Here is a 287,253-nt window from a genome sequence, read left to right on the forward strand (position 1 = left end):
TAAAACTTCAGGTTATATTGTTGTGGATGGATGGATGGATGGATGGATGGATGGATGGATGGAAAAGAGGGAGGGTGGAAGAGAGAGAGAAAAGAAAGTAAGACAAGAACACATATTGTTCCATTTCTGTTTAACTTACACAGCAAATGTATCATAAGCATAGTGTGGGGATGAGATGGTAGCTGGAATAAAAGTTGAAAAGTTTCAAAACAATAACAGTTTGTGGTACATAGATGATGCCATTTGGTACAAAGGACTTGGAAGAGCTTATTACAGAACAGAACGTACTGGAGTTTTCTTTTGTTGAGTTCAAGATAGATATGGTTCTGGTGCAGCTGAACACATGGAGTGGAGAGTGAGTGTTATTTATACTCTCTCTTGGGCCTTGCCCTAGAACTTCCTGTTCCTGTGCAAGAAATGTATCCTATTGGTTGCTGTAGGGGTTATGTGCAAATCCTAGGAGTTTTTCTGAGGTAAGCCTGACTGAACTGTGCTGCATGATGTAATATCCCCAGGTGCCATGTGGTGAGTTCTGCTGCTACATGGGTAAAGGACTAATCCTATTATGTCTTAGAGAGTCATATCATAATCCCATCACTCTGGAGTGGAAGGCATTTTGTTTTGTAGATAGGATAGCTCAGTCTTTCTGGGGCTATTAACAAAGGTGGGGGCTGCTTTCCAAGAGCTTGTTTCTCCTTTTCTCATCCAGGGAAGTATAATAGTCTGCCTTTTTAAATATTTCCTAGAATATTTCATTCTTCTAGGAGAGGGGTGGTTGCTAACTTTCTACAGCATCAGATAGTGAAGTTGGACCCACCGAAAGTAAGCAAACATCTTAAAAGTTATAATTGGCACAATTTTGCTTGAAATGAGGCAATAGTTCCATTTGCAATTTCATGTTTATATATTACAGGTAGCAGCACAGTTTCTTCCTCCACTAGGCTGGTTTCTAGTATCTGGGTAAAATATTTATTGCAGATAATGCTGTTTATCTTATCACAATGCTGTAGAAATGATAAAAAATGAGCATAGTACATTTGCAAACTTGCTACTTTCAGGGAACCTTTTTTTCTCAAAACAGTTCCAATTATTTATTTAAATATTTATATCCTGCCTCCCCTCCACAGATTAATGTGCAAAAAATATAATCCAGATCTAGAAGTATACCTGCTCTGTTTCAACTGGAAGGAAGATGTAGGAATGGTGCAGCCTTTGCTGAGCTTCATCTCACAGCATTTCTTCCAGGGGTGGATTCCGGATTCCATTCCAACGCCCCAGCATCACCCACATGGATGCGCGCATGTGTAGTACTTGCCTGTGACACTTCCGCAAGCCTCTGCAATGCTCCAGCTGCTCAGCGGAGTGTCGCACAGGCGCCCTACGCACCATGCACGTGCGCAGAAGTGCCAAAAGCTTAAAGGACAGGTAAGGAGTTTGGGCAGGAAGGTGGGCCCTCCGGAGCACCATACCAAAACGATACCCAGTGCTCCAGGCAGACTCCGATACGCCTGTACCGGGGCGTACCACCTGCAACCCACCACCGATTTCTTGACAGTGGGCTTACTAGTTGAAACAGCTGCAAGCTGTGTTTTAAGAGTCCCATAAAGTCTCCACTGTTGACACAGAGAACAATGCAATAAATCAGAAGATGGCAAGAAGATGCTCGCCTCCCACGGAGGACTTAAAGGAAGTAATCTGATGCTGGAGGTCATGTCCTAATGCTACAGTACCCTCTGGTTTGATTTGAAAATATATGCAGTACAGATTTTTTTTAACACAAAATCTTTAAATGAAGCTCAGATCCCAGTGACTTCACAGACATGTCCTTAAAGGGATTTTGCAAATTGTACTAAAACACTTGTTGGAAGAAATATCCATTTGATGATTTCCAAGTGGGGAGAAAGACAATGGAAACATGGAGGCTGATTGGAAAGATGGTTTATTGGTGAACAGAAGCACAGGGGGGTTGAGGTCCTGGGCAGCCGACCACATGGAGTGCAGAATGAGAGGTATTTATACCCTCTCTTGGGCTTTGAACTTGAGCTTCCTGTTCCTGTGACAAGGGCATGTACTCTATTGGTTGCTGTCAGACTCCCATGGGGCTGATGAAAGAAATGTCCTTCTGGGTTCAGCTCCAAGTGGGGAAAAAGACACTGGAGACATGGAAGCTACTTGGAAAGATGGTTTATTGTTGAACAGGGCCACATGGCTTGAGCCCTGAACAGAAAAGGTGATCACATGCTTCAATGTTGGTGGAGAAGAAGAAAAGGGCTGAGGGAGGGGCTTGCTAGGCTTTTTATAACCTGTTCAGTTTCACCTCTCTGTTTCCTGTTCCTGTGTAAGAAATGCATTCTGATTGGTTGTCAGACTCCCATGGGGCCATGCAGGGGCAACTCTCTGGGCTGTGTTTTGAATCCAGGTTTGGTTGAGTTCTCAGATGCCATGTGGTCAGTTGAGGCCAATTTTATCATGCTTTTACTCCCATCCCCCTGAAGCTGCAGTGGAGAAGTCTTTATTATGTAAAGTGGACTAGCTTGGCCTTCTTAATGGCCCATTAACAAGGTGAGGATGGGCAGGAAGCTACAGGAAGCTATTCTGTCTTTTAAAATATGTTTCTTTCTTTTCACATCCAGAGAAATATTCTGCCTTTTCAATATTTCCTAGGATATTTCATTTTTCTGGGAGAGGGCTGGGTGACAACTTCCTACAGGGCTGTGCAAGGGTCATAAATTGTTTGAGCGCTTAGGTTTGATTGAAACTTGGAGGGTGATGTAATGTTCCAGGTGTTTGTGCCATGTGGTGAATTCTGCTGATATATAATCCTATTATGTCCTGGGGGGTTGGGGTCATGTCTGAATCCCATTACCCTGGAGTTGAAGGTCTCATTGTCTTATAGATAGGCTGGCCCAGTCATGCTCAATGGGCACCAAATATCTGCTGGGGACAGGGAGCTGCTTTGTCTTTAAAAACAGGTTCCCCCTTTTCTCATCCAAGCAAATATAATATTCTGCCTTTTTAGTATTTCCTAGAATATTTCATTCTTCTAGAGAGAGGTGGGTGCTAGCTTTCTGCACACTTTACTAGATGTTTCAGTACAACTAGACTACAGTCCTGGGATTTTCTGGAGGTCTTCTATCCTAATGCTCTCAAGATCAGTTGTCAGTTATTTGCTACTATAAAGCTGAGCAATGTAGGCATATCTATACAATACACAATATCGACTGCAAATTATGGGTTTAGTATATATATCCTTTTAAATATGTAGCCTTAGCAGCTAAAAATGTATCAACATATTTTTACAGTGACTGTGCTGGCACATTTACTTCTCAACTCTTCACAGTTTTATTTTTTATTTGATGTTTCTTGGATATAGTTTTTTGGGAAACAGCCTTGAAGTGGAAATATATACATGTAGCTGAGATAATAAAGGCAAAGGGAATGAGGGTGTTCACCGCGCTCCTCTTTATTAATTCTACCAGCCCCATTTCCCTTTTCAAATTCCAATTAAAGTCTTGCAATCCCTTGGCCGTCTCGGCTAAATAATGAATTGCCACAATTTGCTACTGATTAATTGCTAGCAATTAACTGTACAGCGCTGTCTCTATTCTTCAACTCCAACCCTTTTCTAAGAGTTGCTGCGCAACCCGAACAAGTACAAAACCATTCGGCTTTCCACTACTGAAAGAGGCTGTACGCTTTGCTGACCCATCGGTCAACATGTTACATCTCTTCTCCTTATCACCCCTCCCAGGGTTAGAGAATGGTACGGCCCAAAGCCCGCTTGGCGCTCTAGAACGTCACAGTTGACAACCAGCATAGCAACCGAAGCTTTTGAGGCGGGCGGGCGCGAAGTGGTTTTTGAGCTACAGATCGCACCTTCGCTGCTGGTAGGTTCGCCGGTCCCTCCAAGCGAAAGACAAAATAAAACTGGGAAGGGCCGTGGTTGGGGGGCGGTAATTGGGAGTTTCTGAGATCCGTTGCAAATTCAAACTCCTCTCCTTCGGAGCAGTGCCTTCCCCCTTTGATCTAGTAGTGGCTTCTTTCTGTTTCGCCTTAAGACTAAAAGTTACCACTTACACATTTTACTACTGGTTCTTTGTCCACCTCACCAGAACTCTCTGCTTTAACTAGTCCCCAGGTCGAAAAAAATCATAGCATTAGAAGGGACCTAGTCCAACCTCTGCCCCCTTATCTCCCTTAAGGGTGTGTGTGCAAATGTATGTATGTATGTATGTATGTATGTATGTACGCACACGCACACGCACACGCACGCACATATATAGCAGCGAGTTTCAATTGGAAGTGCTAGGCATTGCACTGAAGATTTCTTTTTTTTAGCAAGCATTCTGCTTGCTGCTAAATTATCAGCACTCCACTCAGCTGAATCTATGTATAAGCATGTGAAGAAGCTAGCTTGCTTTTTTTCGAGGTACCAAGATCGTTACTTACAGTACATATTTTATATTATTTATACAATTACAAATTTTAAAGAAAGGTATATAATATATTTTTATATTATTTGTGAAATTATATATTTTTAAGAAAGGTACACAGGTAGTCCTCGACTTACAACCATTCATTTGGTGACCATTTCAAGTTGCAATGGCACTGAAAAAAGTGACTTATGACTATTTTTCACACTTACAACCACTGCAGGATCTCCATGGTCATATGATCAAAATTGAGGCGCTTGGCAACAGGCTCATTTATGATGGTTGCAGTGACCCTGGGTATACAACCAATTTCGTTGTATACATGATGTATAATGACAATAAAGGCTATGGGTCATGAGATCACCTTTGTTAGTTTCTGATAAGCAAAGTCAATGCAAAAACCAGTTACTAATCGTAAGTAACTTAACAAATGTAGTGATTCATTTTACAACTGGGGCAAGAAAGTCATAAAATGGGGCTAAACTCACTTAACTGTCTTGCGTAATAACACAAATTTTGGACTCGGGGTCGTAATTCGAGGACTACCTATATGCAGTTTGGCCATCTCAGCTGTGCCATAATAGAAAAAGAAAGCTCCAGAAACTAACTGCCACATGTCCAACTCTCTCCATTTCTTGGCCAAGGGAGCCAGTGTCGTCTGAAGAAATTTTCCATGATTATGTGGCTAACATGAATATATGCCAAAGACGTATAGAACACTGTTACCTTCCCACCAAAGTGGTACCTATTAATCTACCCACATTTGCATGCTTTCAAACTACTAGATGGGCAGGAGCTGGGGCAAGTAACGGGCTCACTCCGTTGCGTGGCGTTCAGCTCTCAAACCCGGACTGTTAGCTCTCCAGCTGACAAGCTCAGCATCTTTAACTGCTGAGCCATTTATGCCCCATCGCATTCACGTACTACTCACTATATCTAATGAAGAGAACCACTAGATGGAAAGAAGGAGTGTCTTTTTAATGTCATTTTGCTGCCCATTCTTGTTGAGCTTTTAAACCCTTCAGCTAGGTGATGCTACCTGCTGAGGTAAGTCAGTATTATATTTTCTTGGAAGAGAGATATAGAAGCTACAGCACAGCAATGAACTAAAAACTGCATCCTCACTTTTTTTCTTCTCAATACAGGATCTCTTGCTTATGCCTTTTAGGTACCTAACTCAGCTACCTAAAGCCATAATAGAACAAGACTAGAGAAATTGATTCACACCTCATGTTAACCATACTCTAATGTAATTTGTTTGAAGTATGAATGTGTGTTTTCAGCCATTGTCACTTGCAAATTGGGTTTTATGATTTGGTATGATGCATAAGCTCAGGCAATTACAATTTACTAGTAAAGCATTGTTAACCAAATTCTGAGTTGGTAAAGTGTATGGACCTAGCGGTTGGTGAGGGATGACATAGGAACATAGAAAACTGACAGCAGAAAAAGACCCAGTGATCCATCAAGTGTGCCTTTTCAGTGTTTTATTTCTTTTTGTTTTCTTTTTTTCTTTTTCTTTTATTTTTTCTTATTGTGATTCGGCGCACAGTAAACCAGATGTTCAGTGCTTTGGCATTTTGTCTACCTCTCAAGTTCTTTCTAAGAACCTGGAATAGGCAGATGTGGGTGTTTAATGGCATTACAGACATTGTCACAGGATGTAAGCTGTTCTGAGTAAAGCTGCCTTTTGCAATTGACTGATAGAGAATTTATCAGTGGTGCTCAAGTGGTGCTCCATTTGTTTTGGGATTTCACTCAAAGCTCCTATTTACCGTTGCTTTCTTTTCCACAGTCATTGTATTTCTATTTGCAGGTCTTTATATTTCTATTCTGCTTTCTCCAGGTACTGCCACATCCATTATGTAGACTTTATTGTCTTTTTTAATTGAAATTTGTTAAGTCTAGGGTGTTATATGGCAGGTGCTTTTCTGATTATTTTATTTATTTGTTTTTGTCGGATGATGGGTTTATCCGAAGCAGGTTTAAACTTTGTTACAGATGACTGACCCACTACCTCTGATGGAAGTTGATTCCAAACTTCTACTACTCCTTCTTTGAAGTAATACTTTGCAACAGTACTTTTGAACTTTCTCTACTGTCAGTTTGAGGTTATGTCCCTGTGTTCTTGATTTTTGCTTAATAGTGAAAATACTGCCTTCTAGAACCTTTTTCTCACCCTTAATATATTTAAGGGTTTCAGTCATGTCCCCTGCTGTCCGTCCTATCCTCCAGGCTGTACATATTCAGTTCCTCCAATCTCATCCTCTTTGGTTAGATGTAAGAAGATTTGGCATTGGGATGCTGTTTAATGGTCAGCTTCACATTATAATATATTGTATCTTTCTGAAAAGTATTTGTTTCCCTTTGACATTGTGAGGGAATTGCCAGTGACAGCTGTCAAAAAGTCATATTTTGGGAACTGGCATTTTATAGTTTAATTTTCTGTGCTTGGCCTCAAGCTAGATTTACATTTAAATAATTCATCTTATTCCAATTGGACATATAATTTATTCTAGGCGGTACTGTGTTGTATATTTATCTTCATTTTGTAAACAGTCATTCTAAAGTTATTTTAAACTTTAAATGCTACTATTATGCCAAATATTAAGCGAATGAAAAAAAAAACTGGAAAAGTTAAGATACTTCTAAATATTGTCTGAGGAGAATAATTATCAAATAGATAAATCCAGGGGGTTGGGGTGGGGATTGAATCATTTCAAGCTGTGGGCCACAATCATTTGTTTAATTTCATTGGAAAATCTTACTAATTTGTATACCAAATAGCAGTTGAAATAAATGTATTGGTGTATGTAGAATTTCTATATGTAGTGGCGAAGTGGCCTAGTTGTGAGGATGCTCACCTCCCACTCGGAAGGTTCAGAGTTCAATCCCAGGTAGCAGCAGATGTTTCTCTCCTAGGCATAAAGAGAAAAATATCTGCTGCAAACTCCACATGGTGTCAGGAAGGGCATCTGCCAGTAAACGTTCAGTTCCGTCCAGTTGCCCTGATTATACCCTGAATTAAGGGATTACAGCAAGCCTGTCAAACTGGCAGCCTGCGGGCCGGATATGCTCCTTGCAGGCCACACCCACCCTGGCTCCGCAAAGGCAAAAAACATCCCAATATGTCACAATATGGTTCGCAATGTGATCGGGTTGACACCCCTGGATTCCAGGGAGGTTTTTTTTTATGTTACTTGTTTTGTATCAGGTAACAGGAATGATCTTTTTGCTATTCTAGAAACTGTAAATTCCAACAAGAGGATGGAAGTTGTGAGTAATATTCAGAGTGACTTCCACAGCACCAAAGAGTCTTTCATAAGCCCTCCATCCCTTCGTCTGGACAGTTTTGTGGAGGAGGCCCAGCAAAAAACTGATGTTCCCAATCACCTCCTGGAATCAAGTGAGTGATTAATTGACTATTCTCAGGCAGAAAAGAATTGTTGGTTATCTTAATAATCTTGACGAACATGATTGTTTATCACCTCGGCTTATAGGCAGAGTTTTGTTGCACCTAAATTCATTTCGAAATATAATCAGTTCTGTCTCTGTTAATATAATAATAATAATAATAATAATAATAATAATAATAATAATAGCATGCACTCCAGTGGTGAAATTCATTTTTTTTACTACTGGTTCTGTGGGAGTGGTTTGGTGGGAGTGATGTGGTTTGGTGGTCATGGCTTGGTAGGAGTGGCAGGAGAAGGATACTGCAAAATCTTCATTCCCACCCCACTCCAGGGGAAGGATACCATAAAATTTCCATTCCCACCCCACTCCAGGGGAAGGATACTGCAAAATCTCCATTCCCACTCTGCTCTGGGGCCAGCCAAAGATGGCATTTGCCGGTTCTCTAATCTACTCAAAATTTCCGCTACCGGTTCTCCAGAACCTGTCAGAACCTGATGGATTTTACCCCTGATGCACTCCCCTTTCCTCCTCCCTTGCAACCCACTCCTGAGGTTGGAAGATCCTTTTCCAGTGGTCAAGGAAGGGGGAAACATAGGGCATTGCCAGTGGGGAACCTAGAATTTCACTGAACCAACATCCCCTTTTATATTCTTTCAAGACATGTATCATCCTGTAAGATAATCTGAATTTAAATACTTTATTTAGCCAAGTATGAATAGACACACAAGGAATATTTCTCCAGTTCAGAAACTCTCAGAGTACACACAAAGCAACAGAATAATAATCATAATCACAATACCAATAAGAGGAGGTAGTAAAGAAGATAATAACACTACATGGGTAAATATACATAGTCATAGACAGCACTGACAGAAACAGCATTGTTTCTGACATTCTAGACATTCCTTCCAGCTCTATTCTGAACAGAGAATATTCCTTATTTGTTAAATTTATTGGTAGCCTATCTCACTGTGGGGCTATGCTAACAATAATAAGAAAATGAAAGGAGCATAAACAGTAAAGAAATAAAATAATGGAACAATAAAACAAACAATGAAAAAGCAACATAACAAGAGTACAACAATATGCTAACCAAAAAGATGCCCGGGGGGGGGGGCAACATAAAGCCGGGGGAGGGACTCTGCCATCAGTCCAGCAGCCACCTCCAGTTTGGAACTCCCCCATTTGATCCCCAGGTTCTTGCAGAAGGATAAGAGGGTGGAAGCAGATCTTAGATCTTAAGATATTCCAAAGCACAAGCACTGCAGCAGAGAAGGCTCCTGGATCCCAATAGTTGGGAGTGGGTTCTGAAATAGGCACTCTCTGCCTATATGACATAATTAAATAATACAGCATCATTGATCTGCAGTTGAATTCCATACATAATGCTACCTTAGGATGAAGCCTAATATCGGCCAGGGGGAAAAAAGGACTGTCAGATTGAGGAATGGGATAGTTTGTGGTTTGGTAGGCTAAATGGATTGTTTTCGTGCACGGAAGATCTTGAGCTAATTATATCAGTCCATGAGCCAAGGTGGCGCAGTGGTTAAATGCAGCACTGCAGGCTACTGCTAGATCAGCAGTTCAGCGGTTCAAATCCCACCGGCTCAGGGTTGACTCAGCCTTCCATCCTTCCGAGGTGGGTAAAATGAGGACCCGGATTGTTGGGGGCAATATGCTGACTCACTGTAAACCACTTAGAGAGGGCTGAAAGCCCTATGAAGCGGTATATAAGTCTACTGCTATTGCTATCTAATATTAGAAAAAAAGCAAAATTAGTCATAGGGAACTCCTGGAGCTATTGTCTGGCTGCACCAATTATTATTATTTTTGAAATATATTTTTATTATTTTTACATTTAAAACAATGCAGTACTGCAGAGTTGAAGTGATCATACATTCACATTATACACAATTAGTCTCAACCATTAACTATTAGCCTACTTAGTGCATTATCTATCCTTCTGTCCAATCACAATATATACAGTTTGTTCCAGTCTTGTCACTTGTCTTATACCAGTCATAAAATCTGTTCCAGACTTCAAACTATTCTGATTCCCCTTTATTTTTAAGTTCAAGAGTGAGCCTATCTGCTTCCGCACAGGCCAACACTTTTCTGATTATATCTAGCTCTGATGGTGTATTTCTTTTTTCCAAAGTTATGCGCCCCACAGTTAATACATGTATAATTAGATAGAGTACATTTTTCTTAAAGCCTTCTGGTATTATGCTTAGGAGAAAAATTTCTGGTTTAAACAAAATTTGGTCTCCCACCATTTGTTCCAACCATCTTTATACCCTGTAGGCAATGTTAGTTTCTGATTAAGTATCCAAAGTTTTCCCACTTAGCCAATTCCACATTATAACCAAACTTTTTCGCCCAGGCGACCATAGTATCTTTGACAAGTTCTTCCTCGAGTTTATATTCCAATAAAATCTATACAGCACTTTGATCACTTGTTTTCTGTCTCTATCAAAAGGTTTATCTAACACTGTGTAATCTTTAGCAATACCTTCCTTCTCCTGTCCTGTGAAAACCTTGATTGTATCTGTAAATAAGACCACCATTCTACTTGTACCCCTTGTGATGCCAATTCTAATCTAGTTTTATCTCCCCCTGTCCTGTTCAATAACTCTTTATATGTAACAATATTTCCATATTAATTAAATTTGGGTGTATATATGCTTCCATCGTAGATAGCCAAATGGGTGTTCAGTAAGTGGTCGTGTTTAATTTTGTTCCATATTAATAACAGGGACTGTCTGATATAGTGTCTAATAAAATATTTATGTGCAGATTCTTTTTCTTACCACAGGAAGGCATGCCATCCTGCTTGGAGGTCATGACCTTCCAATTTGAGTAATCTTTTATTTCTCAACATTATCCATTCTTTTAACCATGTTAGGGTGGCCGCAATATAATAAAGTTCCCAATCTGGTACGCAAAATCCTCCTAGTATCTAGCATGGCTTTGAGTTTTATTCTTGGTTTTCTTCCCTGCCAAATAAAATTTGAAACCAATTGATTGAAATCCTTAAAAAAAACCTTTTTCTAATTTAATTGGAATATTCTTAAATAGGAAAAGAAATTTTGGTGGTACATTCATTTTTATGACTGCGAGCCTACCCATCAGGAACAATTGTAGGTTTTTCCACATTTCTAGGTCTTTCTTAGTTTTATTGATCAGATTAGTATAGTTGTCTTCTTTGATGGACGCACACCTCGCAAATACCGTATATACTCGAGTATAAGCCGAGTTTTTCAGCCCACTTTTTGGGCTGAAAAAAGCCGCCTCGGCTTATACTCGAGTCTACAACTGGATCCGGCAGTGCTGTTGCCTGTTGGAGGGAGGAGGCGAACCAGCCTGCCATCGCCAGCCACCGCTAGCCCTGCTGCTCTTCCCACCCCCTTCCAAGCCCCACAGTCCAGCGGATGGAGCAGCGAAGCCCGGGGCTTCGCTACTGCTCCCGCATTTTCTGCACGGGGATCCCTTGGAGAGGGGATTCCAGCCTGCCATCGCCAGCCACCGCTAGCCCTGCCGCTCTTCCCACCCCCTTCCAAGCCCCACAGTCCAGCGGATGGAGCAGCGAAGCACCGGGGCTTCGCTACTGCTCCCCGCATTTTCTGCATGGGATCCCTTGGAGAGGGGATTCCAGCCTGCCATCGCCAGCCACCGCTAGCCCTGCCGCTCTTCCCACCCCCTTCCAAGCCCCACAGTCCAGCGGACGGAGCAGAAGCAGCTCCGGGGCTTCGCTGCTCCATCCGCTGGACTGTGGGGCTTGGAAGGGGGTGGGAAGAGCGGCGGGGCTAGCGGTGGCTGGCGATGGCAGGCTGGATCCCCTCTCCAAGGGATCCCCGTGCAGCAATGCGGGAGCAGCAGCGAAGCCCCGAGCTGCTTCTGCTCCATCGCTGGACTGTGGGGCTTGGAAGGGGGTGGGAAGAGCGCGGGCTAGCGGTGGCCGGCGATGGCAGGCTGGTACGCCTCCTCCTCCTCCAACAGCACTGCCGATATCCGCCCAACGCTGCGGGGGCGCCAGCGGGAGCTTGGCGGCTTCACCTCAGCCGCAGCGCTGGCAGCAAATGTTCTGGTGCTGTTGGAGGAGGAGGAGGCGGCGGCAGCAATAGCACCTGAGGACAGGACAAGAAGCAATGGAAACTTGTCAGAAGGAGACTCAAGCTGGAATACGAGAAATCTGACAGTAAGACAATTAAAATCCTAGGAAATGTCCTTTCATGAAAAAATTACTTTTTCAGTTAACTCTGCCTGACATTAGTTGGGTGAACAGAAATATTAGTTGGCCAATTCTAAAAGGGAGCACCAGAAAGAAACTTAAAATATTTTTTAAGAGAGCTGGGTTTTTCATTTATATTATATGTATGAACAGAATTAACACAAATTGCAGATACCAATCAAACATAAAGAAAAAAAGGATGAAATAATGCTCATTTTAAAAAAACTCAGTGAAAATAAAACAATATACCAAGAAGGTGGCATACTGGTTGTGATTTGATCTCTTCGGGGGATCCCGGGGATCCCCTATACAAGTATTTTAATATTGCAGACTTGCAGTATATAAGTCATACTGATATTATAGAACACTTTAATTAAGCGGGTCCCCTTGAATAACATAACTTTGAGTTTCAAATAACACTGATTTTTTATTTTTGAAATTACCGTAGCTGCTGCATTTCCCACCCTAGGCTTATACTCGAGTCAATAACTTTTCCAGCTTTTTGGGGTAAAATTAGGTGCCTCGGCTATATTCGGTCGGCTTATACTCGAGTATATACGGTAAGTGTATACCTAGATATTTCACTTTTTAACAATTTGGATACCCAATTTCTTCATTAACTCTTCTTTCAATTTGGATGTCATATTTTTAGTCTTTGTCATATTATCTTTAAACCTGCTACTTTCCCATATTCTGTCAATTTCTCGATAAGTTCATACTAGACTTTATAGGATCGTCTAACACAACACTAGATCGTCTGCAAAAGCCTGTAACTTGAATTGTTCCTTTTTAATTTCTAGTCCCTTTATCTGTTCCTCTTTACATACATTCCTGGCTAAAGCTTCTAAGGTTAATATAAACAGCAGCCGGGATAGGGGACAACCTGTCTTGTACCTTTCTGGATTGCTATACTTTGTGTTAATTCACCATTAATTATTACTTTGGCTTTTTGATTTGTATATATGCTCTAATTGTGTTTATAAATTTATCCCCAAATTCCATGTGTTCCAATTGTTGATGCAAGAATTCCCAGTTCACATTGTCGAATGCCTTTTGGCATCGAGAAAAAATAGTGCAACCTGTTTTTCATTATGTACTTCATAATATTCGAGAATGTCCAGCATAATTCTCCTATTGTTTTTAATTTGTCTGCTGGGGAGGAATCCATTTTGATCTGTGTGGATAATGATGTGAGGAATTTTTTCAACTGTTCTGCTATTATCAGAGCAAAAATCTTGTAATCTGCATTTAGCAGTGAGATTGGTCTGTAATTTGTATGAACATCTGATCTGAGTCCCCCTTAGGTATTAATACAATGTTAGCCTCCGTTCATGATAGCGGTATCTTCACCTCTTTCAACACGGCATTATAAACTTCCAACAGCGTTGGAACAAACATATCCTGAAATTCTTTATATATTTCCGCTGGCAGTCCATCCAGCCCTGCAGCTTTATTAGTCTTTTGTTTTTGTATGGCCTCATTATCTCTGATGTTTTAATTTCTTCATTGAGCATATCTTTTATTTCGTCTGGAATCTTTGGCAGATCTGACTTTTCAAGATATTGTGGTATTCCTTCCTTTGTATAGTCTCGGTTTTCTCTATATAATTGTTCATAAACTCTTGGGTAATCCTTTTTTTTCCCTCTAGTTGATAGCAGATCTCGCCTTTTTCATCTTGTAGTTTATTGATCCAGTTCTCTTGCTTCTGCTTCCTCAGCCTATAGGATAGCTATACCGCCCGGTAGCTATCCTATAGGCTTCTCAAAGAAATTTTGTCTTGCTTTTTTTATAGACTCTGCCAATTTTGCCTTTTCAAATATAGCCAATTCATGTTTAATCAGTTCCATACTTCCTTTTATACTTCTATTTTGTGGTTTCTTTTGAAGTTCACTCTCTAAGTTTCTATATCTTTCTTTCAACTCTCTTATTTTTTGGTTCTCCATTTTTTTCTTTCTAGCTGTAGCCGATATCGTGACCCCTCTTATTGGCTGCACCAATATTGTTTTGTTTCTTTTTTTTAATTTCAGAGATTTATACAAAGCTAGTAAGAAATAATGCTATACAGGCTAAACCTGCCATCATGCATTATGGAGGATTTGAGTTAGAAAAACATCATCAGCAGTGCTGGTAAGTAACAAAAGAGTTGAGAGCTGATACCCGTTAATGAGTTCATGCATTTATTAATGTATTTATTATTACCCACATACATATTTGGGGTGAGTGGGCTAGAGGTTTAATGTCATGATTTTTAATGTTGTAATCCATCCTTGGTCTCGTATGTGTGAGTTGGGTGCCATATAAATTTGCTTAATTTTATAAATAAGTATAGTCCTTATGACTCAAAGCCGCGTACAATGTATAAAGATAATGACATATATAAAATGTAATTTTAAAAGCAATAATTGAATTACTGTTCATAAAAGCTATTGTTGTCCTTGGGGCATGTGATTTTACAGGGAGGAAAGTCCCAAAGATAATGAGGTCCAAAGCTGTATAAGGTGCTATACTCAGGACTTGAATTGGCTTCCGAAGCCATAGTCAACCAATGAAGCTCCTACAGAAGGGGCATTACCCAGCTGAATTGACTAGTGCCAATTAACAACTGTATTCTGTTCCATTCATGTCCTCCGGCATTAGCTTATATGTTAACCATTTTATCTACATCACTTTCTGTCTGTAATTGTGCCAAAATACTGACAGGAACATCTTTTTTTTCTTTCTTTGAATTATTGCTTTATCCTATAGAAAACTGATAAATATTTCCGGAGAGTTATAAACATTCATATTATTCCGCCGGAGACAAGACTATTTCCAGATCAAATATACAAAATTGTAAGTGTCGGTTCAGTACCTTGAGAGTGTCCACATTTATTCATCTCTTCCTTTTGAACTTCACCAAAATTGTAAAACAAATAGTTTGAAGCCTTTCATAGGAAATTGTTCTGCTCTGTTTTTATAGCAGCGGCTTGTCCCTGGCTTGTCCTTTACAGTAATGGTTGATTTTTGCCCCTGATGAATGGCGATACTATCACGACTGCATCCGAATCCATTCTCAGGTAAGAAAAAACAATAGATCTAGGTAGGAACTCCCCTTTCCCTCTAAATGTCAATCAATATATTGCTGACTGTGTCATGATATCAGCACATACAATGAATATTTTTACTATGCTTAGATTGAAGATTCTTTAGACTCTTTAATGATCATCTTCTTTACTAGCTTCTTTGGCTCATTCTTTTTCTTCAAGCTATTTTGTTCCAAGGCCCATAAAAAAAAATGCCCCAGTTTTTTTTTGGGGGGGGAAATAAGACGCTCAAAAAGAATATATACTTTAGTTTAAAATAAAGTAGGTGACAGGTTCCAGCATTTCTATTGTTTTCCTAAGAACTGGGATGCTTATTTTAAAACATTCATGAACATTTTGTAAGATGTAACTACATTATCAGCTTTAATTCTAGTTGTGGCTACATTCAGCTTTCATACTAATTGTGATGAATGTTAGCTAAATTGGCCAAAATGTGCCAAATGTGATCGGTAATTATATTGACAGCATTGATCAGTTGGCACATTTGGCCAATTTATCACATTCAACCAAAGCTCAAATTTCTTTTACTGTAAGTTAGGATTTCTGATTTAGAGATTGTCTTGCAAACCAAGATATTGGTTGCATCCCACCAATTATGCAATATATTGATGCATAGCGAATTGTAACTAGGTTTTACTTGGTTTCTTTTTTCTGTTTAGACACACACAGATAGACAGACAGACAGACAGACAGACAGACAAACTGATTAGAGATAGATATAGCCTCCCTACTTGAATACGGATAAATGTGTTGCAGCAATAATAGTTTCTACCCCTTGCAAAGCAAGCTTACAATTTATAAATTTCTGCATATCTATTTACTTCTAATTTAGCCTGTCATCTATCTACTACCATATATCTAAGAAAAGGTAGTTAACACCTAAACCAACAACAAAATTAAGCATCAAAGCCCTCTGTTAACAATCTAATATTGTATTCAACTCATAGAAAGTCTACAATGTTTCTCATCCTATAAGAAATAACATGGTGTACATGCATGTGTGCCATGCACGCAAGTGGAAAAATTCAGATCATCTTTATTTTGGGTGTCAAAACTTCAGAACAGGAATGGTAATAGCTTTAGTCCTCTCAGGTCTTAAAATTAGGCTTTCATATACTACATGTTTTATATTGGCTGGGAATTAAAATATCCCCATAATTATTTAAGTCATATGAGAAGTGTAGCCTTAACTGTGTAAGAGAGCGGAACTAGTTTCCCCTAGATCACAATTCTCCTGAGACTGTCTGTATCCTTCTCTTTTCTTCTCAGGGAGATGAAACTTTGCTGATCCCTCTCCATGCCTATCCTGTGATGAATAATGTAGACTTTCCATCCTACATTAATTTGTCGGATGTTCCTTTGGGACAATGGCAAGTGGCTATTAAAGCAATAACTTTTCTTTCATCTCTTCTTCATGCATGATAAAAAGAATGAGCATAATTAGACTTTGGCCGGTCGGCAGTGAAAGAACAGAATGCCTCATCTACAGCATTAATTCAATCGGGAAATGCAATTGAAGTTTTTTATTGTAACCATATTTATATATTTTTCATTTGGTGACGAGGCACTGTGAAATGTAATTCTGGAATTACTTTGTAAAACTATTGATAGCTATTACACCCTGGTTGTGTTCACTGATGACTCTGAGAACATTTGTAAAGAGAGAAAAAAAGTGGGAGACTAAATATCTAGATCATACTTTTGTTTTCTGGAGCCTTAAATCTGTTAAAATGTGATTGGTGGGGAGGTATTTCTCTGTTTTTAATTTTCCCCTGATCTTACTGTTTTGAAAAAAAACAACAGGATTTGTTTCATCTTTTTCTCTGGGTAAAGCATTCCCATATAAACACCTTTATATTGGTGGGGATAAATGATTATATACAGAGGAAGAATATGCCTATGGATAACTGCTATGAAATAATAGTGTGTTCATAGTATACACTGAGTAGAATTACTGCTCTCTGAGTTTAGTTGCTTTCTTGCAGATGTTTCAGTACCCAAACTAGGTAACATCATAATGATGATTTTACCTAGTTTGGGTAATGAAACATTTGCAAGAAAACAACCAAGCTCAGAGAACACCAATGACCCCTCATTTCAGTTCTGAACTACAAATGTTCTCCTTTATGAGTAGTATAACTTGGTAGTAGTAAGTTTTATACTCAAATATACCATCCCTGCCTGTTGAAGTTTACCTGCAGCTTATGATGCCAACTTCAATTGTATATTCAAGCATTGAACTTCTTTTCTGTTTGTAGAAGCAGATCTATATGTAATTGGAAAAAGTTATATAAAGAGGTTTGTGTGTTCTCTCTGCTGTAAATTTCACATATCTCTTGTTGGTGCAAGGTCTGAAATTTATGGCAGCCCTGCCTATCTCTAGCTTTCAGGATACTCTTGCATTATTTCTCAAGAATGTTCAAATTCTCCATCTAATATGCTTGTTAAATAAACAGAGAATTATTTCTGAGTGCATCTGAGTAGGATTAGGGGATTATTCTTTCTTGGCTTATTTTTTTTTTGTTTTCTACTTTTAAATCTTACATTTTATTTTATTTTTTTCATTACAAATGCTGCCTTTTTCCCCTTTTCTTTCCTCCTGCTTTGATCCTTGCCACATTCTTTCTATACATCCATGGCCTCCTTTATTTGCAAAGGATAGAAATGCTTTCCAGGTTGAACTTCTTAAACACCCATCAAAGAAATATACTCTTGTTACTAGTCACACAAACAAGAAAGACAGAAAGAATTGCTTTTAGGAAGTACTGTATGCAAACTATATTCCATTGTAATTGGCTAGACAGGATTCAACTGAGACAGTTTATTTATATTGGAGTTCATGGAATGAAATATATTTAAATTGAGAATATTCAGAGTTTTTCTTCTGAATAATAGCTGGAATTGCAGTCTGCACAGAAAAGTTTAACTTGGGGGGGAAATTACTAGATACTCAAAAAGATACAAATTGAAGTTACAAATTGAAGCTACATGTTAGTTATAATAGCATTGGATTTTATGGAGGAAGTCCATTCCCTGAATCTCCATTGCCTGATGCCCGCCTAGAGGGTCATGGCAGAATTGCATTCATTACTTCACCCTTGTATTCCATACTGAGGTTTGGAGTAAAGCTTCTTTATTGATTTAAGCTTCTGTCCTAAACAAGAGATGAACTCATGCACATAATCATATCAATTATTAAACAAAGCTTTATAAATATGGTACAGTACGTATGAAGTATATATTACAAGTAAGAGTCAAGTTATAGATTTAGTCTTCCTCTATTCTATCCTTTTTGGTAAATCTAGTTTCGAAATGTCCCTTGCTATAGAAAAAAACTTTCCAGCAAGTTATTTCTGTGACTGGGGTTCATTTTTATTATTCATGTCATTCCACTTGAAGAACCCCATTAATGGAAGTGAAAAATTGTAGTTTTCCAGCTGCAGCCATTAGTGATTTTTTCAGAGTACTTTACAGAATTAAATTTACTGAATTTAAAATGTGCAGTTTCATAGACTTTGCTGTATTTTAAAAACAGAACAAAGTCTGTGAGATTGCATGTTTTTTAAATCATAACAAGTAGTGCAATATTGCAGACCTATTTAAGAAGTAAGCCTCACTGAATTCAACAGGGTTTCAGGGGAATGGATGGAATAGAAATATGAAATATAAATAAATAAATTACAGCAGTGAAACTTTAATTGTTAATTTTTAAAAAGGAAGAATATTTAAATTAAAATCAAGTGAAGTCTACTAAGGAAGCTGCTTTTTCTTTTATATGAATTCATAATGCAAAAGCTCAAATCATTAAAATAAATTACATACATACAGAGGTAAATGCATATGTGTTTTCAATTATTAATACAAACTGCCAACTTTCATGAAATATGAAATCATAACTTATCTAATATAGTTGCTTGATTAGGGCTGCATATTCATGTAGCATATTCTCCAATATCTATATGAAATAATTTTAAAAAAATTTGGGTGCTTATCATTTAAATTGGAACAAGCTTTAATTTAACATGTGGTAGGCATTATTTTAATAATTGCTTTCCTGTTTACAAGTTCTGGATTTTATGCCATCATATCCACACCATTTTTGTCATGCTGCTGCTAGAATGGTAATATTACAAATTTGAATATAATTATTTGCTATTTGGTCCTGTTTTCCTTTTCAGTAAGCCCTATGTGATCCCACTGCAGTGTAGCTGCCCCATAGATTTTGAGTTTCAGATTGAGTATCTTCAATCCCACAAAGCATTTACAGTACAACCCATGTCAGGTAAGTTCTGAAAGGGAAGCCGTGTTTCATGAATGTTTGGAATTTTACATAGTAATATGAATGAATGAATGAATGAATGAATGAATGAACCTTAGGTGTATATTTCTCAGGATGATTTCATGTGTCACCTTAAGTCCTTCCAAATTCTGTTTGATTTTCACTGAGCATGTTATGTGAACCTATCCATAGGTTCTAATTTATACACCCAAAGCAAATCAACTTACCATGTATATACTTCCTTCCTATTCTGCCTTGATAATGGGGACATTTGCTCAAGCATAGGCCTTCGAAATATAGACAGTCTTCCCAAAACTTAGGCTGCCTTGGATGCTATTCTCAGTAGAATAGGAGTGTTTCATAGAGCCTCTTTTTGTAAAGCTAACCAAAATTGACCTTTCGTAATCAAAACACTGTATGTTGATTTTAAATCCTCTGCATCATTGTGTCCAGACATTGGAATGAACAATAAGAAAAATCATGGGAAGGATTTGGAAAAGGATGAATTAGGAAAATTAGGTCATGAACCTCTTAGAAAGCCTAACTGAAATTCAAGGGGAAGCAATGTACTCAAAATTTTCAAAACCCACCAACTCACACAGGCAGGAGCTTTTATTGTGCTTTTCAGGCCAGTGCATCTAATTGATCCTGCCCACTAATTCAAAATAGCAGAATGATCTGAAGGAGACGGGCAGTTCAGAAATGCAAAACTAACTAATTAAATTAAATGTATTATACTAGCTATAAATTGATTATTTAGGAAACTTGATCCAATTTTTTCCAGGGAAACAAGAGGCTTTTGAATTCAAAAATAATTTAGTTCCAAGCTACTTTTATTCCAGAATCATCTTTTGGTACATTGGGCCACAAAGACAGTCAATGTATGATATGTACAAAGGTTCAGAGAGGAGACATGCTAGTTCTTTAGAAAGCAATCCAAGTAGTTGAAGGTTGCTTTGCCTAGCAGTATTTCGTTTTCCAATCAGCTGATCAAAACTTTTTCTCTCTTGCAGCATTTGGAACAACATGTGCACAACATGTGCATAGAATATATGTATTTAGACAGAAAAAGAACAGCAGATTTTTAGAATAAGTACATTAACTCCAACATAACATTTTCTTTGTTCATTACAGGAATAATTCCATCCAGTGGGAAAGCAGAAGTGATGGTTACATTTGCACCTTTTGAATATGGGACAGCCCAAATAAAAATCCAATTGTGGATTTCGCAGTTTGACTCAAAACCTTACAGTTGTACATTCACGGGAACATCTATCCCGCACCTAAACGTAATGTATGTGAAGCTCATAATGTTTTGAATATTGGCTAACAGAGATGTTTATTAGATAATATTTGCAGCTGAGGGTTACCTAGTCAAAAACTATATCAATTAAGTAGGTCAAATGTTCCCCAAAACATACCATGTTGAAAATGTTATTTACATATCTCCCATTATATGTACCCATTTTATATGTACTATAAAATATCAGTCCTGGTTAAACTCTTTTTTGCACTGCAATCTGTAGGTGCTTGCCTCAGTGATAGTTTGACTACTAGAGTCATGTTTACCAAGACTCCTAGTTAATGGATTCTGGACCAGTGAAAAGATAACATTGTTCAACTATGTTTCCTATCACTTAGTAGAGGAAAGTAGCAAAACTGTGAATCATTTCACAAAACAATTGTCCATGGAGAACAATGGCTGGAAGGGAAATTTAGATGAAAAGATTTCATTTGAGTTATAAGGTGCGGGGACAGTATGTCAGCAACAGAATCACTTAATATATAGGTAGTTCTCCACTTACAACAGTTCATTTAGTGACCAGTTCGTTTAGAGCACTGAAAAAAATTACTTAGGACAATATTTCACACTTATGACCATTGTATCCAATGGTCACATGATTTACATTCAGATCCTTGACACCTGTTCCATATTTTTGAGGATTGCAGTGTCCCTGGATCATATGACTTTTTGTGTCCTTCTGACAAGCAAAGTTAATGGGGAAGCCAGATTCACTTAACAACCATGTTACTTACTTAACAATCATATTGACTCACTTAAGAAATGTGGCGAGAAAAATCATAAAATGAGACAGAACTCACTTAATAAATTTCTTACTTAGCAACATAAATTCTGGCCTCAATTGTGATCCTAAGTTGAGGACTACCTGTAAAAAGAAACAAATGGAACTAGGTCATTATAAATGGTTCACTAGTTATAGGCCCCTTCCACCCACAAGGGACTCACTGAAGTTGGCATTTCATGGCCCTGCTGTGCTATGGATTCCAGTTGTCTTCAGAAACTAAACTGATTAACTGAAAATGATTAATACAAGTTAATCAACTAGGCTCCAACACCAGAGGAAATACTGTGATGATATTATCTTCTCTAAACATGTGAAATAGCTTTCACATTGTTGAGAACGCTAGCCTCATCTGTCTTCTGGATTCCTTTCCTCCTCTTCCTCCAAGAAGCCATGGAGCTATGACTTCTCCTCAATTCCAGCTGCACAGAGAAATAGCTTTTTCTGTTCCCTAAAGAGATGTCAGCTTCCTTTTCTTCTCCCTTCCCTTGTTGTTTAACTAATGCAGCATGACATGTGATGGAGACAAGGAGTAGGAAACCAGCTGTCTCCTCTTTTTGATACTCGGTTTATAAACTGGCTACAGGAAGCATTGATAAGTGCCAAGAGGATACAGTTGATCATTAGATTGATGAGGGCAAAGATGATGCCTGTGAGGAAAGAAGTCATCCTATTTCAGTCAGGAGAACATAGTTAACACCAGAAACATTCAGTCATATCTAAGCCTTCAGGGCTCCAGGGAGCAAGCTACCCTTGAAGACATTTAAAGAATGGACTGTTTTGGAGTAATAAACAAGCCAGTTTAACATAAATAATATGCAAAGATTTTAATTACAATTGAGTCTGGAGAAGTGACATTGCATCCCATGCCATTGAAGCAATTTGCCAATTTTGGCCTCAGATTTCAAGAATCCCCAAAATGTGGCCCCTTTATGACTTGTGAACTTCAGTTCTCAGAATTCTTGAACCAACCATGCTGGTTTAGGAATTCTGGGAGTTGAAGTTCATAAAAGGGCCGTAGTTCCACCTCTGCTCTAGTACATCCCTTTCTTCTTCCTCAAAAATAGCAGGAACCGATTTAATGTATATGGTGAAAGGGGAAATGTCTCTGTTTGTGCTGCATACTGAGTTTCATGTGTGCTATGAATACATGTATGTAATTTTCTCTTTACTAGAGCTTTTCAGAGCAATATTTCATTACCCAGATAATGTGGCTTATGTGTTCCCACCCCTCTAAAATTTCTGTACTTTTCTCCCCCAATTCCAGAAGAGGAGATTTGGAGAACCAAGAGTCAGTTTTGAAAAGAATACCAAAGTCTGCTGAAAAAGCAGTGTTGTGGCTTCCACAGAAAACACTATCACCGGAAGACAAAAAGCCCAAACCACTACAAAAAGGACAGGTACAGAATGGACAAAAATAAATTGTTGCTATAAAGGAAGGAAATAACATTCTCAACAGTCATTTTGACATAATCTATTTATTTTGTAGACTATTGAATATAAAAACTTGAGATTCCCTGTTGATTTGTCAAATCCTTACGCTGTGGGAACAGTTTTGATTCAGGAACCAGGCAAATTGAAGATTAAACAGTTAAGGGAAGGTAATAACTTTTATTATTATTGTTTGGTCGCATAATCAGCCAAATATTTAGACTCAATTTGGCATTTTTATTCACCAATCAAATCCTTCTCAAAGATAGTTAGACAGATGTTGTTTGATGGTGTTAAAGGTCTCAGCACAGGATGGAAGCTGTTCCAGTTAAGCTGCCTTTTGCAATTAACTGACAATGATTTTTGTCAATCCCAATGTGTTCTTCTTATACTTAATATTAAATTTTATCTTGCCCTGTTATATACAGTTTAAATTTATTTTACCAAGAACTCCACAAATTTATCATATATATAATACATGGCATTTATTGTGTGTGTATGTGCGTGTGTATCACGTATAATGATAATAATTTAATAATAATTAAATTAATTATCTTAGGATGCTCCTGATATCAGTGTTTTGAAATCTTGCAATTTCTCAATAATTCTGCTTCTGTCAGATACTTAATATCTGGGATATTAGTATGGGAAATATGCTTAATGTTACCCTGCAACAAGTAATTCATTGCCCTTTTTATTAACAGTTTTTTATTTTTGTGTTATGCAGTCCTAGGAGGACAAGGTGATGGAGGAACTAAAACACGACAGATAAAAGAAGCCGTTTTTCAACTAAAAGTCAAACAGGATATACAAGAAGAGGAAATTAATCAACTTAAGTGGTGAGTGATGGCACACTTTATACCAACAGGAAGTTAAAATAACTCTTCCAATCAAATCATTCTGCCACTTAGCATATTAGTAAAAGCGGTTTTACAATAAAAGTTACATAATTATCATTTCTCAGTTTGTATCTGATTACAGTTGTTACATGTACTAAAATTGTGGTTAGTTGTTTCACTGTGGGTAAGCAGCAGATACCAACAAAAGTGGGAAGAAACATTTTTAAATCTGTTGATGGCCTTTTAATAACTCTAGGTGTAATAACACATACAACCAAGGATAATAAAGAGGCTTGACAGAGGTTTTAGAATAATGTGAAAAAGCAAAAGTAATAAGAGGAAATAATAAATAAGTCTATTGCTTGATCGATTGATTGCCTTAACATGAACAGGAGCATTGTTGCAAAGCCACCAATGGGTACAATCCATTGACTAGATTAACATAATGCTCTAAGACATTTAAAAATGTAAAAACAAATCCAGGCAAAGTATAGAATGCTAACCTAATTTATTACTTTGAAACCATGATTTGTGGTTTACTGCGCTCTGTGAATCCAGCCATTATGATATGTTTAACAACCAGAGTTGAAACAAGCCATGATTTTTCATATGAATGAATTAGCCATTATGATCTTTGACCTAACAAGTCCCCAGATCTAAATTTGTGAAAACCCTATGAAGCATAAGTCAGCCAAGCATTTTAAAATTGTGTGACTTCAGGAGCACAAACTTAAGTTCATTTTTTGACTAAAATAAATTTTTAAAATGTTCAAGTCTATAATATTGTTACCCATCCTGTTGCCTCACTGCCAGTCATGTGCATCACCATGATTGATTAATTTGATGTGTGTAGTGAAGTGACAGTAGATCAGTGAACAGGTAATCTACAAAAGTCATTTTTATATTAGGATTTATTTTCTTCAGATGGACCAATTGTTGGTCAAGAGGACTTTTGTCTGAATTGATTTTTTTTTTACTAAAACTCATTTTCTTTTGAATTTCAAACATAGGCAAGTTCATTTAGGTAAAGATCCAATATGTCCAACTCTTCAAAAGCAAATCCATGAAGATCGACTGAAAGAAGAAGAACTTTACAAGGTGAGTAGAATTATAGAGTATAAAAATAATCCCTGACTTTTTATATATCTATGGAGATTCTCAATAATCCAGGTCATGGTTGTCCCAAAGATGTTTTCCCCCCAAAAAAGGCAACTGGAATTTCTTGGTGTTTGCTTTGAAAACCTTTTGCTTCTTGAATAAGAAGCAAAACATTTTCCAAGAAAATGCTAACAAAGTCCAGTTCCCTTCAGAAAAGAAACAGTTTTGGGACTCTGGCTTCATATATTCTGGGAGATATCAGGAGGGTAGAATAATTTTTGAGACCAAAGAAGATGGGATCTTATCTTGAAACACAGCAGACAACATCACTGTTGTCATCTTTTGTATATCTTACTCTTATTTTAAAAAATGGTTTACTTTCCTAACTCCAGAGTTCACATGAAATGTCAAAAGAACAGGAGCAGCAGAAGAGAAACAGGGATAGTCTGGTGGGCAATCCCTTTGGGAACATCTAGCCATAGTCTCTTGTGGTATGGATCCAAATATAGCACTACTGCTTTATTCTTTTGGAGTCCTTCATTTTATATACAGGTCATATTGCACTTGGATGATGTCCTGTCCCATAGGAGAACATGAGCTCTTCTGTGAAACCAGAGATCTGTCACTTTCCAATCCTGTTTTGTATTTCTATTCTCTATTCTGTGAGTCCCATCTTCTCTCAATTTATTCTTTCCGAAAGATAGCTCTCTACTCCAAGCCAGTTTTCCTTGGAAAATATGTATTTTTAATGAACAGCAGGGATGTGGAACTGGATACATGATGTTATAATTACAATCCCTTCCCAAGCACTTTGAAATGATTATTAGGGCTGTGCAGCAATCCAGACTGAAAGTGAAAAATTGCTTGGCTTTGTTGGATTACGATGGCATTAAGACCAGGAAAAGATGCTGCTTTACTAAGAGCCAACACCAACTTGATGGCACATGATCAGCCTTTAAGAAAGCATCAACGGACCTTATTTGAGCTTCCATGCAGATTCCAAATTACCTTTTCATCTTCAAGTGTAGCTTGCTGCAGTGCTTTGATTATTATCCCTGCAGGCATGATCTTATGGTTCTGAAAGGAATCCCATTGAACATAGCTGGATTTCATTCTGAACTGATTGAAGATCTCTGACTTAAGATTGCTTTCAGCTGTATAAAATGATCTAAGGAGTCCATGTATCATCTGCAATCATTTTTTTCTTTTAATTGTTCTAATTAAAATCCCTCATTTGTCAATATCTATCTCTGTTAGATACAGGTAGTCCACAATTGGGACGTGAATTTCCATCATACATTGGTGCAGTTGTAAAGCAAGTCACCCATAACCAGAGTCAATGTTAGTACTGTTTTTTACCATGGTTGTTAAGTGAATCTCGTGTTTGATAAGTAAATCAGACTTCCCCAATTGATTTTGCTTGTTGGAAGCTGTCTGGGAAGATACAGACCATGATCATGTGGCCACAAGACATTACAACCATTGTATAGGCAAACTAGTTACCAACTGCCTGAATTATGATCACAGGACCAGGCGGGTGGTGATGTAACAGGTCAAAAGTGACTTTTTCAAATAGTTCTGAGAAGAAACATTTTGAGATTGCTTAAAGAGAAAAAGAGTCATATATAAATGTCTGTGGACAATTCTCCGTCATCCAGGTTTTTCAAAAAGCAACTGAATATTGTTTTTTCCTTGAAGATGTTTCGTTTCTCATCCAAAAAGCTGCTTCAGTTCTTCAAGGTCTTTGCCTTCAAGGAAAAACAAAGTCCAGTTGCCTTTTGAAAAAGCACCTTTGGGTCATATATAGATCTCATTAGAATCCTGGGAACTATAATGTTACAATTAAATTTTCACTTTTGGAGGAAAGCAATGATGCTACAATATATGGAGCTTTGTGTCTGAAAACAGCCCTATTCTGTTATGGGAATTAAGATACTTGAACTGTCCAGATGTTTTAGATGTCAGTATCTTCTAGCTCCAACCAATATGATAACTGTTGGAACTGTAGTCTAAAATCTGGCAGGTTGTATGTCTATTCCTCCTCTACATTCACAGTGGTTTGTGTGTGGATGGTAATAAACCATGTGGATAAGATACATATATTTGGCATGCAACATTTTGCTAATCAGCTCTGCTCATATTACTAAACACAAAGCTTTTGATTGATGTGTTTTATTCATTCATTCCTTTTTGCTCCAAACTAGATTAAAAGAAGAGACCCCATTCTGGAGAAGGAGTTTGAAGAAAGCATATCGAAATCTCTCTGAAACGTATCGTCCGACACGTTAATGAGGTATGGCTTTGTTAAAAAGTGTTAAAAGTGGATGGAATTATAATTTAAAATTAAAATATACAGTAAATGTTTATTTCCATTGTCAGGCCCTCTTGTCAAAATATTAACAGATGGAGAGGTCTAGATATTTGGAGTTGCACAGGTGAGAATTAGATTAGTATTGCACAGGGATCAGGTGGAAGATAGGTTTAACAGGATTTTCCTAGATTTAATTCATGTGAAGTTGGTAAAAAATAATAATATTGTCATCATAAATCTTTGATTATGATTTAGTTTAGATTTTTTTTTTTTTAATTCTTTAATTTTACTTTTAATGAACTTCCCTAGCCACCTACCTCCAGATACGCTGGATTTTTAATTCCCCATAATCCCAACCTAACCTGGCCAAATTTAGGGGAGTTGAAGCTTAAAACATCTAGAGGAAGCAGGTTGAAGAACGCAGGGTTTAGAAGATAAACCCATTTACAAGTACTCCTTGACTTATGACCACGATTGAGCCCCAAATTTCCATTGCTAAGCAAGACATTTAAGTTTTGCCCCATTTTATGACCTTTATTGCTATGATTGTTAAATAAATCACTGCTGTTTTTAACTTTGTAGCAATGCTAAGCTTCCCCATTGACTTTCCCTGTTGCAAAAGGGGATCACCTGACCTTTGGACACTGCAACTGTCAAAATATATGCTAGTTGCCAAGCATTTTGATCATGTGACCATGGGGATGCTACCAATAGTCGTAAACGTGAAAAACGGCCATAAGTCACTTTTTTCAGTGCTATTGTAACTTCAAACAGCCACTAAATGAATGGTTATTAGATTAGAACTACCTGTAGTTATCAATAGGTACTGCTTAAGGAACTGGTTCAAGTTTCAGGGCTCTCCCCTTCTTTTGTACATTTACTGCTTACCACTTTGGATGTCAAAGCAGATACAAAGTTCAGGATTGCTGAGATGTAATCTTTCAGTGTTAAATTAAATGTAGTACATTAATTTGGTGGTATCGTTGCTTAAAACTCCAAATTCTGAACATTTACTGCTGCAACTTTCTTTTCTTGTCTGCCAAAGCGTCCCCGGTTTCAGCCTACTTTCGACCTTCTGCTTAATAATCCTTGGTATCACAAGCACAGAATTCAGCAGCGATTCCAACAAGCTGCACGAAAGGTACTTAAACAAAATGGCTGCAGGTAAATACACCCGTGCAGATACCAGCTGCAGATATACTTATTCGTTTTTGCACAGCCTTTTTCTGATCCTATAGATAGATGGTACCCAATTAATTTGCCTAAGCAAGAGATGAGCGCTTTTTAAAATTGTACTTTTTGCAGTTATTGTAGATTCACAGTGTTTACGTGCATGCATAGAGTTGTCGTATTTTCAGCCCAGAAAAACTTTCCATTTAGTGGAAGTAGAGAGGGTGGATCTATATTTGTTATTTCTGTTGCCCCCCCCCTTTTTAGTACATATAATAGGATCGTATAAATATTCTCCCTTTATTTTTTCATAAAATAGAAATGTCATACTTTGTATTTTGCTTCAGTATGAAAAGTTCTAAGATCTGATTAAAATCAAAAAGTCTGAGCATTAAAATGAAGGAATTCCAATATATATATAAAGCTATTATAACCTTTAACATTCGCAACACTTGGCTCTCAATTTTTAAGATATCTGTTGACTGATAAATCTTCCAAGTTTAGAAAAAATGTGTCTCAATTTTCAATAAGCAAATGCTCTGCTAAATTAAAATAATTTGAAAATATAATCTCAGTTTAGTCAGTATTAATACTGTTTTGTGCACTCCACGTACTCTGTAGGCAATTATAATAACGTTCATATCAAAGAATAATATTCTATTATCAAAAAACTAAAAAATTATCGTAATTCAATTCTTGATTTTAGTGAGACATATATTTATTTTCCCCATACTGGTCATACTTTCTGCTGATCAAATTGTATTTCAATAAATTCATGCTATTAACTAGTTTTAATCTGCTATTGCAATATAACAAATACTTTTCAATATAGTGCTACCTTTGAGGTAACTATTTAGCTAAATTAACAAGAGATAGTTGATTTCCCCAAATAAATAAATAAGTGACGATAAAAACTTCCCCCTGTACTTTTTAATTGGCTCAATCTCGATATCATAGTTATGAAGCTTAACTGAGTGTGTACCATGTTTAACTTGACAAATTATGACTAATTGTCTAGTAACCAGTATCAGAATATTTACCATGGAAAGTTTTGTGCTGAATCTTTTTTTCCCCTATAATTTTGGAAGTTTCTTTTTAGAAATGTGAGTGTTCAGTTACAGTTAGGATTAGCCTAGGTATGCAGTCTATTTACTCCCAATGGGTTTAGTCTATTATTCCCCATTATACGGTACTTTCCAGATATTTTAGACCTGCAGCTTGCACAGTCATAGTCTACATAGCAAAATACCAGGGTTACTGGGGATTCTGGGTATTGTAGTAACCAAATTCTAAGCAATTACATAATGCATTGGTGATCAGCTTTCAGTTATTTTACATCATTTCAGGAACATTTTGAAGTTTTTGACTTGTTTACAAAAAGTTAAAAACAATGTTTTGGCATGTTGTCTCAAATACATATCATTATAATATCTCAGTGTTTATTTATTGTGCCTTAGTTGTTGTTTTTTAAATGACAACGGATTATTTGTTCATCTGTTTTCAAGATTGTTCTATAAACATTATGTTGTATAAACATTTATATTTTTAATAGAAAAAAACTGAGCCTGTCACATTTTATGTACTTTTTATATACTTGTGTCACTTTTTTATTGTACTAACTGATGGCACCTAGCTGAACATATCTCAAAGATAGACACCACTTTACAGAATTACTGAAAAACCACTGAATGGGTCTTAATCATTGTTATAGGTCCTGATTCAGATTCGGCTAGATAAAGTGATAAATTTGCTTCATAACGTATTTAAGCGGTACAAAGAACAAGAAGAGGAAGAGAAGAGATTGATATCAGGTAAACCCTCAGAATCACACAGCCATTGCCAGTTTTTGCTTCCTTTACAAGTACAGGTCATTTCATACGTGGCAATGAAAATATGTGCTGCCACATATGTAAAATGTGTGATGAAAACATGGAGTTTACTAGATGTAAATAATTAGAAAAACATTTCCATGAAAGTGGCTTCCATTGCCAAGTGGGCCATGGATTTTCATTGCAGTGCATTCCCCGCTTCTTTGTTGCCAGACCATAACTCACAATTATTGAAGCCATAGAGGATGGGTAAATAGGTTGTCCTATTTGACTCATAAAAATCAAGCGATAGAGCACAAGGTAAAGATGAAAAGATAGTTTGTCCTCTTCTTCCTCATCCTTGGAGTCATGAGGTAAATGAGTAGATGAAGCACCAGAATGCTTCTCTGTCACCTATCCAATGTTCTTATACTTCAGATCTTAGCATTTGTCCATGTCTATCTCCATGTGGCAGAATGCAGCAGTTTTAAAACATCCAGCACCGCTGCTATAAACGAAGAGGAGAAGAGAATGCCTTTTGCCTTGATTGCAGCTCGAATACAGCCATTTGAATTCCCTACTTACAATCCACCACAATGGGCTGATGAACTGGTAAGTACCACCAGGAAGATACAACAATGCAATCCCTCTTTCAACACTATTTTTTCTGAAGCCACCAATTAACCAGCATCAATGAAGCTGTCAAAACGAGCTTATGAACATTATGAGCACTAAACCTCAGTTCTCTTAATTTTTCACAATTGCCCTTTTAGATAATCCTGTTAAAGGTATTATCCTAAAACAGATGTTGGATTTTCCCCCCTTACATGAGCCAATGTGGCCATTGTCATTGTTCAAGTTAAACCTGATTCACCAAATGTGCACATAAATTTATTTATTTAGAAAATTTATATGGCCATCCATATTAAATACATACTCTGGGTGGCTAACAAGCAAATAATCAAAAATATTTTAAAAACCCTAGGATCCCTATAACCAAGCAAACTATACATAGAATAAAAAGAAAGGTTGGGGTATATTGAAACAGAGTTAAAGGAATGGCGGTGAAAAAATAGACATTTTTATCATGCAAGAAGAAAAAGAGAACAGGAAGTGAGGAAGGAAAAATGAATCTCTGACACTTGCTCCCCTCAATAGCTTACTTTTCAAAAGGTTTTTCTCTCTGTGTCAGGTTGGAAGAATTTTTTTAAAAATGAAAATCAAGATTCTGCTGATACTAACTTTTAAAGGGGTTTCGGATTGGTTTGGTTTTGATTTGTTTTTGTTTAGGTGGCTAGTGGGCTGACATCTTTTTGCAGTGATTTGGAACAAAAGAAGCTGCTGGTTTAGTTCATGTAATATTCCATGGCAAAATCTACTGGTTTTTTTGCTACTGTTTGTTTGTTTGCTGTGAACCAGCTATTGTAGTTTACAAACCATAGTTTATGCACAGTGCATTTTGTGAAGGTAGCCATTTATAGTTATTGAATAACTATATACGAACATAGCAATAGTTTAACATGTGCAACTCATCCAGTCTCATAAACCATTTATGGGATAGGATAAGGTGGAAAAAGATATAAAGGGCTGAACAATTTCCCTCTTGGACCTTAAAAAAGATTTGCAGCCTTGCAGTAGTAGCATTGTCTGGATAGTTCTGCCTAGCCAGGATTACTCTCAATGGAGGCGGTATACCATCTGTTACTGTATTACCTGGACTCTTATTCTGGGTAGAGAATGGTAGAAATGTCTCTGTGTAGATTCTAAATCATCCAGGTCATGGTTGCCCCAAAGGTGCTTTTCGAAAGACAACTTGACTTTCTTGTTTGTTTTTTCCTGAAGTTTCTGTCAGAACTGAAGAAGCTTATTGCAGGGGTCCCAAACCCTGGGCTACGGGCCACTACCAGGCCTTCAGCCCTTCAGAACCAGGCCACAGAAGTGGCAGGCAAATGTGCATGTGGACCCCCATCTCACAAGCAGCAGGTGAGCACTTGCACAAATAGCTGCACATTACCCCACCCACGATAGACCATCCTAACCCCCAACCCACCCCCCCGTCCGCAAGCCAGAAAGTTGTGGCTCTGGCTTATTATGAGAAGCTAAAGTTTTCAAGGAAAAAATCAAGGAATCCATTGCCTTTTGAAAAGCACCTTTGGGGCAGAAATGTCCGTGTCCTTGTTTTGGCTCTCTTTGCTGGCTCTGCCATGATGTGATCACATTTCTTCCTTTTGATCCTCCTGCAAAATCTTGGCTGCATTTATACACATCTAGAGTCAAGATTCTTTTCAATATTTTTTGTTCAACAAACCATTGGTTTGGACATAATGCTAAACTATGTAGGTGGATTTTCTCATCACAGTAAGCAACAGAAGTAATCATACATTAGCCTAGTATTATATTGACCAAAAAATGTTGTGTCAGAATTTATTTTTACAAATCATGACTAACAATATGATATGTAAGCTACATTATGAACAAAATACATTCCAATCTGATGATTTTTTAAAAAATGAGCAGAACACATATCCACATAACTTGGTTTGTTTATTTTTTTTTTCTCCCTCCAGGCACCCGAAGTTTGGGCATAGTTCCTCTTAAGCAACTTCAGTGAAAATAAAACAGCTCCACCATTTTATGATCTAAAGGTTAGCTGCAATTGATCAAGTCATGTTCTGTGGTCAATTAAAGTATTGTATACAAGCAGTAGTTAATGATAATTTAGTGGCTGTACCCAGTTCGGCATCTCCAAGTATGTAGGATTTTCAATTACTGCACACCCGAGATGACAGTAAGTTCATATTTAATTGGTGGAACTTAGAGGAGCAGAAGGTTCTGAATATAGGTCTGAACATCCCTTGTTGGCCTCCTTAAAGAAACTGCCCCTCCTGGCTCCCACAGTAATCATGCCACCTATAAGTAAGGAGGCCCCAAGAGTGCTTTCGTACCCATCCAAAGGTGGCTCTCTCACCCTATCGTACCCCTTAGTTCCAAATGCACACAGGCAGTCTTCAATGTACGGCCACAATTCAAGCCCAACATTTCTTCTTAAGTGAGACATTTTGTAAGTGAGTTTTCCCCCATTTTACAAACTTTCTTGCCACCTGTTGGTTAAGGACCACTGGTTGCAGTTGGTTGTTTAGTGAATAGTTTCTTTGATTATGATGCCGAATCTAAATACAGGCCAGCTGCTAAGAGTCTTGAGTTTTGATTACATGACCATGGGGATGCGTGGGGTCGCAAGTGTGAAAAACAGTCCCAAGTCACTTTTTTTTCAGTGCCATTATAATTTGGAATGGTTACCAAATGTACTGTTGTAAGTTGAGGACTGCCTGAATATTCTTGGGACTGTACAGCTACTGTGAGTCCAGGAAAAGATGCAACCTCTTGAAGGAGCCCAACAAGAGAGGCATCTATGCCCACATGTGCCTATGAAGGAACTTTGCTGCTTCAAATTCAAAGCACTGGGCATCCATGGCACAACACTTTTCCTGTACCAAGAGATATTTTGTAGCAAGTTATATGCTGGTGGTGCGAATCATGAACAGTAGGGTACTTTTTAAATTCCATTTGGTTCATATCATTTGATTGTCAAGGTATCTGGTTTTTGTTTTGTTTTGTTTTACCTCAAGGTACCCCAGCATTTCAGTAGCATGGCATATCAACCATTCTGTGTACATCAAGCAGCCACTAGTTACAAGGTTCCAAAATATTCTCAAACTCTGAAGTCAGGTGCAGAGGTAATTAGTCTGTTCTGTGTTTTACTTTTCTTTTTCGGATCTGTTGTTTTGGTCATGCTATGTTCATGCAATAATTTTCTGCTGTTTTTCAGGAAGAGCTGATTCCACTAATACCTGCCTCTGAAGAAGAATCCTCAGCTGCACAGGCTGCAGAATGGGACACTTCCCTCTTAAACCTGAAAGCCCCAGAAGCTTTGCTTCATCCTCCAAACCATCATCCACTTCAAATTTTTGTGAGTAAAACAGACAGAGTAAGGAACCTGGGACAGTTTGTCCCACCAATAAAGGATGAGGAATACACACAGATAAGATTGTTGCTGTATAATGTTAGAATAGTTGCATTTGATCTTGATCATATGCATCAGTGGTGGTTTCAAAAAATTTTGGAACCTCTTCTGTAGGTGTGGCCTGCTTTCCGGGTTCACTGGTGGAACCTCTTCTAACCGGTTCGGTAGATTTGACGAAAACTGCTAGGAACCCACCTCTGATATGTATGCGCGCGCGCGTGCACACACACACACACACACACACACACACACACACACACAAATTTAATATTTGGACAATATCTATCCAATTTAGGATTAATTAACAACTTTTTGCCAAGATCTTGGATTTTATTCCCGTTCCTGAATGTTTACCATTCCATTGAAGTGTGTTGATTGGATTTGCACATTGTCCTGAAGCATGGTTGTTTGGTTCTGGCTTAGTATTTTGAGCATATTTCACACTTCTTATTAGTGGATCCTATCTTATGAGTTAGCATGTTGTGAGAATGCAACCATGGATTAAATAAACCTTAAAAGAGTGTTCCCTAAACAAACCATTCCTCCCAGGCAAAATATATAGCCCTTTTCTCTCCAAGGATGTCTCTCCATAAGCAGCCAAGTATCATTTGGCCCTTGGATGGAAGCCTTTTTAAAAATGCAACCTCCAACTATAAAATAGTTTTCTAGCATGATTTATTTGAACCCTGTTGGTGAGGTTTGCATAGTCCACTAAGATACAACCCAAAGAGGCTACTTTCCCACAGTAGAAAAGGAGCTATATTTTACCATGGTAAATGAACCCAGTCAAAAATATCAGGATCGCTAATCAGAGCTTTCAGAATTGCAGGCTAATCGTCTTTCTGTCAGACTCAGCATGTCATCCTGTTTGTTTTGATTTTATATGCTGATGTGCTTTTTGATGTAAAAACTATGGAAGATAACTGTAACCTTTTGTTTGTTTTTGTTCCACAATTACTTGTCACGTTCCCCCCCCCCCCAGTTGGCCCAAAGGTGTTCTTGCTTCAATATTTCTCTTCTTTGCTTTTCAGAATCCTTGTCCAGGACTGTTTGATCTCAAGCTACCCCTGCCCTATACAGAAACCAACATGGAATATCACATTTGCCCTCTTCCAAAATTTCCAAATTGCAATAAATACCCAAACGGCACTACACTTACACAAAAGACGTTTCTTCTCACAGGGTAAAATTTGTCACTGGAGCTTTTAACAGCTGATGGGGATGATGGATAGCTTTTCCTAATATGTTTATGATCATTTCAGGAAGTGATTCGTGGTGTGACTAACTGGAGAAAATCCCATCAGTTACCAATTCAACCTTATCGGCCATACCACCTCTGAATAGCTTGGTAATGCCATTTTGGTAAGAATAATTATCATTTTTATTAAAAGCATCTTCACTCTCTAGGCCAAAGTGGCCCTTTTTCACTTGGAATATTGCTAAAAATGGTAAGAGAGTTTCAGCAAAGTAATAGAAAAAGGTTGGAAGTGTTTGACTTTGTAAGAAGCAACAGAAAGTCCTTCCCCAAAATTTCTGGATGCTTACAGGCTGCTTTTCTTGAAGAAAATGCCCTCTGGGTGTTTTAGATCCTCTATATTCCCAAGTAAAATATTGTCATATTTTATAGGTTTGGTTAAAGTCAAAAATATCGAGAGAGGATTAATCTGATGCCTCTGCTGTAAAGTAATACTGCTTCTAGAGACAGTGTGTCAGTTGATTATATGGAATATTTTTAGTATCCTACTATTCAGCTGTTTAGTTCTTAAATTTGTTAGCTAAAGTCAGTTGCAAACAATGTACTGTTCTTCATTTAGTACCTGGATCAGATTTAGCTATAGCTACAAATTCTGGAGCTTACTTAGTTTGCTTACACTAGGCATATTTAATAGAAAATGAAACATAGTTAAAATGTAAGGCATTAGGAATAGTTTTCAGAGACCAGAAAATTTAGACTGCTTCTCAGGAAAATGGGAAAATGGTTGAACACTTAACACAGTGAGTGAACCAGCCAGTGCGGCTTATTCCACAGACCATAATTAAAACAACCCTGAGCTTAGCAGTATGTGCTATCAGACACCATGTATTCTAAATCATGAAGAGGAAAAAGAGATAAAGTATGGAAGACTAGGGGTATATAGGTAGCCCTTGATTTAACAACCATTCACAGTTACAATGGCACTGAAAAAAGTGACTTATGGCCAGTGTTCACACTTACGACCTTTGTAGCATGATCATGTTGATCGCATGATAGTGCAATCAAAATTCAGATGCTTGGCAACTGGTTCATACTTACATGACCATTGCTGTGTCCCAAGGTCACGTGATCAAGCCAAGGTCACATGATCAAGTCCCAAGGTCACGTGATCAAGCCTTTGGTAACCTTTGATCAGCAAAATCAATGGTGAAAGTCAGTTTCACTTAATAAGCATGTTACTAACATCAATTGCAATGATTCCCTTAACAACTGTGGCAAGAAAGGTCATAAAATGGGACAAAACTCACAACAAATATCTCAGCAACAGAATTTTGGGTTCAGTTGTGATCAATAAGTCAAGGACTACCTGTAATAGAGAAATCCTGTAATGAATGTGACTCTTGTTTGTTGTAATATATTTTTTACTTTTTAACTGCTTGGTATTGTATTAGAATATGATGACATGCTTCATTTATTTTTCATTTGAAAAAAAGGATGTAGGTATCAAAGCCAGGAAAATTACATCAGTGCTGTAGTTCATCCATATTCAACTTGAAACCATCCACTTGTGTTAGAGTACAATACTTCTATGGATTAGGAGACGTGTAGCCCCAGTACAAGTGGAAGAGCCAGTCGTAAGGTTAATTTCAATTGTCCTTATCACATGCTTCTGTTAACATCTCAATATGATTCCACTTTCTACAGCACTGATCCTTATAACCCCGACGTACTTCCAGATGTTGCTCCTCCAATTCTGCATGAGTTACCACAACAAGACAAGGAAAATGTGGTGGACGAGTAAGTTTTCTCTCCACTATTCATTTGGAATAATTCTATTGCGCACCAAACACTGGGATTTAATATAAACAGGTGCTTATGTGTGGGCACATAATGAAAAGCTCACAAGATTGCCGTCATTTACTTGAAAAGTAAAATAATTGGCAACTTAAATTTTAGAGCAATTGAAGGAGAGGCTGCCGTCTTTCTTACACCACAGATGATGAAAGCTGAATTTCCACAGATTGACGTCTTAGCAGAAGACAATAAATCAAAAGAGGAAAGGTATGTCTGTTTCCACTAAAATCTCATGCAAAGCCTATGCTGTGGTCCTTAAAATGTGGGCTGCAGGCAACATGCAGTTGTTCTGAACAGAAAATGCAGGGATGGAATATTCTGAATTGATAGCTTTTGTATGAGAGAGAAAGAGGTTTAAATGCTTCATGAACCTTAGGAATAGTCCATAAATATTTATGGATGGTTTTGCCCTTAAGCACAAAAATCAGATAGTGTTAGGAACAGAACAGGTTCAAACTCAGAAGTGTGGTTTTTGTAGCACTGATTAATAGCAAGGAAATAAAATATTTAACCAACCTTTCCTTGAGTTACAATCTGGAGTTGGGGAAAGGGATTTTTTGTTCCTAAATAATAGTTCTTTGAACAAAAAATGTCACTTTCCCTGTGTTCAACACAAACCTGCTTGAATTTTTGCGGCAAAGCAATATGCTTTATAATGCTGACTGCCAAAATTTATCTTCTAGGCTTGATTAAGTTTTTCTGTTCTTAAGTCTAGAGTCTCAAAGCAACTAAGACAATGATTAGAATTGTCCCTGTGGTGCCCAAACTGCTACAGTGTGTCACCATAAGTTGCCACTGCTTTAGTTCTGGTGAGCTTTCTGTCACATATATAATTTAAATGGCATTCGGCTCCATTTAAATCACCTTCACACTAATAAAATGTATTGGCAACAAGCTTATTTATGCAGGGATGTTCTCCACAGGCAGCATTGAGAAAGACAACTGGTCCATCACTCTTTGCCCCATCCCTGCACTTATTAGCTATATTAATTTATTTCTGAACACCAGGCCTTCTAAGACATTCCAGAAAAGTCAACTGTTCGAATATTCCTTTATGTCGTTCTATTGCTCATAATAAAATTATTACCCAATAATGGAGGGTTGTTTTTTAACCATTATTTCTTTTTTATTTCTTTTTTTAGTGAAGGAAATGCAGAAGTGAAAGTTGGTTCTTTTACATCTCTATATAAATCTGTGCCTGTTTCCAGGTAATGGGATTATTTGAATTGTAAATGCCAATGGATTGCTTTGTATTAGCGCTAATAGAATCATACTGAAGTATATTGTTAGATGTGCAAAGGTTACTTATGGCCATATGCAGTGGATTCAAAAGAGCGAAAGGATGGACGCCCTCAAAAAACTTAGTAAAAATAAAGTAAGAAAGGCTGGATTTTAGTAAAATTCAGCAAAGAATTGCAAATATTGACAAAGCAATGGGGCTTACTTCTGAAAAGGCCTAATAATGTTTGGTAATTTCTCATACTTTACAGGTTTATTCAGGTTTGGGCTTCCTTAACTGGTTGTATTGAGATTGGCAGGGTTCTCATTTTATTAGGCTTTATAAAAACTCAATAATGACGCTGGTGGGAAAAAAGAAACTAGAGTATATTTTAAAGAAATTGGTTTATTTTTAGCATGTTACAATCTTACATTTTCTTAAAAAATGCCATCATAGAATACTTTTGTTCCTTCCCTCATTTCCATAACACTTAGACCAAGGGCATCAAGCTCACAGCCCGTGGGCCAATTGCGTCGTGCTGGCCATGCCCACCCCCAGTTTAGTGAAGGGGGGGAAGTCACATGACACCACAAGTTTGACACCTCCTGACTTAAAACACATGGAAACCACTTAATTGATTCTGCTCCCTGAGGCAGAAAGAGAAAACTGGTTTAGCCTTCTGATAAAATGTGCTCCTTAAGGAGTAGTTAATTTGGTCAAGATGCTAAACTCATGATAAAGCACACCAGGGAAGCTGCTAATGAGAACTCACTCCATCTTTTCCTGTAATGAGGAAACGAATTGTACCAAATAAGTAACCATCCTTCTCCTTGAAAGTCTGTAGAACCATTTTTTACAGGACTGTTTTTTTATCTATATATTTATAAGTTGGTCACGCTATCCAGCTTGGAGGGTAAAACTAGGACAACCTAATCAACACAGAATCTATAGTAAAATAGAATATGTTTTGTTAGTCTAACTCTATTTGAATTTGAAGAACAGTTTTAAACAAGAGCAGACTATGGATGATAATGTAAGATTATATTTTGAGACTTCAAGGTATAATCCAAATATAACTTTGACAGCAAAACTTTTATTTTCCAAATCATCATTTGCTTAGCCTTGTTTATTTAAAACAGTATTTCCTTTGCTGGTCTGAAAACAACCTAATCCACATGTTCAGACTTTTTCTGTATTCTTATTTCTAGTGATGTGAGGGACATTGTGGATTCATATATTGTGAGTCAGAAAAATATATATGGCCGAAAGATTTCAGAAACTACGGAGAAACTGAAAGAGAAGACAATTGACAAGACTATGATCCTAAAGTAGATTGTCTCCTTGGGACAGGCTTGAATGTTTTAAGTGTCGTTCATATTTTTATGCTTCTTATAATATGAGTCACCCAGTAGGGACACCCAACATTCTAGTGATTCAGGAACAAAACATTCCAGAGAGCTCCACAACATTCTGTTTCCCCTCTAGATTATGTCAAACCCAGGAGAAATGGAACATTCTAGTGTTTTTCCTACTTCTAAAATGTCATATTTTGCTGATCCTTAGTGCCCTACTGTTATACTTCCATGCAATATACTATAACTTTGCAAATTAAATTGTATTTGTGCAGGAGCTTCTGCTACACAAAATGAAGCATATATTTCCTAGCTACTGAGATCAACTTTGTATGTTAGCACAGGAATGAGTGTCAAATAAGTTGTTACGTGTTTGATAATCCTCCTTGGATAATTGCCAATTTGATCCTCTGTGTTCCTTTTTTCTTACTCTCATTTCCTATGTGGCCTCTTTAATTATTGCTGTTAATATGTATATTTATCCATTCCGTTAATATTCCTAGACTGGCCAGTGTATACATAAACCCACCTAAACTATTTTTATATCTGTGCACATATAGTGTTGTCAGTCTCCTATGAATGAACATTTACTGCTTTTCAATAAAATGTAGAGAAAGTACTACATTCTATATTTATGCTGAGTGGCTGTAATATGAAGATATTATAAGCTGGACCACACTGAGTATTTGCTTCTCTGGCATTCCTGAGTCTAACACAATGATCTTTAGACTACAAGTCAAATAGATAAGGTCAGATGGTTTGAACTTCAGTTCTTGTTAGCTGGATCCAGCGCAGTAATGGGCAAGGGACCAGGGGCAGGGTGTTAAAAGAGCTGCACTAATTTGCTAACCCTTGGAAAAAGCACATTAAGTAGAAAAAGTGATCAGGAATAAGCAAACACATGGCACTGCTCACATCATGAATCCATTCAGAACCAGTTTCAAATGATACATAAACGTTGTCTTAGCAGCAATCAAAACAGAGAGGAAGTCTTATTTGTTTTTCCAGCAAAGCCAAGAAAAATATCATGCAAACAAAATGTGAGCAAATAAACTTGTTCCTGTTAATTTACAATAAAGAAATTGCTTCATTTTCTCCTTTTTTTTGAATTGGGATTTATTTGTTAGGCAGGTTTTCTTACCTTGTTGCCTGGCAAATCTTCATGTATTTATTAACATTCATATTAATATATTGATTCATGGCTTTCATTCATGTGAAATTTTGTTACAGAGGATGGATTTATGGTGTTTATTAATGTCTTAAAAATTGGAAAATGCTGATGAGTTTGATGCTTGAGGTTCATAGAAAAGCACTGTATTTTCTAATGTTAGAATTACATCATAATTAGGGGGAATTGTATGGCTAACTACAGTTAGCAGATGTAGTAGTATGTTGTTTATCTTAAACTGCAGGATTATAGGGAGAGGAGAAAAATAAACTGACCTGACTAACAAATAGATTTAAACCTTTTTAAATTCTAATGAATAAAAGTATTCTTCTAAATCTGCTGGTGGTACTATATTTGCAGTTTTCTATTGACAGGTGTTAGCTATGTTCTGAAGTTGTCATCTTCTAATGGATATCGTGGACTTTCTCTTAGGGACATTGAAGATTGCATTTAAGACTTTTTTCAGTAACGTAATTTTGAATGGTTCCTGTTCTGACCCCCAACTTGTCCGTTCAGAAACGAAAGCCAAACAGAACGTTCAAAGGAATGTCTTTTTATCAGTCCCGGCTCTTGCTGGCTGCGAGCCCAAAATAAACACAGATAAATGCTCTGGCAAAAGTCCTATACCTCATAAACTACTGCAAAACAGGATTATATAAATCAAGTCACTTATCCAAGTGGACTTTTCTCGATGTTTGCACGCGAACGGGGAACGCGAACAAGAACCAACACTAGAACAGGAACGGAACATTGACTTCTGCAACCAGGGCATGGCACCAGCAGTCTCTTTATACTCAGGCGAGGATCCCAATGAGCAACAGCTGCTCGCAATCATCTCCTGTAGTTACTCCTTTGTCCTTTACGCTGAGTAGACCTAAACCTGCATGCATCCTGATACAACTCCCAGATGCTTTCAGGAACATTCCCTTTGATCCAATGCTCTGCTGCCACCTGGTGGCCAACCAGTCTCTCCTTGCCCTGCTCGGAGTCGACACCCTGTCCAGGGTCCTTCACCTCTTCCAAGGCCAACTCATAAGACCCCCTCACTGTCAGAGTCTGGTGGCAGCTCTAACGGCTCCTGCCGGGCCACAACACTATCCCCTACCGCAGGTCCCTTCCCCCAGGTCCGACCCTTGGGATGCAGCCAGGAAGCGTTGATGACAGCCTCCACGGGACACAGTCCAAGACACTGGTGGCCTGCCGGGATCCCAGAAATGAAGTCCTGTGTTGCAAGGATCCGGGTCGGCAAGGGCTGTAATCTTGGAGAAGCCCTCTTCACAGACCTGGCCCTTTGACACTGGACACACGACACTATGCACTTCCACACGTTGTTTCGTAACCAGGGCCACCAAAACGTACGGGAGACCAGGCTCAATGTCCGAAAAAACCCACAATGTCTCGCTGCGGGAGGGTCATGAAACTGAGAAAACACCATCTATGGATGGGCTCTGCAGGAACATAGAGCCGGTCCCGATACTTCAAAAGATCCCCCTCCAAAGTCCACGGGGAAGCCGGCCCTACTTCCGCCTTTCGTTGCTCCACCCATTTGTCACCCCGCTGCGCATCCTGTATCAGAGACCGTATGCGGGATGATGACTGCAGCGTAGGATGCGATGGGTAGAACAGTCTGAGGTGGAAGCGAGTCTGCAGGGTCAGAGTTCTCCAATTTCCTAGACAGGGCATCCGCCCTTTGATTCCACACACCATGGAGGCACGTAACCTTGTGCGAGCGGGGTACCAGAGCCGCACAAATGTGCCAGTTTCCCGACACCATAGTTCATTGGTGAGGGAAGGCTGCAGGCTGCACAACCCTCCTATAGCAGTAGACTTATATACCGCTTCATAGGCCTTTCAGGCCTCTCTAAGCGGTTTACAGAGAGTCAGCATATTGCCCCCAACAATCTGGGTCCTCATTTTACCCACCTCGGAAGGATGGAAGGCTGAGTCAACCCTGAGCCGGTGAGATTTGAACCGCTGAACTGCTGATCTAGCAGTAGCCTGCAGTGCTGCATTTAACCACTGCGCCACCTTGGCTCTTACTCTCCTACTCTTCTTGGGACAACTCCCAGACAGGTGTCCAGGATCCCCACAGTAAAAACACAACCCCTCAGCACGTTGTCTGTCCATCTCCGTGCATGACACTCGGGGTCTGATAGCACCCAACTCCATGGGCTCCTCCCATTCAACTGCAGTCTCTTGATGAACCAGCATGCTAGTGGTTTCCTGGAATGCATGGTGAGGCCTCTGCCTCTGCAGCCGGGCGTCTATCCGGAGGCACAAGTGGACCAACGCGTCAAACGTCGGTGACCTGTCCAGCCTCGCCAGTTCATCCTGTAAGGCATCGGACAGCCCGTCTTGAAAAGTGTCCATAAGTGCTGGTTCATTCCACACTGAATCCTGGCTACGCAGCCAGAATTCACTCACATAATCTTGTAATGAACCACTTCCCTGCTGCAGTGACTTAAGATGTCTGGTTGCTGTTTCCCCCTTAATGGGATCTTCAAACATCAGCCTAAAATACTGACAAAAACCCTGAAGTCGTCCAACAAAGGGCTAGGCTGAGTTAACAAGGGTGTAGCCCAACGGGCAGCTGTGCCTGAGAGCAAACTAATAATAAATCCCACCTTCATCCGGTCAGTGGGAAAGTCCTCTGCTCTCAAACTCAGGAACAGCTGGCATTGTCCCAGAAACGCTGCAAACATGGCTTGATTTCCATCAAACCTATCCGACATAGCCACTGGGCACTTCCTCCTTGGCTGAGGGGCGGGGGGCTTTGCAGATCTCTGCAGCTGAGAAATTTGATCAGCCAATACTGCAATCTGCTGAGCCAGCTGGACATTCTCAGCACGAAGCTGCTCCATAATTATATGAATGGAGGTTTGTCTGGGCAGAAGTCAATCTGTTCTGACCCCCACCTTGTCCGTTCAGAAACGAAAGGCAAACAGAACGTTCAAAGGAATGTCTTTTTATCAATCCCGGCTCTTGCTGGCTGCGAGCCCAAAATAAATAGAGATAATTGCTCTGACAAAAGTCCTATACCATAAACTACTACAAAACAGGATTATATAAATCAAGTCACTTATCCAAGTGGACTTTTCTCGTTTGCACGCAAACGGGGAACGCGAACAAGAACCAACACTAGAACAGGAACGGAATGGAACGTTGACTTCTGCAACCAGGGCATGGCACCAGCAGTCTCTTTTTACTCAGGCGAGTATCCCAATGAGCAACAGCTGCTCGCAATCATCTCTTGTAGTTACTCCTTTGTCTTTTACGCTGAGTAGACCTAAGCCTGCATGCATCCTGATACAACTCCCAGATGCTTTCAGGAACATTCCCTTTGATCCAATGCTCTGCCGCCACCTGGTGGCCAACCAGTTTCTCCTCGCCTTGCTCGGAGTCGACACCCTGTCCAGGGTCCTCCACCTCCTCCAAGGCCAACTCATAAGACCTCTCACTGTCGGAGTCTGGTGGCAGCTCTAACGGCTCCTGCCGGGTCATAACAGGTTCCTAAGTGGTGTAAGTCATGGGGGGATTTTTTTTTCTAGCAGTTGAATCTAGCACATAAAAATAGCCTTGTTGGATGAGGCCAAGGTGCATCTTGGCCAGGTTTTTGTTTTGTTTTGTTTTGTTTGTTTTCACAGTGACCATGGTCATGCTTTGGGTTGCTTTGGAAGACATGGTATCTTCAGGAGAGGAAGAATCCTGTCCTCTGGATGTACAGATGGCATTGTCTAGAGAGCAGCCCATCCCAATAGTGGCAAACATACTATGGCTTGTTCCCCCAACCAGAAATACAAATGCACCTTTCTTTTCACTATGTTGTAAAGACCTCCCTATTCTAGAATCAGATAGCAAGTAGTGTCATGATGCAGTTCTAGAAAGAGTCAAGAAAACAAATTAAGAGCTCTCTATTTATCCAAGTAGACTTCAGTTTGAAAATGCCTTTATAAGAGTCCATCTAAAGTAACCAAAGCCATTCCATTTTCAGGGACATTCTTGTTGCCATTCTCCCCCCGCCCCCCCTTCCCCTCCATTACTCCTTTCTAGGGTGCCTCCTGTTAGTGATCTGTAAGCTAGCAGGCCCGGAGTCTTTTATTGTGAAGTGGGAGTAGAAATGATTTAAATGTTAACTGACAAATAATCCAATTAATAACCAAAGCTTGGCTGGTGGACTTAAGGTCAAAACTTTTCAGGCAACTTGTGATTTATAACTGAGTATGACTGTAATGTGGCCACTTTGAAAAACATTACAGATCTTCAACTGATGCACAAAAGGCAAATAAAGGACTGTGAAAATGAAGGACTGTGCTGCCATTTTTAAGACACCAGCCTTAACTATTAAAGTTGGTAGTTCTCTTCAAATCACAATTCAGGGTATTTGTACCTTTGACTTCCTGTATGGCTGAGGATCAATATGTAATCTAGAACAATTGCACTTGCGCAAATCTGCTGGATATTAAGATCTTTTAAGAAATAAAAAGAATAGTAACCATAAATTGAGATTTTTTTTCCCCAGTGGAGGGGGATATCTCATTTTTAAAATCCCTTCTGTCAAGGATGCTTACTGAGCAATAATTTTACTATTTTTATACCTCATTTATCAATGTTTTTAAAATGTTGTCTAAGTTGGATTGCAGACTTCATTTAAGCAAATATTTGAAATCTGCTTTGGTTGAGTTTCTCATACCACCATCTTTTATTGTTCTAAGCAGTTGTTAAAAAATAAAGGACTCTTCGTTTTTTTAACCAGACCTGTTGAACCATCCAAGCATTATTTGTTCCTACACCATTCTTCAGAAATTAAGAGTGTTGATTTCTTCAAGTTGATTCATATTAAAATATGAATATGGCACATCCTATTTGTACACCTATTTTTTTTTTCTAAAAAGAGATATTAAAAACTGAATTAAATGTGAATAAGGTTAAGAAATCTTAACTTGTATAAATAATAGTTGATGCAATCATAATTCTAACAGTAAACTCTTATGTAAACCAATAAACTAGTAACTAAATTGGCAATAAATCAGGAACAGGCAGAAAGAAATATTTGTTCACAATTGGATAATTACATTATGGAATTCACTGTTACCAAAGCCAGCAATGTATGGTGATTTAAAACATAATCACTCCCATTTATTTTTTATAAAGTGTTTATAATCTGCAAGGATTCCTGCTGGTTAACAATAACAGATGGTATGCCTAAAAAATTAAAATGTTCACAACAAAATGTATTTAATTGAAAAACATTAAAATAAAAAATGTAGCAACAGTAACATACTAACAGCACGGACAGCATTGTGTTACTTTCCAAATACTCTCCAGAAAAGCTCTGTTATCAACAGTTTGCAGTGGGCAAAGATGGGCTAATCTGATTTTAACAGGCAGCCTTTCCAATTCAGGTGCTACTATAACAAAAATTAGCTTCTCTGAAGCCCGTCGTCCTTCACCGTATAAAAGTGAGGAATGTCTTATGCTTTCCATTGGAATCACAAATCAGACCAGTTGATTCCAGCTGAAATCTTCCTTGTATCAGACTTCACTTGTCCATCAGCAGTATAATTTAGTCTAGAACCGTGCCCAAATCCTAGACTTGATTCTTCTGGTCTTATGCCTTTCCTCCCAGAACCACACTGGGGCTAATGCAGAATCTCAGTGAACAACAACACTATTCCCCTTCTCTTAAGTTCAGCTTTAGTCTGTTTCATCCCCCTAAATCCCAACAGCCTTCGAGGATGGGTAAAAGATTATGACAGTATCTTCAATTTCATCTAAATGGCAGTGCCCATATGGAAAACATAACTGGATGCACTAAGAATTGGCTGGCTGATTAAGAAGTATGTGGGCTAAAACCAGAAGAGATGGAATTCAGAAATGAACCAATAATGAACAAATGTGGATTGAATACCAATGGTGACCAATGCAAGACATTAAGGTGGTTTGGTCATATAGAGAGAATTGTACTGCAAAACAAAGTTGTGAAGATTGAAAGAGTTGAAAGGAACAGTGCATCTTGGAGAGAGGGATGCAGAAAGGGTAGGCAAGATGGAGGGTACATATTGCACTAACATCTTATTCCTTTGCATATGCACCATCTTGCACACATATACAAAAGAGGTGATCTTTGATTAAATGTATGACTGGCACCTTGCTTAATTTGACTCCGTCTGCAGATGTTGTGGTGGTGTGAAAGGGAAAGACTTGGAAAGTCAAGGGTGGATGGAGTTGATGTAATGTAAAGCAAGAGGGTTAAAGAGCAAAAGACAATATATGGAGAGGTATAAGAATTAGTCTTTCCTATTTCTTCTTTTTTTCCTGCATTCTGAATTATAGCAATAGCAGTTAGACTTATATACCGCTTCATAGGGCTTTCAGCCCTCTCTAAGCAGTTTACAGAGTCAGCATATTGCCCCCAACAACAATCCAGGCCCTCATTTTACCCACCTCGGAAGGATGGAAGGCTGAGTCAACCCTGAGCCGGTGAGATTTGAACAGCCGAACTGCAGAACTGCAGTTAGCTGAAGTAGCCTGCAGTGCTGCATTTAACCACTGCGCCACCTCGGCTCTTTCTTATCTACCACAAAAGGGGAAAGCATGATAGGTAAGGTATATACTGTATGTATGCTAGCTCTTTTTAGAAAAGTATAAACACAAGTTAATCCAAATTGCCATTTACCCTACAGTATTATTAAAATATGGAAACATTCTTGGTTATTGTATGCGTGGAGCAAACTACCATAATAAAATGCAGGTATTCCAGTTTGCCAGTTTGCTGAACTGGTTGAGTAAATAATTCAAGTGTACCTTTTCTTTTATTGTAACTAGCACACATTTATTGCTGCAAAAATAGTAAATAAGAAGTAGTACCCACCATTGAATTTCTAATATTTGAAATATATTTAACAATTAGGTTAATGTACCCTACCTTATAGTCTATGAGCTGATTACATAAAATAGTGACTGTTAATCTATCTTTCCTTGCATTTCTTCACCTAAGCACCAGATGGCAGTAGGAGCAAAGTAATAAAATACACAAGATTTTTTTTTTTAACCCAGCGTATTATTTCAAAGAAAGTTCTCCAATCCTTCCCTGCATAAGAGAGCCAATAGCCATATTACTGTCAAATCCTATAGAATAACATGGAAGTCTATGAAAACTAGTTCTCTTGCAATGTAGTTATGGTCTGTCCTCTGTAGAGTTCAATCTGCAGTTGTATGTCAAAGCAAAAAAGAAATTGATTCTCTAAATCCATATCTTCCCAACTTTAAGACTGAGTTTTTCAACAAAAATATTTATCACGACTCCACTTACCTTGGCTCTTCTACAAAAAAGTAAAGAAAATTAAATCTAGTTCATTCTTGAACACTTTCAAAAATTCTGGGCAGAACCTTAGACTCGAAACCCAAAGAATTTTTTTTTTTTAATAATAACTCCAGAACAACATTATGACAAACCACATTCATACTTTGGCCAAAAAAATTGCAAACATGTGTCCATGTGGACACAAAGTTGAACTTTATGTTAAGGGCATCTTTCTTTACCTGATCATCAAACGTTTAAGAACATTGAAGAATATAATCCTCTTTGCACTTTTCCACTCCATGATTCATAATATTACAGCTGCATTTGTATGATACACTTAACAACAACCAGCCACTCACATTAGCCAAGTAAATTATACAAGCCTAACTTGTATGATTATAATATGATTCAGTGTATCATACAAATCAAGAAAATTAGGATGAATAAATTTAAGTTAAATTAATATTTGTTAAGATTATAATCAAGAAACATGAGATTCTTCCTGGAAAGTAATGGGGTTGTACCCCATTAGTACTTGGAATAGGAGACTTATCAAAAAGTTCCCAGGGTTGGATAGATTGAGGGCCCTAAAACATTCCAGAAGATGGGACTGGCCTGTCACTACTACAATCCTGCCAATTCCATAGACAGGTTCATAAAATCAACAAGAATTAAATTCAGCTTGAAGGAGATTTTACCTTTGTTGTATTTAACTAATAACTACGGTACCTTTATTTTAACTGTGTCAAGGTTTTGCTGCACAAAAAAGGAATAGTGACCCAAGGTCATTAAAAGAGTTTCATCACATATTTAAATGTTGTACCTGACTTTCAGACAGCATACTAAGCTACAACCAATTGCATTTTGACTTAGTGTTTTGTGTAAATATGTTACATGTACCATTGCAGGAATTTATAATGCATGCATATAGTCAATAATAAAAGGATCTTAGAATGTTGTGGCTGCAGGTTTGGGACTGACCCAGGAAGAGGCGAACCTACCCAGAAAGATCCGGAAGGCTTAAAAGCTCAATAGTAGGGAAAGGCCCTTTGGAATAACTACAGGCAGATGCTATGCCATCAAAACAAGGGATCCTTGTTCCTGTGGGAGGAGCCTGTCGCCGAAGGAGCTCAACGGAGCCCCTCTCAGAGTTCTGGTCTGTATACCTAATTAAGATCAATAGATATCACCCCTTTCTGGCAGAAAGGGGCAGGCAGAAGCTCAGGTGCTAGGATTTATTCGTAGTTCACAGCCCCCTTTCTTTTTTGGGGGGCTGCGAACGGAGAAGAGATCCAGCGTAACTGAGCTCTTATCTCCAGCCAGTTCCTCGCAGCTGCCTTTTTGCAGCCCTAGACAGGCGACCCCCCCACTCAGGACAATGATAAATTGTTTAAAGCAACTTAAGCTAACACGAGCGGTCTCACTCCTGTGATGTTTTTTTTTTATAACTATCTAAACACCAGCCTTGTTTTTCCTTTGAAACTTCTCTGTGCAATTGGGATACAAAATGGCGTTTTTACTGTGTTGGTGATTGATGACGTAATTAACCGGCTTTATCTCCCCGGAGACTGCTACTCATTAACAAGCAAAATCTACAAATAATTTATTGAGAACTGACCAGCTGAAGACACTGTTTATCTGTTTATTCTCAGCTTTTATCTATAATGCCTCCCAGGTCTAAGCAGGCAAAAAAATCCCCCCCGCATGTGCTTAAAGAACTTGTTAGTAAATCGCTGCCTTTGTCTCCTACACCACCTACTGGAGATTCCTTGACACAGGAGCTTTTCTTTCAAATAATTAATGACTTTAAACAAGAAATTAAAGAATTTGTGCTGGATTTATGCGATAAAATACAGACTAAAATTGCCCAAATAAAGGCGGATATGTTTGAAGTTACGTCTACTTTGACAGATTATATCGAAGAAATGGAGACTAAACTGGAAACTTTGGAGGGGGCTAATTTTAATTTGACTTCTAATATCCAAGCATTACAACAAGAGATTAGAAATACTCAAACACAACTTACAATGATAAATTATAACAGAAAGGCGTCTGCAATAAGAGTCAGAGGACTGCCCGAAAAGAAAGGAGAGAACTTGAAACAGACGTTTGTAGAAGCTTTCAGCCAAGCGGTGGGAGGTCCGGGACTCAATTTTGATTGGAATATTCGAAAAATCTATCGCCAGAATTCGCGTGTAGCAGAGCAACGACAGCTTCCAAGAGACATAATTATATACTTTTTCACAAGAGAATCCAGAAATGCGATCACTCAAAGTTTTACAATAACAGGCTCCGAATCGATGGCCATGATTTGTTTGTCTTTAAAGAAATCCCGCTCCAGATGCTGCAAGCAAGGAGAGGCTATACTTTTTTAACCCAAGAACTTAGAAATCGTCAAATACAGTATAAATGGGAAGCTCCAGTTGGAATCACAGTTACATTTGAAAATCAAAGATTTCGTATTAATTCTGTCTCGGAAGCTCGGGACTTTTATTATAAAACTCTGAAGGCGGGGCTTCTTGACTCACTCGGAAACGCGGAAGGACAAGGTGAAGGAAAGACAAGCAGCAAGTCACTTGGTTACAAGAAGGAGGGAGTTGTTCTCCCCCTACTGGAGAGGCAGAAGAGCGGAAACTGAGGATTCAGTCATATTTTCAAAGCAGCGGGACACGTGGTTATAAGGGAGAGGGTAGCCTGCTCTTTCCGAAAGGGCAGAAGAGTAAAGAATATAGATCCAGCGATGTCTTTAAAATACTTCTAAGCTTTTGGACTGATTAAAACTTTAGGATTTCTGTTTGGTATGAAATGGTAAAGCTGTGTACTGATGAGGAATGGAAAGAAGCATTGCTTATTCTAGCCAGATATTATACGGGACTTTTACAAGACTTATTTGAATCTCAATCCAAACTGCGCATGAAGTGTTTTCTGTGAGGAAAGCGGGGACTAAGATTTATTTGAATTGCGGTTGGGATGAATGGAGTTGGGAGGAGTGGGGCAGAAAGGAAGGTGGAGTGGGATATTGATGAAGGGATCTTGGGATTGAATGAACTGGTATGGATTTGGGCACACATTTTACGGATTTACATGCTTGAAGTATAACATAAAAAGCTCAGGATTTTAAAGTGAAGAGCGAGATCCTAATCTTATGCAATTTGGGCTTGGGAGGAATGGAGACGTGAAACGAAGGGTAGGAAGATGAGTAGCGAAAGTATGATTAGACTGCTCTGTATTTGAAGATAAATTGATTTTTGTATAAACTAATATTTGAATATAAGGTTAAGAAAGGCTATCTGGAGAGTCTACAGGAAGATGGGGGTAAATATCAAAGAAGTAAGGGACGAGGACAAAATATAAATGGAATGATTCACACTGTTTAAATTTTAAGAATGATGGGAGGCTGAGCATAATGCAAAAGATTTTGTAATTTTTTTTTTATTTACTTTTTCGTTTGTTTTTTCTTTTTCGGAGTGGTTCTTTTTATTTTATTTTCATTATTATTGTTAATAAGATATTTGAAGGTGAATGGTACTGAACGGTGCCGGGTGTGGGACCTGGAAGTCGGAGGGGGTTAGGGAGGGGGGTTCATTGGGGTGGGTGGGCGGTTGGAGACATAGTTTCATATATAGAATAGAAGAATACACTTGTATACTGTTGATCCTTATATTTTCTTTTTATTTTCTCTTTTTTTTTTTCTTTTTTTTTTTTTTTTTTTTTTTTCCTTTCTTTTTTCTTTTTAAGCGTAACTGAATAGATTAGGAATAGAGAAATGCACCATAGTGAGAAGTAGAGGAAAGGAAGAGGGAGAAGTAAGGAGGGAGGAAGAGGGAAATGTAAGGAGGATGAGAGGGGAAGGAGGGTGAGGAAGGCGAGAAAGGAAGATAGGAGGGGAAAGGGAAGTAGGAGGGGTGATCGTTGGAGGGAGAAAGGAAAGTTGGAGGGGGAGAAGAAGGGGTGTATGAAAGCGATAGGTTGGGTTTATGAGTTGTGTTTAGGTTGGGGTTTTTCTTTTCTTACTATTATATTATTATTATTGCAAATATACAGTATATAAGTGAATGTACAAAATTGAAAATGAAAATGAATAAAACATTTAATTAAAAAAAAACAAAAAAAAACCAAGGGATCCTTTTCTCCAGAAAATGTGGCTTGGGGTGATTTTGTGTCCCACATAAAATGTTTCACATATTTGCTGGTCCATGACAAGACTTGGTGGAAAGGCAGCTTGGAGGTTCATGGATATATTCAAGTGCGATAAACTACTGTTCCAATATAAAAGAATATTTGCATCTCAGGATTGAACTGTGGAGTCCTTAGTACCCTCTGAATTTGGCTGCTTTCTTGCAATGTTTTATTACCCAGCTATGTAAAATCTTCAGTGCGCTGATAATATGGAGTAGCCCCATGCGAGATAGGCAGCATATAATTTAACAAACAAATAAATATCTGGTTGGGTAAGAAATTCTCCTAAGCAAACAACCAACCTCAGAGAACACCAAGGACTCCACTAAACTGCTATAAGCTCCAGGTTATCAAAGACAGGCTTCATAGCACCATCAGGAAGCACAATGAAGTTGTGAAAACAGCCTGGTCTGCCCTTGCAAACTTAGCGAGTTCTCAAAGGTGCTTTTTCAAGAGGCAACTGGACTTTCTTAGTTTTTTTTGAAGATGTTTTGCTTCTCATCCAAGAAGCTTCTTCAGCTCTGAAATAAAAACAGTAACTGTGAGAGGGACCTTGGAGTCCTAGTGTGTGGTCACTTAAACATAAGTCAGCAGTGTGCCAGCAGCAGCCAAAAAAGCTAATATAATCCTTGGTTGTATAAACAGAAGCATAGGATCAAAACGATGTGAAGCATTAGTACTGCTTTATCAAGCCTTAGTAAGGCCACACTTGGCTGCATCCAGTTTTGGTCACATTACAAAAAAGATATTGAGAATTTCGAAAAATGCAAAGAGCAACTAAGACGATAAAGGCTGGAGACCAAAACATGAAGAATGGTTGCAGGATTTGGGTTTGGCTAGTCTAGCGAAAAGAAGGACTGCGGGTGAGGGGTGGGGAACATAATAACAGTATTCCAATATTTGAGAGGTTGCCACAAAGAGGAGGGGTCAACTTATTTTTCAAAGCATCAGAGGGCAGGACGAGAAACAATGGATAGAAATTAATCAACCAAGAGAAGCAACCTGAAATTAAAGTGAAAATTCCAAACAGTGAGAATAAAGTAACCAGTAGAATAGCTTGCCCTCAGAAGTTGTGGTTGCTCTATCGCTGAAGGTTTTAAAGAAGAGACTGGACAGTTCACTGGTCTGAAATGGTATAGGCCAGGGTTTCCTACTTGAGCAGGGGCTTGGACTAGAAGACCTCCAAGGTCCCTTCCAAGTCTATTCTGATTGATTGATTAAACCAGTGATGGCGAACCTATGACACGCGTGTCAGTGCTGACACGCGTAGCCATTTGGGGTGACACGCACAGGATTTCATGCGACCGCCGAGGATGAAAGAATCTGTGCTGGAGGAACGGGGGGGGGCGGGATGTGTGATCTCCCCCGCCCACACTCACTTACTGTATCGCCGCCGCCCCTTTCTGAGCGCAGGGGCTGCTGGTAAGGCATGCGTGCCGTGCGCACACATGTCATCAGCGCGGCGAGGGAGGACCCGCAGGAGAGGAGCGCGGGAACAGTGCGCGCCTCTCTCCAGTCAGGCCGGCACAGAGAGTCTACTCCTGGGACTGTCGGTTACGACCGCACCATAGCAGGGAACAGTGGAGTGCCAACGGGAACTGTGAGCGCCATTAGCAGCAACTATTGGGGTGCCATGGACTTGTAATTGCCCACAATAACTGAGATAAGTGAGGGGGAGGTTGTGTTAGCTTGTTAGGCTAGTTAACCCCTAATTGGCTATCTATAATTCTATCTGCTGTCACTGGCCCACTGATGGAGCACCCAAAAAATAAAAAACAAAGGTTAAGTAAAGGGAGTGGTAGTGGCAGTGGCCGACCCTTTCAAGAGACATGGAGCGAGATGTATGGCATTATAGAAAAAAATGGCAGATCATTTTGCGTTCTATGTACTGAAACGGTAGTAAGCAGAACGTGGAATATAAATAGACATTTTGAAACTAATCATTCCCAGCTCTTGGAAAAAAGTGAGGATGAAAGAAGTTACTAAGCAGGTATGTTAAATAATTTGTTTTTGGTTTATTAAATACAATTATATATTGCAATTATACATTTTTGTAGTTTAAACTATAAATTGCGCAAAATTATGTTTTTGTCGAAGTGACACACAACGCGAGTTATGCTCGATTTTTTGCCGATTTTTGACACACCACGCCAAAAAGGTTGCCCATCACTGGATTAAACCATAACCTGGATGACTGAGAATCTCCATAGACAAACTTATCGCGGCTTTTCCTTTCCGTGAGGCCCTATAGGAGGCAGCAAAGAGCAGCGACCCGACATCTCCCACCTGCCTGGACCGGCCGCTGGGGAAAGGAGGAGGCGGGGCTGAAAATCAGCGGCACACCTGAGCGAGACTTGGCTTTGCTTTGCTTTGCTGGGGCGGCGCTGAGGGAGGAGAAAGAGGAGGAGGAGGAGGAGAGTCAATGGACGGTGGCAGCCGCAGCAACAGTAGCAACACCGCGGATGCTCTTCGACGAGCGCTTGGAGCGCCCCGGGCTTCCTGAGGGAGCTGCGTTGAGGTGCTGAGCACCTGCCCGCTGACCCGCCCGCCCGTCCGCCCTCTGGCCCGGGATCAGCGGCGTCGTTCTTCGTGGTTTCTTGCTCGGGCTCCACTGCCATGCAGCCGGCGGCTGCTGCTGCGGCTCCGGAGCAGCCAGACTCTGCTGCCTCGAGCGCCGAGCCGAGCGAAGAAGGACTTTCGTGGTGGGAAGCGAAGCCGCTGCCCCCGATGCTCCGTGAGCTGAGTTCCTTCGCCGGCCGGGCGGTGCTGTGCCTCGCGCCGGTCTACCTGGCCGGCTACCTGGAGCTCAGCACGATCTGGGTGCTGATCGGCTTGTTTTTCTGGATGTGGTGGAGAAGGAATCGGCGAGAGAAGCAATCCCGGCTCTTGGCAGCCTTCGGGCTGGTTGAGGATGAAAAGCAAGCCATCAGCCAAGGAATCGCCCTCCAGCAGCTCCCGGCCTGGGTGAGTAGCGAAGAACAGACTTTGCTCTCTCTTGCTGGCCAGAGGAACAACTTGGGAAGGGAGGGGCTTGCTCTTCTGGAGCCAAGTTCTGCAAATGAGCCCCTGGACCTGGTATCTTCAGAGGCTTTAGTTGGATCCCTCTCTGTTCCTTAGTACCTGGTATTAAATAGTACAAGTAGAGAAAAGTACCTCTTCCCACCAAGTAGCCTATATGCCACCTCAGGGGGGAGCCTGGCAGTGCAATGGTGCTTGTCCATCATTGTTCTTTTCGGTGGGGGGGGGGGAGAACCTGCCATTCTCCACTGCTGGTTTGGAATTCAGGGGGACACCTAACAAATTAACATCAATCAAAACTGTGGTTTTAACTATGCTACTTGCTTACTGATCTTACTCATCAGAAATTAACGGAAGGGACCTTGGAGGTCTTCTAACCCAAGCTCCTGCTTAAGCAGGAGACCCTAATACCATTTCACACAAAGGGCTGTGGAATCTCTTCTTTGAAAACTCCAATGTTGGAGCACCCACAACTTCTGAAGGCAGGTTGTTCCACTGGTTAATTGTTCTAACTGTTAGGAAGTTTCTCCTTAGTTCTAAGCCTTTTGATTAGTTTCCATCTATTACTTCTCATCCTCCCTCAGGTGCTTTGGAGAATAGGTTAACTCACTCTTCTCTGTGATAAATTGCCTACTTTTAATAGGATTGAGAGTAAAACTTGGGCAGTGTGTTCCAGGACATTTATTGTAACCCAATGTAGACCCATCAAAGGCTGTCTCCTAGGGAGTAGCTCTGTGAGAATTAGTTTGGGCAAAAGATCTGATGTTGTAATGACACAGTTTTGCAAATCTTTCCCCTATAAAACCAAACGGATGCTCAGCATTCAGCACTTATTGTTGCAAGCCTTTAAGCTGTGATTTATGACTTTTAAACTTCTGTTCATTATGTTTTGTAGTTAAAATTGGTGCAAGTTTTAAAGTCCATTTCTGATTTTTTTAAAGAACTTGTTTTCAAAATGTTTTTATATTCTTTTTCCAAGCACAAAGTCATTGGCTGACAAAAACAACAACATCTTCCCCCGAGTGAGACAGAACACCTTTCACTTTGCTGCCAGGAGCAAATCTGGGGAGCTTTTTCTGGTCTTGGAGTTGCACTGCTTTCAAGGATTTCTTCCAATTCTATTGAAACTCAACCCCACCCTAAAATCTGGGCTGTGACCAAATGTTGTTGTTCATTGGGAAAGACAAGAACCTGCAGTGGCATTGCTAGGATTATGGGGTAATTGGGCAGAAAGTCCTCTGAGGTCCATGCACATACTCATGGGTGCTTTTTCTTTCTATGTCCCATCTCCAATAAATATTGGCATCTCTGTCTCTTTCCTTTGTATTTACAAGTGTTGGGCTGTGCTGCAGATGAGTTCTCATTAAGGTGTGGATGAATAAGAGAATAGAATATGTGATGTTGAATAACTTTGGCTATTTTCTGGCTAGAAAAAAAGCAATGAAGTTGTTGTTAGTTGCAAAGTCATGTCGACCCATCCTGACCCCATGGACAACGTTCTTCCAGGCTTTCCTATCCTCTACCATCCCCAAGAGTTCATTTAAACTCACACCTACTGCTTTGGTGACTCCATCCAGCCACCTCATTCTCTGTTGTTCCATTCTTCTTTTGCCCTCAATCTTTCCTGGCATTAGGCTCTTCTCCAGTGAGTCCTTCCTTCTCATTAGGTGGCTAAAGTATTTGAGTTTCATCTTCTGAATCCAAACTCCTGGTGATTTCTTGGAAGCATCCATATAGTTCAGTTAACAATAGTATAGAAGTGGCTTGCCATTGCTTTCTTCAGTATGCTTTTCTATTTCCCAGTCTAGTTTACAACTCAACTTTTGCTGGAGGTCTCTTATCCAAGTATAAAGCAGGCTCACCCTATTTAATTTCCAGACGTAGACAAAGCCAGTCAGATGTTGCCACCTGATAAAACCAGAATATAATCAATAAAAAACTTAGGCTTTCTAAACTGCTTCCAATGATCCAATTGTAATGGCCTCCTTGGAGAGGCATGACTCTTAAATTCTTGGCCTTTTGGCTAAGATCAAGAGTAGCATCTTAATTTCTAGGACATTCCCAGAAGGTCGTCTCATCAGCCTACAGTGAACTCATCCCCTTTGTGCTTCAATGAGAAGACCTCAGGGAGTGCTACCATCTGGTGAGATAGAAATATGAGATGGAGACTTCCAGAAGGTATCCCACAGGGTCTTCGTTTGCCAGACAAAGAAATTTGATGGGCTGACGTTTCCCCATAGTTGGTTGCAATTAAGTAAAAAAAAGCCTGTATAAAGTAAATTAGTGGAACAGAAAATCTGTTGATACATACGTTTTGAGGAAATGGGAGTGGTGATATACAGATGCAAAATTAGTTGATGTGCAATGCATTCCAAATGGTTAAAGGACTATCATATGTAAGAAACTCAACCAAATGATTATTTTTAACTTTGAACTTTACTAGATGCATATTTAATGTTTTTTAAAACAAATTAAGGTAACTGGTTGATTACTTGTATAGCCACTCTCTGCCAGTAGTTTCTGTTTCACATAGCTTTAACAAGGACCACAAATCCAGAATACCCACCAGAACTATATGTTGTAGTTGTTAAGATCAGTGGTGGGTTGCTAATTTTTTTACTACCAGTTCGGGCGTGCGCACAATGCTTTTGAGCCTGCAGAAGCATCCGGGCAGGTGGACGGAGCCTCCCACCATCACTACTACCAATTCACCTGATCCAGGCCAAACTGGGAGCAACCCACCTCTGGTTCAGATCCTATACTAAGACTGGAGGAGTGAAAGTTCATGTCCACTTTCAGCTGAGAAAACTCATTGAGCAACTTTGGACTAATCCTTATCCCCAGTCTAGTTCACAAAGTTCTAATGAGGTTAAGAGGATGAGGCTGACATGAGGATAAGAGAGGGTTGTGCAATGGACGTCGCTTTGAGCCTGCAGTAGAAAGGCATTATATACAGGTAGTCCTTGATTTACAACAGTTTGCTTAGTGACTGTTCAGAATTACAATGGTACTGAAAAAGTGACTTATTACCATTTTTCATACTTACGATCATTACAGCATTCTCATGGTCACATGTTCAAAATTCAGACTTTTGACAATTGACTCATGTTTATGGTGGTTGCATGTGGTCATGTGATCCTCTTTTGCATCCTTCTGATAAGCAAAGTCAATGGGGGAGCCAGGTTTGCTTAACAACTGTGTTACTAACTTAACAAATGCAGTGATTCACTTTAACAACTAGGACAAGAAAGCTTGTAAAGTGAGGCAAAATTCACCCATCTGTCTCACTTACCACCAGAAAATTTGTGGTCATAAGTCTAGGACTTTCTGTGTATCAAAGAAATAAATAGATTCCAGAAGACACCTCGTGAAAGGGTCTGTAAAAAAATATTTCGTACTCCTTAATGTCAACAGAAATGTTACAGATTTCTGGAAAAATTCTGCTCTGCTTCGTAATAAAGGGATGGATGTAGAAATAAGAACATAGAAATTTGTCTCTAGTTTGTTCAGTCATGGATTATTGAGTAAACCAAGTTTGATTTTGTGGTTGATGTTAGCTGCAAAGTCATGTCTGACCCGTCACGACCCCATGGACAATGTTCCTCCAGACCTTCCTGTCCTCTACCATCCTCTGGAGTCCATTTAAGCTCATGCCTACTGCTTTGGTGACTCCATCCAGTCACCTCATTCTCTGTCGTCCCTTTCTTCTTTTGCCCTCAATTTTTCCCAGCATTGAGCTTTTCTCATTTTCATTAGGTGGCCAAAGTATTTGCGTTTCATCTACAGGATCTGCCCTTCTAAAGAACAGTCAGGGTTGATCTCCTCTAGGGCTGACTGGTTTGATCACCTTGCATTCCAAGGCCAAAGAAATAATATTATAGCTTAATGCAGTGTATAAACCCTGACTGCCTTAACTTTTGACTGCCTGCTTAACTAAATTTAGAGTGCAGTGAAACAGCTGCATAATGATCTCTATTGGGTTAACGTCTTATTTACAAATATCATATTATTGCAGTACAGGATTTGCTAAAGAAGTTAGCTTGGATGGGAAAGTTGAATGAGTTTTGTAAATACCTCCTGAGACCTATCAGGTCTTATGGCTTTGAAAAGTTTTGAGTGTCAGATTTAATTCATATGGGCCTTATGCAAAGAACATTCCTTTATCGCTTTGAACCCGGAGCTGTTTCATGAAGGAATAAAGCTTCTAAAGGAATTCTTTCTAGAGGTATTCCAGAGCAGATTAAGAAGGAATCTGATGTTAAAAATCCGACAAACCTGTTAAATGGTTATGGGTTTGATTATGTTTTTTGGGTGGCAGGCTGATTGGGAATCTTTTTCTACAAAGCAGTCTTAATTTCTTTCAAAAACAGAAACAGGATAAGAGTAATAATAAGCAAACACTAGTTGGATCCCAGGTTTACCTAAATCTGAAGCACTGGGCTCATGGTAAATTTGGCACTTAAGACTTTGTAAATCCTAACTGATCCAAATACTTCACATCTTAGAAAACAGCCTATCGAATTACTAATGTATTTCATCTGTCTCTTTTTCCTGCCAACTTTATGTGAAAGGTTAAGTACAGCTTTCCTTCTCCTTCTGTATAAAAGCTATGTAGTGAAGAGGAAAATATGGCCAATTATGAACTATTGAATTTGTTATCATGAGAATGTAATACTTTCAGAACAGAATGCCTCAGTCTGACCTCTCTCAATTACACAGAAACAATACAGTAGCTGTTGCACCATTAGTGTGAATGTTAGTGTAGAGTAAATAAAGAACAATTGTTTCAGTGAGAACTGTTTAGAGCTGGACTTGCCAACAATGAATGAACTTTGCACCTCACATTTTAAAAGATGTTGATGCTTATCTACAATAGGGGGACCCTCTTCCTTGAAATAAAAAGCAACAAAATTTGACAAGCCACATTGGTTCACTGGAATAATCACAAAACACCTGGTTTTTTATGCATGTTATTTGTTTATACTATACCAGCAGCATTTCCTTATGTTATGAACTAACTAAGATCACGAGTGGTATAGTCCAATTCTGCCTGGGTGGGCTTCATCCTGCTAGTCAATCTGAAGAGAGATACAAAGTTATGTGTGAGATCAAGAACAAAATGAAGCTTGCACTCTGGGTGACTGTACTGTCCAGATCAAGCCTACATTTGAATTGACTCATATGAGGTATTCTAACAAACACTCTTTAAAACTGCCTTAAGGCTCAATTTTTCTGTTCCTCTGCTCGTCTGTTACATGTGAGGAACACTGAGGCTGAGTAAGAAATACCTGGAGTACTGTAAATCAGACATGGCTCGTCATTTTGTTTACTTTGCATTTTTGTTTTGCTTTACAAAGCAATCTTGTGTGAATCACTTTACCATTAGGGACTGGTTTGTTTCCTACTTGCTTAATCTAGTTTACCTGATGAGATGGAAGTATACTTAATAGTAAGAGAGTGCACGTGTTTATTCATAAGTGTCTTTTGCTTGGTTGAGTATATCTTCTCCTATGCAAGGAGACTACAGCTTGTCTCTCCCTCCAAAGTTATTGTTGAGAGTGGGACTCTGGTCTTGATCAGTAGCATTTGATAGCTTCTTGCAATGGTTCCACTGTAATACCCACATCACATCTAACATCAGCTTTCACTCAAATTGAGATTTCCTGCCCTCTTGTCTGAATTGTATTGTGTACCATGTTAATATATTTATATGGAGCCAAGCTTATAAATGTTGTAAGCCCATGATGGTGAAAGTATGGCACACGTGCCCGAAATGGCATATGGAACCATGTGGCATGGCACGCGAGGTGTCGTCCATTCCTCTTCCAGGTTACTGGCGTGCATGCACATGCAAAGATCAGCTGGCAATGTGTGCAGCAGTGCCGGAAACTAGACGAGCTGGTCTTCCATTTTCTGGTGTGAGCATGCGCCAGCTGATTGTTGTCCGTGCATGGTCGCCAGAAACTGGAAGACTAGCTGACCAGCATGCCAGAAACCAGAAGTTGTGCCGGAAACCGGAAGTTCATTTTCTGGCGTGTATATGCCCCTTGGGCAGCTCCTCTTCCAGGTTGTGGTCCTGACAAGTGTGCACATACGCTCCCTCCCTCCCTCCCTCCCTCCACAAATCTTGTGCAATTCATGTTGCAGGATTTGCTAATACATGATTATCATTTTAATTGAACTATGCTGAGAACTGATTTCGACCTGCCATTTATTTTATTTTTCTCCCAAAGCTGCTACCCATGTAGGCATAAATTCGTTGGTTTTATGCAGTCATGTGGCCATGGGAGATGGACATTGCGACTTCGAAACTCGATTGTAAATCCAGTTCTTAGTATTCTATGTTAACTAGGATCTCTCATTTAGAGTGCTTGTAAGCCAGCATACTACTTGTATTACCATCATTTCCTCTACTAAAAATTATATGCAGTTTAGGAAGGATACATAATATTATGTTTTATAATAATACTTTTATTTATGAATTAAATTTGTACTTTCATCATATTTTAATTTTATTTATTTATTATGTATCAAATTTTAAAGCCATCCATCTCTTTCACAGAGGGAGCCTTTCTTTTTCTATAATGCGGGACTTAGTGTGACATTTTACTTATGAAGTGAATGGAAACTTAGAGGCACCTGGCCTTTTCATTTATAGCACAGGGGTTAATAACATTGATTGTGAAGCACCTCTAACACATGAACATTTTTTAGAAAAGTTACTTTACCCCTTTGTTTTTAAAGCTACACATGTTTGTGTAATAATGAGTTATGTAATCTGTGGCCCTTAAAAAGCTTAAATAACAATTATCTAATTGTAATATTTAATACAATTAAAAGCAAAAATATTATCCTCTAATCTTAATTTAGATCAGACTTCCAGTTCATTCTAGAGTGGTTCTTTTTTTTAAAGAATGCATGGCCCTCTTAATTAAGGTATTTGCTCACAGTTTTTAGGGGAAAGCAATTCTACTTACTACCATTATCTTAAGATATAAATACAAAATAGGCCTTTATGTTGTTCATTTTTAATAAGTGAGCAAATTTTATCTGTACAATAAATCTGGTTTACCATGAAGAATTAGCCTAAGGCTAACAAGGTGAAATAAATCACTTTATTTCACATTAGTGTGGGTGACAAAAATTGAAGATAAAGAAATCTCAGTATTTCAATGATCTCCACTCTGAAATATGTGAGAACTTGGATTGCAGGTTAGGTATAATTGTGGGCTTCTATAGATGTCTTTATCATGATTCTTGAATAGCTGGTTGACCTACTTCAATTGACTATTCTCAGAAGAAGAAGCTGTCAGAGAGAAAAACAAAAATGATGTTTTTCAAAAGTATTGCTTAATTGGCTTTTAACTGAAAGTTCCACAAATTATTTTTTTCCTTCCTTCCTTCCTTCCTTCCTTCCTTCCTTCCTTCCTTCCTTCCTTCCTTCCGTCCGTCCGTCCGTCAGTCAGTCAGTCAGTCAGTCCCTGTTTCTAGAGGCTCTGGGCAACTAATAATCAAATTCCTATAAAATAAGCATCCCCCTCAACATCAAGATAATAAACAGAAAAAAGAGAAATTAGCTTGCTTGTATATAAAATGTTGCCCTCTACTACAAAGCTATAGCTATTTCTTTGAGTTGAATTAATCTTGCTTTCCATTTTTAGTACGGAGCTCTGCTTGCAACTGTAATTCTTTCATAATGGATATAAATCTGAAAATGAAATATATTTTGTAGGGATATTTTTGATATTGCTATAGAATCATGCTTTATAATAGTCCTTTGTTAGTCCTGTCACTTTATTTGCATCTTGCATATTAATTCTCATAGTCCAGTCAGTTTTCACCTGCTTCTTCTTTGCCTTGCTTTGCAGGTGCACTTCCCAGATGTTGAACGGGTAGAATGGCTGAACAAGGTAAGGCATTGGATATGAAATGAGCTTTTATCTGATAAACGTAAGATTGGAATGTTTCTGCTTCAAAGTTTGCTTTGTAACTTGACTGTTGAATCAACTGCGAATAAGCTTGTTTGCTCTAGTTAAGTGGCTGGGATAAGTTGGGTAACATTTGTATCAAATTCAGGGTTTGTCCTGAAGTTTGTTTGATCAAAATTCTCTTCCACTGAAGTAAAAAAACATTACCATCTGCCTTTGCAGAGATCTCTCCAAAACAAATTGTGCAGCAATCTTTGTTATCAAAACTAAGTAGCCATAGCATTTATGTCATCATATATGTTCAGCTCTTAGGCAGATCTTTTTTTTCCCAAATATTTTTATTTTCCAGTATTAGGCAGATCTTGATAAAAATGACAATTATCCTGTAATTATCTGAGTCTTCCTTGCCAGCCCAAATCTACAATACCTTCAGTGTTAATCAATCAAACTGCAGTAAACTGACTGGAAGAGTTGTCATCAGCACCAGACTTTAATCTGGCAGGACATATGGAATGAAATGCTCCCATGTCCAAGTAGTAAGATTTGCATATTAGATGTGGAAGAAAAGTGAAATATTGAACTACTCTGTCTAATGTTATGTTAGGAGTTCATAGCAGTAGCAAGAATAGAGAGAAAGAGAGAGACCATGCCTAGGCTGAAAATTATTCAATAGTTTGGGAAATTTTATGCATTCCTGGGAAATCATGAGGGAATCTAATACACAGCGTAAATTAAAGCAGTATTGCCAAATGTGTGTTTTGAAAATCATTTTTCTGAATCTTCTGATCTTATCCCAACAATTGTGACATCATAGCTGCCAGTTCTTTAGCTGGTGTTGGCCTTCATATGCATCCAACTCTTCCCAAGAACCTAGGTTGTTGTGATGTATCAGTGTAGATCCAAGCAGCATGACTTTTTGGTCTTTTGTAATTGACAGATGGAAATTTTGTAAATGTGCAGCTTTTCTAAGTGCTGTTCAAGATTTTCTGGTATGGTATCAGTATGCCAATAATCACTGGACTCATCACCATACTTTCAACTTTCATTTGAGATCATGATACTTTGTGGTCTTCTCCTATTCTTTTCCTTCTATTCTCCTATCCCCTGGTATTGCCACATCAATTATGCACATTTTCTTTTTTTTCAGCTACAGTTAAATCAGTGTAATATGCCAAGACTATCAATTTGAATTCAGAAACCCCACAATATTTAACTACATTTTCATCTAAAAAGTGTATGTTCTATCACTCACAAATGGTAAACAACCAGTGGTGGGTTCCTGCTGGCGTTCCTACCGGTTCGTTGAGTGTGCGCCAGATGCACACACTTAAAAGAAACTTGCTCGGAAAGCAAGGAAAACAGCTGAGGAGCGGCTGATCAATTGGTCGCCCCTGATCAGCTGGGCTTGGGAAGCTAAAATAAAGGTAGGTATAACCAAGGGTCGGATGGCTGGGCGGGCCCACCTTCAAAGCAACAGAGAACTGCTTTGTTCGCTGCTTGACAGCAGAGCTACCGGTTCTGAAGAACTAGTGCGAACCGGTAGAAACCCACCACTGTAAACAACGGTAATATACAAGTGGTGACATTAGCCTTTTATTGTTTTATGACTAGATTGTTGAACAGTTCTGGCCATATTTTGGAACAATTATGGAAAAGACATTTAAGGAAATCCTTGAACCAAAAATCAGAGGAAAGAATGTACATCTGAAAACATGTACATTTACTAGAATCCATCTTGGAGATAAGGTAAGGTGATGTCTTTGAAAATGACAGCCATTTCCAGACTTGTTTTTCAAAAGTGTATTTTCTGTGTCTACATAGGCTTAAGATATATCTGGATCCATTTATTTTAATTTCTGATTATTTGTGATACAATGATTTTTGATATTCACTTTATTAATTATAGCTGTAATATAATGTCCTTGTTCAAATCCGTTTCTTAAGTTACACTACTCGACTAAAATATAAAACTCTAGGTAGGGTAACATAGAGTAGATATCTGCACAAAAGGATTGTGAACTTCTATCCATTTTATTCAAAATAGGTATTTGTTTTCAGAATCTTTCAGATTATACATGAATCTTCCTCAAGATTTTAGCATAAAAAGAGAACAAAAAGATGTTGCAGCTTTAAAATGTAACTCCTGCCAGAAGTTAGAACTAATCTTATGATGTTTTTTCCCACCCTATTCTAAATATGTAATTGTTAAGTAGTCTCTACTTATAGGGGTTATCAATGGTAACGAAAAATCCTCTTTCCATTCATTATTCACTTAGTTCCTGATTTTATTAATATAAAAAGAGTAAAGATCCTTTGTTCGGTATTTTAAAAAATGCATGCAATAATATTGAAAGAAAATGCTTTGCATTGTCAATTCAATTAATTAAGGACTTAATTTTGTTCAGTAACCTTAAATTGGCAACTGAATTTCTGTTTTCTTAGCAAGTTTTTAAATTTTGGATGCCTTCCTTGTGTTGGATTCAACAGCTAACATTTTTAGCTGGCTGAATTTTAAAATACAAACTTAATGGCTGCAGTACAGCTTTTCCCCAAATAATGCCTCCTAGATGTGTTGAAGAAAAATCTTTCAACTCCCTGGTGACCGGAAATAATATCAGGTTTAGTTGCAAAACTCTGAGGGGTAGCAGATTAGAAAATATTCTGTATTTTATTCTGCAGAAAGAAAAGAAAACAACGGGCAGGAGAGAAAGATTCTGTAATTATTTTGTTTTCTTTCTGCAGATTTTTTTTTATTATGATGGCTCTAGCTTGATGTTTGGCTGTTATCTTTGTGCTAAGGTAAATGAGGCTTTCTCATTGCTGTATTAATAATACTGCTGCATGCGTTTCTTTCAGTGCCCTAAAATTAAAGGAGTGAAAACCTATACCAAAGAAGTTGATCGAAGACAAATAATCCTGGACGTGCAAATATGGTAGTATAGAACTGCATTGTTTCCTATAGTTTATCATTGGGAAAGAGCATGATATATTTATTTTATTTATTTAGTTTGTCAAATATGTAAAAGATAACAGGTATAAGTATAAATATGGACATGAACACAGGAAATTGGTATGAATAAATGGGGACAGTAGGAGAGGAACAGTAGGAATGCTGGTGTGCTTATGCACGCCCCTTACAAACCTCTTAGGAAAGGGGTGAGGTCTACACTAGACAGTTTAAGGATATAGTTATGGGGGTTTGAGGATATAACAACAGAGTTAAGTAGTGCATTCCATGCATTGACCACTCTGTTGCTGAAGTCATATTTTCTGCAATCGAGTTTGGAACAGTTTACCGAGAGTTTGTATCTATTGTTTGTCCGTGCATTATTGCGGTTGAAGCTGCACTTCAAGGTTGGCTTCACTAATAAGCAGTGAACAGTGAATTTTTCTGTGCATCTTGTTGCTAACAGTGATTGCTTTGCTTTTCCTAAAATGATGCTATAGAAATGGAATAGAGGCAACTTATGGCACCTCATGCAGAGTATATGAACCTGCAAAGGTACATTTATCACAATGAACATGAGCTTAGAGAGGTGTTTCTCTAAGTGTCCAGCATGCAAACAAATGAATAAAGATGAATGTTTGCTTTAAATGGGGAAACTTAGATTGAGACCATCCAGGAAGGATAATGATTGCAGGCTAGATTTATAAAAAGAAATGTGCTGAAATAACACCGATTGATGCCTGCAGTTTGTTCACATTGTCCATATTTAGCAGAGAATATGCATCTGAGTCATAAATATCTTGAAACAAGAACAGAATCATTAAAAAAAAATCTTAGGTATGGTATTTGCTAGGAATATAGCAAAAGTCGGTACTTTTGATGTGAAAAGTTTATTATGCTTCTGTCTAGAAATAGATTAATGATTGGGAATCAGTGGTAGTATTCAGCAGGTTCTGACCAGTTCTGGAGAACCGATAGAAAACAAAAAGAAAAAAGAAAAAAAACACAAAGAAAAAAAAACAAAAAAAGAGAAAAAAAAACCCATCATCACATACAGCATGTCGTTTGGTTACAGGTGTTTTAACATCTATCATTCTTATACGTTTATTATTTCATTTAATAGGTTATAATTTGGTATCATTTCTTATTCCCTTACCTGTGTAAGGAACACTTTGTATCTCTCTGTTATATATATATATTTAATACACACAACAGTAATAATAAAAAACACCCAAAAAGAGGGGGGGAAAACACAAAAAGAAAAAAAACCATCATCACATACAGCATGTCATTTGGTTACAGGTATTTTAACATCCATATTCTCAAATAATATTTACCATCTCAGACTTTCATCTAGTATAACTAAATACCTCACTTTCATTCTACAATATATATTCAGTTACCATTAGTATTATTTTTTCCCAGAAAGTATACTTATGTTCGTTATTATCCTTGTACTTCATACTTTCAAACAGAGGTCTTATTCTTTCATTTTTCAACAAAACGTCCTAAATAGTCACTACATATATATACCAATTTTCAATTATTCCCTTATTAAGATTATTTATCAGCAACAGGATATCATTATAATACGTTCTTAACATTGTACATTATATCACCAGTCCTCTATTAAATATACATAAAATCATTATTATCCTTATCCTTTTTAAAGCAAAAGATTCTAAAATATTCAATTCATAGATATATTCATTTTTCATTGTATCATTGTTAGTTTATTTCACAGCATAGTTGTATCATCATTCCCATCAGTGGGAATTTTGATTAGTTCAGAGAACCAGTAAATACCACCTGTGACTGGCCCCACCTCCATTTATTCTCTACTTCCCGAATCCCAGCTTATCGGGAAGGAATGGGAATTTTGCAGTATCCTTCCTCTGCCACGCCCACCAAGCCACACCCACAGAATGAGTAGTAAAAATTTTTGAATCCCACCACTGTTAAGAATGTAATTATTAGTAATTAGTAATAATATAATAACGGCCAATCCTATTTGTATTGAACTTTGCACAGGTAAGAATCTCTTATATTGTATGTTTATGTCCTTGGGTACCCGGAATATATATATAAAAAAAGAACTCAATGAAGCCATGTTTAGCTAAGTATTGCCTGAACCTCCTCTTTCCAACATGCATTGTTGAAATACTTCAGGAGAGTAATATATTTGGTTGTAGGAGAAAGCTGGATTAGCACTGGATAGCTTCAGTATTTCTCTTCTGCCTCCTTTTATGAAAAGGTGATATGGGTGTTTTCCCATTTAAGAGTTTGAGTGAAGAGGTAGTTTTCCATTGCAAATAGGCCTGTCTTGTTTGACAGGAATCCACAATCCTGCATGAGTCACAGAGGATGGGGGAAGGATTCAAAACCAGCTCAGCCAGTTAGGTATCCCGAGGGACACATCCTTGTATGTTGATTGGGAGTAGGTGCTGAGTTCTTCCTCCAGTTCTGAGGAAAAGAGGCGGAGCTATTCAAATCTTCAAGCAACCTCCTTATACATTGTACACATTGCTTCCTTGACTCATTGCTGCTTTAGTTCCTTTTAGACTGTCAGGGAGATAACAAGGTGCATGTTGCAAATTTGAGAATATGGGGGCGATATGACAAATGATCAACATCCTCTTAGAGCAGCATTATAGGCGCTTGTTTCTCCTTTATTTAGTTTATCACATTACAATGCTTGCTTATCTTAAGTAGTTTAGATTATTAGACAGGCAAGTGCAATATTTATAGCTACCTAGAGTATATATAAATAGTATATGAGTGTGTTGCTACTTATAATTGACTTTCTATTTGGTTTGCGTAATCTCTGAATATTGCCTTGTTCAAATATTTGTGAAAGATGCCTACATATTTGCGGTACTCTTAACTCATCGAGTTGCATTATATTTGGTGATCCAGGAGTTATTATATGACCACACGATGTATTTCCTTGTTCTCTGCATTGGTAATGTGATCTAATTCTCACTGCTTGAAGATGGAGGATCAACTTTGATGACATTCAGCACATAGCTGTCTGTTCAGTGGAATTTACTTTCATGCAGTCTTATGAAATATGCATATTTGTTTTGTTTTATAGAACCTTTCCTAGAAGAGGTGTTACAGGGAAAATAATTTCTATTGTATTGGGCTGCACTTCTTCAAGATTTTGGGTGTGGTTTCTGCAGGCTTGACAGAAGTTGCCACCAAATTGTGATTTTTAATGGGAAAGGGGAAATTATTAAATATAGAGAGTGTAATACTAACAGTTAACAAATTGTTTTTTGCATACAAATAACAGATATCTGATCTTTGGAAAAGAATTGAAAAAGTGGGAAGTTTTGCTGCCATGATATAAATTAGATGTCTGATTTGAAAGTAGAAAACTAGCTAGAAATCTTGTATTATAATATTTATCTACTTTCTTATAGTTGCTGTTACTCAGAATTCTTTAATTCTCCTTTCTTGGATTAAGTGTTAACTTTTATTGAAGATATTAAACTTAATTAAATATTATTTAATATCCCTTCTTCTCCTTTTTACTCACTCTTTGGCTAATGGCTACTTTTAGCCAGCCAATCAAAGGCCGAGGAAAATTTTATTTAAATATTTAAGACCATTTGTATGGCCGCCCACTCACTCCCAGTGATTCTGGCTGGCTTACAAAAATAAAAACCTAATATACAAACAAACAAAAACAATAACCCTTGGCAACACTTGATGGGTTCCATCACACTGTGTTTCCCAGGCCTTTTTGCAAAACTAGGTCTTCAGGGCCTTGTGAAAGAATGTCGAAGTGAGGGCCAATCTAATCTCCACAGGAATGATGTACCAAACAGGGGAGCCACCATAGAGAAGGCCCTTCTACTGGGTCCCACCAGATGGTCCCACCTTAAGAAAGGGGATGTGCCACATTCCTTCCCTCCCTGCTTTTGTGGGTCAGGTAGATATAACCGAGAAAAGATGGTCCTTCAAATTTTTGGCCTAAAAAATATTTTTAAACCTTAGTCTATTGCAGGGGTGTCAAACTCAAGGCCTGTGGGCCAGATCTGACCTGTAGGGTGCTTAAATCTGGCCTACCGGGAAATATCAAAGAACCAGCCCCCATGGCCCGTTTTCAGCTCCCCAGCCTCTTGCAGGACTCTGCCAGCCAAAAATGGGAGAGTGCTGCAAGAGGCCGTGGAGGCCGAAAACATAAAGTGACCAGATTTTAAGATGGGTAAAGCGGGACATCATTGACCGGGGGGGGGAAGGGCTCGGAGCACCTGAGCTGTAAAAAAAAAAAAGGAGGACTGTAAAACCATGAAGCGTTACCCCTGCCGCCGCCTCCTCCTCCTCCTCCGCAGTGCTTTTGAGGAGCATGGGGCCTTTTTTTTCCTGCTCCCACCCCCTCCGCCACCTTCCTACTGGCTCCCGCAGCCTTGTGGCTCCTCAAAAGCACGGCGGATCTGTGTGTTTGTGTGTGTCTGTCCCAGCCTTCATTCCTGCTCACTTCACACTGGATACACAAAAAGAGCAGTCAAAATGTGTGTGTCTGTGTCTGTGTCTGTGTCTGTGTCTGTGTCTGTGTCTGTGTGTGTACGATTTTTACCAGCAACAAAAGGGGAATTGCTAGCAGGGTCTTTTATTTGCAGCTGTTAAGTGCTCGGTTACAGCAATTACAAGATCTCAGGAGGAATGGGGGAACCTGGGGAGGGGGCATGGGGGAGGGAGGGGAATCTCCCCAGCTGGGCTTTGACCGATCCTGCAGGGGCTGGAGGTTGAGTCAACCCCAATATTAACCCCCCTCTTTAAACCCAGTTTCCCTTTTGCCTCTCCCTACCTAGGCTACCCAGTCCCACCGTGCCAGGCTTCCTGCCGAGCAAACACACCACCAATCCCAGCCCCAGGACAGCTGCCACCCACAACAGCTGCAACTTCCACCCCATCCCAGGGAAGGAGGGAGGGAATATAGAAAAACCCAATTTTGGCTGTGTGTTGAGATCCGGAGCCTGATCGGCGAATTAACTTCATTTCATATGAGGATCAATTCGCTGTTTCTTTTTCCCCCAACCCAGCCAAAATAAGACCAATCCAGCCCAGCCTGATCCGAAGTCCGCAGCTGCTAAAGCTTTCCCAGACCGGTGTTTTTAACATTGGCGATGGGAAGGGAATCCGCTGTAGGGATCCCAGCCTCAGCAAATGCCCCCCCTTCTCTCTCCTTTCCACCCCCGCCAACAGGCATCGGCTGGAACAGGTTAACCTCCTTGTCCTTTAGATTATTCGTATTATTCCTCGGTTTCATGGCCATCGCCCCCCCTCCTCTTTAAAAAAGAGGGACCTGAGATTTAATTTAGCCACACAGGTTCTCCTAACTGGATCCCAGGGTGGCATGGGGAAGGAAGAGGAAGGGGGATAGGGGAGGGAAGGGGGATTGGAGATCACAAGGTAGGAAAGGGATAGATTAAAAAAATAAGAAGGGATCGTACGCCCTCACCCACCCACTCCCAACCCCATCCGACAGAAGGAGACAAGAGAAGAGCAGCAGAGAGAAGGAAATCTCCTCCATCCCCCCTGCCTCTTCCAAATTATACACATAGACACTGCCCTCCCCATCCCGCAGCCCCAATCCAGACGCACCAATTCAAGCTCCCAGATCTATCTTTCTTTTTTTTTCTCCACTCATCTCCCCCTCAACCAAACAAATGAGCAAAGGAAATACAAGAAAAGCAGCTTTTAAATAAATAAATAAATAAATAAATAAATAAATAAATAAATAAATAAATAAAATCCAAGGCACGGGAGAAAAATCCTCCTTTCCCCTAATTCCCACTTTCCCCCCATCCCGCCTCCCAATCCATTTGGGGTGGATTTCTTTATTTGCAATAAATCCTGGGTTCCCCCCCTTTTTTTTTAAAGAAGGAAAATGACAGATGATCTCCCCCACTCCCACCGCACCCCCCTCACCAAAAGGAGACCAGAGAAAAGCAACCAGATCGAAAGGAAGGGAGATATGATTGTGTTTGGAAGAGCCTCCTCCTCGCCGCACTGCCGCCACCAGAAAGCCCCCCCCCCCGAGGCCGCTAGATGGCGCAAAAATGTCACATGTCAGGTTCGCACACGCAGGAGGGGAGGGAGCCTCGCCCCTCGTCAGGTGCTGCGAGCGAGCTGAGCGAAGGGAGGGAAACCACTGCCCTCTAAAGGCCACATCGGGAACGACACTTCAGAGAAATAAAAACTTTTTTTTAATGGCGTCCTTTTTAAAATTGATGATTTGGCGTCTTTTATTTCTTTTGGAAAATCGGGACTTTTTAAGCATGCCACGGGACACAGGACAAATTTTGAAAAATCATGACTGTCCCGCCAAAAGCAGGACGTCTGGTCACCCTATGAAAACAAGGTCGTGTTTTGACCAGCAGGGTGCATCAGGAGGTATCCAGTTTGACACCCCTAGCTTATTGCATACATTATATCAAATTATGTGGTAACCAAGTTTCATCTCACCGAGGCATCAATGCCACTTACATGCCACTGAAGTATCTCAGGCATGTGCCCAGCAGCCTGCCATGTATGACTGCATCATCATGATATTAGTAGTATGTCTCTTGTGCTGTAACACAGGAAGTTATTTAAAAAGTAGAAATCAAAGTAAATCTAAATACAGGAATTGGCTTGTGATCAATGTAAGTAGCATGTTATGCAAAACCATTCTCTCCTTAGGGGAGTTTGTACCATGCTCCTTCCCACTCCATTGAATAGTTTTATTTGACTCATCTTTTCCTGCCACTGCTAATTAAGCAAGTCTGCTCAATTCAAGCCATCAAAGCAGGACTGAAATGCAGAGGTCCAGAACAGGGCCAGATTTTCCTATAGGCTAACTAGGCTTCAGCCTAGGGCCTCAAGATCAAGAGGGGCCTACATTCAAATTGTTAGCAAAATTAAAATTACACTATTCTAAAAACAGTGAACACTAAAACATTGAACCGAAAATAAGGAGAAATTCTACGCATATGACTAATAAACAAACATAAAAATGTATTGGTTAAGATCGTTCCAGTGCTGTGGCAGTTTGGGAGCCCGCCCATGTTCCTGGCACTGGCCGTCGGGCGAGAGGCGCGGCCGCTCCCAGTAGATGCCCCATCGAAGCGGAGCCCACCAACGGCCAGGCAGGTGAGGGCGAGGGGGCCGAGCCGAGCAGCTGAGCGCAGCAGGAGAGGCGGCTGGCCTCGCTGCCTTTGCCGCAGAGCAGAGCCGCCCTCCGTCGGGAGGCCAGCTATATATATTGATATATATTGATATATATCACAGTAATGATGTATTTTATTGTCTCTCATGTAATTTACAAACTTAAAAATAGGAGGTGAAAGGGCCTCATAAGTGGAATAGCTTAGGGCCTCTTTTCATCTAAATCCGGCCCTGTCCAGAAGTCATTAAAAAGTGTAAGAGGGGAAAGTCTTCCTTGTAAAAATCCATGACTTGCCACATTTTGAAATGAAATGAGGCACATAGCCTTCCCCAAGCTGGATGTTTCTAAGTGTATGGACTTCGGTTTTCAGATTGTCAGACAGCACGACATTGCTCAGCAAACATAAATGCAGTTTGCATGGTTTAGTTTAGCATGTTGTATAAACCTGCCAATTTACATCCTTTTATAACCATGCTTAAAGAAACTTCACCTGATATAATGGATAAACTGCATCATAATTTGAGCTACTTCTGCTCAGCATTGGCAAAACGTTTGGTCCAGTGAGACCATTGTAGACATAAACTTGGGGGAAGGTATTTTTGAGCTAGCAAAGCAATCTGGGTTATTCCAGATATATGGACTTCAACTCCCAGAACCACCTATGTTAGTTACCTTGTCTCCTATGGGCAGACTTGATAATATCGATAGAAATTCCTGACAATTTCCATCCTCCATGTATTCCCCTATTTGGGGTCTTTTGACTTACAAATTTTGAAAGTAAGGCAGGAGATGCTGGCTTTCTGCCTCATTCTACATATAGGAAAAGATAGTTGAAAATTGTGTGGTCAAAACTCTGGGATTAACACCAGACAAACACTTAAACAGTAAATATTACCTTAATCAAGGAACTACCAAGGAGAAAACCATATCCCCATCAAAACTGGCAGGTCAACCTACTTTACATAAACATAGAACAAATCCGACACTCACTAGCACTGATGATATTACTTACCATAGTTGAGTAATGTCTCCAAGCAAACAACCAAGTCCAGAGAGCACCAAGAACTCAACAATTATTGTGTTCATTTGCATCTGCTTTCTTTGGTTAGAAAAACATTTTTTTAAATAATCATATAGTTTCAGTCAAAAGAGAAAACAAAATTAGATTTTGCTAATGGACACACTGATCACCAAAATAAATTTTATTGCAAATACACTTTGGATGGTGTGCTAAAAGAAATTATTACCTCTTACTGCCTTAGACAACAATATGGTCTTAAGTAGAGCTTTTTACACACTAGAAGGCTACAAGAGTTGAATAAGCATGCTATCATCAGATTAATGCAAAACAGTTTGACAGCAGAACGTGTCATCTCTGTCAAACCTTTTGACAAGGATTACACAGGAAATGCATAAACAGTTCTAAGTTTTTGTGACATATGAGGTCAACTAAACTTGACCTAGCTTCTATTTTGCAAATGCTTTCCATATTTCATTCTGACATGACCATGTGTTATTAGCAAAGACTGAAAATAAAATTTGATTTGATCGTAAATACCTCAGTAGTTAGATTAAAAATTTTCAAGGGAACAGGCAAAGAATTGGAGGTAGAAAACTGCTTGTTTGAGCCACATTATTGGCCAAACTATTTTGAATCATTCAATTGGACAGTCTGTTCCATTAGAAAATTTAAAATCCAAAAGAAATTTACGGGATTGACTATAAGACAATGTTATATTTATTATAATTTGTTTTTTTTATTCCCAAATGGTCCTATAACACAAATTTAAAAGTTCACCCTTGATAGTTATCTTGTATTTCCACAAAAGAACTGTTGTGTGTGAAAGCTTACTACAGTTGGGGCTTTTGCAACATGGAATTTGTAAGAAAAACATACTCGTGATTGATTGATTGATTGATTGATTGATTGATTGATTATGCCACCTACCTTGCTGTCCAAGTAAATTAGTTTTGTTGCCTTCAAGCAGCAACAATCTTATTGGTCAACACTTACTTATAAATCTTATTTGTCTGCAATCAGTTGAAGTAATCAATATAAACTCATGTGCATTCCTACTTAATGTTAAAACAGTTTAAAGATTTGAAACTTTGTTTAACCAGTGAGTGACCCTTCTTAAATATTTTATGTGTGAACTGTTATTCCAGTTACAAATTCTCTGCAAAATTTATTGAGAGGCTAAGTAGCAGGAATAGGAGCTATAATTTGAAGAATTTCATTGGAGCCCTATTATTAAGCAATGTTAATCTTATTTCAGAGTAATACTTTAATCTGAATGGGTCATCACCTTTCTTTGAACATCTAGGGTGCTTTCTGATTATTACAATTAGTAGATTCTGTGCAGTTATTCCATCGCTTTTTCCTTAATGGACTTTTGTGGGAGGAAAAAGTAAAAATAATGGATGGCGTCTTATTGTTTAGTAAAAAGGCAACCAAAGAGGGGATTTTTTTTCACCATAATTCTTGGTGTATGTGTGTATATATTTGTGCATGCATGTATATGTACTGTATATACAAATACATACATACATACACACACTGATTAAATCTACCAGATTTCCTGAAAGTTATATAGTGATAAAGAAATAGGCTTAATCTGGCAAATATATTGCTTGAGATGCCTAAATATATAAATAAATAAATGTTATGGTATTTATATGTAGCAGAAAAATATTAGCAGCATAAGAAAGTAAAGTACTATAATAAGTTGTCTGTTTCTTGAAACAAATGTGATGTTATTATAGTAAAATATCTCTGGTCTAAAAATATATTCACAGATACTCTTATATCTTTTTAATCAGAGTTTTGTTCTTCATCTTATTCTATTCAATATAAGAAATTCCTTTAAAATATTAAGAAAAGACTGATCATTTTGTCTTTTACTTTGTTTTTTTTCGTAATTAATACCCTGCTAATTGTAACACCTTCTCAGTTATATAGGGGATTGTGAAATTCACATGGAGCTCTCCAAGATTAAAGTAGGAGTGAAAGGACTACAGGTAGGTACAGAACAATTTTATGAAACATTTTTAGATATTTCCTAATTTTTTTTCCTTCCCGGAAAACAAAATCAATATTATTTCCTTCATTTTTAAAAAAATTAAAATTTATTTTTTGCAGTTGTATGGAACGTTACGAGTAATTCTGGAGCCACTTCTGACAGATATACCCTTTTTTGGAGCTGTAACCATGTTTTTTCTGCAGAAACCCGTAAGTCAATTCTGATACACCATTATATAACTAGGAGGAAGACAGCTGTGTTTAACCAGGAATCTGATAGCACATTTTTCAACTAAAAATTTTTATGAACAGACTTTTAATTTGTAAGTCAAATTAACAAGTTAGCATTCCTCATGTTTTGCCAATTTAGAAATAGTGTCCTTCCACATTAGGATTACTAATTTAGACATTGGTCAGTGGGTTTTATAATAAAATTGAGAATGTGCTTCTAAAATGTGGAAGATTATTTCTTCTTCCCAAACATCATTTTAAACAAAGAATGCAAACCAAACCAAAGAGGAAGATGGCTTTAAAATATGCCAACATACTATTATTCAGAGATAGTAATATTTAATAAGTTCACTTAATTTAACTACAAATATTTCACTGTAGCTCTTCAAGGAAGTACCCTCCATGATAGCTCATTGATAAAAAATAAAAGCATAAAAACATTAAGAAATAAAATCGGCAATAAAAAAACAATTTAGAATTTTATGTAACCTAGTGCTCTTATAACAGTTTTATTTCTTTTAAAACAAACATTTCATCATTCCTCAATCAGTAAGACATCGGAGTACAATTTTTTGTGTGTCAAAATAGTTCTAATTTACCACCAAATTCTTGTCTAGCCTAATGTATACCCCTCCCTCCACCCTCCCCCCCCCCAACCCCCCTCCTTCTTCCCCCCCCCCCGACTTCCCAGAACCCGTACACGGTATGGATTTTTAACAAACACAGTCTAAAATCTATTGAGAAAAAAGAAATAAAGAAATTAATGACATCTCTACATTGATCTTAGCTTCTTCTTGCTGAGCTAACTTTAAACAATTTAAATCATTTCTGATCTTAAGCATAGGCTAACTGGAATTTCTTGGTCCCGTATTTATTTTGTATATGGTCAATCCATTTTTTCCAGTCTCGTTTATATCTTTCATTTGAGTGATCTTTAAGATATGCCGATATTTTAGCCATCTCGGCTAAGTTTGTAACTTTCAATGTCCATTCTTGAGTTGTAGGCAGGTCTTCCTTCTTCCAGTATTGCGCTACCAACAGTCTTGCTGCCGTTATTAGGTGCAGAATCAAGTTAGTCTCTACCACTGTAAAGTCAGTACATATATCTAGTAAGAATAACTGAGGAGTAAACTTTATCTTTCTTTTAAAGATATTTTGCATAATCCACCATATTTTTATCCAGAATGCCTTAAGCTTTTGGCAGGTCCACCATATATGATAATATGTAGCATCGAGAGAACCACACCTCCAACATTTAGGCTGTACATTCGGATACATAGAAGCCAACTTTTTAGGATCTATAGAACATCTTATAAAAATTTTCTCTCAGGTTTTGAGCTTGTGTGAATTTCACATTTGTTACCCATATTCTTTCCCATGTATCCAACATTATTGCTTCTTCAATATTTTGAGCCCACTTTATCATACAATCTTTAACTAATTCTGTTTCCGAATCCATCTGTATTAATACAACCTAGTAACCTAGTGCTCTTATAAAAGGAAAATGAAACCATTTAAAAGTAATTAATCCAACCTTTAATAGTGCTAGTAAAGATTTCTATTCAGGTTAACTTTCAAGAACCAAATGGGTTTTCAAGTTTCATCTAAATTAATGAACATTAAGTCAACCACATGTTTCTTCAGCATGAGTTTCACATATCTGAAACCATTTCCAAAAAAACATGTGTGCTGTCAGGTTGCCTCAGGGTGAAGTTGAGTCATTTCAGGTGAGCTGCACTGCATTACCACTGCCTAAGTCCATCCCTAACCTATTGAGAAAGCAACTTCTACTCCAGTTTTCTTGCTTTTATTAAAGGAGATTTTGTTTTTCTCCATGTTGGTGCAAATAGTGTAGACTATAGACCAATCTATCTAATGAGTGAATTTCATTCCATCTTACAAAACTTCTACTCCTAAATGTTAGTGTCTCCCCCAAGTCCTTGGACTATGTCTTCAAAGCTGAAGGACCTTTGAGGGATCCTTAAACAAAGTTCAGTAGTGAAACAATTCAATTTTTGTGCCTTCCTTTATTCCTTCCTCCTCCCTCCCAAATGATCAGTGCACTGTCCCAGCAAACTGTCATACAATTGTAAATTAAAACTGTGGTATGGAAAGAAAATTGGTCTTAAGTACTTGAACAGTTTGGGGGGGAGGGGGGAAGATTCACAGAAGCCCACTAATCTGTAAATCTATTGGCAGTCTATTTTAATTAGCATACAACTTGTGTACCCAAAGTACAGGATGATAAGAGGAAGGCAACATCTGAAGCACTCTTTTATCATATAAATATGCATAAGATCACAGCTTTTATATGGTGCTTACTCTGACTTTTCAATTATTTTGTATCCTAGGGGAAAAAAATATAGTATTAGTTCAAAAGGTTGCTTTGGTGTAAGATTATTCAGCCTCCCCTTTGCCTTCATTGCACTAAAAATAATGTTCACTGTCTTGTATGTTCAGACACCATCTTCACCTATATACTGTATTTATTTATTTGTATTTATTGATTCAATTTCTACATCACCCAACTTATTTAAGTGATTTTGGGTGGTTTACCAATAATAAAACCTTATAAACACATGAATCAAACGTAGTTTGAACACAGAGTTAGGAACAAATTACCAATTTTCCTTACAAGGAAAAACAAAAATCAGAGTTAAAATGCAGAAGGCTACAGCATTGAAAGAGATGTTTTGTTGAACAGGCAGATTCATTCATGGAAGAAGTCTCTGAACCTCTGGTTGTCATAGAGGAAGCAGGAGAGAAGGTCCATGCATTGCTATGATAATTCAGCACTCAGAGTGCACTGTTATTCCTGAAATTAGCTATGTGAGTTCTGGCCAACTATATACATCTGACAAACATGTGTTAAGAACATTTAGAATGTTGACACATACCGATTGTCTCAGCCCTTCATTGCAAAGGCATGAGAAGTGTGACAGGCTCCAGTGAAGGAAATGAACCAAGGTCTTGATGATGCTTATTCATCTCCATTGAACACAAAACATTTATGCATGTTCCTGCCCTCAGGCTGCCTTGCTAGGTGGTTAGTTTTCTTGCTCATGAACTTGTAGCGGTAGCCAAAATGCCTTTTATAATGGATGGGTAATAGAAATGACCAAATAATTCCTCAAGGCTTATTTGGTTGACAATCTGAATTCACTCAGAACGGTGACACAGTGCTGAATTAAAATACCATAAATATATCAGATGAATGATGGATGCTTTATTTGTTGTCAAATGTTTGAATAATCTTATTGTTATAATTATAGTGATTTTATTGTACTCAATATCCTTGAATTTTTCAATAGTATGCTATATGCATCAAGAAAAAGACTGCATGTTCATTTTCTGGTGTCTCCAATAGGATTTTGATGAACCATGTGTCTAATTTGATATAAAGTAGATTTCCATGATCCTATGTTTTAAACCAGCTCTATTTTCAGTTATTAACCTTGCATTTTTGCTGTTGGGTTAATTATTATTGCAGCACTTGGAAATCAATTGGGCGGGGCTAACAAACCTGTTGGATGCTCCAGGCATTAGGTAAGTAGCCTCTCTCCAAATGAGCTAGGAACAATCTAAATGTTAAATACCCAGTTTGGTTTAGTGGTTTGTTTGCTGTTCTAGGAAGCAGGAAACTGTGAGTTCTAGTCCTGCCTTAGATATGAAAAGCCAGCTGGATGACTTTGGGCCAGCCACTCCAACCCAGTCCAACCCACCTCGCAGGATTGTTGTTGTCAGAGGGATAAAGGACTATTAAGAATGTTCACTACCTTGAATTATTTATAAACAATAATATCAACTAAATAAAATCTCAAAATGGAGATCAAACAAAAGAGATGTTTTATGGCAATTCTACAACAGGGATGACTTATTGTGGGTGAGCACAGAGCCAAACAGAACCTACGTCCTTCATAGACATTCTAGAAAGTAAGGGCATAAGAACTGACCACACAATGAACCTGCAAGTAAAATTCTTAAAGGTTCTTAGTTTTTCTTTGTAATTCTAGTTAGAAATGTTGGGACCATTTGTGCTACTTGGTTTCTAATGGGAGTTTTTGGTTTGCTTTGCTACTTTACCACACCTTGTGTCACCACAAAAGTAATGTCAACACTAACCAAAAGAAATTGTCACGTCCACAAGGAGAATTATTTTGCTGAGGTTTTGACAATGTCAACATTTCTTTTTAGGCTACCTGACAATAAGGATGTCCTTGAATGTTTATGTTTCTTTTTATTGATTTTGATTTGGTTATTTTAATGAAGAAAACATATTGTTCTTACCTCGTAAGAAGAGTTTTTGCTTCCAAAAAATAATTACCTGTAGATTTATTGGCATTAGGAGTTTTCTTGTTTTACACTTACTGATAAGAAAAGTAAAAGCTGTTGAAATAACAGAATTTAACAGGAGATGAAAGTAGATATAGATTTGGTACCCACAAAGTGAGCTGGCAATGGAACATCTGGGACTTGAAATCCATACTTCTTCAAGTTGCCAAGGTTGAGAAGTGCTGGTATAGTGGTTAAATCTGAAAGACTGAATTCTACTCCCGCCTTCATTCGGCACAAAGCCAGCTGAGTGATTGGTCCAGTCCCTCTCCCTCTTAGAAAGAAGACAAGCACAAACCACTTCTGAAAATCTTGCCAAGAAAACAGCAGAAACTTCTTCAGGCACTTGCCAGAGTCAAGTGCATTTTGAAGGCATAATAAACGAGGCATAAAGGCATATCTGCACATCAGTAGATAACCTTGTTTTCTATGTTTTCTTCAGCAGTCAAGATGTTATGTCTTAAACGACTTATCTGTTTGTAACAAAGCATCCTAAACTCTCAGGCTGAAAACAAAACCTGAGCCAGCATCCCTTCTACTCCCCCTACCCTGCACCCCATATCTCTTTGACGAGCAACAGACCTTGGCAGTCTGCTAAGATGGAGTCTACAGATAATGCAAGAATCACAAGCTCAGTAGAGCAGTATGACACACGTATGATTCTTCCATTTTATTTTGAATTAAATGTCTCCTTTATTATTTCAGTGTATTGTCGGACTCACTAATTCAAGATCTCATTGCTTCCCGGCTGGTGTTGCCAAATAGAGTCACAATCCCATTGAAAAAGAACATGGATGTGGCTCAGTTGCGGTTTCCTATTCCATGTGTAAGTCTGGGGTCAGAGTTGGCATTGAAGACTTCTTAGTGAGCTGCCTGGCTCAAAATATAGAAAAACATAGAAAGAATGAGGCTTATCCCTACTTGTCTGTTCTTCAACACACCTGCCATGTAGTAACACTTGAAGGGGAGATTGCAAACTTGTTCCATGCTTGTATTTGAATCAGCACAGCGGAGAGAAAGTTATAGGGCAAAGATTTGTCTACTTGTCTTAACTAACAGTTGGTTTGCCTTCTCCTCTCTTTTTGATCCCTTTCTTTATCCAGAATATCACATAATCTAAAAAAGATTGGAAAAGCTTCCTTTTGAATATTTTTTTTAGAAACCACCCTGATTTGGAGAGAAATTTTGAGCAATTTTGACCCTCTAATTTTTTTTCAGTGTGTGCGGAAAAGTCTAGTGTTTGAGTGACACATTTTCATGCCTGAGCATGATTTATTTTTAGCCATAATTGCCATCAGACTAGATGTTGGGGAGGGGGGTAAGGAGATAAAGGGTCTCCTCCCTCTCCCTCAGACCCCCAGGAAGGAAGGAAGGAAGGAAGAAAGGGAAGGGGGAGGGAAAGGAAAGGAAATGGGAAAGAAGAAAAGGAAAGGAAAAAGGAAAGGAAATGGAAAAGAAGGAAAGGAAAAAGGAAAGGAAATGGGAAAGAAGAAAGGAAAGGATGAAGAAGGGAGGGAAAGAGAAGGGAAAAGAAAAAAGAAGGGAAAAGGAAATAAGGAAAGGAAAAGAGAAAGGAAAGGAAAAAGGAAAGGAAGGGAAAAGAGAAAGGAAAGGAAATGGAAAAGAAGTAAAGGAAAATGAAAAGAAAAGAGGAAGGAAAGGAAAAAGAAAAGGAATGGAAGATAGAAGGACAGAAAGGGAAAGGAAAGAGTGGAAAGGATTAGTACTGCTCAAAAATCAAGTCTCAAAATCCCGTGGACCCTTTTGGCTCAGGAAGTCCAATTCCATGCTGCTTCCCTCTCTCCCCAAAGCGAAGGGATCACAAAAGACTGCCCAGTCCAGAATGGGGCTTCAGATGATGCAATGCCTGAGAAAACACCAATGTGCAGAGAAACGCAGGCTGCAACCAGCGAATCACATTTACCCAGGAACCAACGAAGCCCCATAGCACCAATGGGAATTCTCCCTTCTGCCACGTCATCGGTATCCGGGCAGAGTCTTCCTTGATTTCACCAATTACCAGATGGAAGAGAGAGTTCGGTGCAGAGAGAGAAGGGAAGGAGGGAGATATTTTCAGTCACGTTTAAAGAAATAATGCGCTGCAGTTTGAAACTTCTATGCGATGTTTTCTTGTTATGTGCGTGGCCGTGCAGGCGCACAGCTTAGAGGCAACATTGCAGACAAAAAAAGGCCTGGTGGGAATCAGCTCAGAATGAATGAAGCTCAGTAAATACATAGCAAACTTACAGTTAGTGTAAGTTTATTTTGCTAAATGATTTTTTGATTTCAAAAAGATTGCAAAAAAAAAAGAGGCATTTTGTGCTCCCCTTTCCCAGTCCAATTCAGCAGAGAATCATCAAAAGCAAACTAATTGGCTTCTTTCTTTATCCATCACAATAAAGGGCACAAAGGAAGATCAGAGATTGATGAAAGACTCATAATAAAAGCAAAATGCAAAATAACAACATAGGTTCTTCTAATAAATTTAAATGTTCTACTGGCAAATCTCATTAAAGTTGTTTCTGTGGGTTGTTGGTTAGAGACATTCCCCATTTTCCTTAATGTTATGTTGATAATAGTATATACCAGTGACGTGCGGTGAGGTTCATGGCCAGTGAGGCAAGCGGGCAAAAGCCGCCCTATGTCTGCCAGCATGACCCGCCCCTGAAGCCCCGACACATCCCGCTGTATGGCCGGCACGGCGGCATGCACTTTAAAGTTCCGGCATGCACCGGCACTTTAAAGTGCATGCCGCTGCGCCGCAGCCATACAGCAGGACGTGTTTTGCTCTAAGGCAGAAAGGCGTACCGGCACTTTAAAAGTGCACACCGCTGCATCGCAGCCATACAGGGGGACGTGTTTCACTCTATGGCAGAAAGATGCGCAGGCACTTTAAAGCGCATGCTGCCATGCCGTGGCCATACTTCCCACTGTATGGCCGCAGCGCGGCAGCATGCACTTTAAAGTGCCTGTGTGCCTTTCTGCCATAGAGCGAAACACGTCCCACTGTATGGCCGCAGCTTTAAAGTGCCGCCGTGCATTTCCGCCATAGAGCGAAACATGCTGGCACTTTAAAGTGCATGCCACTGCGCCACGGCCATACAGCAGGATGTGTTTCGCTCTATGGCAGAAAGGCATGCCGGCACTTTAAAGTGCATGCCGCCGCGCCGTGGCCATACAGTGGGATGTGTTTCGCTCTATGGTGAGGCACTGCGGCATGGCTTTAAAAAATAAAAAAGGCGGGTAAAACACACACACATACACACACACACACACACACACACACACACAAATTATTTATAATAATACAAATTACAATTACTTACAAATTACAATAATTTTTAATTCCTCCCCCCTCCTCCCCCCCTCCCACTGACCCATGTACCTTTTCCAGCTGTGTCACAGACAGGATTTCAACTCTCCTCTTGTCCGCCACGATGAAAAGGTAAAAAATGTAAAAAGAAAAAGGCAAGAGCTGCTGGTCAGGCTGGGCTAGTTGCTGCTAGAGTCACCATGTGGATGACTCTGCTTAACTGTTTAAAAAAAGCCTCTTAAAAAAGTGCCCTCTGCAGGAGGAGACGAGAGAACCACAAGCCTCCTTTGCATAAGAAATTTTTCGCCTTTTAACTCTTGCTTAACTTTGCTCAAGTGATCATAAAGATAGTCTAAAGGAGGCACGTGGTTCTCTCGCCTCCTCCTGCAGTTAAGCACTAAGCAGAGTCATCCACTGTGACTCTGGCAGCAACTACCTCTGCCTTTTTCCTTTTAATTTTTTTTTCTTTTCATCATGACACTGGTGAGGCCCTGCCTCCCCTGCCTCCCCTGACTGCATGTCCCTGGTATATATGAAACAGATTCTCTGGGATGAACATCCTATATAATATTTAACAATTGTATTTTTTCAAGGGAGTCCTAAGAGTGTGTCTTTTGGAAGCTGAAAATCTTGTCCAAAAAGACAACTTTCTTGGAGCAATCAGGGGCAAGTCAGACCCTTATGCTCTCCTTCGAGTCGGCCTGGTGCAACTCCGGAGCAAAACAGTACAAAGAGACCTGAATCCCATCTGGAATGAAAGATTTGAGGTGATACTTCTCCTTGCCTATTTAGAAACAAAATGCTGGGAATTATTTACTATAGATAACACCTCCAGAATCTTATGTAGCAGATTTGAGATGGTACCAGTGGTGGGATTCAGCCAGCCCGCACCTATTTGGGAGAACCGGTTGTTAACTTTATAAGCAGTTCGGAGAACCGGTTGTTGGAAGAAATCTCTTTTTGTGGTTTTTTCCACTTTACAGAGCTAATCCTGTATGGAAGGCAGGAAGAAACATTCTGGTGTTGTTTCTAGCCTCATCTTTATTGCCCTGCTTACAGAAACTGCCTCTCTGGTTAACCCTTATGACATTGTAACAATTAAGGTGAAGCGCCCATCGACCTGAGTGACATTGAGTTCGCCATGCCCACACAGTCACATGACCGAGCCATGCCTACCCAGCTGGTCATTAGGGCAGAGAACCAGTTGTTAAATTATTTGAATCCCACCACTGGATGGTACATATCTTAAAGAGTGCAAGGGAGAAAAGGGGAAGGAAAAAGACAAATTATTGTGGAAGTTGACTAACATGCTAGATCAGCTGAAACAACTGGGTGGTTGTGTCTGGAGTTTTTAATATATATGCAACAATTCTATATAAGCCCCATAGAATATAGGGGAAGCTTTTTTTTTCTTGCTAAGTGAATATAGGAATACAGACTTAATATACATTTGAAACTAAATGTGTTCTAAAAGAAGATTTTTTGTTTCTGTAAATAGTTTGAATAAAGAATATAATCAAGTGGTTGAGCGAACAGTATTTCAGCAGGAATAGACAATCAAATACTTTTCAGATATTCTGATTGCAACTCCCAGAATTCCTGAATGTCAGCCATTTTGCTTCATGTCTAAGGGTGTTTTACTACTAAGTATTTAAAAGTCATTAAAATATATGTCTTGTTGCCAACAACAGAAATGGGTTAATTGCAAACTAATTTACAGGACAGTTTTCCGGAATAATAGAAAACTAATTTACAAAGGGGGAAAAAACCCATTCTAAATATTGTCTGCTTTGTCCTGTTGTGTTTTAAAGAAAGTGAGTGAAAGGCTATTTGAAAGGCTTTTTCTATGAAGCTTTTGGAATAACTGTAGTAAGTTCTCTTGAAAAAAGCTTTTCAATTAAACCAGTATAGTAAATTAAAGAATATTTGAAAGAGTTTATTGTTGCTGTTGTTTCACCAAGAAATCTGTTTATGCATTAGTGGTTCCTTTAATTTTTTTTCTTGTAATGAATTGAATTATGTTTCAAAGAGAAACATTGCTCCTATTATACTCACTTCAATTTAATTGATTATAAAGAACATGAGGAGAAACGTTATTCTTCCACCACTTCAGGTGGCAAGTGTATGGCAATAGCAATACCACTTAGACTTATATACCATTTCATAGTGCTTTACAGCCCTCTCTAAGTGGTTTACAGAGTCAGCCTATTGCCCTCAACAATCTGGGACCTCATTTTACCCACCTCAGAAGGATGGAAGGCTGAATCAATCTTCAGCCTGGTGAAATTTGAACTGCCAAATTGCAGGCAGCCGGCAGGCAGCAGAAGTAGCTTGCAGTACTGCACTCTAACCACTGCACCACCAAGGCTCCTGTTACAATGCAACTAACTTCAGAAGAACTGGAAGACTTTTAATTTAATGCCGTACACCAAGGGTGTCAAACTCAAGGTCCAGGGGGCCCTGGGGGCCAGATACAGCCCACAGGGCCCACTCTGGAAACAGCAAAGGATTGGCCAGTGGTGTTTCTGCCAGTGAAAATGTGCTCCCGAGCTCTGTTTTTGGCTGCCACAGCCTCCTGCAACCCTCTGCCAGTGAAAACGGAGCTCCATTTTCACCGGCAGAGAGTTGCAGGAGGCTGTGGCAGCCAAAAATGGAGCTCTGGGTTTTTTTTCACTAGCAGAGCACTCAGACCACTCCAGGAGCCCCTGACAGAAATTACATCAAGCTGGCCATGCCCACCCTGCTCCACCTCCCTCCGAGGTCAAACACAACCCTGATGTGACCCTCAATTAAATCAAGTTTGACATCCCTGCCCTACATAGAAGAACTGAAAGATTTTAGAGCCGAGGTGGCGCAGTGGTTAAATGCAGCACTGCAGGCTACTTCAGCTGAGTACAGTTCAGCAGTTCGGCTGTTCTAATCTCACCGGCTCAGGGTTGACTCAGCCTTCCATCCTTCCGAGGTGGGTAAAATGAGGACCCGGATTGTTGGGGGCAATATGCTGACTCTGTAAACCGCTTAGAGAGGGCTGAAAGCCCTATGAAGCGGTATATAAGTCTAACTGCTATTGCTATTGCTATTGCTATTTACCTGAAATAGTGACATTTTTCAAAAATAACTCCTAGGTGTTCTATTTTGTTACTTAATTTTTCTTTCCTTCATTTCAGTTTGTTGTTCATGAAGTTCCCGGTCAAGATCTAGAAGTTGATATTTATGATGAAGATCCAGATAAAGATGATTTTTTGGGCAGGTAAGGATTAGAGATTTCCTTTTTATGTGTGTAATGTTATACCATGTCTTTTTCTGCCATGTGGCAACTTAGAACCAATGAAATTGGTATGTTTGTGTTTGTTTTTGTCAGTGACGTGCGATGAGCTTTATGGCTGGTGAGGCAAAGCCCTGGCATGGCTTTCCAAAAGCCCCACTGAAGCCCCGCCACTGTGTCCGCCATACAGGCAGGATGCGTCCCGCTCTATAGTGGACACAGTGCTGGGGCTTCGGCGGAGCTTTTGGAAAGGGCAGCACTCCGAACGCGGCATAAGCCACGGCCAGGGCAGAAGGGAAAGCGGCGGCAGAGGAGGAAGTGGCAGCGGCGGCCAATGAAGTTCCCACGATGCAAAGTGCCCAGTGGGGCATTTTGCATCGTGGGAGCCGCCAAGACCCGGGTCTGCAGCAAAGGCGCATGGCGGTTCCCGCGATGCAAAGTGCCCGGTGGGGCACTTTGCATCATGGGAGCCACCAAGACCCGGGTCTGCAGCAAAGGCGCTTGGCGGCTCCCGCAATGCAAAGGGCCCTGCCAGACAATTATTTGGAATACATTCTAACATCTTATCATTTTCCATAGCCGTAGCTGTAGGAATACTTTGAGAATCATTCTCTGCAAATATTAATTTAAACTAAAATAGATATTGATATATAAAAAAAACTTGTAAAACAAATATTTCAGTACAAATTTAAATGTATATTAAATGTTAGCTAGTTAAAGATATTGCAGGTTAATGGGGAAATAAGAGACCTCTAAGTCTTCTGATTGTTCTGCTCTTGGCAGCTCCCGTGATGCAAAGTGGAGAGTCGAACTTTCTCACACAGGCGCGTTTTACAAGCAAGGCTCCTGCTGCTAGATTGCGCAGTCACTCAAGTGCAAGGCATGATTCGCTGCTCCCAGATCAGGAGGCGGGAGAATCAGTGCCTCCTTTGTATACGAAATTTTTCGCTTTTTAACCCTTGCTTAACTTTTAAAAGGCGAAAAATTCCTTATGCAAAGGAGGCCCCCTAGTTCTCTCGCCTCCTCCTATAGTTAACACTAAGCAGACTCCAAGCCACTGTGACTTGGAATCTGGTAGCAACTACCTTGGCTTTAATTATTTTTAAAAAATTCTTTAAAATTCTTTCTTTTTCCTGAGGAGACTGGTGAGGCCGCGCCTCCCCTGCCTCTAGTGACTGCACGTCCCTGGTTTGTATGTAGGTATTGGTCATTTCTATGCATTCAGAAACATTTCTGTTTTTTGCATAACTTTTTTGAATGCAGGTAGAGTATTGCATGTTTGAATGCTCATGCTTCAAAAAAAAAAGTCATCTTAAAGAAGAACAATGTGGGGGTCAATTAGTTCCAGCTCATCTTCTGATTTTCTGACCTTTAAAAGAAGCAGAACAACTTTAGATATAAAAAAGATCTATTCCTCCAATGTGTGTTGTACAGTCTCAAGAATTATACTTTTACAATATAATTGAAAGTAATGATATACAAATATATGTTGGTGAATTGTTTTTTTAAAAAAATTATATACTGCAAGAAATATTAAAATAAGATAGATGATACCATAAAGATATGTTATTACTTAATAGATTTACAATGATGTAACAGATAGTTAGCATATATATAAATTTAATTTTTAGAATACATGTTTAAAAGGAAGAAATTATAAGAGTAAATTGAATATATGATTTACAATGATAATCAATGTATTAACGTATGGTGGGTTGATAACTACTGATTTTATATGCAATTGAAAGCGGTGTGGCACAAATGTTTGTGACCAAATGACATGCTAAATAGATATGTAACTGATGATATATATATATTTTATGTATGTTTTTGTTTGTTTTAAAATTAAAAAATTAAATTGCATATTAAAGTTTAGCCCAAATGTTACTTTCTCATGACATTATGCTCTAGAAAAAAACACTAAACTATGAGTTAGTTCTGGATGTTTTGTCACTGGCACATCACTCCAGATTGTTTTATTAGTAAATATGGCACATGCATATCTATCACCATACACCCTACTTACACATGCTGATTTCAACTAAGCCAGTCATTGCCAGGCATGAAGTATAGGGACCACACATTAGGTTCCCATTAAGATGATTTATGGTCCATACCTACACACAAAAATCTAGGCAACTAACAGTCACCACTAAATTGGTGCTACATAAGAGTTGACAGAATTAAAGGGGAATCTGGCTTGGATCACTTGTGGGAATGTAATGAATCAGAATTGATTTCTTTCTTAATTCCACCCCTAGGCTCTGCCTCCTCTTCTCCTACAGTCATAGAATTTGTAGTGGTTCTTTCCATTGCAATGGAAGAGTCTCTTCTCTTATTAAATATAAATCCTAAATTCAAGTTGAGCAGAGCCTTGCTCAACTTGAATTACTCATGGCTGTGGTTTCAAAGAATTCTAATATAGAATATCCAATAGAAATATACAGCAAATATACAAATAAAGAATGTAGTAGTAGTAGTAGTTATTGTTATTGTTATTACTATTATTATTATGTATTTGCAAATTGACTCAGACAATACGCTTCTTATTAAGCATTTGTCTATGTTAAAGAAAAATGTATAAATAAAAACAAAAAAGGAATATACAACATTACTAGGTTTTGTAAGTGAAGAAAGCACTCTAGTCTCCGAGAACTCTATGTTTTTCAGCCTAGGCATATTGCATCAATTGAAGAAGAAAAAATGTCAGTTATTATTAGTCTGCAGAGAGCTTATTTTTTATAATCTTTACTGTTGAACTAGGCTCAAGATCAAATAACTTCCTTGGGAGCATTCAGTTATTAGAATCTATGAGATTTTTTTGAAATTTGCTGACAGACTGCAAGCCAGAATATTTTATGGAACTCCAGGAGGTACTATAATTTTTTTAAAAAATCACAGTTCAGTATAAGGTGCTGTAAGTCTCCATAGCAGCATATGGTAGTTGTTCATTATGAAAACAAATATCGCTCTCCCATAGGATTTCTTTTGTGTGACTTCTTTTATTTTTTCACAGCTTGGTTATAAACCTTGTAGATGTGATGAAAGATAGAATTGTTGACGAGGTAAGTTTTGGTTTTGGCTTAACATGTATCACAGCAGTTCTTTAAAAAGTGTGCCATATTTTATGAGTGGCTTATCAGCTATAAAAACATAAGGTTTTACCAAATGTAAATGCTAAGTAGGACAGTTTTTTTTTTCATGCATGTTAAGGGAAATTAGAAATGTTCCTTGCTGTTAGGGAAAATTAGAAATGTTTGTATGTCTTGTGAGATTGCAGGGTCTTGTAAAATCACAGATTATTAGTTTTGTGATAGCATTAGTTTTAAAAGGAAATTTCATTATACTGAGAATTTGTGGCACCACATGTATGTATGTGTACAAATATACAGTTCAAATGTTACAAGAATCTTTGCACCATCAAGTAAATCAGTGCACATGTAGTACAATGATTATTGATCTTATTCTGATTCTTGAGAGATTAAATGGATCGGTTGAACACTTAGTATTTTGAGACTATTTAAATGGAGGAGCAATTTGCTCTTGAGTAGAACATGGACGACCCAGATAGGTAGCAGTGATCAGTTCTTCAGAGCAGATCTGAGCAAAAAACAAACTCCATATGAATTCTAGAACTATTCTTGATTAAGTCAGGATACAATACAGGTAATTCTTGACACAACTGGTTGCTTAACAACCATTTGAAGTTCTGGTTTCCAGCAAGAATGCCCATTACAGACATTAAGTTTGCTTAATGACTGTGGGGCTTACTTTACAACCGCAGCATTTGCTTTACAATCTGCTGTATTCATCACCACCACAGAAAATGACATAAAATTGGACAGAGTCATGTGATGATCTGCTTAATGGCCAGTGCAGCTTACAACAGTAATTCCAGGCTCAATTGTGGTCATAAATCAAGGACTATCTGAACTGAATCTTACAGGCCTGATTGTGCTTTATTGCTCCTCCCTCTTATATCCCTTTGAATCCGGAAGAGCCTTTCTGTATCCTATTTTGTTTACCAGGATCTAATGAATGTGTTTCATCCCCTTCTCGCCCATTTCCCTCAAGATCCCCAATTCTTAATGGCAGCTGACTTGGTTTTCAGGATAACCTAAACAGCATTGCATGGTTTTGGGATGAGCTGCAAAACTGAGAAAACATTGTGTGTGTGGTAGGTGGGAGGTTGGAACAAGCCCCTTTCATATAATTGCCAAAAATTAGATTGATGTGTCTAAAACATTGCCAGGAGTCAAACTTGAACAAGACTTTCTAAAATGGGTGGAGGACTATCATTTCCTTCTGCAGCATAAAAATAATTTATTTGGGTACTATCATTTATTGTAAAATTAAATGCCATCTGTTTTTCAAATTAGGGCTCATTGTCCCTTTTCCAGCTGAACAAATACAGTTAAAAAGGAACAGGTTTTAAGATAGAATAGAATAACAGAGTTGGAAGGGACCTTGGAGGTCCTCTAGTCCAACCCACTGCTTAGGCAGAAAACCCAATACCAATGTTGGCGAATCTTTTTGGTGCCGAGTGCCAAATGGGGAGTGTGCATGGGCCTGGGGAAGCACCCGAAACCAGAAGAGCAGCTCCTCGGCATGCATGCATGGGAGCACTGGAAACTGGTACTTCCGGTTTCTGGCGTGCACATGTGCACTGGTCACCTGGTCTTCTGGTTTCTGGCACGCAAAGACTAGCTGGCCGGTGCGCATACATGTCCCAGAAACTGGAAGCTCAACTTCCCAGCCCGCACATGCGCATCAGGGAGCTGCTCTTTCAGTTTCTGGCCCTCCCCCACACGCAAACACCAGCTGGTCAGCATGCTTGTGCATGCCAGAACCTGGAAGAGCAACAGGTGACAGCTGGCGTGCCTGGAGAGATGGCTCTGTGTGCCACCTCTGGCACATGTGCCATAGGTTCACCATCATGGCACTATACCATTGTATATCATCTCAAGGCAGGTCCCATAAAATATCAAGATAAATGAGTTCCTCAATTTGTCCTTGAAAATAGGTCAAAATAAAGATGCAATGTATGTTTATTTCTGGCACTGATGTGGTTTCTTTCTTTTTGTGAAGTGGTTTCCCTTGAGCAAGATAGAAAGTGGGCATGTCCACTTAAAGCTTGAGTGGTTTTCTCTGGTCACCAATCAAGAGAAACTTAGTGAGGTGAGTACTTTCTGGGACTTGAGAAGAAATATATGCTGCAAAAACAACTGAAAGAATTCAGAACATAGGGAATAGCCCAGTGTGTCTGTCATCTTGTGTAATTTCTTCCAAGAGCTGTATTTAAAACATCACTATAACACATACAGTTGCATTGATTGGGCAGGATTTGCATCTCTGTGAAGTTTGGGGTAATATCACACCATTGTGTGAATACAATGCTTGTATTACCCTCCAGTTAGTAGGGGATGGAGGAGGGCCTTGAAATATTTGCAGTGGTTCACAAGTGTATATTATTTTTTTGTGCAATTGTTTGTTTGTAGGGTAGGAATGGTCTTGCCACCGGAATGCTCATCGTGTATTTGGACAGTGCTTTAAACCTTCCTGTAAGTAAACCAAATAAATAGCATTTCCACATATTCTCAGGCGACACCAAATGTTTACATGTTTAGTATGCTCGCTATTTGTACAAGATGCGGTTTGCAGTGGCAAAGCACACCTATATATCTGACATAGGTTTGATGCCTTGCCCAGTCAAAATTGGATAGAATGCATGGCATATATGCCTGTGTAACAAATAACAATGTTATGGGTATAATACAGTTGGAAATCAGGGTTTCAAAAGACAAAGCAGAGAATCAATGGTATCTGATTAGCAGGACGAGATAGATGAAAAGGCTACAAAATATTATGAACTGATAACTTTTCCCTTTTTCTAAGCTTTATGTGTTTTTCAGAGATTCCTCCTGATGTTGTCGATTTATCACTCCCTGCATAAAATGATCATGCTACCTGGGACTGCTATTAGTTGTATTTCAGCAACTTCAAAAAAGTCACAGGTTGCCTATTTTGTCCACAATTTATTTAAGCAGTCTTGGATCTCCCATCTTATTGGCATCAACCATTTGCTGTTTTCTTTCATTGGTAGAACAACTTTTTTCCTACTAGATGTTTATCCATGCTATTTTTTTTTAGCTATCTTTTAAGATTTTCATTTCTGGCAACATTAGTACACCTTTCATTCCTGATTAATATTAGCCTGTCTTGGACTGCCCTTCAATTGATTTACTAACGTTGAAAACATATTAAGTTGAAAAGGGTGAAAATAAACTAAAAGCAGCAGAAACTAAAACAGGACCAAAAAAACAAAAAGCCAATCAACTGAGATAAAACAGATCAGATAGAAAATAGTCCTACATAAATCTTAGGTAAGACTTCTGGGAGAAGCAGTCCTACATTGCATGTCATGTTCTGAAACACTTTTTTCATTCAAAATCCTTTCCTAATGTAGAAAAATCAATTGGAATATTCCAATGGTGAATATGGAGCAAAGAAATACAGAAAAGACAGATATCTCAAGGTAAATATATATTATTTCTGAATGGGTATTGAACTGAATACATTGAGGATTTAATATATGCTAAAGATTTTTTTTAAAAAAGGGTACTAAATGCAAAAACTGCCAAATACACTCTCAATGCCAAGATTTGTGCAAAGTAGAAATACAAGAGATTAGCTACATTCTGGATATAATGTTTGGTACAGCATCAGGCAAAGATTTCAGTTCTGAGCCAGCCAATCCACTGGCTGAAAAATCTAATCTCAATAACTAGCTAAACCAAGTTGTAAGCATCCTTCTGAACAGATGACCTACTTACCTGCCATTGTTGGCTAAGTGGAGGCTAACTCTCAACCCAGCTAAATTGGGCGGAGCTGTTAATCTGCTCGTCTCCCTGTTTGACCTTGAGTTAGATGGTCAAAAGGGGCAAGTTGACCTCAATTGCACCATAAATAGACTGGAACCTTTCCATTTCATACTACATATTTGAAATACTGTATTTTTCATTCTATAAGATGCTCCTGACCATAAGACTAACCTAGGTTTAGAGGAGGAAAACAAGAAAAAAAATATCTGACTCTGCTCCCAGCGTCCATTTGGTATTCATCTGGCTAGCATCCTTGTACCAAACAGCCTGCCTCCTCTGTGTCTGCTGCCTCTGCCAGAGAACGCTGGAGCCTTCACCACCGAGCAGCTGATCAGCAGTTGGATTGGCCTCCCAGAATACTGCCGATCAGCTGTTCCAGGTGGTAGGGATCGCTGCCAACATTCGCCGCTGCTGCCTGTCACCCATATTCGCTCCATAAGATGCACAGAGATTTCCACTCACTTTTGGGAGGAAGAAAGGTGCGTCTTATGGAACAAAAAATATAGTAAATGTATAAATGAAGCACAGCATGTAAAAACAATGTTGAAATAAAGATTAGGCAATCTTTATTTATTTATTTGTGTTCCTGCCTCCATTATTTTTATAAATAACTCAAAGCAGCAAACAAGTCCAACATATATTTGGGGTGGCCAAAGACAAATGCTGAATAACATGTAAATACTAAATTCTGACTCATGTCTAGGCTTTTAACCCTTCTTCCAGTATTTTTAAAACAATCGAGTAAATGTTATATCCTTTCTCTCTTTTAATTTTCTTGTGAATGTTATCTTGCTATTAATATTGCCTTTTATTTCAAATTTGTAACACAACAGAAGATAGAAAGAGAACCTTCTTCCTTTGTCCTGCTCACAGTGGGCAACAAAACTCACAAAAGCAAGGTAATAGACATCAACTTCTTTTTCATAAGGTAAAATAGAGTTTGAGGTAACTACATCCTGAAAAATTGTTTCAAAAGTATCCAAAATGTTTTTAAGATAAAAGAAAGATTGGGGAACCCGAATAGCCCAATAGCCTAAGTAGCATGACCAAAACCGAGGAATACTGCAAGATGGAGTTCAGATTTCTAAAGTTCAAGGCAACAGAAAACATACAAATGCTTGGCCTACTATGGGGTACATTAGTATCTGAGGATAGGGTTATTGCTTTAACCAATATCTCCATGTTGAGGTCATTTTTTTAATCATAAAAAAGAAAGAAAGAAAGAAACTTTATAAATAAATAAAATAACCCTTCAGCTTTATTTTAAGTAATTTTGCAAGAAGAGATTGGATGATATCCTGTGAAGCACACAGCCACCATGGATTAAAAGAATACACTTGCTATGCTTTTTTTTAAAAAAGCTCAATGTTTCTCAAATGGCATAGCAAAGTGACATCTTCAGAGGTTTCTACTTTGAACCCAGATGATTAAATGCTTGAGGCTGCTGGACTGCATTTACATCCGCTGAGAAGTTTTGAAAAAGACCCTTCAAAAGTGCTCAATGGATGCAAATGCAGCCACATAGCCTCAAGTGTCCTACTGAAAGCCCAAATATTTTTACTGATGTGAAAAATAATAAAGAGAAGAGGAAGGAACTTAGTATTGAATCAAATACCAAATATATGAACTGTAAAGAACCTGAATATAATGCCACTCCACTGTATGAATACTATTGGATCTCAGTATAGTCACTTGGCAAATATTTGATCACCTTTCCCACACGTGTGGTATTCATCTATAAATAGATGTGGTACACTTGTCTCAATGGTGCTTTTTTTCAAACAACAACTGGTCTATTTTTTTTTCCTTGAGGAAGAAAATCATCTTTTGCTTCTCATCCAAAAAGCTTTGTCGGTTCTGGCAGGATGGTGGAGTGATGGAAGGATTAGTTCTGATAGGATTGAGGGAGGGGGATTGGAAAGATCATATTTCTTTGTAGTCATCTGGTCGTTAGCACTCTCTCTGAGAGTTCTGGAAGCCAATTGAGGAAGAGTACTAATGATCATATGACTAAGGTGACCAGACGTCCCGCATATGGCGGGACAGGCATGCTTTTTGATCATTTTTCCCACGTCCCGGGCCACTCTCAAAAGATCCCGCGGCTTTGGCGCCTTCGAGATCGCTCGCTCCCCCGCCCATCCACTGCCGATCGCATGGGTGGGGTAGCGTAGCGAGTGAGCGGGCGGATGGCAGTGGGATCACCGCCCAGAAGCCGCCAGAAGCCTTCCCCCCCCTTTCCTTCCCTCGGCTGTGAAAAGGATGAGTGGGGGGCAGAGCCACGGAGGGTCTGGGCCTAGACGGGCCACGCTGAGGTGGGGAGACAGATAAGGCGGAGTTTCCTTCTGCGGCCTCCGCCTCCACACCACCCAACAATAGCAGGCCCCGAGTCAGGCCGCGTCGCGGATGCACCAAAGGTACTGGGAAGGGGCGGCCTTCGTGGCGTAGGTTAGCTCAGGCTCGGTCCCCAGCCCCACCGCTTTTGGGGGCTGGAGGAGCGGGCAGTGGTGGGGATGAAGTTGAAGAGTGCTGGTGGAGAGCCTGAGGAAGGGGTTACTTGGGCGGGGGCTTAAAAGGAGACGGCCAGGTGGGAAGAGGGCGAGCGCTTTGGAAAATCTCTGAAAACGGAGCGCTAGCTGGGGGAGCCGCCGCTGCAGCAGCAGCAGGAGCCCTTCAAGGGAGCCCCTGAGCTGCGAGGGGAGGGAGAGATGCCCCGACTTGGGAGCCATGTAGGTTGAAAGAGAAGCAGCAGCTGCGCGTTTCCAAAAAGCTCTCCTGGAGCCGGCAAGGGACGTGTGAACCGAGGAGTGTAGGGCGCGTGTAGGATTTGCTGGAGAGAGGAGGACTTGGTTCTGAGTAGGCTCAGAAGGGCTGTAGAGAGCTTTGTGGGACGGGGGGAGGGAGCGGCGGGAGGATGCACCAAAGGTACCGGGAAGGGGCGGCCTTCGTGGCATAGGTTAGCTCAGGCTCGGTCCCCAGCCCCACTGCTTTTGGGGGCTGGAGGAGCGGGCAGTGGTGGGGACGAAGTTGAAGAGCAGTGGCGGAGAGCCTGAGGAAGGGGTTACTTGGGCGGGGGCTTAAAAGGAGACGGCCAGGTGGGAAGAGGGCGAGCGCTTTGGAAAATCTCTGAAAACGGAGCGCTAGCTGGGGGAGCCGCCGCTGCAGCAGCAGCAGGAGCCCTTCAAGGGAGCCCCTGAACTGCGAGGGGAGGGATAGATGCCCCGACTTGGGAGCCGTGTAGTTTGAAAGAGAAGCAGCAGCTGCACGTTTCCAAAAAGCTCTCCCAGAGCCGGCAAGGGACATGTGAACCGAGGAGCGTAGGGCGCATGTAGGATTTGCTGGAGAGAGGAGGACTTAATGCTGGGTAGGCTCGGAAGGGCTGTAGAGAGCTTTGCGGGGCGGGGGGAGGGAGCGGCGGGAGGGTGCACCAAAGGTACTGGGAAGGGGCGCCCTTCGTGGCGTAGGTTAGCTCAGGCTCGGTCCCCAGCCCCACCGCTTTTAGGGGCTGGAGGAGCGGGCAGTGGTGGGGACGAAGTTGAAGAGCGCTGGCGGAGAGCCTGAGGAAGGGGTTACTTGGGGGGGGGGGCTTAAAAGGAGATGGATGGGTAGGAAGAAGGCGAGCGCTTTGGAAAATCTCTGAAAGCGGAGCACTAGCTGGGGGAGCCGCCGCTGCAGCAGCAGGAGCCGTTCAAGGGAGCCCCTGAGCTGTGAGGGGAGGGAGAGAGGCCCCGACTTGGTAGCCATGTAGTTTGAAAGAGAAGCAGCAGCTGCACGTTTCCAAAAAGCTCTCCCGGAGCCGGCAAGGGATGTGTGGACCGAGGAGCGTAGGGCGCGTGTAGGATTTGCTGGAGAGGAGGACTTGGTGCTGGGTAGGCTCGGAAGGGCTGTAGAGAGCTTTGAGGGGCGGGGGGAGGGAGCGGCGGGGAAATATGGTCTTCGGGGTGGGGAGAAGAAGCGGTTGGTCTCTCGACGGGTTGCCCCAAAACTGAGTTTGGGAACCTGGGGCTGTGGAGTTCTGCTATTGGGACGTGATGCATCTGTAGCGGAGGAGCGGGATCCCGAGGGAGGCTGTTGCAGAAGGGCGAAATCTGAGATTTCTTCGCTTCTGCGGCAGGATAATGTTTGTTCTTTAGAGGAAGGGGGGGAGAGACCACTACAGTTGCATTTCTTTTCTTGCTGGGGATTTAGAAGTCTATGCTCACTTTTATTCCCGGGAAAAAAAACAAACCCGAGCCTCCGCCATTGTCCAACCCTCGCGTTTCCTGGCAAGAAATCCATCCCCCATTATGATGAGGTACGCCGGCTGTCGATTGGTTAAGGCATCCTCGGCATCCCCTGGGTGATCTCTGGGCGTGGCACGACAAATCCGCGCTCGTCAAAATAGTGGTGATTAAACCGCGTCGCTAAAGTCATGATGTCATCACCGCATGTCATCACCACCGCGACAACATGCTTTGTTCTTTGCCAAGAAGAACAAAGGTATCCCTCCTCCTCCAGCTGACAGTGGCAGCGGGCACGGGGCAAAGCGGACTGCCCAGCAGCAGCAGCCCACGGGAAGGGTCCAGCTCAGCCGCAGGGGGTTGCAGGAAGCTCGCGGGGGGGCCAAGCGGGGCTGCCGACGCCGCCCGCCCTGCCTCTTCCTCCGGGGGAGGCGCCGGCAGCGGAGGAGGATGCGGCAGCGGCGGTGGCTGAGGCTCTCCCGGGGCTGGCGAAGCAGGCTTGCCCGGAGGCGGCGGCCACCCGTCCAAGGAGATGTTGTTGAGGAAGAAGAGGGCGGCCTGCCTCCGCCGCGCGTCGCTGCCCCGCTGCCCCGCTTGCAAGCCCCTAGGTTTAGGTTTAGGTTTAGGGTTAGGTTTAGGGTTCGGGTTCGGGTTAGGGTTAGGGTTAGGGTTAGGGTTAGGGTTAGGGTTAGGGTTAGGGTTAGGGTTAGGGTTAGGGTGCTTCGGTAGGCACGGATTTGCCCTCCGCGGTTATGTCATCGCGGTAAGGTCGTTTTTTTCTTAGAGCTTCAGACGTCGCGGATTTGCCTCCGCACTTATGTCGGCACGGATAAGGGCTTCGTGGTTTTGTGGTGGAACCATATCTGGGCCCTTGGCTTCCCCATCTCCTCTCCTATGGGGAGACGTGCATCATAATGTTGTAAGCCGCCCGGAGTTACCTGTGTGTGAGGTGGGCTGCCCTATGCATTTGCGTATGTGCGCTGGAGAGAGAGTGAAAAAGAGAAGGAGAAATAATTATATTAATTAGATAGATCAATGTTTCTCCACCTTAGAGCCTTGAAAGTGTGTGGACTTCAACTCCCAGAAAGGGAGTTGGGAGAAAGGGAGAAAGGAGGAGAGAATGAAAGGAAGATGGGGGAAAAAAGAAAGAGGTAAGGAGAGGAGGATGGAAAGGAGAGAAAGAAGAGGAGAGAAGGTAGGAAGGGAAAGAGGAAGAGTAGGAGTAAAGGAGAGGTAAGGGAAGAAGGAATGGGAAGGAGAGGAGGAAGGAAGGAAGTAGAGAAGGGAGGAAGGGAGAAAAGAAAGGGAAAATAAGGTGGTGTTATAACAGGAGGAAGGGATGGTAAACAAAGCAACCCAAACTGTATATTATAACCTATTAAATGAAATAATAAATGTATAAGAATGATAAATGTTAAAACATTTGTAACCAAATGACATGCTATATGTGATGATGGGTTTTTTTTTCTTTTTCTTTTGTTTTTTGTTTTTTTATTGTTGTGGGTATGTGTCGTCTATGTAACAAAAAAAAATAAAAAAATTATTTTTAAAAAAGGTGGAGAAACACTGAGATAGATGATAATGAGATGAGGGAGGGAGAGGAAGAGAGAGAGAGAGAGAGAGAGAGAGAGAGAGGGAGACCATAACTAGATAGACAGATAGGCAGGCAGATAGACGGATGGATAGAGAGAAAGAGAGAGAGATAGGTAGGCAGGCAGATGGATGGATGGAGAAAGAGCGGGGGAAAGAGGGAGAGGGATACCATAAATAGATAGGCAGACAGATAGCCAGACAGACAGATGGATGGATAGAGAGAGAGAGGATGTGTATAATTAAAGTGACCAGACGTCCCTAGCAAGGCCGCGGGCTGGCAGTAACCACCGCAGCCTAGCTCCCCCCCCCCACCGGTCAATGGTGTCCCTCTTTACCAATCTGAAAATCTGGTCACCTTACATATGACTGCAAAGAAACATACTCTTTCCAACACCTGACCCCCATCCTGTCAGAATTAATCCTTCCATCACTCCCACCATCCTGTCAGGACCGATGAAGCTTCTTGGATGAGAAGCGAAATGCCGTCATCTTCTTCCTCAATGAAAAAAAGTCCAGTTTCCACTTGAAAAAAAGCACCCTTTGAGACAATTGGATGACTGAGAATGCTTTCCCTAAGCTCCATTTTGAGAGCTGCTAGTACATCCAAGCACTAATTACTGAGGTCCTTGATTTCCCCCCAGCAGACATTATATTGAATTTGACATGTTAGACAGGGATCTGTACCCCTATGCAGGAAGAAGGTGACTGAAAATCCTGTCTGGATTGTATGCTGGGAGTAGATTATAACCAGCCTGTCAAAACCTGAGCTGTTCTTTGGAAACAGTTTTTGATGTAGCAAATTATCATTCCTAAAGGGGTGGAAAGGAAACACCCTATTGCTCCATTTTAAATTCAGGATTAATTGATCCAGTCCAGTTCATTGTGTATTTAAAACCTCTGCACCAGGAGCAAAATTCTTCCTGTTCCCTCAGGGTCAAAGTAAGTCACCTTGCTCAGAACGTCAATTACACAAGGATTACTCAATTGACAGATTTCAGCATGAATATTTAATACAGGTAGTCCTCAACTTACAACCACAAATGAGTCCAAAATTTATGTTGCTAAGTGAAACATTCGTTATGTGAGTTTGCCCCATTTTACGATCTTTCTTGCCATAGCAACTAAGTGAATCACTGCAGTTGTTAAGTTAGTAACACAGTTGTTAAGTAAATCTGGCCTCCCTGTTGACTTTGCTTGTCAGAAGGTCACAAAAGAGGATCACGTCATCCCGGGACACTGCAACTGTCAGAAACTCAGAACTTTGATGCTGCAATGGTCATAAGTGGTCATAAGTCATAAATCACTTTTTTCAGTGCCATTGTATCTTAAAATGCTCACTAAACAAACTGTTGTAAGTCAAATACTACCTATATTCTATTGTGGGCCTCCTAGATAGAAAACAATTTTTTGAATAGTTCTGGTGAAAGAAAATGAACTGGCAGTCAGGGTGATTGATACATAAAGCTAGAGTCATGTTTCCTTTGGGTCAGGGGTGAAATGCTACCAGTTTGGACCGGTTCGCCCGAACTGGTAGTAAAAATTGCTACTGGTTTGCCCAAACCAGTAGTAAAAAATGCTACCAGTTCGGGCAAACCGGTAGCTCCGATGATCAGCTGTGTTACAATCAGCTGTGCCACGTAATATCGCACGGCAGAGCTGATTGTCGTATAGCTGATCATTGGAGCTACGCGGTAGCACCTGCAGTGTGCATGCAGTGAACTGGTAGTAGACTTCAGAGCATTTAATCCCTGCTTTGGGTAGTACAAATTCCAGATGTTGTTAAACTGCAACTCCCAGCACTCCTCCATATAGGCCGTACTGGCAGACACTCATAGAGTTGTAATTCAGTAAATCTTGGAAACCAAAGGTTCCATCCTGTTAGAGAACAGCTCTGTACAGTTTGAACCAGGTCCCACTGAATCCAGGAAAACTGAGTTGATTTGAATGCAGGATAGAGCAATTCTAATCCATTTCTAATTAGATGTATGCCTTTGTGAACTGGTTTGGAGCCTAAACCTCTTTGATCTAATGTCTAGATGTCAATTCTGGTTTCTTTTTCTTCAGACTTGTAATTTCACTAAAGATCCTGCGTGGAGGCAGGCCTTCACTTTCTTTGTCCATAGTGCTCCATCTCAGTCTCTTCATTTGGAGGTCAGTTTCTTTTCTTCTCTCCTTAATAACATTGCAGAACTGGGATTTATAGATCTACACTCATGTCCATCACTTGCAGTTATAGCAAGAGAGAAGGTGACTGTTGGGCTGGAGGGAGGATTCTCCCCCCACAGGAATCTGACCAAAATTCAAGATATTGCTCAGTTTGTCTGGCAGTGCCAGTGAATCTCAAACATACTGCTTCCAATGGATTGACTGGTTAATTTGTTATTTATTTATTTAACCGATGGTGCTCAGTAGAAAAAACATTTATAGATTAATCATTTATAGTAAAGTATTAAAAGATATACCTGATTGATTTGACAGGATATTCCAAAATACGGACATTCATTTATCCATTTGGTCTCCTCTTATTGTGGTTTTTTTTGGAGGGAGTGCGGAATATGCATTATTGATACATTTGGAAATGTTTTTAATGAGCACACTTCCAGCCAACAAGGCAGAGTGAGCCACACCATATTCTATGGCAACAGTCCCAACCTTTCTGGCACTGGGGACAGGTTTCGTGGAAGACAATTTTTCTGTGGACCTGGGGGCGATGGTTCCACTCACAACCTAAATCCCACACATGTGCAGAGGAAGTTTCACTTGCTTGCCCACCACTTGTGCAACTCAGTTCCTAACAGGCCTTTGACCGATAGCGGTACACAGCCTAAGGTTGGGGACCCCAATTCTATAGGACCTATTGTAAATCTGGGTCACCTATGAAAACATGGATCAATTTTACAAATAACTCACACTACTATGTATTATTAAGTGCAGAGTTTGAGTCACTTTTGTGAAAATGTAAGTTGCAGCATCTAAAATACCATGTGGCACCATGGCCCGCCCCCAGTCTTATTTGGGGAATATCAATTAGTCTTGTTTTTTAAAGCTTTTCTTCCAGTGTCTTCAAGCCTTATATTGAAGGAATGAGCTGTTAAGTCAGCTTTGAATGCCTTGATAACAGCTCAGATATAATTGATTCTGCCCTTATTATTAGAGCTCTCCCACCATGACCATTAGCTTTTCTTCATCCATTATGAAAGTTAATGTAGTCATTTCCCATAAAGAGGTTTAAATGGCCGCCATTAATTGGTGAATTTCCTTTCAATATATCTTGTCTCAATGCTCCCATTTGAAATGGAGAAATTGCTGCTGATTCACATAATGGCGGTATACGTAATCTGAAAGGGGAAGGTTTAAATCACTGCCAAGAGTCACTTGTCTTGCTTATTTGTACTGCCTCTGTTTTCCTTGTTCTAGATCAAAGATAAGGAGAAGGAGAATGCCCTTGGGACTTTGGTGATTTCCCTTGCTCGCTTATTAAAGAACCCTGAGATGACACTTGAACAAAATTTTCAACTGGATCATTCTGGTGTGGATAGTTCTATTAAGCTGAAAATTGTCCTGAAAGTAAGCTTAGATTTCTTCTGTTTTCTTTTTTTCCCTCCCATTATAATTTTATCAGCTTTTGTGGAAAACTTTTCTGTGTGTCCGTGAAATTAATATTTTTTCCTACGAAGTAAGAGATGGTGGTGGCCTTATCATAAAATTTAATATACTAATAATTTGACTAAATATTCCTTCTAAGGATAATGAGTCTTGGAGAACTACACTGAAACCAAACTTACATCATATATAGGCCTATATTATCCATGCCAAGTGGATTATGAATTTTAATGCTTCAAAGGTATCTCTTGATCTTGCCTCTTTATATTAATGTAACACTATATAGGTGGAGTATTTGTTTATAACTAGGATGGCATGTTAGTGGCTGGTAGTTCTTCCCTGGGTCTTATGGAACACTTTCCATCTGAAGTTATTTCAGTAACTGATGCTAGTTTTACACACAAGCAGTTATTCTGAATAAATTTATAGTAATTTTAAATTAAAAACAGATTTTTTTCTGAACCTTGGCCTAATTAGAGATTGAATGCAATTGCTGCATTAATTCCTACATGCATGAATGTTTTTTTTTTACTGAATGTATTTTGTGGTTATTCATGAGCAAAACTGGGCTAAACTACAACAATACCTAGTCCTAGAGAGCTATATTTTCCTATAATGTTCTAGATTTGAATGTTTATTGGTGTTTGCCTTCCTTCCGAGACTGTCATTCCTTTCTATTTCTAATAAATACATATTAATTCTATAAATAAAAAGACCAGTTGGAGGAGAAGCAGAAATTAAAGGAACACTTAAGCGTCCTATATCCTCACCACCACTAACATTTTAAAGAGTAAGATACTGCATGTCTGAAGTGCACCCTAAATCTTTTGACATCGAGAGCCCAAAAAGATGGTCATTGGGGGCATCTTAGTGATAAAGCGAATAGTTGGCTGCAGAGCTTCCACGTTGTGTGTGGAAAACAGTTTTTTAAATCAGGTGAATGATTAATTTCAAAAATGAATTTCTTATCTTGACTATATACACCACCACATTGCTATATTTTAAAATATAAAAATTTCTTTTCCATGTGATGGATTTTGGACTTTGAAAGAGTAGCTAGGGAGTTTAGGAACAGAAGTCTCATGGATTTTCAAAGGAATAATCTTAGGTGGATATGTGATACATACATTTCCAACATACAGTATAATTTGCATTCTTTCCCAAGTGAGCAATTAAATGGAAATTGGTTTGAACCAACAACACATACACACCTGGGTCCAAATGGTTTCTGGGTTTATTTGTATACTACAAATTATACAACAGTTTAAATTTATCTCACTTTCACTCTCAGTAAAATAATTCCAGCTGTTGCTAATAAAATTCATAAATGGGAAGGATTATGGCAACACCAGTTTCTACGGTAATAGAAGAGTTGCTGGTATCAATACAGAATCAAGGCAAAATTCTCTGTAAAAATATCTGATGAAATAAGGACGACATCTTTTGCAAGCAAATATCTGCCTGAAAACATATCATTTACTGTAGGTATAGATATTGCACTAAAATAACAAAAAACACCATTATAAACAACAAAAAGCTATGTAAATAGTACATAAGATTAAACAGTAATGGTATGTAGTACCAGTAATGGTATGTAGACAACAGCCTTTGTACAAGTGCAACAATGAGGGTAAATGACAATGTTAAGCAGTAAACACAGCACATGCTACAGTATATTTCATAGTCATATGTTGGACATAGGAATCTTGTGATTTTTCAGTCATTATATTCACTGGAGAGGTGTTATCTCCCCTTTTCCAGAATCAGCAGTAAAAGGCCTTTCATTTCGTAGCTAAATTGACCAGAATGTGGTTAGACAAAATTTTGCCTTTAGACAAGGATGTACAGTTATTTCACACTGAAAAAACTTGGTCCTTGAATGGGGTTTCTGGACTGAATTAACAGCGGATATTTGTTATGTGTTGGTGTCTCATGGCTATTTCATGTTGTTTATACTTTAGCTTATTGTTTTATTTTGGTTTTAATTGCTAGCCACCCAGAGTCATGCATTTGAGATGGGTGGCAATGCTGAAGGAAGGAAGGAAGGAAGGAAGTCCATAATGCAATACATTCATAAGGCCAAGTCAGAAACCACATGTTATTTATAATTAATACAATTGCATACTATATATTTAACAGTTTTTGCATATTCTCTCACTCAGCATTAATAAATTGGTAGCAGTTTTGAAGGGGTTCTAAAGAGTCTGGTTTGTTTAAATAAACAATATGATGTTCTGCCTTAGGCTCTGGACATAGAGGTCCCTGATTCAGAAAACACTAATAATGGGGCTAATGACTTAATACAAGTTCCTGCCTCAGCCCCAGAACCGAACGAGGACCAAAACAAGGCACAGCTGCCACCACCTCGTCCTCCTCCACCACCACCACCACCAGAAGAAGTGCCCAAGGCAATCCAAGGGAACAAAGAATCTGATGTTCCTGAATGTAAAAGTGACAAAGTGGACAGCAATGCTAAACTTAATGGAAATGAAAAACTGTCAGAGCCCATTGTGATAGAGGCAGTTGCTGGAATCAATGAACAAGGAGGTACAGGTGGCTTGGACCCCAAGTCCTTGACACTTCCAGAGACCACTAGAGTGCCCCTAACATTACCAGCTCTGCAGAGACTCCAGATTGCTCCCAGCCTCGCATCTTTAGGCACGGAAGCCTCTTCAATCATGGATATAACTTGCAGCAATCTGAACCTCAATAAGTAAGTCAGACTGAACATTAGCTGGGTATTTTATTTCACAATTATATTTGGTAACACAAAACTGACCTACCTAGCCCAAATACTTACTTCACTCTTTCCTTAATTGTTTATAGTATTGAAAATAGATAGGGTGAACTCTGTATGCTAGAATATTTGTACTTAATTTATAGATGTGCACTATAGAAAATTTGAGGTTCCTACCAGTAGCTAGGTCAACTCAAACTCTCATATGAAAAAGTTTGCATTTCTTAAGATCTGGGTTTTGGCTAGAATACAACTGGGCAAGGTTTTGTTGACAGAGGCCATACATTGTGGTTTTTGTGGGGAAAGAGCTGCAATGGATGAAATTATGATATAGTGAGTGGGACATGTATTACATATATACATGGAAGGAGCTAGTATTTTGCTTGTATTCTCTGGGAAATAAGTCTTTTATTATAATTTTCAGGTACTTCCCACCTGAAAATTAAGGAAATGCAATAGTGCTTTGGAAGAACGGCTTCAAGAATCAGAGTGGTTATTTCAGGAAGACATGTATAGATTGTTTTATAATTAAAATTATAGTTCAGTATAAGAGAATATAGATAGAATAATTAATGTAGAATTCTAAGAAAATAGTTCTTCTAGAACTGTTGGGCTATAATTTCTATCATTGCAATCCAACAGTGCCCATGCTGGTTGGGGATGATGGAAGTAGTAGTTCAACAAATGTGGAGTGCATTAGGCTACAGAAATGCAGTAGCTTCTTCAGGACTGGTGTCATAGTTACTGTGTATCCTATAGTTTTGTGCATAAGTGCTCTTAATATTCCATGGTTAGAATTTTACATATTACTTTATTTTACTAGGCTTGTATACTGTTTCAGTATTCAACTGAGTTAAAGTGTCTTACAATCAAATCATAAATAAGATTAAAAGAACAAAACTAAAAATGACCAGCAATATGCATAGTTAAATATTCCTATGCTGAGGAATCATGACCCATATACTGTTATCACAGCAACAAATCCCTTTTGAATCCTTTTCTCTTCAAAGGCCTTTTGAAATATCCAGGTCTTAATTGCTTTTCTTAATATTAGAAAAATGTATACTGCCGTGACTAACAGTTTTTCTTTTAATATTAGTTTAGTTTTGGAATATACTGAAATGCACCAGAGAGAGAAAAATTAATTGCCACAACTACCAAGAGATATATCTTGGCTGAAATACAGAAAGCTTCCTTTGGGAAGTGATTTAAAGGCAGCTTCACTCCTGTACAATAAAATGCACAAGCATCTCTTTCTTTTCTCTTTCTAATGTTGTTGTTTTTTCCTCTAAAATCTGTTTATAATATCAAACAACAAAAAAGTTTAACTCTTCAAGTTAAACTTGAAGTTTGGTTTTGAAGCAAGCAGGAAGTAGTTGGCTGCTTCAGTCATGAACTTCCTTTAATAAAGCCAATTATCTTGCAGTGGGACACTTTCTGATGGAAGGTCTATGGGAGAGATTCACATCACTGTTCGGTATGCTTCCTTAAGGCAATCTCTCATTGTGTTGGTCAACTCATGCAGGTACAGTAATATTTAGCAATCCATCTATGTTTTTGTTCTGAGAGATATACTATTCTTTTTCATATTTGAATTTCCCTTAACACATCTTGGATATAATGGCAATTATTTTACTTTAATCTTCGCTTAATGGAACGAATATATCCATAGCAGTTTCCCTTTCCAAATTTTCTAGATTGAATCAGTCTGCAACTATTTTTGGCTGAACAGCTTGTTGTTGTTTAAATTTATATGGTGCTCAACTCCCAACAATTCTACAAATTATCTAAAACATGAAAAACAAGACATGAAAAACAACAAGAAACAATGAAATCGGTAAAGATGGCAGAAAAATAAAGCAGATGGAAACCAAAGAAAGTAACCTGGGTTAAAAGGAGGCTTCAATCATCCCCATCAAAGGCTTGAGCGAAGAGCCACGTCTTCTGGGCCTTTTGAAACACCAACAAGTGGGGGCATTCAGATCCCAAGAGAACTTCAATCCAGAGGTTCTCTGTACAGTGACAGAGAAGGTGCACTTCAGGCATAGCGTAATTGAAAGATCCTAGAATGCACCTATCCTGCAAGATCAAATTGTCTGGGAAGATATTATGGGAGACAAAGGGTCCTTCGTGTGACCAGACCCCATGCCCCATAGGGCCTTATAAGTAAGAAGCAATACCTTGAATTGTACCTAAAAGGAAACAGCAGCCAGTGTAGCTCACAAAGCAGAGGTATCATGTGGGCATAACTGCATTCTAGTCAGTGGTGGGTTTCAATTTATTTTGCTACCAATTGGCTCATGCGTGCACTGCATGCGACACTTCTGCACATGTGCAGAAGCATCTGGGTGGGTGGGTGGGCGGAGCCTCTCACCGCCACCACTACCAGTTCGCCCAAACCAGCAGAAACCCACCTTTGATTCTGGTCCAGTTGAAGCTTCTGGGGTTTTTCCCCATGTAATTGCATACATATGCCCACTGAAAAACTCTTCCAAACTGGGTTCCTGATTGTTCAGAGAACTGCAAGTGCTGGACCTCTTATATATTTCAATTCAATCCAGCTCAACTTTAGTAGCAATTCTATCGTAAAAATAGCCTATTATGGACAAAGATCCTCTAAGGTTTTTTTTTTTGTTTTTTGTTTTGTCATTCAAAGGTTTTATTTCTTTTAAAACACAAATATTTCATCATTCGTCAATCATTAAAACATCGAAGTACAATTTTTTTTGTGTGTGTGTGTGTGCCCCTCCCTCCCTCCACCCCCCCTACCCCCCCGACTTCCCAGAACCCGTACACGGTATGGATTTTTAACAAACACAGTCTAAAATCTATTGGGGAAAAAAAAGAAATAAAGAAATTAATGACATTCTGCATTGACCTTAGCTTCTTCTTGCTGAACTAACTTTAAACAATTTAAATCATTTCTGATCTTAAGCATAGGCTAACTGGAATTTCTTGGTCCCGTATTTATTTTGCATATAGTCAATCCATTTTTTCCAGTCTCGTTTATATCTCTCATTTGAGTGATCTTTAAGATATGCCGATATTTTAGCCATCTCGGCTAAGTTTGTCACTTTCAATGTCCATTCTTGGATTGTAGGCAAGTCTTCCTTCTTCCAGTATTGCGCCACCAACAGTCTTGCTGCCGTTATTAGGTGCAGAATCAAGTTAGTCTCTAGATCCTCTAAGTTTTTGTTACTGCTGCTGCTGCTGTTGTTCAAATTCAAGAAAAAGGTTAACCTGACCGAATCTTTCCTTCAGAAGTTTTTCTCAGTCTGTTGATTGTAAATATGCTACCATTTTCTACCCATAAGAAATTTACTGCCATGCTCTCGGCATGGAGCATATCCATATGTTCGCATCTACTTGCTCCCAGACAAAAGATGGATAACCCGAAGAAGAACTACTGTGAAAAAAAAAACCCTGAATCCTCGGTACGATGAGAAGTAAGTAAATGCTGTAATGACATTGCTTTCTGCTGAGGCCTAGATGTTGCACCTGATATCCCCATAATGGTAGTCAAAAATATGCAATACTCATTAGGTGACGTAATTAGAGCTCAATTTAAGTTTTACTTTATTGTTAGGGTCACAGCTTTTCTCTGGCACGGTTTTCAAAACATCCAGTCCTAGGTGCAACATTCATATCACCCGTGATTCTTAGATGCAAAAAGGATTTGGAGTCACTTATTGCCTTTCGGCTTGAGAAAGAAAGATCACTATCTACAGCAGTGTTTCTCAACCTTGGTGACTTTAAGTCCTGTGGACTTCAACTCCCAGAATCCCCCAGCCAGCTGTGCAGGACTTAAAGTCGCCAAGGTTGAGAAACACTGATCTACAGATTGTGCAGTAATTAAGTAAATGAAAATATGACCTTTATAATTCTACTTTCTATAATCTCAAATTTTGAATTTGAGAAATCAAAAAAGCCAGCTGGGTGACTTTGGGCCAGTTAGTCTCTCTCAGTCCAACACCACAGGGCTGTTGTGGAGACAATAGGAGGAGGTAGGAATATTATGTTTGTTCACCGCCTTGAATTATGTATAAAAAAATAAAGGTAGAATATAAATAAACAAAAATATATTGTATAAAAAAACAGAACTTTAAGAGCAAGCAGCAGGCAAGTGTGCATGGGCATGCAAAGCTCTATTTATGTGAGTGCAGCCCATGCACCTGCCATTCACATGGAACCATTCCCTCTCCATCCTGCCAGTCCCCCAAGCCAGAAAGCTTGGGGAATGGCTGCATTAGAGCAGTGGTTCCCAAACTTGGCAACTTTAAGACTTGTGGACTTCAACTCCCAGAATTCTCCAGCCAGTCTTAAAGTTGCCAAGTTTGGGAACCACTGCATTAGAGGATTGCTATTTATATAGCATTTTTTTCATACATTTAGATTTGAATTTAATGACACCTTGGAAGACATTAAGAAACGAGCCTTAGATGTAGCTGTGAAAAACAGAAAGTCACTTATTTCACATGAAAGGAAAGAACTTGGAAAGGTAAGATCCTCTTTATTCACATCTTCCTGTGGATTTACTTCCTCCACCCTTATACACTTGAAGAAAGAACTTGCTATACAAATTATTTTGGCAATAACTATGGATTGCTCTATAACTTCAAAATGTTGCTACTCTCTAGAGCAGGGGTCCTCAAACTTTTTAAACAGGGGGCCAATTCATGGTCCCTCAGACTTTTTTGGGGGGGCAGGACCAGCTGGATGGGCATGGCTAGGTGATCATGTGACTGGATGGACGTGGTCAATTTAGCAGTCCGAACAATACACACAAATTAAACTTTGTTTTGGTCTCCTGAGGCAAAAAACGAATCCGTTTTTGGCCTCCCGAGGACTCCACACATCCCATTTTTGGCCTTCCTTGCCTCCAGTACCTCTGTGCTGCCCAAAAATGGGCCCATTTTTTGGCCTCCAGAGATCTCTGCACGTCCTGTTTTTGGTCTCCCCGGCCTCCAGAAGGCAGGTAGATTAATGGCTTCGGCAGGCAGTATCAAGCCCATGGGCTGTAGTTTGATGACCTCTGCTTTAGATGAAATATTTTTTTAAAATACAAAGAGGCATACAGTAAATAGCAGTACTGTGTTATGAACTGGCTAGGCAGTTTATATGTGGAAATATACTTTATACTTTATTTTTTAAAACCCTGTACTTGTACCTCTAATATTTAATTAAACAGCTTAACAGTTCTGACTTTTCTTTTTAAAGGTGCTGATTGACTTATCAAAGGAAGATTTAGTCAAGGGATTCTCCCAATGGTATGTTTGGATGGTCAGCATGTAAAAAGGTAGCAATGCAACCTATCAAGTTGGGCTAGATGCAATGAAAGGATTAACTCTTAGAGCTGGATAGTGCAGAATGGACCGAGCAGAAGAAATAATAATTGCTTGTTTCAAATATGAGTTCCTCTCCCTCCTAAAAGAGGCAGTGGAAAATCTAGAGAGAATTTCACTTCATATGTTTAGGCTGTGCTTTACAATATTCCACCCCTTTGCTTTCTGTAGAATTCAGCAATCACTCAAATTGCAATCTTGCTATCTGTTTAATTTTGCTATTGAGAGGAATGTTAAGATCACTGTGATAACTGGCCAGTCAGTATTCGTCCAAACAAGTTTTTAATACCAACACATGAGAAATTGAGTAGCTGTGTGATTTAGTAATTGTCTTCTGGATAAACCAAGAAATGATGGCTTGAGTAGTAGTTAGATGTGGACTTGGTCCCGCAGCTATGCTGCTATCACCATTGTCAATTTTAAAAACTTGATTTCATAAAATAGGGAGAAAACAAAGTAACATCGAAAAATATGAAAAGGCCACAGATTTCTTTTTAGTCACTCTGAACGTTTTGCTTTCAAACAGCCTAAGAATGGTGATGCAACATTTTGAATATTTTAGGTGATTTAAGTGATTCTAGCAAAAGGTCCTGGAACTAGTGTTTCCCCGAAAATAAGACAGGGTCTTATTGTCTTTTGACCCACAAAATATGGCTTGGGACTTATTATCAGGGGAGGGCTTATTGTTTTGGGGTTGCTGGGCGGTTGCTCCATTGCGAGCGGGCTCCCGAACAGCCAGGCACAGCCTCATGGGTGAAGCAGCCATGAGGTGACCACACTCACAAGCAGCTGCCCGGCAAACTCCCTCTCCAGACGGGCAGAGTGCCATTCACTGTCCTAGGGGATATCCCTAAGGTGCCAAGCCACGTGGCCCTCTGCTCGCCCCCCAGCTCTTGCGGCTTGGTACATTCGGGATACCCCCTAGGTCAGTGCATGGAGCTCTGCCTGGCTGGAGAGGGTGGTTGCGCGAGCCTGTTCTGCCCCCAGCTCGCATGCCTCCCAGCCTCACCATGCCCTGCAGGGCCAGGGCACTGCCACCGACACGCTTTGAGCATAACTTCTTCTCCAGCTTCCAAACTCCAGAACTCGGCTTCCGATTCTTCCAGCAACGGACACTCTAGGAGTGCGCTCTATGGTTGTGGGCCTTATGGCAGCCGGCCGGAAGCTGGAAGAATTGGAAGCCGAGTTCCGGAGTTTGGAAGCTGGAGAACAAGTTCTGCTTGAAGCGCAGTGGCAGCAGCAAAAGCGGCGGTGGCACCCTGGCCCTGCAGGGAGAGCTGGGCCAGGGTATGGTCAGGCTGGGAGGCATGCGAGCTGGGGGAGGAACAGGCACTTGCGCAGCCACCCTCTCCAGCTGGGCAGAGCTCCATGCACTGACCTAGGGGGTATCCCGAATGTGCCAGTGGGAGCTAGGGGGTAGGCAGAGCACCATGTGGCTTGGCACCTTAGGGATACCCCCTAAGCCAGTGAATGGCGCTCTGCCCGGCTAGAGAGGGGGTTTTCCGGGCAGCTGCTCATGAGCATGGTCACCTCATGGCTGCTTCATCCCTGAGGCTTTTCCCGACTCTTCGGAAGTCTGCTCGCAAGGGAGCAGCTGCCTGGCAACTCCCCCCTCAGGCCAGGCAGAATGCCACTCCCCAACCTAGCAGTATCCCAAAGGCAGCAAGCAACATGAGTACCTTTTTCCCGCCCCTGCCCCCACGGCTTGTCACCTTGGGGAGACCGCTAGGTCAGTGAGCAGTGTTCTGGCTGGCTGCAGGGGGGGGGGGGTTGTCCATGAGACTTATTTTCAGGGGGGGCTTATATTTTTGCCCACACGAACAAAATGGCAAGGCCTTAGTTTCAGGACAGGTTGTATTTTGTATTTTCGGGGAAACATGGTAGGAAGCGGTATCTAGAAAGCTGTTTTTAAGATAACTAGGCCAATACAGTCATTTAATTGTGCTTTATTCAGCTGATAATTTCACCCTCACACTGCCAGATAATGCAATCACATCTAGGTCAGACGAGATGAATTCCATTGGGATAGCTAGCTAGTTAGTGGAGGAGTATCTGTCTTAACTCATCATACCACTTTTTTTTAATAGGTATCAATTGACAGTAAATGGACAGCCCCAGAGTTGATTCCATCACATCTGATCAACAGCACTTCATGTATATTTAGAACTTTGAAGGCCGCTATAAGCTTTTGTAAATGTTTATACTTCAGTAATGCTTAACTTATTTAACACATTACTATCAATTTCTTAAAATTCTGACTTTTTCAAGGGATGAATTTGGCATCATCCTGCATTTAACTTTTAACAGCAAAGTTTGTAATAGTAAATGCGTACTTGAGGAGTTCTCCAATTGATTGACCAAAGACAGGTGGCATCCTGAGGCAGACGGTTCCACTTTCCATATTCTCAGGCTCTACTGACCAAGCACTCTTTGTTGCTGCCTAGTTTTTCCTCCCAGCTCCATCCCATCACATAAAGTGCCACAAGTAAACGAGGGTCCACATCATTTTGAAATCACATTGACGGGTGTGCTAGTTTTGCTTACAGAACATACTTTTTTTTTAGCCTGGATTGAACCCTCTTTTTCTAGGACGTGAAGAGATTAAAAAAAAACCTTCATCCCTGCAACTAGAGTCCTTCAAGCAACATTTCCTCACATTTCATTGAATCCTGTTCTAAGGGATGCTCTGATTCTTTTTGAATGATCCAAAGGGTTAAGGAAAGGGGATGACTGACAAAGAGGCCAATGCTCTAGTATCTAATCATTGCCTTAAATTTTGTACATAAAACAGACCATGTTTTACATTATTTATGCCAAAGAATCTAATCCAGAAGCTGTTTGTCTAAATTACAGATGTAATGTGCTTTTAAGGAATAAACTAAGTTATGATATAGTAGCTGCTTACGAGTTATTAACTACCAATATTCTATTCATTAATACTCCTCATTAATCAGCTTTGAAAACTTGGTTCCTATGATATTGAAAGCAAATAACACATTTTTGATTCCATTCAGACATTTTTAATAAAAAAATATTCAAAAATACATAAGAGGTAGTCAATATGTTAAAAGATTTACATTTAGTTTACATTATTGGACCATCCATTTCAGCTTCTGTACAGCAGGTAATATTTCTGTGAGACTTCTGACTTCTGAAACAAAAGCAATTTTGCAAACGTTATTTTGCCTTTTCAATAGTCACCTATTTTTAGAAATCCAATGGAATACTTAAAAGGTATGGCTCTATATTTATACTTTCTTTGTAAAGTACGTAAAATTTCCATTACATTTCAGAAGTAAACTATAAACAAACCAGGCTATAATCAATTAGTTAATCAAAACTCCAGTGTGCATAAAATAAAACCCTACACTCAAAATGACTAGGGTTGAATATACATTCTAAGGATTTCTTAAATTACATTTATCAGCTTCTGAAACAGAAAGGTTGTTTGGTTGCAATATTGCTGCAATTCATAAAAGCATGTCTACATGAAGGTTAAACATGGCTATTTCAGGGTTTTTTCCAAGGTCATCTCGCCTACATTCACAGTGGACTCCTCCAATGAAAATGGCAGTAAAAAACAAGGAACCTTCAGTGGCAATCGAAGGGGAAGTGCTTTGGGGTCCTGGGAAGACCTTCAAATGCTTTCAAAGCAAATGCCCCGAGCCTCTCAAAAGATGCAGTCACAGCATATCATTTACAGCAACATCATGACTGAATTGTCCTGCTGAATGGTTGGCAACTGGTTTGGACTGATTCAGCCGAACCAGTAGTAACTTGGTGGCCTGGGTCACTGGAACCAGCAGCACCCTTGAACCAGTTTTCTTGTTTTTTGCTTGTGTATGTGCATGTGCAGTGTGTCCCTGAGAAAACCGGCAGTAGTCTCTGTCAGAACCCACCCCTGGTTGACAATCCCGAATAAAATAAGCAGTCAATATAAAACACCAGGTGTACAATCTTTATATAATTACCATGAATTTTGCTAAACGATCCTAAGATCACTTTCTACTTGATTCTGACAGTAAGAGTATATAGCATGTAGGTATATATTCCAAAAAAGAAAGGATACAAAGAGGGAAAAACTATTTTACCATTTTAATTTATTTATAATACTACTTTCTAGATATGTATTAAAATTACAATTGAGCAATAACTTTGGGTAGCCTTTGATCATATTTTTTTGACGTGGGATATACAACATTGATTTACCAGGACAATCCCACATGATTATACATTTGTTTTGAGATATAGTTCAAAAGTTAAATGTTGCCCTTAAATCCTGGTGAAAACAAAATCCATTTGTAATAATGTACTGACAGCCTTGGCCACTCTATTATCATTAATTTACAGAAAGTGCTTACCTAGAACACGAAGCAAGTTGTTAATAAGAGCATGAAATGCTGGGAAAAAGTCATCATGTTCTTCTAATTTAAAGATAATGCTGAAAAATATCAATTTGACAAACATTCATTCTCTCATTTTGTCATTTAAACAACAAGCCCTAATCTTATCACGATGATCAACTGATTATAGTTGATTGCAAATTGAGTATAGAATAGAATAGAATTTTTCATTGGCCAAGTGTGATTGAACACAAAGAATTTATCTTTGGTGCATATGCTCTTAGTGTAGATAAAAAGACAAGATACATTCATCAAGAATCATAAGGTACAACACTTAATGATAGTCATAGGGTACTAATAAGCAATCAGGAAACTATCAATATAAATCATAATGATACAAGCAACAAAGTTACAGTCCTGCAGTCATTAGTGGGAGGAGATGAATGATAGTATGAGATAGCAGTGCAATGTGGCTGCAAAAAAGACAAATGTAGTTTTAAACTCTTATCAGCAAAAATTACAGGTAATCTTCATTCAGCTATCACTCATTCAGTGACCGTTTGAAGTTACAATGGCTTTGAATGAGGGGATATGTAGTTGCAGCTGTCACAGGATCCATACATTCACATGACTGTGATTCAGGCACTCAGCAACTCGCTGGTAATTAAGAGGATCACAATATTCACAGTCATGTCATCACCATTTGTGAACTTCATGGCCAGTTTCCAACAGGCAAAGTCAATGGAGAAACCAGTAGGAAGTTGCAAATGGGGGCCACATGATCGCAGGACATTGTGTGGCATTCACTTACTAATGGCAACTGGAACTGCTTCAACTGCAATAATAAATTAGTGTGGCCATGTGACATCATGCTTTATGACCTTATCTTTAGGGACAGAGTTGCCATTCCCAATTAGTATCAAGTGAAGATTAACTGTGATTTCACAGGAATACTTAAGCACAAGAATGAAGCATTCCCTTCCCTTCTCCTACGATCAGATATCATCTAAAGGGTCCATGTAGACCTTTGGACGTCCCACTTTTAAGAAGCACTGTGAGAAAATGGAAGATGTTCAGAGAAAGGCAAAGAGGATCAGGCCACTAGAAATTAAGCCCGATAAAAACTGGAAAAGCTTTCTAAGATTTGCCTTGAATAAAATGACTGTGATGGTCGTGACAGTGTTCTTCAAATACCTGACAGGGCGTCACACCGTTCTCCATTATGCACTTAGAATGTAGGGCTAAAGGCGTCTTTGTAAAGCTACTATTAGTTAACTATGAAGATCAACATACCTTTCGATGTCTTGTGTACCCAGCAGTTGTTCCACCTGCCAGGCCACATTCTCATTAAACAAATTGCATAGCTTTCCAACAGTGTTCACCAGGACACTAGGTGGTGCTGAGCAATCTATGAAGAAATGTTGTATCAGTTTCTGTGCAACATTTCACAAGCAATAAAAGTGGGAGCAAATGAAACAGCAAACTCCTTGAAATGGCTGCCAACTCAAATATCCAAACTAAGCAACACGGGAAAATGTTGTGCAAGACAAGCACGTCACAGTTTTTAATGGGAAGGCGAAACCAATAACCCATTAAAGTGATTGTGGTGCTGATAGTGGAAGGATAAGACCAACAGGATTAACAGAGCAATCCTGTTATTTTGGAGGCCCTGATATTTCACAAGGTTGGCTTGGTTCATGCCAACAGGATGAGATGGTAGAAGGTTCCTTCCTGTCATTTCTTTACAGGAAGAAAACCTTCTTTTATAGACAATGAGGAAAAAATGCATTTAGAACAGCTGTAGGATTATCAGAAAAAGAATTTAGGACTGTGTGTGGAGATTGGATGGATTTACTCGAGTAATTTATTGACTGATTAAACTTGTATGGCACTCATTTTGTCTAGAGGTGATTCTGGGTGGCTTACAAAAATTAAAAGCCAGTAAATAATAAAACTGTAAATAATAATAATATACAATTAAAATAAGGGAAGGAACCGAACAAGATGCACATGAGAAATATATGACAATTTTAACCTGCTTCCCATTTATCCTTCTACATCTCAAAAGATGATGGGCTTTTCTGTAGGGACATAACAAAGGAGATATCAGATCTCTTCCAATATATATTTCCAGTCTTTATTTTGCCCATGTAATAAGAGTCCTGGGAGCTGCAGAATTATTGCTTTACATGGGTTTTAAAAATCCATAAATCCCAGAGAGTCAATGGCAAATCTGGCGCTGCATTTAATGGTCTTTTGCAACGTGCTTTTGTTGGGTTTGTGTGTGACCAAACTTTGAATTTTAAAATGAAACTAAACAAAATATGTAGAATTCAATATGATTTGGTGCCGTGTTCTGTATTTTATTATTCCATTCTCAACTTTTATTTCAATTCAAGTACATTTGCAATTAAGTTTAAGATGCAGGAAAAGCATTTCTCCGAGGTAAAATTTTTATGGCAGCCATTCTCTTCCTGCAAAACCTATGGTAAATTATCATGTCCTTTCAATATACAGACACACACACATATACACGAGCTGGGTTCCTACCAGTTCGGGCTGGTTCAGCTGAGTAGGTAGTAACTTGGCCTGCCACACCCTGAACCGGTTCTCTCCGCGGCGCCATAGGCACTACATTCTTGTTTTTTGCTTCTGCGCATGCACAGAAGCATGCTTTTTTACTAATGTGCATGCGCTTGTGCGGCACGTCCCTAAGCGAACTGGCAGTAGCAGAAGCCAGAACCCACCCCTGACACACACACACTCTCAAAGAACACCATTGAGTTTTTCCTCATCCCCACATCACCATGGTCTGACTCTGAGCAGGCTAGAGAAGGGGCAACAGATTATTACCTAGTTCTAAGAGGTCACAGAGGTTCCTCATAGCGTTGATCATTTCACCAAGTTTTGTATATACCTCGTTCATTCGAGGGTAAACGCCACTTAGAGTCTTCACATCAAATAGTTTTTGAAAATGACAGACAATGGCATACAGGGTTTGTTGTGAAGGAATCAGACTTTTCTGTAGGATATGAATAAAAACAAAAGGAGCCAAATGATCATTTCAATCCTGATTAAACATAATAGAAGCCTGGGGATGCATTCTGTCTAAAATCTTGATTCTCCCAGATATAATAACTGGAAAAGAACTAGGGTGATGTTTTCTAAATAGAATAATGATCTTAATTTTCTAAATTAAAATCATTTAAGTCTGCATTACATACAAATGAATGCATATCTACTTAAGGACCAAAATGACATGCTATTATTATAATATTTCCACATAGGTAAGGAAACACAATAGACTAAGAATGAACAATCAGAATTTTTGAAGATTACCTTTTCTTCATTGCCTACTTCTTCAGAGATTTCCTCCACTATTTGCTGAAGATCCTCAACTCTAATATATTCATTAGTGTCCTGCATAGCTTTGGAATGCCTAGGAACTAACCGCAGCAATAGCTTTTTCAGGGAGTAGTGCAAGATCTTGAAAGAACAAAAGAAAGATGTTGATGTGTTACTCTTATTCTTTTGGGCTTTCAATGTAAGAATTTAAAACGATACTATGGGAAGACCAGGTCCCCTGTATCCTTCTCCTTGTTTAAAATCAAATCATTTTAAATCAGGTGAGAGAAAGACTTCTCAGGATAAAGTGTAAAAAAGTATTTGCTGTGAAATACATTTGCTTATTATTTAATTACTTGCATGTTGAAATTACAATTAAATTACATTGAAAATGGGTACAAAGATATGTGGAAAACACAAAGGATGTACATTGGAAGAACCAGGGACAGGGGTAGGTCCCTAGGCCGAAGAGAGCAGTCAAAGATCACCAGTACCTTCAGGGCCATTAGCTGGTCAGCCCAGGTTTCAATCACAGCAGGGAGATGCTCAAATCCACGTTCCTCCTCAGCCCAGCTTTTCCCAAGGTCCTTTTTTTGCATAAGTGTTATTAGAGGAGCTCTTCTTGGGCTTCTGATGATCGAGTCAATGCTGGACAATACCTTTAAGAGTTAAAATATTAGAAAGAAGAATCATTATTCATTAATCTTTATATAATGTTCCAGAGAACCACTTGGCTGGAGTAACATTGATTATATCTGAGGAATGCTGAGCATAATCCAGTCCTAGTTAAAATTCCAGGTTTAAATGGACAGCTAGGAAAACGTTCAACTCTTTCATTGAAATAATAAGGTCTCAGAGAGCTACATTTCTGTTGGGTTTTGATCCAACAGCGATTAGGATGGACTTTCTATTGAGAAGTATCTGATAATCAGGCTTCTTCCTATTCACCAACTCCCAAACGTATCAATCTTTCACTATGTCCCTGTGTTTCTATATTTAGCAAGGAAACTACATTTTCAACACAGAATATATTATTTAACTAAACATGCATAGTACTATTTAATGAACTTGGCTTTCTAGTTATGTTATATTTATTAAGTACAGTGTTTTGACCAATATAGTTGGTTAGTTCAGGCACAACAGCAAACCATAATTTAACACTGCATGAATAAGCCTGCTTCCAATTTTTCCTTATATGCTTTCAGTTTGTCTGGGAAGTAACATTAAATTATTGTTTAGTTTGCAAGCTTCTTTTGGAGGTAATTTTTAAGCAAATTCTAGTTCGCACAAATAATAAAAATGATTTAAACTGTAAGACAGACTGGTAGTCATGGAAGTTGCAATGAAAAAAGCCACAAGCATGATTTCATTTACACTTGACTAGAGTTGATGTGTGGCAGTTTTCTCCTCCCTGAAATGCAAATGATAAGAAAATAGGTATTCCATACTGCATATGTAACATTTACTAAGCAGCAACATCAAGTAGATTACACTGTAAGAAATACAGCATTCCCAGATAGAAGCTATGGTCTTAGCAGTTATCAGACTGGTACGATTCTGCAATCTGAAAGTAGATGCTGTCAGTTGGTAACCCAGTGGGATTATTCTCAATACAATCAAGAAGCATGATGGATGATTCAGAAAAGGCTTCGATTCTATTGTTGCCAGATGGCATTTTTAAAGGAAAAGGGAGTTAAATGAACAGAAGCTTTTAATAAAGGCATATTTTTTGGCTGAGTTACATACTTAACTGGGAAAATATAAATTCCTGCCATAGGATGCATCTCACTGCCTTTTCCTTCTCTTTCTCATTTGAATAAAATGTCGCATCAATTCAAGGAATTATAATTTGTCAAAATTCAAGTTAGGGAACAAATCAGGAGCTGAAGCACTGATTTGCTCCTAAGTTTTTCTTTTCCCGAAAATCCAAAACAAACCACAGTTCCCTATGTTAAGTAGGCTAGGCTAGGTTAAATTGAAAGCATCAGACTTCTCATAACTAATCACAATATCCTTGTAGCCATAAAATAGGAGAATAGTAACAAACAGTAAACCTGAGAAAACTTTTCTTCATTTTATATTGGTGTGTATGTGTGTGTGTGTGTGCAGAATTTCTGCAACAGAAATCCACTCACCTGTAAATATCTTCTGCAAACTTCCTGCAGCTGGCTTCCTCCCAAATCTTTTGTAAGTTCTTTGTTTTCTTTCATATTTTCTTCTTCGCTGCTCTCGAGTGATCTAACAAGCAACCCAAGAAAGGAAAAGAAGATACACTTAAAAAATTGCTCTATAATCCATGCCTTATAGACCAAACACAGAATCACAAAATCAAAAGTAAACTATATGGTCAGCATCTACATAAATAAGAAAAAAATAATTAGAATGCAATCTTTCACAAGATTTTATACAAATCATAGCTTCAAAACACAGGAAAAACTACAAATTATAATAATCACAAATGGGTTCACTGGCTTAGGTTATACTCCTTGTTTTTTCCTTTGGCTGGGCTCCCATTTTGGCTTCCTCTCTTTTAAAGGGTCTAACCCCAGATTTCAGATCAATAATCACTACACCGTCCCTATTTTTATCCATCTGCAAAACAGGTTAATGATTAAGGCTTATTCAAAATGCATTACTTGATGTTCTTCAATATTTTCTCCAGCTTCTTCACTTGGTGTTTATAAAATTTTAATTCTTGCACAGTTGGCCTGAAGGGAAGAAAACGTTCTGTCAAGTTTCACAATGAAAAGATTGTTCCTGTGGATTTATTGCTGTTTGTTGCTTTTACAAGGCCGGTAACACCCCTGCCAAACATTCACCAAAATATGCTTCTGTTGCTCTCAGTAAGTTTATTAAATGGTCATCTGTTATTATGACAGCATGAATTAGATATTTGAAAAATGACTTGTAGAGATTGTTTGATGTTCAGTAGGGAATGTTTTCACACAGAATTTAAGATCCAGGATTTAAATCAAATCCATGCATGCATGCTGCGCTGAAATTGTTTTGCCCACTCACCTAATTTCCATCTCTTTCTTGAGATTAATATTTTCATGTACAAGTTGTTCATTTCGAGCTTTTGTTTCAATTATCTGTGTCTGGAAAGACTTGGAAATATTTATTACAAATATTACACTTATCCATATGCATGCAAACAAAGCATCTTCTCATTTGTCTTAAACAATTAAGTAGATGATTAATGAACAGGATATATACTAATAAATGCTGAAAAATAATGTCTTACTTAAGGTTTGACCGAAGAAATCCACAGTTTATAGGGTTTCTTTAAATTAAGAACTCCTTCCAATGATTTAAATCCATGTATTTAACTACTTGAAAATATCTGAAGATATAAAATATAACGTGCAATGCTTTATCTTTCAAATTGAATTGGTAAATAATAGCAATGAGATCAATTTCTGTATCTGGCAGAATGTTTACTAAAAAAATGGGGAAATGGAGGGAAAAATTAGGAAGATTCTAATGGAAAGATAGCAGACTATATGAGGTATGCTTCAAAAAATGAATACTTGCTGAAAAAAGCAAAATAGGTTTTTGATATACATACTATTTACAAACTATGATGATAGAGATATACGTAGCTCAGGATTTGGGTATAGGGTTATGGGGGTTTTCTAAGCTTGTTTTTCAATTGTAGACATTAGTGGGATACCTTTGAAGATTATCAACCAATAACTTCAGCATAATCCTAAAGTGAATTACACTATAATTTACCAACTGGGAAAGTTATAATTTTACACCTAGAGGTTAGCAATAGCAATAGCAGTTAGACTTATATACCGCTTCATAGGGCTTTCAGCCCTCTCTAAGCGGTTTACAGAGTCAGCATATTGCTCCCAACAACAATCCGGGTCCTCATTTTACCCACCTCGGAAGGATGGAAGGCTGAGTCAACCCTGAGCCGGTGAGATTTGAACAGCCGAACTGCAGTCAGCTGAAGTAACCTGCAGTGCTGCATTTAACCACTGCGCCACCTCGGCTCATTCATAAGGTTGTTCAAATTACAGATGTACCTCTAGGACGGTGATGGTTAACTTTTCTGTTGTCGTGTGCCAAAAGCGTGTGTGCACCCCCGCACCCATAATGCAATGCGTGTGACACACACACGTGTGCATGCATGTGTGACTCCCAGTGTGCGCCCCATCTCCATGCATGCACGTGATGTCTCCATATGCGCACATGACCCACACACACTCCCCCATCTCCTGCGCATGCACTCCCCCATCCCCTGCACATGCGCTCCCCTCCCCATCCATTTTTGGCTTCCAGCTTGATGCAGGAGGCCTTCCAGGTGCGATGACCAGCTGGCCGGCGGGAGGCATGCACACATACACGGTGGAGCTGGGCTGGGGTGACAGCTAGCGTGCCCACAGAGGATGTTCTGCATGCCATCTTATTTATTTTATTTATTTATTTATTTATTTATTTATTTATTTATTAAGATTTATAGGCCGCCCTTCTCCCTGAGGGGACTCAGGGCGGCTTACAATCACAGGGAAGGGGGTGCAATAATAAAAGACAAACAGTGAGTGAACAAAATAAAATAATAAAACACAACTTGCATTCAACAGTCAACACTCGGGCGGGTAATCTGTGACATATGTACCATAGGTTTGCTATCACAGCTCTAGTATTATACAGTAGTTCCTTACCATAAGTAGAGCTTTGTAATTAGCAGTAGCATCTATATTTTTCAAGAATTCCTCCTCATTTTTTCCTTCGTCCTGTAAATGATTGATCTCTTTCTTATACTTCCTATGAAATACAAAACAAACGTTTACATTTAACAGCATGAATTTGTTCAGCCGAAGAGATGCTTTTTTCTTCCATCTTCCTTTCCTTTCCCCATTGCAAGCTTGCTCCAAAGAGTTTGAACACATGCAAAAGAAGCGAAGTCTATTCAGAAAATGTTGGATGTAATATAAGGTTGTTATGTCAGCTGGTTGACCCTATGAATTTAAAATAAAACTATACACACACATACACACACACACACATATATATGTTACGATTCAGGCTGGGATGGGTAATGTGATGTTCCAAACTGTTTTGAACTCTAACTTCCATCACTCTTTGACAGCATGAAGGCTGATGCGAGTTACACTCTAAGAGTGGTTTGTGATCTCCCACTACCACATCTCTCTTTTGTCACTTTTGTCATCTAAAGTATAGCTTGCAGCTGTTAAGATAAGTCCACAAATTGTATAACACCAACCATTTTACCCACCTTAGTTCTTTTCTCACATGGCTGATCTGAGATTCATAATAATCAATTAGACAACAAATCCTGAAAAAGAAGAATACCCTAATTTAGCCAATATAAATCAGCAAACGTTAAACGTGGGTATCTGGTCGAAGAATAACTTTTATAAGAAAGAATGTGAACTTGTAGACAAAGATTAGTTCACTGTAGTATCTTTCCTTAATAGTTTGTAATGTTTTTCTACTAGAAGCTCAACTATCAAGATAGCCTTTACATACAAAGGTAACAATTTGCAAGTTGTATGTATGTCATTGAAAAAGATTAGGTTTTGCAGAAAATATTATATTTTGATATATCAGAAAAAATATCCACATTTATAAATCCATTGAGTCAAGAAAATAATACTGAATGAGCACAACATAAATTAAAACAGAGCAAATAAAATAATTGCAACAATTCTCAATTCAAAAATTAAAATAAGAACGGTTTTTCCCTAATATCTACATCTAAGCAGTACATACATAAGCAACTTAAACTTCCCTTTTTGTGGAAATTAAATTAAATCCAAACAATTGCTGGATGAATATGGGAAGCTAGAGACACTGTAAATTTCATCCTGTTATTGCTGCTTGTGGCTGATGAGCATTATCAGAGGAATGCTTGATATAGTTTACTTGGACTTCAGTAAGGCATTTGATAAGGTAGACCATAACCTACTATTAGATAAAGTAGAAGAATGTGTGTTAGACAGCATCATAACCACCAGATGGATTCGTAACTGGCTGACCAACCGCACTCAACGTGTAGTCCTCAATGGAACTGCATCTTCATGGAGGGAAGTATGCAGTGGAGTACCCCAAGGCTCTGTTTTGGGCCCAGTACTCTTCAACATCTTCATCAATGATTTGGATGAGGGAATAAATGGGGAACTCATCAAATTTGTAGACGACACCAAGCTGGCAGGAATAGCCAACACTCCAGAAGATAGGCTAAAGATACAGAAGGATCTTGACAAACTTGAACATTGGGCACTATTTAATAAAATGAAATTCAATGGTGAAAAGAGTAAGGTTCTACATTTAGGCAACAAAAACGAAATGCACAGGTACAGTATAGGTGGTACCTTGCTCAACAGTAGTAACTGTGAAAGGGATCTTGGAGTCCTAGTGGACAACCATTTAAATATGAGCTAGCAGTGTGCAGCAGCTGCCAAAAAAGCCAGCACAGTTCTAGGCTGCATAAACAGAGGGATAGAATCAAGATCACGTGAAGTGTTAATACCACTTTATAATGCCTTGGTAAGGCCATGCTTGGAATACTGCATTCAGTTTTGGTCACCACGATGTAGAAAAGATGTGGAGACTCGTGAAAGAGTGCAGAGAAGAGCAACAAAGATGATTAGGGGACTGGAGACTAAAACATATGAAGAACGGTTGCAGGAACTGGTTATGTCTAGTTTAAGAGAAAGAAGGACTAAGGGAGACATGATAGCAATGTTCCAATATCTCAGGGGTTGCCACAAAGAAGAGGGAGTCAAGCTATTTTCCAAGGCACCTGAGGGTAGAACAAGAAGCAATGGGTGGAAACTAATCAAGGAAAGAAGCAACTTAGAACTGAGGAGAAATTTCCTGACAGTTAGAACAATTAATCAGTGGAACGGCTTTCCTCCAGAAGTTGTGAATGCCCCAACACTAGAAGTCTTTAAGAAGATGTTGGATAGCCATTTGTTTGAAATGGTATAGGGTTTCATGCCTAGGCAGGGGGTTGGACTAGAAGACCTCCAAGGTCCCTTCCAACTCTGCTATTGTATTATTGTATTATTGTATTATTGTATTATTGTATTATTGTATTATTGTATTATTGTATTATTGTATTATTGTATTATTGTATTATTGTATTATTGTATTATTGTATTATTGTATTATTGTATTATTGTATTATTGTATTATTGTATTATTGTATTATTGTATTATTGTATTATTGTATTATTGTATTACTGTATTACTGTATTACTGTATTATCGCATTATCGTATTATTGTATTATCGCATTATTGTATTATTATTATATTATTGTATTATTATGGGCCAAAATATCTGGAGGAGAAAGTAGAACCTGGTTTTTAAAAATACGAAATCTAAAATGGTATTTTCAAAATGGAGTCACCCATCATATTTCATAGTTTACTGATTAACAATCCTATTGGAATTTTGGAATTCTGTACAGTACTTTTCCATCAATGTGTTATGTAAATAATATAAATAAACCCAAGCCATATGGATGCAAGTTTTATATTTCCCTAAAGAAAGGAAGTACAATTTAAAATGGTAGCAAACACATTGCAGATTTGTAATTAGGCTCAGGTGCATTAATATTATCTAAAACCATATAAAAGTTGTTGATGTAGATATGTGCTTTGGATGATTTTAAGTCTACAATACTTTTTTAAGAAAAAGAGTATAATTGAGACAGATATTAGTTGTTGCTAGAACTCTGGAATTAAAAAAATGGAATGATCCATATCAATAAATCAAAGGTTAAGATTTTTAAAACACAGGTATAAATCTCTTTGTGGTTATGTTTTGTATGATCGTAGAATTAAACTAATTCAACAAAGAACTACATTTCAAACTGACAACTAATAAACGTTAAAAAGAATTGGTGTGAACTTTGTACCTGGAAGTGTAAAATGGGTGAAGGGACATTTCTATGAAATAGATGTGTCCCACTATCACCTAGTGCTGATTTCATATCCATAAATTTGTCAATAAGGTATTAAAAGAGCAGCATGGTTTAATATGAATTTATTAGAACTATATATCAAATGTTTGGAGGTTGTTATCTCTTTGAGGGAGATAGGTGGTTTAGAAATATGAAATATAAGTAAATAATACAAGTACAGTTCAGCAAAAAAAGTTCTTAGATATTTGAAAGATAATGTGAGACCCGAAGGATTCAATCTATGCTCACTTACATATATTCACTTTTAATCTATAAAGTAGTTTGCCAAGGCTGATCAATATTTCTCTGTGAAATCAAGGGTAAAATGATGAATTGGGCTAAGTGACTTTTTCCTTTATGTATATTTTACCTGGGTTGTAGGGCGCTTGCACTGTTTTATTTTTAATTTTTTTTCTTTATTTGCACATCAAAGCATAAGCTGAAATATTTTTTTAAAAAATTATGCATAAGCATCGTAATGGTTTCCTCTTATCTTCGCTACCTGTTCAGAACCTGGAGCGCACATGTGCCTGGGTGTGTTTCGGTCACGCAGGTGCTTCTGCACATGCGCAGAACCTTGTGCGCATGAGCAGAGCATCCGTGATGACATCTGGGTTGGTGGGTGGAGCTTCCCGCCGCCGCTACTGGTTCACCCAAACTGGGGCCAACCAGCAGAATGCCACCTCTGATAAACATAAATATTTTTAAAAAGAAAAAGTACTGTATTTAATGCAGAGAAGTGTGTAATGCAGAGAAGACCTACCTAACATGAATTCCTATGTAAAATCACATTTAATATGTGACACACACAGTTTAAAAAGCATGCAGAATTTCTTACTGCTGATCTACGTGAGTTCTTGGAGCCTGCTTACAAAACTGACGGAACACTTTTTTCTGAGTGGCGATACGCTGCTGCTCTTCCAGACCCAACTTGGAAAGCTCCTTTTCTAAATGGTCAATCGTCCCTTCTTGCTCCTCCAACTGCTTCGCTTGGTGCCGGTACACTGCCTGGGTTGAGAAAACCAGAAAATTGCAAAAGACCAAAAAAATAAAAATTACTAGCTGGCCTACTATCAATTTTCAAGAAAACATCTGCTTTCTATAGCTAGAGATAACACTTTTCACTTTTTTTCTTGCATATTCATTTAAAGCAGGAGCTTCCAACCTTGGCAACTTAAGACACCATGGCTCACTGGGGAATTTTTAAGTTGCCACGGTTGGACGCCTATGGATTAAAGCATAACAACAACCTGTGGCTTCTGACATAATGCAATTTAGAATTAGTTTGTAGCTGCTGTAATACTTAAAAAGCCTCTTATCTATAATAAACAAACGGAACCCGGAATTTCAAACTCCGAACAGTATTGAAGTACCTGTGAAATTTCATGATCTTTTTGAAGATCTCTGATTTGGTTATGTTGCTGAGAAGCATTGGCTATTGACTCATCTTCTAGTTGACGTATTTTATGTTTGACATTTTCCACAATAACGTCCAAATCATTCGCTCGTTGTTCCTGTCGGGAAGCCCGGCCTCTCTCCAAACGTAATTCATCTCTAATTAAAAACCAAACCAAACAAAAATACACTGTAGTGAAAAAATAGGCTATCCCCAAATATAGGTAGTCTTCAAGTTGCAACCACAACTGAGTTCAAAATTTATGTTGCTTAGTGACAATTTGTTACATGAGTTTTGCCCCATTGTACGACATTTCTTGCCACAGTTGTTAAGTGAATCATTGCAGTTGATAAATTAGCAACCTGGTTGTTAAATGAATCTGGTTTCCCCATTGACTTTGTTTGTCAGAAGGTTGCAAAAAGTAATCACGTGACCCCAGGACGCTGCAATGGTCGTAAGTATGAACCAGTTGCCAAGCATCTGAATTTTGATCACATGACCATGCTGCAAAGGTTGTAACTGGGGGAAAAGGTCATAAGTCTTTTTTTTCAATGCTGTTGTAACTTTGAATGGTCGCTAAATGAACGGTTATAAGTCGACGACTACCTGTAAGTTCAAATCAAAGGTAAAATAAGAGTGTTCATCTAAAAAACTGTATCACACAATTTATTAATTCACATTTGTTTTAATAATGGTTTTTGAACAAGCTATAATGATTTGGTTCAGAGGTTATAAAGCATGGATTACAAAGGAAAAAACCTGGAATTATTTATGGGGTGGGAGTAGGGATAATTTGAGGCCAACTCATGCTATTTAATTTTATAATAGCCAGTATAGTTTAACAAAATCAGAGATTTGTAGGTGGATCAACCTTGCAATAACCCAAGCTAAAGAAACCACCTTAGAGCTTGATTCATAGTATTATATGGTATTATCCTGGGTAATACATTAAAACCTAAATAACCAAAGATCATGGGTATCCAATCTTTTGGCTTGTCTGGGCTGCACTGAGTGAAGATGAATTGTCTTGGGCTGTGTATAAAATATATAATATAGTTAATGTATATAAATTATGTAATAATGTTAAAAGTTTATGAACTTGTGGAGCCACATTACTAACTGTCCAGGGCTGCATATAATCCATGGGCCACAGATTGGACCCTCCTGCTCTAAGTCATGCCTGTTGAAATGCACAACCCAAAAGAAAGCATCAACCTGGACTTATTGTAATAAAGGAAGCTCATTATGCTGCAAAGAAGCTGCATTGTCATTCCTTGCCCAGTAAGAACTCAAGGAAACAAATCTACACTGAAAGTATGGAATTCTGACTGAATGTTAGCTTTTCACAGACTCTCTATTAAATGCAAAATTTTGAAATGATAAGGAAAGCACGCGGGAAGTTTCCAAAATGCCACAGCAGAATGGAAAAGCCAGGAAACCTTTAAATCAAACAAGAGCGACCAGAAGACAGGGCTAAGTGAAAATTGGGAAGTGAGACAACAAGTGGATGGATGGATGGATCAATGGATGGATGAGAGAGAGAGAAAGAAAGAGAATTCTTGTGTATTTCATCTAGAGTAGCAGTTCTCAACCTGTGGGTCGCGACCCCTTTGGGGGTCGATTGACCCTTTCACAGGGGTCGCCTAAGACACGGGTGCACGCTGTCTTCTTCTCTCTGACAGCGACCTGATTAAAAAGCCCTCCCCCACGGCATTTTTCCCTGGGGGGCTCTGCAGAACATCCCAAGACCAATGCCCGGTCTTCTGCAGAAACTTCCCTCCAAAGCCCTAAGAGGGAGGAAGGGCCAGTGGGGAGAGGGGCTTTGGTCCTGCTCCGGGCTGCAATTGTGCAGGGTGTGCGTGCGCCTATGTTTTCTATGGTGTGGGGCCGTGGCTGGAAGATGAAGAGCGCGAGGGGGACCAGCAGGGCCTTGTCCTTCTGAAGAGGACCTGTCCCCGAAGAGCGGAGATGTGTGGCATTGGTCTTGGGATGTTCTGAGGAACCCCCCAGGGGAAAATGCCGTTGCCATATATTTTGGTCCTATGACTGTAGAATGCTGCAAAAAACCATAAATACAGGCCAGTTGTTGAGTGTTTCAAATGTGATTGGAACACTCAACAAGGTGACCACAGTATGTGTGTCTGTGTCTGTGAGTGAGTGAGTGAGTGTGAGACAGAGAGGGAATCAGAGAGAGACAGACAGACACAGAGAGAGAGACAGAGAGGGGGAGGGAGGAAGGGAGGGAGAGACAGACAGACAGAGGCACACAGAGATGGGGGGAGGAAGGAGAGAGAGACAGAGTGATACAGAGAGAGACAGACACACAGAGAGAATGACAGATAGAGACAGAGAGGGAGGGAGGGAGGGAGGGAGGGACAAAGAGTCACACAGAGAGTGACAGACAGAAAGAGAAAGAGAGAGAAAGAGAAAAAAGGAAGAAAGGAAGAAAGAGAAAGAAAGAAAGAAAGAAAAAGAAAGTGGGAGAGAGAGATGAAAGAAAAAAGAAAGAAAGAAAAAAGAGAACTTATGACCACAATTGAGCCCAAAATTTTGGTTGCTAAGCAAGAGCATCGTTAACTGAGTTTCACCACATTTTGTGCAACTGTGCAACGATTTGGATGCGCTGAACAATGCTCTGCTATTTCACATTGCGCATACTGTCGCAAAATGTAGCAATGTAGTTTACTGTTATTATATTGACTGTTACCCATGCTACATCATGCTTCAAGACAAAATTTCATTTATTTGTAATTAGAAATACATATTTCACAATATATAATTAAATATTGTTTTTGTGATTAATCACAAAGCTTTAATTATGTTCAATTTGTAATAGTGAAAATATATCCTGTATATCAGATATTTACATTACGATTCATAAGAGTAGCAAAATTACAGTTATGAAGTAGCAATAAAAATAATTTTATGGCTGGGGGTCACCACAACATGAGGAACTGCATTAAAGGGTCGCGGCATTGGGAAGGTTGAGAACCACTGATTTACAGAATGACATCCAATTGAATTCTAAGAAAATATGATACCTAAGCTGGTGATTGTCTTCTATCAAGTCACGAATAATTTTCCGTTGACGCTCTGTCTCTTCCAGTAATGTTTTCAGTGCATGCTGTATTGCTTCGGAAGACTGTTTGTCCATAACAATTTTCTCTGCATCTGGTATTTTAAAAAATAAATGCTTTTTAAACACATTATTTTAAAGCATCTCCCAAATCAACTAGAATGCTAAAAGTGTAAAACTGTCTAAATTCAATATAATTAAAGTTCTTCATAGACTGAAAGAATTCAGTTTTTAAGGATACTAAGAAAATAGTAACTCTTTAATTTCTAACTGCCTGGTTCATTTGAGCTTCTTAGAATTTACATTAAATGGCATATATGTTTTAAATAAATAACCAATAAATAATCACAAATGGACTCCATTTGCACCAAATGTTAGACACTTCCTCAAAGGCTGAATATAGAAAAGTATTATTAAAAGCTGAAGTCCAAGGTTAGGGATAGATCCTCAAGGAGACAATTTATCTACATGGTCGCTAAGAGTTAACAGATTGATGGCATGTCAATCACCATTATTACCTGGCTTATTAATAGTAACATACTTCTGTGTATAAAACAAAGATGATTAACAGCTGGCAGCCCAATCCTAACCTGACATATGAACTACACCATACTCATCAAAATAAATGCTCCAACCTCAACAATTTGCATACATCAACTCTTTAATGTTTTCAGCAATGGCTAAGCTATCTGGGGAATTATTAGAGTTTTGCCTGTTGAATCTAAATGATGTTACTTGTATTGGCAAAGGGGAAGCCATTTAATTGTTGAAGACCTGGAAGGAGCACTGTTTGGGCCTTGTGGAGGATTCTTAATTAGGGAGAAAGAAGTTTGGATGTGTAGTTCTTAAGACCTCAATAATGTACAGTGTTAACAACATTCCTTGCTTGAAGGAAAACTGTAAGCATAATTCAATTTCAATTCAGTATTCACAACTTAGTACTTGTATCTTTTTCAAGCTATAACTATATTTTGTTTTCATGTAATCATATCCCAGCCATTTCATATTGAGGAATGTCCTGCATAGTTCTAGATGCTAAGGGATCACAGTGCATCCTATGAGATAGGACCATTTGAGGTTGCCCTTACCTAATGAAAAATCACTTTAAACCTGTCCTAAATGTCTTTCTTACATTGATGGGTTACCAATGTTTCTCTTGTAGCACACACTGCTCAGAACTATTTGGAGTGGATATGCATAGAAATATCAGTAATAAATAATATTTTATAAATGTATGATTACTTAAGTACCTATATCTTCAAACAGTAACAGAAGTGCAAGATTCTACTGATAGTGAGTTTAATTTATTTAGTGAAGAGTAGGATTACCTGGCACATTTCCGCAGGTTCCAGGCGTATCAAGGCACACAGGTCTTAAGCCATGTTGTCTTAATAACTTGTTTAAGTTTTCCCATTCTTGCTCTTGCTACAGTGGAAAAAAATAGAAAAATTCTCATATTACAATTACAAAGCATTGCCAGATCGTTCTCTAACGCAACCCTCTGAAATTCCTCCTAACTGGTCACCTAATATTGTTACTTCATGGTAAAATTCTGAATAGACATGGTAACAAACATACCAGGGGAAAGAGAAAGTTACATATCACAAGCCTTCTCATGTTTAAGTCCTTTGCTTTTTTCATCCTAACAGTGAAAGAAGAGCCTTACTACTTCCTCAGTTTTACATATGACATAAAAGTTGAGAGTTCATAAGCAAATTTTATATTGTTTTTATTTTACTGATTTTAATATAGACTTATGAGCCAGTAACATCATTTATCTTTTTTTTTCCAGTTTGTTCCACAAGCTCTGTTTTTCTAACATCCTGCTTTTGAACTTTCATTGCAATATTGTATCTCCAATTAAACACTTCAGCTCTATCTATGGGATAGATAATGCATTTAACTACCCTTAGATCCATTCAAAATGATATACACCAAAAAAAAAGAAAAAGAAAATAAACCAATAGAAAAGTGAGAGAAACAGAAAAAGGGGAAACCAAAATCACTAGATGGTTTCTACAATTCTCTCCAATGTTTTCCCCCCTACACTTTCAATCCACTCTTTAAAGTGTTTAAAAACAGTATAATATAAAGTCTTTATTATTGTAGCATATATCCCAGCTAAGGGATATTTGGGGTATTAGATTTCACCATCACAAGGCCTCTATTATCCTCTTTGGGCAGTCTGTAATTTTAGATACTTTGAAAAGCATGTCCACAAAAGTATTTATCACTAAGGCTTCATTTGTAACCAATGAACTACAGACAAGAATTTCATCTCAATAAAGACTCATTAAGTCACTCACATAAATCGAAGGAAGGCTTACAAATTTAACAACTATCCCTTTCCTCATGGCTCTTTTTGCACTTTGTTCCAAAGGACTGAAACTCTGAAACACTAATGAAGATGTTAGAGAGGAAATTAATGCAGATTGCCTCCTTCCCTTTTCTTAGGATTCTCTATGTCTATGACTGATTCTCTGTATCAGTCTATGGACAGAATCAATAAGCAGAATCCCCACTTGAAAATCTTGGATTCATACTATTATGTTCAAAGCACAATCCAGGATTCATACTATTATATGACAATTCTTCCCATCCTATTAAGCAATTAAATCCTACTGAGTTTATTTCTAGGAAACCAGGCTTAGAACTGTAGTCTTACATTTCATGTAATACATGAACATTGTTATACAGAAGCAGATTATACGTAACAGCTGCAAAGCTTATACTGAGATATAGTAATTCATAATAGAAATTGATAAGGTGCTTTCAGAGTCTTAATCTTTATTAAAATTCTGGGATGGCTTAATACACAATTGACAAGTATTACTGATCTCAGACTGTCATCACGCCTTAATACTGGCATACTGGCTACAGAAGTAAGAGTTTGAACCTAACATTACACACTGAGTTGTAGACATTCTATTTACAGGTTCCTATTGCTCTTTAGTAACTTATTATTTCTACTATAATATTATACTAATATAAAAACAATGCAGCAAAAATAATATAATAAAACATTTTGAACAATTGAACTTTTGCTGAAGGTAATTCAATTCTATGTGACCTTAACATATGCTATTATTTATGCATGGTTCAACAAAGATATACCTCTGTCATTGTAATTTTGAACTCTTGACCTTATTTGACCAGTGGATAGGATGCCAATTTTTTCTGAAATCTGAGAATGGAAGATGACATAGGAAAAGCAAAAAAATAGAATAGCATTGCAGCATGAGAAAATTAATCAAAGTTATGCTATGCACTTGTTTTATGGCTTAAATGGCTCAAATATACAGTACAAATATTAAAAAACACAAAACAATTAATCTGCCAGAAGAAGGCTTCAAAGACAAATCAATCCCTCCCAGATTTTGAAATGAGATTCACTTAATATAGGGCCCTTCCACACTACTGAGTTGAAGCTAACTGTATTGCCATGAAAACTGTGTTGTCCCCATTGTCCAGTTCTACTGTATCTCTATTTTTAGCTACAGCAGCTCCCTGATTTCACCCCATATTAATGGGTGATATAGCTATGCAGCATTTATATTCAGTCTTCAAAATGTCCTTTGAAACATGTGGGAACCTTTGGTAGCGACTGCATATTTCTGGGAAGAGTTAAGAGCTGCTTCAAGGTGTTCCAAGCAGGTGCCATGCTTACACATTGACACAACCTCTGGGAGATCCGACCCAAAGTGCTGCACAGTCCTAACAAGTTTCAAAGCCTAATTCAGTATCCACCTCAGGATGCCCTTGGATGGTGTCACTTGGATGGGGGAATACTTTTTTAATACTGGGACAGCAAGCTTTCCTGCTGTCTTACTCCTAGCTAACAGATAAAGACATAACATGGGGGATATAGCATAAAAAAGGACATTGACAGGATATGCTTGCATTGTTGTTCAAGAAAAATGTGAAATTATACTTAGCATCTCTAAAACTAAACTAGGACTGCTCATTTTTCTTTATAAAAAGAAACAAAACTGTTACGTGTGTCTTTCTAAGAGCATATTCAACAGCTTCCAGTAGCTATCATTGGTATACAAGTTAAATAATCAATCAGGATTTATTAAATAAATATATTTATTATTTATTTATTAAATATATTTATATGCCGCCCAATCCCAAAGGACTCCAGATTGTCCCCAAGATATCAAACAATTTCCAAGCTGGTGAGAAAGCCTCATTCAAGCAAGAAAATCATTTACAGGTAGTCCTCGGCTTACAACCACAATTGAGTCCAACATTTATGTTACTAAGCGAAACATTTCTTAAGTGAGTTTCGCCCCATTTTACAACCTTTCTTGCTGCAGTCTTTGAGTGAATCACTACAACTCATTAAGTTAGTAATAGGGATGTTAAGTGCATCTGGCTCCCCCATTGACTTTGCTTCTCAGAAGGTTGCAAAAGGTGACCATAGGACCCCGGGACACTGTGACCATCATAAATATGAACCGGTTGCCAACCGCCTGAATTCAGATCAGTCGTAAATGTGAAAAACAGTCATAAGTCACTTTTTCATTGCCATTGTAACTTTGAATGATCACGAGATGAATGGTCGTAAATCAAGGACTACTGTACTGTACATTCTTTTTCTACTTCATGACCTGAGATACCAGAATAGGGATAGGCTGCCATGGAGAAACTCTATGTGGTTGCTAGGAGTAAATAATGTGACCTGATGGTTCATAATCAATCAATCTCTACTAGCTGACTCCAACTAAGTACACTCTTAGGTGTTCCCTTCCACAGGATCACACACATCCCAAATATTTTGAGATGTGAAACTCAAATCCATTCTTAGGATGGTAATCAAAGCACCACCAAGCTTGAATCACATCCTCACTGTCAGCGCTGAAAGTGAAGCTTACTAACAAGCAGCTACCTCTACATCTGATGAAAATATTGGACATCTTTCCTCTTAATTAGCTCTGCCTAATACATGACGTGGGACTCGTACGATAAAGATGCAAATTGGATCGGGTAACGCCGGCGAGGCAGGCAAGGGCATTTACTCTAATGAAGTTGTCACCCAAAATAGGAAGTTGTCTGGGACCCTCAACAGAGAGCAGAAAAAGCTGAGTTTATACAATCTAGATTATTCTTACGGTTCGGTTTGCAAGTCTGTTTACGTTCGATCGTAACGCTATAAAACCCGTAGTCCCGATTTAATCTGTTATTAAACCAAAACAAACCGATGCTCCATTCTCTACGAGCAAAAAAGGAACAAAAGTTTTACTAGCGACGCCAAGAGGCCTCTCTCATTAAGACTTCAACCCATAAGAAACTTAACGTTCACCGAAGAGGCTGCTTTAAATGGACTCGGGGGCTCCCCGCCTTAGCCCACCAGGCCTTCGGGCTCCAGACTGCTCGAGGCTTCTTTCACGCCGTCTCTTCCGCTCCGCTTGCCCGCAAGAAGATCGCAGAGGCAGGCGCCTTTCTTCCCGCTGCCTCTTTCTGCTCGGCGAAAAGGCAAAGACGAGGAAGCTTCCGCGGCCGTTAAAGGCGGGCTCACCAGCTGAAGTAGAGCCGCCCCTGGGCTTGGCTTCCAGTCTCCACGGCTGGGCGGGGAGGTGGGGGATGGGGAGAAACACTCGCTTGCACGCAAAGCTCACCTTAAACCCTTAGCTGATCCTCCGAGCAAATTTCAGAGCCCTAGAAGTACGTGCATGTTAGGCACGTTTCAGATTCAGTCTCTGGCAGCAGCGATGTCACTTTTTTTGGGCTGCTGAGGTTCTTAGGCTTTAACACTCTGCAGGTATATTCGATTTAATCGACGAGGCTGCCTCCAACTTCTCGTCTGGTCCAAAGAGAGGACTTGCCTGTGGAGTTTTCTAGCAGAAAAATTTATTCGAAGGAGAATAAAGGGATGCTGTCTGTAACGATTGCCTTCCTACTTAAAAGAAATCAAAACCCTGGAGAGGGAGCTCGAGCCTCCAGAAAAAAGAGATCTCACCTCTTAGTATCAATATCCGATCAGTAGGAAACCAGTGGAGGGGGAAACTTATTTCCATTTTTAACACTCCGTACTTTCTCGTGCTATCAATTAAATGCCACAAAAGAGGTTATCAGGATCAGGGGGGGAAAGACCCTATTTTGAATTAAAAACAGGGCATAGGCAATCTTTCCTTAAAAGAGCACCCCCAAACCAGAGTGCTATTTTTAAAGGGGGGGTTCCTCCAGTGAGCAACCCCTGTACTTCATGTGTCGGAGACATACAATAATTTCCACAATAATTTATTATTATTTTTTAATCCTTTCATTAACAAATTTATAACCGTTCATCTAAAAGGCTAAGCTTAAAATATGCCGGCTAGTTTGCTTCTCAACATGATAAAGGCAGTCTAGTCAGTTACCTTATAGTTTGATATTTTGTGCAAAGTCGCTAAATTAGTTGGACTGAGTGGTAATTACAGATTAGCATGTTAGAACCATAGAATGTAAAGAGGTCTAAAGAGTAAAGATCATCTAGTCCAACTCCATTCGGTGTAAGAACCCGTTACTGCCGCATTCTTAAAAGATACCCATTCAGACTGTTTAACAACAGTTTAACAGACTGTTTAAGAATCCATCCAACACCTCCCAAAGTAATCTGTTTTATTTATTTTTTTAATTGGCTGTCAAAATGAAGATTATTTTTCCTGATGTTCAACAAAATCTATTTCCTTGCAATTTAAACCAAGGAATCGTCGCTTGTTCTACCTACAGAAGGTCCAGAATAGAAGCGGAGCCGAAAGAGATCCTTGCGAGGCTCTGCAGGCTTCTTCGGAGTAAAGAAGGCAACAGCTTCCCCCACCCCCCGGAAAGCAGCGGGGCGGGGCTCGTCGCGATGAAAAAGGCAGCCCTGATGCCGAGGAGAGCCTTGCAAAGAGGCGGAAAGGAAAAGCCCGAAAAGGCACCAAAAGAAGCGGGAGGAGCTTGGCCCGCCTGGTGGGCAGCTATCGAGACGTTTTCAAAGGCGGCGCCTGGGAGAAACCCGGTGTCGGGCAGAGATGAGGCGGCGCTCCGGCGGGCGGCGGAGGCTGCTCTGGGACGCGTCTTTCAGCCGGACCCCGCGCGTGGGCGCGCCTGTTGCCAGGGTAAGAGATGCGCCGACTGCGCTCCAATCCACGCTTTCCCGGCTTTCCTCTCCCGGGCCGCACCGCCATATTGAGACTCGCGAAGGCTCTCCGGGAGGTGCAGCGGTTTGCTGGGAGAAAGAGGCGAAGCCGCTCCCCTCGGCTTGCCTCCGGCCCTTTCTCTTCCTCGGGTTGACAGACGCGCTATCCTCGCCCGAAGCCGGCGGGGCCCACTTCCCATACTCGGACGAGGCCTCGCTTTCGACCGGCGGGCGGGAGGCTCTGTTCCCCGAGGCAGGTAGAGCCAGCCCTTTTAAACTCCGTCGCTCTATTTCGGACTCCGGGACCGAAGTCGCCTCGCGTTGTTAAAACCGGATTCAGAACGGCCTTAAAATGGGTCTTGGTTAATGGTTGGTGATGTGGGAAGTGGGCCGAATGGTCGTTTCCTTCAAAGATGCATAATTTTGTATTTATATGCATAATTTTTATTTATTTATTTTGTCATGTTTATGTAGTATATATTGGAGGTGGATGACCCTTTGAGCGCTGTAGGCAACAACATTTCATTTTAATGTATGCTGATAGTGTACATTCAAAGTGACAATAGTTAGTCTAAGTCTAAAAAAACGATATGGAAGGGGTTTCCCCCCAATCCAGAAAGGCTTAATCTGAGTATCTGTTGATGCCCCCCCTAGAAACAGGAGTACAGGTAATCCTCAATTTACAACAGTTTGTTTAGTGACCATTCAAAGTTACAACAGGCACTGTAAAAAGTGACTTAGGACTGTTTTTCATCACCGTTGCAGCATCCCCATAGTGATGTGATTACAATTCGTACACTAGGCAACTGACTCGTATATATGATGGTTGCACAGTGTCCTTTCACTAATTTGTCAGCATTCTGTATTACCCATTTGTCTTTTTTGTGTAGTTTGATAAGTATCATATCTTCCAAATATTGGATTACTGCCATCCCACCTTTTATTTTTTAGAGGTGCCTATGGAATCCTTCTGCCACTTTAATGAAAAACAGGGAATACATATAATACTGGGCTTAATTGTGGATTTTTTTTATTGCATGCCTGTTTTCTGTTTATTCGTTTGTAATAAAAGTCATGGAGGAAAATATGTGGGTGCTGCTGTAACATCTGCTGTTTTAAATCTTATATGATTTTTTAATGTACTGCTTTGTGTTCCAAAAGTATCAAGAATGAAAAAGTTAAAGTAGAAACCAGAAGGAAGAAATTGCTGACCGTTAACATTAGCTTTGATATATTGGAGCAAGCAGCTTAGAAATTTATTAGTTTTGTTAAATAACTGAGTGATTATAACATCTTGTTGCATTCCTTAACAAGATCTTTTGAGCTAAGTCAAAAGGCCGTAAATGCTACTGGGACACTTGCAAATATTTGAGGAACAAGTTCAACCTGCTTTTTAGTGAATGATTATAAGTAATAACTACAGTGAACTGCGTGGATAACATTTGTGTAGCCAAAATAATTTCAAATCACTGACAGATTGGCAAAATCAAGAAATAAAATTAGAATGCTTTTCTCAGCATTTTCCCCTAGCTCAGGGCAAAAGATTTGAAATAGCAGTGATTTGTCATGAACACAATTATTCTAAACATCTGTAACTTAGTTTTACTTTTTTGCTGCTACTTCTTTCTGCTTTGTTTCTTTTTTTTTCTTTTTTTGCTGCTAATTGGATTAAAAGCCATTTTGTATGCTATGGCAACTTGGATGGAGACTAATAATAATGAAGAAGTAAGGTAAAATGTACCCCATAGGGTAAGAGATATAGAAAGTTATTTTTGAAACAAATCTTAGCCAAATATGAATTTCTCTCTTTCTTTGTTTTATATACTGCTATAGTCAACAGAGGTTCCCAATGGTGAATATCAATAAACACACCAAATAAAATTCAATAAATACTGTGCTCATATATGCTGTTCTTAATTTCTCTGCTAGATTTAATACAATTTTCTTATCAAGGTATTTTATGGTGCTTAGAGATTATCTGTTACTGTATTTAATTTGATATTGGAATGATAGGTCTATCAGAAAGATAGGACAAGATTTGGATTTAACTAGCTAGGATTGAACACATTGTTAACTAGTGGTATATTAAGTTAAATAATTATTTTGTAAGTTCTCTGTTTGGCAAATTATCAGGTTGCTCAATTAATCAAATAATATATTTTCTTTAGAGTTTAAATGAAATTTGTAAAAATTGGAGTTTTATTTGTTTAAATTTGTTTAAATACTGATATCTGGGAATAAATATTCCAAGGAATCTTTTAGACTTGGAACAATTAAATATGGTCACTTTGTGTCTATAAACTGATTTTGTATCAGTACAATGAAATGACTCTATGATCGGGATTTAACAAGGTGTTTAAAAATAAAAATTGGGCTGAGTAATTTTTGCTATATATAATGTAATACCTCACTTTTTCTTATTAGATGTAATAAAAATATAAATATGTATACAGAATATATGCATAAGCCTGAGTGACCAAAACCTATGCATAAGCCTGAGTGACCAAAACCTTTAGTAGAAACTAAGCTCATAATTTAAACAGCTGCATAGTATGTTCTGTAAAGATAATTACCGTAAGTTTCCAAAAAGAGAGCCTGGCTAAGTTGGATCCACTTTAGAAGTGTATTTTACTTTTAAATAATGCTGCTTGAAATAGATCAAATGAACATATTTAAATGTTTTGTTCTTCTATGTCTCATTACAGTTACCTAGACAGAATGGCAGACCTGGTGGCTATCTGGGAAGTAGCCCTGAGTGACGGCGTTCACAAAATTGAATTTGAACATGGGACCACATCAGGAAAGCGTGTTGTGTATGTAGATGGAAAGGTAGGACACTTGCATAAAATGCACTCAGTTCTTTGGAAAACAACAAGTTAACAATTTGTGTATGTAAAACGGTTCGCTGAAAGAATACTTTCCAAGAAAGCTTTTCTAATTGGTGTTGAGCAGGGCTGGGCAGTTAATTTTCCCAAGGGGCCACATGAGAAACTGGGACTGTTGTGGAGGACCACTGACATTGCCTCAATGCTGTTGATGCTACGGGCAGGACTGGGACCACCTGTCAGCCAGATGCAGACTACAGGCTATAAAATGCCCAGGTGTGGTTTGCTTTTCTGGCCACGCTTCCAGTTTATTTTCTTATTTCTTTATTATTGACAATTCCCCTTAAATCTTTTCCTTTCTATTCTTTTCCCTCCTGTCGATCTCCTGTTGAACCATGGAGTCAATCCTGTTTTCATTACCATAAATAGACTTCAGTGTTTAAGAAAGGTGGTTCTGTAACATCAAAAAGTCCCTCAGTTGTCTTCTCCTGTACCAGATAATTGCTTTTGAGTAGAACAACCTTGTACTCAGAGAAAGTTTTGAGGCAAAAAGTGAGAGCTGTTTCGTGAGACTTTTCATTCCTCCAGATCCTTACTGCCATTATTACAATGAGAAAGAGGTTGGTTGCACCATTATTTAATAGATTCAGGTTCTCTGTGGAACTGGAGGGACTATCTTATTTTGGTAAGACCATAGATTAGCACTGGCAGGAGAAGTCACAAAAGACCCCAAAAGAGGATATGCAAGAAAGCATTTTAACCCATCAATTTCAGGGATAAGTATGAAGGGTCCTTGATTAGTATGAGGGATAGGCATTTATAGATTTAAGGTTCCCTTAAATAACTATCACTTGAAATACTATCTTTATATACACTGCCTTTTACACATGCTGAAATGAGTCTTTTCAATAGTTTTTAGTTACCCAAATTTTATTTGGAATCAAAATTATAGAAGGAGGTTTAGACTAAGTAAGTATTTCATTCTTTTTGAAATTATATTTTAAGAGAAACAGTATACAAATATATTGAATAAATAATAATGTTGAAGTAAAGTTTTGAACATTTGCTATTAAAGATAAACTGCATTTTTATGAAATATTTTTCTTCTGAACAGATGTTGAGTTCAGCTTCTGGCTATTAAAAGAATATTTATTCACAACTTTAAACTGATAGATTAATTAGTTTTCTTTGTTAATATAGGCAAAAATATACAATAACCAATTTGGGATTTCAATATTTTCTTGAAAACATACATCACTTGAATGCATAGTGCAAGGAACGAATGCCTCATGGTACTAGAATCTTGCTGTTAGTCTTGCTGCAGATGTTATATAGAAATTTATTATTTTAGATATATAGATCTATATTAGGAAATTGAGAAATATTGCAGTCATAATGGATATAAATGAGCAACCGGTTAATTGGAGGGATGGCTTAATTATCAGATTGCTTTTTAGGCATAATTTTTCCATATCTAATTCCTTTCATTCCATTTTTTATCATTCCCCACTGTATTATCTTTTTTTTTTCAAGTAGAAGGATAAAGAAAGGGGCATGCTTACAGTATGATGATTCCTTTCTTTCTGGCTTTTGGGAACTGAACTCCAGCTCCTACCAGTGTATTTAAATGATCCCAATAATCCTGGGTATGTTTTCTTTCTCTATGAGAGCAAAAAAGCAGATGAGATAGAAGATGGAAGAGGAGACTAGATCTATTTCATCCAAATGAGCAACACAGTGTGCAAATGCTTCTATCCCAAATTGAGGGAATAAATATGTGAATAGAATCTGAATAGGTAGCACATCTTCTTCCAGCTTCCTATCACATTTGTCCAAATAAAAAGGGTCAGCTACATTGTTTCCTTTGGTGAGTGCATATTGTTGTCGCATATACTTTTTAAAATATGATTGGAGGTCTTGCCTATACAACAGCAATAAATGTCATCTTGTTATCCAAGCTAAGCTGCATAATACCCAAGATCAAAAACTGTATGTTACTGAGACAGCAATTCATACGAGTGCCTCTACACCTCCGCCACTACATTTATTATATAGCAAATTAAATTACTATCCTTTCATAAACTCAGTTCCCTAGCACAACTACACTTGTTCATTTGTAGGATTAGCCCTACAAATAGGGAAAAGGTATTTTAGAGCATTTCAGTCTTCAAATATGTAAATATGAGGTGTATGCAGGTATATTTGAAAAAAATGTTTACATAATGTATATTCTGGTACACACATAATCTATTCTTCAGGACCATTATATTTTAGATATCGGAGAATCATAGACTAGAGATAACGTTACATAGTCCAACTTCCTCCTCAGGGCAGAATCCAGTAGAGCATCTCTAATAAAGGCATCCAGTTTCTTTTTAAAAACCTCTAGCAAAGGAGAACTCATAACTTTACAAGGCAACCTACACTATGGCTGACAGTGTCAGGATTCCAAATAATATCCAAAATTAAATCAGAGTCCAAGGCAAAGTATTGTTCAAAGTTCCAATTTATTAAGAGAGTCATGTTAGCAAATCTGGGAAACCCGAATCTGAGCTTCCTTCCCCCACCCAGTTGAAAGTTCATGATCTTGCCCCACACCCACAAGTCCATCACATGGTCCAATCTTCCACTGCCATGCTGGCAGTTCCACCCATCCAGTTCTGGTCAGGTGCAGAGATGTAGAGACAAGGGATGACCTTGGATTCTAGAAAGGAATTTTATTTTGACAACATCCCATTCTACTCCTTACTATTCCCCCTCCTAATTCCCCACTAATGAAACAGCAGAGTAGAATAGAATATTAGTGTGGCAGGCCAAAGATCCCAAAAAGAACTGGCTGTAGGCCTGACAGACAATTTCTAGAATCTTGGCATTTAGCTTAATCTTATTCTTGTAGTTTTAATTCATACAGTCCTGTTAGGAAATAGTTATTTGTATGACAATCCCTGAGATATTTGAAGTCTGCCATCATGTCTCCCCTCAGTTATTTAAACCTATACAGGTCATTTATCTTTCCTGATAGAGTTTACTTTCTGGACTCTGCTTGTGTGGGAAAGTGCTAGGAATTTTAAAAATAACTATACTAATATTAATACTGTGAGAGTATTTTAACACCATCAAACATCTATTCATTCTATATCCTTAGAAGGACTTGTTAGGTAGGTAAAATGCCAAATCCAGTCTAAACATATCACTGACTGCAACAAACCATTATAATTCACCATGTTAGTAAACATCCTCTGAACTTGCTTTTCAGTTTGTTTTTGTTTTTGAAGTGTAAAGTGTCTCAGAAATGGGATACAATCGGCATTTAATTATTAAATAACATTTAATAATTACTTCCTGTGATTTGGATTCTATGTTCTTGTTAAGGAAATATTACCATACAATAGGATGAAAGAATAATAAATCTTTTGATTACATCTGATTTGATCATTTTTTGTAATAATAAGACAAAAAAGTTGACTGGTATTATGGCAGTCAAGTTTTCAGAACTGAAGCAAAAATATGTTTGTATGTCTTTTTTCATCCTTAGGAAATAATAAGAAAAGAATGGATGTTTAAATTAGTGGGAAAAGAGACATTTACAGTTGGAGCAGCTAACACAAAGGCTACTATTAATATTGATGCAGTCAGTGGATTTGCATATGAATATACTCTGGAAATAGATGGAAAAAGTCTCAAGAAATATCTGGAGAATCGGTCAAAAACAACAAACACTTGGGTATTAAACCTAGATGGTACAGATTTTAGAGTTGTTTTAGGTATGTTAGTTTTCTGAAGTCTCTTGCATGGTTCATGTACTATTTTAATTATACTTTGGTATTTTCCAATATAAATGCTACAACCCATTTATTTGAAATAAAGACTAAGGGAATCTTTATAGAAAATCAATATGTGTGGTGGCTTAGAGTTGACAATGTTTTCATGGCACATAATCAGGTTAATTATATACATTTATCTTGGAGATACTCTGTGATTACTACAAGATCTCTTGGATCCGAAAAGGATTAGTTAAATTAGTGTTAAGTTTTAATAAGTAGTGTGTAATTTACTAGCATCGGTTTACATTTAGTGTTGAATTTTAACTCTGTATTGTTGACAATGTGATTATTGTATAACAAAATAGAAAATAGCATTACTATAAATCCAGAAAACATCATGTTAGACATTTACGTGGCTATGGGCATAACTATGAGAATTAAGGATACTGCCTAACAAGCTGGTTTTAAGATAATAGCAGCATTTTGTAAATAAATCAGTGTCTACTGTCAACCTACTACCATAATACCTATTAGCATTCTCTAACCCTTTGCAAATGGTAGAAGCCTTTCTAATTTCAGAAAGACTACCAGAATCAAAGTCCTTCTGTCAAACTGGCATCAGCTATAGATTTAATAACAATGTACACCCCCAGTTTCAGTAGCCACCCCAATTTTCAAAAGGTCAAACCTTTTAGGAAGTTTTGAGTTTTTCAGAAATACAGTTTTTAAAGTATTTTTTTTAATTGACAAGTTACAAATTGACAAGTTACATTCAAAAGGCATCTTTTACATACGATCTCCCCGTTGAGATCCGGAGCCTTCCGCAAAGCAACCAAGACCTGGCTGTTCCGGCAGGCCTGGGGCTGTTGAATTATCCAGCCCCATCCTAAGTTATGAATGTTCTTGAATTTTTAATTGTTGTTTTTATTTTTTTATCCCCCCCCCCCTCGTATTTGTAAGCCGCCCTGAGTCTTCCGAGAGTGGGCAGCATACAAATTTTAATAATAAATAAATAATAATAAATAATAAATGATTGTCCTTTTTCAGATTGAATCTATTTTGTATTAAATTGATAGACATTTAACATTCTTGCAGTTATAGAATAAGCAGGACTTGTGATTGTTACAGTTTAGTGCATTTCTCTTAAGGACACCATTCTATTCTTCCTTCCATTGGATTCTTTTCCATCAGCATTCTGTGGCCGCTTAATATTCTATAGGTTTGCTGTTAACTTTTTATTTTCTGCAAAAGCACTATATTGTAACTATATGAACAGCATTATTAGAGAACTATCATGCATATAATGAGATTTCATCTGGACCAGAATGCAATTAGGAATGCAATAATTTATGTAGCAATTATTTTGTGATTTTTTTTCCAGAGAAAGATACGATGGATGTCTGGTGTAACGGTAAAAAAGTGGAGACAGCGGTATGTAACATCAAAAACATAATTTAAGTAGATTATTTTAGTTGAAAATAATTAAGTCATAAATTAGAGAAGCTATTTTATAGCATCATTCTCTCTCCCCCAAGAAATTGACAATTAAGACAAAATAATTGAGATAGCTTAACAAGCTTAACAAGCAATCATGAGCTATAGAGGGTTAGGAAACCTGTGGCCTTCCAAATGCTGCTGAAAAACTACACTTTGGGCAACTCTGCCAATGGTCCTACTGGCTGTGGATGGTGGAAGTTATAGTTCTGCAGCAGCACCAATATAAAATAAGACATAAATTAACAATCATGATGGTGTTACAGGTTCATTTTTAGATGATAACAGACACAACAGAGAAGGTAAGCGGAGTTGTATATTTTCAATCAGGAGTTAGTGCTGTTCAGCAAATGCAAAAGTGCAACTTTATCTTTACCAGGCTTCTTTCTGTTTCCATATCTCAGCTTTCAGTCTGGGAACAAAATAAGCTATGACTCAAACTGTTGCCCTGTGTCTCCAAATTGATAACTATCTCTTAAGTGATGCTCTGTTCACCTCAGCCACTATGAAATTTCACTTTCATTTCCCTTTCTCTTGCCAGCCCTTTGTCATCCGGTTACTGCTTTCCTTGTAGTGCAGTTTGAACAATGCATCTCTGTTGAATGAGTTGAGTCATTTGGAAGTAACCCTTGGCTCTTCCAAATGGTTGTATCTCTCTTTTTTTTCCACTGCAGTATGGTAAATAAATAAGTCTTTGTTTCACTATTGAAAGCAAGATTGACTTATTCATTAGGCATAATGGGCAAAGGGCTCACAAAAATATTTTAATGTGGTGTTTTTTTTTAAATCAGAAAAAAGTGAAGTAGAGGTTACTTATTTTGGTGCCTTTAAAAAAAATATTTTACCACCTTTTAATAGAAACAGGCAAGACACTCACAAAATGTGAACAACAAATCTTGTTTGTAACTATGTATGACAGACATAACTAACTGACCACCACCTATTATTATTATAGAATAATATATATTATTTATTCCATTTCTTTGTAAACAAACAAACCAGAAAATATTGAAATTCCTATGGAATGTAATTTTTAATATTATTGTTTTTATGGAAGAAGAGGCCTCACCAAAACAAAAATGTATGGGGCTTACAAAAGTCCTCATGTGGCCCTGCCCTGAAAACTCTTTTTTCTTTAACTAGGCTTCTATTCCTCCTTCTCTTCCTCTTAGTCTTTCAAAACTCCAACTCATCTTTACTGACTCACAACAAGGCGCTTTTTCAAGAGGCAACTGGACTTTCTGGTTTTTCTTTGAAGACGTTTCGCTTCTCATCCAAGAAGCTTCTTCAGAGCTGAGCGAAATGTCTTCGAATAAAAAACAGAAAGTCCAGTTGCCTCTTCAAAAAACACCTTTGGGACAACCATGACCTGGATAACTGAGAATCGTTATGACATGTCTCACAAGTTCTTTCCCTAAGTTGAGTTTTCTTCATTCCTTCAGCAGAAAATCAAAATCATACTTAGTATTGAAAAGCTCCCACTACCTTTGCTGCTGCCGGAGCTCCTTTTATCACTTAGTTTAATAGCTGGGAGGTGGAAAAAATACAAAAATCCATGCATGTTCTAGAATGCTTATGCCTCTTACAAAAAGGAAAGAACTTCCCTTTTCCAAAAGCTTGGCATCGACTTCCAGATCAAAACACCTCACAAGTGCAATAGGTGGTTTGCTCTTTCCCAACCTTTTGCACAGCTAAACTCTTACTACAAGACAAATGGAACCTTTCTTTGATAAATTTCATACAGTACATAAAAAGATAAAATATTTGCATGCTTTCAGTTCCAATGGCATTAGCATCTTTTCTGAAATTCCTGAAGTCACGGAAAAATTAAATGTAGAGCTTGCTGTCCTATTTGTATGCTGTAATGTTTCATTCTTTATTGAAAGTAAAATACTTTGATAGCTAGTAAAAGTCTGAAACATTTGTGAATCATTAAATGGATTTTTTATTTTTTATTTTTTTGCCAGGGTGAATTTGTAGACGATGGGACAGAAACACATTTCAGTATTGGAAAGCACAACTGTTATATCAAAGCTATCAGCAGTGGAAAGAGAAGGGAAGGAATTCTTCACATGCTCATTGTGGATGATGGAGAAATTCCAGAAGTTTTGGAATAGCTTTCAAAGATTAATGCAGATAAAAATATCAGGGATTTTCAGTTACTGCGGTACAATTGACAACTTTAATGTGTACTTGTTCATTGAGTCTCTGATGAATTTTTTAAAGTTAAGAGCATAGAAAATTCACTAGAGGGCCAAATAAATATGTAAAGTTATGTATAATCTATTATTTTGTTATATAGGGACACTGAAGGGGAATCAACTAATGTAGAAATTGTTTACATGGGACATTTTAATAAAATAGTGCAGAATAAAAGAGTTAGTTTGTTCATTTACATATCGGAATGTTTTTTAATCTCTTTAAATTAAGCTTAATTAAAAAAAAAACCTTGATGTGTACTGCACTGAAAGACTAAACAAATCTTGTTTAGATTTATGATCAGTGAAACTGATACTGGACATCTGCATGCCTATGAAGTCAGCTTTCAGCTCTATATACTAGGATTGATTTATATGTAATCATTTCATTCTATGGGCCTAAGCAGATCTATCTAATGAGTTTCCAATGGTTTTCTTATATGCAGTTATCAGGAAGGTTTAAAGTGGTTAAAATATGTCTTTGAGTAATGTAAGACTGAGTTTGAAATAGAATTATGCACAAATGATGTGCATGTTATGGCCAAAATGTATACACTTTTGTGGAAATATGAGTTAGAAGAAGAACAAGAAATAATGTAAGATAAAATGGGCTAAGATTTTTCATCTCAACATACAAATGGATTAATGGGAAAATAGATGGTTGAAAGGACTACATTATACAGTATTTACAGAGGTGGGCTGCTGCCTGGTCGGACCGGTTTGCCCATACTGGTAATTATGACCATTGACTGGGCCCATCCACCTGCCCCGGTGCTATCCCATCCTATATATCTCACACTCTGGCTTGCTCACCCCACCCACACAGCCTAGCTGATTTCCACACCTCACCCGCTCTACTCACTGCTACTTACGGCTGTCCAAGAAGGTGTGCTGGAAGCCGCGCACATGAAATTGCCATGTTTGAAGCCACGCGCAAGCACATTTTCGGTTCTGCACTAGGTGAACCAGTTGTTAAATATTGTGAAGCCCACCTCTGAGAATTTACATTATATTTTAGCCTTAAAGAGAATTCTCATGAAATGCTGTATCATTGGCATTTCTCACCAGAAAAATTGTGTAGAATGTAATTGAAGTTATTTCAAATATTTATCAGAAATGTGAACAACATAAAGGAATAGTTTATTATATATGGTGGATAAGTAAAAACAAATTTTTGGATACAAATAAATATATTAATTCAGAAGATAACTATGAATGTATAATTGAACCCAGAAACTTATCTTTTGGGATTAATGGACAAAGAAACAAGGGAAAAAGCCATGGAACTTTGTTTTTATATATGATTACTGCAGAGAAATTATATGTTCAAAAGTTGAAACATTCAGTGCTACCCACAACAGAGAAATGGTTGGTAAAGATGATGGAACCTGCAGAGATGGTTAATTTCCTTCCTTGATTAGAGAAAGGGCAGTATCTAGATATGGCTGACTGCAAAACCCTTATACCAGTATACTTTTTGCATGAAACAGAAAAGAAAATGCACTTAAGATTTGGGAACCTTTGATAATTAGGAAAAAAATAGATAATAGAAAAAAAGTGAGCTTTTTGTAATTACAGAGTAAACAATAACTTCGCAATCATTTATATTTACTGCAAAGGAAATTGGAAACCTTTTTGCTTTTGTTTTCTTTATGCACTTTTGTCTTTTTTTCTTTGTTTTTTTATCCTGATGAGTTTTTTTTAGTTTTTAATATTCTCCTTAAAGCTTTTTGTAATGTTTATTTTTAATAAAAGAATGTAAACAAAACTATAATAATGACTGTACCAGAAACTATATTATTATAATTAATATAGAAATCTAAAGGAAAAAGAAAATGTTTATGTTTAGTGTTACGGAATGATCTATATGTACATCTCTAAATATTGATGTAAACAAATACATCAATTATGTAGGCTTGTGGAGCTCTAACTCTTTGTTGGATTGTGAGTAGCATTTAAAACTAACTCTTGATATTTGTTTGGACCTTCACAGACTCTTAAAAGAAAAACAATACTGGTTTAAGAATACTAAGCTAAATAGCATTTTTTAAAAACTTTATAGCATTGCAGATGGAAGCTGTTCTTATAGTCTATTTCAAATTTCAAATCTTGTTTCTGAATGTTCAATATTTTATTGAGCAATCGAACTCCATATATGCTGATAGTAATATATTACTTCTTAAGTATTTATATTTTATGTGCTGTGGTACCTCAGTTCTCATTGTTAATTGGTTCCGGGTGGCATGATAAGCACCAAAAATGATGAGTACCAAACAATTTTTCCCATAAGGAACAATAATAGTGAGTCACAAGGCAGCTGACATTGACAAGTTCTAGGTTGTACTAAACAAACGATGACTACTGGGACAAGTTTTTCACCTCAAAATGTGTTGTGTACCAAATTCAATGAGTTTCAAAGAGTTGAATACCAAAGTAACACTGTATAAAATACTCAATTCATATTTCTTGTTAGCTAGTTTCTAAATATTCTTGATAAATAACTTGTGATATCCCATAGCAGATCTGTTTTAAAAGTAAACATGAAACAATTCAACTTTAAGAAATATTGAAAGAAGAAAACTTTCTTCTATATTAAAACCCCTGAAAATAAAGCAAACTAATGGCATTTTTTATTGTACCAAAAACATCACAATTTACTTTTCAATATTGTTTCATGTGATTAGATAAGCCATATGATACATATAATTCACTGTATTTCTACACTACTCTAATCACGTGCAACAGAATTGGAATTTGAAAAAAAAGGTACTGTAACTGAAAGTTAATATGTAAAAACTTGGCTCTCAAATAGTTGTACTCTTAGATAAAAAATAGAGGCAGTTTTGAGAAAAAAACCTATATATTTAAATTTCATTTCATTTTTCATTTCATTTTATTTAAATTTATAGGCCGCCCTTTTCCCTAAGGGGACTCAGGGCAGCTTACAATTAATGGGAAGGGAGTGTAGGACAAAACACAAGAAGAAAAAAAAATGTGAATAAAAAAATAAACCGATAAAACACAACATTCATTCAGCATTCGGGTGGGGCAAAGTACAGGTCTTATCCCCAGGCCTGACGGGATAGCCAGATCTTGAGGGCTGTGCGGAAGGCCTGGACGGTGGTGAGGGTACGAATCTCCACGGGGAGATCGTTCCAAAGCGTCGGAGCTGCAACCGAGAAGGCTCTCCTCCGCGTAGTCGCCAGTCGGCACTGACTGGCGGATGGAATTCGGAGGAGGCCTACTCTATGCGATCTGATGGGATGAAGGGAGGTAATTGGCAGAAGGCGGTCTCTCAAATAGTCAGATCCACTACCATGGAGAGCTTTATGAATGGTGAGTAGCACCTTGAAGCGCACCCGGAGATCAACAGGTAGCCAGCGCAGCTCACAGAGGATCGGTGTTATGTGGGCGAACCGTGGTGCGCCCACGATCACTCGCGCGGCCGCATTCTGGACTAGCTGAAGTCGCCGGATGCTCTTCAAGGGCAGCCCCATGTAGAGCACATTGCAGTATTCCAGCTTAGAGATCACAAGGGCTCGAGTGACTGTTGTGAGGGCCTCCCGAGCCAGGTAGGGCCGCAACTGGCGTACCAGGCGAACCTGGGCAAATGCCCCCCTGGTCACAGCTGACAAATGATGGTCAAAAGTCAGCTGTGGGTCCAGGAGGATACTTCAATCTTAAATATTTGTGCTATTTACATATATGTTAAGTGTAATTGGAGGTGCAAAATGTATGCTGCACACTTATGCTATATGAATTGAATGGATGAATGAATGATCTAGTTCTGTGATGGCAAACTCATGGCATGTGTGCCAGAGGTGGCACGCAGAGCCCCCTCTGCTGGCATGTGCGCCCAGATCATATCTCCGTGGCGTTTCTTTCATCAGCTTCTGTTCCTCTGCAGACAACAGAACAGCTCACAGAAGAAAAGTATCTTACCTTTTGCTGCGCTGCGGATGTTGGGATGCCCCACCTCCCACCGGCCAGCTGGTCTTCAGGTCTCTGCTGCACATGCACTCATGCATGCGTGTGCACATCCATGCACACACTCCTTTTAGTTTGGGCATGCGCATGTGCTCAGTTTGGCTACTCAGTGTCCAAAAGGTTCGCCATCACTGATTTAGTTTAGAATGTTAAACTCCCTAGGTATTGTAAAATTTAACATTCATTTATTGGCATTTAATTCAATAAGCTACCTAAAAAACACGAGTCCTTTTTATTCCTGACTGACTAGCATTCATTAACTGAATGTTTCACTCCTCTCCACAAATCTGCTCTAAAAAGTTAAAACCTCCCGAAAACATGGGAATGCTGAGAAGAAGCAAAGTCCCATTATACAATTGTAGGTTATTTCACCCTGTACTAATTGTACCTTTATATAAATATAAAATTACTTGGAATTCTGGTTTAGAATTTCTGAATTTATAAGAGATTTATTTTAGGAAATCGTCTAGAGAAAAGCTATATTCTGCAAAACATTTGTGTTTAAGAAAGGTGTGTGTGTGTGTGTGTGTTTAGCGAGTTTAGTGGCTCATGGGGGCTGGGTTGGAATGATGAAAGAGACTAGAATATGGTAAGCATTAGAGGACAGATCTCGAAGTGGGTGGAAGCAAGCAGTTTATAATACTTATCTTAGGATTTTCCCTTACTATCTTTGGACTATGAGCAAGCAAGAGTCAAACTTATACATCTGCTTAATATAAATTGTCAAAAGGATGCTTGTAATATCACTCAGCTTCCCAAGACAGCAGGAGATGAACTCTGACACCAACTTCTTACACTGTGAGGAAAATCAGTTTTTAAATGAGTACAATTGTTTATTAGACAAGTTGAGACATCAGGCATGTGGCCTTGCAACTTAGTATATGCTAAATTTTATTCGAACAGTCCAAAACAACCCCTGAATCTTAAGATGCAAATGCTTTTTCTAAGACCACTGTCCTTTGTAGATAACAAAAGGGTAGAAAGTAACCTGAGATCTACTAGGCACCATATTTTTTGGAGTATAAAATGCACATTTTTCCCCCAATAAAGGGTGAAAATCTGAGTGCATCATATACACTGAATACAGCATTTTTGGCCTCCCGAAACCCTGCCTTTGCAAAAATGGCTGTGCATAGCCTTTAGTAGGCTTCCAGAGTGCTTCTGGGGGCTAGGGTGAGCAAAAATGAGTGAAAAATGGACCAGTTTTTGCTCATTCCTCCCCCCCCACCGCCCGCCCTCACTCTACAAGCCTCCTAAAGGCTATGCATGCTCTTTTTTTTTTTTACTAACAGGCCCGTTTTTGTGAAAAAAAACCTTCCCCCCCCCCCACTGTTCAGATGGCTTAAAATTAATACTTTAATATAAGGACTTGTGGTTGCAGCAGTTCTGCTTTAAATAGAAACGGCATGGTTTTAACTATCTTTTTTTGAAATAACATTAAAGAATAAGGAGACTTCAAGAATGTAATGTTGCAGGGATTTCTTTTTTCATTGCATTACAGAACTGCCATATGTTTATTACCTAATCTAACACAGAACTACGATAGTGTTCGTGTTTTAATTAGCATTAAGGCTTCAGATATTCTAGGATGACGGTTCCAAATTTGCCTTCTGATCAGGGCTCCAAAGCAGAGAACATGTCAATAAGTACAGTGGTAGAGCTTGTTCCTTATTAAAAATGACAAAAATTTCAGGGTTATGAATATCATCAACCACACTATCGTAGAGTTTCATACTGCTTGTGTTAATTAATGGTGGCGCTACGTAACTCCGATTGCCCCTTGTGTACGACCCTGTTACAACTTCTGCTTCAAACACACAGATCAAATGGTCCATTTCACATTTTTCTCTGGTATCTGCTATAAGTTTCCGGGGGTTCTTTTTAAAATATATGCCAGTTCCATATTTCTGATCTGAAAAACAATACAAAATGCAGACTGTTTTACTATATTTTTTCTTATAGCAATATAAATGAGTAGCTGACTGCAGTAACTTTCGTCTTTCAACCATATACTAGGTAAAATCATGACGACTAATTTGACTGCAGTAAACAACTTACGAACCATGCTGAAAATAACCACTAAAATAATCACACACAACGATTAGAACTAGAGTAATTAAAGCTGCAAGGGGACGCAGTGGCTCAGTGGCTAAGACACTGAGCTTGTCGATCAGAAAGTTCAGCAGTTCGAATCCCTAGTGCCGCGTAACGGAGTGAGCTCCCGTTACTTGTCCCACTTCTGCCAATCTAGCAGTTCAAAAGCATGTACAAATACAAGTAGAAAAATAGCTTTGGTAACAGCGTTTTGTGCATCTTCGGCATTTAGTCATGCCAGCCACATGACCACGGAGCTGTCTTTGGACAGCGCTGGCTCTTCGGCTTTGAAACGGAGATGAGCACCGCCCCCTAGAGTTGGGAATGACTAGCACATGTGTGAGGGGAACCTTTACCTTTATCTTAATTAAAGCTGAGGTTGGAGAGGTGGGCCCCATTAATTCTCAGGCTAGGAGGGGAGGTATTATGTAATTGTATTTTGGTTTACCACAGTCAACAAACAAGCTAATCTGTTAATTCAAATGGGCAAGAGGTAGAAGCCTAGAGTTTATATATTCTGGGAGATAGATATATGGTCTGCAGTGGGGAATCAGCTATTATGTTTGAGGCTGAATTCTTGGTTCCCCTCTCTAATCTTTCTGGGAACCTTTTACACTAGAATTCCTGAGAAGTGTATTAGTTTGGGTTCCTTACACTTAAGAATTAAAATCCCAGTCTTGTTTCCCACCAGTATAGAAATTAAAAATTAAATACCAGTTGTAAAATATTAACCTTTAAGACTTGTTATTTCAAAGATATTCAATTTGCACATGAATAGAGCATTTAACATGTTGAAAAATATTCTAGGTTTCCTACAGCATTACTGTAACGTATGTGGTTTACCTTGTGATGAGGAGTAAGTTTTCTGAAATCCAGTTTTGCATACCAGGCTACAATACTGAGCTGGGACATGATGGTACAATCTATGACATACAGGCATTCCAGTATTTCTTCCTTCTATTTTCCTTTTTACCCTTTGGAAAGCAGATTCTAAAAGAGGGTTATGTATTTTCTCTATCTGTAATAAACAGTAAGGATGTGCCCTGTTTATTACCAGTAGCATAATTACTATGAGTGTAATTCACCTGCCAACCAGCAGAAACTGCCTATTCCAGCAAAACTTTCCTCCCATATACTGACTGGTATGTGTCTCCAGGATTCTGGAGTAAATCCAGGTATTTGAATCAAAGAAACATCTCATTCCAGGATTATCTGTTTTCTGTACAAATGAATCAATGTTCAATCAACATTTTGTTCCAGAATATGGATTTGTTTTGTGTAAAATGTTAAGCGTCTCTATTTTTCCATTCATAATAGGAATTAGGTCATTGTTTGTTAGTTGTTATCCTTTTCCAGATTTGTCATAACTATTAGGTTTATTTAGATACATATTTTGGAATTCTGTAGCCTCTTCTGAAAACTAGCTTGAGCTCATGATTTATAGGAGATTGACATCATCTTATGATTTCCTCTGAATGATACATTTTCTATTCCTTCCAAGGCTGGTGTTTGATTAAACACACACACACACACACACACACACTACAGTTGCATCAGGTTTACAATTAGTTTCCAAGTTTCCATGAGGAGGGAATCCTCAGTTTATAAGATGCTCCTGATAATGGAAGGGAGAAGAAAGCAAGTTATGCTAACTCCTACAGACCAATATGATTCCATAAAAGCTCTGGGACCCCTCCAGAGCTGTATGGAAGATCAGGTTTGGGGCTGCAAGATGGGAAATCAACAAGCCAGATGAATTAACTTTAAATTCCTCAGATGGATTAAATAATTTTTTTCCCCTTCGTGGAAGGCTAACCCGAGATCCAAAGCTGACATTGTTAGCATTGAACAGTCAGCTGCTTCAAAGAAAGGGAGAAGTGGCAACCAGTTGATGTCCAGTTTAACTTGCAGTTTGGGTTATCCAGAGAATTTGTATCTATGAAACCCTGTCAATCATTAGATTGATTTCAATCTTGTTTATGTTTTGGCTAATTTGATACATCTATAACGCAACACAATCATCTCCTAGCATCAGATGTGGTATTCAGCAGGTTCTGACCAGTTCTGAAGTATCAGCAGTGGAAATTTTGAGTAGTTTGGAGAACCGGTAAATACCACCTCTGACTAGACCACCACCCCCCGCCCGCATCTATTCTCTGCCTCTTGAGTCCCAGCTGATTGGGAGGGAATGGAGATTTTACAGTATCCTTCCCCTGCCATGCCCACCAAGCCACGCCACACCCACAAGCCAAGCCCTCAGAACCGGTAGTAAAAAAAATTGAATCCCACCATTGCCTAGCATTATTTTGTCATTCACCTTTAGAACCTGGAGGCCAGCTTTTTCAAGCTGTTTTTCTTTGTCCTTAAATTCTTGAAGGTAAGATTCTATTGGAGTGATTTGATATAAGCATCTGTTTGCTGTCTCCAGATCACCTTCCTGATGAAGATGGCTCTCCAAAGATCCTGAATGCAAATAATACACTGCTTAATAAAAATTTAACCAAGATTTAAACCAAGATAAAAATTTAACCAAGATTTAAACCAGACTGAAAATAAACTGAAAACTTGAAAGGAATGGGATGATTAATTCCATTTGTTCTATAAAAGGGGAAAAATAGAATAATGCTCTGCTATAATGTGCTCTAAAAATTTTGTGCTAACATAAAAAGATAATAAAAATACATTTTAATAAATAAATAAATAAATAAATAAATAAACCAAACCTAACACCAACAGCAACTGTAGGGATTAAGAGAATAAAAATTGAGAGTATATGTACATCCCCCACCCTATATGCACATTCAAACAAGAAAACCATTTTAAACACTTCTATTTGGTATTTCTGACTAGGGATATTTCTAAGATGAAATAAGGAAAAAATAGTTAATTTCTATTACTTTCTACATTAGAAGATAAAGTCATGATATACAATTTAAAGCTGCAATTATGTCTGTGCAATTTTGTCAACTGTTGCTCTTTTTAGCATGCATTAGGCAATTCAGAGTGAGATGCTAAAACAAAACTCCTTTTAAGTTCAATGAAGAGTACATAAATTTCTAAAACTGCTGTTTCTAAAGACTGGAAGCCTGCCTTTAAAAAGTTAATTAAACCAAGATTTTTCAGTGAATTATTCAATCGTTAAAGGTGAGATTAATATTGGTTATCGATGGAGTATACTTATACAACTCTACGTACCGTCTATCTTAAGAGGTTCTTGCTTGGCTGTAGACTGCAGCATGAATTCAATTGCAAAGACTGCATCAATCACAGCTCGGGGAGACCCTTCAATTTCTAGGGCTGTCCCTGCTCCACTTACACTCTCCAGGATGGTAATGCCAAAATGCTGCTGGAGATGAGACAGTTCAAGAGGCTGGACACTGCGCAGGTTTAAAATGTTATGGTTTCTTATAACAATCCGTCCAGTTTCCTCAACCAATATGATATCTCTGAGCCACTGTCCTGCTTTCTCCAAAATATCATGGCTGCGTCCTATCAGTTCCACAAAAGGACCATTTCTTTCAAAACCTGAATTGGCTTGGACATCAGTTTGCAGCTCTGCTTAAAAGAAAGAAAGAAAGATTTGCACTGCTGAATGATTGTATTCAAACAGATGCAATTCAGGGGGGAAATTATGCTGGTAGGTGACATGAAAGGCTGGTTAGGAATAAGACTAGAGTGTTCCAAAAAAGTGATGACCATCTAGAGAATCAAAAAGGAATCAGAATGACCAGAACATTGAGATAATTTGGTCATAAAGAGAGAATGATTAAGGATCAAATTGCAAAACAGATGTAGGGAGGAAAAAGGAGGAAAATGAAACCTTTAGAATAGATAAAATAGATGAAAAGGTTTAAAGAACAGGCAGTATATGAAGTGGTGTGTCATTATAATTTTGAGATGTTTAATATGGTTCTGGAAAACTGGTAGTGGACATTTTGAGTAGTTCAGAAAACCAATAAATACCACCTCTGACTGGCCCCCCATCTATTCTCTGCCTCCCAAGTCACAGCTGATCAGGAGAGAAAAGAGATTTTACAATATCTTTCCCATGCCATGCCCACCAAGCCACACCCACAGAACCAGTAGTAAAAAAAAAAATCCCACCACTGGTTTATTCAAATATTGTATAATTTCTGCAATTTTTAAAGGCATGCTTACCCAGGAACTTTTACTGGAAAAAATCTTGCTTTTTAGACAAGATTATGAAAGATTAAGAATTGAGAGTTTTTAAGGTTTTCCAGCTTTTAAAATCTAGAGGAAATCCCCCCTCTCTGAAATGCTTCCTCCACCTATCTTGACTAATTTCCCCTGGCCCTACTTTTATCTCACCCACCTTTCAGCTTCTCCTTCTATGGCTGGATTCTCACAGCACACCAATCCACAACTTCTTAAAACCATTGGTTGCTGACTAAGCTACAGTTAGCGGGGTTCACATTCCATATTAAACCAAAACCCAGCGTTTACAAGCACAGGATCACCACCATAGTCCAAAATAATGACATTGATGATGAGTAAATGGGATATACTAAACCATGAATCACTGTCAATAAAATTGTTCAGTTCAAAGTTGTTGGGCTCCCCGCTTTTAATGTTTCAATCATTGGACAGGGTCTTGACAAAGAATCTATTTCAGGTCATTGAACTTAATTAAACCAAGAATTCCCATAAATTTTAAGCTTCCAATTTATTTTTACCCATTCTGTCAATATTGCTGCAATCCATCTTTTCTTCTAGTTTGTTCTTCACTGACATAAGCTTGGCACAGAAAGCCTTTAAAAAGGGGGAAATAATGATTAATAAGCATAATATGATTACTAGTTTGGATTTTTTTTCTTTCTTTTTTGCTCATATAACATTACGGACATTACAGCAAATTACAGACGATTCTCAAGAAGATTGTGGATTCTGTTAAAGTGTTAAGGAAAGATGGAAGCAGTATAAAGAATAAAATAAATTTGGATATAGAACTTCTCACAACGTCTATACTTTTTAGTGCTTTCTTCGTATTTGAGCTACAAATTTATGACCTAACTTTGAAGGGAAAGAAAACAAAGATCCTCCATTCAAAAATCAGAAAATAGTTATTACACCATAACCTAATTATCCTTTCTTTAAGTTCAAGGTTTCCTCATAGATTTGACCTCTGAAATATTAATCTTCTTTATTAACCCATCTTAACATAGTTAATGTTTTCCTAATCTGGCTGAAAATGGTGCATATGGCTAAAGAGTAGAGACAGAATAATCAGTTGGGTTGCTAGACAAGCATAAATTCCAAGGTTTCCAGACAAACATTGGGCTGCCCTTTGTCTGGGATTATATGAGGATTCCTATCCTGAACAGGGAGCTGGACATCCAAGGTATTTTCTAAGCTTCTATGATATTCATAGGATTTAAGTGTCTTAAAAAATTCCTACAAAGGACAAGATATTAGCAGATATCAATATTTGCACCACCTCAGCTCTTTGATATATACCAAAGAGCAGAGGTGGCGCAGTTGTTAGAGTGCAGTTGTCAGCCTCTGCTTTGCTATCGCTTCGGTTGCCATGAAACGGGGAGGGAGGGCATGGTATTTGGGAGGGGTTACTCATTGTGCTGGAGGAAGGTTCTGGAGTTTACTGGCTGATTGGACTACGCATGCGTGGGTGTTCCCGCCAGGACTAACGGCACCGACATTCCATCTTCGTGATGCCTTTTGAAGTTATCTCACACCTGACACTTGGAAGAATTATGATTGGACTGGAACTGTGATGCCAAGGGGTGGGGAATGGGCTATTCTATATATCAATCGCTTTCGCGCCTAAATAATCAGACTTCGCTTCGCTATGCCTTTAATCATTCTTAATTAGTAAAAGTACACTTGATTTCCACACATGGAGTCTCGTGGTCTTTCTTTCCTAATTAATTAATGGAGAGGTGTTGACAGCAGTACTGCAGGCTACTTCAGCTGACTGCTAGCTGCAATTTGGCAGTTCAAATCTCACCGGCTCAAGGTTGACTCAGCCTTCCTTCTTCTGAGATGGGTAAAAAGAGGACCCAGATTGTTGGAGGCAATATGCTGACTCTGTACCACTTAGAGAGGGCTGTAAAAGCACTATGAAGCGGTATATAAGTCTAAGTGCTATTGCTATTGCTATTTTCAAAGGCTATGCAAATAGCACTAGCGCTTAGACATATATCCAGAGTGCTTTACAGACTCTCTAAGCAATTTACAGAGTTAGCCTACAATCTGGTCCTCAATTTACAAACCCAAGAAGGATGGAAGGCTGAGTCAAACTGACAGTGTGAATCGAACTGCTGGCAGCCGGCAGTCAGTAGAAGTAGCCTGCAGTACTGCATTCTAACCACTGCATCACTATGACTCATTAAATAATCATCAAATAATGCCACTAACTACATTTTCTAGAGCATTGAAAAGCAACTCTCCATCTCATAATAGTTTCACTCATAATAATGCAAGGAGAGTAACTTGAGTCTCACGGGTAATACTGACTGCATAATACCATACGCTTTCCTTAGGCCCCTGTAATCCACTTGCAAGGAATATTCAATAGCTTACTTCATAAACATCACTGTTGTCCAATGATATCACAATGTAGACATCCAGCTTCTTCCCAGTTTGTTCCACTGCAAAGTGCATGATTTCTTCCACCATAATTTCGGCCACCTCATTACTTGGCAAATGTAAATCTTTAATTCCAAGAGGAGGAAAAGCAATGGACGACAACTGCTGTTCCCCAGTCTTGGAAAGCCCTTTAGAAATGGCTGTTTTTAATACCTGCCAGAAAGAAATTCAATTATACATAAGCTGATTTTCTCCAAAATTCATACAAACGAAAAGCTGTAAAGCGAATAGGAAATAACATCACCTCTTGCCTGCTGCCTTCAATGTAAGATGGCCAAACCACATGGAGCACATGTTCACAATCGAGATTGAATCCTTTCGTGTATATGAAATTGGGTCTCTCTGATGGAAGTTTCTGTAACTCAGAGAGAAATTGTTCCTGCATAGCTGGACCTGCCTTTTCCAAAATTGCTCTTGAAACCAGTCCTTGAAAAAGACCATCTTGCACAGTCACAGAATTAATAATTATAGCAGCCTGGAAGAGAGCAATGTAAAATGTGAAACTTTTCATATAATGTTTATACAGACAAGAAATTCTATACTGTTCCATTAGCGGCAAGGAATCTTAATAATCTCCCTGTTTTCATAAGGACAGGACATATATCTACAAGAAAGGTTCAGGGATGTCTAGCAATAATTTGAGGCATGCACAGAGGGAATCTCAGGATATATTCAAACAGAATATACTGTTGAATAAATAGCAATCAATTTAACATTGGATGTGGCCCATGTATCTTCCACGTTATATAATTTTCAATAGAGTTACAACATATCAAATAGTTTTCTGCATTGGAATTAAAAAAAGATTCTTGGCATGCCATTACATCTACTAGAAACATTATAATGCACAATATTTACTTGCTGTGCTTCTATATCCCCTTTTTTGATCTGTAGGCAGAGTTCATTGACTGTGACAGAATCAGTAATACTCGACTGAGGCACAATATCATTAATCCCGATCAGGTCTTCGCAAGCCCTTTTCATGACATCAGCTGTGGTCTCATCAATGTTTACAAGGTGGATTTCTTGCAAGTAGCCAAATAATGGAGCAAGTTGAACAAAGTTCCTGATTGTCTTTACGATCACTTGAGCGCACCAATCCTGAGGAAAATTGAAGATCCCTGAACTCAGCGCAGGAATGGCCACAGACTTGATATTGTTTTCTGGAGCATTCACATATTTCAGAACATTTATTATGGCAGCTTCCAACTTGAGGCAACATTCCTCCTTCTGATCTTCTGACCACCTTGGACCCACCGCATGGATAACCTGCTTACAGGGCAATCTTCCTCCGCTGGTGACCACAATCTGGCCAGCACTGAGTGGACCATTCTTTTCAATAAAAAGTTTGCACTGCTCTTCAATTTCTGGCCCACCGGCTTTCAGGAGAGCAAATGCCAGACCTCCAAAATGGTGCAGGTATTCATTGGCTGCATTCACCAAAGCATCAGCCTCGTGTCTGGTGAGATCATCTACCCAAACGGAAACTTCCACTCCTTCCTTCAGGCTTTTCCTATATATTTCCATGGGATTCCTTATGCTCTTAAGGACACAGATACAGCCAAACTTCTTCTGAAGCAGGCTGCACAAGTAATTCTCCCTCCTCTTGAGAACTGCATAAATGCTGTTACTGATGGGAATCAATATCATTTCCTCATCCATCGGGATCCTAATTTCTAGGGAGATAAATGGAAATTAACCTTTGGCGGGTTGTGGATGTATGTACATAGATTCCCACTGTTCATTTTTGAAGATTTTCCTCCCTTCTTGGCCCAGGAAAGAAAACTACTTGCCAGTATATCATTTCTGCAGAATGCAATCTTTCCCTAACATAAATTACGTAGTGATCTTGTGACATTAAGCATTCCCATTTGTTTGCTATTGATACAAAGGAAGTCAGCTGAATGCCAGCAATGGAATTTGCACCTGGAATGAGAAGGGATGTTTGTAATGCCAAAAGCAGATGGATACTCTCTTCATATCTCATAAACAGGGAGCTGCTTAGCCCTCAAATCAATAGAGTGTCAAAAAGAGGATCAAAAATATCAAGGAGAATCAACCTTAATGTACTTGCTGATAAAATGGGGAGCTAGGTACAGATATTTTAGATTGCAAATATTCTATAACCGATTCCCTTTTTCCTCACAACACTATTGTTGTGCCTGTTGACATTTTCTGAGATCCTAGCTTTCTTGATTACAGAGATTGAGACACCCTAACAAAATGGTACAAAACTGCTTAACAGCTATATTAGCATTACATCACATGTAAATTAGAAATCTAGAAGAAAAGCAATTATGGATACATTTGGGGCTCTGCTTATATTTGGCAGTACATGCATGATGTTGTACATACAACTTGATGATGCAGGATGGAAATTTTTAGTATGAGAATCTTTAGTACATAAACCCTGAGAGAAATTATAAGGAACCTCAGTGGAAATTTATGACTAAAGGAAACAAAGACTACTGTATTTACCTGCATTGGCCTTTTTAGTAGTCTCAGAACTGGAAGTCTGTGAAAATAATAGCAGAGCAATAAGAATAGACTTTCCTAACAACTAAACTACAGCCATTGACGTTAATGTTTATGAATGTGATCCTTATTTGCAAATGCCCAGTTTAATAATTTCTCTTCTGAAACACTAAAAGGAGACAAAGATTTTAATCCATTATGCTGTACAAACCATAAGCTAAATTAACATATTTATTTATAAGTAACCCTTATTGAAATTAATGAGATTTATTTTCTTAATGTACACAGGGTGATTCTCTCTCTCTCCGTTCTTTCTTTTTCTTTCTTTCTTTCTTTCTTTCTTTCTTTCTTTCTTTCTTTCTTTCTTTCTTTCTGTCTGTCTGTCTGTCTGTCTGTCTGTCTGTCTGTCTTTCTTTCTTTTTCTTTCCCACCTAGTGTTACTTTGTTGAGATGGGTAGCCACATAATTTTGATAAAGTAAGTTAGCAATACATTTTATATCTATCTATCTATCTATCTATCTATCTATCTATCTATCTATCTATCTATCTATCTTCATTTCTATCATATACCAGTATAAAATACAATCAGAAAAAATTACACTCATTTCAATAACACTGAAATTTGCAAGAGATAAAAAAATAACTAAACGTTAGGTGGGAGAGAGGGAGAGAATGAGAATGTCTTTTGAAAGAGAAACATGTTTCTTTAAGCAATTTGGCAACATTGTGAGAGGATCCTCCATCTTTGCTCCCAGTCCCCCAGTGGCTATAGTCCTGAAGAGGTAATTGAGCCTGAAGAGGTTATTACAACTCAATCATGGAGAAGCAATAGGAAGAAGAAAATTCTTCAAATTGCTTCTCTATGACTGAGTTTTCATAACCTCTTCAGGACTTAGAAACTCCTCCATCCATCCACATGTATCAGCTTATAGTTTTACCACCAGATCTTTCAGAGATAACACTAATATTTATGCTAGTTACTATAGGTAGCTGGATACGGCAGTGATCACAAATGCCAATAAACCTCAATTTTTCTGGTTGGATATTTAATTCCAAGGAGAAATCTAATGTGAATGTATAATTGGGCTTTCTTAGTGGGGAAAAATTATTTTGCAACACCTTAACACCGATTGGTCCTTTCACACCGATTTTGCTTAAGCTTCCCCTGCCTTTTCCCAAGTCTACTGTATGTCCACTGGCTCTTCTTCCATCATGGGCTGGGAAAGCTCTGTTCTTTCTATTCACTTACTAGTAATTTCATCATGTTCCCCATTTTGATCCTGTTCTTCCTGGTGGCCTCTTAGTTGTCCTTATTTTCTTCTTCCATTTCCCCAAGTTGAGAGCTATGAACTGCCTTCAACTCACCAGCCACCTCCCTTAGAATCTTTTGGCCCAGTTACCATGGAGATCCCTGCCAGAAACTCCATGCCATTGTCAAGTTGCTTCTTAGCACTAATTCAGGGGTGAAGAAATGCTGGGCCAGTTTCCACCAGGTCATTGGTCGAAGATAAGGGGCATTGCAATCCAACAAATTCTGGACAATTGAAGATCTCCAATCTGGCAGAAAAAAAATATTAGGAATATTAGTCTGTCAATTCTCTTAATCTCTATATACAGGAAGTCCTTAACTTACAAGAGTTCATTTAATGACCGTTTGGAGTTACAATGGCACTGAAAATAATGACATGACCATTTTTCACACTTATGACCGTTGCAGCATCCACATGTTTATGTGATTTGAATTCAGATGCTTCGCAACTGGTTTACAGTTATGAAAGTTGCAGTGTCCCCGGGTCATGTGATCAAATTTTGCCATCTTCTGACAAGCAAGGTCAATGGGGAAGTCAGATTCACAGAACAACTGTGTGTGTAATTTAACAACTGCAGTGATTCACTTAACAAATGTGGCAAGCAAAGTCGTAAAATGCAGCAACATTCACTAAATAAATTTCTCATTTAGCAACATATATTCTTGCCTCCATTGTGGTCATAAGCCGAGGATTACCTGTATTTTAATTAATACATTCTTAGTCTTGCCTTAACCATGAAAGCCAGCTCAGTGACCTTGGACAATTCATTCCAAGAGAACTCCTCAGCAAGTCCCAGTTTCTAACCTGAAGCTTTAACCACTACACTAAAGTGGCTCTAAGGCCAAGATTATTACGTCCTCATATTGTGTTTCGCTCATCTGATGCAAAAGAACAGGTAGTGCTCAACCTACAAAATTGAGCCCCAAATTTGTTGCTAAGTGAGAAATCTGTTAAGTTAGCTTTGCTGCATTTTATAATTTTTCTTGCCACGTTTGTTAAATGAATCACTGCAGTTGTTAAATTACTCACACAGTTGTTCTGTGAATCTGGCTTCCCCACTGACTTTGCTCATCAGAAGGTTGCAAAAGGTGATCACATGACCCTGGGACACTGCAACTGGTCATAAATGTGAATCAGTTGTCAAACAACCATGGTAATGCTGCAATGGACCTAAGTGTGAAAAACAGTCATAAGTCACTTTTTTTCAATGCCGTTGTATCTTTGAAAAGTTACTAAGCGAACTGTTGCAAGTTAAGGACTACCTGTTATAGCAGTATCCATCCAAAATGGGCAAAATGAGAAGTATAGAATTAACCAGCGGTGGGATTCTACGGATTGGGGCCGGATCGGGTGAACTGGTTGCTCTGAAGATCAGCTGTGAGCAAACCAGTTTGCTCCAACCTTCAGGTGGGCCCACCCTCCTGCCCCCAGGCCAGTGGTGGGTTCCGGATCCTGTTGCAACCGGTACGGTGCAACAGGGCCCGGCGTCCACATGAAAGTGTGCAGTGTGCGCATGCATCCTTACCTCTTGCGACGCTTCCATGAGCCTCTGCGACGCTCCAGCTGCTCGGCGGAGCATTGCGCAGGCACCGTGCGCTCCGTGCGCATGTGTGGAAGCGCTGAAGAGCTCACATACAGGTAAGGAGCTCGGGTGGGCCCTCCGGAGCACCATACTGGAACGGTATCCGGTGCTTCGGGTAGGCACCGGTACACCCGTACCGGGGCATACCGCCTGCAACCCACCACTACCCTGAGGCTATACTCACCTATATTTCCTTGGTTTTTAGCCTGATAGGTGCAGCAGAGTGGATTGCTGTGCCTCAGCTGTTATCCTGTGGACTGTGCACGCACTCAGCGAACCGGTTGTTCAACGGTAGGATCCCACCCCTGGAAATAATCATCCTTAGATAGGACACCCCACTTAAAAAGCCAGAGTGTTGAAAAGAAAATCCATCTGGTTCAACTCCAAGCTGGGAGAAAGATGCTGGAAATAACATGGAGACTGGTTGGAAAGAATGATTCTGTTTATTGATGAACAGAACCACAACACGTAGTTCTGGGACAGCTGACCAAATGGTTGAATGAATGGGTCGATCTTCGCATCGCATTTGGCATCTTATGCTAAATGGTGGATTAACCCTATTATATCCTAAAAGATCATGATTCATCTCCTGTCTTTCTTAACTCCCATCACCCTGGAGCTGAAGATGTTTTCCTGAAGAACAGATTGGGTGGGATTTGTTAATGGGCCCCAAATCTCCATTTCTAAAGATTTCTGCTGGAAGCTATTTCGCTATGCAAGAAATTGGGGTTGGAGGCTGTTTCTTCATTTCTCCTTTGGGGAAATATAATGTTCCGCCTCTTAATAGTCCCCAAAATATTTCATTCTTGGGGGGGGGGGGATTTTTTAGGCACAGAGGGCCTAAAAAAAAGGAACGCGTGTCACTCTTCGTGGAGGAGCGGAGCGATCTGAAAGAGAACTGAAACGAAGGAGAAAGGTTCGCTCGCTCCCGGCTTCTTTGCAGCCCTCTTTTGAGAAATCATCCGCGGAAAACCCCCGACTGGAAGCATCGCCCTTTTGCCCCAGCTGGCTGCTGCTCTCTCGCTCTGACAGGCGCAGAAGGCCGGAGCCGCAGCCTGACGCTGGATTACGTTGCGCCGTGCAAAGGAGGGAGGAGTCGCTCTCGGCTTGCTTGCGAAAGAAACGAAAGCGAAAGCTTCCTTTAAGCGGGTGGGGAGGGGGAAGATGGCCGTGGCTATGGCGGGCTCCGTTACTACGCTGTTTGTCCAGGTTTTCACTCCCAACCCCTTCGCAGACAAACTGGAGGCCAAGTTGGAGATTTATTTCCAGTCCCCGAGGAAATCGGGCGGCGGCGAATGCAACGTGAAAGTACGAGACCTCGAACGGGGCATCTATTCGGTGCGGTTCTGCTCGGAAGAAGGTATCCTGCGGAGCGAGAAAGGAGCGGCCCGGGGGGCGTTCAGTAGGGGGATTTTTGACCTATTGTAGCTAGGGCGATAAATTTCACGGTAGTTTGGGAAGGATAAGCTCCATTAGGACTTAATTATAATAATTATAATATAATAATTAACAATAGTTTAATTATAATATAATAAATAACAAACCAATAATGATGTTACTCCGGGAAAAGCTGGTTTTCCCAATGCACGCATGATCGTCAGAAGTCTAATAAATAACTTTGCTGCTGGGATATTAGATTAGATTCCTTGCTAGATTGTTTGGAGTCTGTTAAAAAGCCCTGGAATGTTTTCAACTTTTCGGGAAGAATATTGGCAAAGAGTTGAGTTTACCCCGAAACCAACCAACCTACCTACCTACCTACCTACCTACCTACCTACCTACCTACCTACCTACCTACCTACCTTCCTTCCTTCCTTCCTTTCTTTCTTTCTTTCTTTCTTTCTTTCTTTCTTTCTCAAGAGTCGTTTTTGTTTTCCTTTAATGGGAATCGGCAACCAGCTGTGTGAGAAATAGGGCTGGGGGAGAGAGGGAGGGACATTTTTTTTTTCAAATTGCAAACTGATCTCGGGATAGAAATTATGCCCGTTTTTTGAAATTCGACCGAGAGGCTTCGCAGACTCCCAGCTCTGGATTTTATAATGAAGCATTTTAGGGCAACGAAAATTTTCTCCCTTCCCTGGGGGGAAGCGGGGAGAGGGGGAGAAAGACAGCTGATACAAGTCACTGATATTTGCCCAGTATTGATTGTGGTGACACACCTTAATTTGTGATTGAAATAATCCACACTACTGGCTAGCCAGAACATACTGAGATATAAGCTTCTAGTTAAATCATGATGTAGAAGTGTGCTGCGCATTCAGAGCCAAAATATCAAAAGCATTCGAAGGCATAGAAAGAGCAAGCCCGGTTTTAAATTGTGTGATAATCACATAATTTAATCACACAAATAACCACACTGTGATTGTTTCCAGTACAAAACATTTACGATCAAGTTCAGGGATCTTCTGAGACATCTCCCTGCACCTAGAGCCAGCGTACTTGCCTTACATTGGAGTTGGGGTTAGGACAGGGGTGAAATTCAGCAGGTTCTGTAGAATCTGTAGTGGAACTTTTGGGTAGTTCAGAGAACTGGCAAATACCACCTCTGGCTGGCCCCAGAGAGGGGTGGGAATGCAGATTTTGCAATATTCTTCCTCTGGAGTGGGGAGGGAATGGATTTTGCAGTATCCTTCCCCTGCCACGTCCACAGAACTGGATTTTAAAAAAATTGAATTTCACCATTGGGTTAGGATTAGAGATTGCAGCTCCCCGAATTCCCATGAAAAAACTTCTGTCAAGGAGGTAGTAATTTGCTTTTGTATTATTATGGAGTGGATGATTTTAATCATCTGCTTTCTGATATGATAAGACTATCATTTGAGAAAGTGTTTTTACACTTTACAAAGTGTTTTTGTGAGAGAAACATTCCTAGGAGCTTTAACAAGCCACATCCTCTGAAATAGCAGCACAGCTGCTTCAAAGACTTTCTCCAGGAATTTGTACAGGTGTATTCATGCATTGTGTCTCACTTAATGGCAGCCCCATCTGAAACATGTGTTCCTGAATACCTAGATACAGGTAGACAGCAGGGATGACCTTCAAAGCAACTGCATTAACTTTGAAAGTACATGGCTACTAGGAGGAGGAATTAATTGCGTGAGCCAGTGTGTTTTGCAAAGTCACACTTCCATGTGTTTTCCAGAGATTACAGACTTGAGGAACTTCTTTCTTAGAAGAAATTTCTGAATAAGAAACTAGCCATATTTTTTCAACTGTGGCAACTTCCAAAGATTTGGATGTCAACTCCCAAACTTCTCAAAAATGGCCCTGCTGCCTGAGGAACTTTGGGCAGCCACTCTGGATGCTGCTAAATTGAGCGAGGTCCCAAAAAATTAAAAAAAAAAACATTTGAAGGAGATTGTAGATGCTGATCACCAATCAAGCTTAAACTACCTTATTTCTCCCCCCCCTCCCAATAATGCAAATGGAAACAAATTCCATTATTATAATTACGTAATTATAATGTGTATAATTATAATTGTATTAAGAATTTCTAAGATTCTTGGATTAGATTGAGACTTACAACATGGTAGGAATCACAAAAACTTTTATGTGATGTTGCCTTATGCTTGCTGCAAATTTTAACATACATTTATTCAGGGAGAAAGTTGCTTGCATTTTCATGCTAGTCATGGAGAATGAGAAAACTATGGAAAGCAACTAATTTCCCAATGACTAGTAATAAGCCCATCATCCAAGTGCATTTATGGTGAAGAAGTTGGAATAATCAGCCAAGCTCCTCTCCAAATGCATGGACTTCTCAAATGGTTGCTGCTGAAAATTCTGGGTCTTGAAGTGGAGAATCATCAGCTCAGGGACGGTTGTAGTGGTCTATTTATCTTCTGCCTCCATAAACATTTCCTGTAGTGTCATAGAGGCCAGGACTTATTCCATGGGGGCCCTGAAATCAAGAAGTGCATCAGGAAGGAGAGAACAATCTTCTCTGTTTTTATCACAAAATTTCAAAAGTGGGCTTATAGGAAATTCCAGGCCAAATTGTTATATACATGATTCCATTACCAAGATAAGTTGAGTTTCACCTTGTATAGGTTTCTAAACCTGTCCTCAATATGAATTATGTAGGACATCATTTCAGCATTTCTGGAGCCTGAGGGGCAAGCAGTATGCTTTAGACATGCAAGTTAGATTTCTATAATTTCTATATTTCTATAACATTTCTATAAATTGTATCTCTGTGATTGAGTTGATACAATATGCTCATACCAAGGGAACAATTTATTATTGTTGGTTTAGATTTCTAAGCTGTCCATCTCCCTCAAAGAGAGGCTTTGTGTGATGTGTACATCCTATCATGGTGCAAGAATTAAAAATATAAGCCAAGACAAATATGTATTTTAATCATTCTATTTTTTTTTCTTAAAGTGAAGAAGCGTGTGAAGGCCCATCGTGAACATACTATAGAAGTTGGGGGAAGAACTTTGGAGATAAGAATTTTGTCGGATTCGGAGTTGGCGGTGGTTGATGCTGCAGAAACAATGTTTACAAAAAATGCAATAGGCTCACTTTCAACTTCACTTTCTTCAAACGTTTTGCCCCTTCAGAATAATTCTAAAAACAAGCATGAGGGAAGCTATGCGGCTGGTTATGAAAGTGGTAGAAAAAAGGTAAGTTTCTACTTAACTTAGAATCCTTATGTTAGCTCCCAACTGTCTCCACATTGCATGTGACCATAGAAAATTCTGGATCTTCAATGTTGTGAGACCATTATATGTTCTATAAATTAATTTTACATAATAATGACACTTCCATCCTACCAATTAGCAAAATCAAGCCCCAGAGGTGTTATTTGTTCGATATTATTATTTAGTACAAGTGTGTGCATACATATGCACATCTATATGTTTATACATGTTCATAGAAGATCATACAGATGAACAAAAAAGTTTTAAGAAATTCAAAATACCAAAAAAGTTTGTAAGCTTTTTTAAAAATAGTTTTAATAAAAACTATTAAGTTTCTGACCTTTTTATATATCTGCTAATTTGCAATATTTACAAACATCTAGGCCTCTTTAAAAGCCAAAGTGTAAGAGAATATATTTGCCATGCTGGAAAACCTTGTTTTTTAGAAGGAATAGACTGATACCAGAAAATGAGTAACGTAGGAAGGCGCTGTCTCACTATGAAATTCTTCACTGTAGAAAATGAACCATTATGTTAAATCTCGTGTATCATTTTTATTGTACTGGCTCACATTTCTTGTGTACTCCTCCTCTCTATTTTTAGATATTTCTTGAGGCTTCTGCCACCTTGAATACTGGCTTGCTCACTAAAGAGCAGAGAAATCAGGTGATCCCTTTATATCCCACCTTACACATAGACAAAGCGTCAAGTCATCTTGGTATTGAAAAGGTGGTGGGACCCTATGAGGATATTGAAAAGTTACACTGTCATTTTGAGAATCTCCTTAGAGACCATCGTGACAGTAATTTTTTGCAACCTAAAAAGCAGGAGAACTGTGTTGAAGGAAGGGAAGATCACAACAGAAGATACAGGAGTGATTTGGAAGATCTGGCCAAGATGGAAGTTCCTTCAGGTATCTTTGAATATTTTGGACAAGCCTACAAGGAAGAAATTAAAAAAACTGAGGAGGCGTTCAATGTAAAATTAGTCACAGGCAACACTGAGAATGGAATTACTTCTGTCTGGTTTTCTTCAATGGGGGTACCAAACTTTACTAAGAAAGCTCAGGAGGAGTTTGTCCTGCTTTTCCAGAAAGTAGCAGGAGATCTAAAACAGGAAACGGTGCCTTTCATTGAGAGCCATGCATGTGAGATGATAAAAAGCAAATGCAAACACACTATTATTATAAAACACAAGGACACAGCTGTTCTTCAAGGCCCTACAAAGGAAGTTTTAGACGCAAAGGCATGGTTGGACGAAATGACAGCAAAGAACCAGAATAAAAAAAAGGATCCCCACGTACAGCCACCTGGCTTTGAAGTTGATGCTGCTGTATTTGCATTTCTCAGACCAAAGTTAAACCAGACAATTGAATTCATAAACAACCAGTATTGTACTAAAATGGAGGAGAAACATTGCGACAACGACCACTTAACACGCATCATTTTTATGCCCCAGAAGTATGCACCTTTAGATCAATCTTCACAAGCTTCTGAGGGTTTTCAGTATGAATACCTGATGTATTTAGAAAGTCCACAAACAAAAAAAATTCTTTTGAAACCTCTCGAAGATTGGAAAAGAAATTGCAAGGATTTATTTACATATTTCAAACAGAAACATCCCGAAGTAGAGCTATCTCTAAAGGAAAACTACCTGTACATTTACGGTCTTCCCGGACATATATTGGTTGCTGAGAAGCACATCATGGAATTTCTAAATAAGGGAGAATTTGTAAATAGTGAAGCAACGGCCATTCCTGATTCCAGTGTTGGGGCTGCCACAGGCACCTCCTTTGGGCCAAGACATTATAAAATGCAGCAGGTTCCTTCTCAGGAGCAGCCAGCAGGGAAGGCAACGGAAGTCCAACAAGATGGATTATGTCCCATCTGCCTGAAAACAATCCACCAGAAAGAAATGCTACCTAAATGCAAGCATGAATTTTGTGCACCATGCATACAAATGGCAATGACTTACAGAAAGATCTGCCCTGTGTGCAGTGTTGCCTATTGGGATATAAAAGGAAATCATCCCACAGAGGAAACACAGGTGGTCATGAAGTCCCTGAATAGTGAGGAATTTGTAGCTGCAAATAGTAAAGCAGCCGCAATTCCTGATTCCAGTCTTGGGGCTGCCACAGGCACCGCCTTTAAAATGCATCAGGTTCCTTCTCAGAAGCCGCCAGTAGGGAAGGCAACGGAGGTCCAACCAGAGGAGTGCTGTCCCATCTGCCTGAATACAATCCACCAGAAAGAAGTGCTACCCAAATGCAAGCATGCGTTCTGTGCAGCCTGCTTGGGAAGAGCAATGAATTACAAACCGGTCTGCCCTGTGTGCAATGTTGTCTATGGGAATATAAAAGGAAATCAGCCCCCAGGGAAAATAGATATCTTCAAAACTAGAAGCTCCTTGCCTGGTCATAAGGATTCTGGAACCATCGTTATTACTTACAATATATTTGACGGCATTCAGACAGTAAGTTGGAGTAACAGTAAGATGTTTCTGTGCCATAATTAGTTGCCCTCTTGTATTTTAGTTTTGTTTTTTTTAAAGATACTTAATTCCAAGGAAATAATGTAATACCAATTCAGTTGGGTCTGTAAAAGCAAGAGATTTAGAAATCTGTTAAAAGTCTTCTAAACATCCATGCAGAGGCTAGAATGGAGTGCATACAGACCTGCCATTATGTTCTCTCAAGAGTTGAAGATGCACCAATAGTGATGGTGCATCCATGGCCAAATATTCTGAACCATGATTATCATAGGAAAGTGGTAAATGGTGCAAATGGTGGATGGGGCTTAATTTCTCTTCCTGCGCTCGTTTCCCAATTCAGATTGCCCACCTCTTCCCTTATCCATTCACCCCACTTCTCCTAATAGCCTGCCTTTTGTACCAAAGATCTTTCTTTTTTTTATGGGAGGGATGTCTTCAGACTTGGATAGGAGTGAAAGACTGGTTGCAACCACCCCACCATATTTGCTTAAAATGGCAACGTCTATGTGGGTCCCAGGTACTTTATCGGGTTCTGTTAGAGGCTGGGTTTTCTATTTTTTGGCAGGCGAGCTTCTTTCTTATTTTGAATTAAAATAAATGTGACAGAAAGAAAGCCAGGAGCCTGATGAGAATATTAAGCGATACTTTTCTGGCACTAGTGTCCTGGGTGCCATGTTGGGGACACAGGTTTATTGGTAGAAAACATCAGCGCATGGTGGCGCAGTGGTTAGAATGCAATATTGCACATTAACTTTACCCACAGCCTAGAGTTAGATCCTGACCGGCTCAAGGTTGACTCAGCCTTCCATCATTCCAAGTTCCGTAAAATGAGCCAGATTGACGGAAGCAATATGCTGACATTTGTAAACCGCCCAAAGAGTGCTGTAAAGCACTATGGGCAGTATGTAGGTCTAAGTGCTATTGCTGTTTTCATAAGAAATCTTTGGAAGATTTATAGAAATCTTCAGTGAATTAGAACCCAGATCTTTTTCTATGTCATGTTGAGAAGTTATCTTTGTGGATCTTCAGGGATGGTCACAAGAGCTACTATAGAAATTGGTAAATAAAACAAAGAGCTTAACGTAGGTGAGGTTGAACACCATTATGTTTTTTTTTCATATCTTCAATTCCTCAATGGAAGCTTCCTGACCATCCAGAAAGTTCTTAGCATGATCAGTTGGTTCAAAAAGAAAACAGACCGGGGGGGAGGGGAGTGGAAGGGAGGAAGTGCATTTTTACCTCTGCAGTAGACGGAGAATTTGCTTGAGATGGAAGCTAAGAAAAAGTGATCTATCAGTTTATGTCATAAATGAGGGACCTTCCCAGAAACACTATAGCTGAGAAAGCCCTGTTTTGTAATTTGGTAAGTATGGTTATATAGCTGGATCTGAAGCAGAAAAGATACTTTGGAAGGGTGGTGGTGGTAGCATGTTGCACATCTTGGCTCCTCCTTAAGGAAGCTGTCTTTTCTTAAATCAATGGTGTGAACTATTTGAGCTCAGAGTGTCAAAACTTTGGGAAATGTCAAACTTGATTCTGTTGGTATGGCACCTCCTCCCCACCCCTGGAACAAAAGAGAGTGGTCTAGATGGTCACTGAACAGCAGCACATGAGAATAGCACTGAGGGTAGGTCTGAAAAGAGGCCTGGACTTCAACTTCAGTCCTAGTGTCACCGCTGGTACTCAAAAAATTCACCTCACACTGTTCTCTAAAGTCTTGGGGAATGATGCAGTTCCCCTGTGCTCCCCAGGATCTGCCATGCACTATTCAGGCAATGTCCTTTTCTGTTGAGAGAACCCTATGAACTACCTGAGGCTGCTCTGGGTCACACAACACCCTTAAAGTGGTTTCAGAGAATGCTCTTCCATGGCCTCTACACCTCAGTGGAAGCTTGGTCTCTTCTCGGGTAATTTTGGGAGGCTCTGAGGCCACACAACAGCATGGCCCTCATTCTTGAGTTCTGCAAGGTCTGGAGGCTGCTTGAGAACACACCCCTTTGTCACACGGCCTTCATAGCCTTCAAGAATCACATGAGAACAAGGCACGACTTTGAGAATTAACAATGAGTACCAAGGTACAGTGGTACAATACTCCGTTAATTGGTTCCAGGAGACACAATGAGTATAAAAAATGAGTACCAAACGGATTTTTCTCATAAGAAATAATGTAGTGAGTCACAAGACAGCTGACATTGATAAGTTTAAGCTTCTGCATTGAGTGCCAAACAAATGATGAGTACCAGGATGAAATTTTCACATCAAAATGCATTGAGTGCCAAATTTGATGAGTTTCAAAGCAATTGAGTAAGTAGCAAGGTACCACTATAGTTGTTGTCAGGGGCTAGTGAATGTTGACATGTTCCCCCAAGATGTCATGGCATGTTACCTTTGACATGCATTTCATAGATTCAATATTACTGTCCTAGGTTCACAGAAAGCTTTCAGCTCCAGAAAGATTTGTTCAATTCAAGAAGAGGATGACGGCATGCACCAAGATTATGGTGCCTCCTTACTATTTATATAACGCAAGCACAGGGGTTCCCAGGGTTGCAGTTCTACCCTTTCATTGGCCGGGAGAGCTATTGCTTTTTTAAGAGAGTGGTAACAGTGCAACAGATAACCCCTGTCCCTTCTGCTGCATCTTTTCAACTTCAGATCAGAATAGCTACACAACGGTTAGCCTCTTGCAATGAAATCTGAAACAAGCTGAGTATGTTAATATTTCTGACTCTTTCCAAACCAGGAAAGGCATCCTCACCCAGGGAAACATTTTCATGGAACGGTGCGCACAGCATACTTGCCTGACAACAAAGAAGGAAGAGAAATTCTGAAATTGCTGCAACGGGCCTTTGACCAAGGTTTGATTTTCACAGTAGGCCAGTCGCGAACAACTGGTGTGGATGACGTGGTTACTTGGAATGACATTCATCACAAAACTAGTACTCACGGAGGCGAAAAATAGTAAGTTTAAAAAAAAAATCAGATAAAGAATAATAGATTTCACCTGATATAATTTTGCATGCAATTTTGATTATTCTGGAACTCGTCAAGTGTTGATAAAATCCATGTCACCACTAAGCCGAGTGAAGCAAACATACCTTGGTTTTCATCACAAAAGAGATATTTTCTTGTCAGCAAAATAGTATAAAACAATAGTTTTCCATTGGGTGGCTTTTAGGTATATGGGATTACAGTGCCCATGTTCTGGGAACATGAGATTGTCAATCCAACGTATGCTAGGAATGGTTCAGTGGTGGAATTCAAACATTTTTACTACCGGCTCTGTAGGCGTGGCAAGGGAAGGATACTGTAAAACCTCCATTCCCTCCCCACTCCAGGGGAAGGTTAGTGCAAAATCTCCATTTCCTCCCAATCAGCTGTGACACAGGCAGAGAATAGATGGGGGCGGAGCCAGTTAGAGGTGGTATTTACCGGTTCTCTGAACTACTCAAAATTTCCACTGCCGGTTCTCCAGAACTGGTCAGAACCTGCTGAATGGAACGGTTGATCTAAAACGGGGGTTTCCAAATGTGGAGACTTTTTAAGACTTATGGACTTCAACTCCCAGAATTTCTCAGCCTCTGTCCTAAGGAGACTGATCTAATAACTTGTGGCAATCAGTCTTCCCATTCAATCTTAGCAGGAATATCTTTTAATTACTCACTGGTTTTCTCCCCTCCCCCTTTAAAATATTCCAAATATGTTTTGAATGGGCTGGGGTGGGTTTTGATGAAGACCAGGGAATTATCTTCCTCAGAACAAATCCTCTTTTCCTATCCCACATTGTCTGGAGGGCAGTGGGGGAAATCTGGGAATGAGAAATGCATGTAGGCAAAAGGCCTGGAAGAAGATGGGGGTACTTTCCTTCCATGGATTTTCTTAACCTTCCTTAAAATCCAAGCTCCCTATGGGTGCTTCAGCCAATATTGGGCTGGGCTAGAGGAAGAAAATGTGCTACATTGAAAATGTGGTATTGCAGAGAGTAGGAGTGCTGGATTTTACAAAAGAGGATCCCAGAATCCAAGCTTCTCTCTTTAAAGCTATCTTCATTGGGATGGAATCTGTTTTAAATTATAGATTAAAAAAACAATCTTAAAGCAATAATTGAAGTCCACCAGGTACACTTTATAAAGTGAGTGTCTTAAGTAGTTATAATGGTAAATTATTTTCAGTAGAAACACTGAACCTGGTTGTTTTCTTGCAAACACCTGCAAGAAAACAACTAAACAGTGCAAGAAAATAACTAACCTCAGCATCAAGAACCCCACATTCTCCTGTGTGCTGCTCCGGGAATCCAATCATGGGTTAACTTAGCCCTCTAGCCTTGAGACTGAGTATGCAAATTTCAAAGTCACGCCTCCTCTGACTGGACTTCCGTTTCCATTCAGTTTCTCTTACTCAGTCCAAGCCTACAGACTTATTTCAATTCTCTCTTGACTAATTGATAATTTCTCAGGATTAATACTGGATTTCCTTGGTTTTTCATTGTGGATTTCTTGCTGGTTGGAGGTAAAGCGGCAGTTTTCTGCCAGCCGATTCCTCTCTCACTACTCCCTTTGCAGGGATATCGGATTACTGCAGCTGGAGCGTGGGGCGATCTTGCCGTTCCCAAACGGCTTCTCTGCCTGTCCTCCCTTTAAGTTCGGCGCGCAGGGAAGCTGAGTCTCTCCAGCACCGCCTTCCCACACCGGATAGCACCCGCCTACGGGCGCGGTCAGATCCGAAGCTGTGGCTTATCGGGGCTGTTCCTCTCCTCCCCCCTGCCTCCCTCCCTTCTGCCCTCGCTGGAGCGGCTGCCGGAGGATTGCATGGATAGGCTGTTTGGGATTTCTCCCTGCCGTTTCTTTTAAATTTCGCGCCTTTGATGCCGGCTGCCTTATTTGGAAGCAACTTCACGCATGCGTGATAATGTCTGGGGATGAGAAGGCAGAATTTATTCGCGCGCTTGAGTCTGCGCACTGCTTTCGTCCCTCCCTTTTCCCTCACTCGAGATTGCTGACTCAGGAAGGAGGTCGCTTCTCTCTTTGTCTCTGCTTCCACGTGGCGTTCTTGGCGAGTGCTTTGCAATTGCATTCCTTTGTTTCGCTGATTGAGCTCTTTCAAATTCATACTATGGCTGATCAATCGGTAGTGCAAGGTACTGTCGGGCCAGTTTCTGAGCCCCGTTCCCCTGGCGAGGGGGGGGATAACCCTGGGCCTAGCAAGGCCACGACCAGGGCTTCCAGTAGCAGGCCTCGAGCCTCATCTACTGTTCGGGATAAGTCGCACAAGCGCAAAGATAAGGCCAAGGCTCCCCCCAAGGCATCTGGGGCTCCCATTTGTTCCCCTCCGGTTCTGATTCAGCAGCCTGTTTCTCTGGTGCGAGTCGTTGAGCAGGGTTGGTCCCCTGATATTCAGCTTCCCCAGGCCCCTCTTCCTGAGGTAGGGGTTTTCGGGCCTCAATCTCCCCCAATTATTTCTGAGGCTAGTGGGGCTTCTCTTCATTCGCCTCCACGCGCTGGGCCTTCTGCCACATTCACCCCCACAGCTGCAGGCCTCAGGCCTCTGGAGGGCCAGGATTTGGGCCTTCCTGCTTATTTTTACAGCATGATCTCAGAGGCTATTTCCAGAGGGGTGGATGCGGAATTAATGCGTAGATCCCAGGCCTCCAGGCCTACTATGGCCTACTCGGGCCTAGCTCCTCAGGCACTGCAAGGGGATTCTTCCATCCTGCAAACGGATCCTCCTTCCCCTTTCCCCTCTGTGTTTAGTGCACAATCTCCTTTAGTGGAGGAAGGTGAAATCCCGGATAGGGATTTTTCTGGTGATGAGGGCCTACCTATGGATCAGCCTACTGCCCCTGGGCTCTTCAGGCACACTCTTTTCAAGTCTCTGCTGTATAAGGCCAAGACTACCGCCCACATGGGGGAGGCGGTTTCTGGAGAAAGTGCTGCTGTGGGCCTGGATGCCACCGAGCGGCTCTTTGCTGAGCAGGTGGCCTTACAGGATTTTATCCCATCTCCCAAGCTTTTTCTTGATTTAATCCAGAAGCAGTGGGATGAGCCGACCGCAGTTAAGCCTCCAGGGTCTGGAGATAGGAAACTTTACACATCTTCCCCAGAGTTGGAGGCACTCCTCCAGTTTCCCACGGTGGATGCTCCCATTGCTGCTCTTGCTTCACCGGCGTTAATTCCTTCTGAAATTTCAGAAGGTCTGAAGGCCGAGGACCGCAAGGCCGAATCGGTCATTCGTAAAACTCATCAGGCAGCGGCGTGGGCCTTACGTTCCGCTACTGCAGCTTCCTTCTTTAATAGGACTTCCTTAGTTTGGCTGAGACAACTACAGGAAAGGCTGGACCCGGAGGAACTGCGCCTCCATCAGGATGTCACCAAGCTGATAGCGGCCTTAGAGTATTCTGCAGATGCCACCCTTAGCGCGGCAAAATTTGCATCCCGAGCCGTGGTTTCCAATGTGGCCTCTCGCCGCTTGCTCTGGCTCCGCCACTGGCAAGCTGATGTCAAATCTAAGTGGCGCCTAGCATCCACGCCCTTCAAGGGCGGGGCCTTGTTTGGTGCAGTGCTGGATCCCATTCTCATTGAGACTCGGGACAAACGCAAGGTGCTTCCCTCCACCAGCGCCCGTGTACTTAGGAGGCCACAGCCTTATAGTAGGCGGCAGCCCTTTCGGTCTGGGGACTCGGGGTTTACTTCCGCCCCCTATGTCCCCAACTACACCAGGGGGTTCTCCCAGGCACAGGACCGTGGCCAGGACCGAGCTGGGGCCAGAGACAGGGGGCGCCAGCAGGGTCAGGCGCAGAGTAGACGGTCCTCCCGAGAAGCGGGCAACCGTTCCTTTCGTAGATACCGCTGACTCGCAGGAGGTAGGGGCCATAGGAGGACGTCTCTTGGCCTTCGCCCACCAATGGGCGGAGCTCACATCAGACGCCTGGGCCCTTCAAGTGGTGAGCTTGGGTCTCACTCTAGAATTTCTATCCATCCCCCCGAGGAGGTTCATCAGGTGCCCTGTGCCCAGGTGCCCGTCGAAACGGCGCCTTATGGACGCCGAGATATTCCATCTTCTCACCATCAGGGCCATAGAACAGGTACCCAAGGGGCAGGAAGGCCTAGGGTTTTATTCCATCTTGTTCCTGGTACCAAAGAACTCCGGGGGATGGAGGGCAATCCTAGATTTGAAACAGCTCAATCAGCATATCAAATACCAAAAATTCAAAATGCAGTCTCTAAAGAGCATATTGGCTTCCATCCGCCAAGGCGACATGATGACTTCCATAGACATCAAAGAAGCGAACCTCCATGTGCCCATTCATCCGGCACATCGGAAGTTCCTGCGGTTTCACTTCAACGGCCGCCATTATCAATACCGGGCCTTGCCATTCGGCCTCTCCTCGGCCCCGCGCACGTTCACCAAACTTCTGGCAGTGTTGGCAGCTTCCCTTCGCTCAATTCCAATACGCATCAATTGTTATTTAGACGACGTGTTGGTGTTGTCGCCTTCTCGAGATCAGGCTCTCCGAGACCTACAGGTCACGATGGACTCATTGCGAAACCATGGGTTTGTCCTCAACCTGCCCAAGAGCCATCTGCGTCCAACCACGTCCCTCCTTCATCTGGGAACCACCATCAACTCGATGTCGTGCGAGGTTTTCCTGTCCCCGGAAAGGAGGCAGAGCATATACCATCTGGCGCATCATGTGCTATCTCAACGGCGAGTACCACTGCTGTCGCTGTCCAAACTGCTAGGAAAGATGATCTCCTGCATCGGCGTGGTGCCCTGGGCCAGGTTCCATGCGCGCCCTCTCCAGTGGTTTCTGCTGCCCTTCCAGAGAGCGCATACCAGTCATTCCCACATCAAGGTGAGCTTCCGGGCAAGGCCAGGTGGTCCCTGCATTGGTGGATGTCGTCCAGGCTCCTCCGGGGATGTCCATTCAAGGAGCCGGACCGCGTTCAAGTTACAACGGACGCCAGTTTATTTGGATGGGGGGCCCATGCCCTGGACAGAGTGGCCCAAGGTCGCTGGTCAGATCAGGAGCTGACGAACAGCATAAACTGGCTGGAGTTGCGGGCCATCCGTCTAGCTCTCCTGGAGTTTCGGGACATTGTATCTCATTGCCATGTGTTAATTTTGACCGACAATGTGGCCTCCAAGGCCCACATCAACCGCCAAGGGGGAACACAGTCCAGAGCTCTGATGCTGGAAGCGGAAAGGTTGTTCCATTGGGCGGAGCCCAGACTCTCATCGATTCGGACGGAGCACATCTCGGGCGAAGCCAACACTCAGGCGGACTGGCTGAGCAGAGCGACTGTGGATCAGGGGGAGTGGCAGCTCCACCCCATTCTCTTCCAGGAACTCTCTCGCCGCTTCGGCCTACCCGAGGTGGATCTGTTTGCTCACCCGCACAACGCGCAGCTTCCCCGGTTTTACTCCCGATACCAGACTCCGGGGGCGGAGGGAGTAGACGCTCTACGCAGTCGGTGGCCGGCCGGCCTTCTTTATGCCTTTCCTCCTCTCCCGATCCTTCCGTCGGTCATTCAGAAGATCTTGGCGGAACAGGCAGAAGTACTGCTGGTCGCTCCGATGTGGCCCAGACGTCCCTGGTACGCAGACCTCGTCCATCTGTCCGTTTCGCGTCCTTGGAGGATTCTGGACGACCGGATTCAGCTCAACCAAGGGGCTCTCCTGCACCCGAGCCCTCAGCTGTTGCAGTTAGCCGTGTGGCACGTGAGCGGGCGATGCTAGCGGCCCTTCACTATTCGGATGAAGTCATTTCTACCATTCAAGCGGCCCGTCGCCCGTCAACTACCCGTATTTACGAGGCTACCTGGCAGGCCTTCTGTCGGTGGTGCCGGCGCACCGGGGTCGATCCCATCAAGGCCTCGGTGCCCCAAGTTCTGAATTTCTTGCAGTCCGGCCTCAACAAAGGGTTGGCGCCAAACACGCTTCGCCGTCAGGTCACAGCCTTGTCGACGGTGGTCGGGGGTGGCCAAGGCCGCTCCTTATCTCAGCACTCGCGGGTTCGGACCTTCCTTAAGGGTGCTTCCAACTTACGACCGCCGACGGTACACCGTTATCCCACGTGGGATTTGACCTTGGTTCTCAGGGCCCTAACAGCTGCCCCCTTTGAACCTCTCCATTCCATCAGCCTCCGATTATTGAGGCTCAAGACAGCTTTTCTGGTGGCCATAACATCGGCCAGGAGGGTGTCAGAGCTAGCAGCCCTTTCTGTTCGTGCGGATCTTTGCATCTTCCACCCGAACAAGGTGGTGCTTCGTTTGGATCCGACCTTTCTTCCAAAGATAAACTCGTTGTTTCACAGGACTCAGGAACTTGTCCTGCCGGACTTTTGTCCTCACCCGTCTCATCCGCAGGAACGCCAGTGGCACCATCTGGATGTTCGCAGGGCTCTTCGTCGCTATGTGAAACGCACTGCGTCGTTCCGACGATCAGAGGCTCTGTTCGTCTCCTTCCAGCCGTCTTCAATGGAACAGAAGGTGTCCTCCCACACCATCGGCCGATGGTTGAAAGCTTGCATTGCGTTGGCGTATGACACCCACTCCAGACCGGTTCCAAGGCGGATCACTCCTCATTCCACCAGGAGTGCGGCCACCACAGCGGCCTGGGCGACGCAAGCGTCTGTAGAAGAGATTTGCAGGGCGGCCACCTGGGCGTCGCCCTCACCCTTTATTCACCACTACAAGATTGATGTCTTTGCCTCGGCTGAGGCGTCCTTTGGGCGGAGAGTGTTGCAAAGGGTCCTTCCGTCTGCGGAGGAGCCTGACCAGCCTAGCTCCCGCCCTGGGACTTAATTGCTTTGGCATATCCCATGATTGGATTCCCGGAGCAGCACACAGGAGAATGACCGTTGTCTTACCTGAACGGTCCTTCTATGGGTGCTGCGAAGGGAATCCAAACCCGCCCGCAGTTTCGGCTGGTCAGGGCTCCATTTTGATCGTGACTCTGTGACTTTCTTATTCTGACTGGACTCGACTAGGTAGTGCCGGATGGCCTGCGGCTTGATTGACAATTGACATATTGTTCCTTCGGTGGACTTCGTACGAGAACTGAATGGAAACGGAAGTCCAGTCAGAGGAGGCGTGACTTTGAAATTTGCATACTCAGTCTCAAGGCTAGAGGGCTAAGTTAACCCATGATTGGATTCCCTTCGCAGCACCCATAGAAGGACCGTTCAGGTAAGACAACGGTCAATTCAACCCTGAGCTACCAATTTTCTCTTCTATTAGATCTTTGAATCAGCATTATTACGTAAATTCCTTACTCATACATCAGGGAGATTATTTTTTTCTCAAGTATAATTTAAATTGTTAAATTAGTTTATGTATTTGCAAATCATTTTTAAAATAATTCAATTCTGCAATGGATAGTATTAAACATCTGTATTTAGTGTTTCCTTGATTTAAACAAATCTCTTTCTTATCTCCTTTCTAGTTTTGGTTACCCTGATCCTAATTACCTGAAACGTGTTAGAGAAGAGCTGAAGGCAAAAGGAATTGAATGAGTATTTTAGTTTCCGTGAGCAGTCCAGAATTTCTAGCTTGTCCTCATTTATATCATTTTAATTTAGTAAAGGAGGATTAATTAAAAAAAAAACTTTGGCAGTATTTTTGCCTTCTAGAATTTCAGAACAATTGTTAAATTAATGATGTTGTATTTAGAATTATAGATGCAAGTCAAAAGAATTGTTACTTTGATCAAAACTGCAATCCAAAAATATTACATAGAAGCAAACTCCATTAATGTCTTCATTGCAATTGTGTTAATATCAAGCCTAGATATTACTATATGCGTGAATTAGCCTCTATGATTACATTTGATATCGTTTTGAATTTCAGCTTATAATTTCCTTTTTTAAGTCTGCTGTCAGTGCTCTTACCATGTTGTGAATCTTCAAAATTAAGAGAGCTGTTGTGTAGTCTTACATTTTAGCAGACTGGATTACGATAGAGTACCTATAATATGGTAAAATATTAAAACAGGATGGTGGCTGAAGAGCTTGGCATTATTAGTGCCCTGCCTCTCTCTCCCCCCCCCCCCCCTTTAAGGAAGAGTACAGTCAGGACAGGTGAAAATCTTGCTCAATGCCTTGCTTCCCTACTTTGCAAATTTAAAGTTGCCAACTGCAGCTGCAACCAATTTTGGAGATCTCTCTCCTCTCTCTTTCCCTCCCTCACCCCCCCCCCCCTCTCTCACACACAAACGCTGAGAGAAAATAAATATTTGAATCAGAAATCATTAAAATCAATTTCATGCAAAATCACTACAGTATTTTCTAAAACTGTATTTACAGTTCTCACACATGAGCCCGTTTTTAGAGACATTAGTTAATTCAATCCCCTCCTCCTCATTTAAAGCTCTCTATTTGGAAGAAAATACTACTACTACTTTTTGTGTGTTATATTAGGCAGGCTTTTCTTTTCAGCAAATAATTACTCGAAAGCATAATCATTGATTTCCAATTTTCAGGCAATGATGTGGTATATGGCTCAATTGGTTTCAGCCAGTGTGTAGGTTTCATGGCCTATTGTGAAATATAACCAAGGAACAATAAAAATCTTAATTCTGGTTGTGTGTGGACTGATTTGTTCTAGTTCAAGAGAGACTGTTATAAACAAATCAGAATCGAAACCCTTCTTTTCTCCATGAGCAAAATATGACTTTTATTCTTACAACCATCACCCTGTGGAGAAGTTTGGATTAAGGGACATCCAGCGGCTTCGTTTTCCACTCCTGAGCTTCAGAGATAAGGGCTTCATTTGAATTTTGCGCCTGGCAGCCGATAGGCTAGCAGCTTGTGCCACAGTCAGGGCTCTCCAGAGGCAGGAAATTTCCGACCTCTTGAACGGAGAGGGGATCCTTCCGTCCAGCCAAGGTAGACTAAGGGGTTGGTGGACAGGAGTGGTGGAAGGTGAGCTAGCTGACTGAGGAGTTTGGCATCAGGCATGGAAGGCACTGTAACCTTTGCGATTTGCTCCATGGCTCTGCGAGGTGGGTTATGGTGGATCCTGTGCCTTCCACCAGCCGGCAGAGAAGGGCAGGAGAAGGGAGTGGGCTCCAGGCTGTCTCCCAAGGACTGGGACAGAGGACTCGTAGCCAGAGGGCAGCAGCAAGAGGAGCGGCTGGGAAAAGCCGCAGGAAGAAGGCTTCTAGCAATAGGGAGTCCAGGACAGCTCAGAAGGATGCTGAAAGGCACCAACAAGCCCTGAAAAAAAAGCTAGGAAGAGCCATGAGGGCTGAAAGTGCCCAGACCCTGGGAGAGATTCCTGCGGGAGGGGCAGAAGCCTCCCATCCACCTGTTAATCAAACACTTGGTTCTCCATTGTATCCCTGCATCTCTCAGCCTGGTTGCAGTTCTTGGTCACCAGATGGCTCCAGAGAGACTTTCCACTATACAAGTGGACCCTAGGGATGTTTTTCTGCAAATCTAATGGATACAGCCCCAGGGAACCAGTCCCTCTCCCCCAAGCCAGTTCCAGAAGCTACCTTTACCCCAACTGCAGCTGGAGTACGCCCTGCGGATGAGGAGGGTACTTCACAGTTACCAGACCATCTTCCTGGTTGCTAGAGCCATTTCAAGGGAGTAGTTTCTGGTCTTCAACATTTGGGTTTTTCTGCCAGGGATCTTCCCCTTTTGCGAGGTCAGGATACATGGCTAGACCACCATCCCCCCGCCAGGTTGCCTGCGCAGGTTGCATCTGTGAGGAGTGAGACCTCTTCCATGGAGGGGAGGGAATTCACAGCACTCAGAGGAGATCTCCTCTGACCCTTCTTCATTTACTGGACTGTTTTGCCCTGACTCTTTCAGATCACTATTACGTAATGCCAAGGAGGTGACTGAGCTGGGTCCCCCCTCCCCAGTTCTTGACATAGCTCAGGGCTCCGGTCATGGCCTATTTTCAGAGCCGGCCATCATTAATGAAGCTGTTCCAGTGTCCAAGCTCTTCCTGGATGTGGTGCAATGGGCCAAGCCTGGGGTGGACCCCCATCAAGTGTTGAGAAAAGGTTCTATAATTTGGACTCAGATCTTTCAGAGATTCTAGAAATGCCTTCTGTAGATGTTCCGGTGGCAGCCTTGACTTCAGCATCCATCCTTCCTGTGGATGCCATAGATGGCCTTAAGACTGACGACAAGAGGCCGGAGCTGGCTTTCCGCAAGGCCCAACAAGTGGTGGCATGGGCGGTGAAGGCAGCCACTTTGGCTTCCTTTTTTACCAGGGTCTCCCTGCTCTGGCTTCATCAGCTGAAAGCTAGGATTCCATCAGAAGAGGTCAGGTTGCACCAAGATCTTCAATTGGTGATGGTGGGGAATATTCTGCTGGTGCCTCTCTGAATGCTGCCAAGTTTTCTTCTAGGTCTATGGCCTCTTTAGTGACTCCCTGCTGTCTATTGTGGCTTCACCATTGGCAGGCAGATAACAAGAACAAGTGGAGGTTGGTATCAGCGCTGTTCACAGGCAAGAAGCTGTTTGGGGAGGCTTTGGACCCTATCCTGGTGGACACCAAAGGTAGGGGCAAGGTCATGCCTTCCTTGTTTAGGCTCAGGGATAGATGACCATCTCCTTATTTTCGCAGTCAGCCATTTCAGATTCCAGACTTGGGCATCGACTACTAGCAGGCCCATCAACAATTCGCAGGCAGGCAGGCAGGACGGACAGCCTGACAGATTGGACTTCAGGAGTTGTCAGCAATTTCAGGGCAAGTTCCCCTTTCGAGGGACAGGAAGTCAGCCCTTTCATTGCTCAAAGTGACTACAGAGCTGCCCCTTTCATTGGAGGACAGCTCAGCCTCTATTTCCACCAATGGGAAGCTACAACATCGGACAGGTAGGTCCTCGATATGGTAGAATTTGATCTAACATTTCACTCCAAGCCTCTAGAGTTCTTTCTCAGCTGCGCTATCTCCAGGGACACAACAAAGAAAGGCCTGATTGACATGACTATCCCACATCTGCTGGAGATCCACGCCATTCAACCGGTCCCTCAGGATCAATGTGGGCTGGGGTTCTACTCCATCCTGTTTGTAATCCCAAAGAACTCAGGAGGGTGGGGGTGGAGAGCAATTCTGGATCTAAAATATCTCAACAAATGCATCACTTACAAGTGATTCAAAATGCCATCACTTCACACTATTCTAGAGAGCATTTGGCAGGTTGATTCCTCACCTCAATAGACCTCACAGAGGCCTATTTATAGATCCCAATCCTGCCAACTCACAGACAGTACCTTTGGTTTGCCTACATGGACAATCACTACCAATATAGGGTCCTTCCATTTGGGCTGTCATCAGCTCCATGGGTATTCACGAAACTGTTGGCAGCAATAGTGGCCCACCTGCAGTCCTTCCCTGTCAGGCTTCAATGTTACTTAGACCAGTGTTTTTCAACCACTGTGCCGCGGCACACTAGTGTGCTGTGACATAGTGTAAGGTGTGCCGTGGGAAAAACACTTTATATATAGTCAATATAGGCACAGAGTTAAATTTTTTTAACATTTTCTAATGGTGGTGTGCCTTGTGATTTTTTTCATGAAAAAAGTGTGCCTTTGCACAAAAAAGGTTGAAAAACACTGACTTAGACAACATCCTGATTCAGTTATCATCGCAGGCGCAGGCAAAGATAGACCTTTGGAGGACTATTCAGGTTCTCAAGGATCATGGCTTTTCCATCAACACCAAGAAAAGTCATTTTGTTCCAACCACCTGACTGCTTCACTTGGGAGCAATCATAGACACTTCCCTGTGTGTGGTGTACCTCCCGCAGGAGAAGAGGCATAGCCTGCTGTCATTGATCCAACACATTCAGTCGGATGTCATAGTGACACTGGCACTCTTGTCTAGGCTCCTGGGCAAGATGGTTTCATGCATCTCCATAGTTCCTTGGGTGCATCTCGATGCCAGGGTCCTGTAATTGTTTCTCCTGCCCTATCAGAGGTCAGGCAGAAGCAACTCGCTGGTCAAAGTTAGGGTCCCTCAGAGAGTTCTGCAGTCCTTTCAGTGATGAACGTCTCAGGCTCTACTCAAGGGGAGCCTATTCAGGGAGCCCAGCATGTCCACAAGGCAGAAAGTAGCTGAGAGAAGGGGTGTGGGGGTTGGGAGAAGGCATGGGACAGGCTCCCAGCAGCAGCTGCTCGGATTTGCCATTTGAGAGAGAGGGGGGAGAGAGGGAGGAAGGGAGAGGGAGAGCACGAGCATGTGTATCCCTCCTTCCTTCAGCCCAACACTCTCGCTGGCATCCCGGCCAGACGAGAGGGACTGCAGAGGATCTCTTCGAGTCTAGGGCAGCGAGTCATTCGATGGGAAAATTGCCTCTTGGAAGGAATGACCCAGCTTGGCTCCCACTTTCGATCTGCTGCCCAACAACCGAACAGAGAAGCAAAGAGGCAGGAGAGACAAGGCAGAAGAGACAAAGAGACAAAGTGGGAGCCAAGCCGGGTCATTCCTTCCAAGAGGCAACTTTCCCATCAAATGACTCTCTGCCCTAGACTCTAGGAAACCCTCTGCAGTCCCTCTCGTCTGGCCAGGATGCCAGCGAGAGTATTGGGCTGAAGAAGGGAGAGATACGAGAGAGAGAGAGAGAGAGAGAGAGAGAGAGAGAGAGAGAGAGAGAGGGAGTGAGAAAGGGAGACAGAGACAGAAACAGAGTTAGTTAGTTAGTGGGCAGACTTAGCAATTTGTTAAGTTTGTTTCTCTGTGTGTTGCGTATATACATGACTCCATGGATGCAATTGTGCAAGCATTTTTTTCCTCTTTAAAAGAATTTTTGGATTTCTCCTCACCAAACCTTTAAGACTGAAAGAGTGAGAGTTGAAATATAAAGAGATTGTCAATCGCCATACTGTTAGATTGATAGGCAATTATGGACTATCTTGATTATATCCTTCTTAGAAAGAATATGCTACTGTATGGTTGAGAAAAAGATCAAACTTTATTCCATGGAAACCCAACAAAATTCATAGGGAGGGTTTCTTTCTGCAATGGGCTTCTTGGGAATATCAGTTATCAAAAATGTAGGTAGAAAATTAAGCAGGCAATAGGCAATTACAAAAAGGGAAGCCAACTTTCTGAATTCTGCTTCTTTGCATTTAGTGACTTATAAATAGACTAATGTTCTGAAAACCTGACCTAAATTACTATATATTTTAAATAACTGTAAAGCTATGCTGAAAAAGCTGCTCTCGAGGTATTGTGATAAATTCAATAAAAAGAAGGGAATTCTTGACGAACTTAAGGAGAAATGAGAGTATTGGATAGTAAATGGACAAATAAAATTACCAATAAAGAGAATATTTGCACGTCAGGGCTGAAATGAGATGTTCTCTCATCCTCTTTCCTCTTCCTTTCTTCTCTGTCTCTCTCATCCTCTTTCTCTTTGTCTCTTCTCTTTGTCTCTCCTTCTTTTCCATTCTTCCATCACTTTCTCTCTCCTTCTCCCTTCTCTTTCCCCTTTGTCTCTTTCTGTCTCTCTCACCCTCTTTCTCTTTGTCTCTCTTCTCTTTCTCCTTCTTTTCCATTCTTCTGTCACTTTCTCTCTCCTTCTCCCTTCTCTCTCCTCTTTGTCTCTTTCTGTCTCTCTCACCCTCTTTCTCTTTGTCTATCTTTCACTCTCCTTCTTTCCCAATCTTCTGTCCCTTTCTCTCTCCTTCTCTGTCTCTTTCTGTCTCTCTTCCCTCTTTTTCTTCCTCTCTTCCTCTCTCCCACTCTTTTATCACTTTCTCTCTACCGCCTAACCTGTCCCCATACTTACCTTTTACTGATCATGATTGCAATAATTTACTTTCTTTTCTAAATAGGCGCAGTTTCCTTACCAGATCCCTCGCTCACTCAAACATACACACACACACAAAACCATTTTTCTCCATTCCAATTCAGATCGTATAAATCAATTGCTCTGTGAAACATCTGTGAAAAAAATTCAGGTGCTCAGGCATGAAAATGTGATCAGTCAGAGTGGCGTCTTCACCCTTCCATATTCCAGGAACTGTCAGAGTGTTTTGGCACTCCAGTCCTGGACCTGTTTGCATTTCCAGGCAATGCGCAACTGCCAAAGTTCTTCAGCAGGTTTGCATCCACAGGAGCAGAGGGGATAAACACCCTTCACACTCCGTGGCCCAGGGGTCTTCTGTACGCCTTTCCTCCTCTACCGCTCTTAAGAGTGGTAGTCAGGAAGGTAATATGGGAACAGGCAGAGATTCTGTTAGTGGCCCAGTATTCACCCAGGAGGCCATAGTTTGGATCTGTCACAGATGTTTCACAAGAGCCGAGGTGGCGCAGTGGTTAGGGTGCAGGCCACTTCAGCTGACTGTTATCTGCAGTTCAGTGTTTCTAATCTCACCGGCTCAAGGTTGACTCAGCCTTCCATCCTTCCAAGGTGGGTGAAATGAGGACCCAGACTGTGGGGGCGATATGCTGACTCTATAAACCGCTTAGAGAGGGCTGAAAGCCCTATGAAGCGGTATATAAGTCTAATTGCTATTGCTATTGTTGGATGGATCTGTTGGTGGTCCGCCTGTGGAGAACACCTCAGGGACAGATATCCCTCAGTCAGGGGCCCCTGGTCCACCCGGAGCCTCAGTGGCTCCAGTTGGCCTGGTGGCATTTGAAAGGAGGGCCATGATCCAGGGTAACCTCTCTGCTAGAGCAGTAGTGGGTTCTGGGTCCTGTTCCAACCAGTACGGTTGGAACGAGCCCGGTGTCGTCCATATGGACGCGTGCAGTGCACACTTTTGCAAGCCTCCACGATGCTCCAGCTGCTCAGCGGAGCGTCGCACAGGTACTGTATGCACCGTGCACGTACGTGGAAACGCCGAAGACTTAAAAGACTAGTAAGGAGCTCGGGCAGGTGGGTGGACCCCCCGGAGCACCGTACCAGAATGGTATCCAGTGCTCTGGGCAGGTTCCAGTACACCCGTACTGGGGCGTACCGCCTACAACCCACCACTGTGCTAGAGTCATCAGGACCATTCAGTCCTCCAAGAGGCAGTCCATGGTTTGGTTGTATGACCATACCTGGGTGACCTTTAGCGACTGCTGCGCCAGGTCGCAGATTAATCCATCCTTGGCATCAGTGCACAGATCCTAGATTTTTTCCAAGAGGATTTAGACAAAGACAGCATTGTCTTCTGTCCTAGGGAATAGGAAGCCCCTCACTACAAATCCCATGGTGCATAGATTTCTCAGGGGTGCCACTAACCTACAGCTATGTGAGACACAGGTACCCTATTTGGAACCTGTCTAAGGTGTTACAGGCCCTGATGGAGACCCTATTTGGGCGCTTGAGGACAGCGAGCCTGCCAATTCCTCACTATGAAGGTGGCCTTTTTAGTGTTCATTACCTCAGCCAGAAGGATTTCTGAGCTGGCAGTCCTTTCAGTAAGGAGAGATCTGTGTTTCATGCAGACAGAGTAGTACTGAGGTTAGACCCTTCGTTCATTCCAAAAGTTAATTCCAGATTTCATAGGGCTCAGGAACTGGTCCTTCCTGACTTCTGCCCAGGGCCTCGCCATGCCCTGGAGCAGAAATGGCATTTTTGGACAGAGAGCTCTCCATATCTACAACAGGACCTCTTCCTTTAGGAAGTCAGAATCCCTATTTGTCTCCTTTCTGGTTGTAAGGTGACCCCATCTACTGTCGGGAGTTGTATCAGGGCCTGGATAGCTAGGGCGTACAAATCTAGGGCACTCCCGGCAACCTGGCACATTTCACTCGGAGTGCAGCCACAATAGCGGCATGGTCCACAAAGGCCTCAATTGAGGTGTGCTGGGCAGCTACTTGATCCTCCGTCACCCTTCATCAGGCATTATAAATTGGATGCTTCCGCTTAAGCGGAAGTAGCCTTTGGTAGGTGGGTCCACCAAAGGATCCATGTTGATAAGAATTAGACTCAGACGGTTCCCACCCATTGGGATGGGCATGCTTTGGTATGTCCCTCTCCTGGCTTCTCTCTCCCCAGTTTGAGGGAGAATGAATGTTGGTCCTACCTGAACGCTGTTTCTCCTCAAATGGGGAGAGAAGCTAGTCCCTCCCTGCCAGAGTCTGGTCAGCAGTAGGGTAGGATCCTTATTTCCACAGGTTAACAGTCATGTCATTGATGCACCTTCGCAGAAGTGGGAAGGAGATCACAGGGCAGAGGAGGTGTGACCAAAAAGATGACATGCTCAGTCTCCAACCAGAAGATAGAAGCAACCACCCACTCCTGGCTTCTCTCTCCCCATTTGAGGAGAAACAGCATTCAGGTAGGACCATCACTCATTTTTTTGTAAGCTTTCCCAAACCCTTGGATGGTTCTCCAATGAATTGCAACACTCCTCAGCATGGCCAATTGAGGAACTGAAAGGCCATCTGAACTGAAGTCTGGTTTAAACCATAAATCTCCCTTAAAGCCGACATTCACCCAAGAATAATCATAAGACATAACATTTTTTCCAGAAATGGTTTATTGGATTAAATGAGGTAATTCTTAGAAAGATTATAAATGCAGGCACTTCAGTATGTAGGCCAAGACAATCCTAGTTAATAAAAATGTGGCAGGATGAGAGAGCTGACATCACTGTTATATTTCTAAAGGATGAGTAAAATCAACAAGAAGTGGCAGGGAACTGCAGTTTTTGAGCATGGAGAAATAGGTGCCGAATGCTTCTAGCAAATACAGATAAATCAGTGGAGGACAGGTAAAGTGACATGAAGCAAAGTGCAGAATTCAGAGTAGACAGAGCCACCAGAAAAAAAAAATTAAGAGGAAAACAATGATTTGGCAGTTTCAAGCATCAGTGTCTCCCCTTTGTTTTCTTTCATTTGGTGCGCAAAATGACTTTCATTAAAACTGAAAGGGACAGTTTGAACATCTGATTACTGTGAGTTAAGCAGACTTCAAACTATTCCTTAAGTCACTGATTATATAGATACATTGTATTTACAAGATTGAAATGCTTAGTTCTACAATTTCCTTCAAGTAGATTCTATTTCCGTAAAGTCTTCATGTTCTACCCTCTTCTCTCTTGAACATCGTTTTCTGATCTCTGCTGGATTTTATTCTTATTTTTGTCTTTGCTGCTCTAGAGAGGAACTAAATAATGAACTGAGATTCAAGAGACAAGTATTTTTAAAAGGTTCATTCAAATTACTTGATAGGAAAAGGGAAATACATCATATTTTGCCTGTTAAATTATCTTCTAAAAGTAATTAGATATTCTGGGTAAGCCTGAGCATCGTGAAAGATAACGAACATGGATGGTTGATTCATGTTGTCAGTTACACTGTCATATAAGTCAAATCCAGCCTTATTTTTGGATGGTGGTGTAATCTGTCCTGATCTGCCAATGCAATAATCTCCAGTCAGAACACGCGCAACGTACATATATTTTCTGCCACTTTGGTCTGGAGTGGAATACGTGTCCTGTGCAGAATAGTTTGAGTTGACAGCAAAATAGGTCCCATTACCAATTGCTGCAGCTGAAACCAAGAAAAAAAGGATTTAAAACATTAAACAGATATTGAAAACAAAACAAAACAATGGAAAGCACCACTATTGGTACTTCAGCTTTGAGTGATGAATTATAAGGTTATCTAGCCAGTTGTATTTCTAAAAAAGCCACCAATTGTGTTGCTTATTCAGTCGTATTATATTGATCTGAAATCTCATTTTAGGAAAGGCAAACAGAACGTTGTAAGGAGGGAGTTGAATTGTCACCACTACCATTTTCGTGAAAAATAAAGACCTGATAGCATGGTTTTTCCATTCTCCTCAAAACTGAAAAAGGATGGTGGCACCTTTTGTTCCCACAATCTATCCACTAAGCAGAATGAGATGCTGAGCACTCAGCAGTCACAAGCCTATTGACTCAGAGGCTAGAAAGGGAATACTATTTTTCCTCTCAGCTGTCAACCTGATGGACTCAAAATTCGCCTGAGAGAAAATAAAACTGCATATGAACTCTTCTTACCAGATTGGCCAATGTGTAAATGCAGCTGGTCATGGGAGTCTCTCTATGTGTTGAGTTTGCGCAGCTCTCAGAAAGGGGCCATTCAACCAACCCAGTGTGTTTAATAAGATGTTTGTAGCATTTTTGTCTTATGACAGTTTTAATACTTTCATGAAGTATCTATTTTATCATTGTATCAGCCACTTTTGATTCTAAATGCTGTCTTATAATAAGTTTTTCTTGAAGAAGGATGTGACGATATAAAGCTCTTAAGACTTAATCTCTACTTTCTTTTGGACAGTGTATTCCTTTCAGTAAGGTTTTTCTCCATAGGATTTTAAAAAAACAAAAACAAGCCACATTTTTCACTAAACCTTGCAAGTTGCCTTGGGAAGTGAAGGGAAAAGGGGGAAGGGCAGAGCAGGGTTTGCTGTTAGGCTGCTTTTAAAAAAAAATTATACTCTTTTGAAAACAGTGTGCTTTATGTCATAGTTCCTTACATCTGCCTAGAGGGACCTTACCATTCTTTCCAGCATAACTGCGGTTAAAGCCAGTCTGATAAATTTGCACCAGTGTGGAATGGGGAGTCCCATGGAAAAGGACCTTCTCATTGTTTTCATGGCCATTTTGTGTGTCTATTTGCTTTTTCTTGACTTGATAGAATTGCCAGAGGTAAGGATTCTGTACCCTTTCAATCTACAAAGATTACAAATGTAAAAACGTTATTATTTGTTTACCGATATCATTCCCAACCATACAATATCTACATTCATCTCCCGTGAGTTTTGTCATTCTTCCTTTTGTGACTATGCTGAGATTAGAATAAACAGTCTGAGAAGAAAGGTCGCGATGGAGATTTGGCAGGGAGTCTCTTACGTGTTACTACTTGCCAAAAAGATCCTGTTGTCCCCTGCATTGCCTTTATTCAAGAAGTGTGGGATCATATTATTTATTTATTTATTTATTTATTTATTTATTTATTTATTTATTAAATTAACTGCCCATGTCATTGCTGTATTTGTTAAAATTAAAAATGCTTGTACAAAAAGCAATGTATCTATAAAAGTCATTAAAATATGCACAAGCTGTATGCCTAATATCCTCAGTAGTTCACTGCAGGCAAAATACAGGTAGTCCTTGACTTACAACAGTTCATTTTGTGACCAAAGTTCACTGCACTGAAAAAAAGTGACTTACCAGTTTTTCACACTTACGACAATTTCAGCATCCCCATGATTACAAGATCAAAATTCAGATGATTCACATCTATAACAGATCCAGTGTCCCAAGGTTATATGATCAACTTTTGCAACGTTATAAGCAAAGTGAATGGGGAAGCCAAATTCACTTAACAACCGTGTTACTAATTTAACAACTGCAGTGATTCACTTAACAACTGTGGCAAGAACACGGAGCAAAGCTCACTTAACCAATGTTTCACTTAGCAACATAAATTTTGGGCTCAATTGTTGTCATAAGTTGAGGACTAGCTGTAAATGCAATTTCTTTGATGGGTTATTTTTGGAAAGGCCAGTGACATCACTGCTACCGTATCTGCTTAAGAACTTCAGAAAGTGCTCCTCATGAATATCAGAGCAGCAAGATTCAGAAAATTATATTTCCTTTGGAATACTTTTATTATTGCTAAACTCAAAATGGGTCAAATGTGTGCAAAAGCAACCACTGTACAACTAGGTTTATTATACCCACCATTTGGAAATACAGAAGATGGAATTACTAAGACAGCAGCACCAGTATCAATGGTCAATATTGGTGTTCTTTATGATCAGAAGACATTTAATGGTGGAGAAAGAATGTCTCAGCAAGGGCTGTTAAGCATTACATCCGTTCATAGCAGACCAAGAACCATGCGGGGCATGGAGAGGAGTTCAACAGTCTAATGCAACGCAGACTCCAAACTAAGGAGGCCTGGTGGCGGCACAGTGGTTGAAGTGCAATAATGCAGGCTAACTCTGCCCACAGCCTGGAGTTCGATTCTGATGGGACTAAGATTGACTCAGCCTTCCATTCTTCCAAGGTTGGTAAAATGAGGATCCAGATTGTTGGGGGCAGTATGTGACATTTTAATTGCTCAAAGAGTGCTGTAAAGCACTATGGAGTGGTATGTAAGTGTCATTCTTACTACCTGACCTCCAGATAAAAGCCTTTTAAGATTAAATCTATTTTTTAGGTTGTAAAATTGAGGAGGAGTATGGACATTGACTTCAACTCAGTGACATATTTCCTAGCTATTCTAGCTCTTTTCTTCCTTTCTTTTACACTCCAGTGATATAGATACAGGGTGTATCTGAATATTCTCACTTTCATGATATTTCACATTATACTCAGTGGTGAGTTTCTAGCCGGTTTGCTGAGCTCGTGCTTTGCAGAATTGAATGAAAATTGGTCCCAAAAAAGGGGAAACAGCTGAGGAGCAGCAATTCAAACTTCCACCCTGGATCAGCTGACCTTCAGAAGCTTGAATAAAGGTAAGTATAACCCAGGGGTGGGCAGGCCCTCTTTTAACGAAAACAGAGAATCGGTTCGCTCTCTGAAGGCGGCAGTACCGGTTCGGGAGAACCAAACCAGTAGGAACCCACCTCTGATTATTCTACTTAATTCTTTTCCCATTTGAAGGTATTACCAACTCTTGAGCCAATGTTGCAGCCAATCACTGATACGCAACATCACTGAAGAACTCGAAACAGAAACCCACTGGTGTTCTACAGGATATAAAGTTGTGGAATGCAAAAGTGGCCCTGACATTGGGCCAGTCACTCTTTCAGTCAAAACCCATCTCACAGGATTGTTGTTGTGGTGAAAATAGGAGAAAATAAGTGTGTTGGGTTTATTTGCTTCCTTAAGCTCAGATCAAATGTCACCTGTTCAATTCTGAATGTAGGGCAGCCAATCCGGAATATTTTTTCAATGTCCTTATATTCTCCTGCTGTAGGCTGTAGTGGAACCAATTTGGCATGGCTTCCTTTCATATCTTCCCAATGTTCAGGAAGGCGTTCTAATTGTTTGCCTGCAAAATAAACATTTTGTTGAAGTAGTCACATAACCCACCAGAAAATAGAACTATGAATAAGTTTGAAATCAATGGAATTTGCAATTATCTCCTCTTGTACTGAACATTACATTTATTGTTAAAATCTTCACAGTGGCTTGGCATCTCTGCATAGGATAACTTTCTTTCATCATCATAACTGTCCTGTCAGCACTCATGAACTAAGTAGCCTGAGTTCTAAGTGTTATTTCCAAACAACTATTTCTATATTTTCATTTTGTTCACTCATAAATCACATTTCTTTTGACTCTTTTCCTCCAATAACTGACCACTTTCCCTTTCTTTCTATTTTGCTTCCAAAAAAGGAAACTATCGGTAAACTTGGAAGTTTCTGTTCTGCTCAAATGGTTTTAGAGTACTTCTTGTTTCAAGAGCAATTTCTAGGGTAAGAAATTGTTTTTTGTCACTTAAAAAATACTGATCAATTAAGATAATTTATATTTTTGCAAATGTTACAGATTTCCCCCCCAGAAACTGATAAATGTAGTGGACATTCAATTTCAAGACATACTTAACAACCATCTACTCAGAGATGCTCTCAACCACTGCTTCCTGTCCCCATTTTTAAATACTACAAATATAACTAAAGTGCTTACAATAAAATACTTTTTTCAGAAATAAAGATGATTCCAAAGTCTGGAAGACAAATCATCCATCCTTCCGAGATGGGTAAAATGAGGACCCAGATTGTTGTGGGCACTAAGCTGATTCTGTAAACCGTTTAGAGAGGGCTGTAAAGCACTGTGAAATGGTACAGAAGCCTTATTGATATTTATTCTTATTCTTTTTAAAGAAAAAAGTTAAAAACCCTCAAATTCAGATAGAGAAGGAAGCATGATATGAGCCAAGAAATATGTTTCTAGATCCAATGGAAGTCACAAGCATTGTATCAACTTATTCATTGCTTCTTTCACTTTGGGGAAAAGATTCCTGTACTGTCAATTTCTACCAAAAAGTAAAAACAAGCCTAAAATTCTTGCTAGGAAATGAATAGATAGAAAACCTGCTCTACACATGATCAAGTCTTGCAGATGTAGTATGGAATTGACTGCAAGTGGTCTGTTCACTTTTTTTTTTTAAAGTTCCTAGTGATACACACATTCAACTGTTTTGTACTATTGCCCTACCCCATTTGCACACTTTTTAAGTCCTGAGGAAGATATTTTTGAGAGGCGACCAAAACAGTAATCTAACCACTAATCCAACCCCAATTATTTAAGAAGTTCATTACCTTCATGCTTTCCAACACGTTTAATTTTCATGCTTTTTCCTTGGCTATCTACAACACACATTTTGTTCAGATCAGCTGTGTAGTTCTGACCCTGAATCTGGACCTGAATTTGTTTCTTTTTGCTGATTTTAGCATCTTCTAAATCAAGGTTACTAAATGTATCAAAAGCTACAAAGACATTTCCATTTGCACAATACTGCCACTCAACCAAAACTTGAACAAGTTCTGCTTTGGATTTCTTTTCCTGATCAGCTTTAAGTGTTTTTAAGAGGTTCTGGATGTCTGTGAAAGCAGTGAGGACGTCCTGGGGGATACCAGATAACAAAATAAAAGGAGGAGACTCCGTCCTGTTCAGATGAATGACAATATGCAATCTTTTCTGGAGATCATTCAGTCTCTTGATTTCAGCATCAGCAAACATGTCTATCAAGTCATCAACAATGCGATTTTCTGTCTGTTCCTTGAAAACTAATTTCCTTAGCCAGGCTTCAGCCTCTTCCACTTTTTTCCTGTTTTCGCCACATAACTCAAATGTTGACATCTCAATCTTCTTTTCCAATGCAATAAAACTCTTCTTTTTAGCAGGTGACTTCTTACCAGTTAGAAATGCTATAAGAAAAAAGGAAATTCTGTAAGTGCACACTCAACGGGAAAAAATGGAAAAGCATTCACAGTAAATGAACCCCATACTTTAAACTTGCCTTTAAACTTAGAAAACATAGATTCGGAAGTGGGTAATGCCTGTCCTTTTTTATTTTCCAAAATGGTGGAAAAGGATTTTTGCATATGTGGCTGAAAGACAACAACTTTAACAAGTTTCAAGTATCCAGGCAAGTCTTTTCCTGCAAAATCAGCCACTGCATCGATAATTTCTTCAGCTGCTTCTTCAGGACTCCTTCTTCCCTGACCTGTATCAGATGCAACAGAGAAAACCCAACAAAATATACTTAGTACAATGAGGAACTCAAAGGATGGACAACCTATGGCCCTTCAGATATCGAACTACAATTTTCATCATCCCTGTTGTTATTCAAGCTATGATTCAAGGATACACAAGAATCTTACATCTGGAAGGCAATTGATTATTTACTTGTGAGTTGCTAACTTTTGCTATACAGCTTTACCCTCATATATTCCAAAAAATCAACATGTTCATTTTTAAAACAGGCAATCAATCAGTCAAGCCGAATCTTGCCTATCTCTCTTATAAAATAGGCATGTACTGTGAATCTAATTTACTTCTTGCCTGTTTCCAGAGTGAGATGTGGGAGGAGTAACACCGGGTATTAACCCAACCATTTTGCCTAGGAGACTGAGGTAATCTTTCGAGGCCACACCTACATTCCTCCTTCTGACCTCCCCAGATTAACCTCAGTCTCCGGCCTAAAAGGAGTGTATCTCTGACTCTCCCTTCACTTCGAAGACTTAGGATTTTTTTCTACAGGTTTTTTTCTCTGCAAACGGAATTTTTACATTGTTTTTTCTCCTGCATCGCTGCACCTCTCCTCTGCCGTGCTCAGCGCTGCTAGAACACAAGCCTTGCTGCTTGCTAGCGTGCACGCGCACCCCGAGTGACCGGACGGTCGCATACGAGGGGGAGGAAGCCTCCACATCGCGGGGGCGATAGAAGCGGCCGTGCGGCTCTCAAAAGGGCTGACGAGACCAGCGGAGGTCCGTGGATCCATCGGAGATCGCCCCAGCACTCCCCAGCTCCAGGAGGAGGATCGGACCGCAGATTGGTGGTCGCCATCTTGCCGCTGCCATCTTGAGCATGTGAGTGAGCGCGTGATCGGCGTTCTCCTACGAACGCCGAAAGTGCTCAAAAGCACCAGAGAAGCCAGAAGAGGCTTCCTTAAGGACCAACTCCGCCGGTGATCCGGGGAGGGCTCCAGAGCGGTGCCTGCCAGTGTCTCGGGCTGCAGATCAGCGGCAGAAGAGAGAAGAGTGTGGATTCAGCGACAGAAGACTGAATCCACCCGATTGAGGCCGGCTGAAAGAGAGAGGAGGTTGGTGGTCAGCACAACTGTAAGTACTATGGCGGAGGTGGTGAGGAACAGGGATGCTAGGCCCAGATCCCCAGGGGGTATGGATCCGGATGAAGGGACTTTTGGGGGGGCTTCCCCAGTTCCCAGGGGGAGGTCCCCAACCAGGAGGGGCAATTCCAGGGCCCCCAAGAAGGCAACCTCTAAGAAGGAATTCAGGATGACCAGAGCCTCTGCTAGAAAATTGAGGGCTACCATCAGCCCTTCCCCCTCCAGGTCCCGATCCCCCCGCAGGCTTCCAGCCCTGGATGATGCCCAGGCAGCATCCCCAGGTTCCCCAAGGGGCTCAGGCAGAGGGCACAGCTCCCTATCGCCCCCCTTATCGCCTGCACTTCCGTCTGAGTCTAGGGCTGACCGCTTTGGGCGCAGGCTCCCCAGCCCAGCTAGGCATCAGTTGGCACCACTATCCCCTGAACCCAGAGAATATTCACAGCCTCCAGAGCTCTACCCTGTCTTGCCTGAGCTTCCCAATAGCTTTCAGGAGATGTTAGCCAGGGCCTTAGCCCAAGTGATGGCCTCTAAATTAGCAGCCTCAGAGCTCCAGGAGTAGGTCTTCCCAGGACCAGCCCAGGGGCTATCAAGATCGCCCCAGTGCATCTGCTGCCAGAGGAGCCAGGTCTCCCTCCCCCTCTACTGCCAGTGAGGCTTCCGAATTAGAGGAGGGAGAGTTGAAGGAGGTGGGGTTCTCTGAAGATGAAGAGGCCCAGGCAGAGGACGATTCAACCATCGCTGGTCTTCCCCCCCTCCTTATTTAGCTCCATGCTTCGTAAGGCAAGGGCCACAACAGACCTGGAAACCACCACCCCCCAGATCCCAGGCCTGCGTCTGCCATGCCTAGCACTAGCAAGGGTAAGAAGAAGGGGCCCTTCCACAGACCACCGGTGGAGAAAGAGGAGATTCCTACTCCAGAGATGTTTCTAGAGGTTCTTAAATCTCAGTGGGTGAAGCCAGGTTCTTTCCCCACTCCAGGGGGAAATGAGAGAAAATTCTATAATCTTAACCCTACCTTTGCCCAAGCTCTCCAGGTTCCCGAGGTGGACAACCCGGTTGCCACCCTAACTTCAGCATCAGCGATGATCACAGGGGACACCGCCAACTGCCTCAAGGCAGAGGGCAAGAAGGCAGACATCATGCTACGTAAGACCTTCCAGGCAATAACTTGGGCCATTAGGGCTGCCGCTTCGGCATCTTTCTTCAACAGGTCCACAGTGCTGTGGTTGGAACAGCTGAGGGACAGGACTCTGGCCACAGAGGTTCGTTTGTTGCAGGACATTTCCAAGATGCTGGCAGCCACGCAATTCTCAGCAGATGCCACCCTGGATGCAGTTAAGTATGCGTCTTGGGCAATGTCATCCTCGGTGGCGTCTAGGCGTCTGCTGTGGTTACGCCACTGGCAGGCGGAGTCCCGGGCTAAGTGGCACTTGACAGGAGCAGACTACACTGTTGACAAGCTGTTTGGGATTGCGTTGGATCCTATCCTGGTGGAGGATAAGAACAAACGGAAGGTCTTCCCGGCGACTACCAGATGGTCAGATCTCCGGCATGCTCCGTACCCCAGGAGAACGTCGTATCGCCCGCCTGAAGTGGAGAACCAGAACCAGAGGTACCAGAACCCCAGGTTCCACAGGCAGGGAGATAGACAGTTTCCTAGAGACAGGTTCAGAGGCCAACAGCAAAGCAAGCGGCCCTTTCGAGGAGGAGACGGTCGCCCATTCCGCAGGTTCAAGTGATCCATCCGCGGATCACCCGACTGGCGGTCGCCTCTCCCTTTTCGCGGATGCCTGGGAACGAATCACCTCGGATGAGTGGGTCCTCCAGACTGTAAGGCTCGGGCTGCAGTTGGACTTCCGCACACTACCCCCTAGTAGGTTCTGCACCTTCGCCTCCTCCACGGATCCAGCCAAACGGGCCCTTAAGGCCAAGGCCATCAAACACCTGTTAGATATCAGGGCCATTGAGAGTCCCAGAGGTGGAGAAGGGCTCCGGTTTCTACTCGAACCTGTTCCTAGTCCCCAAGAGTTCAGGGGGATGGAGAGCCATTCTGGATCTTAAACTTCTCAATTCCAGGGTGGTCTACCGTAGGTTCAAGATGGCCTCCTTGAAATCCATTTTAGAGGGCATCCGACAGGGCGACTTCTTGGCCTCCATCGATCTCACGGAGGCGTACCTTCACATCAGAATCGCCCCAGAACACTGCAGGTTCCTTAGGTTTTCCCATGAGGGCAACCATTTCCAATTTAGGGCCCTTCCTTTTGGGCTGGCCTCAGCCCCCAGGACATTTACCAAGGTGCTGGCTGCAGCTGCAGGTCACCTGCGCTCCTTCCCAATCAGACTGTTTTGTTACCTAGATGACATCCTCGTCCTAGCCAGGTCCCAGACTCTGCCAAGCAGCACCTGGGGACCACCATCGACACCCTCAGGTCCCTGGGATTCTCTATCAACCTGGAGAAGAGCCACCTGGTCCCATCCACCAGGCTCCAGCACCTAGGATCCATTATAGATTCAGTGGCTGGGGAGATCTTCCTTTCTCAAGATCAAAGGGACAGCATTGTGCAGCTGATTCATGAGGTTAGCAAATTACGCTCTGTCCCTGTAGTTCTTCTCTCCAGGCTCCTTGGGAAATTTATTTCTTGCATAGGGATCGTGCCGTGGGCTCGCCTACACGGCAGGGAGCTTCAGTGGTTCCTACTCCCATACCAGAGAGCCGGGATGATGGTCTCTGGAGCATCCAGATCCAGAGTGGCCCCATCTGACCGTCTGACGATTGAGCGGGAACAGCTGAGGGAAGCACATTTTTCCGCGAAGGTCATTAAGACTGTCGAGGCGTCCAGGAGGCAGTCCACCACTCGAATATACAACGCCTCCTGGGTTGCTTTCGCGGACTGGTGCCAAGCTAGGGACCTGAGCCCAGCTTCGGCCTGCGTTTCCCTGGGGTTCTGGACTTCCTCCAGGAAGGCCTGGAGAAGGGGTTGGCCCGAGTACCCTTAGAAGACAGGTCTCTGCTCTTTCCACGGTTCGGGGTGGTGGTGGATGCTCCCCCCTTGTCCCAACATCCGGTCCTTAGGTGCTTCCTCAAGGGAGCGGCGAATCTGAAACCCCCAGTGGTCCATCGATTCCCCACCTGGGACCTAAGGCATTGACGGAGGCACCATTCGAACCCTTAGGGAGGTTCCCTACAATTCCTGACCCTTAAGGTCGTCTTCATGGTTGCTATCACCTCAGCCAGGAGAGTATCTGAGATCAACGCTCTCTCCAGCAGAGCGGATCTCTGCACCTTTTTAGAGAACTGGGTCATCCTCAGACTGGACCCCGTGTTCATGCCCAAGGTCAATTCCCCCATCCACAGGGCTCTAGAGGTAGTTCTGCTGGACTTCTGTCCACAGCCCTCCAGGGATAGAGAAAGATCTTGGCACAAGTTGGACGTCAAAAGAGCCTTGCACATCTACCTGAAGCGCACGGCCCCCTTTAGGTGTTCAGAAGCCCTCATCGTATCATATCAGCCATCCACCCGAGGTGCCAAGGTTTCCCCGGCCACCCACCATCAGAAGGTGGATCAGAGCGGCCATCTCACAGGCCCTACGAGGCACGGGGACTCCAGGTCCCAGAGGGCATCACAGCACATTCCACCAGAAGTGCGGCCACCTCAGCAGCCTGGACCACCCAGGCATCCATAGAGGAGATTTGCAGGGCTGCCGCCTGGTCTTCTCCCTCGCCTTTCATCAGGCATTACAGGCTAGACGCTTACGCCTCAGCGGAAGCAGCCTTTGGCAGGAGGGTGTTGCAGGGAATCCTTGACTCTCGAGGGGCTCAGGCCCATTGATCCCTCCCAAGACATCTAGCTTTGGTATGTCCCAGGTGTTACTCCTCCCACACCTCACTCTGGAAACTGGCAGTTGGTCTTACCTGAACTGCATGTTTAAGAGGTGTGGGAGGAGTTACTTCCCCCCCTGTGTTAGAGCGCTCTGCGCCAGGGGCCTGAGCTAGCTCAGTGGTCAAGCAATGGCAGACAGGAAGGATGTGTGCTTGTGCTGTTTTTTGTCTTTTCCTTCCAGGTGCTCTGCTACAATCCATCGGTTAATCTGGGGAGGTCAGAAGGAGAAATGTAGGTGTGGCCTCAAAAGATTACCTCAGTCTCTAGGCAAAAGGGCTGGGTTAATACCCAGGTGTTACTCCTCCCACACCTTCTCTTAAACATGCATTTCCGGTAAGATCAACTGCCATTCTTCCATCAATGGGGTTAAGCTTAGCCTTTAGAGCAGGGGTTTCCAACTTGGCAATTTTGAAACCTGTAGACTTCAACTCCCAGAATTCCTTAGCGACCATTTCCCGATGAAATGCCCAAAGAACCAGCTCTCTATTCTCACACTTTGCTTTTGGAGAAGTTGATAAGGATCAGTCACTGGCAGTACCCTCAAAAAAGCCCCCATCCATAGATGTACAGGAGTGAGCAGATCTTTTGTAGTCAGGACCTCAGTTTTTATGGTTTTCAGGATGAAAGGCCAAGGACCTCGATGCAACATACAATTATGCAGAGTGTTTAGGATTCAAAATAAGTAGGGGAAACGGGTGTCTACTTAGGGAAAATGTTGAAATCTAGATTTCAATCCCCAATCCATCTCTTTTATAAGTTCACTGTGACATTGCACAAAAATATGCAAGCAGTGGAGATCAAATTGCAACATCTTGGCAGAGATTTTTTTTGTTATTCTAACAAAAATCTCAAAATTCAACAGACAACTTTATAAACTCCGCATGAATTTTTTATTCTTCAAGGACTTCTCTGTTTGGGCATTTGTTTACCATGTTAGTTTTAGTCCCCTACTGTTTCTTAAATGTGTTACGGACTTCAGGGACACCTTCGTGAAGTTTTCTAAAGAGCAATAGATGAAGTGTTTGCCATTGCTTTCTTCCAGGATGTTATTTCAACTTCTAAGTATAGCCTACACCTGTTATTTCCTAAGAGCCTTTGATCAAAAGTCCTAAACACACCAGGGGTTGCTGTCTGCAAATGAAGATATTAAGAAAAAGAAGGTGAGAGGTGGACCCTACTTCCTTTTTAAGGATGGAATACAAAGGAATTTCATCTCCTTTGTCATGTTCATACATAGAACTTGTCCATATGATGCTAGCTTAGCATGGCAAATCCATTGCAACAGTTCACATTTTCTAACAATGAGCTAATTTAGGAAACTGTCACTAGGATTCAGGACATAGGTTCCTCATTAATGAAAACTTTATTCTGGAAAAGCACAAATGATTATCTGGGGGGGGGGGGATACAAACCTGTTCCAATTACAGGGAAGGCTACAGATGCATACTGTTTTGCTTCACATTCCTGAAGCACTTTGGAGATCTGAGTTTTGATGCTGGAGCAAGGAGCCAGGTGGATAATTTTTTTACAGGGTAGTTTTCCATTCTGTGTGGTTACAAATCCATTGTGAGACTGTGAGGCTGGTAAAATAAAAATGATAACTTATCCATGAACTGTCTTTGCTATACAGTATACTACATTCATTGGAGGTGCAGTATCTATAAATACATGTCTAATGGGAGAGCCCCAACTATAAATTCTGTCTGACAACAGATCGCCCTTTGTGGCTACTGCAAAGATGTATTTGGCACAGTGAAGGAAAAATGGGGTGTTCTTTTTAAAGTCAAATTGTAGAAATATAGCCCTCTCATGAGCTCTTTGGCACAGGCAGAGAAAATAAGGTAAACCCTTGATGTTTTCCTTTGTTTTTTTCACTGATGGTCAAAGACTGTGATACATCAGAAGTGCCAGCTAGATAAGCAGTTTCTGACGCTTTCCAAAATCTGCTCCTCCGTCTTCATAAATATTCTGGCATTCTGGTGGGAAGTGACCCTCAGAAGCTGAGGGAAGGTTTTGGAAATGGTGCCATCAGAATGCTTATTCTGACATCAACATTCCTTTCCTTGTCATCTAATTCCAAGGAACCATAGGATCCTCTTAAACTTTACCTATGTCCAATAATGGGCTGATTGGAAAAAAAGAGCTGAAAATAAATCCCAACAAGAGATATTGCTAGAAAACTAGACTTTGGGGTTGAGGCTTAGCTTGTTTGAGATGAAGCTGCAACCCTTAAAAGAGTTAGTTTGCAATCTAGTAGTTATTTCTTGAGTGTTCCTCAACTGTCTCTAGATTTACTGACAGTAAGCAAGGCCAAGCTAGTATATTATGTGCCACCTTTCCTAAGCTAGTCAGATTTAGAAATAATTATCCACAGCTTGATTATATCTTGTCTTTCTTGACTCAACAACACACTACTACAACAACAATAACAGCCCATTTACAGAATAGTACTGATAAATGTATTCAAAACTATGATTAAATGATCTAAGAAATACCATGCAAACTATATTTGGCAATTGAAATTCCCCAAATCCTCCATTACCTAACCAAATAGGACCTGTTGTTGAACCTTACCAAGTCTTACACATTCTGCTTCAATTTCAGGTCCAGCAGTTTCCAAAATTGCTTTGGAGACACCTGTAAAGAAATGAAAAAACAGGGGAGGAGTATGTATGAATGTAAAAAAACTTAAAACACAACCTTTGCTTGCTTGCAAAAATTTAATAGTAAGAAAATTCCTTAGAATTTGTGAGGTGAGGATTGAATTAGATATTGCATTAATATATCCAACAGAATCGAGCCAGAATACTCTGAAATACTATCTCTGCTTACAAGAAAATAGTTTTAAATAAATGAATCTTCATTTCTCGCTCTCATTCATTCACATACATGCAAACAGACTTTTGCATATCCAAATAGCTTTTTGTCTTGCCAAGAATGAGCACTTAGCTTATTAGAATGTTCAGAAGATGTTCATTTGAAATTCAGTACCTGCTTTGGATGAAAAGTTTTCATTGGTCACATTCACAATGACATCCGTCTTTTCCATAACAATATCTCCAGTCACTGACTGGAAGGTAATGGATCCAAACTGCATTTCATTACTCCCTAAAGCTGAGGTAGAAATGGATCCGAAGGAACCTGTGACTGAGAAAAGAAACACTATGATTCAATTATAGCACTGATATCCTTGGACTGAGCACTGTCCTCCTATTCTTTGTAAAAGGTATAAATACCTATTTCAATATTCAGTTTAAAAAACTTTTTTTTTTGGTATCCAATAAGGTCTGCACATTCTGTATACAAGGGAAATAAGGTCTGCACATTTGGGAAATGCTACTCTTAAAAGTGGCACCTGGAACATCTAAGATGCTACGGAACTCTGCTGTTTTTTCCATGACCACCAAAGGGTGAAATTAGAAAACCTATGATCACGCTTTAGCAAATGTCCCCAAAATTTTAATAGAGGTGCTGCCTAAAGGGCTACTGAAACTGCATATGCACACTGGAACAGTTCTTTGCCCAGTGAGGAAGAGGACATTTCCAAAAGGAAAAAAAATGTGGCTCATTCATATGTTGAAATAATTCATATAAACATTATAATCATCAAGGATTTGCTGAACAAGTCATTCTACTCTAGTTTGTGCATCATAAGTTTGGTCTAGTGGTTAAGGCACCTACAAAGTGGGAGACTGTGAGTTCGAGTTCCAATTTAGGCATGAAAGCCAGCTGGGTGATTTTAGGCCAGTCACTCAAGAAAAGAAGAAGAGGAGTTCGCCTCCTTGCGTTATTTGTAAAAATAATAAAGGCAGGATACAAACAAACAAATAAATCCTACTAAGCTACGATTCACAAACAACAGTAGCTGTATTTGTACACTGCATTAATTATTAAGAGCAGACATATCATGCTATGGCTTCACATATGTGGTGTTAGGCATTCTGAAACAAAGTCTAAAACAGAGATTTTCTGGCTTTGGTGACTGGCAGGAGGGAGGAGAGAGGGAATGATTACATGTGAGTTGTGGGCAAGCACATACACTGAGCCGCTTCCAAACTGACCAAGACCCAGTAGTGGATCATGGGCTGGGAGTTGGGGACCTCCAGTATAAAACATCTTCTGTAAATGTAGTGCCTCCATTCTTCTAATAGCTATTATTGATATTATTTAAAGGAAGGATTGTCCACATATCTCTCATGTTACATGCCAGTTGGACCCAATACAGTTCTGGAGCTCATGATAAGAAAAAGGTGGAGAAAGAAGTCTGCCCAACTGAGCCCACTCATTACCTGCCATTTCTTCATTGCCCGGTGGCACAACCTTGAGAATATCATCAATCCCAGATTGAAAAACCTTTGTAAATACCTAGGGGGGAAAGTTATCCATATGTTTCCAAAACTATGCAAAGAAGGAACAATAACACCATGGAACAATTCTTGTAACATTTCAATAATGGCACTCAGGATAGTGAGCTTGCAAATTTGGGGATCCTGAGGGACAATGTCATTGGATGGCAAAAAATGAAGGTTTCTACTAAAAATAGGGGGATCCAACATCTTCAATAAAATATAACCACTGTCAGAATAGGCGGAAGCCAGGAAGCTGTTAAGTGCTTTCACTAAAATTTACTAACATTAGGGCAAAATTGCTACACACACTATCCCCCCGCCCCCCCAAAACCCCATGAGGCTCTGGATAAAACTATTTAGCAATAGCAGTTAGACTTATATACCGCTTCATAGGGCTTTCAGCCCTCTCTAAGCGGTTTACAGAGTCAGCATATCGCCCCCACATTCTGGGTACTCATTTCACCCACCTCGGAAGGATGGAAGGCTGAGTCAACCTTGAGCCGGTGAGATTTGAACCGCTGAACTGCAGATAACAGTCAGCTGAAGTGGCCTGCAGTACTGCACCCTAACCACTGCGCCACCTCGGCTCTTGTCATTTGCTTTGACTGTCCTGAAAGACATCTTTGAGAAGAAGAGATGATTGATTGGAAGATTCTGCCAAATACAACGAGAGTCATATATACATTCTTCCATAGAATATTTAAACATGGTTAGTGAGCATCTGGCTGGATTTGAACATACTATGCCACAAATCTTAACAAAACAAAGCATTAAGTTTGGTAAGAGAGCTAGTTTGGTGTAATGGCTATAAACTAGAAGACCTTGAGTTCAAGTCCCATCTTAGCCGTGAAAAACCAACCTGGTTATTTTGGACCAGTCATTCTCTCTCAGCCCAACCAACCTCACAGGGTTGGGGAAGATATGATGAGGAAGGTGTGTTGGTTATTCACCGCCTTAAGTTATTTGTAAAAATAGTAAAGGTGGGATAAAAACACGTGAACGAATGTATTAATGAATTTAGTCAACATCTAGCAAATCACATTGTAGCTTTGAAAGATACATGGACCATCTTTGAATGTATCTGGGGAAATAGATGCCCATACAACAGTCCAGCCTTGCTGCTGCTGTTTTTGTAATAATTAGTTGGAAACTTACAATTATTTTTGCAAATTAAAGTTTGAGGTTTCGTAAAAACAAAGGGCAGTTTCTTATTTGGAAGAAAAGTAACATTACCTTTATATTTTTTTTATCTTTTGGATGTAAGAGAACATGAACATTCTGAAGGGACTTGAAATTCTTCTTTCTACTGAATGTAAGTATTTCCTGAAACATACATTTAGCCACCTCATAATTTGGAAAATTAAAACCTCCAGTCCCAATGGCTGGGAATGAGATAGACTTTAATGACAACATTTCGGCCCTCTCCAGACAATTTCTCATAATACTTTTCAGTATCTGTAAAATATAAAGCAATATTTCACCATTACGCTTTAAAAGAACCGATATTAACATAAGACTTAATTTAGGAGCCAGAACAGACAAGAGATGTGCACAGATCAACCTCATTCACACATAAAGCCAGGGATATATATAAAAATGGAGAGTTATATCCAATTACATCAACTCAGCATATTCAATTGCATCAAAACTATAACTCTGGTATTGAAGAATGGATTACAAAGAAATGCCTGTTTTTTTATATATAGTAAGAAGATATAATGTATATTATATCAGCCCATATAAGCTAACCCTCAAACATTTTTTTAAAGTATGATGGAGGCCACACATAGATAAACTGTTTCAAATTTGTCATGTTATTTTAGTTAAAAATTTGAGGGTTGGCTCCAGGGCTGGGTTTCGACCGGTTCGCACCGGTCCCTGCGATCCGGTTGGTCACCGAACCCGGAAGTAAGTAACTTCCGGGAACGGCGAAGCCCCCCCCCCGCACCCGCGCGCGCCCGCACACCCGCGCCCGCTCCTTACCCGTTTTTTTCGAATTTCGCGCTTTCCACGCATGCGCAGAACGCCTGCGCGATCCTCCAGGAGCAGCTGGGGCATCGCGCAGACGCTAGTACGCATGCGCGCACCGCGCGCGTGCGTGCGTGAGGACGCCGCCGGCCTCGTTCCAACCGATCCGGTTGGAACGGGGCGAGAAACCCACCCCTGGTTGGCTCATATACAGATGGGTTTAATTCACAAGTATATACAGGTAATTTAAAAACTATGAACTTATATCCTTGTAGGTAAACCAATTTCAAGAGGCAACTGGACTTTCTGCTTTTTCTTTGAAGACGTTTCACTTCTCATCTGAGAAGCTTCTTCAGCTTCAGAGTCCAGTTGCCTCTTGAAAAAACACCTTTGGGACTAAAATTCTTAGCTTATCTTCAAGTATATAAAGTATTCAGGAATAAGATGGACAATTTTGCATACAAGCTTTGTAACTTCAGTACAAACTGACACACAAAGATTGATGTTAAAACCAACCATGTAGGGAGGAGCCAAAGTCGTGACAACACGACGTGCGATCTCAATGGGGGGTCCAAATGGACCTAAACCGTCCCGTAGAGAGGGTGAACAGGAAGAATACATCTTGCTGATCACAGGGACATCGCAAAGTCTCTGATTGATCCAAGAGAAGTTCTTCAAGCCAGTGACAAAAAATCCAGCCAAATGGCTGATGAGGTTGGGGCGGCTCCAAAACGGAAGGATACGGAAAAAGAAAGTGTTTTCAGCTGATGAGGAATTTTTACTGTTTTAAAAGTGACTGCCTATAAAAAAAACTTAAAATTAATTTAAATTGGAGAACAGAAGAAATAAGCGGTGGAATTAAATTTGGACTGGTTTTGAACAGTGGGTTATCTTACTTTTTAAATGCTATTTTTACGGATGGAATTTATGCAAGCCTTTTAAAATGAACTGATTAAGTTTCCTTCTTCTATTTTTTTTCTTCAACTATTCTCCGTAATCTATGGACTAAAACTCTTCTATTTCATTACTGTGGGTGTTTTTCTAACTCATTTAAGAATCAGACCTTTTTTTAAAACTTGAAATACAAAGATACAAAAAGAAATAAAGAAGTGGTAACATTGTAATATTGTAACGCTGCTACTCAGAAGCTAGATGTTTGTGTATTGGAAACAAAATACTTCTTTCACTGATTATCCTGGCTTGGCAATTCAAAGACTCACAGCTTGTTTATAGAGAGTGATAAGAAGAAGAAAAACACACAAATGTTCCTTTGAAGTAGATTCTTAACCAGAGATGTTATTGTGATGCTTAATTCTGGTAAAACCTTCTAAGATAGAGTAACAGTGTTTCTTAGCTGGAAATCATGGCGCAATTTCAACACCAGAAAGAAGTTTTAAATCTGCAAAACATATTCTCAGAAATACAGAAATTATCAAATACAAATGAGATAGAGAAGAAGTTGGATTACTTAGTGCATCTAACAGTAAAATATGATGGAGAAGTTGAAGATGTTCATCAAATGGAAAAAGTGGCGGTTAAAATCCAAAAAATCAAAGAGGAAAATGAATATAAAGAAATTAAAATTGCTGATATTTATGGTGATTGGTTTGTTTTTGAAAATGGAAAGAGTGGAATACTGAAAGAGGAATTAAATGGAGGGGAAACTTACCCAAAATGGGAAGATACAGAAGAGGAAAAAAATAAAAGAATTAATAGACTTAAAGAGACTTAAAGAAACCTTATTAGCAATAGTTTTGATAACACCACCGACAATCAAAGATAAGCAGATTAAGGAAACAGAAGAAGGGCATCGAAATTACATGAGAGATTTTATAAGCAAAGAGTTGCTAAGAGGAGTCCATACAAAGCTGATTAAGGAGATGATTAGAGGACTGATGCCACAAATGGCAGAAGATATGACACTGTTTTGTTATTGGAAAGATACTGGTTGATAGATGGAAGAGTATAATTTAAAACTAGCTAAACTTAGCAAAATTTAGTGATAATAGATATAGTTAAATAAATAATTGATAATGATAAATAATGTATACAATGTGTAGTGTTATGATAAGTAATAACTTTGAATGGCACTCATGAAAGGAAGATTAGAAACCCTTTTGATTATATATAAAGGTTAATAATAATAATAATAATAATGATGATGATGATGATGATAATGAATTAAGTTAGATTCAGATAAGTCTTGATTACTAGGGGAAAAATGGTATGATGCAGGATATAGTCAAATAAAGGAGGGATAATGATAACGTGTGTGTGTGTGTGTGTGGGTGTGTGTGTGTGTGTACGTACAATTAAGAAATGAGATGAAATTGTAAACAGTGATTGGAAAGAAGGATAGAAAACTTGCTATTTAATATTATGGATGTTTAGTTGGAATAGGATATAAAGATTTAGCGTCATTGGAGGATTTTAGAAATAGTAAATGAAATGCCAGTATGTGGTTATGTATTAAATCTTGGTATATTTTATGATGAAGGAGGTTTAAACAACTATAGTCAAATGAAAATGGAGGTATGATGACGGTAACATATATAAATACCTGAGTTAAAATACTTGAGTTAATATGAATTATGCTTGATGACTGTGGAAGAGATGCATGAAAGTCTTTTGTAACCAACTGATAACACTTTCTACAGTATGTAAAAAAGGAAGATTTTATGTGTTGTGTTTGTTTTGAAAATAAAAAATAAAAAAAACTTTAATTAAAAAACCAACCATGTAGAAGAACCATTGAGAATGCCTAGGAAAGAATTGGCAAAGCTCAAGAAACTGCCTTGACTACACACAAGCATTGTAAAAGGAAGCATTTGTTCCCATTATTCTTTAACCTGAATTGTTAATCTCATGTAGAGACATAAGATTATAAAGGTCATAAACAATCCTTTTTTTTGACTCGTGAACATTACATTCCAATACAATTAGAGCAAAATGAACCAGTACCTTGGTTGCATTCCCTTTTCCTTCATCCCACTGTGGAACTATGACATGGAACAAGAAACTGCAGGCAAGATTATGCCCATGGGTTTGAATTACACAGTTGCCTTGGGCTCCTTGATCTTGAACCGCTTGATGGAACTCATCTTGAAGCCCAACTCCAGCCTTCTGCAGCACAGCTATGGAAAGTGGGCCTACGCCAAGCTTTAGATCTTCACCAATAGTGCTTACGATAACATCCGTCTGGAATCAAAACCACATTAAAATTACGCCCAAGATTTTATTTATACAATATTAAGGTAACACATGGAAAGAATAGTCCCTAAACAAATGAGACATCTTTGATTCACAGGGAGCTCCAGCAGTGAATGGGAATGGCTTGGGAGAAGGGTTGCTAATTCCTTGCAACACCCATCTCTGTGACTCATATCCTAATGAATTGGTTCTGATTATTAATTCAAGAGGTTGGACGAGTGGCAGAGGACTCGTTAGCACTTCCTTCCATTTGTCAAAGTTTAAGTGTGCCTTTTCCATTAACAGAACCCATTAAACAGAGAATGGAAATTCGGTCCATATCCTTTGCCTAGATGTGAAAAGTAAAATTTTCTGTTACTCATATAGCACATCCCTAGTTCAGACTTTTCTCTCCAAAAGCAACAGCCTTTAAAATTAGTCAAGAATAACAGAATAATACAGTTGGAAGGGACCTTGGAGGTCTTCTAGTCCAACCTCTGCTTAGGCAGGAAACCTACAGCCCTTCAGGCAAATGGTTATCCAATATCTTCTTAAAACTTCCACTGTTGGAGCATTCACAACTTCTGGAGTCAAGTTGTTCCACTGATTAATTGTTCCAACTGTCAGACTAAAAGACTATTCCACTCTGCTCCAAGATATGCATCCAATTCTAATCTAACCCAACAAATCTAACTGGACATTGGAGAAGACGGTGTTCAGATGCCGATTTTGTTTTAGACTTCTCGTTCAATGTGAAATATCAGCATTTTAGAAGCATAATAATAAAAAGTCCGAAATAAATATGTTCTATTTGCATTGAGGATAATTCAAATTCCTCTGCTAATTGAAATGCTTACCGTAGCATTTTCGATGCCTTTTTCTTCTACAATAAGTTTCAGACCTTCATCAGAAGTCATTACAAGATCTTCTTCACGCTCCAAAAGTTGACCGACTGATGGAGGAGGCAGAGGTGTGGGCTGGGGTGGTCCACTTTTAAACACTTTGTGTAAAGCATCAGAAAAAGCCTGAACTGTTTGGGGAGTCATATCTACCAGGTAAATCTGTTTCAGGCTGCCATTCTCAGAAAATTCTTCTAAGGTTTCCTTAATGGCTGTTAAAATGGAATGAGTGCACTCTTTTATTGGGAATCCAAAAACCCCAGAGCTTATGGCAGGGATAGCTATTGAGTGATGCCTGCATTTTTCTGCCAGTTTTAAGCTTTCCCTTACAGCTTTCTTTAAGAGTTGTATACAGTTTTCTTTGTTGGCACTGGTCCACCTTGGGCCAACAGCATGAATCACCTGTTTACACGGCAAGTTCCCAGCTCCTGTGATTACTGCGCAGCCGGGCTTCAGATCTCCACGTTTCTGTATGATAACATCACATTCATCTTGTAACTGTGGGCCAGCCGCTTTTAGCAAAGCATTGGCAAGGCCACCAATGTGCTTCAGTGTTTCATTTGATGCATTGACCACAACATCTGCTTGATAAGTGGTCAGGTCTCCCATGAAGACCTCTATCACCACACCATTTTTAAAGTTTACCTTGGTTTGAAGGTGTTCTACATTTTCCCCAGAACCTCCATTTTCCTCATCATCTCTTTGCAATCTGATCAAAGAGCTGAATTCCATTTTTACTAGCTTAACATAATAATGTTCTTGGTTTTTGAAAAAGTCTTTCACTCCAGGTTTATCAAACACTACATTTACGGAGTAGAGTGAAGAGAGCATTTGTTCCACCACCACTATTGCTTTTGTAACTACGTCCTTGGGTCCACTCAAGACAATGTTCTTCTGTTTTGGCAGGAGTCCAAAATTAATTCTCAGGCCCTTCTTATTCAAATCACACCAAACCTTCCGCTTTTCCTCCTGTATAAACTGCACAATAGCCACTGACTTGGCAGGAATTACGATGTGCATGTTTGTGTTTTTTTCAACAAAATCAGAAAGTTGCTGATAGACATCTGCTACGACGTTTGTATAACCAGCTACAATAATTTCAGCATCCCAATCCAAATCAACCCTGTCGTCAATTATTACACTATTTTCAACAGAATTGTTTAGCTTCTGCAGATGCTTAATTAATTCTTTCCATTGCTTTCTGTGGATGAGTTCTGGGTCCTTCAATATAATGTGTTCATGAGTCAAGCATTTATTTATTTGTTCCTCTGCTTTTAAGAGGCCTTCAGGACAATATCCTACCAATGCTATAGAATCATTTGTAAGTTCATAGGTTGCATTAATTTTATTTGCCATAAACAGGCTCCCTGACACCGTGTCAGGGTCTGCACTTTGTAGGAATTGAAAAATAGAAGGATGAATGTTGACATTTTTCTCTCCTATCCCGATCATCTTCTCTAGTAAATCACTTTTCATTTTGTAAACCTCTGCAGCTGTTCCATTCAGTTGCAACTGCTTTGCTGAAGCATCGTAACACCATTTTTGCCCAGTGTTTTCTTCACTGATATTCTCTTCTAGCAAGATCTGCTGCAAAACTTTATACTTCACTGGGGAAATTGACAACGTTTGCTGTAATGTTTGCCCGGCTATTTCAGCATCCTTGGTCAAATGTTCTACATATTCCCTCAACTCTTTCTCCACACTATCCACAGTGAATGCAAAACCAGCTAGAGTAACAGAATTTTTGGAGTCATCCGGCACAGTCAACACATTTTTTAACAAATTGTTTTCAATGGACTCCCATTTTTTTGGAATGATTTTGCATTTAACTGTCTTGAATTTTGACAGGATGCATGCAAACTCTACAGAAACCTTATCTTTCCAAGACCTAACCAATTCTTTTATGGATGTTCCTTGTTTAGCTAAGATAGCTGAGGGAGACAGTATGACTTTTGGTTGCTCACAAGTTGCCTGGGGCCATATTAGTTCACAGAAACAATTGGCCATTTCTTTCTCTACTTCTTGAATTAAGGTAAACTTTCCTTGTATAAATTGCCATATATAAGGATCTAAAGGGACACTGATAGATTCTGGCATCTTGATTTGTGGCTTCTCCTTTCCATACAAAACTGTATCCAATGAATTGTAGAATGGATAAACCAGGACTGACTGGCCATTTAATGAGTGCTGCTTTTTCAATGCTGTCAGGGCAGCTAAAAACAAACACAAATAGAATATACTGAGAATTTGTATCGGAAGTTGCAATAGAAGCAGATACAATTCAGATTCAATGCAGTGAATAATCAAGCCATGTACACTATTTACAAAACAAACACAGGTTTTCGAATTTCCTGGAAAACACAGCTTGGAACATCAATTAAGAATTCCTTACCAACTTTTTTTAAAGCCAATCTTATTCATTTCCTCATTGCTGATATACCATATTTTTCATAATAAATGATATCTTTCTACCAGCATTTGTACATTTTATACATACAGTATCTCCATACATTTTCTCTCTATGCACAATCATCTGATTGTTCTAGTTTTTAGCCATTTGTGCATAGCTTGCATCATTCAGTCCATTTTCCCATCCAACACTACTTAATATATCTTTGATAGATTAATTAAGTTACAAGTACTCCTCGTATTTCACATCATAGATGTTTCATTTATTCTCTGATCAAAATTATTTATATTTATTAATTAGATGCATTATGGCTGCCTACTCCGGGCAATTTACAAAATCCAAATACAGAATTTAAAAAGTTAAAAACATAAAACAAAATTTGACAATCCAGACTTAAAAATAACCACCACAATAAAACATTATGGGGATCCACAAAGAAAGTAACCTAGATCTGTGAATATTTATGCTTATTTTCATCTTTTATCGCTCAAACTCACTTTACCTTCACCACATACTACTCTTGTATCTTTCAAGAAACAATTTTCAATTCCATCTCTGCAATCAATGTTCCATAAGTCAACACCATTTCTTTACATTGCAAACCACATTCGTGGAGTAAAGTAGAGGCCAACAAAATGCGCATTGCCTGTCTCACAAGCTCCAATTTTTGTTCTGTGATTTAATAATTAGTTTTTGGCTGCACTTGCTGCGCCTTTTCTGCCAATTCTGCCATTTAAAATTCTACTGATAGGCACACACTAAGCCCAATGCTGTTATGTGTCCAAACTTCCCACATCGGGTTTTTTATTTCTAGCCAAGCAATAGCAAACTCTTTTTGTGTAAAAATAGAACAATTACCTTGAGAGTCACCAAATGTAACCAGAGCTGAATCTTCTGTGGGTAACATCTGAATATCAGACACCCGTCCTCCTCCATGTTTTGGACTTTCAAAATAGAGTGTTAGGAATTCACTGGATGTTGCAGCTGGGATGTTCTCCACTTTGATTTCATTAGTCAATTCGAGAGGTCTGGCTGTAAGTCTATACTGCTGGAATCTGTAGTTTGTGGAACATTGCTTGAGAAAATTTGCAGCTGCTAAAAATAGAAATCAATGGGTTTACTTAATAACCGCAGCATTTGCTTAATAAGTGCACAATCACTTGCCAAATCATGATTCTCTTAATGCCCATAAAAAATGGATTGTAAAATTGGGTCGGCCATGACTTATAACCATTATGGGCAGGCTTTATAATGGTTGTATGTCAAGGACTGCAAAATGACTTATGACTGGTTTTCACACTTACGACCATTGCACAAGTGGTCTTGTGATCACACTTATGACATTTTCATGCCCTAGTGATTAAAATTGAGACGTTTGGCTATTGACTCATATTTATGATGGTTGCTGTGTTCCAAGGTGATCATGCAATCACCTTTTGCAACCTGAATGGGGAAGCGAGATTCACTTAGCAACCATGTTACCAACAACTGCAGTAATTCTCTTAACAACTGTGGCAAGAAAGATTGTAACATGGGGCAAAATTCACTTCACAACTGTCTCGCTTAGCAACAGTATTTTTGTGCTCAATTGTGTTTAAGTTGAGGACTACCTGTAATTGAAACTTTAAACACTCTGTGTTCACATTTGTGCACAGAAATGGGAAGCAACTATTTAAGAACGTTTGTTCACTATGAAGCATTTTTGCAGAGAACCGAAAAATAAAGGCTGCTTTTTTAGCAAAAATCTCATAGATCACAGTCAGGTCCCCATGGGATACTGCAATGCGGGCCAGTTGCCCAAAATACAGTCATGTGACTACAGGGAGCCCTTGGCTGTCAGAATTTTGACACCAGGTCATGGACTGAGGACTATCTGTACAGTGAAACTGGAAAACAGTAGTGATGAATAGTATCTATTTATGCATGTCTTTTAAAAGCAGGATGAAGAACATCTGCCATCAATTCTTTTCCTTTATAATTAGAATGCGGAAACGGCTAGGTCAGGGGTGTCAAATTCGATTTCATTGAGAACTGCACCAGGGTTGTGTTTGACCTTGGGTGGCCAGGATGGGCATGGCAGTTCAACGTCACTCGTATCGGGGGTGCCTGTGGTGGCCAGAGTGCTCTGCCAGAAAAAATGGGCTCCTGAGCTCCGTTTTGGCTGCGACAACCTCCTGCAACCCTCTGCCAGAGAAAATGGGGTTGGGAGTGCTGCCCGCGGCCCTTGCAAGCTTCACTTTCGGCTGTGATGGCTCCATTTTCTGAGGCAGAGGCACTGCATGACGGTCCTGTTTCCTGGGCTTCCCCATGGGCCAGATCTAGCCTCCGGCCCTTTGTTTGACACCCCTAGACTGGGTAGTTTTCTAGTTTAAAAAGGCAGCTCATAGTTTCTTATCTACCTATGAGAAACACATCTACTAAGTAGATAGACAAATAATCTCATGGCAGCAAGTTACCTTTAACACTTTCTTTTAGCCATCACTCAGATGGCTTAGCAATGTAAAAAGAATTCAGAACAAGGCCCTCTCCTCCTCCATGTAATGTATGAAAAAAACACTGTGCAGGGCTACTGGTTGCTGGTACATGAATGAAAGGAGAAAATGTTTTGAAGTGACATTTTGAAATGAGAAAGAATGGATTAAGTAGCATTTCAGAATCTGCAGGTACCAGAGCAGAAGAGCTCACATTTTATGAAGTTTCTAGAAACTGAGACATGAACAAATCCTTAAATAATATCAAAATGTTCTTCAGCTTCAGTGCCTCCAGAAGATGTTCTGGACTCTTAATTTCCATTGGTACTTGTCAGGGTAGAAAATGGTTAGCAATGGTGGGCGTTAAAGAAAAAAAAGGTAAGGGACAGAGATCTGAGAAAAATAAAGACAAAACAGTTAAAGGACACAAATCTAAGGGCTATGGGGCTCCTGTTAAGTAGGAGCACTAGGTCTGGTCCAGCACAGACAAATGGGCAGAGTCCAACTGTCTCTGAGTCATGTTTATTCAGATCTGGACAAAGATGGGTTCTCCCATAAGGTTGGAAAGACCCTGAACAACTTCTTCAGCATGCTTTTATACTTTACTTGGTTCCTTAAGCAGGAAACAACTAAAGTACCAAAATATCCATGGCCATATTCTTATAGCAATAAGCATTTTTAGCAGATTTGATTTAAGATCTTTTGTGGCTTCCCTATCAACCTTCCCCACACTCAGGATACATGTCCTTTATTTCAGCCATTTCAATATAGGAATCAGAATCCTGATCATAGATTTGTGGGATTCAACTCTTGTTGACTCACAAGTGACTATGGGTACTGCAGTCCAATGTATCAGAAGCACACTTGAGTAGGAAAGCGTATAGTACACCATAGGATTCTCCAAATATTAAACATCTGAGCAATGAGCTTAGGGATCTTACCAGTGCTTTGCTGAAAGGTTACTACTGCAGCCTTCTTCTCATTTATCTGTTCAATATGGAAGGTACTATCTCCCGAAAGAGCACTGATGTTATCTACCAATAGTGTTAATGTGTCCAGGTGAATATTTTCTCCAACATTTTCAAGAACTACTTGTGAAAATGTTTGAGGATAGTCAAGAATATTCTTCTCAGAATGTGGAGCTTCCACAGCTGGCCCACTTGTTAGGGTAACATTCTTTGTTTGGCAGTCTTGTTTCACTTCTAATTTCAAAAAGGAAAAAATAAACAGAAGATTTAGCTGCAAAGGATTGGTTTATATTTTTAAGTTACAGGGAGCCAGTTTAGTATAGTGGCTAAGTGGTTGGCCCAGAAATCAATAAAGACTGTGAGTTCTAGCTCTCCCTTAGGCATGAAGGCTAAAGCCAAGGACTCAGGGCGGTGTACAACATTAAAAGAAAGACATAATACAAAACTTTAAAAAATATTAAATAGAATATCCCAAACAAACCCAATTAGAATTAACAATAACATTTTTTTTAAAAAAACGAATTAAAATTAACAATGATCAATAATTTATTTTATTCAGGGCAGGCTGGCTTGCTGGAAAAGCCAACTTTTTAGGGCACGTCGGAAGTCGGGGATTATACGAAACTCCAGGGGCAGCTCATTCCAGAGGGAAGGCGCTCCCACGGAGAAGGCTCTCCCCCTGGGGGTCGCTAGCCGACACTGTCTGGCCGACGGCACCCTGAGGAGGCCAACTCTGTGGGATCACACTGGACGGTGGGAGGCTAACAGTGGCAGTAGGTGATCGCGCAGATATCTTGGGCCTAAGCCATGGAGCACTTTAAAGGTCATAATTAGTATCTTGAATCACACCCGGAAGTCAACCGGCAACCAGTGCAGGCTGCCTAAAAGGGGTGCAACATGGGAGCACCTAGGTGCCCCCATGATAACCCGCGCAGCTGCATTCTGGACCAGCTGAAGCCTCCGGGTGCTCTTCAACGGCAGCCCCCTGTAGAGAGCGTTACAATAGTCCAGGCGACTGCATACTGGTATTATGAATCTTCAACCCTGCCCCAGTTTTTTATGCCAACAAGCTCCAAACAGCAAAATTCAGAAGCATTTGAACCTCTGATTTGCTATTTTCTATACTTTTCAAAGTCCAGAACACTGCAAAAAATATGCCTGGTGGTCATCTGCTCCTTGGCCTGTTAAAAACCAAGAACCTGCTGTCATCAGCAATTGCTTCCATCTCCAAAATTCCCCTTGGTGCCAAAGTAAAATTGCCTCAATGTTTAAAAGTTGGATTTACCCATCTCTCTTGCTTGGCTTTCTTCTCTCTGAGCCTAAAAATAAAAAGCAGAGGAGAATATTAGCATGCAAATAGATTGCCTGGAACTTCAGTTGATCTCTCTTTCAAGGTATGAAATCTATGAGGTTAATGTTACCTTTTTAGAAATTATTTCCTTCTTAGGTGCATTATCTTTTTTTAATAGTTTTATTGCATTTTTTCTTTTTTTCCCATCATACATACTTTATAGCAATAGCAATAGTTAGACTTATATACCGCTTCATAGGGCTTTCAGCCATCTCTAAGCAGTTTACAGAGTCAGCATATTGCCCCCAACAACAATCCGGGTCCTCATTTTACCCACCTCGGAAGGATGGAAGGCTGAGTCAACCCTGAGCCGGTGAGATTTGAACAGCCGAACTGCAGTCAGCTGAAGTAGCCTGCAGTGCTGCATTTAATCACTGCGCCACCTCGGCTATGGACAGAGTGTTGACTGGGCCGCATTTTATACATTTCTTTTATAATCACAATTTCAGTATATTCAATATCTCCCCACTTTCATCTCTTTTAGATTTTCCTATTAATCCATTTAAGCTTACATATCATTACTAAACATCTAATCTTTACAAATTAATCATTTTTAACCATAGTTTTACTATACCAACTTCAATCATAGATATGGAATCTATGAGGTTAATGTTACCTCGTTAGAAATTATTTCCTTCTTAGGTGCATTATCGTTAGCTGGGTCTGTTGTTTCATACAGGGAGACCTCCAGCTTTAGTGTTCCTTTTCCTGCCAAGTCAAGCTCATGGATCTTCTGGGAGAGAACTCTTTGCCTCACTGTGTCACAAAAATAAATACATTACAGGGATCTTTAGAACATTTCTACTTCCAAAAACAAAGAGGCAGCAAATGCAACCTTTGTGCCATCATGCTTAATATAGGTTAGTTCAGCAATCCTTTCTCTCCCTAGCTTTTCTGCATCAGTCCAAGGGGTGCATTTTTAATTTAAGGTTAGCATTTTGTTTAATTTCTTTACACAATTTTCCAAATCTTAAATGACCAGTTAAATATTAGACTTGATGAGGATGGTACTTATAGATCTAGACTTAAAAAATATTTATACAATGCCAAAAAAAAGTAGTTATCTTTAGATCTCTTTTATCAGCATTCCAAAATTTGCCGGTCTGAAAATAAAAGTTTTTAAACTGCTTTGGAAAGATTGGAATTGTGGAAGAGGCAAAAGCGGTGGAAAAGACTGTGAGGAGGGGAAATAAGTGACTTTTCCTCCACCAAAAACTTAATTTCTCTTACAATTTTTCCAGCAATTCTCTAGGTAGTGTTGGATGAAAAATTCAAGTCCAGTTCCAAGCAGGGAATAAAATGGAGGCTGACTAGGAAAAAAAGATTCTGTTTAGTGGTGGACAGAACCAACACACACAATCTTTCTTGACCCAATCTTTCTGAACAGATTATCAAATCTGCATTTCTAAAAGCTGGCCTCTTCAGTTTCTGCTTGGGGAAGAGAGACAGCAGGGCTGGTTTCTGTTTCCCTTAAGATGTTTTTCCCCCCAATTTCTCCTTTAGGGGAAATATTCTATACTGTCCTTTTTTAATATTCCCCCAAATATTTCATTCTCCAGGAGAGTGGTTGGGTAGCTGGCTTCCTACAAAAGTCAAAAGAACTGTGTTTTAAATCAACAAAACCGGCACTGTGATCCTGAAAACTAGCACTCCAGCTTCCTATTCCTGTTCAGGGTATCTTTAAAACCATCGCTGCTACAGCAAAGCAGAAATGGGGGGGGGGGGGAGAGGCGGAGGGGGGGGGGAGTTGAACATTCCCAAGGAGTCGCATCGAGAGACAGAGGGGGGGGGGAGCCACTTACCTTCCTCCTGGGCAAAGCAAACCAAGATCTGCCCACCTTGCTTCTGGATCTCGCATTCTCCGCCTCCCGACTTTTTCCGGCTTTGGAAGTAGCGGAGAATTTTGTTTCTCACAATTTTGGGGGGATCGGGGCTCCCCCAGGCTCCCTGCAGCAGCACAGGAAAAGAGGACATCCTCCCTCCCTCCGCCATCTTGCGGGATAGCGGCAAAGCTGACCGTGCAGCATTTTCACTTTCGTTTCCCCCGATGAACGCGATTCCCAGAGTTTCATATTTGTCATGTGTTTTCTGCGTGATAGGCGGAAGCGACAGGGCGGCCACTCGGTATTTGGCTTCCCTTCATCAACCACCATCGCCGGGTCGCTGGATCGTATATTTTCCAGTCAGTTCGAGAGCGGTCCTCGCCCGATTTCTCCACCTTTTGTTCCGAAACAGATTTTAAAAAATAAAATCGCGTAGGCGCATCGATTAAAAGAAAAACGCTATTTTATCTTTAACTTCTCTCTCCGCTGCTTGCTTTCAATCCTCCCCCTCCCCCCCCTCCTGGTTACTGCCTTACTCAGAAACTGTTCGGTTGAATTCTTTCGAATTTTGTTCTCCACTCAATCCCAAAATGAAGCAGCAGAAGAAGTTGTCCCGTTTGGCACCGATGCGGGGCCCGGATGATCTGTCCCGACAGCAGGGTCAACTGGTGGATTCCCAGGACTACAGTATTATTGCCCTCCTTTCCAAGGCATGCAAACAAAAACGTCAGTCAGGTTTCTTCCTATGGCCAGGTTTTTTGAGGAATTGAGGTTTTCATGTATAGACCCTTCCCCAAAGTCCTCTTCGGTTGACTTCTGAAGTGCTTCAAACTTTAGAACTTGGCTCTCCTGCCTGATCTTTCCCAAGCAGGAGTAGGAGATCTCTATCAATGTTGGACTGGTCCAAAGTTGTCTTCTGGTTTTCCATGTAGATGGCTGCTTTTGAACAACTGTTTAAGGTCTTAACAATTCTCCCTCTGGAATCTGCAGTGGTCTCTGAGCTTGGTTGTTTGCTTTCAGAGGTTTCCTTACCTAACTAGGTAAGACCATCAGTGCTAGTGAGTATGGTATGAGATTGCAATTTTTAAAAATGATATAGTTCTCAAATTGGTGAATTCTGGGTGTTAACACTGGCAGGCAGCCATTGCAGTGCCCAGAGGCATCCCTTAGACCAGGGGTCGGCAATCTTAAACACTCAAAAGAGCCATTTGGACCCGTGTCCCACAGAAAAGAAAACACCGGGAGCCACAAAACCTTTTTGACATCTAAAATGAAGATAGCATTGCATATACAGTATTATTTTCCCCCTTTATGCTATGTATAAAAACTATAGTGTGCTGCATTTATGGAATCAATGAACTGCTGTAGAGAAAACAAAATTTTATTTCTGTATGCAAAAACAAAAACATTTTGAACTCCCCAAAAAAAAAGATGGGTCAAAAACTACAATAAATTGCGTGCCAGCGAGTATTGCACATTAGCAGTTGTCCCGCATATTTTGAGTGACAGGAAGCCACAGCAGAGGGATGAAAGAGCCACATGTGGCTCTAGAGCCGCAGGTTGCTGACCCCTGCCTTAGACTCAGGCAAAATACACTACCAAAGTACTTGGTGTAGAACATTTATTTAAACCCATTGTTCTATTGGGCTACTGGTTATAAGTATTTTTTTAAAGGTTCAGTAATAAATCAGACAAGGATGAGGGGAAATTTAGTGGTTCAGGTGCACATGTGAGAAGTGGCCTTTCAAATATGTTCTCATCTGATAGAGAAGGAAATCACCTTAGTTGTGCCCAAAACCTGCCTCACAAAACCCAGTGTGGGTCAGGCTTTACACAGGCATGTTTGTCTCCATGGGTGTGGATCTCCTAAAAATGGCTGTACAGGGCTGCAACTGGTGATCAGAAGGGGAGATGTCGGCAGCTCCATAGAATCCAGATGTTGTCTAGATGGAAGGAAAATGCAACAGAGAAGCTGCACTGCTGAGCATGTGGTGTGATAAGTTGAAAAGTGCTTGCAAATTCACTCCATACTGGCATAGTTGAGAACTCAAGAGTGACGTATCAGTTCAATGCAACTGAGAAAGCATTGTCTGTCTTCAAGTCCCACTCAATTTACATTTCTGATCTTCCCATCCTTTCCAAAAGGAATTTAGGGAGATGTCCATAGTCCTTCACCATCAGAGCCCACCCACACAACTTGTCTTTTCTGGAGCACTGGCTTAGAATTTCTTAATCCAAAAGAACATTTTATTTTAACTGGCAGGCAAATTGTCATGGCTCCTTCACTTAATAACCAAGAAAGAACCCACTCGACTCCATGTTTCAGAATTGTGTACTTTTACTGATTATAAGCGATGAGGAGCTAAGCAAAGCTGATCTGAGCAAAAGAGCGCGAAAGCAATAGATATCAATACACGATTCATCCCGCTCCCCTTAGTACCCCAATCCATAGTCCAATCGTATATCACCCCAACTGTCAGGTGAGAGACATCTTCAAAAAGCATCATCAGGTTGGTATGCCAGACAGTTGGCCTTGGCGGGAAACCCCTCCTTCCACATGCGCAAACGAATGGTGAGAACAACTCCCAATTAACAGTCCTCCTGTACAGATTAATTCCCTCACCCAAATACCATGCCTCCCTCCCCATTTCAATGGCAGCTGAAAAGCAAGCAGCAAAACAGAGGCTGACACAAATGCTTTAATATGAAGAGTGCCTCCAAGCCCATTTTCTTCTTCTGCTCTGATCCCCACTTCCAGAATGGCCCCACCGTTCTTAAACTGTTTAAGATAGTGAAATATTTTCTTTCTCTTCTGTGGAGAATTCAATCCATTGACATTCCATGTTAAAATCTTAGTTGTCATCTTTGGTTACCTGAAGCTTTTTTAGAGCCTCCTGCATGGCCTGTTTAACCTTTGGCCTAGCTCCTCCCACGGCTTCTGGACTTGTTACTGTAACTCCTTGATCGATGGCCGGTGATTGTTGAGGTTGTTGCCTTTTAGCTTGTTTTTCCATTCGTCTAGTAGTCATACGGCTAGGTCTTTGTTCCATAACACCTTGCACTTCTAGGGGGGAGAGATGGTCCACCTTATCTGGTAGTTGTGTGGTTTGCTGTCTGTCTTGTCCTTCTTGTGATCTTTCTCTGGGTCCAGATGGTGCAGGGTGTCCAGCCTTCAAAATATTGTGATAAAAATCTCGGGCTTTCCATACGGAGTTGAGACAATATCTTTGCCTGTCAGATGTAAGTATAATACCAAATGGTGCGTCCCACCTGTACTGTATCTGACGGTTTCTGAGTTCTTCCACTAAAAAAGCATAGTCTCTCCTGGCTCTTAGCATTTGAGGTAGTATCTCTTTCAAAACAGTCAAATCCTGACCCCCAATTTGGAGCTTAGTGTTATACGACACTTGTAATGTCGTGTTTCTGAGCTTTCTTGTAGTGAAATATATAACTATGTCTCGAGGAAGCTGCTTCTGCTTTGCCACCCAGGAGTTAACACGATAAACTTTATCGATTTGCCAGTCAAACTTGGACCCCGGTCTTCCCATCAGACAATCAAAAGCTTCTGAAAGAATCTGTTTCAGGTTCTCCTGTTTATCCTTACGCAACCCCCTTACTCTTAATGCCAGCTCCATTTGCCTATACTGTATCATAATAATTTCTTTTTCAGCATTTTCAACTTTTTGTTGCACCACCTCTGTTTTCGATGTCAAGTTGGTATTAGCTTCATTAAGATCCTCTAGACTATCTTCAATTCCAGAAACATGTTCTGTCAGTGCAGTTACAAGCCCCAGCTTAATTTTAGCAACCCTGGCATCAATTTTATCATACAAGTCCTGCTTAAGTTCTTTTATCTCCTCTTTTATCTCCTCTTTAAAATCTTTAAGTTTATCTTCGACTTTGATTGTCAAGCTGTTAAAAGTTTCCAAGAAGAATTCTTTCATTAGAAAGTCTCCAGTAGGGGGCAGAGAGGATAGAGGCTGCGACTTTGTACCAGGTATTGGCGATGTGCTTCTGGGGGCTGGAAGGGGTTTCAGACTAGGATTTGGTTTTGAGGCCATTCCAAGTTTTATTTTCAAGCAGTTAATCAAACTCTACTGGCCCGCTATGCAGCTATGGAGAGAGGTATTAAATCACCCCTTTATTAACTCTGTAGGACTTTGCAAAAGGTTTCAGAAAAAAGCATTGTAACGAAACAGCTCAGCATATTCATCGCCATTTTAAGTGTCTCTATATTAGAGATATATATTAGCAAAATAGATAAAAGAGAGTCTTGTAAATGTGAAACTAATTAATAAAACTCTGCTGGCCAGCTATGAAACAAAGTGATGAGTCACTCCCTTCCTTTGAAGTTTTATAGCTGTTCTTTAGAAGAAGATTAAGAAGGTAAACATTGTTACGGAGAATTCATCATCGCCATTTTAAAAGCTTTTTTAAATAGCCAAATTAACGAAGGAAGATCTTGTAAAAATGAAGCTAGGATTTAAATAAAGAGTTTAGAGTTTTAGAGTTTTATTGAACACTTATAGGCCGCCCTTTTCCCTGAGGGGACTCAGGGCGGCTTACAATAATGAGGGAGGGGAGTGCAAGACAAGACATAAAAGAAAATGTGAGTAAAAAAAATAATTAACAATAAAAGCACAACATTCACTCAACATTCGGGCGGGGAGAGAGTAAAGTCCTATCCCCAGGCCCGACGGGATAGCCAGATCTTGAGGGCCGTGCGGAAGGCCTGGACGGTGGTGAGGGTGCGGATCTCCACGGGGAGATTGTTCCATAGCGTCGGAGCTGCAACTGAGAAGGCTCTCCTCCGCGTAGTCGCCAGTCGGCACTGACTGGCGGATGGAATTCGGAGGAGGCCTACCCTGTGCGATCTGATGGGACGCAGGGAGGTAATTGGCAGAAGGCGGTCTCTCAAATAGTCAGATCCACTACCATGGAGCGCTTTATGGATGGTAAGTAGGACCTTGAAGTGCACCCGGAGATCAACAGGTAGCCAGCGCAGCTCACGGAAGTTCTCGCATACGAGCTCTGCTTGTATTAAAATCAAATAGTTCAAATGTTGTTCTAAGTGGGAGGATTCTTACTTCGTGCTGCAAAAAGCAGCTGGAGATTCCGGCACGGAGACGGCTCTGTTTCGGCTGGCCCCCCTGTCTTCGCAGACATAAAAGCTGCAAAGATCAAAAGGGCACTTTGCCCAGCTGGACCTCTCTCCTTCCCTTCTTGCCTGAAGGATAAGGTACCTGTCAGATGTACCTTTAGATGATAGATGATCATCTAAACAGATAATGCGACCAGGAACTCAGGAGCAGCTATGTTAAGCTGCTTCCATCAGCAAGTCCCGCCCAGGAAGCCAAAAAATTCAAGTTTTCTATAAGGTTACAAGCTTTCCCAAACCCACTGATGGTCCTCCAATAAATTCTAGTTCTCATCAGCACTTCCAATTAAGGAACCGAAACATCTGGAAGACTATCCAAACTGAACTCCTGTTTAAACCCTAAATCTCTTCTAAAGCTATCATTTACATAGCCCAAGAATAACCGTGAAGACCAAACACACTTTTTCCAGAAAAAGTTTATTGGACTAAATGACAAGAGGAAATTCTTAGAAAGATTATAAATGCAGGCACTTCCATATGTAAGGCAAGATAATCCTAGTTAATAAAGATGTGGCATCATCTGGCAGGATGAGATAGCTGACATCACTGTTACCGTGTTTTCCCAAAAGTAAGACAGTGTCTTTTCTTTTGATCCCCCCAAATATTGATTGGGTCTTCTTATCGGGGGAGAGGATTATTGTTTTGGGGTTATGAGCGGGCGCACGAAGAGCCAGGTACAGCCTCAGGGGCAAACGGCTGTGTTGCGTTGTCGCAGCAGCGCAACATACCAGCCATGAGGTAACCACGCTCACGAGCAGTGACCCCTTTCCAGCCGGGCAGAGTGCCACTCACGGACCCAGTGATATCCCAAAGGCGCTAAGCCGTGTGGTGTTCTGCCCTCCTCATCAGCTCCCGCGGCTTGACACATTCGGGATACCCTTAGGTCAGTGCATGGCGCTTTGCCCAGCTGGAAAGGGAGGTTGCACGAGCGCCTGTTCCATCCCCAGCTGGTGTGCCTCCCAACCTGACCATGCCCTGGCCCAGCTCTCCCTGCAGGGCCAGTGTGCCGCTGTCGCTGCAGCGCTCCATGCATAACCTATTCTCAACCTTCCAAACTCCGGAGATCCGCAGCCGAGTCTTTTGGCAGCGGCTGCTCTAGGAATACACTCTATGGTTGTGGGCTGGCTGAGGCAGAGTGTACTCCCAGAGTGTACAACCATAAAGCGTATTCCCAGAGTTACAACTTCCGGAAGACTCGGCATCCTACCTCCGTGTTTTGGAAGAAGCAGAAAAAGCCATGCGGCGGCGGTGCCCTGGCTCTGTAGGGAGAGTTAGGCAAGGGCATCGTGAGGCTGGGAGGTGCGTGAGCAGGGAGCAGAAAAGCTACTCATGCAACCCCACTCTCCAGACATGCAAAGCCCTATTCACTGACCTAGGGGCATTCCGAAGGCGCCAAGCCTCGGGAGCCAGAGGGCAGCAAACAGGCGCTCACGCGGCTTGGCGATGCCCCTAGGTCAGTGAATGGTGCTGTGCTTGGCTGGAAAGAGGAATTGCTGGACGGCTGCTCATGAGCGTGGTCACCTCATGGCTGCTATGTGATGCTGCTGCAATAGCGCAACACAGTTGTTCGACCCTGAGTCTATGCCCGGCTCTTTAGGAGCCCGCTCACAAGAGAGCAACCGCCCAGCAACCCCCCTCTCCAGTTGGGCACAGTACCGCTCACCGACCTAGCGGTATCCCAAAGGCGCCAAGTAACACGACCCTTTGCCCCTCCACCCCATTCCTGCGGCTTGGTACCTTCGGGATACTGCTAGGTCAGCGAGTGGCGCGCTGCCTGGCAGGAGGGGGTTGTTCAGAGGGCTTATTTTTGGGGAGGGCTTACATTTTTGCCCACCCGAAAAATATGGCATGGTCTTATTATCAGGACATGTTGTATTTTGGGGAAAATACGGTATATTTCTAAATGGTGAGGAAAATCAACAAGATGTGGCAGCTCTGGAGTTGGGAAACTTTTCTCAATAGAGCTGGAGATAGTATCCACTTATGGGTTAACCCTGTCAGTTCTCCGATTGGACTGAGTCTGATTAATAATTAATTAGCCACCTATATAACCTGTCTCTGTGAGTGACTCGACCCAGCTTTTTGACTCAGTCCACTCTGGACAGTCGTGTTATCCAGTATTGATTCCAGTAATCCAGTAATCATGGGACGAAGAGTGGGCTAGAGATCAGTGACCAGGAGAGCCTTAGGCTATTGGAGAGAGGCTCATTGAGGCTTTCTACCAGCCTCGAGCTGCAGGTGCAAAGGGGGGGGGACTGATCGTGTGCTGAAAATCCAGCCCCTTCATTGCGCGCTACGATTCCTGGGACAGGACCCCCTCACCTGCTGTGACCAGCCAATTCCACAGCGTGCCTGAGCAGCTGCAGGGCTCCTTGCCAGTGTTTGCCTGACCTCTCCAGGCTAGGGAGGGCAGAACAGCTGCACCTTTGTAAAATGACACGCTGACACCACAGGGAGTCAAACGGCCCTCATAAACTGTTTTCGCACCCTGCGAGGCCCGCAGACGGCAATTCAGGGCATGAGTGTCTGCACTGGCCTGAGGGGGCCATCAGAAGCTCAGAGAGAGTGCCGGCAGCCATATGGAGGAGAAAATTGGCGCGAGCACCATTTGAATAAGAATTTGGCGCAGCCGCCATCTTGAATACTAACGGTCCCTCCGATGGCAGACAACAGAGCATCAGGCCAACCTGACATGGAAAGAAGCAGTCAGGGAGGCTTGCTGTCAGTGGCTGGAGGCCCCGATCCCCTGGCCTTGCCTGCCTCATCCCAAAGCGGAAGTGCAAATAAGCCACATGATGAGGGTTCTAAGGACTCTAAATCCTCCAGCAAGGGCTCCAAATCTAAGAAGGCTTCCAAATTGGCAGACAAGGAGCCAACCCCCAGACCAAGGCTGGGCCTCATGGCTATTCCCCCACTACCATCTCAGGCCACAGCCGTCCCTCACAGTTGGATTCTAGGCCTGGTCCATTCAGTCCAATGCTATCTATTAATACCTCAGGTATCTGGGGGCAATCTGTGCTGCCACCCCCTATGGAACCTTGCCTACCTAGCAGGTATGTGGAGGCCACTTTTACATCCATGGCTGCGGGCCTCCGTCACAAGTACCTGGCCCCGGCCATGCCTCTGGACTACCAGTCCTTCATTGCAGAGGCCATTAAACAGGGGATTGTGGCTGGGTTGCAGCAACATGCACACCCAACACCTCCACCAGCTACCCAGGTTCGCGCACACAATGACCTCGAGCCCAACATGGGGGTGGACCAATCACCTCAGCGCCCAGAGTGCAGTCATTCTCCAGCCTCGGAAGAGGGGGAGATCAGGGAGGACGGCTTATCTGAGGAAGAGGGGGTTAGCCCAGACAAGCCGGTGGCCTTGGGCCTGTTTCCACTGACTCTGTTCAAGCCTTTGCTAACTAAGGCAATTGCTGCAGCCGATATGGGGGGACAGGTGGAGGCTCCCTCAACCTCCGGAGCCACCAAATCAGCCAACACATGGTTTACGGAACATAAATTGGAGATGGATGCCATCCCTGCTCCCCAATTGTTTACGGACACCATCCAGAGACAATGGGCTATACCAACATCTGGCCCGGCTCCATCCAGCTCAGACAAGCGCTTTTATAACATGGCTGAGTGCCTCAACAAACTGTTGCTGTGGCCGACCGTGGATGCCCCGATTTCGGCACTTCACTCTAGCACTATGTTACCAGGGTCCCAGGAGAAGGTCCTGAAACCCGAAGAAGGCTGACCAAACCCTCCAGTGGGGCTACCAAGCGGCCACTTGGGCAGTCCGGGCTTCAGTGGCAGCTTCCTATTTTTCTCATTTTAACTTGAGCTGGTTGCAGCAGCTACAGGGGAGAATCCTGCCCGGGGATTCCAGAGCATATCAGGACCTGAACAAAATCCTAGCAGCGGTGCAGTTTTCGGCTGATGCCACCCTGAGTGCCACCAGATTCGCATCATGGGCCATGGCATCCTCCGTGGCCTCCCGCCAGTGGCAAACTGATCTGCGGCACAAGTGGCGTCTGACCTCGGAACCATACAAAGGGGGGGACCTATTCGGGGATTCCCTCCTGCCTCTCCTAGTAGAGGGAAAAGACAAGTGTAAGGTCTTGCGCACTAATTACAAGAAGGGGCCTGTCAGCTTCTGCCTTGCTATTGCTTCAGCTGCCATGAAACGGGGAGGGAGGGCTGGTATTTGGGAGGGGTTAATTGATGGGCTGGAGGAATATTCTAGGTTGTTCGAGTTGTTCCGGATGGCGCATGCGTGAGAGCTTCCCGCTTAGACTAACGGCCTCGACATTCCATCTTCGTGATGTCTGTTTGAAGTTATCTCACACCTGACACTTGAAGGACTTATGATTGGCCTGATGCTGTGATCTTAAGGGGTGGGGAATGGGCTATTCTATATATCAATTGCTTTCGCGCCTAATTAAGTAGACTTTGCTTCGCAACTGCTTGCTTACCATTTATAATTAGTAAAAGTACTTTTGATTTCCAATCCATGGAGTCTCTTAGTCTTTCTTTCCTAATTATGTAATGGAGTGACGCTGACAAGAAGCAAAGTCTACCAAACCCTTTCCAGGAGATTTACGTCTACCGTGAAGGGAGGAAATGTCTTCACCGATCAGGGAAGAGGAGGGGGCCGCTGGCAGTGTGGATACCAGCGGAGCAGGGCCTCCCGAACTTTCGCTTCACGAGCCCGGACCTCCCGACCTCTCAGTGCATGAAGATTTATTTCAACTGCAAATTTCCAGCCAGCCTGACCCCCCCCCCCCCGATGGTCTACTTCGGTGGGACAAAGAGAGGAAGAGACAAGCTGGAATGCTGGAATCACCCAAAGGCAACCCCGACAACCAACGCTGGAGACGGGAGCCGTGAGAAAACCCCAGAGGAGTGAATTACCTGATTATTGGGGTCAAAGGTACTTTGGGGAAAGGAGTGGGGAGGATGAAAGAGACTGGAGGAGCTGGCAGCAACAATATCCACGCGCACCGTCACCCCCTCCCCCTCGGCCTGCTTCACCCCCTGTGGCTAGAGGTTTTGCTGGACCCGGAGGCCCACCTCCCCGAAGACACCGGATGGCTAAAATCCCTCCCCTGCCTGTGCGATACAATGGTGATTCTGCTACTCTGCGCTCCTTTATTATGCAGGTTTTTAATTACATGGAAATTTATGGCCGTGATTTTGAGACTGATGGCATGAGGGTCAGAATGATTCTCTTATCTTTGGACGGTGAAGCCGCCAAGTGGTCCACGGCTTTACATATGTCTGGTTCCCCCCTCTTGGGGAATTTCAACCGATTTATGGAGGCCTTCCGCCAACGCTTTGATGACCCTTTGACGGAGAAGCGGAGTAAATTGAAATTTATAACCCTCGAGCAGGACGATAGACCTGTCGCCCAATACATCCAGGAATTTCAGTGTCTGTCGCAATACATGAGAGGCTGGGGGGAGGACGCCCTTCTGGACAAATTTGCTTCAGGCTTAGATGAAGACATTTATCAGCAATGTGTCAATCGTAACCTGCCCAGACGTTTAATCACTTGGTTTGAACATGCTGCGGATGCGGAACTCGACTTAACCAGGCTCCGTTATGCTAAAGAGGAAAGAAAGAAGCGTAAGGAACGAGCTGCTAAGTCAACCCCCCCTCCAGCCATGAAATTGATCTTCAAACGACGGGGGGAAGGGAGGGGACCACCTTCAAGCCTCTCCAGACCTTTCACATGCTTCCGTTGCGGAAAGTTAGGGCACACCACCCCCGACTGTCGTGCTAAACTGCCCATCTCTGCTCAACCCCCTCCCAAACGTGAGGAAAAGTCTGGCAGAGCCTCCGAGAAGAAGAAGAAGGAAGCTGCTTTCGCTGTGGACTCCAAGCCCCCCCCGTTTCGCCCAGGCATTGGAGGGAGACGCGAACGCCAACTCCTCTTCTTCTGAGGACTCCGAGGACGACACATCGCCTCACTGGGTGAGTTCAAACAAAGGGCCCCTGCTAATCCCCATAGAGTTAAAAGTACCCCCTGAAGGACAACCAGCCACCCTTCAGGCATTGCTCGATTCGGGCTGTTCCCGGTCCATGATCAATCCAGCCATGGTGGAAAAATTGGGCCTCAAATTGCGCACTTTGAAAACCCCGATTGTGTTTTGCCAAATAGATGGATCTATTGCAGGAGGGGGGCCGCCCATTTCTTTACGGAGCCTTTGGAGATGAAGATGGGTTCCCATACTGAACTAATTTCCTTTGTGGTTGTGCCTGGCATGGACAGACCGCTAATTTTGGGCATACCGTGGCTCCGGAAGTGGAACCCTCACATAAATTGGCGGACGGGCCGCTTACACGTTCGCTCGAAGGAGCCTCCAGTGGGGGAGGGCTCTCCGGAGCAACCTATGACTGACACTCCTGAAGTGGCCGCTAGAGGGCAGGAGAGGATTGCAGGAGAAGAGAAAATTCCTAAAGAGTATTGGGATCTTAAAGAGGTTTTCAGCGAAAGATCTTCAGACAAACTGCCCCCCCACAGGCCTACTGACTGCTCCATAGACATTTTACCCGGGGTTAAACTGCCAAAACCCCAAATTTACTCCATGTCACCCAGGGAAATGGAGGAAATGCGTTCTTTCATTGACAAAAATTTGAAACGTGGTTTCATTGAACCGGCTCGACCCAAAGTGGCTGCCCCTGTACTTTTTCGTGAAAAAAAAGATGGCTCTCTTCGATTATGCTGCAATTTTAAAAACCTTAACGCTATATCAACTCAGAATCTCTACCCACTCCCGTTGATGAAAGACATGTTGGCCCAGCTAGGGAAGGGCCGCATTTTTACTAAATTGGACCTTCGGGAAGCTTACTATAGGGTCCGCATAAAGGAGACGAATGGAAGACTGCTTTCAACTGCCCTCTTGGTTGCTTCCAGTTCCGGGTCATGCCTTTTGGCCTGCAGGGGGCTCCTGCAGTTTTCATGCAACTAATCAATGAAATCTTGCACGATCACCTCTACAAAGGAGTTATCGTATATTTGGACGATATCCTTATCTATACTCGCACATATGACCAACACGTCGCTCTTGTGCGCACTGTTTTGAAAAAACTCCGTGCTGCTGACCTTTATGCCAAATTGTCTAAGTGTGAGTTTCACCAAACTAAAATTGACTATCTTGGGTATCGCATCTCACCAGACGGCATTGAAATGGACCCTGAGAAGGTGAGGGCGGTCACTGAATGGGACGCACCCAAAACTCGTAAACAGTTACAAAAATTTTTGGGTTTCGCCAATTTCTACCGTCAGTTCATTCCCTCTTTTGCTAAAATTGCTCTTCCTATAACTAATTTGCTCAAGACGAAGGGAGACCCGAAACCTAAATCTAATAAGCCTCTAGACTGGAACATGGAATGTCAGGCGGCATTCGAAAAACTTAAACGCCTTTTTGCCGCTGAGCCAGTGCTTAAGCATCCTGACCTAGACCGGCCTTTCGTCGTCCAGGCTGATGCCAGCGATGTCGCCGTGGGGGCCATTCTGCTGCAAGCCAACGACCAAGGTAACCTGCAGCCTTGCGCGTACACCTCCCGAAAGCTCACTGACACGGACAGACGTTGGGCGGTTTGGGAAAAAGAGGCTTTTGCAGTCCGTTGGGCCCTAGCTACATGGCGCCATTTCCTAGAGGGCGCCAAACACCCGTTTGAGGTGTGGACTGACCACAAGAACTTGGAAGCGTTGAGAACGCCGCGTCGTCTATCCCCCAAACAAATGCGATGGGCCCAATATTTCAACCGTTTCAATTTCACACTTAAGTATATCCCGGGAGGAAAAAACTTCATGGCGGATGCCTTGTCCAGATTACCTCAATATAATTGCTCTAAACTGAGTATCGTCCAGCCGCTCCTAGCAGCTCAGTAGTCATGCGCCAACAGACCCGAGCAAAGAAGGAGGTGCGTCACGATCTACTTTCTGACCTCAAACAAGCTCTTCCTCACGACGACTGGTTCCTGAACCATCGGGACGAGTGCACTATCAGAGACGATCTGCCTTGGATTGGCGCTAAATTATACATCCCCGCGTCCCTACGTCTCGTGGTCCTCCGTCGCGCACATGACTCCAGATTGGCGGGTCATTTTGGATTCTTCAAAACTTTGCATCTAGTGAAGAGACAATTCTGGTGGCCCTCTTTGAAAAGGGACATTGAACTTTATGTGGCCAGTTGCCCAGTTTGCGCTGCCGCCAAAAGACCGCCAGGGAAACCACAAGGACTGCTCCAGTCTGTCGCTCGGCCGGTTGCCCCTTGGAAGGAGATTTCTATGGACTTTATTGTTGAGCTCCCCGAAAGCCAGGGGCATACTGTCATATGGGTGGTCACGGACTTGTTTTCCAAGCAAGTTCATTTCGTGCCTTGCCACAAAATTCCGTCCGCTAAGGCACTGGCTAAACTGTTCATTTCCCACATTTACCATTTGCATGGAGTGCCCGACCGTATTATCTCCGATCGTGGTGTCCAATTTACATCTAATTTTTGGAAGGAATTTCTCAAACGCATTGGCTCCGCCCAGGGCCTTAGCTCCGTCTACCATCCTCAGACTAATGGCGGCTGTGAACGTACTAATTCCGTGCTTGAGCAATATTTACGTTGTTTCATCAATTATCAACAGGACAACTGGGTAGACTTGTTACCACATGCTGAGGTGGCCTACAACAACTCGGTTCATTCCAGCACGGGTTTCACCCCTTTTCGGGTCGTTTACGGTCAGGATTTTGTCCCTATCCCTGAATTGCCTCGGGACCAACCGCAAGTTCCTTCAATTGCGGACTGGAGTGAGCGTCTCAGTCGAGTTTGGCCACTGACCCTCTCCACTTTGGACGCTGCACATAAGGCCCATAAGAAACAAGCAGATAAAAAGCGCTCTCAGCCCTATGAATACCGGACTGGAGATTTGGTGTATTTATCCACAAAATTCCTGCACACTACGCAGAAGTCTAAGAAGTTGGGACCAAAATATGTTGGCCCCTTCCCCATTGTGAAGGTCATCAATCCTGTTTCTGTTTGTTTACAATTGCCAAAACACCTCAACCGAATCCACCCGGTGTTCCACATTAACCTCATCAAACCTGTTCGGGTTTCCCACTTACGTCTCCCTGATGACCCTCCGCCTGCTCCGTTACTAATTGATGGGGAATGTCATTTCGAAGTTCGTGAAATTCTTGATTCTCGCAAGCACCGTAATCGCATCCAATACCTGGTGGCTTGGAAGCATTTTCCTCCCTCCCACACGGAATGGGTTGATAAATCCCATGTTCGTGCTCCCCGCCTGCTTCACAAATTTTATGCTGCTTATCCCGACAAGCCTTAACTTTCTTTCCCCCCCTTCTTCTTTTTATGTTTTGTTGTTTGTCTGTTTCGGTTGTTTTTTTTCCAGGCCTAACAGCCTTTTTCCGGGGGACGGCCGGATGTCAGCTTCTGCCTTGCTATTGCTTCAGCTGCCATGAAACGGGGAGGGAGGGCTGGTATTTGGGAGGGGTTAATTGATGGGCTGGAGGAATGTTCTAGGTTGTTCGAGTTGTTCCGGATGGCGCATGCGTGAGAGCTTCCCGCTTAGACTAACGGCCTCGACATTCCATCTTCGTGATGTCTGTTTGAAGTTATCTCACACCTGACACTTGAAGGACTTATGATTGGCCTGATGCTGTGATCTTAAGGGGTGGGGAATGGGCTATTCTATATATCAATTGCTTTCGCGCCTAATTAAGTAGACTTTGCTTCGCAACTGCTTGCTTACCATTTATAATTAGTAAAAGTACTTTTGATTTCCAATCCATGGAGTCTCTTAGTCTTTCTTTCCTAATTATGTAATGGAGTGACGCTGACAGGGCCATATCGCCCGGGGCCATATTCCAGACGGCAGGGGGCTAGACAACTAGATTGTGGGGGATCCTTTAGTTACCAGGATTATAGCCCATCCACCTTTAGGCAGCAGGGTAACTTTGGGCAATGCCAGAGACAGCAACAGTACCGCCAACAGCGGGGAAATCAGTCCAAGTGGACTTTCGGGGTGGGGGGAACCGATTCTACCGTAGGTGCTGAGCCGCCTGGAGATCGGTTCCCCATTGGCGGCCAGTTAATTCATTTCGCAGAAGTGTGGGAAGCCACCACTTCTGACAGTTGGGTCATCACTACAGTTAAGACGGATTTGGCCCTTGAGTTCCTTTCGTTCCCTTTTTTCATTAGGTCCCCAGTCTCGGGGAATAGGCAACAGCAGTTCTTAATGAGCTCGGCCATACATCATCTTCTAGACATTGAAGCCATCCAACCGGTACTGGTCGACCAGTGTTTTCAGGGTTTCTATTCTGTGTTGTTTGTTATCCCCAAGTCCTCGGGGGGTTGGAGGGCTATTTTGGATTTGAAGCATCTTAATAAATACTTGATATACCGATGTTTTAAAATGCACTCCTTGCAGTCAATATTAGAAGGAGTAAGGCAGGGTGACTACCTCACCTCTATTGACATGACAGAAGCATATTTGCATATACCTATACGTCCGGACCACCGTTGTTTCCTCCCTTTTTGCTACAATAACTGCCATTATCAATATAAGGCCTTGCCCTTTGGCCTCTCATCTGCCCCTTGGGCTTTTACTAAGGTGTTGGCCGCCCTGACAGCTCATTTGAGGACAGTGCCCATCAGGATTGTCCTATTTAGATGGCATCTTGATATTGTCACGCTCTCGCGATAGGGCCGTGGTGGACCTCGACACCACTGTTCATGCCTTCCAGTCCCATGGGTTTTCCATCAACAGGACCAAGAGTCACGTGGTACCTACCACCCGCATTTTACACCTGGGGGCCTGGATTGATACAGAAGCAACCCAGGTGTTCCTTTCCAAGGAGAGAGGACAGCCTCCAACAGTTAATCTCCCAGGTGGAGAAGGAGAGGAAGGTTTCACTAGCTACCTTGTCTAAGTTGCTGGGAAAGATGGTTTCGGCCATCGCAATTGTCCCTTAGGCCAGACTACACACCAGGGAGTTGCAATGGCTTCTACTGCCCTTCTAGAAGGCACGGAGGAGCACTTCCCTGGCTAGAGTTACCTTGCCTAGCGAGGTACATCGATCCTTACATTGGTGGAGGTCTCTTGCGATTAATAGAGGGTGTCATTTCGGGGTGAAGGACAGGATCATGATCACAACTGATGTGAGTCTCACGGGTTGGGGTGCCCACCTTGATGTACATTTGGCTCAGGGCAAGTGATCAGAGGTGGAAAGTGCCTTAAGTATTAATCTCCTCGAGCTTAGGGCCACCCATCTTGGCCTCCTCCACTTTGTAGACATGGTCAAGGGGACCCATGTGCGGATTCTGACAAATAACATTACAGCCAAGGCCCATGTCAACAGACAGGGGGGCACCCAGTCGAGACAGCTGATGGGGGAGGCGGAAGAACTGGGTCACTGGGCAGAGGTTTACCTCCTGTCCCTCATTGCTGAACACATTTCAGAGGTTGACAATGTGAGGGCAGACTGGCTCAGCCGCTCTACCCTGGATCAGGCGCAGTGGAGATTACATCCTTCTCTCTTCCAGGCGATTATGTGACGGTTCAGGGTTCTGGTCATGGATCTCTTCGCCTCTCCAGCCAATGCCCAGCTACCACGGTTCCTCACGAGGTTCCCTGTGACAGGAGCAGAAGGGATGGACGCCCTCCACTGGCCCTGGCCTCAGGGACTGCTATACGCCTTCCCTCCACTTCCACTATTACCCAGGGTCGTACACAGGATCATTGCATCCAGGGCGGAGATCATACTAATTGCCTCGCATTGGCCACGTCTGCCATGGCTTGCGGATCTTCAGACATTGTCTGTGGAGAGGCCCTGGAGGATTCCGCCAGACCAGGCGTCAGCCAGGGATCGCTGGTGCACCCAGACCCCAGTGGCTCCAGCTAACCGCCTGGCGCTTGAGCGGGAAGGTCTGAGACTGGACAGGTTCTCCACTAAGGTCATGGACACTATACAGGCGTCCAGGTGACCCTCCACGAATCGTATTTATAACGCTACCTGGTGGGTGCTTTGTGAATGGTGTTCTAATAGGATAACACCGGTTTCAGCCTCAGTTCCCCAAGTCCTGGAGTTCCTCTAGGATGGGCTGGAAAAGGGATTATCGCCCAATACCCTTAGGCAACAGGTAGCGGCCTTGTCAACTATGTTGTCCTGTGGAGGGGGACAATCGTTATCTCAACACCCGGCGGTTAGGAGATTTTTGAAAGGGGCTTCTAATTTAAGGCCATCTATAGTACAGAGATATCACACATGGGACTTGTCTAAGGTCCTCACCTCCTTCATGAAAACCCTGTTTGAGCCCATAGATACTATTCCTCTACAATTTCTTTTCCTGAAAGTTGCATTCTTAGTTGCTATCACATCTGCGCGGAGGATATCAGAACTCCAGGCACTATCCATTGGGGAGGGTCTGTGCACCTTTTATGAGGATGGGGGGGGGGTCCTCAGGCTTGACCCCTCCGTCCGCCCCAAGGTCAATTCATGGTTCCATCAGGCACAAGAAATTCTATTATGATTTTTATCCCTTGCCTTCGAGACCCTTAGAGGAGCAGTGGCATATGTTACATTTCCGGCGGGCCCTTCAAACCTATCTCCAGAGAACATCGGATTTGCGGAAGACAGAATGCCTCTTTGTTTCTTTTCAGCCTTCCGCTCTGGGGCAGAGGGTTTCGGTCACTACCATAGGTAGATGGGTTAGAAAATGTATCGCCACAGTCTATTTCTCCAACGAGGAGCCGGTCCCACAGGGGATTACGGCCCATTCCACCAGAAGCTCGGCCACTTCTGCGGCGTGAAATACTCAGGCCTCCCTGGAGGAGATTTGCAGGGCAGTGGTGTGGGCAACCCCCTCGCCCTTTGTTCAGAATTATAAGCTGTACAAAATCACTTTGGCAGACACTGCCTTTGGCCACAGGGTTCTGCAAGCAGTCCATAACAGTCTCTTCCCTCCCTATGAGGACTAGCTTGGGTATGTCCCATAAGTGGATGCTATCTCCAGCTCTATTGAGAAAGGGCATCCAGCCCTGCCCTGTATGGAGACTGTTTTTTCATGCTTACTGGGAATAGGGTTGATGATGTTGTTCATTACCTTATTTGTGCTTGTGGACTTTCTTGTTGGTTTTGCACTACATGATTTATTAAAATTGAAGGTTGGCTAACACGTGGAGTCTGTGTCTTTGTTCTTGGTCACAAAGCTGGGTGGAGTCACTCAGAGAGATGGGTTATATAGGTGGCTAATTAATTATTAATCCGGCTCAGTCCAATCGGAGAATGGACAGGGTTAACCCATAAGTGGATGCTATCTCCACTCTATTAGAAGAGGCGTATCAGGTAAGTACCAACGCCCTTTCTGGCTCTTTTTGGCTTCTACTTTCTGACTTGCGAAGTTCCTCAGGTAGATGTGGCTCTTAATGGCAATGTCTGAAAACAACTGGATTTTATTCTTATTTTAGTCTTTGCCGCTCTAGAGAGGAACTAAATAATGAATTGAGATTCAAGTGACAAGTATTTAAAGAGGTTCATACAAATTACTTGCTTTTAATGTGACAGGAAAGAGAAATAATCTTTTTGCCTGTTAACTTATCTTCTAAAAGTAATTAGATATTCTGGGTAAGCCTGAGCATCATGAAAAATAACAAACATGGATGGTCGATTCATGTTGTCAGTTACACTGTTATATAAATCAAATCCAGCCTTATTTTTGGATGGTGGTATAATCTGTCCTGATCTGCCAATGCAATAATCTCCAGTCAAAACACGCGCAACGTACATATATTTTCTGCCACTTTGGTCTGGAGTGGAATACGTGTCCTGTGCAGAATAGTTTGACTTGACGGCAAAATAGGTCCCATTACCAATCGCTGCAGCTGAAACCAAGAAAAAAAGGGTTTGAAACATTAAACAAATATTGGGGCAAAAAACACCAGAGGAAAGCACCACTATTGGTACTTCAGCTTTGAGTGATGAATTATAAGGTTATCTAGCCAATTGCATTTCTTTTAAAAAGCCACTAGTTGTGTTGTTCATTCAGTCACAGCAAATTGATCGAAAGGAAACTGAAACCTCATTTTAGGAAGAGCGAACAGAACATTGTAAGCAAGAAGTTATAAAACTGAGATGTTACAACTACCACTTTTGTGAAAAACAAAAACAGCCTAGTTTTTCCATTCTTCTCAACTGAACTGAACTGAACTGAATAAAGAAGTTGGGACCTTTTGTTCCTTCAATCCATCCACTAAGCAAAATGAGATGCTGAGCATTCAGGAGCCACAATCCTACTGAACCATAGAACATAAAAATAATATTCTTTTCCCCTGAACTGTCAACCTGATGGATCCAAGATTTCCTTGAGGGAAATAAAACTCGTGTATGAACTCTTCTGACCACATTGGTTGTGTGGAAATGCAGCTGGTCATACTGTACGAGTCTCCTCTCTCTGTGTGTGTTGAGTTTGCACAGCTCCAGAAAGGGGTTAGTAAACCAACACAGTGTGCCTAAGATTTTGCAGATGTTTGTAGTGTTTTTCTCTTATGAGAGTTTTAATACTTCATGAAGTATTTATTTATCATTGTATCAGCCACTTTGATTCTAAATGCTATTTTATAAGTTTTGTTGCCTTTTAAGAAGGATGTACAGTATAAAGCTCTTCTCTTAGGACTTAAATCTCTATTTTTCCTTGACAGTGTATTCCTTTCAGCAGTTTTTTTTCAATAGGATTAAAAAAACAAAAACCAACAACCCAGATTCTTCACTAAATCTTGCAAGCTATCACTGGAAGAGGAGGGGATGTTGTTGGCTGCTTTTAAAGATATTGTATACACCTTTGAAACATAGTGATTTAGAGTGGTGCAGTGGTTAGAATGCAGTACTGCAGGCTACTTCTGCTGACTGGCTGGCTGACTGCAATTTCGCCGTTCAAATCTCACCAGGCTCAAAATTGACTCAGCCTTCCAGGTGGGTAAAATGAGGATCCAGATTGTTGTGGCAATATGCTGACACTGTAAACTGCTTAGAGAGTGTTGTAAAGCACTATGAAGCGATATATAAGTCTATTGCTTTCATAGTCCCTTACATCTGCTTGGAAGAAACTTACATTCTTTCCAGCATAACTGCGGTTAAAGCCAGTCTGATAAATTTGCACCAGTGTGGAACGGGGAGTCCCATGGAAAAGGACCTTCTCATTGTTTTTATGGCCATTTTGTGTATCTATTCCTTTTTCTTGACTTGATAGGATTGTCAGAGGTAAGGGTTTCTGTACCCTTTCAATCTACAAAGATTGCAAATGTAAAATGTTATTATTCGTTTACCAGTATCATTCCCCACCATACAACATCTCCCGTGAGTTTTGTCATTCTCCCTTGGTGACTATGCTGAGATTAGAAATAAACAGTCTGAGAAGAACAGTCGCGATGGAGACTTGGCAGGGAGAGTCTCTTACATGTTACTACTTGCCAAAAAGATCCTGTTGTCCCCTGCATTGCCTTTATTCAAGAAGTGTCAGAATATGTTTATTTTTATTATTTATTTATTAAATTAACTGCCCATATCACTACTGTACAGGTAGTCCTCGATTTACAAATGTAATGGAGCGTGCCCATTCTATTCATACCTTGAGAATTTGTGGGAGTGAATTTCGTACCTTGAACAAGATCACTCCCTGCTTTCATCCACGCATCCGCTAATTTAATGTGTGGGCAAATGCACGGTTCATTAAGTGCACATGAGGTATCTGAGTGGGGAAGGCCATGGGGGGGGGGGGTTGAACTACTGACGGAACAGGCCCCAAAGGTCTCCACAACCTACTAAGATACCTCATGCTTCCCACTCCCTAATGCGCCAGACTCACTTACCTTATAAAGATCTCTCTCTCCTTTGCTACATTTTTTTTCCACTTTGAGGGAGAGAAGAGTCGATGGAAGCACCTCGGCACAAAAAGTGTTTCCAGCACCTGTCTCCTGCTCCTCCCCTCTCCCCTCAACTTCTTTCCTCCCCCACTGGGACACTTTTCGCCCAGATGGAGACCTGGCGGATAGTGGAAGCTTCATCTGCATGCAAATCCCTCTGTTTTCAAAGGCCTCATAACAGATTCATCCAGTTGTAGCCTACCCGCTAGAACCGGTAGTTAATTTTCTAAGCAGTTTGGAGAACCAGCTGTTAGAAGAAATCTCCTTTTGTTTTTTTCCCACTTTACAAGGTTAATCCTGTATGGAAGGCAGGAAAGAAACATTCTGGGGTTGTTTCTAGCCTAATCTTTATTGACCTGCTTACAGAAACTGTGTCTCATTAACCCTTACTCACATTCTTGGCAGTACTCGTAGACTTACTGACTCTGGATGGTTGTTTACACACACACAACACACACACACACACACACACACCCTTGCTGGTACTTTGCTGGGCTTGACTTTCTTAAGGGTAGGGTTCTTTTAAGCTTTTACACTGCTGTTGGGAGGAAATGCTCCCCTGTTGGAGTGTCTTCAGCCGGATCAGAGTGGGTTGCTGCCAGTTTTATACTACTGGTTCGCAACCTGCCCGCACACCAGATGTGTGCTATGCATGCTGTTCAATATAAATTGTTCTTCACGCATGTGCAGAACAATTACAGTGAACTGCGCACGCGGCAGTTACTAAAAACTAAAATGGAGCCGGCCCAGAGGTGCCAAGGGAACCAGTTCGGGGGCATGGCAGGCCTAGGTCACTGCCGGTTCTGCAACCCAGGCCTGAATTCCACTACTGGTTCGGTCAAACCGGGAGCAATCCACTTTGAAGAAATAATTGAATAATGAAGTAGAGCTGCTGGAAAGAAGCTTTTAATGACAAGGAACCAAGATAAGTGACATTCAGCAAGGCTTCTTGGCTAGCTAGAAAGATTAACATTCAAACGTAACCTTACATACCAAGTTACATACGTAACTTGGTGAAGTTTAATTCTGTGCTTGGTGAAGTTTAATCCTGTGTTTATTGATGGGATAATTTTCCCTATTCAGCTTTGTTTGGAAGGAAATGTTAATCTCCGTTCCTGAAAAGCAGCTTCAGGAATCTGGCTAGTTCCTGCGTCTTATTTGTTCTGGTAATTGGTTTAACAAGCAACAGCTACAGTTAATCATGTGTTTACACTTGAACTTACCTGGGGTGTCACGCTTGGGAGATGAGCTTGTGTTTTAGTTTTTAAAGAATTTAAACCTGTGATTTAATTATTTGTATTGTGTTTGAATTTTTCCTGCCTCATGGTTTCTTTTCTATCTGGGGAGGGGGGGGTCTTCCTTCACTGCTTTGGTGGTTCTTGCACTGTTCCTTTGGGGTGTACTTCCAAGAGGCAGGATGCAAGCTTGGCACTGATTTTTTTACTGCCTTTCGGGGGGGGGGCATGTGATTTTTTCCTTAAATCTAGATGATTTCCTTAGGACAGTGAGGACTTTTTCCCTACGGTGTGCCAAAACTGCATGTTTGCACGCTAGCGCGTGCATGCCCACTCATTCTCCCCAGGCACCCGGAGGCCCTCCAGAAGCCGGAAATAGAAGGGCAAAAAAATCAGTGCACGCTGGAGCTGACAACTGGCATGCCACCAATATGGTTCGTTAGGATATCTTGAGGTGAGTGAGACCAGCTGGTATCTTTAAATGGTGCGGCTTTATCTAAGGATTGCTTCTCCTGGGTGTGGTCTTTCTGGAGAGCTTAAATGAGCTCTCTACTAAAGGATTTCATTTTATGAGCAAGCATTGGCTGTTGATAGTTATCATTGCATTTTAACTATTTTAATTTCTCAAGGTGCTCTGGCATCCTGCCTGATTTGTAACTCCGGCTTGCAGGTATTTCTAATCTAATGATTGGTATTTAGAGCAGCGCTTTTTGCAAGCAAAGCTTTTATATTTTTGTACAGGTAGTCCTTGACTTACAACAGTTCATTTAGTGACCATTCAAAGTTACAATGGCACTGAAAAGTGACTTATGACTGTTTGTGAAACTTACGACCGTTGCAGTACCCATGGTCATGAGAGGCCAAGCTAGAAGTGCCCCTCGACATGAGTGACATCGAGTTGGTCACACCTACCAGTCACATGACCACCCAGACACACTCACCAAAACCACACCCACAGAACCGGTAGTAAAAAAAAAATTTGAATCCCACCACTGATTCATAGATGCTTATGGGACATTTCAAAACCGAGCGAATTCCTCCATTTTCAAAGGCCTCATAGGTGGCTCTAGGGCATTTCAAAACTGAGTAAATCGCTCCATTTTCAAAGGCCTCATAGGTGGCTATGGGGCATTTCAAAACCGAGGGAATCCATTTTCAAAGGTCTCATAGGTGCCAATGGGTTTCAAAACTGAGTAAATCCCTCCATTTTCAATGACCTCATAGGCATCTATGGGGAATTTCCAAAATGGAGCAAATCCCTCCGTTTTCAAAGTTCCCTTAGAAGCCTATGGAGCATTTCAAACCAAGCTAAACCCTCCATTTTTAAAGCCCTCATAGGCATCTATGGGTATTTTAAAATGGAGCAAATTTTCCCTAGGCTTCCAAACGCCTCATAGGTTCCTTTGGGGCATTTCAAAACAGAGTGAATCCTTCCATTTTCAAAGGGCCCATTTGCATGTAGATGAAGCTTCCAGTCTCCATCAAGGCTCCATCTGGATGAAAGGTGTCTGGTGGTGGTGAAAGGAGTTGGGGGGTGGGGGGAGCAGGAAACAGGCACCGCAAATACCTTTTGCGCCAAGAATGAAAGTTGCTGGGGATTTTTGAGGTCTGGAAGGAGGGACGCGACAACTGGGTGAGCAACAACTTCCTTTATTAACAGGCAACTTATGACAGCGATTCGAATGGCCGCGGTGCGCGCCACGGTATATATATTAACTAGACAACCAATAGGAACCCGGGACTTGGCCAGCAACTGCTGTCAAGTCCCTGGTCCAATTAAAGGTAACTTTCGGCTGGCAACAGCCTCCTGCTGCGTCCTGGCCAATCAGGACGCAGGAGGCTGTTGCTGGCCTCCAAGAAAGTGCTGAAGCAACATTAACTATCTGAGCCTGTTTTACATGGGTCATGAATATTTAACACCCCTTCCCCCCCCAGTTCCGCGCATGCTCCCCAGGTGGAGCATGCGTAGTCCTGTAAATAGGCGGGGCGGCGCCGGACCCGCCCCGACCTTCGCAGTTCCACAGAGTCGTCGGCGGAGGTGGACCTCCTTGTAGTAGCTCCTCCCGGAAGGGGGTGTAGCTACCAAGGCACGCCCCTCTCGAGAAGGGCCCAGAAGGCGGGCTCAACAATGCTGGTGAGCAGGGACGAGGTGGCGCGTCCATAACAACAGAGTTAGGCATGGGAGGAGAGTCACTGGGGAAGGCTGGAGCACTAGGTGGGCCCTTTTCTGCGGCGGCTTGAGTGTTCTGTTGGAGCTCCCTGCAGGGGAAGCTCGGGTAGGCCGGGCCTGGTGTGTGAAGGCCCGAAATTGCACTTCTTCGGTTTGAGCTCCAGGCAATTGAGAGGCGAGGCCTGGTCTGGCGAAGGCCTCAATTGGCAACCCCGGAAGGGCGGTGTTGTCTTCGGCAGAGTCCGGGTTGCCGGCCGGTGGCGGGAGGCGCCTCCTTAATTGATCCAGGTGGCGCCTCCATTGGGATCCGTCAGCCAGTCCGACCCTAAAAGAACAGGGGCCTGTCAGGGCGGTTACGGTGGCCCGGAACCCATTGAGTAGCCCCTGAGAATGCACGTGGCCCAGACTGCGTCCCCCAGTTTAAATGAATGGGGAGGGAGAACCCCCAGGTTGCTCGGCTGATCCCCTGATAGAGGGGTGAAGCCCTATCCAGGGGAGTCCGCAGACGCCGGCCCATCAAGAGCTCCGCGGGGCTTCGGTTGGTCGTTGGGCAGGGAGTGGAATGCTGGCTTAGCAGGTAAGCCGCCACTCTCGCCTGCCAGTCAGCCCCGGTCCAGCGGCCCAGGGCCTCATTCACTGAGCGGACCGCCCGCTCCGCCGGCCATGCTGGCCGGTGGTATGGGGTTATGAGCGCATGCCGGATCCCTTGCTCGACCAGGAACTCTTGAAATGTGGTGGACATAATGGGGGCCATTGTCCGAAACTACTAGGTCTGGCAACCCGTGGGTGCGAAGAGCCTTCTCAAGGCCCGGACCGTCCTCTCGGCCGTGGTGGAGGGCATCAAGACAGCTCCACCCAGCGGGAGTAGGCGGTCTACCACAATCAAGAAATTCTGGCCGTGAAGGGACCAGCAAAGTCGATGTGGAGCCTCCCACTCGCGAGCAGGCCCGGCGGGGGGGTTGGGCCTGGACCTGTTGACATGGGGTGCAGCGGCCTACATAGGCGCTATCCTCTGAGGCCAGCAAGGGCCACCAGACATAGCTAGGGCCAATGCCTTCATCCGTGCTATGCCGGGGTGATCCTTATGGAGCAGAGACAGAACTTGTGGCCGAAGTGCTTCGGGGATCACTACTCGATCCCCCCAAACGAGGCACCCCCCCGTGGAGGGAGAGCTCCGCTTGTCTAGATTTAAAGGGCCGGAAGCCCTCTGCCACCTTGTCTGTGGGCCATCCCCTCAAGACCCAGGAAGCGACTTGGGAGAGGATTGGATCGGCCTTAGTGTAGGCCGCGACATCCGCGGCAGAGATGGGGAGGCCGGAAGACGCGATGGTGAGGATTGAGAGGCAGGGCACGGGGGCGGTATCGGTCTCCGGCAAGGGGCAGCGGCTCAGGGCATCAGCGTGCCCTAGCTGCTTGCCCGGACGGTACTGCAGCGTATACGAGTACGCTGCGAGGAACTCCGTCCATCGAGTCATGCGGGGGGAGAGGATGGGGGGGTCGGCTTGTCACCCGCCAGAAGCCCAAGGAGTGGCTTATGGTCGGTGACAAGAGTGAAAGGCCGACCATAGAGGTAATCGTGGAACCTCTTAATTCCGGACACTGCAGCCAGAGCCTCCTTGTCAATCTGGCTGTAATTTTGCTCCGCCGAGGAGAGTGTCCGGGAATAAAAGGCCAAGGGGGCCTCCGAGCCATTCGGGAGGACATGGCTCAGGACCGCCCCGACCCCGTAGGGGGAGGCGTCACACGCTAACGTCAGGGGCATCCTGTCATTGTATTGAATCAGGACTGCCGCTGACGTCAGAGTTTCTTTGACAGCCGCGAACGCATGCGCTTCGCGGCTCCCCCAGCGCCAGGCCGCGGATCGGTCGAGCAACCGATGAAGCGGCTCGGCTAGTGATGCCTTGTGAGGTATGAAGGGGGCGTAGAAATTCAGGAGCCCTAGGAACGCCTGCAGCTCCGCCTTGGAGGTGGGTGCCGGGGCGTTCCTAATGGCTGCAACCTTTGACGGCGTGGGGTGGATGCCTTGGGCATCAATCATGAAGCCCAAGAATTCCACCTTAGGGACAGCAAATGAGCATTTGCTGCGTTTAAGTTTTAGGCCCGCGCCCCTGAAACGACTGAGGACCTTCCTGAGTATTTCGATGAGTTCTGAGCGGCTGGAAGCAGCGATCAGAACATCATCGAAATACGGTACAACGCCCGGTAGCCCATGGAACAGCCGCTCCATGAGGCTCTGGAAGATCCCCGGGGCTACGGAAACGCCGAATTGAAGGCGGCAACAACGGAAAGCCCCACGATGGGTGACGATGGTCTGGGCAGCCGCCGCATCGTCATCCACCGGGAGCTGTTGATAGGCCTGCGCCATATCCAGTTTGGCGAATGTGCAACCCTGCCCCAGGGAGTGGGGCAGGTGTTGCACTACAGGGACTGGATAGGGGTTTGCCTGAAGGGCCAAGTTGATCGTCAACTTGTAGTCGGCGCAGATCCTCACCGACCCGTCTGGCTTGATTGGGAGGACAATGGGTGTCTCCCAACGAGAATGGTCCACGGGTTCGATGACTCCCTGCGCCAACAATTTATCCAGTTCGGCGTCAACCTTGGCCCTCAAGGCAAAGGGCACCCTGCGGGCTTTCAGCCTAATGGGAGCAACCTGGGGATCGAGGCTTAAAGAGATGGGGGTGCCTTTATAGCAGCCGAGCTGGCCATCGAAGACATCAGCAAATTCTTTTAATATGTCTTCGATGGAAGAGGGGACAACCCGATGCACCCCCCCAATGGACACCCCTAGGGCTGGGAACCAATCCAGGCCCAAGAGGGCCGGTAGGTCGTCCCTAACAATTAGGATGGGCAGTTTACCTTGGAACGGCCCATAGCAAACTGATATAGGGAAGGAGCCTAGAGTGGGAATTAATTTCCCTTGATAATCCCGCAGGGAAACCTCAGAGGGCAACAACTGGCTCTGGGTAACTTTTGGACAGAGACGGGAGAAAAGGGACCAGGGCAGGAGAGACCGGGAAGAGCCGGAGTCCACCTCCATCCGGCAAGACTGACCTTCCAGCTGGACGGAGGCTGCGACCTTCCGGGCTCCCGCAGCGGCTTGGTTAGCTACACAGTCAGGAACAGTCGGCTGACAGGTGGAATAACAGTCTTCAGCCCGCTGCACGGGCCGCGGCTGCTGGCGGCGCGGTTGCGCCTGGGATCGGCTCGAAGGTTGCAGGAACGACGGTGCCGGCAGGAGGGCCCTGCAGACTTTAGCCAGGTGGCCTTCCCCCTTGCATCTGAGGCAAATAGCATTTCGGAAAGGGCAGGCCGTGCGGGTGTGACGGCCTCCACACCCGCGGCAGGGCACATTTTGCGCTGTGGTTTGTGCTGTGGACTGTGGCTTGGGCTTCCGTTTAGGCTGTGCCCTCATTTGTCCCACAATGTCTTCCTCCTGGTCTTCAAAAGTCAGCTCGTCCTCAATCATATGGGTTTGCGTTGGTGGCTCCGGAGGTGGCCGTTCCGGCGCAGCAAGCTGTAGCTGCTCAATATCGGCCGTGGACTGCTCTGAGAGCTCGGCTGCTCTGGCAGTCTCCACGGCCTGGAGCAAGGTGATCTGGTGGTTCCGGAACATGCGGCTCCGCAGGTTGACGTCGCGGACCCCGCACACAAACTGTTCCACCAGATTCTCTTCTAAATTAGAAAAGTCACACTGAGCGGCCACCATGCGCAATGCCTCTAGGAATTGACTTATTGATTCGTTTTTCTTCTGGACCCGGTGGCGAAAAGCAAAACGGCGTGCGATGACAGATGGGGTGGGAGCATAGTGATTTTTCAGTCTTGCCATAAGTTCGTCCCACCCCAGCTTGTACGCTGGCCTCGGGGCGGCCAGGGCTCTAGCAGAAGCGAACATTGTGGGTTCGCAGCAGGAGAGGAAGAAGCTGCACTTTTCTTCCTCTGTTTGTGCCTGATTTTTTGAAGCTATCAAGTAGCATTCAAACCTCTCCATGAACCCCTCCCAGGATTCTCCGGCCGAACCAAAGGGGGCGAATGGAGGAAGCGCAGAAGTCATCTTGACAGAGAGGGATGAAGGGAGAGAAGAGGGGAGAAAAAAAATTCTTTTCTTCTTCCAAGCAGTGTTCGTTGCCGGTCTTACTCGGCGGCAGCTAACTGCCTCTCTCTCTCTTTTCACCCTAGCGTCGCGGAATCGCCAATCCCACCCTCGTCGCCAGTTTTGAGGTCTGGAAGGAGGGACGCGACAACTGGGTGAGCAACAACTTCCTTTATTAACAGGCAACTTATGACAGCAATTCGAATGGCCGCGGTGCGCGCCACGGTATATATATTAACTAGACAACCAATAGGAACCCGGGACTTGGCCAGCAACTGCTGTCAAGTCCCTGGTCCAATTAAAGGTAACTTTCGGCTGGCAACAGCCTCCTGCTGCGTCCTGGCCAATCAGGACGCAGGAGGCTGTTGCTGGCCTCCAAGAAAGTGCTGAAGCAACATTAACTATCTGAGCCTGTTTTACATGGCTCATGAATATTTAACAGGGATCTATGATCTTTGCAGAAGAGGATGGGTGCCTGAACTCGTGCGATATTATGGCACCCAGGAGATTCCATCAACTCTCCTCTCCCTCAAAATAAAAGAAGCCGTGGCCGAAGGGAGACAGATCTTGTAAGGTAAGTAAGTCCGGCACCGTAGAACGGGAGGGGGAAGCAGTTGTGAGGAGAAATAAGGTAAATGTTGCAGATCTCGGCAGTCGTTTCTAAGGGCAAACAACTGCTGTGGTAATTTGTAATTTTGGGATTTGCTCTTCAACACTAGGGGGCGCTTATCTCATAACTTTGAACAAGCGCTCAATGAAGACTCATAACCCAGGGATTAGCTGTACTCGGTTAAAATTTTAAAAAGCTTGTACAAAAACAATATAACTATACAAATCATTATTCAAATATGCACAAGCTATATACCTAATATCCTCGGCAGTTCACTGCAGGCAAAATACAGATAGTCCTCAACTTACAACAGTTCATTTAGTGAACATTCAAAGTTACGACTGCAGTAAAAAAAGCGATTTATGACCATTTTTCACATGAACATTTCAGCATCCCCCATCAACCCAAGATCAAAATCAGATGCTTGACAACTGATTAATATTTATGACGGTTCCAGTGTCCTGGGATCATATGATTAACTTTTGCAATCTTATAAGCGAAGTGAATGGGGAAACCAGATTAACTTAATAACCATGTTACTAATTTAACAATTGCAGTGATTCATTTAGCAACTGTGGCAGGAAAGGTCGTAACAAGGGGCAAAGCTCATTTAATAAATGTTTTGCTTAGCAACATAAATTTTGTGCTCAATTGTTGTCATAAATTTCTATAATGGCTTATTTTGGATCATGGAAAGGCCAGTGACATCACTGCTACCTTATCTGAATATTCTCACTTTCAGGATATTACACATTATTCTACTTAATTCTTTTCTCATTTGAAGGTATTACCAACTCTTGAACCAATCTTGCAGCCAGTCACTGATGCTCCACATCACTCAAAAACTCAAAACAGAAACCCACTGGTGTTCTACAGGATATAAAGTTGTGGAAAACGCAAAAGTGGCCCTTTTCAGCTGGCTGACTTTGGGCCAATCACGCTCTCTCAGCCAAAACCCATCTCACAGGATTGTTGCTGTGGTGAAAATAGGAGAGGGAAAGTGTGTTGGGTTTATTTGCTTCTTTAAGCTCAGGTCACCTGTTCAATTCTGAATGTAGGGCAGCCAATCCGGAATTTTTCTTCAATGTCCTTATATTCTCCTGCTGTAGGCTGTAGTGGAACCAATTTGGCATGGCTTCCTTTCATATCTTCCCAATGTTCAGGAAGGCGTTCTAATAGTTTGCCTGCAAAAGAAACATTTTGTTGAAGTAGTCACATAACCCACCAGAAAACAGAACTGTGAATAAGTTTGAAATCAATGGAATTTGCAATTATCTCCCCTTGTGCTAAGCGTTACATTTATATTTAAAATCTTCACTGGAGCTTGGCATCTATCTATCCTATCCTATGCATAGGATAACTTTCTTTCATCATAAATGTCCTGTCAGCAATCACAAACTAAGTAGCATGAGTCTTAAGTTTTATTTCCAAACAACTATTTCTGTATTTTCATTTTGTTCACTCATAAACCACATTTCTTTTGACTCTTTTCCTCCAATACCACTTTTCCTTTCTTTCTACTTATTGATAAACATGGAAGTTTCTGTTCTGCTCAATAGAGCAACTTACAAATTGCAAATGTTTTTAGAGTACTTCTTGGGCATCATGTTTCAAGAGCAATTTCTAGGGTAAGAAATTGTTTTTGGTCGCTTAAAAATTACTGATCAATTAAGACAATTTACATTTTTGCAAACAATACTGATTTTTCCCCAGAAACTGACTATCTTAGTGGACATGTTCAATTTTAAAAGGCATATTTAACAACCATCTATTCAGCAATGCTCTCAGCCACTTCTTCCTCTCCCTATTTTTAAATACTACAAATATAGCTAAAGTGCTTACAATAAAATCCAAATGCTTTCTCAGGAATAAACATGATTAGAATCTGGAAGACAAATCATCTTCCTGAGCTGTGGTGGTGCAGTGGTTACAATGCAGCACTGCAGGCTATTTCTGCTGATTGCTGGCCGCCAGCAATTTGGCAGTTCGAATCTCTCACAGGTTCAAGACTGACTCAGCCTTCCATCCTTCCGAGATGGGAAAAATGAGGACCCAGATTGTTGTGGGCACTAAGCTGATTCTGTAAACCGTTTAGAGAGGGCTGTAAAGCACTGTGAAATGGTACAGAAGCCTTACTGGTATTTACTCTTATTCTTTTTAAAGAAAAAAGTTAAAAACCCTCAAACTCAGATAGAGAAGGAAGCACGATATGAGCCAAGAAATATGTTTCTAGATTCAATGGAAGTCACAAGAATTGTATCAACTTATTCATTGCTTCTTTCACTTTGGGGAAAAGATTCCTGTACTGTCAATTTCTACCAAAAAGTAAAAACAAGCCTAAAATTCTTGCTAGGAAATGAATAGATAGAAAACCTGCTCTACGCATGATCAAGTCTTGCAGATGTAGTATGGAATTGACTGCAAGTGGTCTGTTCACTTTGATTATTTTTTTAAAAAAGTTCCTAGTGATACACACATTCAACTGTTTTGTACTATTGCCCTACCCCATTTGCACACTTTTTAAGTCCTGAGGAAGATATTTTTGAGAGGCGACCAAAACAGTAATCTAACCACTAATCCAACCCCAATTATTTAAGAAGTTCATTACCTTCATGCTTTCCAACACGTTTAATTTTCATGCTTTTTCCTTGGCTATCTACAACACACATTTTGTTCAGATCAGCTGTGTAGTTCTGACCCTGAATCTGGACCTGAATTTGTTTCTTTTTGCTGATTTTAGCATCTTCTAAATCAAGGTTACTAAATGTATCAAAAGCTACAAAGACATTTCCATTTGCACAATACTGCCACTCAACCAAAACTTGAACAAGTTCTGCTTTGGATTTCTTTTCCTGATCAGCTTTAAGTGTTTTTAAGAGGTTCTGGATGTCTGTGAAAGCAGTGAGGACGTCCTGGGGGATACCAGATAACAAAATAAAAGGAGGAGACTCCGTCCTGTTCAGATGAATGACAATATGCAATCTTTTCTGGAGATCATTCAGTCTCTTGATTTCAGCATCAGCAAACATGTCTATCAAGTCATCAACAATGCGATTTTCTGTCTGTTCCTTGAAAACTAATTTCCTTAGCCAGGCTTCAGCCTCTTCCACTTTTTTCCTGTTTTCGCCACATAACTCAAATGTTGACATCTCAATCTTCTTTTCCAATGCAATAAAACTCTTCTTTTTAGCAGGTGACTTCTTACCAGTTAGAAATGCTATAAGAAAAAAGGAAATTCTGTAAGTGCACACTCAACGGGAAAAAATGGAAAAGCATTCACAGTAAATGAACCCCATACTTTAAACTTGCCTTTAAACTTAGAAAACATAGATTCGGAAGTGGGTAATGCCTGTCCTTTTTTATTTTCCAAAATGGTGGAAAAGGATTTTTGCATATGTGGCTGAAAGACAACAACTTTAACAAGTTTCAAGTATCCAGGCAAGTGTTTTCCTGCAAAATCAGCCACTGCATCGATAATTTGTTCAGCTGCTTCGTCAGGACTTCTTCTTCCCTGACCTGTATCAGATGCAACAGAGAAAACCCAAGAAAGTATACTTATTGTTAGTACTTATTACAATGAGGGAATCATAGCAAGGATGAACAGCTCATGGCCCTTCAGATATAGGACTACACTTCTCCTCATCCCTAACTGTTGCCATTCAAGCCTGATTCAAGGATATGGAAGAATATTAGATCTGGGAGGCAATTGGTTCTTTACTTGTGAGTTGCTAACATTTGCTATACAGCTTTACCCTCATATATTCCAAAAAATCATCATGTGCATTTTTAAAACAGGCAATCAGTCATGCGGAATGTTGCCTATCTGCTCATAAAATAGGCATATTCAGTTAATCTAATTTACTTCTTGCCTTTCTTCCATCAATCGGGTTAAGCTTAGCCTTGGCTAAACTTGGCAATTTTGAGACCTGTTAAGTTGACGTTATTTCAACTTCTAAGTATAGCCTTCAGCTGTTATTCCCTAAGAGCCTTTGATCAAAGTCCTAAACACACCAGGGGTTGCTGTCTGCAAATGAACAGAAGTCATAAAGGAGATATTAAGAAAAAGAAGCTCAGAGGTGGATCCTACTTCCTTTTTAAGGATGGAATACAAAGGAATTTCATCTCCTTTGTCAGTTCATACATAGCAGAACACTGGAACTTGTCCATATGATGCTAGCTTAGCATGGCAAATCCATTGCAACAGTTCACATTTTCTAACAATGAGCTAATTTAGGAAACTGTCACTAGGATTCAGGACATAGGTTCCTCATTAATGAAAACTTTATTCTGGAAAAGCACAAATGATTATCTGGGGGGGGGGGATACAAACCTGTTCCAATTACAGGGAAGGCTACAGATGCATACTGTTTTGCTTCACATTCCTGAAGCACTTTGGAGATCTGAGTTTTGATGCTGGAGCAAGGAGCCAGGTGGATAATTTTTTTACAGGGTAGTTTTCCATTCTGTGTGGTTACAAATCCATTGTGAGGCTGTGAGGCTGGTAAAATAAAAATGATAACTTCTCCATGAACTGTCTTTGCTATACAGTATACTACATTCATTGGAGGTGCAGTATCTATAAATACATGTCTAATGGGAGAGCCCCAACTATAAATTCTGTCTGACAACAGATCGCCCTTTGTGGCTACTGCAAAGATGTATTTGGCACAGTGAAGGAAAAATGGGGTGTTCTTTTTAAAGTCAAATTGTAGAAATATAGCCCTCTCATGAGCTCTTTGGCACAGGCAGAGAAAATAAGGTAAACCCTTGATGTTTTCCCTTGTTTTTTTCACTGATGGTCAAAGACTGTGATACATCAGAAGTATCAGTAGATAAGCAGTTTCTGACGCTTTCCAAAATCTGCTCCTCCGTCTTCATAAATATTCTGGCATTCTGGTGGGAAGTGACCCTCAGAAGCTGAGGGAAGGTTTTGGAAATGGTGCCATCAGAATGCTTATTCTGACATCAACATTCCTTTCCTTGTCATCTAATTCCAAGGAACCATAGGATCCTCTTAAACTTTACCTATGTCCAATAATGGGCTGATTGGAAAAAAAGAGCTGAAAATAAATCCCAACAAGAGATATTGCTAGAAAACTAGACTTTGGGGTTGAGGCTTAGCTTGTTTGAGATGAAGCTGCAACCCTTAAAAGAGTTAGTTTGCAATCTAGTAGTTATTTCTTGAGTGTTCCTCAACTGTCTCTAGAATTACTGACAACAGCAAGGCCACATTTGTAACCTTCAAGCTAGCCAGATTTAAAAATAATTACCCACAGCTTGATTATATCCTGTCTTTTTTGACTCAACAACACTCTCCATGAAGAGCAACTCTTGAAAAGTCTTTGGAAATTACAAATGGTGCCAAACGTAGTATCCACACTGCTAATTGGTACAAAGTGCAGGAATCGTAGTTTGATTGTAGGTGAAAAGATCAATTTCAGTAACTGGATGTTTGCCTGTCAGAAAGGAATACTAAACATCTTTAACATTCTTTGTTATTTATGATTGATTTCCAGGACTGTTGGTCCCTTAAATGAGCCCATCTATTTGTTAGGATACCCTTTGGTAGATGTCCTTGCTGTCACACCCTGGTCCTTCTGGCACACAGGAGATTATTACTCAGGCTATAGAATGCAATTACCCATACGTTACAAATATCTCAATTCCCTCTACACATAGAAAATCTATAAAGATGCACTTCTTTTGCCAGGCTGTTAACAGTTAACATTAGTATCAATCTTTATGGAGTGCTTTCTGTATAGAAATATAGACCAAGGAAGAAAATCTTAGAAAGCCATTTAAATGACAGTTCATTATACGTAGCAAAAGCTTCTTTTAGTCTTTTATCACAGTATCTTAAGACAGCCTCCTCCTGATTTGTAGATTTTTCTTTATAACAAACAACAGCCAATTTACAGAATAGTACAGGTAATCCCCCAGATATGAGGTTTCCTTCAGGGAATTTTCAACAGAACGAATTTATTTAGAAAGGGTACTTACATTAGAAATTCAAAACTGTGACCAAAAGCAGGCCTCTGTAGCCATGTGACTTGGATTCAGTCACTGTTGCAGCGCCACTATTTTTAACTCTGTGTCTTGTTCTGCCTGTGCTGTTCGGGGTTATGATACAATTTCTGGAAGACGGCAGGGTGATTTTTGTAGCCAGCCCAGCCTCAAGTTTGGTTTTGATTTTTGGGTGCTGCATGAAAGATCTGCTGTTGCCTGGGCTTGAGAACTAGAGTGCTAGAATTGTTCCTGTAAGTATTTTAAAATATTCTTTTTTGTTACTCTATAGTGCAGTACAGTACTGTTTTTTCTTAAGCACTTTGGGAACTGCTCTGCTTCTTTTTAAGTACTGTTCTATACTTTGCAGACTACAGTATTGTGTTCATAAGTAACATGTAATCCCCAGGTTACAGCATCTCCTAGTGTTTAAGAACAAGTCCCAGAACTACAAATTTTGCAGCACCACGACAGTTGTTCAACCCTGCCGGCCAAGGTCTGCACATGCCAGAATGGAGCTGCAGAGGGGAGATCGTGGCGGAGAGGAGATAGCCTGCTAGATCTTTACACAGTAAGTGACCTGGTGAAACAGTTTGGGTGGGGTGAAAGCACTTGTGGGGAGCATGAGGTTTTTCAGTGGGCCCGTGAGCCTTGGGTATTCTTAAGCAGATGCCCTGTTCCACCACTAGGCCTTCCCAACCTGAAATACTTTATGTGCATTTAACGAACCGTGCATTCAATTAGCGAGAGGGAGCAATCCCGTTCAAGATGTGAGAATCACTCCCAAGAATAGAATGGGTAGGCTCCATTTCATTCGTAACTCAAGGACCAACTGTACAGTCTTTTGCAAAAATAAAGTTTGTTTTCATTTGCTTTGAAACTGTTTGTAGAAATGCTAGCTAGCATCTACACAAGGAATTCTATAATATTGTGTGCTGTATCTCTTCTTAAAACTGCTGTTTTTTCAAATCTGCAAGCTATTTATATGAGTTTTGGGATTTTGCCTGGAGAGGCTTGTGTTGATCAGGACGGTGTTTTTTTTTAAAGAGGTTTTAAATCTAAATTGCAAATCTAAATTGCCTCCACACATTGTAGGTTCCCCATCACTGGAGGCTTTTAAGAAGAGACTGGATAAGCATTTATCAGAAATACTCGTGAGAACAGTATTGGATTGGATTAGATGACCACAAGGTTCCTTCCATCTCTCTTATTATTGCAAGACAAGACTTCTGTAAATCCCCCTCCCCATCTCCTGGGTGCCTGGCTGGTGAAGCTTAAGCTACAGGTAATTAGTTGCAGGTGTTTTGTTTTTTTAAAAAAAAACAAAACAACTGCAATCTGAGTTCTTTAAATTATCACCCCACACCCCTCTGGGCAGCTGTCTGAAGACACTTGAGCTGATCAGCAATGGGTTTCTTTAAAACTGCAAACGAAGAGCTCTGTGAGCCTGCTTGGAGGCAATTTAGTTCCTTCCTTGGCTGTACCACAAAGAGCTGATTGGCGGAGGTGGAAACAGCTGATCAGCAGCGGGGGAGGGGGGAGTAAGTCAGATCTTCATTCATTTAACGAGCCATTTGATCCAATTAATGAATTTTATACATTTGTACTGACAAATGTATTCAGAACTATGATAGAACAATTAAGAAAATAGCATACAAACTATATTTGGCAATTGAAATTCCCCAATTCCTCTGTTACCTAACCCAATGAAATCTCTTGTTGCACCTTACCAAGTCTTGCACATTCTGCTTCAATTTCAGGTCCAGCAGCTTCCAAAATTGCTTTGGAGACACCTGTAAAGAAATGAAAAAATGGGGGAGTATGTATGAATGTAAAAAGTGAACTTAAAACACAACCTTTGTGTCAGCTTCTGCTTTGCTGTTGCTTCAGCTGCCATGAAACGGGAAGGGGGGGGCGTGTATGTGGGAGGGATTTAATTGATGTGCTGGAGGAATGTTCTAGGATGTACCAGTCGTTGGGATTGCGCATGCGTACGTGTTTCCCGCCTGCATCAACGGCCTACACATTCCATCTTCGGCCTGTCTTTTTGAAGTTATCTCACACCTGACATTGAAGGACTTATGATTGGACTGGAGCTTTGATCCTAAGGGGAGGGGAACGGGCTTTCCTATATATCAATTGCTTTCGCGCCATATTATTCAGATTTTGCTTCACTACTGCTCACTTACCATTTATAATTAGTAAAAGTACTTTGGATTTCCAACCTATGGAGTCTCTTAGTCTTCTTTCCTAATTATGGAGTGGAGTGGGGCGTGACAAGAAGCAAAATCTGAATATATCCCTTTCCAGGAGATTTACGTCTACCGAGAAGGGAAATAATGTCTTCTCCGACCAGAGAAGAGGAGGGCGCCGTTGGAGGGGCGGATTCCAGTGAACTAGGACCTCCCGACCTTTCTTTACACCAGCCCAGCCCGTCTGACCGACCTTTGCACGAAGATTTATTTCAACTGCAAATTTCCAGTCAGCCTGAACCTTCCCCCCCACCCCGCTGGTCAACTTCAGTGGGGCAAAGAGAGATAGAGACAAGCTGGAATGCTGGGCTCACCCAAAGACCACCTCAACAAACTTCGCTGGAGCCAGGTGCCGTGAGAAAACCTCAGGCGAGTGAGTTCCCTGACTATTGGAGCCAAAGGTACTGTGGGGAAAGAAGAGGGGGCGATGAAGGAGAATGGAGAAGCTATTAGCACCAGGGGCCGATGAGAAAACCACACCGGAGTGAATTACCTGATTATTGGGGTCAAACATTTTTGGAGGAGAGAAGGGGGGAGGAGGAAAGAGACTGGAGAAATTGGCAACGTTACCCACGCCAGGATTTTCCCCCACCCCCCCCTCGGCCCGTGTCTCCCCCTGCGGCTAGAGGTTTTGCTGATCAAAGAGGACCTCCCCCCCAGCCTCCCCCCCGAAGACATCGAATGGCTAGAATCCCTCCCTTGCCTGTACGTTTTAAGGGGGATTCTACTAGCCTTCCCTCCTTTCTTATGCAGGTGTTTAACTACATGGAAATTTATGGCCGGGACTTTGAATCTGACACTTTAAGGGTCAGAATGATTCTTTTATCTTTGGATGGTGAGGCGGCTACATGGTCGACTGCTTTGCACATGTCTGGCTCTCCCCTCTTGGGGAATTTCAACCGTTTTATGGAGGCTTTCCGCCAACGTTTTGATGACCCGTTAACTGAGAAGCGGAACAAATTGAAGTTTTTAACCTTCGACCAAGACGATAGACCTGTCGCCCAATACATCCAGGAATTTCAGTGTCTTTCCCAATACATGAGAGGCTGGGGGGAGGATGCGCTTCTGGACAGATTTGCTGAAGGGTTGAACGCCGACATTTATCAACAATGTGTCAATCGTAACCTGCCAAGACGTTTAATCACCTGGTTTGAGCACGCTGCAGACGCCGAGCTTGACTTAATCCGTCTGCGTTATGCCACAGAAGAAAGAAGGAAGCGGAAAGAGAGGGCTGCCAGGTCCCTCCCCCCTCCTACTACTCAATCGTTTTCCAAACGACGAGGCGACACGAGGGGGCCCCCTTCTGGCTCCTCCAGACCTTTAACATGCTTTCGCTGTGGCAAGCTTGGGCACACCGCCCCCGAATGCCGGGCTAAATTGCCCCTCTCTGCCCAACCCCCTCCCAAACGTGATGAAAAGCCTGCCAGAGGCTCTGAAAAGAAGAAGAAGGAAACGGCGTTCGCTGGGGAAACCAACCCCCCTCCTTTTGCCCAACCATTAAAGGATGACGCAGATGCTAACTCCTCTTCTTCTGAGGACTCTGATGACGACACATCGCCTCGCTGGGTGAGTTCAAACAAGGGGCCCCTTCTAATCCCTATTGAATTGAAAGTCCCTCCTGAAGGGACCCCTGCCACCCTCCTAGCTTTACTTGATTCCGGCTGTTCCCGATCCATGATCAATCCGGCCATGGTAGAAAAATTGGGCATCAAATTGCGCACTTTGAAAACCCCGATTGTGTTTTGCCAAATAGATGGATCGGTTGCGGGGGGGGGGCGCCCATTTTTTTACTGAGCCTTTGGAGATGAGAATGTGTACCCATACTGAATTAATCTCTTTTGTGGTCGCGCCTGGCATGGACAGGCCACTCATTTTGGGCATCCCATGGCTCCGGAAGTGGAACCCTCACATAAATTGGCGGACAGGCCGCTTGCGTGTTCGCTCGAAGGTGCCTCCAGTGGGGGAGGGCTCTCCGGACCAACCTGAAGTCACTAACGTTCCGGAAGTCGCCGCTAGAGGGCAGGAGAGGATTGCAGGAGAGGACAAAATCCCGAAAGAATATTTGGATCTTAAGGACGTCTTCAGCGAGCAATCTTCGGACATTCTACCCCCCCACAGGCCTACTGATTGCTCCATTGACATTTTGCCCGGGGTCAAACTCCCAAAACCCCGCATTTACTCCATGTCACCCAGGGAAATGGAGGAGATGCGTTCTTTCATTGACAAAAATTTGAAACGTGGTTTCATTGAACCGGCCCGACCCAAAGTGGCTGCCCCTGTACTGTTTCGTGAAAAGAAAGATGGGTCTCTTCGTTTATGCTGTGATTTTCGCAACCTTAACGCGATCTGTACTCAAAACCTCTACCCACTCCCATTGATGAAGGACTTGTTGGCGCAACTGGGGAAGGGCCGCATCTTCACAAAATTGGACCTGCGAGAAGCTTACTATAGAGTACGCATTAAGGAAGGGGACGAATGGAAGACCGCATTCAACTGCCCTCTTGGTTGTTTCCAGTTCCGCGTTATGCCTTTTGGCCTACAGGGGGCTCCTGCTGTGTTCATGCAATTTATTAATGAGATCCTGCACGATCATCTCTATAAGGGCGTTATCGTATATCTGGACGATATCCTCATTTATACCCGCTCTTACGACCACCACGTCAATCTCGTGCGCACTGTTTTGAAAAAACTCCGTGCTGCCAACCTGTATGCCAAATTGTCTAAGTGCGAGTTTCACCAAACGACTATTGACTATCTGGGCTACCGTATCTCCTCTGATGGCGTTGAAATGGACCCTGAAAAAGTGAAGGCGGTCACTGAATGGGACGCACCCAAAACTCATAAACAATTGCAAAAATTTTTGGGTTTCGCTAATTTCTACCGTCAATTTATTCCCTCTTTTGCCAACATTGCTCTCCCTATTACTAATTTGCTCAAGACTAAAGGCGACCCGAAGCCTAAACCCAATAAGCCTTTGGACTGGACCATGGAATGCCAGGCGGCATTCGAAAAGCTTAAACGCCTTTTTGCCGCTGAACCAGTTCTTAAACATCCTGATCTCAACCAGCCGTTCGTCGTCCAGGCTGATGCCAGTGATGTCGCCGTTGGGGCCGTTCTGCTACAAGCCAATGACCAAGGTAACTTACAGCCTTGCGCGTACACCTCACGTAAACTCACTGACACGGAGCGGCGCTGGGCGGTTTGGGAGAAAGAGGCTTTTGCGGTCCGTTGGGCCCTCGCTACTTGGCGCCATTTCCTCGAAGGCTCTAAACACCCATTTGAGGTGTGGACTGACCACAAGAACTTGGAAGCGTTGCGCACACCTCGTCGCCTCTCCCCCAAACAGATGCGTTGGGCACAATATTTTAACCGTTTCAATTTCACTCTAAAGTATATCCCGGGCGGGAAGAACTTCATGGCCGATGCTTTGTCCCGGTTACCTCAGTATAATTGTTCCAAACTGAGTATCGTCCAACCGCTCTTGGCAGCTCTGGTACTCACACGTCAACAGACCAAAGCTCAAAAGGAAGTGCCTCACGATCTACTTTCTGACCTCAAAGCGGCTCTTCCTCAAGACGACTGGTTCCTGGCCCATCGGGACGAGTGCACCATGAGGGACGATCTTCCATGGATTGGTGCTAAATTATACATCCCCGCTTCCCTACGACTTGTCGTCCTTCGTCGCGCTCATGACTCCAGGATGGCGGGTCATTTTGGGTTCGTAAAAACTTTGCACCTCGTAAAGAGACAATTCTGGTGGCCCTCTTTAAAAAAGGACATTGAACTTTACGTGGCCAGTTGCCCGGTTTGCGCTACCGCCAAAAAGCCGCCGGGAAAACCGCAGGGACTTCTACAGTCCGTCGCCCGCCCGGTTGCCCCTTGGAAGGAGATTTCTATGGACTTTATTGTTGAGCTTCCCGAGAGCCAGGGGCACACCGTCATCTGGGTGGTCACTGATTTGTTTTCCAAGCAAGTTCATTTCGTGCCTTGCCACAAAATTCCTTCCGCTAAGGCGTTGGCTAAACTATTCCTTTCCCACATTTACCGATTACATGGGGTTCCCGACCGTATTATCTCCGATCGTGGAGTCCAATTCACATCTAAATTTTGGAAGGAGTTCCTCGCTCACATTGGTTCCGCCCAAGGCCTTAGCTCCGCCTACCATCCTCAGACTAATGGCGGCTGTGAACGTACTAATTCCGTCCTTGAACAATATTTACGTTGTTTCATCAATTATCAACAGGACGATTGGGTTGACTTGTTACCACATGCTGAAGTAGCCTATAACAATTCGGTTCACTCCAGCACGGGTTTCACCGCTTTCCGGGTCGTTTACGGCCAGGATTTTGTTCCTATTCCCGAACTGCCTACGGCCCAGCCTCAGGTTCCTTCCGTTGCAGACTGGAGTGAACGTCTCAGTCGCCTTTGGCCCCTGACTCTTTCCACCTTGGACGCTGCCCATAAGGCTCATAAGAAGCAAGCTGATAAGAAACGCTCTCAGCCCTATGAGTACCACGTTGGAGATTTAGTGTTTTTGTCCACGAAATTCTTGCATACTACACAAAAATCTAAGAAATTGGGACCCAAGTATGTTGGCCCTTTCCCCATTGTGAAGGTTATCAATCCTGTTTCTGTTCGTTTGCAATTACCCAAACATCTCAACCGTATCCACCCAGTGTTCCACATCAACCTCATCAAACCAGTTCGGGTGTCCAACCTACGGCCCACCGATGACCCTCCACCTGCTCCGTTACTTGTTGATGGAGAACATCATTTTGAAGTTCGTGACATTCTTGATTCCCGTAGGCACCGTAATCGCATCCAATACCTTGTGGCTTGGAAACATTTTCCCCCCTCCCACACGGAATGGGTTGATAAGTCCCACGTTCGTGCCCCCCGCTTACTCCAGAAATTTTATGCTTCTTATCCCGACAAGCCTTGACTCTTCTCCCCTCCCTCTTTCATTTGTTTTGTTATTTGTCTGTTTTGTTTGTTTTTTTTTTCTTCCAGGCCTGACAGCCTTTTTCCGGGGGACGGCCGGATGTCAGCTTCTGCTTTGCTGTTGCTTCAGCTGCCATGAAACGGGAAGGGGGGGGGGCGTGTATGTGGGAGGGATTTAATTGATGTGCTGGAGGAATGTTCTAGGATGTACCAGTCGTTGGGATTGCGCATGCGTACGTGTTTCCCGCCTGCATCAACGGCCTACACATTCCATCTTCGGCCTGTCTTTTTGAAGTTATCTCACACCTGACATTTGAAGGACTTATGATTGGACTGGAGCTTTGATCCTAAGGGGAGGGGAACGGGCTTTCCTATATATCAATTGCTTTCGCGCCATATTATTCAGATTTTGCTTCACTACTGCTCACTTACCATTTATAATTAGTAAAAGTACTTTGGATTTCCAACCTATGGAGTCTCTTAGTCTTCTTTCCTAATTATGGAGTGGAGTGGGGCGTGACACTTTGCTTGCTTACAAACATTTCATAGAAAGAAAATTCCTAAGAATTTGTGAGGTGGGGATTGAGTTAGATACTGCATTGATATATCCAACAGAATCGAGCCACAATACTCTGAAATACTGTCTGTGAAAATAGTTTTAAATCAATGAATCTTCATTTCTCGCTCTCATTCATTCACATACATGCAAACAGACTTTTGCATATCAAAATAGCTTTTTGTCTTGCCAAGAATGAGCACTTAGCTTATTAGAATGTTCAGAAGATGTTCATTTGAAATTCAGTACCTGCTTTGGATGAAAAGTTTTCATTGGTCACATTCACAATGACATCTGTCTTTTCCATGACAATATTTCCAGTCACTGACTGGAAGGTAATGGATCCAAACTGCATTTCATTACTTCCTAAAGCTGAGGTAGAAAAGGATCTGAAGGAACCTGTGACTGAAAAAAGAAACACTATGATTCAGTTATAGCACTGATATCCTTGGACTGAGCATTGTCCTCCTATTATTTGTAAAAGATATAAATACCTATTTCAAAGTTTAAAAACTTCAGTTTTTTTAGTCTGTATCCAAGGGAAATAAGGTCTGCACATCTGGGAAATGCTACTCTTAAAAGTGGCACCTGGAACATCTAAGATGCTACGGAACTCTGCTGTTTTTTCCATGACCACCAAAGGGTGAAATTAGAAGATCTATGATCAAGATCTAGCAAATGTTTCCAAAATGTTAATAGAGATGTCCCCAAAAGGGCCACTGAAACTGCATATGCCATACTGGAACAATTCTTTGCCCAGTGTGGAAGAGGACATTTGTTGGAGAAAAAAACATGGCTCATTCATATGCTGAAATAACACTTAACAGGTAAACATTACAATCAAGGATTTGCTGAACAAGTTATTCTACTCTACTTTGTGCATCACAAGTTTGGTCTAGTGGTTAAGGTACCAGACTACAAAGTGGGAGACTATGAGTTCAAGTTCCAACTTAGGCATGAAAGCCAGCTGGGTGATTTGGGGCCAGTCACTCAAGAAAAGAAGAAGAGGAGTTCACCTTCTTACATTATTTGTAAAAATAATAAAGGCAGGATGCAAACAAATAAACCATACTAAGCTACGATTCACAACAGTAGCTGTATTTGTACACTGCATTAACTACCAAGAGCAAACATATCATGCTATGGCTTCGCATATGTGGTTATGGGCATTCTGAAAGAAAGTCTAAAACAGAGATTCCCCCAACATTTCCGGCTTTGGCGACTGGCAAAAGGGGGGAGGGCGAGGGAATGATTACATGTGAGAGGCAGCAAGCGCTCACCTGCCACTTCCACAGCCCTCTTCCAAATGGGTCTTCCCAACTGAGCCCACCCATTACCTGCCATTTCTTCATTGCCAGGTGGCACAACCTTGAGAATATCTTCAATCCCAGATCGAAAAACCTTTGTAAATACCTAGGGGGGGGGGAGTTAGCCACATCCTAACCTGGGGCTTCCGGGGAGGAACTTAGCCGTCGGCAGCGGCTTAATTGAGCCGCTCCCAGATTTCTGGTTCGTTATCTAATTAAACACCCTTTAGATAACTCAAACTTCAGATAAGAAGATTGTAGTGAGCGTCTCAGCTGGTAAGAACTTTTCCTTGCAGTTTGTGGCTTTTTTTTTCTGCTGCAAACGAGGGGGGGGGTTGTTTTTTTTAAGCTGAGTCATCTCCGGCCAGATTTCTCTGCTGTATTAACGGCACAAGGCCAAGACCCCCCCTTAGGACAAATTAATGAAATTATTTTTTTTCTTATGAAATTAATACAAGCAGAGCTCATATTTGAGAACTTTACGTCTGTTTTTTTAGAAACTCAAGCTTCAGTGTCAATTTTTTTTTTTTTTTAAAGATGGCGATTCTCCAGCCTTTGTATTTGCAATGATGATACATTCCGGCAGCTTTTCTAATCAGCTTTTCTAATTATTCCCTTTGAAGAGACTTCCTTATCTAATTAAAAGTTTTCAAAGGCCCTTTGTTGACCCAGAGACATTCCGAACAGGGCTTTTCTCTGTTTTTTGTTTTGTTTTGTTGAACTATTTTGGCGTAATGCCAGCTCTTTGAAATCCTCCGTAAAATTCTTGGCAAAAAAGGGAGAATTTTTTTTTCTCTTCTTGGCATAGTGATTTGTTAAGTGCTTGAAGCAAAGATATTATGGCTTCAAAGTCGAATCCTGCGAAATTACCTCCTAAATCTGCTTCTCCCATACCTGGCACAAAGTCACAGCCCCCACCTTCTATGCCCCCTAGTGGAGATATTGTAACAAAAGAATTTTTGTTGGAAATGTTTAGAGAATCAAGGGAACAGAATTTGGAAGCTCTTAGAGAGTTCAGAGAAGAAATAAGGAAAGAGATAAGCAATGAGATAAAAGTCTCATATGATAAATTTGATACCAAGATTACCAAAATAAATGATGATATGTTGGGAATCGTAAACGTACTTACAGAATATATTTCTGGAATGGAAGAGAACTTAGAAACTCTCAATGAAGCCAAAATTAATTTGACATCTAAAACCGAAGAGGTGGAACGAAAAGTTGAAAATGCTGAAAAACAAATGATTATGATACAGTATAACCAGATGGAACTTGCATTAAGAGTTAGGGGGCTGCGTGAAGAGAGACAGGAGAACTTAAAGCAGATGTTTTCTGAGGCCTTTGACTGTCTGGTGGGAAGACCGGGATCCAATCTTGATTGGCAGATTGATAAAATTTTTTGCGTCAACTCCTGGGCGGCAAAACAAAAGCAACTCCCCCGAGACGTGGTAATATATTTTGTTACAAGAGAATCCAGAAATAAGATATTACAAGAGTCCTACAATACCAAGCTTCAAATTGGCGGACAGGATTTGATGGTTTTGAAAGAGATACCACCTCAAATGCTAAGAGCCAGAAGAGATTATGCTTTTTTGGTGGAAGAGCTCAGAAAGCGCCAGATACAGTACAGATGGGATGCCCCGTTTGGCATCATAGTTACATTTGATAAGCAAAGATATCGTCTCAACTCTGTATGGAAAGCTCGAGATTTCTATCATAAGATTTTGAAAGTGGGGCACCCTGAACCATCGGGATATGGAGAAAAACCACAAGCAGGACAAGAGAAACAGCAAACTACACAATCACCAGACAAAACGTATCATCTCCCCCTCCCAGAAGGGCAAGGGGTTAAGGAACAAAGATCTAACCATATGACCACCAGACAAACAGAAAAACAAGCCATAACGCAACAATCTTTACAATTTTTGGCCATTGACCAAGGAGCTACAGCAACAAGCTCAGAAGCTGTGGGAGGAGCTAGACCCAAGGTGAGACAGGCCATGCGGGAGGCTCTAAAAAAGCTTCAGGCAACCAAAAATGACAACTAAGATTCTGACATGGAATGTTAATGGACTGAACTCTCCACAGAAGAGAAAGAAAATATTTCATTATCTTAAACAATCTAAGAATGATATAATTTGTTTGCAGGAAACTCATATCAAAATAACCGATCAAAAATATCTGTCCAATCCCAAACTTGGTCAACACTTTGTGACCTCTGCTACGGAAAAAAAAAAATGGTATAGTAGTATACTTAAGGAAAGACATTAAAGCTGAGTTAATCGAAGCAGATCCCTTTGGAAGATATATCGCATTAGATTTAATCTTAGAAGGGAAAAAGACACTGCTTTTGGGAATCTATGCTCCTAATCAACAACAAGATGGATTTTATAGAAATCTCCATGCTAAATTAGTACAGTGGGACTTTAAGTCGTGCATACTACTGGGTGATTGGAATGGCGTGATTGACACCAAAAGAGATAAGAAGACATCTCGCCCGAATACTAAATTCCGAGCCAAACTACCCAAATCCTTTTTTGACATGATAGACGACTTCGAACTGCGAGACGTTTGGCGTGAAAGGCATGCAGAAGAATATGACTTTACCTTCTTCTCCGACAGACATCAATCTTTTTCAAGGATCGACTTTATATTAATTACTAATGATTTACTTTCTAGGGTGAAGAAGACAAAGATTACGGCCAGAGCCCTTTCGGATCATAACCCAGTTTGGATGGAGCTGGGAAGGGTAGTTCAGGCTACAAGGTCCTGGAGGCTGAATGAAAATTTATTCAGATATGAAAAGTATGTTAATGATTGTAAAAAATTGTTATCTGAATACTTTGTTTTTAACATGAATAAGGGTACACCTATGGAATATGTATGGGATGCAAGCAAAGCCTATATGAGAGGAGTATTGATAAATATAAATAAAATACATAGACATAAACAAGGGCAAAAACGTAAAGAATTGGAAGAGGAAATTAAAGGGAAAGAGCAGGAATTAATATTGAACCCAGGTGATACAAAGACTAAAGAAGCAATTTCCATATTAAAATCTCAATTTGATATGCTGATTTCTGACCAGGTAGCCACCAGTTTATTATATGCTAAACATAATACTTTCTGTAATGCAAATAAACCCGGTAGATGGTTGGCTTATCAGATCAGGAAAAAAAGGAAAATTCGAAATGTATCCAAATTGTGTTACAGAGGGAAGGAAGTGTTTCAGCAGGAAGAGATCCAAAAGGGATTTCGAGAATTTTTTACAGAGTTGTATAAAGGGGACAAAATTAGGGACTTAGATATAAATAAATACTTAGATAAAGAGAAAATCCCCCTAGTTAGCGAAGAACATAGGTATAGGTTGAACCAACCAATAACCTCTGGGGAAATCCTGCAGGTAATCAAACAATTAAAGCTAGGGAAAGCACCAGGTACAGATGGCTTAACAGCCGTTTATTATAAAAACTTACAGTTAGAAATGGTAGAACCTCTTAGAGAATTATTTAATAAAATTCAATCGGAAGGTAAAGTGCCCCCCTCATGGAAGACAGCGTTTATATCGTTGATACCCAAAGAAGACCAAGATCTTACTCAGCCGAAAAATTATAGACCTATTTCACTACTTAATGTAGATTATAAAATTTTTACTAAAATATTAGCAAATAGGTTAATGGTGGTTATCCAACAACTGATACATACTGACCAAACAGGTTTTATACAGGGTAGACAGATGAAGAGCAATGTTAGGTTAATTATTAATGCATTAGAATACTTGGGAAAGAATAATCAAATCCCTGCCGCATTCATATTTTTGGACGCTGAGAAAGCCTTTGATCGAGTCAATTGGCAATTCTTGTTGAAGATACTGCAAAAAATGCAGATAGGAGATGGCTTTTTAAGGTCAATTGGTGCAATATATCAGCAGCAAAAAGCCCAAATTATAGTTAATGGAAGTTTAACAGATTCCTTTCAAATAGAAAAAGGTACAAGACAGGGTTGTCCTTTGTCCCCACTATTGTTTATTATAACTTTGGAAGTATTGCTGAATAAGATACGGGCTTTGGATGCTTTAAAAGGGATCAAGATCAGACAGCAAGAATACAGAGTCCGCGCTTTTGCGGACGACTTGGTTATAATATTGAAACAACCGCAGGAATCCAGTAAGGTTTTAATGAATACGATTAATCAATATGGTCAAGTCTCTGGATTTAAAATTAATTTAGGAAAAACCAAAATATTAGCAATGAATATGAATACCAAACAGAAGGAAGAATTGGGAGTGATGTTAGGATGTGAGGTTGTTAAAAAAGTCAAATATCTTGGAGTTAATATTTTAACTTCAAATGGGAAATTATACAAGCATAATTATGAACCACTCTGGCATAGTATACAAATGGAGATGAAAAGGTGGGAGAAACTGCATTTATCTTTGTTGGGAAGGATAGCGGCAGTGAAAATGAATATTTTACCAAAATTTTTATTTTTGTTTCAAATGTTACCAATACTTAAAAGAGATGCGAACCTTTTAGAATGGCAGAAGGGTATCAACAAATTTGTATGGGCAGGAAAGAAGCCGAGGGTTAAGATGAAAATAATGCAAGATGTACGTGAAAGAGGAGGATTGAAATTACCAAATTTAAAATTATATTATGATGCAGTGGCTTTATCTGCAATTAGTGATTGGATCCATTTAACCAATGACAGAATATTGAATATTGAGGGACATGATTTGGTATATGGTTGGCATGCTTACTTGTTATTCAACAAAAAACTGGATAAGAATTTCAAAAATCATATTTTAAGAAATGCCTTATTGCGGGTTTGGAAAAAATATCAACATAAACTAAATGACAAATTGCCCATGTGGGCAATTCCTAGACATGCAATTGAAAATATGAATATAGAACAAAAACACGATAGAACCACTTATAGACAACTTCTTAATACAGAAAGAGGGGTGCTGCAATTAAAATCCTTAGAGGTACTTAAAAAAGAGAAGGTAGTTCAAACGTGGTTTCAGTATGGCCAATTACAGGCCAGGTGGAAAATAGACCAAAAAATAGGTTTTGTAATAGCTGAGGATAACTTGTTTAAACAAATAAGAGATCAAAGTTTAATGCACATAAAGAGGATATATAATGTATTAGTACAGATGGACTCAGAAACCGAAATGGTTAAAGATTGTATGATAAAATGGGCTCAGAATATTGAAGAACCTATAATGTTGGACACATGGGAAAAAATATGGGTAAGAAATGTAAAATTTACACAAGCACAAAATTTGAGAGAAAATTTTTATAAGATGTTTTATAGATGGCACTTAGATCCCAAAAAGCTTGCTTCTATGTATTCAAATGTTCAGCCTAAATGTTGGAGATGTGGTTCTTTCGATGCTACATATTTTCATATATGGTGGACATGTCGTAATGTTAAGGCATTTTGGATAAAAATTTGGTGGATCCTGCAAAATATCTTCAAAAAAAGGATAAAATTCACTCCCAAACTGTTTTTACTAGGTATATGTACTGACTTCGTAGCAGTAGAGATTAATTCGGTTCTGTACTTAATAACGGCAGCAAGACTTTTGGTGGCGCAATACTGGAAGAAGAAAGACCTGCCTACAATTCAAGAATGGACTTTAAAGGTTACAAACTTAACCGAAATGGCGAAAATTTCAGCATATCTTAAAGAACATTCAAATGAGAAGTATAAACGAGACTGGAAAAAATGGGTTGATTATATACAAAGCAAATACGGGACTAGGAAATTCCAGATAGCTTATGCTTAAAATTAGTAATAACGTAAATTGTTAAAAATTTGGGTAACAGCAAGAAGCTGAGTTCAATGTAGAGATATTTTAGACTGTGATTGTCAAAAGTTATACCATGTATGGGCTCTGGGAAGTCGGGGGGAGGGAAGGGAGGCGGGGATCTAGGGGGAGGGGGGGAGGGGGGAAATATAATATGTGTTAAATTTTAAAGCATGATTGCACTTGTATACTGTGGTTTTTATTAATGTTAGTGTCAAAACAGAACAAACTGAATATATCGGAAAGTAAGAGATACCGAAGGGAGGAGCTGAATGAAAGAAGAAGGAGAGTAGAGAGAGTGAGAGAGAGGAGGAGGAGAAGGAAGGGAGGGAATGGATTAAGAGAGGGAGTGATAGGGTTAGATAGAGGGGGAGGGGAAGTAGGTGTAGAGGGGTATGAGAGAAGGAAGAATGAAAGTTGGAGGGGGATGAAAGAGGGTGTATGGTGGGCTAAGGCGGTATATTGGGTTTGTATTGTAGGGGGCATTCTCTATAAAAGCGAGGGCTGTGTTTATTACTCAATGTTATATGCCTCGGTTGCACATTAACATGTGATTGTATAGAATGAAATGGAAATAAAAAGATTTGTACCTCAAGAAAATAGCATACAAACTATATTTGGCAATTGAAATTCCCCAATTCCTCTGTTACCTAACCCAATGAAATCTCTTGTTGCACCTTACCAAGTCTTGCACATTCTGCTTCAATTTCAGGTCCAGCAGCTTCCAAAATTGCTTTGGAGACACCTGTAAAGAAATGAAAAAATGGGGGAGTATGTATGAATGTAAAAAGTGAACTTAAAACACAACCTTTGCTTGCTTACAAACATTTCATAGAAAGAAAATTCCTAAGAATTTGTGAGGTGGGGATTGAGTTAGATACTGCATTGATATATCCAACAGAATCGAGCCACAATACTCTGAAATACTGTCTGTGAAAATAGTTTTAAATCAATGAATCTTCATCTCTCGCTCTCATTCATTCACATACATGCAAACAGACTTTTGCATATCAAAATAGCTTTTTGTCTTGCCAAGAATGAGCACTTAGCTTATTAGAATGTTCAGAAGATGTTCATTTGAAATTCAGTACCTGCTTTGGATGAAAAGTTTTCATTGGTCACATTCACAATGACATCTGTCTTTTCCATGACAATATTTCCAGTCACTGACTGGAAGGTAATGGATCCAAACTGCATTTCATTACTTCCTAAAGCTGAGGTAGAAAAGGATCTGAAGGAACCTGTGACTGAAAAAAGAAACACTATGATTCAGTTATAGCACTGATATCCTTGGACTGAGCATTGTCCTCCTATTATTTGTAAAAGATATAAATACCTATTTCAAAGTTAAAAAAACTTCAGTTTTTTTAGTCTGTATCCAAGGGAAATAAGGTCTGCACATCTGGGAAATGCTACTCTTAAAAGTGGCACCTGGAACATCTAAGATGCTACGGAACTCTGCTGTTTTTTCCATGACCACCAAAGGGTGAAATTAGAAGATCTATGATCAAGATCTAGCAAATGTTTCCAAAATGTTAATAGAGATGTCCCCAAAAGGGCCACTGAAACTGCATATGCCATACTGGAACAATTCTTTGCCCAGTGTGGAAGAGGACATTTGTTGGAGAAAAAAACATGGCTCATTCATATGCTGAAATAACACTTAACAGGTAAACATTACAATCAAGGATTTGCTGAACAAGTTATTCTACTCTACTTTGTGCATCACAAGTTTGGTCTAGTGGTTAAGGTACCAGACTACAAAGTGGGAGACTATGAGTTCAAGTTCCAACTTAGGCATGAAAGCCTAATTCTTGTAACATTTCTATAATGGCACTCAGGATAGTGAACTTGCAAATTTGGGGATCCTGAGGGACAGTGTCATTGGATGGCGTACAATGAGGGTTTCTACTAAAAATAGGTGGATCTAACATCTTCAATAAAATATAATCACTGTCAGAATAGGAGGAAGCCAGGAAGCTGTTAAGCGCTTTTACTAAAATTTACTAACATTAGGGCAAAATTGCTACACCCCCCAAAAAACCCATGAGGCTCTGGATAAAACTATTTGCTTTGACTGTCCTGAAAGACATCACTGATGCTCATCTTTGAGAAGAAGAGATGATTGATTGGAAGATACTGCCAAATACAATGAGAGTCATATGTACATTATTCCATAGAATATTTAAACATGGTTAATGAGCATCTGGCTGGATTTGAACATACTATGCCACAAATCCTAACAAAACAAAGCATTAAGTTTGGTAAGAGTGTCAATTTGGTGTAATGGCTAGAAACCAGGAGACCTTGAGTTCAAGTCCCATCTTAGCCGTGAAATTTTGGACCAGTTACTCTCTCTCAGCCCAACCAACTTCACAGGGTTGTTTTTGTGGGGAAGATAGGATAAGTAAGGCTTGTTGGTTATTCATCGCCTTAAGTTATTTGTAAAAATAGTAAAGGTGGGATAAAAACAAATGAAGAATTAATTTAGTTAAAATCAAGCAAATCACATTGTAGCTTCAAAGGACAAGTGAGCCACCTTTGAATGTATCTGGGAAGTAGATGTCCATCCAAAAGTCCAGCTTTGCTCCTGCTGTTTTTGTAATAACTGGAAACTTATAATTATTTTTGCAAATTAAAGTTTGAGGTTTCGTAAAAACAAAGGGCAGTTTCTTATTTGGAAGAAAAGTAACATTACCTTTATATTTTTTTTATCTTTTGGATGTAAGAGAACATGAACATTTTCAAGGGACTTGAAATTCTTCTTTCTACTGAATGTAAGTATTTCCTGAAACATACATTTGGCCACCTCATAATTTGGAAAATTAAAACCTCCAGTCCCAATGGCTGGGAATGAGATAGACTTTAATGACAACATTTTGGCCCTCTCCAGACAATTTCTCATAATACTTTTCAGTATCTGTAAAATATAAAGCAATATTTCACCATTACGCTTTAAAAGAACCAATATTAACACAAGACTTAATTTAGGAGCCAGAACAGACAAGAGGTGTGCACAGATCAACTTCATTCACGCATAAAGACAGGGATATGAAAAACATACAGAGATATATCCAACTACATCAATTCAGCATATTCAATTGCATCAAAACTATAGCTCTGGCATTGAAGAATGGATTACAAAGAAATGTCTCCTTTTTTAAATTAAAAGTCATAATGTATATTATATCAGTCCATCAACAGATAAGCCAATCCTCAAAATTTCTAACCAAAGTATGATGGAAAATATACCACCAATGGATAAACTGTTACCAATTTGTCATGATATTTTAAAATTCAAGAGTCAGCTCTTATATCGGCTTAATTCACAAGTATATACACAAGTATATAGAGGTAATTTAAAAACTATGATCTTACGTATATCCTTATAGAATAAATAAACCCATCTGCAGATAAGCCAAACATTTAAGTGCATTTTAATCGCTGAAATTCTTAGCTTATCGTCACATATAAAGTACTTAGGGATGAGGTGGACAATTTAGCATACATACTTTGTAACTTTAGTACAAACTAAAAAACAAAAACTGATGTTAAAACCAAAACCGTATAGCAGGGCCATTGAAAATACCCAGGTATTGGCAAAGCTCAAGAAACTGCCTTGAGCATGCATAAAGAGCATAAAAGGAAATATCAGTTCCCGGTTATTCTTTAACCTGAATTGTTAATCTCATAAGATTATAAACAAATATTCCTTCTTTTTTACTCCTGAACATTACATTCCATGGCAATTACAGCAAACAAGGAAGCAAAATAAACCAGTACCTTGGTTGCATTCCCTTTTCCTGCATCCCACTGGGGAACTATGACGTGGAACAAGAAAAGGCAGGCAAGATTATGCCCGTGGGTTGGAATTAGACAACTGCCTTGGGCTCCTTGATCTTGGACCATTTGATGAAACTCAAGTTGAAGCTCAACTCCAGCCTTCTGCAGCAAAGCTTTTGAAAGTGGGCCTATATCAAACTTTAGGTCTTCACCAATAGTGCTTACGATAACATCCGTCTGGAATCAAAGAGACGTTAAAATTACTTCCAAGATGATTTTATGTATTACAAGATTAACTGCCTAAGAGCTAGGAATGTATATTACAGAGTATTATTTGACCTATTATACTATTACACAGGGAAAAAACAGTCCCTTAACAAATGAGAGATCTTTGATCCACTGGGGACTTCAGCAGGGAATGGGAACAGTATGGGAGAAAGGTTGCTAATTCCTTGTAACTCCCATCTCTGTGACTCATATCATATGGCTGCCTAGGTAATTTACAAATCCAAATATAGAATTTAAAAAGTTAAAAACATAAAACAAAACTTGACAATCCAGACTTACAAATAACCACCGCAATAAAACATGATAGGGCTCCATAAAGATACTAATCTAAGTCTGTGAATATTTATACTTATTTCCACCACGTATCACTCAAACTCACTACTTTCACATAATATTCTTATATCTTTCAGCAAACAACTTTCAATTCCATCTCCGTAGTTAATGTTCCATAATTCAAGCCCATTTCTTTATTCTGTAAACAACATTCATGGAGTAGAGACCAACAAAATGCACATCGCCTGTCTCACAAACACCAATCTTTGTCCCGTGGTGTAATATAAGTAATCCTCGAGTTACGAATGTAATAGAATGTAATAGAGCCTGCCAAGATCCCTTCCAACTGTTATTTCATTTTTTATTTTGTTACCTAAATAATTGAGCTAGGGTTCCCTCACACACTTCAATAAATAAGCATATTGCTTTAAAATGTCTGATATGGAATTATTTGTTTTTAGTTTATTTATTTATTAGACTTATATACCGCTTCATAGGACTTTCAGCCCTCTCTAAGCAGTTTACAAATTTTTTAGCAATTTGAGTCAGCAACTTGCCCCCACAGTTATTTTACTATATAATTTTCAAATAAATTATAATTAAATAGTCCACTAAATGATACATTACATTTACAGTGGGGCAAAAAAGTATTTAGTTAGCCACCAATTGTGCAAGTTTTCCCACTTAAAAAGATGAGCGAGGCCTGTAATTGACATCGTAGGTAGATCTCAACTATGAGAGACAAAATGTGAAAACAAATCCAGACAATCACATTGTCTGATTTGGAAAGAATTTATTTACAAATTATGGTGGAAAATAAGTATTTGGTCAATATCAAAAGTTCATCTCAATACTGTGTTATACATCCTTTGTTGGCAATGACAGAGTCAAACGTTTTCTGTAAGTCTTCACAAGGTTGGCACACACTGTTGCTGGTATGTTGGCCCATTCCTCCATGCAGATCTCCTCTAGAGCAGTGATATTTATTGTACACATAATCCTCAAGTTACAAATGTAATAGAGCCTGTCAATTACATTCGTAACTCAAGGATTCATTTGATTGAATCATGTTAAATGAATATGATCACTCCCTGCTTTCCCCAATGCATTTGTTAATCGAGGTCATGCAGGTCATTAAATGCACATGAGGTATCTCAGAGTGGGGAACAGCATGCAGGGCCTAGTGCTGGAGCAGGTCTCCCCCAATCTACTGAGATACCTCATGCTCCCCTGGGGCTCCCACAGTTGCTCCCACATCCTGCCCCGCTGGGTCTCCACAGATTGGGTGTGCTTTGCTAGCATCCCGGATTCCACTTACTCCTCCCCACCCCATTTCCCATGGATGATTATTATTATTATCGCAACAACAGAATTGTATCACAGCGGCCAGTTGTTTCGCCGGATTTGGCATTAATTACTAGTCGGGCCCCACCCAGGGGCCTAGGACATCGTAACGTATTTTCGTAATATGCGTGCAGATCCAAGCAGTGCGGCTTTTTGCATTTGACTGATGGTGATTTTGTCAATTTTTAACTGTTTTAAATGTAATTCCAGTGCTTTTGGAATAGCACCCAGTGTGCCAATTACCACTGGAATAACCATTGCTGGTTTGTGCCATAGTTGTTGAATTTCGATTTTTAAGTCCTGGTATTTTGCGATTTTTTCATGTTCCTTCTCGGCAACCCTGCTATCACCTGGTATTGCGATGTCTATGATTGTGACCTTATTTTTCTCAACCAGTGTGATGTCTGGTGTATTATGCGCCAGTATTTTGTCCGTTTGTATACGGAAATCCCACAAGATCTTGACCATCTGATTTTCGGTGACTTTTTCTGGCTGATGTTCCCACCAGTTTGTTGCTGTTTTAATATTATAATTTTTGGACAAATTCCAATGGATCATTTGTGCTACTGAATTGTGCCACAATTTATAATCAGTCTGCGTGATTTTTTTACAGCAGCTGAGGATGTGATCAACAGTTTCATCAGCTTCTTTGCAAAATCTGCATTTGGCATCATCAGAGGATTTTTCGATTTTGGCCTTAATGGCATTTGTGCGGATAGCTTGTTCTTGCGCAGCCAGGATTAGTGACTCTGTTTCTTTCTTTAATGCAGCTGTTGTTAACCATAACCAAGTTTGTTCACTGTCCACTTTATCTTTTATTTTTTCCAGAAATTGGCCATGCAGTGCTTTGTTCTGCCAACTCTTCCTGAAGCTGCTCATTCGAACTAGCCAGCAGCAGGCAGGAGGCTGCTGGACACTGGCCAGACTGGGCCCAAAGCCTGCAGGGCCTCGTGGCAGAGAAGCTGGTCTTTTATTCAGACAGGAAAAGTTTTTTTCTTCACAGCTCACATTCTTACAGCTTCACGGGCTTCTGAATAAAAGATTGTGGCTTGTCTGCCACATGGGTCAGCCTCTTCTGGAGCTTTGAAAAGTTGGTACATCAAGCATCCCCACCACCACCACAGAGAGCCAAATAGAGCTTCCGAGGGTCAGATTCATCCCCGGAGCCTGCATTTCAGCCTGTAATGGGCCAGGGGAGGTCTTTGGATGTCCGAATGGGGCTTCTGAGGGGCACATCCACCTCTCAGAAGCTTCATCTGAGCCTTCAATGGGCCAGGGGAGGCCACTCGGAAGCTCCATTTTAGCTGATAATGTTCAGGATGAATATTGCAGACCCTCTGCAGTTGTTTGTAAGGGTGAACAACTGCCATGGTACTGCAAGAGTCATAGTTTTGGGCCTTGTTTGGAAACACTAGGGGGCACTGATCACACAACTTTGAACATTTGCTAAGGGAATGTTCGTAACACCTGTAATCAATTTTGGGCTGCTGTTGCTATATCTTCTCTGCTAATTCTGCCATTCAAAATTCTACTGATAGGCACACACCAAGCCCAATGCTGTTATGTGCCCAAACCTCCCACATCATTGTTTTATTTCTAGCCAAGCAGTAGCAAACTCTTTTTGTGTAAAAATAGAAAATTACCTTGAGAGTCACTAAATGTAACCATTGCTGAATCTTCGGTGGGTAACATCTGAATATCAGACACCCGTCCTCCTCCATGTTTTGGACTTTCAAAATAGAGTGTTAGGAATTCACTGGATGTTGCAGCTGGGATGTTCTCCACTCTGATTACATGAGTTAATTAAAAAAGTCTGGCTGTAAGTCTATACTGCTGGAATCTGCAGTTCGTGGAACACTGCCTAAGAAAATTTGCAGCTGCTAAAAATAGAAATCAGATACTCTTAAATATGTACCTCCCATTTCTGTGCACATATGTGAACACAAAGTGTTTAAAGTTTCAATTACAAGTACCATATTTTTTGGAGTATAAGACGCACCAAGGTTTTGAAGAGACGAAAAAAAAGTTTTTGCACTTTGCAAACCTCCCCAAAACGGCCTGTTTTCCGTGAAAATGAACCCGTTTCCCCCCCCCCCCAAGAATAGCCTTTAGGGAGCTTGCAGAGTGCTCCTGGGGAGGGAGCCAAAAACGAGCAAAAAAATTGCGTTTTTTTTTGTTTTTAAAAGGGCATGGATAGCCTTTAGGAAACCTATAGAGTGCTCCTGGGGGCTGGGGGAAGGACAAAATTGAGCAGCCCCCAGGAGCTTTCTAAAAGCTTCCTAGAGGCTATTCCCGGCCATTTTGGTGAAGGGGGTGGGGTTTCAGAAGGCAAAGAAATGCTGTATTCAGTGTATAAAACGAACCCAGATTTTCAGCCTCTTTTTTGAGGAAGAAAGGTGCGTCTTATACTCCGAAAAATACAGTACTCCTCAACTTTCAGCTATTTTAATATAGGAATCAGAATCCTGATCAACACTCTCATAGATTCGTGGGGTTCAAACTCTTGTGACCCACAAGTGACTATGGGTGACAAGGACTGCAGTCCAATGTATCAGAAGCACACTTGAGTAGGAAAGTACACCATAGGATCCTCCAAATATTAAACATCTTGAACAATGAGCTTAGATATCTTACCAGTGCTTTGCTGAAAGGTTACTACTGCAGCCTTCTTCTCATTTATCTGTTCAATATGGAAGGTACTATCTCCTGAAAGAGCACTGATGTTATCTACCAATAGCGTTAATGTGTCCAGGTGAATATTTTCTTCAACATTTTCAAGAACTACTTGTGAAAATGTTTGAGGATAGTCAAGAATATCCCTCTCAGAATGTGGAGCTTCCACAGTTGACTCATTTGTTAGGGTAACATTCTTTGTTTGGCAGTCTTGTTTCACTTCTAATTTCAAAAAGGAAAAAATAAAAAGAAGATTCAGCCACCCTGGTGTGGATTATATTTTTAAGTTACTTAAATATATTAGAGAGCCGATTGAGCTTGTAAGTTCCAGCTATCTCTTAGGCATAAAAGCTGATTGGGTGACTTTAGACTTTTCCAAGCCCTATCCACCACACAGAATTGCTGTTCTAGGGGGAAAAGGGGGGGGCAGGAGAATTAGGTATGTTTGCAACCCTGAATTATATCTAAAAAGGCAGAATTACAATTAATAATATCACACTACTTTAAAATTGTATTCACTTTACTGAAGTTACCTTTATTTTTTATTTTAAAATGCCAGGGTATTCTTTTTCAAACATCCCACCTTAATTCTCCTGATTTCTCTTTAAGACAATTCAGATATAGTACTGATTTAGGAGACATGAACTCAATTCTACCCATGTTTACTGGCAACTAAAAAGCTATATCTATAGCGATCCACGGTGATTCTCCAAAGTAAATGCTGAATTTGTTGAATCTCCTTTAAAGCAACCGAAGCCAGTGGCTGCACACACCTTTGGAGCTAGAAAATGTCTATAGGTTAACTATACATTGTTTGGGAAAGGACCTTCCTTTTCTCTTACTATCGTAGTATTATGAATCTTCAATCTTACTTTTCTTGCTTTCTTCTTTATGCCAACAAGCTCCAAACAACGAAACTAAGAATTTGAACCTCATTTGCTCTTTTCTATATTTTTCAAACACCAGAACATTGTAAAACACCTGCCCTGGTAGATTATCTGCTCCTTATACAGTCATGGAGCTGGCCTGTAAATACCAAGAACTGATGTAAATATCATGATGTAAATATCATCAGCAACTGCTCCCATTTCCAAAATTCCCCTTGGTAAAGGCCAAAGTAAAATTGACTTAATGTTTAAAACTTGGATTTACCCATCTCACTTGCTTGGCCTTCTTCTCCCAGAGCCTAAAAATAAAAAAGGGAGGGGAACATTAGCATACCAATGCACTGCTTGGAAGGTCAGTTGATCTCTTTTTCAAGGTATGAAATCTATGAGGTTAATGTTACCTTTTTAGAAATTATTTCCTTCTTAGGTGCATTATCTTTAGCTGGATCTGTTGTTTCATACAGGGAGACCTCCAGCTGTAGTGTTCCTTTTCCTGCCAAGTCAAGCTCATGGATCTTCTGGGAGAGAACTCTTTGCCTCACTGTGTCACAAAAATAAATACATTACAGGGATCTTTAGAACATTTCTACTTCCAAAAACAAAGAGGCAGCAAATGCAACCTTTGTGTCATCATGCTTAATTTAGATTAGTTCAGCAATCCTTTAACTCCCTAGTTTTCCTACATCAGTACAAGAGGTGCATTTTTAATTTAAGGTTAGCATTTTGTTTAATTGCTTTAAACAATTTTCCAAATGATAAATAAAGTTAAATATTAGGCTTGATGAGGATGGTACTTCCAGATCTGGAGTTAAAAACTGTTTATTGAATGCCAAAGGGTAGTCATCTTTATCAGCGTCCCAAAATTTGCAGGCCTGAAGATAACATTTTCAAACTGCTTTGGAGATTGGAAGAGTGGAAGGGATAGACAAGTGGAAAGTGAAGAGGGGAAATAGTGACCTTTTTCCACTACAAATTTAATTTGCAGTAGGAAGAACAACCGTATTTATCTCAGCAAAACCAATAATGTGATCCTGAAAACTAGCATTCCAGCCCCCTCTTCCTTTTCACAGCGTTATTTAAAGTGTTTGTCGCTCCTACAGCAAACAAGCAAAGAAGAGAGGTAAAAATTCCCAATGAAGCCCACCGAAGAAGAATAAGACACTTTCTTTACCTTCCTCCTGGGCAAAGCAAACCAAGATCTGCCCCCCTTGCTTCTGGATTTCGCATTCTCCACCTCCCGACTTTTTCCGGCTTTGGAAGTAGCAGAGCATTTTGTTTCTCAATTTTTTGGGGGGGCTCGAGGCTCCCCCAGGCTCCCTGCACCAGCAAAGGAAAGGAACACATCGTTCCTTCCTCCGCCATCGTGGAATAGCGGCAAAACTCTTCGAGTTAGACTGACCGTGTACCATTTTCACTTTCGTTTTCCCACTATAAACTCGATTCCCAGATTTTATTTTATTTTTTATCACCTGTTCTTCGTGATAAACGGAAGTGACAAGGAGGCAGCTGGGTATTTGGCTCCCCCGCCGCCGCCCCCACCGCTGGATCGTATTTCTTTCCAGTTAGTTCGAGCACAGTCACCGCCCCCTTTCTCCTTCCGAAAAAGGTTTTGCAAGCCTGTGGTAATTCCCCTGCCTTTAACATTTAGGGAGGTGTGAAAAAAGGCATTTGTTTTTTTCCAGAATGGGAGGAGGGAATGGTCACACGTGGGTTTTATCACAGCCTGATTGGTCCAAGGCTGAGAGGAAATCTATAAATACCGGTGCCTGTCCATTGCTAGCCCAGATTCTCTCTCAGCCTGGTCCAAGCTGTAGAGTAGTTGGATAGGTTCTGTTTGTTTTCTCCTTTTGGGTGAGTTCTATTCAATCTGATTCCTATTTGGCTAATTGGGCACTTTAAATTCAAATTCTAAATTGATCTGCTGCGGCCCCAAGGGACAGATCTCTGCCTCGGGCGGCTGGGGGAGAGCCCAGTGGGGCACTAGTCTCCCCTCCGCAGGCCAGGAACCTTTGCCCGTCCCCGGGTGCGGGGGTGCGGTTCCATTCAAACTGCTTCGTTCAAACTACTTGAAGGGGCTGTTTTTTTGCAGCATTCAAACTGCTTCGTTCAAACTACTTGAAGAGGCTGTGTTTTTGCAGCAGGAAAGTGAAAGTGAAACTTTAAGCCTCGAGGCTCCAGCGTGCAGATCGCTCCGGAGGGGGCCCCTCGCTGCAGGCTTCCTTTGTTTGTGTTGCCGGGGAGACAGAGCAGGGGGGGAGAGCGGCTCTCCCTGCTCAATTTAAAGTGAAGCCGGCTAGAAGCCTGGCTGGGCTGCTGGTGATTATTTCCAGCCCTTTTCTCCCGCGCACGGAGTTCCGGTGGCCATTTTGGAGGCTGCCACGTGCGTGAGGCCTTGCCTTATTGACGGGCCTAGTGCGGCCTAGTGAGAGGCCTTGAGCCTAGGTCTCCCCACAGGCTTCAGGCCCTGGTCTCAGGTGGGACTTTGGAGGCCGATTCCTGCTCCTTTCGTCAGACACGTGAGTGGGGCATGGACGAGGGAGCGGAGATTCCCCAGGGGCAAGGGGCAGGCCCTACTGGGAGAGAGGAGGCCTTGGATCAGGAGGTGGGGAGGG

General features: G+C 41.1%; 8 protein-coding genes across 13 annotated transcripts; 4 read left to right on the forward strand and 4 right to left on the reverse strand.

Annotated features, from left to right (window-relative positions):
* The first annotated feature begins 7,700 nt into the window (after positions 1-7,700).
* On the forward strand, positions 7,701-40,459 carry CFAP221 (cilia and flagella associated protein 221). Its single transcript, XM_032208930.1, is given in 30 exon segments — positions 7,701-7,839; positions 14,109-14,208; positions 14,827-14,846; positions 14,849-14,913; positions 15,041-15,088; positions 15,090-15,137; positions 16,434-16,534; positions 19,343-19,446; positions 20,578-20,737; positions 22,795-22,927; positions 23,017-23,128; positions 23,686-23,797; positions 24,808-24,895; positions 27,100-27,133; positions 27,136-27,188; positions 28,252-28,347; positions 30,088-30,187; positions 30,660-30,796; positions 30,958-30,972; positions 31,475-31,481; positions 32,793-32,818; positions 33,802-33,921; positions 34,014-34,154; positions 35,240-35,391; positions 35,470-35,501; positions 35,504-35,570; positions 37,108-37,200; positions 37,360-37,464; positions 38,400-38,465; positions 39,685-40,459. Coding segments are annotated over 30 exon segments (2,598 nt in total). The 3' UTR covers positions 39,809-40,459.
* Positions 40,460-54,975: 14,516 nt separating this feature from the next.
* On the forward strand, positions 54,976-114,876 carry ESYT3 (extended synaptotagmin 3). The gene is made up of 23 exons (XM_032210183.1): positions 54,976-55,442; positions 63,365-63,406; positions 65,036-65,170; positions 66,281-66,357; positions 76,482-76,548; positions 76,670-76,759; positions 80,271-80,326; positions 81,818-81,938; positions 85,019-85,192; positions 87,593-87,675; positions 90,707-90,755; positions 92,779-92,868; positions 93,189-93,251; positions 94,157-94,225; positions 95,405-95,470; positions 102,446-102,532; positions 103,799-103,948; positions 106,228-106,697; positions 108,148-108,246; positions 110,036-110,167; positions 111,114-111,219; positions 111,939-111,988; positions 114,151-114,876. Exons 1-23 carry the CDS (start codon positions 55,095-55,097, stop codon positions 114,185-114,187), a joined length of 2,661 nt encoding a protein of 886 aa, XP_032066074.1. The 5' UTR covers positions 54,976-55,094; the 3' UTR covers positions 114,188-114,876.
* Positions 114,877-115,066: 190 nt separating this feature from the next.
* CEP70 (centrosomal protein 70) lies at positions 115,067-138,369 on the reverse strand. 3 transcript variants are annotated; one of them, XM_032215676.1, is made up of 17 exons: positions 137,789-138,369; positions 135,282-135,351; positions 133,496-133,592; positions 132,133-132,262; positions 129,069-129,249; positions 128,534-128,703; positions 125,000-125,059; positions 124,425-124,527; positions 122,770-122,858; positions 122,388-122,459; positions 121,887-121,989; positions 120,246-120,410; positions 119,746-119,892; positions 119,260-119,428; positions 117,700-117,814; positions 116,425-116,504; positions 115,067-115,214 (listed from the first exon to the last, which is right to left on the reverse strand). In XM_032215676.1, exons 2-17 carry the CDS (start codon positions 135,288-135,290, stop codon positions 115,153-115,155), a joined length of 1,752 nt encoding a protein of 583 aa, XP_032071567.1. In that variant the 5' UTR covers positions 135,291-135,351; positions 137,789-138,369; the 3' UTR covers positions 115,067-115,152. The 3 variants fall into 3 exon arrangements, with proteins under 3 accessions (XP_032071567.1, XP_032071556.1, XP_032071577.1); XM_032215665.1 differs by lacking the exon at positions 137,789-138,369 and adding an exon at positions 137,473-137,701; XM_032215686.1 differs by lacking the exons at positions 135,282-135,351; positions 137,789-138,369 and adding an exon at positions 137,473-137,701.
* A 355-nt stretch (positions 138,370-138,724) lies between these two features.
* Positions 138,725-150,778, forward strand: FAIM (Fas apoptotic inhibitory molecule). Of its 3 annotated transcripts, none has more exons than XM_032215697.1 (5): positions 138,725-139,252; positions 141,978-142,101; positions 145,633-145,861; positions 147,243-147,292; positions 149,323-150,778. In XM_032215697.1, the coding sequence occupies exons 2-5, from the start codon at positions 141,991-141,993 to the stop codon at positions 149,470-149,472; spliced, it is 540 nt and encodes a 179-aa protein (XP_032071588.1). In that variant the 5' UTR covers positions 138,725-139,252; positions 141,978-141,990; the 3' UTR covers positions 149,473-150,778. The 3 variants fall into 3 exon arrangements, with proteins under 3 accessions (XP_032071588.1, XP_032071596.1, XP_032071604.1); XM_032215705.1 differs by lacking the exon at positions 138,725-139,252 and adding an exon at positions 139,335-139,529; XM_032215713.1 differs by lacking the exon at positions 138,725-139,252 and adding an exon at positions 139,431-139,525.
* Positions 150,779-154,872: 4,094 nt separating this feature from the next.
* On the reverse strand, positions 154,873-168,665 carry PARP9 (poly(ADP-ribose) polymerase family member 9). 2 transcript variants are annotated; one of them, XM_032215747.1, is made up of 11 exons: positions 167,811-168,665; positions 166,100-166,291; positions 164,737-164,773; positions 163,117-163,934; positions 162,503-162,733; positions 162,193-162,411; positions 160,329-160,404; positions 158,830-159,189; positions 157,952-158,097; positions 156,478-156,652; positions 154,873-155,452 (listed from the first exon to the last, which is right to left on the reverse strand). In XM_032215747.1, exons 4-11 carry the CDS (start codon positions 163,918-163,920, stop codon positions 155,124-155,126), a joined length of 2,340 nt encoding a protein of 779 aa, XP_032071638.1. In that variant the 5' UTR covers positions 163,921-163,934; positions 164,737-164,773; positions 166,100-166,291; positions 167,811-168,665; the 3' UTR covers positions 154,873-155,123. The 2 variants fall into 2 exon arrangements, with proteins under 2 accessions (XP_032071638.1, XP_032071629.1); XM_032215738.1 differs by having other exon boundaries at positions 165,984-166,291.
* Positions 168,666-168,711: 46 nt separating this feature from the next.
* On the forward strand, positions 168,712-186,336 carry DTX3L (deltex E3 ubiquitin ligase 3L). The gene is made up of 5 exons (XM_032215726.1): positions 168,712-168,986; positions 172,010-172,251; positions 172,873-174,741; positions 177,503-177,720; positions 185,203-186,336. The coding sequence occupies exons 1-5, from the start codon at positions 168,791-168,793 to the stop codon at positions 185,270-185,272; spliced, it is 2,595 nt and encodes an 864-aa protein (XP_032071617.1). The 5' UTR covers positions 168,712-168,790; the 3' UTR covers positions 185,273-186,336.
* Positions 186,337-194,193: 7,857 nt separating this feature from the next.
* Positions 194,194-225,530, reverse strand: LOC116509042 (protein mono-ADP-ribosyltransferase PARP14-like). Its single transcript, XM_032217934.1, has 17 exons — positions 225,307-225,530; positions 224,121-224,260; positions 223,439-223,472; positions 222,127-222,387; positions 219,573-219,809; positions 216,263-218,517; positions 215,178-215,414; positions 211,482-211,703; positions 210,189-210,264; positions 208,891-209,046; positions 208,474-208,536; positions 207,312-207,479; positions 200,688-200,894; positions 199,987-200,595; positions 198,568-198,713; positions 196,207-196,381; positions 194,194-195,215 (listed from the first exon to the last, which is right to left on the reverse strand). Exons 1-17 carry the CDS (start codon positions 225,494-225,496, stop codon positions 194,929-194,931), a joined length of 5,463 nt encoding a protein of 1,820 aa, XP_032073825.1. The 5' UTR covers positions 225,497-225,530; the 3' UTR covers positions 194,194-194,928.
* An 18,488-nt stretch (positions 225,531-244,018) lies between these two features.
* Positions 244,019-286,141, reverse strand: LOC116502925 (protein mono-ADP-ribosyltransferase PARP14-like). The gene is given in 18 exon segments (XM_032208950.1): positions 244,019-244,377; positions 245,600-245,777; positions 255,558-255,703; positions 257,128-257,736; positions 257,829-258,035; positions 258,850-259,038; positions 262,253-262,315; positions 268,521-268,676; positions 276,076-276,138; positions 276,485-276,655; positions 278,031-278,313; positions 279,177-279,419; positions 282,681-282,961; positions 283,683-283,976; positions 284,907-284,940; positions 285,043-285,182; positions 285,813-285,942; positions 285,944-286,141. Coding segments are annotated over 18 exon segments (3,534 nt in total). The 5' UTR covers positions 286,004-286,141; the 3' UTR covers positions 244,019-244,090.
* Between the last annotated feature and the right edge of the window lie 1,112 nt (positions 286,142-287,253).

Source organism: Thamnophis elegans, chromosome 1, assembly GCF_009769535.1.
Source record: "Thamnophis elegans isolate rThaEle1 chromosome 1, rThaEle1.pri, whole genome shotgun sequence".
Taxonomy (NCBI): Eukaryota; Metazoa; Chordata; class Lepidosauria; order Squamata; family Colubridae; genus Thamnophis; species Thamnophis elegans.

Coding starts and splice junctions, on each gene's coding strand:
- LOC116509042 (XM_032217934.1), bottom strand. CDS start 225,496: ATGGCGGAGGGAGGGAGGATGTCCTCTTTTCCTGTGCTGCTGCAGGGA. Junction 207,480..208,473: donor AGCAGAATGTGTAAGACTTG/GTAAGGTTCAAC, acceptor TTATTTTACCAG/CCTCACAGTCTCACAATGGA. Junction 198,714..199,986: donor ACGTGTTGGAAAGCATGAAG/GTAATGAACTTC, acceptor TTTATTTTGCAG/GCAAACAATTAGAACGCCTT.
- CEP70 (XM_032215676.1), bottom strand. Junction 119,893..120,245: donor ACCAGCTAATGGCCCTGAAG/GTACTGGTGATC, acceptor TGTTCTTTCAAG/ATCTTGCACTACTCCCTGAA. Junction 119,429..119,745: donor AAGTAGGCAATGAAGAAAAG/GTAATCTTCAAA, acceptor CATATCCTACAG/AAAAGTCTGATTCCTTCACA.
- DTX3L (XM_032215726.1), top strand. CDS start 168,791: ATGGCCGTGGCTATGGCGGGCTCCGTTACTACGCTGTTTGTCCAGGTT. Junction 174,742..177,502: donor TATTTGACGGCATTCAGACA/GTAAGTTGGAGT, acceptor TTTCCAAACCAG/GAAAGGCATCCTCACCCAGG. Junction 177,721..185,202: donor ACTCACGGAGGCGAAAAATA/GTAAGTTTAAAA, acceptor TCTCCTTTCTAG/TTTTGGTTACCCTGATCCTA.
- PARP9 (XM_032215738.1), bottom strand. CDS start 166,007: ATGGGGAACATGATGAAATTACTA. Junction 163,935..164,736: donor TACTAAAAAGGCCAATGCAG/GTAAATACAGTA, acceptor TTATCTCCCTAG/AAATTAGGATCCCGATGGAT. Junction 156,653..157,951: donor CTGGCCTCCAGGTTCTAAAG/GTGAATGACAAA, acceptor TGTTTATTACAG/ATAGAGAAAATACATAACCC.
- ESYT3 (XM_032210183.1), top strand. CDS start 55,095: ATGCAGCCGGCGGCTGCTGCTGCGGCTCCGGAGCAGCCAGACTCTGCT. Junction 66,358..76,481: donor ATCCTGGACGTGCAAATATG/GTAGTATAGAAC, acceptor ACACCTTCTCAG/TTATATAGGGGATTGTGAAA. Junction 110,168..111,113: donor AATCCTCGGTACGATGAGAA/GTAAGTAAATGC, acceptor TCATACATTTAG/ATTTGAATTTAATGACACCT.
- FAIM (XM_032215697.1), top strand. CDS start 141,991: ATGGCAGACCTGGTGGCTATCTGGGAAGTAGCCCTGAGTGACGGCGTT. Junction 142,102..145,632: donor TTGTGTATGTAGATGGAAAG/GTAGGACACTTG, acceptor TTTCATCCTTAG/GAAATAATAAGAAAAGAATG. Junction 147,293..149,322: donor GTAAAAAAGTGGAGACAGCG/GTATGTAACATC, acceptor TTTTTTTGCCAG/GGTGAATTTGTAGACGATGG.